The sequence below is a fragment of the Panthera pardus genome, unplaced genomic scaffold, assembly GCF_024362965.1.
Source record: "Panthera pardus isolate Hobbes unplaced genomic scaffold, ASM2436296v1 HiC_scaffold_4, whole genome shotgun sequence".
Taxonomy (NCBI): domain Eukaryota; kingdom Metazoa; phylum Chordata; class Mammalia; order Carnivora; family Felidae; genus Panthera; species Panthera pardus.
In genome coordinates this window covers 18,220,681-18,466,974 of record NW_026526969.1, presented here as the reverse complement: position 1 = coordinate 18,466,974, position 246,294 = coordinate 18,220,681, and the positions used below count along the sequence as shown (strand labels likewise).

General features: G+C 62.6%; 19 protein-coding genes, 4 long non-coding RNA genes and 4 other non-coding genes across 61 annotated transcripts; 15 read left to right on the top strand and 12 right to left on the bottom strand.

Annotated features, from left to right (window-relative positions):
* The first annotated feature begins 4,445 nt into the window (after nucleotides 1–4,445).
* CASKIN1 (CASK interacting protein 1) lies at nucleotides 4,446–21,871 on the top strand. The gene is given in 21 exon segments (XM_053894281.1): nucleotides 4,446–5,066; nucleotides 10,154–10,205; nucleotides 10,316–10,413; nucleotides 10,622–10,767; nucleotides 10,867–10,962; nucleotides 11,091–11,221; nucleotides 11,661–11,769; nucleotides 11,849–11,957; nucleotides 12,069–12,163; nucleotides 12,332–12,449; nucleotides 13,379–13,480; nucleotides 13,575–13,663; nucleotides 13,740–13,824; nucleotides 13,912–14,003; nucleotides 14,800–14,910; nucleotides 15,000–15,101; nucleotides 16,479–16,617; nucleotides 16,699–17,531; nucleotides 17,533–18,763; nucleotides 19,431–19,854; nucleotides 20,180–21,871. Coding segments are annotated over 21 exon segments (4,356 nt in total). The 5' UTR covers nucleotides 4,446–4,972; the 3' UTR covers nucleotides 20,280–21,871.
* Nucleotides 21,872–22,087: 216 nt separating this feature from the next.
* On the bottom strand, nucleotides 22,088–39,363 carry TRAF7 (TNF receptor associated factor 7). Of its 3 annotated transcripts, XM_053894279.1 has the most exons (22): nucleotides 39,249–39,343; nucleotides 33,959–34,166; nucleotides 32,007–32,125; nucleotides 31,712–31,769; nucleotides 29,782–29,873; nucleotides 27,993–28,109; nucleotides 27,550–27,642; nucleotides 27,379–27,412; nucleotides 26,539–26,722; nucleotides 26,316–26,450; nucleotides 25,459–25,676; nucleotides 25,311–25,384; nucleotides 25,047–25,095; nucleotides 24,840–24,967; nucleotides 24,563–24,645; nucleotides 23,853–23,892; nucleotides 23,623–23,739; nucleotides 23,414–23,536; nucleotides 23,071–23,190; nucleotides 22,849–22,980; nucleotides 22,643–22,762; nucleotides 22,088–22,471 (listed from the first exon to the last, which is right to left on the bottom strand). In XM_053894279.1, the coding sequence occupies exons 3-22, from the start codon at nucleotides 32,085–32,087 to the stop codon at nucleotides 22,457–22,459; spliced, it is 2,013 nt and encodes a 670-aa protein (XP_053750254.1). In that variant the 5' UTR covers nucleotides 32,088–32,125; nucleotides 33,959–34,166; nucleotides 39,249–39,343; the 3' UTR covers nucleotides 22,088–22,456. The 3 variants fall into 3 exon arrangements, with proteins under 3 accessions (XP_053750254.1, XP_053750253.1, XP_053750255.1); XM_053894278.1 differs by lacking the exon at nucleotides 33,959–34,166 and having other exon boundaries at nucleotides 39,249–39,363; XM_053894280.1 differs by lacking the exon at nucleotides 33,959–34,166 and having other exon boundaries at nucleotides 26,322–26,450; nucleotides 39,249–39,360.
* LOC109278152 (uncharacterized) lies at nucleotides 30,119–32,658 on the top strand. The gene is made up of 3 exons (XR_002085511.2): nucleotides 30,119–31,467; nucleotides 31,628–31,962; nucleotides 32,548–32,658. It is a non-coding gene; the product is annotated as an uncharacterized LOC109278152 (long non-coding RNA).
* Nucleotides 39,364–39,498: 135 nt separating the features above from the next.
* Nucleotides 39,499–50,704, top strand: LOC109278151 (uncharacterized). Of its 2 annotated transcripts, XR_008419237.1 has the most exons (4): nucleotides 39,664–39,904; nucleotides 40,133–40,247; nucleotides 45,370–45,501; nucleotides 50,489–50,704. It is a non-coding gene; the product is annotated as an uncharacterized LOC109278151 (long non-coding RNA). The 2 variants fall into 2 exon arrangements; XR_002085510.2 differs by lacking the exons at nucleotides 45,370–45,501; nucleotides 50,489–50,704 and having other exon boundaries at nucleotides 39,499–39,904; nucleotides 40,133–40,256.
* On the top strand, nucleotides 39,945–40,027 carry LOC128774786 (small nucleolar RNA SNORD60). The gene has a single exon (XR_008419253.1). It is a non-coding gene; the product is annotated as a small nucleolar RNA SNORD60 (small nucleolar RNA).
* Nucleotides 40,681–46,199, bottom strand: RAB26 (RAB26, member RAS oncogene family). Of its 4 annotated transcripts, none has more exons than XM_019468205.2 (9): nucleotides 45,824–46,196; nucleotides 44,654–44,764; nucleotides 42,795–42,836; nucleotides 42,640–42,706; nucleotides 42,383–42,435; nucleotides 41,982–42,047; nucleotides 41,817–41,873; nucleotides 41,639–41,728; nucleotides 40,681–41,540 (listed from the first exon to the last, which is right to left on the bottom strand). In XM_019468205.2, the coding sequence occupies exons 1-9, from the start codon at nucleotides 46,013–46,015 to the stop codon at nucleotides 41,505–41,507; spliced, it is 714 nt and encodes a 237-aa protein (XP_019323750.1). In that variant the 5' UTR covers nucleotides 46,016–46,196; the 3' UTR covers nucleotides 40,681–41,504. The 4 variants fall into 4 exon arrangements, with proteins under 4 accessions (XP_019323750.1, XP_019323751.1, XP_019323749.1 ...); XM_019468206.2 differs by having other exon boundaries at nucleotides 41,639–41,725; XM_019468204.2 differs by having other exon boundaries at nucleotides 41,639–41,715; nucleotides 45,824–46,193.
* Nucleotides 50,705–56,819: 6,115 nt separating the features above from the next.
* PKD1 (polycystin 1, transient receptor potential channel interacting) lies at nucleotides 56,820–101,082 on the top strand. Its single transcript, XM_053893711.1, is given in 47 exon segments — nucleotides 56,820–57,269; nucleotides 71,540–71,611; nucleotides 71,724–71,795; nucleotides 72,093–72,262; nucleotides 72,625–73,296; nucleotides 73,391–73,574; nucleotides 74,666–74,886; nucleotides 75,289–75,404; nucleotides 75,818–75,944; nucleotides 76,259–76,506; nucleotides 76,932–77,687; nucleotides 78,483–78,614; nucleotides 78,815–78,990; nucleotides 79,186–79,319; nucleotides 79,868–83,484; nucleotides 83,641–83,790; nucleotides 84,878–85,021; nucleotides 85,123–85,320; nucleotides 85,322–85,403; nucleotides 85,479–85,692; nucleotides 85,765–85,948; nucleotides 86,274–86,426; nucleotides 87,119–87,263; nucleotides 87,371–87,991; nucleotides 88,322–88,478; nucleotides 88,726–88,978; nucleotides 89,088–89,283; nucleotides 90,306–90,476; nucleotides 90,556–90,699; nucleotides 90,788–90,998; nucleotides 91,099–91,225; nucleotides 91,999–92,115; nucleotides 92,218–92,267; nucleotides 92,456–92,628; nucleotides 92,735–92,828; nucleotides 95,394–95,512; nucleotides 95,588–95,790; nucleotides 95,866–96,060; nucleotides 96,429–96,568; nucleotides 97,201–97,313; nucleotides 97,519–97,666; nucleotides 97,822–97,947; nucleotides 98,219–98,393; nucleotides 98,570–98,860; nucleotides 98,953–99,087; nucleotides 99,171–99,476; nucleotides 99,572–101,082. Coding segments are annotated over 47 exon segments (12,900 nt in total). The 5' UTR covers nucleotides 56,820–57,054; the 3' UTR covers nucleotides 100,025–101,082.
* Nucleotides 101,083–101,117: 35 nt separating this feature from the next.
* Nucleotides 101,118–137,073, bottom strand: TSC2 (TSC complex subunit 2). Of its 18 annotated transcripts, none has more exons than XM_053893713.1 (42): nucleotides 136,939–137,073; nucleotides 136,330–136,496; nucleotides 135,252–135,338; nucleotides 133,739–133,849; nucleotides 132,812–132,956; nucleotides 131,704–131,821; nucleotides 131,201–131,249; nucleotides 130,705–130,830; nucleotides 130,316–130,389; nucleotides 128,910–129,036; nucleotides 128,014–128,157; nucleotides 127,266–127,403; nucleotides 126,526–126,629; nucleotides 124,560–124,641; nucleotides 123,427–123,582; nucleotides 122,899–123,015; nucleotides 119,987–120,109; nucleotides 118,911–119,017; nucleotides 118,567–118,717; nucleotides 117,264–117,386; nucleotides 116,627–116,761; nucleotides 115,144–115,333; nucleotides 114,182–114,275; nucleotides 113,683–113,785; nucleotides 113,398–113,492; nucleotides 112,102–112,230; nucleotides 110,580–110,741; nucleotides 110,238–110,390; nucleotides 109,985–110,097; nucleotides 109,316–109,510; nucleotides 107,907–108,110; nucleotides 107,225–107,293; nucleotides 105,788–105,918; nucleotides 104,879–105,378; nucleotides 104,562–104,637; nucleotides 104,242–104,328; nucleotides 103,332–103,518; nucleotides 102,912–103,051; nucleotides 101,805–101,883; nucleotides 101,644–101,735; nucleotides 101,447–101,554; nucleotides 101,118–101,344 (listed from the first exon to the last, which is right to left on the bottom strand). In XM_053893713.1, exons 2-42 carry the CDS (start codon nucleotides 136,465–136,467, stop codon nucleotides 101,180–101,182), a joined length of 5,427 nt encoding a protein of 1,808 aa, XP_053749688.1. In that variant the 5' UTR covers nucleotides 136,468–136,496; nucleotides 136,939–137,073; the 3' UTR covers nucleotides 101,118–101,179. The 18 variants fall into 18 exon arrangements, with proteins under 18 accessions (XP_053749688.1, XP_053749687.1, XP_053749689.1 ...); XM_053893712.1 differs by having other exon boundaries at nucleotides 110,580–110,744; nucleotides 136,939–137,072; XM_053893714.1 differs by having other exon boundaries at nucleotides 101,456–101,554; nucleotides 110,580–110,744; nucleotides 136,939–137,072.
* A 38-nt stretch (nucleotides 137,074–137,111) lies between these two features.
* Nucleotides 137,112–142,599, top strand: NTHL1 (nth like DNA glycosylase 1). Its single transcript, XM_019468201.2, has 6 exons — nucleotides 137,112–137,310; nucleotides 138,276–138,502; nucleotides 139,223–139,393; nucleotides 140,203–140,362; nucleotides 142,193–142,298; nucleotides 142,373–142,599. The coding sequence occupies exons 1-6, from the start codon at nucleotides 137,127–137,129 to the stop codon at nucleotides 142,494–142,496; spliced, it is 972 nt and encodes a 323-aa protein (XP_019323746.2). The 5' UTR covers nucleotides 137,112–137,126; the 3' UTR covers nucleotides 142,497–142,599.
* Nucleotides 142,600–143,539: 940 nt separating this feature from the next.
* NHERF2 (NHERF family PDZ scaffold protein 2) lies at nucleotides 143,540–154,735 on the bottom strand. Of its 6 annotated transcripts, none has more exons than XM_019468174.2 (7): nucleotides 154,350–154,735; nucleotides 151,423–151,623; nucleotides 146,090–146,269; nucleotides 145,614–145,767; nucleotides 145,501–145,544; nucleotides 144,887–144,952; nucleotides 143,540–144,642 (listed from the first exon to the last, which is right to left on the bottom strand). In XM_019468174.2, the coding sequence occupies exons 1-7, from the start codon at nucleotides 154,560–154,562 to the stop codon at nucleotides 144,484–144,486; spliced, it is 1,017 nt and encodes a 338-aa protein (XP_019323719.1). In that variant the 5' UTR covers nucleotides 154,563–154,735; the 3' UTR covers nucleotides 143,540–144,483. The 6 variants fall into 6 exon arrangements, with proteins under 6 accessions (XP_019323719.1, XP_019323721.1, XP_019323723.1 ...); XM_019468176.2 differs by having other exon boundaries at nucleotides 144,890–144,952; nucleotides 154,350–154,731; XM_019468178.2 differs by lacking the exons at nucleotides 151,423–151,623; nucleotides 154,350–154,735 and adding exons at nucleotides 148,514–148,596; nucleotides 148,675–150,671.
* A 4,977-nt stretch (nucleotides 154,736–159,712) lies between these two features.
* Nucleotides 159,713–168,949, bottom strand: LOC109278143 (neuropeptide W-like). The gene is made up of 3 exons (XM_019468181.1): nucleotides 168,689–168,949; nucleotides 160,145–160,339; nucleotides 159,713–159,899 (listed from the first exon to the last, which is right to left on the bottom strand). Exons 1-3 carry the CDS (start codon nucleotides 168,698–168,700, stop codon nucleotides 159,783–159,785), a joined length of 324 nt encoding a protein of 107 aa, XP_019323726.1. The 5' UTR covers nucleotides 168,701–168,949; the 3' UTR covers nucleotides 159,713–159,782.
* On the bottom strand, nucleotides 167,190–168,682 carry LOC128774691 (uncharacterized). Its single transcript, XR_008419085.1, has 2 exons — nucleotides 167,945–168,682; nucleotides 167,190–167,231 (listed from the first exon to the last, which is right to left on the bottom strand). It is a non-coding gene; the product is annotated as an uncharacterized LOC128774691 (long non-coding RNA).
* ZNF598 (zinc finger protein 598, E3 ubiquitin ligase) lies at nucleotides 168,899–179,888 on the top strand. Of its 3 annotated transcripts, none has more exons than XM_019468173.2 (12): nucleotides 168,899–169,180; nucleotides 174,144–174,256; nucleotides 174,728–174,857; nucleotides 175,083–175,294; nucleotides 175,393–175,610; nucleotides 175,984–176,101; nucleotides 176,666–176,931; nucleotides 177,062–177,146; nucleotides 177,256–178,043; nucleotides 178,433–178,583; nucleotides 178,697–178,847; nucleotides 178,939–179,888. In XM_019468173.2, the coding sequence occupies exons 1-12, from the start codon at nucleotides 168,956–168,958 to the stop codon at nucleotides 179,287–179,289; spliced, it is 2,808 nt and encodes a 935-aa protein (XP_019323718.2). In that variant the 5' UTR covers nucleotides 168,899–168,955; the 3' UTR covers nucleotides 179,290–179,888. The 3 variants fall into 3 exon arrangements, with proteins under 3 accessions (XP_019323718.2, XP_019323716.2, XP_019323717.2); XM_019468171.2 differs by having other exon boundaries at nucleotides 168,949–169,180; nucleotides 175,984–176,092; XM_019468172.2 differs by having other exon boundaries at nucleotides 168,949–169,180; nucleotides 176,666–176,892.
* Nucleotides 179,889–181,799: 1,911 nt separating this feature from the next.
* SYNGR3 (synaptogyrin 3) lies at nucleotides 181,800–186,296 on the bottom strand. The gene is made up of 4 exons (XM_053893997.1): nucleotides 186,044–186,296; nucleotides 183,588–183,825; nucleotides 183,338–183,480; nucleotides 181,800–183,258 (listed from the first exon to the last, which is right to left on the bottom strand). Exons 1-4 carry the CDS (start codon nucleotides 186,140–186,142, stop codon nucleotides 183,049–183,051), a joined length of 690 nt encoding a protein of 229 aa, XP_053749972.1. The 5' UTR covers nucleotides 186,143–186,296; the 3' UTR covers nucleotides 181,800–183,048.
* A 2,565-nt stretch (nucleotides 186,297–188,861) lies between these two features.
* On the bottom strand, nucleotides 188,862–191,552 carry GFER (growth factor, augmenter of liver regeneration). The gene is made up of 3 exons (XM_019468169.2): nucleotides 191,140–191,552; nucleotides 190,557–190,753; nucleotides 188,862–189,655 (listed from the first exon to the last, which is right to left on the bottom strand). Exons 1-3 carry the CDS (start codon nucleotides 191,401–191,403, stop codon nucleotides 189,493–189,495), a joined length of 624 nt encoding a protein of 207 aa, XP_019323714.1. The 5' UTR covers nucleotides 191,404–191,552; the 3' UTR covers nucleotides 188,862–189,492.
* A 3,169-nt stretch (nucleotides 191,553–194,721) lies between these two features.
* On the top strand, nucleotides 194,722–197,138 carry NOXO1 (NADPH oxidase organizer 1). Its single transcript, XM_019468168.2, has 8 exons — nucleotides 194,722–194,985; nucleotides 195,065–195,145; nucleotides 195,325–195,400; nucleotides 195,501–195,678; nucleotides 195,838–196,019; nucleotides 196,114–196,218; nucleotides 196,513–196,630; nucleotides 196,713–197,138. The coding sequence occupies exons 1-8, from the start codon at nucleotides 194,920–194,922 to the stop codon at nucleotides 197,020–197,022; spliced, it is 1,116 nt and encodes a 371-aa protein (XP_019323713.2). The 5' UTR covers nucleotides 194,722–194,919; the 3' UTR covers nucleotides 197,023–197,138.
* Nucleotides 197,139–197,254: 116 nt separating this feature from the next.
* TBL3 (transducin beta like 3) lies at nucleotides 197,255–203,729 on the bottom strand. The gene is made up of 22 exons (XM_053893819.1): nucleotides 203,609–203,729; nucleotides 202,188–202,239; nucleotides 202,010–202,105; nucleotides 201,879–201,926; nucleotides 201,632–201,773; nucleotides 201,452–201,536; nucleotides 201,197–201,367; nucleotides 201,019–201,094; nucleotides 200,846–200,939; nucleotides 200,581–200,762; nucleotides 200,333–200,474; nucleotides 200,177–200,235; nucleotides 199,988–200,091; nucleotides 199,108–199,255; nucleotides 198,790–199,020; nucleotides 198,638–198,708; nucleotides 198,402–198,558; nucleotides 198,252–198,310; nucleotides 197,888–197,991; nucleotides 197,721–197,792; nucleotides 197,479–197,637; nucleotides 197,255–197,393 (listed from the first exon to the last, which is right to left on the bottom strand). The coding sequence occupies exons 1-22, from the start codon at nucleotides 203,647–203,649 to the stop codon at nucleotides 197,284–197,286; spliced, it is 2,403 nt and encodes an 800-aa protein (XP_053749794.1). The 5' UTR covers nucleotides 203,650–203,729; the 3' UTR covers nucleotides 197,255–197,283.
* Nucleotides 203,730–204,746: 1,017 nt separating this feature from the next.
* RNF151 (ring finger protein 151) lies at nucleotides 204,747–208,566 on the bottom strand. 2 transcript variants are annotated; one of them, XM_019468162.2, is made up of 6 exons: nucleotides 208,439–208,565; nucleotides 208,055–208,187; nucleotides 206,695–207,686; nucleotides 206,228–206,373; nucleotides 205,819–205,915; nucleotides 204,747–205,281 (listed from the first exon to the last, which is right to left on the bottom strand). In XM_019468162.2, exons 3-6 carry the CDS (start codon nucleotides 206,695–206,697, stop codon nucleotides 204,796–204,798), a joined length of 732 nt encoding a protein of 243 aa, XP_019323707.2. In that variant the 5' UTR covers nucleotides 206,698–207,686; nucleotides 208,055–208,187; nucleotides 208,439–208,565; the 3' UTR covers nucleotides 204,747–204,795. The 2 variants fall into 2 exon arrangements, with proteins under 2 accessions (XP_019323707.2, XP_019323708.1); XM_019468163.2 differs by having other exon boundaries at nucleotides 205,819–205,891; nucleotides 206,695–208,187; nucleotides 208,439–208,566.
* Nucleotides 208,266–208,392, bottom strand: LOC128774792 (small nucleolar RNA ACA64). The gene has a single exon (XR_008419259.1). It is a non-coding gene; the product is annotated as a small nucleolar RNA ACA64 (small nucleolar RNA).
* Nucleotides 208,567–208,574: 8 nt separating the features above from the next.
* On the top strand, nucleotides 208,575–210,691 carry RPS2 (ribosomal protein S2). Its single transcript, XM_053893820.1, has 8 exons — nucleotides 208,575–208,667; nucleotides 208,844–209,023; nucleotides 209,111–209,200; nucleotides 209,398–209,505; nucleotides 209,760–209,933; nucleotides 210,017–210,176; nucleotides 210,392–210,483; nucleotides 210,572–210,691. The coding sequence occupies exons 1-8, from the start codon at nucleotides 208,623–208,625 to the stop codon at nucleotides 210,650–210,652; spliced, it is 930 nt and encodes a 309-aa protein (XP_053749795.1). The 5' UTR covers nucleotides 208,575–208,622; the 3' UTR covers nucleotides 210,653–210,691.
* On the top strand, nucleotides 209,541–209,674 carry LOC128774784 (small nucleolar RNA SNORA64/SNORA10 family). Its single transcript, XR_008419251.1, has one exon. It is a non-coding gene; the product is annotated as a small nucleolar RNA SNORA64/SNORA10 family (small nucleolar RNA).
* On the top strand, nucleotides 210,203–210,333 carry LOC128774785 (small nucleolar RNA SNORA64/SNORA10 family). The gene has a single exon (XR_008419252.1). It is a non-coding gene; the product is annotated as a small nucleolar RNA SNORA64/SNORA10 family (small nucleolar RNA).
* Nucleotides 210,692–210,812: 121 nt separating the features above from the next.
* Nucleotides 210,813–213,599, bottom strand: NDUFB10 (NADH:ubiquinone oxidoreductase subunit B10). Its single transcript, XM_019468164.2, has 4 exons — nucleotides 213,328–213,599; nucleotides 211,539–211,677; nucleotides 211,188–211,327; nucleotides 210,813–210,964 (listed from the first exon to the last, which is right to left on the bottom strand). The coding sequence occupies exons 1-4, from the start codon at nucleotides 213,473–213,475 to the stop codon at nucleotides 210,861–210,863; spliced, it is 531 nt and encodes a 176-aa protein (XP_019323709.1). The 5' UTR covers nucleotides 213,476–213,599; the 3' UTR covers nucleotides 210,813–210,860.
* Nucleotides 213,600–215,732: 2,133 nt separating this feature from the next.
* Nucleotides 215,733–222,828, top strand: RPL3L (ribosomal protein L3 like). The gene is made up of 10 exons (XM_019468160.2): nucleotides 215,733–215,867; nucleotides 216,323–216,515; nucleotides 218,094–218,262; nucleotides 219,430–219,565; nucleotides 220,817–221,003; nucleotides 221,095–221,255; nucleotides 221,462–221,563; nucleotides 222,021–222,116; nucleotides 222,317–222,436; nucleotides 222,687–222,828. Exons 1-10 carry the CDS (start codon nucleotides 215,865–215,867, stop codon nucleotides 222,741–222,743), a joined length of 1,224 nt encoding a protein of 407 aa, XP_019323705.1. The 5' UTR covers nucleotides 215,733–215,864; the 3' UTR covers nucleotides 222,744–222,828.
* Nucleotides 222,829–223,201: 373 nt separating this feature from the next.
* On the top strand, nucleotides 223,202–242,012 carry MSRB1 (methionine sulfoxide reductase B1). 4 transcript variants are annotated; one of them, XM_053893926.1, is made up of 4 exons: nucleotides 223,202–223,333; nucleotides 225,172–225,320; nucleotides 225,634–225,748; nucleotides 241,990–242,012. In XM_053893926.1, exons 1-4 carry the CDS (start codon nucleotides 223,279–223,281, stop codon nucleotides 241,995–241,997), a joined length of 327 nt encoding a protein of 108 aa, XP_053749901.1. In that variant the 5' UTR covers nucleotides 223,202–223,278; the 3' UTR covers nucleotides 241,998–242,012. The 4 variants fall into 4 exon arrangements, with proteins under 4 accessions (XP_053749901.1, XP_053749899.1, XP_053749900.1 ...); XM_053893924.1 differs by lacking the exon at nucleotides 241,990–242,012 and adding an exon at nucleotides 227,308–228,148; XM_053893925.1 differs by lacking the exon at nucleotides 241,990–242,012 and adding an exon at nucleotides 226,480–227,268.
* LOC109278128 (uncharacterized) lies at nucleotides 228,622–231,394 on the top strand. The gene is made up of 2 exons (XR_002085508.2): nucleotides 228,622–230,835; nucleotides 230,929–231,394. It is a non-coding gene; the product is annotated as an uncharacterized LOC109278128 (long non-coding RNA).
* On the top strand, nucleotides 236,766–242,750 carry HS3ST6 (heparan sulfate-glucosamine 3-sulfotransferase 6). Its single transcript, XM_053893922.1, has 2 exons — nucleotides 236,766–237,193; nucleotides 241,990–242,750. The coding sequence occupies exons 1-2, from the start codon at nucleotides 236,781–236,783 to the stop codon at nucleotides 242,603–242,605; spliced, it is 1,029 nt and encodes a 342-aa protein (XP_053749897.1). The 5' UTR covers nucleotides 236,766–236,780; the 3' UTR covers nucleotides 242,606–242,750.
* The last annotated feature ends 3,544 nt before the right edge of the window (nucleotides 242,751–246,294 follow it).

The following is a 246,294-nucleotide window of genomic DNA, read 5'->3' as shown; positions in this document are numbered from 1 at the left end:
AAAACACAGCAACACACCTCCCCTCCTTCCTCTGGCTCCACATCCCCCCACCATGCCGCTGGGCCCTGGGTCCCAGGAACCTTCCCTCCAGTACCTTCCCCACCTTCCTCCTTCCCCTGGGCTTGCTTTCTCCCTCTGTCCGCTCCAGATGCCACGTGCTCCATCCTGCCAGGGTGGACAACAGCAGAAGAACTTGACATCGTTCTGAGGGAGAGAGAGAGAATCCCAAGCAGGCTCTGCACCATCAGCACAGTGCCTGACACAGGGCTCGATCCCACGAACCAGACCGTGAGATCACGACCTGAGCCAAAAACAAGAGCCAGCCGCCCCTGGGCGTGTTTTTGTTTTAATTGTTTTCACACACTATGAAATTAACCTTTTTTTTTTTTTTTTTTAAGTTTTATTTATTGGGGAGACTGGGTGGCTCAGTGGGTTAAGCGTCCAACTCTAGATTTTGGCTCAGGTTATGATTTCACAGTTTGTGACTTCAAGCCCAAATCAGGTTCTGTGCTGACAGTGCAGAGCCTGCTTGGGATTCTCTTTACCCCCCCTCCCCACCCTGTTCCTACCCTGCTCGCGCGCACGCTCTCTCTCTCTCTCAAAATAAATACATAAACTCAAAAACATTTTTTTAAGTTTTATTTGTTTATCTTTTAGCGATCTCTACACCCAACATGGAGCTTGAACTCACAAACCCTGAGATCAAGAGTCACATTCTCTTCCCACTGAGTCAGCCAGGTGCTCCTGAAATTGACCATTTTTAGAGGGAACAATTTAATGGCTCTTAATACTTTTACGGTGCTGTGCAATCACTACCTCTGTTTAGTTCCAGAACATTTTCATCACCCCAGAGGAAAACCCTGTACCTCCGTGCCCTCTCTCCCCCTTACCCCTCCCCACTCAACCCCCAGCCCCTGGCAACCGCCAGCCCACTTTCTGTCTCTATGGATTCGCCTGTTCCGGAAATTGCGTATAAATGGAATCCTACGATATATGGCTTCTTTCACTGAACATGATGATTCAAAGTTCATCCAGGTGGTGGGGGCGCATGTAGCACTTCACTCCTCTCTGTGGCCCAATAATATTCCATTGTGTGGCTGGACCGCGTTGATTTACCCACTCATCCGCTGGGGGACACTTGAGTTGTTTACACTTTTTGGCCATTACGAATTATACTGCTGTGAATGTGCTGGTACAAGTGTCTTTTTGAGTATGTGTTTCCATTTCCCTGTATACTAGGAGTGGAATTGGTGGGTCACATGGTAACTCTATGTTTAACTTTTTGAGAAACCGCCAGAAGGTATCTGGTCTTCACAATGGCTGTGCCAAGGAGAAACCACGCTGGTTTTGGAGATGGGGAAACAGAGGCTCAGAGAGGTAGAGTCATACGTCTAAGGGCACACAGCTGGAACATGATAAAACCCATCCTGCTGGGCTCAGCTCTCCCCTGACCTTGCCCCTTCTCGGCAGCCCGACACCTTGCGTGTCCCCTCCATCCTCCTCTGTAAGTACAGGAGCTCCGCCCAGGCAGCTCTGGGAGCGGCAGATGAATACGTAGGGTCAGAAGGCTGGCAGGGGAGCTCTGTGAGCCCCAACACCTGAAAGACATCCGGAACAGTCTGAACCCACGAAGGAGGATTCCACCGGGTATCTCTGGGGTCCCACCTGTGGCCCAGGGGCCAGGCCCTGAACTGTTTGCCCTTTCTGTGGGGGCTCTGGGTACAGCCTGGGGACTGCACATGTCCCACACCTAGGGGTAACTGCTGGGCCGGGCAGGGCGCCCCACACAGCCCGAGCAGCTCCAGCATCTCTGCTGGGCAGAAAGAGGGGACAGGAGGCATGGCTGTTGACCCTGTCTTATGTAGCAAGCACCAGCCGAGCACGTTACAGAGGTGGCGTCTACGAGAATGAGAGGAACGATGGCAGCTGACATATGCTGTGTGCTCCCAGCAGCCCGTGGGGACGGTCCCCTTGCCATCCCCACTTTATACGTAAGGGACCAGGCAGCAGGGCTCTGGGGGGCTGGGAGGGGCACCTCAGCCGGTGGGCAGGAGCAGGGCTTGCGCAGGCCCCAGTGGAGACTGCCATGCAGCTGGGAAGGGGGCCAGCCCGGGCTGCAGTGAGGCGGCCTCCAGCTCGACTCCAGGCTGAGCTTCAGCAGTTCTGCTGGCTCAGCAGCCCCTCCTCCCGGGATCCTCGGAGGCCCGACTTCCTGGAGGGCTGCCCAAGTCCCGCCTCTGCATCCTCGTACCCCCCAGTCGGAGCGGCCGGCCTGCCTGCGACCCCCTCCTCAGGCTTGGGGGGACCCCAGGCAGACGCACGTCCCTGTTTTCACGTGGACCTTCCCCTCAGCCCTGGGCTGCCGGCAGCAGCGCCGCTGGCCCATTTTACGGATGCGGCAGCTGAGTGTCAGGGCTCCTCCAAGGTTGCTGGGCTGGTCAGTGGTGCATCTAGGACTTCTTGACCCCTCCCAGGCCATTAGCCTCACATAGCAGAGCGAACTGAGCAGAATCTGTAACAGCTCTCGTCTTCAGTTCCCGAAAGTGGACCACACAGCAAGGTACCCGCTTACAGGTCTGGGGAGTGACTACGGGGTGCCTATTTGTGGGTTACAGATACAGCTGAGGGGGGTGGGGCGGGGCGGGCAGCTGCAGGCGGGACCAGTTCATTGCTCAGAGGAATTAGAGAGTTCTAATTTGGAACTTGGCCTTTTGGGCCATGATGAAAGCATATTTGTCAAGGTAGGAGGATAGAACCTATTTTATTTAATGAGTTATTAGCCTGGCTTACAACAGTTAAATATTGGGACATTTGGCGTGTGGGCCTCTGTTTGTACCCTTGCCCCGGGCCCTGCAAACGTCAGGCTCGGGCCAGAGTGGTTCACCGTGGTCAGCCGAAACACAGAAATAATGGTGAGGAGGACAGCTATCTTCTTCTTTGTATTTTTTGTAACGCTTCCCGTGTGCTAGGCACCCTGCTGGGGTCTGCAGATACGGAGATGAGTAAAGTATACTTGCTACCCAGAGAGCCCAGGCAGAGAGAGCCAAGAATATCACAATACCCACAGAAGCCATTTATTGAGCACTTACTAACTTCTACTGCAAAGTGCTTTATGGAGAGCATCACAATTAATCCTCAAAACACTTAAGGAAAGCTATCATCATTCTCAACCCGGTTTTACAAAGGGGAAACCACGACTCAGAAAGATAAAGACCGGGAAGACAAATGCAGTGAGAGGCAGACCTAGGGCACATGCAGAGACCAGTGCGGGTTCAAAGCTCAGACACATGACCTTCAGATTCTAGGACCTTGGGCGGGTCACTTGGCTTCTCTTGAGGCTCAGTTTCTTCACCTGTAAAACGCACACAGTAAATCTGTGAAGTGACCAGCATGGTGCCTGAGCTAGCAGAGGCCCAGGAATTGGTTACTATAAAGGGTGGGGGGAGGGTCTTTGTGTTTAGGGACACCCCCGCCCCCACCCCGGGAGGCATATGCTGAGAGACTTAGGGCTCACTCCCTAAAGTTCAAGGAAGACCCCATGGTGGGGAGGGATCAGCTGCCTGGATCGGGGGATCCTACTGCCAGCTGCTTCCCCGCCCCCAACCCAGCCACCCTCCACCTGGACCCGCTTGATGGTCTAGCTGTAGGAAGCGGGGTATCCGGTCATCGTATGTGCAGGCCCCTCCAAAAGCTCCTGACAGCCTTGCCCTGCAGGGGTGGGGGGTGGTGATCTGCCCCTCTCTGCAAATGAGAGAAGTGAGCCTGGGCCGGGACTCCCGACCCTAGCCCACCTGTCTGTAGAATACTGCAGCTGTGACAAGGTGAGCGCCGGAGGCCCAGGAGGTCAGAAGGGTGAGACCTCTGTGTGTGAGCACTGGCTGGGGAGCACGAGGCCGTGGGGAGTGGTCAGTGTCTGTTAAGCAAGACTGTCCAGCCCGGGAGTTGCCACAGTCTGTGGCCCGAGGCTGGAGAGTAAACACACTTGGTGGGGAATCAGATTGGTGCTGGGCGAGACCGTGACCCCACCGGTGCTGGGGATGGGGGTTGAGCCCCCGTTGGTGGCAGGTGTGGGAGGCTGCACCGCACTTGGTGCTGGAGCGCTGCCCTGGGGTTGGGGTTCAGACTGAGGCTGGGGGGCAGGGAGCTGTTGCCCTGCATTGTTTGTGGAAAGAGCAGGAGGCTGCAGGGGAAGAGACGGCAGTTGGGGGTGGGGGTGCGGGTTCCCTGACACCGAATTCATTATTGGGAGATTCCTCTTCACAATCCCTCGACACCTCCCACGGGAACCACGGGCCAGAAATGTCTGACAGCCTCTGGCAGGCCGGCTCCCGTGCCGCCCGTGCCGCCCGTGCCCGGGTCTCTCGGCGCCCGGGTCCCCGCCCGCCCACTGCCTCCGAGTCCCTCCCCCCGCCCCGTGGGTCCCGCAGCCTCTGGAAACCTCTCTCGGGCTCAGCCTCGCGCCGCCGCCGTGTCGGGGCTCAGTGTCCAGCACCGCCCCCCCACCCCCGGCGGCTGCCGTCCCCAGCCCCTGGCGGTCGCCTGGGGCCGCGGGCTGTCCGCAGAGGCCGGCGCGGCCGGCGCGGCCCGCACGTGGGGAGGGGGCGTCTCGGGAGCACGGGGCCCGATGTAGGGGCGGAGCCAAGGAGCCGGGCGCGCGGCCGGCGCGGGCGGACGGAGGTCAGCGGCCGCAGGAGGGGGACCCAGGCGTCCGGGAGGCGGCGCCAGGTGCCGCGCCCCCGCCCTGGGCCGCCCCCCGCCCGTGACGCGCTCCCCGCCCCTCGGCGCCGGGAGCCCGAGCCCGAGCCCGAGCCCGAGCCCGAGCCCGAGCCCGAGGACCGCGCCGGGCGCGGGCGGCGGAGGAGGCGGCGGGGGAGGCAGGAGGATGCGGCCGGGGCCGCGGGGCCGCCGCCGCCGCCTCTGAGCCGCGCCGAGCGCACGGAGCGCAGCCGCGTCGCTGCGGCCCGGCCGCGCCATGGGGAAGGAGCAAGAGCTGGTGCAGGCGGTGAAGGCGGAGGACGTGGGGACCGCGCAGAGGCTGCTGCAGAGGCCGCGGCCCGGGAAGGCCAGTGAGTGCGGGGGGCGCGGGCGGGCGGGGGCCACCTCGGGCGCCGGCCCCCCACCCCTCCCGGCGCGGGGGATGCTGTCGGGTCCCCGGGGGCGGGGCGGGGCCAGCGGCGCCCAGACCCTCGGTCCGCACCTCCGCCTCCGGCCCGTCCCCCAGCCCTCCCCCCCCCCCCCCAACCAGCCGGCCCCTGGCCGCAGGCGTCCCCCTCCCTTCCCGGGCTACGGGCTGACAGCTGGAGGGCTTTGCTGGGCCGTCAAAGGGCGAGGCAGATGCCACCCCCACCCCCCCGCCCCGCTTCCCCACCGTGGAGGGAGGGAGGGGGCCCTGGCGGTGAGGGGCCACCACAGGACTGACAGTCCCTGTCAGACCCCCTCCCCGCCCCATGTTTAATAACACGCTTTGCAGGGAATGGGGGGCAGGACCGTGTTGGGGGTGTGGCTGCCCAGGCATGGCCGGCTGGGGGCCATTTACTCATGCGGGAGCAGAGGCCCAAGGTCGCCCAGCCCAGGGCAAGCCTGTGCTCCAGGCAGGTGCAGACCCTGCCGCAGACCCGGGTCCTCTCTGGCTTCCCTGCTGGGAAAGGGGCTGGGCAGTGGGGGGAGGGGGCTCCCAGTGGCCATCCTGAGCTTGCGCTGTGAGGGCCCCCGGGAAAGGTTGGGAGCTTGGAGTCCTGATCCCAGCACTCATCCCAGCTCAGCCCAGAGCCTCCCCGGGGGCCACCGGAGATGGATGGATGGGTGTGTGGACAAGCTGGGTGTGCGGCTGCGCACGTATGGCCATGTCAGTGTGTCAGGGCACCTGTGCGGGCGCGGGCAGGACTCTGCAGGGTGGCACGTGCGGTCTGGGTGCCTCACTCTCCCCCCGCCCCCACCCCCCCACCCCCACCCCCAGGGACTGTAGGTAACCCAGGGCACATATATACAGGCTGGCTCTGTCTTGTGCTCTCCAGGCCCAGGGATGGTCTGCTAGTTGGGGTCAGCTTCACGGCCTCAGGGCTCAGAAGGGGAGGGCTTCTAGGCCGAGGCAGCCTTAGCAGAGCCTTGAAAGCAGGTGGACGGATTGAAAGGAGGGATTGAAAGGGAGGGAAGGCAAGGTAAAGGTTTCCACCTAGTGGTCACGCGACCTTGGGAACCGAGGACTCTGGCTCTCCAGTCCTCAGTCTCCTCATCTGTAGGATGGGGACGGTTTTGGTCCCTGCCTCACAGAAGAGCACGCACGAAGGACAGGTACTTCATACGTGCTCGGGAAGTGCTGTGACTGTCTCCTTAGGCAGCCCCAGACGGGCTTCAGGGGAAGCGGGGGCATCAGATTGGGCCGTCCAGGGAAGGTGTGGGGACTTGTACCTGGATCTTTGCATTTGTCCCTGCATGGTCTGCTTTCTGGGAGAGACACCTGCCCTGGGCCCCGTATCTGGGCTCTCTGACTCACAGGGGCGGGCGTAATAAATCAGACAGAGAAATCCCTCCATGAATTAGCTCGGTTGTCATGGCGACGCTGGCCTGCTTTGGAGTAAGATGTATTTTGATTCAGCAAAGTACAGGCTGGAGTTTGGGCCATGGGGTGGGGGGCATCCAGCGGTGCTCTCTCGGACCCCCGGACTCCAGAGGTCTTCCCTGGATAGTTGTTTCTGTGACCTCCACCCACTTCTGGTACCTTCCCTCCACCCCAAGCCCCGAGTGTTGCCCCAGGGTCTGCCTCCAAGCAAGCCTCCTCTCACACGCTCAGGCACCGGGACCCTCAGCGGCTGTCCTTGAGGGGAAGGAGACGGTGATCTGGAGGGAGAATGCCAGGGTGGGGCTGGCCTTGTGCCCTTTCTTCTGGCCCCACCTCCCCTTCCCCGAATTCACTGCACGCTACAGACCAACATGCCTGTTTCGTCTCACCTTGGCCCACTAATACTTCCCTTGCGGTATCCGGCCGGAGCTCCCTGCCTGGGGCGGGGGCAGGGGGGAGACCACCTGGCCCTGCCTGACCTGGGGAGGTGAGAGAGCGCCTTGCCCTGTGCTGGCGTCAGAGGCCAGGACTGCATCCCTAGAGGGGACAGATGTGGCTCCGTGGGGCTGGCGGACAAGTGGCTTCTGTGGTTGGAGGAGCATCTGGGCAGGGGTGGAGGGAGGCCACAAGGGCAGCTGTGCGAGAGGGGCTGAGACCCCACCCCCACCCCCTGCCTGGGCCTCTGCAGTTTGGAGTCTGGGGCCCACCTCAAGGGCAGGGACGGTCCCAGGAAAGTGGTGAGAGGACTGGCTGACGAGAGCTGGGAGAGCCCAAGACATGGGGCAGGCTGGGGACGAAGTTTATGTACATCGGCCACGTGGAGGCTGCGGGACTTGGGCCCTTGTGGACCAGAGAAAGGGGACCTCTGGGGCCCCACCTGCCCCCTTCTGCCCCTCAGGCCCCTCCAGCCGTGCCTGCTCCAGCGTCACACAGAGCGCCTGTCTCTGTGAACTGCGCCTCCCCAACCCCAGGCGGGCCTCGGTTGTGTGACTTCCCTGTGAGCCCGGGGCCCACCCCGGGAATCGGGGGTGCTCCAAGATCTCGGGCTCCCCTCCGCCAATTCCAGCCACTTTCCCCTCTGAGGAGACCTGCAGCGAGGAGGGGGTGACGGGACCTCAGCGGGATTCCCCCCTCGTGTAAGGAGTGGTCTTCCTGATGGGGACTGCCCTTCCCCGCTGGTGTCTGTGCTACTTCTGGGTCCTTGACCTCCAGCCCCTCTAAAATTTCAATGCCTGCAGGTGTGGCCAGGTGAGAGGGGTGGGGAGACCTGGCTACCTTGGAATTAACGAGGAGGGGGAGCAAACATCAGAGCTGGGCAGAGTGTTCTAGAAGAGAACATCCTGAGCATGGCCCCCAGGGGGCAGGTGCTACGGGACAGCAATGTTGGGGATCCAGGGTATCTGTTCCGGCACGAATTTACCTAGCATCTCATATGGGCCCCGCACTGTTCCTGCCACCAAGGATATGGCATTGAGCACAATAGATAAAAACCCCATCCTTCTGGATCGTGTTGTTTAGTGATGGAGACAGACAACAACCATTAGGCGGTATTGATAGGGGGCAGACAGAGAAACACAACAGATAGGGACAGGAAGGGGGTTGCCATTCTAGATGGGGAGCCCGGTGGGGCTTCTCCAAGCAGGTGACGTTTGGATAAAGTCCTGAATGACATAAGGGAGAGAGTCATGGGGATAAATGGGGGAAAAGCAGCACCCCCCACCCCACCATATACACAGTGTGTGCAAAGGCCCTGTGGCAGGGGCTGCCAGTGTGCTGTAGCGCCATCACTGAGGCTTGTGTGGCTGGAAGAGGGCTGATGAGAAAGTCAAAGCGAAGCAGGAGGGCCATGTCCTGTGAGCCATTGGCCAGCACTGGTCTTCACCCCCAGTGACACAGGAGCTGTTGGAGGGTTTCAGGAGAGGAGCGGTGGGATGTGACATGTTCTAACAGGGTCCCCCTGACCTCAGTGGTACAGAGGACAGACTGCGGGGCAGGGTACAAGTGGGGATGCCAGTGGAGAGGTGATGGCAGCGATCCTTTGAGAGATGCTGGCCTGGTCAGAGTGGTGACAGTGACCGTGGGGAGAATGATAGGACCCCGCGTGTATTCGGAGGTCGTCTTGAAGGTGGAGGCAAACAGGACTTGCTGATGGAGACACTGTCGGGCGCTCAGGGCTGACTCCAAGGCTTTGGCCTGGACCACTGAGGGGAGGGTGGCTTTGCTGCCACCTTAGATGGACGTCAGTGTCCCAAAGTGTGTGAGCAGGGCGGGAGTGGGGCAGCGGAGACGCCTCTTTCCCAGGAGCCTCTGCTCTGCTCTACTCTGTGCAGGAGAAACCCCTCGCTGGAGAGGTTGGGGGTGGGATTCCCACGGAGCTAAAACTAGTAATTGCCACTTACGGAGGCGACTCTCTGCCAGACCCTTCGTGCTTTAAGGGTGGACGCACACTGAAGCCTATGAGGCTCGCCCCATTAGCCCCCTTTGAGCTCAAGGCCAGGGCTATAGGGCTAGTAAGGGCCCAGTGAGACTCTGAATTTGAGCCCTACTGACTTTGTAGGCTCTGTGGGCCCTCGAGGCCTCACACCATGCATCCCGCGGCTGAGAGCCAAGGCTGGGGCAGTGGGGGCTGCTGTGGGTCACCAAGCAGCTCCTGGAGCAGCCCCTCTGTGACTCGACTCCCTTGGGTTCCTGCTCTTGGGGGCCCCTGCCTCCATCCCTGTCCTGGGCCTGGACAAAGGGGCTTCTGTCCTGCCAGCCCCTCCCTCACAGAGCGACTGACCCACAAATGGGTTATGTAACCATGGCCCAGACAGGCAGGGGCTTGGCCTGAGTCCGGCTGGAACCGAGCCCACAGGGAGGGTTTCGGTGGGCTCCCCTCCTCTGACAGTCAGCTGGTGGAGGCCAGGACCTGGGGGAGGGGGCGGTTCGGGAGGAGACTAGGGACCCAAAGGGAGGGCTTGGGCCCCTCGGGCTTCAGGCAGACTGATCCCAGTGCCCAAGTGGGCCCTTGTAGGTGTGGTGGCCATGCTTGTGTCGTCACTCAGGGGCACCAGGCCGCCAGCCTGCCTCCCCTTCCTGCCTTGCCAGGTGGGACTCAACCACACAGGCAGGCGCGGGGCTGGGAACGGGGGGAGGCTGCACCCTGAAAATGCAGATCTTCCCCCAGAGATACCCCCATTTCCGGGTGTTCCAGCCTTCCCAGGCCACCCCCGGCCCCATCTGGGTCCTTTGGAGAAACAGATTGTGCCGGCTCTCTCCCTCCCGCCATCGGCAGGTGCTTCGCCAGCGTCCCAAGGGAGGGGGTACATGTGCACATGTGTGTGCCTGTGTGGGTGCACAGCTCTGGCTTCCTCCCCCCGGTGGGGACAGGCTTGGAGCCTTTGGCTCTGTGAACTTACCAACACCTTAGTTCAGTCCAAAAGCTGGTACCTGGAGCTGAGTGCAGGGGACAGAGATGAAATGTTTTCTGGCTAAAGACTAAAGACAGCTTTGGCTCTGAGCCTGCCAGAGAGCTAGCCAGCACCCTCTGCCTGCTCTTAGGCTGCCTGGAGGGGCTGGGCAGAGCCCCCCTCACTGTCACTTTCCCATCCCTAGAGCTCCTGGGCTCCACCAAGAAGATCAACGTCAACTTCCAGGACCCAGATGGGTGAGTTCTCAGCCAGGGAGATGCCCGGCTGGCAAGGGGTTCCAGGGGGGCTCCTGCGGAAGGCCGGGGTGCCCGAGTCCTTGCCTTTTCATGCCTGTCGCCCGCTGCAGCTTCTCGGCCCTGCACCACGCGGCCCTGAACGGCAACACAGAATTGATCACCCTGCTGCTGGAGGCCCAGGCTGCTGTGGACATCAAGGACAACAAAGGCAAGGCCTGATGGGGACCTCGGAGCCCGATCAGGGGGTCAAGGTCAGGGGTGGTGTCTCTAGAGACCTGAACGGTCCCATGATTGAGGTGTCAGTCCGGAGCCTCCATCTGGGTGGAAGCGGGATTCCATGGGATCAGTATCCTGCGGGCCTGGGTTGGCTCCAGGGTCAAGGGCTAGCTCCCAACGGGCCCCCTGCCCACTCCTAGGCATGCGGCCACTGCACTATGCGGCCTGGCAGGGCCGGAAGGAGCCCATGAAGCTGGTGCTGAAGGCGGGCTCGGCGGTGAACATCCCGTCTGACGAGGGCCACATCCCTCTGCACCTGGCAGCCCAGCACGGTCACTATGATGTGGTAAGGGACGCCTCAGGGTGGGGGTGGGGAGGGCCCCGGCACGGGCGGTGCCAGCCCAGCGGCCGCCCTCGAGGCTGACTGCACCCTGCGGCCCCACAGTCCGAAATGCTGCTACAGCACCAGTCCAATCCGTGCATGGTGGACAACTCGGGGAAGACGCCCCTGGACCTGGCTTGTGAGTTCGGCCGCGTCGGGGTAAGTGTCCCCAGAGAGCCGGGTGGGACTCCATCTGCTCCGTCTTCCCTCCCGGGGTGGGGGAGGGGAGACACGCCTGCAGCCTCCCGCCCCATGTGCGGGCCCCCCTTCTCTGACCCCTCCTCAAGGTGGTCCAGCTGCTTCTGAACAGCAACATGTGCGCGGCCTTGCTGGAGCCCCGGCCGGGGGATACGACCGACCCCAACGGCACCAGCCCCCTGCACCTGGCAGCCAAGAACGGCCACATTGACATCATCAGGTATGGCCGAGTGCGGCTGGGGGGAGGGAGACCCGGCCGTGGGCTTCCTGCTCCTGGTTTAGTGACAGGAGCAGCCAGGGAGCCACGGGGATGCCATGAGGCCTCCGCGTGCAAAGGATGCCTCCGGCCGCCCACGTAAAGGATGCACTGGAGGGGTGTGGGGGGTGGCTTCTTCAGCCCCAAGCCCAGGTTGTGGCCCTGGCACTTGCTGAGCGACCTCGTGGAGACACTTGACTTCTCTGAGACTCCGCCGTACGGGTTAGCACGAGGCCAGCACTTGCACCAGTGCTTGGTCCCTGTCAGATCCCCCCGTCGCCCGCCCGGAGGCAGGGCAGGGCTGGCTCACCTCGGGGCCTGGGACCTGGGGCCCCATGGGGGGATGGGACGGAGCTCCTGCCACAAGGCGCTGCCTGCTCCCATCCGCCCACCCTCCTTCTAGACTCCTCCTCCAAGCCGGCATCGACATAAACCGCCAGACCAAGTCTGGCACGGCCCTGCATGAGGCCGCACTCTGCGGGAAGACGGAAGTGGTCCGGCTGCTGCTGGATGTGAGTCAGGGGGCCGGGGGAGCTGGGGCAGGTGGGGGCACGGGGGCTCCTGACGGGCCTCACCCTCTGGCACATACAGAATGGGATTAATGCCCACGTGAGGAACACCTACAGCCAGACGGCCCTGGACATTGTGCACCAGTTCACCACATCCCAAGCCAGCAAGGAGATCAAACAACTGCTTCGAGGTGGGACCGGGGCGGGGTTGGGGGGGGGGGGGCTGGGGATAATGGGGAGGGCAGGGCTGGGTCAGGCCAGCTCGAAGGACTGTGGGGGGGGTCTGTCTCCTGTGTCCCCAGAGGCCTCGGCGGCCCTGCAGGTCCGGGCGACCAAGGATTACTGCAACAATTACGACCTGACCAGCCTCAACGTGAAAGCTGGGGACATCATCACGGTAAGGACGGCCCGGGGCTGCGCGGGCAAGGGTGGGCAGGACCCCGGACGTGACGCCCATAACACCTTGTGCAGCAGTTGGGTGGTCTGGGGGCCACCCGCCCACTGGGCCTGTGGGGTGTCCCCCTGAGCACGTCCCCCCCCCCCCCCCCCCCGCCTCATCTGGCAGGTCCTAGAGCAGCATCCCGATGGCCGGTGGAAGGGCTGTATCCATGACAACCGGACAGGCAACGACCGGGTGGGCTACTTCCCGTCGTCCCTGGGCGAGGCCATCGTGAAGCGAGCAGGCAAGTCCCACCCAGGCCCGGGCTTGGGGGCCCGAAGGAAGCCGGTGCACGTGTGTTGGGTGGCAAGGCCACTCCTAGGTGTGGGATCCAGAGTGGGGTCCTGCCGGCTCTCATCAGCACCCCCACACCTTTTCCTTCATTTATTTAGTAGACATTGTGCACCAGCCACTAGGAATAGACGGTGACCCAGACGTCCAAGAATGATGGACGTCACTCTTGCTCTCGCGGAGCTCACCTCTGGGAAGGGAGGGGAGCAGGGGCCAGTGGCGTAAATACACGAACAGACGTGCCGACTGATGCCATAGGGAACGTGGACAGAGACCTGCTTCTTAGGGTGCTCAGAGAAGCCCCTGAGAAATGGGAGGGGCTGGCCCCAGGCACAGCATCCTGACAGCAGGGCTCACATATGCAAAGGCACTGAGGCAGAAGAGAGCATAAGGGTCCCAAAGGAGGCCAGCATAGCATGGCTGGTGCAGAGTGAGAGAGAGGGTTGGGGGGCGAATCCACAGGGCATGGATTGTTTTCAGACGGGACCACTGAGAGGGTTACCTCCTAGAGAGGATGAGGACATTGACAGGTGGGGTGAGGGTACGGTGTGTGTGTGGGGGCAGTTAGGAGGCGTGGCCAGCCTGCCCAGTGTCATCTAGGCTTTTGGGGACCTCTTCCCCCTCCCTGCTCCCCTGGCAGAGGAGGTACACCCTCTGCTCTCCCCACCCGGGACCACAGGGCCACTGGCAGGACTGCCTGGCCTGGGCCCTCTTGCCCCGTTCTCCTGCTCTCAAATGTATAGGGTGGGGAGGGGGTCTTCTGAGGTTCTCTCAGCTCCTTGGAGACAGCTAGGGCCAGACAGGCCAGGGACACCCCCTCTCCATGTCAGGCCCCCAGACCCGGCTGGTCTGAGATTCCAGGAAGCTGTTCCTGGTCCACAGGTTCTCGGGCAGGTACTGAACCAAGCCCATCCCAGGCAGGCAGCTCACCGGGGCCCTCTGCGCCCCCCGAGGAGATCTGGGTGCTGAGGAAGCCTTTTGCAGGTACGTGGGGGGGCCCCCCGGTGAGCAGGGCAGCGGAGCTTCCCAGGCAGCAGCCGGGCCGGCACCCACGGAGGGTGCTCCCTCGTGTTGGCAGGTGGGGACCGCAGCGGCAGCCTGGGCAGCGTGGCTGGTGGACGAAGCAGTGGGGGCCACACCCTGCATGCGGGGTCCGAAGGGGTCAAGGTAGGTGGTCTGGGGGCAGGGCCGGGGCCGCCTGGGTGCAGAGCGGCGCTGGCCAGCCGTCCCGTCTGGGTTGCAGCTCCTGGCGACGGTCCTGTCGCAGAAGTCGGTCTCTGAGTCCAGCCCTGGGGACGGCCCCGCCAAGCCTCCAGAGGGCTCCACAGGTAAGAGCAAGGACGCGGCACTGCCGGCCTGGCGAGGAGGCGGCCCCCCGAGCGGCCCCCGGCCCCACCACGCCCTCTTGTCTCCAGGTGCAGCCCGGTCCCAGCTCCCAGCGGCCCACGCAGGGCAGGTGTATGGGGAGCAGCCACCCAGGAAGCTGGAGCCAGCCTCGGAGGGCAAGGTACAGAGCCGGGGCTGGCTGCAGGGAGGGGCTCCCGGGCAGCCTGCGTGGTCTGGCCACGGCGTGGCGGGGGGCCCTTGACAGGCCAGGCCCGTACTTCTGTCCGTCTGTCAGTCTGTGTGTGTAGCTGTCATCTATCGCGTGGGTTACGTGTGTCAGCTAGCGCGTCCTGGCAGTGAGACGTGGGTGTGAGGTGAGCAGGGGACGCGCCTGCGTGTGGGTGGCGATGGTGAGCCGGGCACGTGTGCTTGTGTGTGTGCGTGTAGAAGGCCGCGGGTGTGAGGCGAGACCAGGTGTGTGTGCGTGCGTGGCGGGGGGGTGAGCAGGGCCCCGTGTGCTGAGAAGGTGCGAGCGGCTGGCTGTTTCCTCCCCCACACCTCTGGACGGAGCCCACCCGCCAGGGAGTGTGGGGGCTGTGCTGAGGCACCCCACCCGAGGCCCCGGTCCCGAGCCCCTTACACGGGGCTGCACCACAGGGTGTCCCTGGTGCAGGAACGGGGGGATGGTCAGGGAAGCCCATGACACGGACAGCAGCTGGACTCTTCTGGTGGAGACCACGGGAGGAGGCCAGGACGCTGACGGAGCTCGCGATGGCGGCGTCGGGGAGCACACAGTGAGGAGCGGCACCGGTGCCAGGCCGCCCCAGGCCCGGCCACAGGGGGACCGGCGGACGGCAGACCGAGCGGCCGAGGCCTTCGGCTGAGCAGAGAAGGAGACAGCGCAGCGGCCGGGGTGCACGCACGCCCGGTGGGCGGGCAGGCGAGCGAGCCTGCAGCGGGTGCCTTGTGTCTTCCAGAGCGCCGAGGCTGTCGGCCAGTGGCTCGCCACGTTCCAGCTGCAACTCTATGCCCCCAATTTCATCAGCGCTGGCTACGACCTGCCCACCATCAGCCGCATGACCCCGGAGGTGGGCTGCCCAAAGGCTGGCCGCCGGTCACGACCGACATGGCCCCCCCTGCCCCCAGGCTGCTGCTAACGGGCCTCTCCTCTACCTAGGACCTCACGGCCATCGGGGTCACCAAGCCAGGCCACCGGAAGAAGATCACCGCAGAGATCAGCGGCTTGAGCATTCCCGACTGGCTGCCTGAGCACAAACCCGTAAGGCTCCCTGCACCCCAGCGGCTGTGCCCAGGACGGTCAGACAGACAGACAGACTGCCTCCCTGGCTACAGCCCTCACCCGTCCTCCGGGGCTCCAGAGAGAGAAAAGAGGATGGCCTGTTTATCTGTCACGGGTGCTGGAGCCAGCCTTCTGGGGGCAGGGGTGACAGCCTCTGGGGTTCGTCAGGGCAAGGGGAGCCTGAAGCCGGGAGGGTGCCCCTCTCCAGTTCGCGGTCCCGCAAAGATCCCTCCACACCCGGGCAGCCACCCGGGCACCCGCCCGGCACCCCGCAGCACTGCCCACCGCATACCCACCCAGACGCTAGAGGCCCCCGTGCTGACGGATGCGTGTGCACCCAGACACGTGCGCGGGGAGGGTGTCCGCCTGCTTCGTGTGTACAGACAGCACGCGTGCACCAAATATAGCCAAGGCGCCCGCTGACGACTGCATGCACACACCCACACATCGCACCGCACGCGCTGGCTGTGTGGATGGCGGACGCCCACACAGACCACGGTTCGTGCCGTGGCTAACCGTCAACCCGTGGCGTGACAGGTTCTGGGCCTGCGCAAGGTGGGCCCCAGGCCCGTGGAATCTACGCTGCCTCTCTGAGCCTCGGGCTGGGCTTGAGGAGAGATCCCGTGGCCACCCGGAGCCCCCAGGGCTGTGGGTCGGCGACTGGCGGGTTCGTGCTCAGCGTGCTCCGTCGGCGGCTCGGGGGTGCTCCCAACGAGCAGGTCCCCGTCCCGCGGGCCTGCTCTGCTCTGTGCACCCAGGGGTGACCAAGTGTGCCGCGTGTTGGTGGGCGAGTGACATCCAGCTGGGAGTGTGCACAGGTGGACGTGGTTCAGGGAGCCACCACGTGCTTCTGGGTAAAGAGCATCACGGGTAGTTACACGCGTGCGTGATGTGTGCCCAGTGAGGGTGTGGAAGCGGCGTGAGGGCGTGCGCGTGACGTGGAGAGTGTCGGTGCCCGCGTATGGCTGGGATGCACCGTGTGCGTACACGTGTCCGGTCGGTGGTGCCGTGTGTCCGTGTCTATGACGTGCAAGGCGTGTCCCCGGGGTGCCGTCCCCACGGCTGCCTTGGCAGGTGAGGAAGCTCGTTCTTGCCCCCCCCCCCAAACGGTGTCCCGAGGATAGGGTCACCCCTGTGTGTGTGTGTGTGTGTGTGCTCGCACATGCGTGTGTGCCGCTGGCCTTGGGCTCCTACTGAGGTCGCGCTGTCTCTGAAGCTGACACCTCTGGCCTGTCTATCCGTCCTTCTGTCTGTCTGTGCCAGGCTGGCCCGGTGCCCCCACCCCCGAAAGCTCGGAGTAGCGAGCAGGGTGTGGACAGCTAGCTCGGGCTGCCCTCGGTGTCCCCTGCTCCACAGGCGAACCTGGCTGTGTGGCTGTCCATGATCGGCCTGGCCCAGTACTACAAAGTGCTGGTGGACAACGGCTACGAGAACATCGACTTCATTACCGACATCACCTGGGAAGACCTACAGGAGATCGGCATCACCAAGCTGGGTGAGGCCCCCTGGTCCCGGGCTCCTCCGCCTTCTGGTCCCTGCCGCCCTCCCTGGCCTGACCTGCCCGTGCCCTACCCAGGCCACCAGAAGAAGCTGATGCTGGCAGTGAGGAAACTGGCGGAGCTGCAGAAGGCAGAGTACGCCAAGTTCGAGGGGGGACCCCTGCGCCGGAAGGCCCCGCAGTCGCTCGAGGTGATGGCCATTGAGTCACCTCCCCCGCCCGAGCCTGCCCCGGCTGACTGCCAGTCTCCCAAGATGACCACCTTCCAGGACAGCGAGCTCAGTGGTGAGCTGCAGGCTGCCATGACTGGCCCGGCCGAGGGGGGCGCCGCCGCTGCCGCAGCCACCACCGCCACCACTGCCGAGAAGCCCTCCAACCACCTGCCCCCGACGCCGAGGGCCTCCGTGCGGCAGGAGCCCAGCTTGGGTGGACAGGCGCGGCACATGAGCAGCTCTCAGGAGCTGCTGGGGGACGGGCCCCCTGGGCCCGGCAGCCCCATGTCACGAAGCCAGGAGTACCTGCTGGACGAAGGGCCAGCCCCTGGCACCCCACCCAAGGAGACCCGGCCCAGCCGCCACGGCCACAGCGTCAAGCGGGCCAGCGTGCCTCCGGTGCCCGGCAAGCCGCGGCAGGTCCTTCCGCCAGGTGCCAGCCACTTCACACCTCCCCAAACGCCCACGAAAGCCCAGCCGGGCTCCCCTCAAGCCCTGGGGGCGCCTCACGGTCCAGCCCCAGCCACAGCCAAGGTGAAGCCCACCCCGCAGCTGCTGCCACCAACAGAACGACCCATGTCACCCCGTTCGCTGCCTCAGTCACCCACACACCGTGGCTTCGCCTACGTGCTGCCCCAGCCCGTGGAGAGCGACGCAGGGCCGGCCGCTCCCGGGCCCGTGCCCGTGCCCGCGGCCGCCCCCCCCGCCCGTGCCCACACTGTGCCTGCCTCCGGAGGCTGACGCGGAGCCAGGGCGGCCCAAGAAGCGTGCCCACAGCCTGAATCGCTATGCGGCATCCGACAGCGAGCCAGAGCGGGACGAGCTGCTGGTGCCAGCCGCCGCAGGGCCCTACGCCACCGTCCAGCGGCGCGTGGGCCGTAGCCACTCGGTGCGAGCGCCCGCCGGAACCGACAAGAACGTCAACCGCAGCCAGTCCTTCGCGGTGCGGCCCCGAAAGAAGGGGCCGCCCCCGCCCCCGCCCAAGCGCTCCAGCTCAGCCATGGCCAGCGCCAACCTGGCAGATGAGTCGGCGCCAGATGCTGAGACGGAAGGGGCTGGGACCGAGGATGGCCGGCTGGGGGTCCGGGCACAGCGCCGGCGGGCCAGCGACCTGGCTGGCAGCGTGGACACAGGCAGCGCCGGCAGCGTGAAGAGCATCGCAGCCATGCTAGAGCTGTCATCCATTGGGGGTGGGGGCCGAGCAGCCCGCAGGCCCCCCGAGGGCCACCCCACGCCCCGCCCCGCCAGCCCGGAGCCAGGCCGGGTGGCCACGGTGCTGGCCTCGGTGAAGCACAAGGAAGCCATTGGGCCTGACGGTGAGGTGGTGAACAGGCGCCGCACCCTCAGCGGGCCTGTCACGGGACTCCTGGCCACCGCCCGCAGGGCGCCTGGGGAGTCAGGGGGGCCTGCAGACCACGGCCACTTTGTGGAGGATGGGAGCACCCGGCAGCGGTCTCGAGGTCCAGCCAAGGGAGAGGCGAGTGGGGAGGGCCCGCCCCTGGCCAGAGTGGAGGCCAGTGCCACGCTCAAGAGGCGCATCCGAGCCAAGCAGAGCCAGCAGGAGAGCGTCAAGTTCATCCTGACGGAGTCTGACACGGTCAAGCGCCGGCCCAAGGCCAAGGAGCGGGAAGCAGGTCCTGAGCCGCCGCCGCCACTGTCTGTGTACCAGAATGGCACGGGCACCGTGCGCCGCAGGCCGACCTCTGAGCAGACTGGGCCCCCGGAGCTGCCCCCGCCGCCCCCACCTGCAGAACCCCCGCCCTCCGACCTGATGCACCTTCCCCCGCTGCCCCCGCCTGACACGGATTCCCGGAAGCCAGCCAAGCCGCCTGTCTCTCCCAAGCCCATGCTGGCTCAGCCCGTTCCCAAGATCCAGGGCTCACCCACACCTGCCTCCAAGAAGGTGCCGCTGCCAGGTCCTGGCAGCCCAGGTAGGTGAAGGGAGCCAGCTGGGGAAGCCCCCCCCCCTCCCCACTCCACGGTCTGAGGGGTTTTCCTCTTGAACTTGAGGAAGGCCAGGTGGCATGGGGTGGGAAGCACAAGGTGAAGACCCTTGTGCTCAGACCTCAGACCCTGTCATCCACCCACCCATTGGACCACACTGCCGACCCCAAATTGGGAGGAGGGTGGATGTTCGTCACCTTGCTCAGTGGATGAGGCACAGAAACCCAAGGATAACAGCACCTGTTGGAGGGAAGACAGGTGCACGATGCTGGGTCACGGAGGACTCTGGGAGGCTTGAGAGTGACCAAGCTTGAAAGTCACCCCAGCACTAGAGAGAGGGGGCAGGCTTCCAAGCAGAAGGATCAGACATGCAAAGGCCCCGTGGTATTCAAGCAACCCAAGGGCCAGTGTCTGCAGCAGGCCACACCTGAAGGGGGATGGAGGGGGTAGTGTGCGGACAGAGAAGGGTCTGGAAGCCGGTGACCCGAGCAGATACGCATAGGGAAACGCGCCCCCTAGCGGCTGCAGGGAGCCTGGGCTCCGAGGGGCAGCGGGGTCCGCAGCGCGGACGGCGGCGTCTCTGTTCTCGAGGGCGAGGCGGAGCGCTGCGGCAGGGCTCTCCCGCCCCCGGTGCGAATCTCCTCCTCCCCGCAGAGGTGAAGCGCGCCCACGGCACGCCGCCGCCCGTGTCTCCCAAGCCGCCGCCGCCGCCCACGGCGCCCAAGCCGGCCAAGGCCGCGGCGGGGCTGCAGTCGGGCAGTGCCACCCCGTCGCCCGCGCCCTCGCCGGCTCGCCAGCCACCCGCCGCCCTCGCTAAGCCGGCCAGCACGCCGCCCTCGCTGAGCGCCAGCCCCGCCAAGCCCCCGTCCCCCGGCGCGTCCGCGCTGCACGTGCCCGCCAAGCCGCCGCGCGCCGCCGCCGCCGCCACCACGGCCACCGCCGGGCCCCCCGCCGCGCCCGACGGCGCCTCGCCGGGAGACAGCGCCCGGCAGAAGCTGGAGGAGACGAGCGCGTGCCTGGCGGCCGCGCTGCAAGCCGTAGAGGAGAAGATCCGGCAGGAGGACGCGCAGGGCGCGCGGTAGGTGCGGGGCGGGGTCCGCGCGCGCTCCGAGGCTGCGGCGCGCCAGCTCGAGTCGAGGGAGGGGCGGGGCGGGGAGGGGCTGCGGGGCGGGGCCCGGGGCAGCAGGGGCGGGGTCGCGTCGTGCGGGGCCGGGCCCGGGGCGGCGGGGGCGGGGTCGAGTAGGGCTGAGGAGCGGAGGCAGAGGCGGGTCGTGTGGGGCTGCGGAGCCGGGGGTCGAATCTTGCGGATCGGTGGAGGCGGGGCGGGTCGTGAGGGACAGGGGCGGGGCCCGGGCAGGGTGTCGCGCGCCCGCGCCGCCAGCTCACGACGCGCCCGCCCCCAGCCCCTCGTCCGCGGAGGAGAAGAGCACCGGCAGCATACTGGACGACATCGGCAGCATGTTCGACGACCTGGCCGACCAGCTGGACGCCATGCTGGAGTGACGCGGCTGCTCACGTCGGGCCCGCCCGCGCCGCCCGGGGCTCCGGCCCGCACACTGACCTTTACCTCAGGGTGGGCACCTCTGGGCGCAGCGCGAGCGGGCAGGGCGGAGGGCCGACGGGGGCCAGGCGGGCAGGGGCGGGCCCGTGCTGCCCGTCCCCTGCACAAGCACAACTCCTGCCCCCTGGGCCCAGGCCGGACGGCCGGCCTGGAGGACTGCCTGGCCAGGGGACCCGAGGGCTCTAAGTAAATGCTGCTGCCCGGCGGGTGCCCGTCCCCGTCTGCTGCTCCCTGTGCAATAACTGCTGGGCCACACCCGCCCACCCGCGCCGGGCTCTGCCTGCTGCGGGCGAGGAGGGGGCAGCCCCCGGCCCCCTGCCCTGAGGCCAGGCCGGGTCTGCCCTGGGAGGCAGTGGGAGGCGGACGGCCGCTTTGGCCCCCTCCCCGATCTGTGGCAGAGCACAGGCCTATGCCCAGCACAGAACTGCCCATTGGGGACTTCTGCCAGCCGCTCCAGCGCAGCACAAGGGACTGGGGCTGGGATCATGCCCCCTGCCCCACTGTACCCCCCAGAATATAAGCTATCGAGAGTATTAATTTATTGGGAATGAGCTGAGGCAGATTTCCCCAGAGAAACAAAAAGGTATAACTTTAACAAATATATATTTAAAGAAAGAAAAAATATTATTGATTCTATAGAAAACCATTTACCAACTGTAAGGACACTGAAGTCTAGCTCAAGACAAAAGCTGTTAGAGGCCCTGGCTGTCTGTCTGTCCATCCTTCCCTCCCTCCGTCTAGGACACCTGGCCCAGTAGCACAAACAGGAAGCTGGGGTCCGGGAGGGTCCGTGCTCCGCTAGGGCCTCCCCTCGCTCTCCTAACTTCTCTGCGTCTGAAGAACTCGAAGGATGTGCCTTGCTCGCTGCTGGGCTGTGTCCTCCACACCGTGGAGCCGGTGGGGAGGGGCTCCCTGCTCTCCCAGGGTGCCGGTGTGAGGCGCGCCTGGGCTCCGGGGGAGCCGTGCGTGCAGCGTGGGCATGTCAGCTGGGTGACCTCGGTGGGTGCAGGGCGTGCATGCCAGGCTGCGTGTGGCGTGTGTCAGGGTGTGCCTGACCCTCCCTCCTCAGGGCTCCTCGCTGGCCCCGTACAGACAGCCTGCCCTCCCCCATCCGAGTTCCCATGGACGCTTCTGCTCATGGTCCAAGGCTGTGTCGTGTGGTCGTTCTTGCCCTCTCTCTCTTTTCCTCTCTCTCCCCTTTCCAAAAAGTACTGACTGGCCTCCTCTATTGTGTTTGCTGATCCACGTGTGTTGGGCACAACTTTGACGTTTCTTAAAAAAAAAAAAAAAAAAAAAAAAAAAAGAATTTAAAAACGCCGAAAACCAGCGGTTGCGAGGCGGGCGGGTGGAAGGGGTCAGCCAAGGTGGCATCTGAGCGTGTGGGCCCTTTCCAGCTGTCATGCCCTGATACTTCCCCAGGTGGGTGTGCCTGGCCTCTCTTCAACGGGCGGCCCAGGCTGGGGCTCCAGCAAGTGGGGAGGGGGGTTCCGGGCAGGGAGCTACTGTCAGCTGTCAATAAACAGCAGAAAACAGAGCTGCCTGGCTCACTTCTTGGGGATGTGTGTTGGGGAGAACGGGGGTCTAGCTTGCTCCTGGCAGGGAAGAGAAGTCACCAAGAGGGCCACATCCTGGAGCTGACAGGAGCCCTTCTGTGGCTCCTCCCCAGCCTCCCTCCCACTGGCCGCTGGTGCCCCAGCACAACAGCACTGCCGGGTGGCCTGTCACCCCAAGGACTATCCCCACTCACAGCCACAGTCTGTGCAGCTTTTATTTCAATCAAGAAGTAATCAAATCTATATACAGTCTAAAAACAGTAGAAAAGGTGAGTAAAAAGGCCCACAGTCCATCTGGGGCAGGGATGGAGGGTGGGCCGGGCGAGCATCGTACCTGGCACCCAGCGGGAGGGGCTGGGCACTGTCTTGGCGGCGACGATCACAGGACCAAGCAGAGGGAGGCTCGCCGGGCACAGGGTGGGGAGGGCACTGCCTGGCCAGGTGAACCTGTCGGTCTGTCCCCGCAGGGCAGGCAGTGAGCGCCCCTTGAGACCCCTCATGTGGCCAGCCCGGTTGGGACAGGCCTAGGGAGGTCCCAGAGGAAGCCAAGACTGGTCTGGATTCTGTTAGCAAGTCCAAACCTGCAGAGGAAGGGCTCTGTTTCAGCTGCCCCTCCGGCCACGCCGCCCCAACACCACCTGCCATCCACACCTGCCCTCCGGTGCCACCGACCCAAGGCTTCTAGCTCCTCGCCCCCCGCCCCCTGCTCCACACACGCAGCCCCTTTGGAAGGCCTGAGCCGAGGCACTGACCTTCACAGTGCTGTCCACAGCTCCCGAGAAGAGCCGGCCCCGGGACACGGCCAGTGCGGTCACACTGCCCTGGTGACGCAGCAGGGTCTGCGTGCAGATCATGTTGTCCATGCTCCAGACCTGGGGGCACACGGGACATGAGGGCCTGCCCACCTGGGCCCAACCGCCCACCGTGAACCTCCCACCATCACTAGGTCCGCACGCACCCTGAGAGACCGGTCATAGGACGCGCTGAAGACTTTGGTCTGGTCTGGCGTTGAGATGACCGCCAGGGCATACACAGTGCCAACGTGGCCTGTCAGGGTCCGCACCTGCTCCTTGGACTCAATGTCCCACACCTGAAGGAATGGCCCAGGCAGGTCAGAGCCACGGGCTCCGGAGAGGACAGCGCCCCGGAAGCAGGCCCTGCCCCTAGGTGCCCGCCTTACGTGGATGAGGTTCTCGTAGGTGCCACAGACAATGTGGTGATTCGTCACAGCGATAGAGTAGACGCTGCCGCCAGATGTCTGCAGGACGTGGATGCAGTCGAGGGTCCGGATGTCCCAGATCTACGGACAAGCTCGAGCCCGTCGGTCCCAGGCCCGGCACCTTCCCCTCAGGGCCTCTGGACGCTAAGCAGCCCGCTCGTCACCCAGGATGTGTGTGAGGGTCTCCCCAACCCGGCGGCATGGGGGCAGGGCAGACGGAGCCCCCGGGGCTGGCCTGGGCAGTGCCGGCCCGGGGGTCTAGCCTAGTGAGGGGTCTTCCCACGCGAAGCGCGTGCGGACGCACCTTGATTGTCTGGTAGGAGCCGCTGTACAGGTAGCTCTGGGCAGCCACCAGCGCCCGCACCCAGTGGTTGAGGCCCGTGAGCTCCTTTTTCAGCTTCAGTTCAGTGCCCACGATATCCCAGACCTGTGGGGACGGCCACGGATGCAGGCTGGGGCGCGGGGGTCCGGTAGCCCGCCGCCCCACATGTGCACACGCGAGGCCAGCCTGACCTTGATGGCCTTCAGGGAGCCGCTGAAGAGCATGTTGTGTGAGGAGACCAGCGTGCACACGGGGTTGTCGTGGGCCCGGATCGTGTTCACCTTCTGCAGGTTCTGGATGTCCCACACCTGGCGGGAAGGACGACAGGAAGCCTCGGGTCGTGGTGGCGCGGCGGGCCTGGGGCCCCCGGAAGCCGGTGCGGCCCAGGCCCCTCCCACCCACCTGCCGCGGCCCCACTCACGATGATGGTGCAGTCCGCTGAGCCGCTGTAGAGCTTGCACCTGGGGGAGCGGAGCCAAGGGGTCAGGGCAGGAGAAGCCACCGTCCTCGCTGGTGTGGCCTCGCCAGGCCAAGGGAGCACCAGCCACCGGGAAGCCACCAGGAACCGGCAGCTCGGCCGGGTTCCTCCTGCTGCCCCGAGCCCTCCGTCTTCCTGTTCCGGCGAGGGAACCTTGGGGGTAGAAGCCTGACCCCGCCGCCCGCCTGGCAAGCGTCCGACAGCAAGCTGTGAGGTAACTACCCCTGTTAGTGCTGCCGACGGCCAAGCTGCTGCTTTCCGGGAACGCACGTCTCTCCCTCTCCTGCCCACAACATGAAGTCCCATGACACGAGACAGGAGAGAAGGTCGAGAGGGGCTACCCTTCTCGGGCGAGGGGGGAGATGGGCAGGCTACTCTGTGGTCCTGTCCCCAAGCTGTGCCTGAGACTCTGGCTACAGGCCAGCCGAGCGACGGCTGAGTTCCTACCTCCCCGAGGCGCCCCAGCTCCGGGGCCACACACTGTGAACGTGGGGGCCTGCGTGCCACCACTCAGCCATCCAGCCCTGCTCAAGGATGAGGGTGCCCCGCAGGAGAGGTAGACACAGCCAGCTGAGGACACATGTGGCCCGTGGGGGGAGCAGGGCGTCTCCCGTCCCCGGCTCCACGTGGGTACCATGCATGCCCGCACTCACCCCTGGATACAGAGCGCCAGCACAATGCCATCGTGGCCTTCTAGCGTCTTCTGGCACTTGTAGGTGGTACACGTATCCCACACCTGCAGAGGCCACGGTCAGGCTGGGTCCCAGGAGGGTCAGCCCAACGCCAGGGGGCAGCATGGTGGGAATGTGGAGGGAAGGTGGGCGCAGGCAGGCCAGAGCTGGCATAGCTTGGCAGGCAGTGCCCATTGCCCCCCCCGCCCCCTGCCGCCACCAGGCTGTAGACCACCTCCCTGGGCAAGACCCCACTCACCTTGATGGTCTTGTCAGAGGAGCCACTGAAGAGCAGGTCCCCCATGGAGTAGACACACAGACACCAGACGGGGCCCTGGTGGCCCACAAAGGTTCCTTTGCACTTGAAGATCTGTTGTGGGTCATAGGCTGCGGAGACGGGAGGAGCTGGTGAGGGCCCGGGGGTGCCCAGGGGCAGCAGAGGGGGCAGCGGCAGGCCCGTACTCACATCCGAGGATGCCCGTGTTCAGCCGCGCGTTGATGTGGGACAGCTCATCCTGCCAAGACCAAGAATAGAGGGCATGCTGGCTGTGGGTCCGCGGTCCCCCTGCCCCCACGCGGCAGCAGCCGCCTCCCCCAGCACAGACACTGAACCCTGACAGCGGGGTGGCGGGGAGGGGGGCAAGCCTCCTGTTGGCGCCTAGGCCGAGGGCCGGTCCTGCGTCCCCACCCCACCACCCCCCCACCTCGCACGTGGCCCCCTCCCGCTCACGTTCAACATGGACGCATCCCTCCGGAACTCCATGAGGTCCTCGCTGAGCTTGCTCTGGTTTTCGTCCAGGACGTCTGAGTGGCAAGGAAGAGGGTGTCAGGGACCGGTAGGAGAGGCCACACCCCTGCCTTCTGGGCCGCGCCCTCACCGAACTTGAGCTCCAGGCTCTTCTCCAGCTGGTCAATCTTCTCCGAGAGCTTGCCCAGCATGGAGCGCAGGAAGGCGATCTCCTGGTCCTTCTGGGCCAGCGCCACATGCATCTCGTGGAAGCGGTCGTCCGTCTGCTGCAGGAACTCCTTCAGGCCCTCGAAGCGGCAGGTCTCCAGGTGTGTCTCATACGTGTCCTGGTTCCCGATGAATGTGCACCTGGAGACACAGGATGGCTGCCCTGCCCACCTGCCTGCCCAGTGAAGCACTGCCCCTGCCCGCCCCCCCCCACCCCTCCCCACACCTCCCACCTGCTGCCCACCCGTCCATCCTGCTCCCACTCAGCACCCATCAGGCCACTTTGGGAGGAAATCTAGTCCTTCTGCTCCCAAAGCTCCTTAAGGGCTCTTCCGCACCCTTCGACAGCCTCCCGGCTCCTGCCTCTTCCCCCCTCCCACCGCCCCCTGCTCTCTACCCCACTCATGATGGTCCAGCCGCCCGAAGCCCTCATGCTAGTCTGTGGCTCACACCCACACATGCATCAGTTCTCAGGGAACCCCCCTTCCCTGACCTCCCAGCTCGCCGACCACTCCGACCCCTCTGCGTTCCTGTGGGGCTCAGGCCTCTCCTTCACGGCACCTGTACCTCAGTTTGTAATTACATAGCCGACGGTGAGGCTCCCGCTAAGGTCCGTCTCCCCAGGACCCTGGCTGTCTCCCCAGCGCCCAGCACACAAGCAGATCTCAACAAGGGTTCGCTGAAGGAGGGACTGTGAATGCCAGCCCGGAGGCCCCGCCGCCCCCGCCCTGCCCGCCCACTGGCCGGGGGCAGCCCACATGCCCACCCCCGCCCACTCACCCGTACTTGGAGTGGGGACACTTGATGTGCTCACACTCCTTGAGGTGGGCCTCCAGGTTCATCTTGAGGAGGGGCGGGCAGCTGGGGTTGTTGGGGCACCGCACAGGCCTGTAGTCACAGCTGCCCTCGTGGTCCCTTTGGGAGGCAGGCGTCAGTCCCCAGAGGCACCGGCTCTCAGCACCCCTGGGAGGGGTGGGGGGCGGGGGCCGAGGACAGCACTTACTTCCGAGCGCTGAGCTTGATGGTGAAGGGGCACCCTCGGGGATCCACCTCAAAGACGGCAGGCTTCCCGGCCCCCGCTGCCCGGCAGCCGTGCCTGCAGTGGATGAACAGCTCCCCGATCTGCTCGGCCACCGCGATGTTGTTCACCACCACCGTCAGCTTGGCGTGGTCCACGGGGCACTTCTCTGGAGGGGAGGGCGTGCTGACCTCACCGTCCACCTGGCTGTCCCTGCCCCGGCAGCTCTGCTCTGAGTGCTGCGACCAGGCTGCGCTGGGGGCGGGCTGTTCCCTGGTAAGTCCCAGTGTGGCAGGCCCGGAACGGGCTCCTCAGGCTGGCCGCACCGAGCCTCTGTCTGGGCCCTGATGCACCCATCTACCTGTCCCACTGCCATGCCCGAATCTGGATGGGGGCACAGCTGGGCCACCAAGGGTGACCACTGGGTGAGCAGGAGGGACCAGAGGCCTCTGAGCTGACTCAGGAGTCTGGGAACAGGGCAGAGGGACCTGGGGCAGAGCCTGGAGACGAACTAGCCCCGGGCCCAGGTGCCCAGGCCTGAGAGGGTGAGGCGGGGGGCCCTGATGGCCAAGGCACTCTTGCTGGAAACAGCTGGTGCTGAGGCCAGGAGGCCCGAGATGTGGGTCTCACCGCTTCGCCCATCAAGGTCCGGAGCCCGGCCTGAGCACCCCGTGGCAGAGGCGCTGGGGGCAGGGCGAGGGAGAAGCCACCATGTGCCGAGGGCATGATCAGTGCTGGGCCTGGGCTGGGACCTCTCCGGAGGGACCCTTCCCAAGCGGGGTAATGAGGTCAGCTGGACCTGGGTCTGGGGAGGGGGGGCCCTACCTGACTTCAAGGCGCATCTTCGGCAGAAAGTGTGCTGTGGAGACAACGGGTGGGCTTGGGGCATGGACACAGAGTCGCCCCCACCCCGTGCCCACCGAAGAGGGCAGCCCCGGGGCGGCCACGCCGGGCCCCGTGGTGGCGCACGTGTCAGGAAGGGAGGGGTGGCCTCACCCCGCACGTAGTGATCACGGGGTCCTTGAACACGCTGCAGCACAGCTGGCAGCACAGCTTCACCGACGGCTGCTCAGCAAACACCAGGGGCTCCTAGAACCGGGCAGGGCAGGGTGAGGGGGGGCCGCCGGGGCGCAGACGGCGGTGGGGGGCGGGGGCGGGTAGCGGCCGAGAAGGGCCTGCCGCGGAGGCCCGGGGCCGGGCCTGAGCGTGAGGGGACCGAAGCAGGGAGGACCCCTCCAGCCGCGCCCTTGGCCGTGCGCACCTGCTTCTCTAGCGGTGATGGAGACTCGAAGACCCCACTCGGGCGCCGCCCTCACTTCCCAAAGCTGGACCCCGGGCAGCCCACGGGAAAAGGTGCCCGGGGAGTGGGGGGGGGGGGGGGGCGCGTAGGCCAGACCTTCCGCCCCTCGAGGGGCCGCCTGCTGGGCGGACACACCTACCGGCTCCTCCTCCTCCTCGGGCAGCGAGAACGTGGAGCGCAGGGACATGCTGGACTCCGAGTGCAGGGAGCGGACGGAGATGGCCGAGTCGGAGCGGCGTGGGGTGCTGATGGGGGGCTGCGGCGCACAGGGACAGGCGGGCCCGTCAGCCGGTGGGGAGGCCGGGGCCCCCTCAGCCCGCAGAGCCGCCGCCTGTGCCCAGGGAGCCGATGGGGCGCCCGGGCCCCCCGCCGGCCCAGCGGTCCCGGCCCTGTGGCTGGGCCACCCGCTCCCGTCTGCCAGCTTTCTTTGTGTAAATGGAGACGCTTCCTGCTATTCAATTCCAGAAGGACACGCTCGCCTGGCCTGCTTCCTGCTTCCCGTGAGGGAATGCGGGCTGCACACAGGGCACCTCCATCAGCCAGTCCCGGGCCGGCCTCCACGCCCGGACTGCCAGAGGAAGGGAAGGCCGGCAGAGGCTGGGGGCTCCACATCCCCTTGGGTTTGGCTGCCCGTCTGGCTTCCCTGGCTGGGGACACGGGGCCGGGCCACTGAGGCTCCCAGGGAAGGCAGGGACCTCCCCACTGAACCCTGGCCAGGATCCTCAGAGGGAGGAAGAGCCATGGGTGCCTGCCTCTGCCTGAGTCACGGAAGATGGGGATCTGGGGGAGCCCGGGTGGGGAAACCGTCCCCTCACCCCCCGCCTTGGCCTAGAAACCCCCAGCAAAGATCCTGTAAGAGCCACTGCTCCCCACCCAGCCCACGGGCTTCCTCCTGGTCCCGGCCACTCTGGGGAAAATCCCCTCCCGGGCAGCCATGGGTGAGTCAGAGGTCATGGAGGCCGAGGCAGGCGGAGCCAGGGAGTGGGGTGCAAGGTGCCTGCTTTGTGCTTAGAGAAGGCCTAGTGTAGCGCCTGGCACACAGCGCATTCAAGTAATTAAAAAAACACTGTTTCCCTCAGTATTAAATAGGAAACGAAGGCCTAGCAGCCCGGCATGAGAAGACTCGGGTCCTGGGGGCTGGGAGGACAGGAGAACCAGCTGGAGTCCGTGGGGCCACCACACTGGCGAGAATCCCGAGAATCCACGAGGGGAAGCAGAAAGCGAGGCTCTGCAGAGGTGAGCGGCAGGAGGGCCCGAGCCACCCCCTCGGCCAGGGCAGCTCCTTGCTTCTGACAGGCCCAGAGCCCAGCGACACGGTCCGGTGGCCAGGCAGGCAGGGGACAGCCGCTGTGACCCTGGCCACACAGCCTGGGTGGGCACTGGCAGCCAGCCTCGACTCCACCCCAGCCCCTTCCTCACTCCGCAGAGCCAGCGGCAGGAGGTCCTCTGGCTCTCCCTGTCAGCACAGCCCTCGCAGGCCCGTTATTATCCCCCGGCTCCGGCCGCCCTGCTTCCAGCCACCTGCTCAGGGGTCCCGCCTCCACCCACCAGCCCACCCTCCAATCCTCTACTCAACAGCAGACAACTTTAAAAGCGGAAATGTGATCCGTTACCCACACGCCTGAACCTTCTGTGGCTCCCATGGCCTTCAAGACGGAGCTGAGTGCGCTTCGCCCCAGCTCACAGGCTCTGCACCCTCAGGCCCCACGGCTCCTTCCTCCTCCACAAAGTCCTGCCACGGGCGCTTAGGCCTCACGACGTCGACATACCGGCCCTCTGTCTCACCAACCCACCGTAGCCCGCAGACCGGAGCCCAGGGCGTGCCTCGGGGTGGAGCCTCCCCTTCAGCTACCCCTGGGACCTGGCCCTGGGGAAGGACGGCATGGCCGGAGGCCATGGGGAGAGAAGGGGCCATGGCACAGACCTACCATGCTATCCTCCTCGTCCCGCGGCGAGTAGGCGAGGGTGCTAGAAGAAGACGGTGTCCTGCGGTGCTGTTTGTACGTGCTGGTCCCATCGGCTGCCGAGAAGAGAGGGCGGGGTTGCCACGAGCGTGATCTGCAGGGGCACGGCTGGCCCCCCGTGGCGGGAAGTGGGCTCCCTGGAGGGACGGGCCCGGTGGGGACAGGGGCTGGGCCGGACAGGGGGCTAATCCCCTCTGGGAAGTCTCCTTGCCCCCCACCCTCTCCCAAGTCCTCCTTCTTGATCTGAGGGCCACTTGGCTGGGGCTGGGCTCGTGGGCAGCTGGGAGCCACCCAGCTGCATCCTCAGCCCCCTCCAGGGCCGGGCAGGTGGGGAGGGAGGGCACAGCCTGGGGCCAGCCCGGCTCAGGTGGTCTCCAGGGCCTGTCCTCTGTGCCTGGAGCTCCGGAGCCCCCGACAGTCACAGTCACACTCCCAAGGCAGGCTGAGGGTGGGGTGGAGGGATCATCTCTCTGACTCTGCAAGGTGCCAGCGGTCTGACCCTGGGGCTGCCCTGTGCCCAGCTGAGGCAAGAGCCCAACATCTGAGTGATTAATCTGGAGGGTGCCTGGCACGAGGTGGGATGTCATCTTGCTTGGCCCTCAAGGTAACCCTACCAGTGGGCGGGTCCTCTGATGTCCTCAGTGCCCAGAGGAGGAGACAGGGACAGAGGCCTGAGGCCCCCGGGCCGGTGTGTGGTGGGGACTGACAGGCAGCCCGCTGTTTGGGTCTGCTTGTCTCCCAGCTGTTCCCCTGGCCAGAACCTGGAACCACCCTCGGGCCTTCTCAGCCCACTCCAGGGAAGGCGTTGGTCAGGAGTCCACGGGGAAGCCAGAAGCCCTGGAGTGGCCCCACCGGCCTCAGGCCCACCCAGACCCAGACATCACAACCAGCCCCAAAGGCATGGATTCATGAGTCGGGCTTTAAGCAGCTCCCCTGTCACTGGGCCTCAGTTTCCCCATCTGTGAGAGGGGCCGGGTGAGGTGACTGTTCATACCCAGTCCTGACCCATCCCTGCCACCGATGGGGTTGCTGGGTAGGGCGAGAGGGAGACAGACTCCCATCACTGTCTGATCCAGGAGCACGGGACTACCGTGACGGGGGCCCCTGCAGCTTCTAAGAGTAAATGAGGCGTTGAGGAACAGTGACCTGGGTGCTTGTATTAGGGGAGACGTTTATTTATTTTCAGGACGGAACATCTAAGAAGGAAAAGGGGCACTTTTGGAGCATCTGATTGAGCCACCCTGGGGCAGAGGGGCCAGTGTGAGCACGTGCGCACAGTGGTCCTGTGGCCTCACGGCTGAGTGCGTCGAGAGGGAACCCCGGAAAAGCAATTAAAAATCGGCTTCACCTACGAGGAGCAGAGTACCAAAAAGGCCAAAGAACAAAGTCCATCCCTGAACCCCCAGCCCTGACAAGAGAGGCAACACACCCTCACGACTCAGGGAAGGAGGTAGTGCCCGGGCTGTAGGCCCCTCACAACCTCCTCGAACACACGGCCCCGGGGTTGGAACCGGTCTGGAGAAAGGACACCGCGAGCACTTCTTACCACCTACACGTGTCCAGCGTGGCCCCCAGTCCCGACCTCCCGGAGGCTGCTAGGAGCCCAGGGCGGGGATGAACCAGAGGACACTAGGACGAGGGACAGGGAAGGTGGGGCCGCCCTCCCCAGAGGTAACGGGTGAGGCCCCGGGACGGAGGTGTTGGGATGCCCAGGGTTGGGGGGGGGCGGGGAGGAGAAGGATGCGGCAGCAGGGGCGGGGGGCGGCAGGCAGCCTAGGGCCGACACCGATGCCCCCTCCTGCCCCACCAGGACGTGCCCGCAGACCCCAGTGGGAGTAAGGGACGCCCAGATTCTGCCCAACCCGCCCTGGCCTGGGCTCACAGGCTGGCTCACCTTTTGTGATGGTGGTGACAGCCGAAAAGGCAGGCCCGAAGGTCGTTTCCATTCTGGTCTGGACAGAGAACAGATGAGACTTGGCATCGACCCCCAGCGAGGATGTGTACACACACGTGGACGGGCACCGACGCGCTTTCATAGCACCATGGTCACGTGCACGCGTGAGCTCACGCGGACACACGCGGCACAGGCCCTCCACGTAGGGAGGGGACTGCTCTGGAGGCTCTGCGGGGACCCCGGCACACGAGGTGAGCATGAGGGGGAGACCCTTCCCCGTGAGGTTCCCGCTTACCCCGGCGGTGACGTCGGCAGTGGGAAGGTTGGCGGGCCCCCCGGAGAAGCGGTTGTAGCGGGCGCTCTTGCCCGAGCTCATGCTCTAGAGAGGCATCTAGGGTCCACGGGCAGCGTCTCCTGAGGGGGGAGCACAACGGTGGTGGGGACGGTGGCCCGGACTCGTCAGATTGGCCGGCGCTGACCCATGCGGCCAGGCCTGCTCTGGCTGGTCCGCTCCAGGAACACTTTGGCCTCTCCACCACCAGTGCCAACAAGGGCGGGTCCATGCGGGCAAAGTCTCTTTCCCTCCTCCCATCCCAGGTGTGCACAGGCCCAAGGAAGGGAGGAGGCCCTGGGGGCAGGCAGGCAGCTGGCACTCAGCTTTACCTTCCTTCAAGGCTCAGGCTTTTGGAAACGCCACCAGCTCCGCCCCAGAGGCGGAAGCCCCCACTGTGCTCTGCCCGAACCTCTGGGTCTGAGGGCAAGTGTCCCTGAAGCCAAGACTGGGCTGTGGTGTGGCACCTGGGGCGGGATCAAGCCGTGTGCCTGCTTCCTACCAGGTAGGACAGTCCCGGTCCTCAGGATGGAAGGACGCTGGCCACACCCCAGACGACCTGTCGGTGATGTACCTGGGGCCCAGCCCCTCAGAGCCTCATCACGCAGATAAAGCCCCTTTGGGGCAGGGGGAGGAGATGAGAGTCCTGATCCCAGACCTTGTGCAGGTCCAACTGTCTACTCAGGACTCACAGGCTGAGGTGGTGGGGAGAAGGCACAGTGGGTATCATCCTGGGCCTGCAAGAATTACTCCCCCCACCCCACTCCACCCAAGACGAGGAGCCTGGCCATTAGAGAGGAAAGGGGACCAGCCTGCAGCCCCGATCGTGGATAGCCTGGGGAAGCCACCCCACTGCCAGGGCGACGCCCACCTTCCCCGGGGCCCTCCTGGGGTCAGCGTCCACGGCAGGGTCCCTATCTCCCGCCCGGAGTCAACTGTAGCCGCGAGGCCCCAGCTTTAGGCCAGGCTCCCCGCGAGGAGGAGCACACGTGAGCTCTCTCCCCAGGAGACCCCTGGGAGGCCACAGCGCGGGCTCATCACCTGCTGCTAGACCGGGCCAGCAGAACGAGTGTCGGGAACTCCCAGGGAGGCCGGCATGTCCCGCTCCCGTGGGGCGCAAGGGCACATGCAGGCTGGGGCCCACCCTGCGCTGTGAAGGCCCCCCACAACTGAGGGGGCTCCGGGTGGAGGGGCTGCTGAGCCATCTGGCCGTGTCTGCCTCACACACGCCACAGCCACTCGGTGGTCCTCCAACCCAACCTAGGGGTCTACGGGGAGGGGCTGGCTCCCGAGCCGCGTGTTCCCATGCTGCGCTGCTGAGCTGTCACAGCTCCCCCATCTTCTCTCCCACCTGCCCCTTTGAATACCACCTGCAATGCCACCGCCCCCCCGCCCCCAGTCTTCTAGACTCGGGCCTCGGTGCGGTGGCTGTCAGTCCCCACACTTGGCCCTGCCACAAGGCACTGCCACCGATGCTCTCAGCGCCCTGGGGGTCCAGGTAGACCAGGGGATGGGGGGACCCCAAGATGTTGGCCAAAGCCTCCCCCTCCTGCCCATCACTCCCCCTGCTGTGACTCAAGAGACTTGGCTGTTAAGTCCCAGACCAGGCTCTCCGGTGGCTTGTCCTCATGGGGGAGAGGCAGGGACTCCCGAGAGTGGGCAGTACCAGGCCCTTGGTGGAGGTGTGGCTGTAGTGGGTCCAGAAGCCCCACCTCCAGTGCCGCTGCTGGTCTCCACGCTAAGCAGGAAATCCTGGGGCCACCCTGCTTGCAGCAAGGACACCCCGGCTGGGGTGACGTAGGAGCTCCAGGACTCACCTTTTGGGAAACCCAAGGTCGGCTCCCGCCTGGGCACCACGGGGCGTGCCAGGAGGAGGCTGGGGGTGGGTCACGGGGAGGCAGCCGGCCCACACTGACCTGGATTTTACAATTCATCTGCTCCCTCTGCCGCAAGCTCCCGAGGCCCAGCAGCCAGCGGCTGGCTCCAGCGAGCGGCTCCCGTGGTCCAGGCAGCCGGGACCCCAGCAGGGACTCCCCCCAGGACGGCGGCCAGCACGCCAGCCCCCGTGGGGCCTGTGTGCCTGCTGCTCAGTCTGAGGGAGCAGGCGTCTGGCTCTCCCTCACTCTGAAGTGAAGTAAACAGAAAGGCACGCAGGGCAACATGCAAATCGGCTGGAAAGTCCCCTGACAGCCAATAGCGGCCAGGCCGGCAGACACACAACCCGGGGGCGGGGGGTGGGGGGGGGTGGGGGGGGGGATGTACAGACTGGCCAGAGAGCAGAGTGGAGCCAGGGAAGGAGGGAAGTAACTGCTTCCCCATTTACATGGTTTGGCCTGCACTCCCAGCCAGGGACCCGAGGCGGGGGGAGGGGGGGGGGGTTGCTGGGCTGCAGCCACCGCCTCCCCCAGCTGTGCACCCCCAGATCACAACGATCAGACCCTACCCTAACTAAGCATCCTGGAATTGAGCAAGATGCCCTGAGCCTTCAGCCCCGCTCCCCCAGGGGCTGCATTTTGCAATAAGTCTTCGCCGGTGTCTCCCAGCTCTGTGGGCCCAAACCCCAGAAACAACAGCACAGCTGCGTACGCCCCCCACCCCGCTGGGCCCAGCTGTCCGGGGGGGGGGGGGGTATGCCCCCGCCCCCCAGGGGTAGGCCTCCTCACCACCCCGCACCAGGCCTATATGCAGGCCGACAGGGAGTTGTCAGCTCGACAATTGGACACTCCCATACTGGGAAAAGCTATGGACTGAGCCTGCCAGGCACAGCTCCCCTTCCCTCCCCAGCCGAGTCCCCCCACCCTGCCTGCTCCAGGTGCCTCCGCAGAGCCCAGGCGAGGGACACAAGGACCGTATCTCTTAAAGAGAAAAAACCGCACACAGGTCCTGCTGGAGATGGGGCTTCAGGTGAGGCTGGTGGGAGAGTGGTACCCAAGGTGCCCGGGGTCAGTGCAAAACCAGCTCCCCTGCTTGAGCCTAGGGTCAAGGCCCAGGGATCTCTGTCCACCCAAGTCCATGTCCAAAGGGCCCCTGGGGCACACTCCTTGCCCGACAAGGGAACGAATATCCACCTATAATGCCCCAGCCCCTCTTCAGGAAAGCCCCCCACCAGCCCCATTCTCTGGGCAGCCTACACCAGAGAGCAGGCCAGCTCCCTTGGGAACCCCTCCCCACCCCACCCCCTGGAGGGAGGCCAATGGGGTCTGCTAGGCCCTCACCCTTGGGAATGTGGGACAAAGATCCCCCACTGTGGTCCCTGTGGCTGGCAGCCAGCAGAGTGGGTAGTGTAGGCTGTAAATGCTGGAGTGGGACGGGAGGGGGGGGGGGGGACGACAGTGGGATGGCCAGAAGCAGGTCCTTCGAGGAGTGGGGGTGGTGGGGTCCCCTCAGCAGCATGTGCTGAGCCAGCAATGGGGGTAGGCTGGCCCTGGAAGCACCATCAGGCCCACATTTAGTGGTGACTGCCCCAGGGTGAGCATGGGTGGCCAGGACACCTCAGCCCTGCCTGGCACAGAGCTGTGGGTGGCCACCAGACTGCAGCCAGAGCTCCAGATGCAGCCCCTGGTATCACTCATGGACCACCCAGCCCCTGGGTCAGCCCCCACTGGCCCCCTGGCCCAAGCCCACGCAGGACTGCCAAATCCTATGGAAACAGGCTGGGTTGCCATAGCAAAGCCATATACACCTCTCCCAGCAGTTCCCTGATGTCCCCTTAGCACGTCTTTTCCATCCCAGATAGGCAGGGTGTGACGTCAGGGTTCCCCCTAAGCACCTCAGCAGGCCCAGGTTTGAGGCCTGCCCGGCCTCCCTTCCCTCCGAGCACCCAGCCCTGGACTCTGCCCTCACCTTCCATCCTTCCCTCTGTGCCCACAGTTCCTAAAGGGTGGCCTCAAGGTTGCCAGACTGGACACCCGTTGTGGCCTCCTCTCCCCAAGGCTGTGTCCTCGCACTCCCCACCCAGCCTCTCCAGCACCCATGGGTCCCTCTGCTGGAGGGAGGTGTACACCTGACACAGCCTGGGGGGCTCCTAGAGAGCTTCCCAGAGGAAGGGGCTGCCCAGATCCAGAGCAGGGAGAGAGTATTCTGGAAAAAGGTGGTGTTTGGCCTCCTCTCTGAGCACCTAGCCGTAGGGGCCACTTTTACCTGCCCACACCCTTCCTCCAACTCCGCGTCTGGGCCAACCCAGGCTGCAGAGGCACAAGGGGGAAGCAAGTCCCAGGCTGTCTTAAATCAGTGAGTCTAAGGTCAGCCGGCTGGCTTAGTTGAAAGGGCGCGCGACTCTTGATCTTGTGGTCGAGAGTTCGAGCCCCACGTAGGGTGGAGAGATTACTTAAATAAATCAAACTTAAGAAAAAAAAAATCAGTGAGTCTAAACTTGTGGAGACAGGTCCTGGGCCTCTGCCCAAGAGCCCAGGGACACCTCGGGCCCGGGCTACACCTCCAGGCCGCCCTGGCTGTTTCCGCCTCCCTGACTTCCTCTTTCTTGGTTCCCTACAGAAGCTTGGGGAGTGTGCACAAAGTCCCAGCCGGGAGCCCGGCCTGGACATGCAGACATGCACCAGCCCGCTCCACTGTCCATTCCATGCCCTTTCAGCCCAGGCTGTGGTACTACAGTCTTTCTGGCACATTCCTTCGGTCCCGGTTTCCGTGAGGCTGCTCCTTCCCCGGGGGATAGCCGAGTACCAGGTCTCCATGTGACCTCAGCACTGGACTCCAGGACCGCTTTCTCCCTCCTCTGCCCCACCTGACCCCATGTCCCCCCAAGGAGCAACCGAATTTCTTCTGTGGAAGGGCCAGCACACCGGGGACGCCCTGGGGCATCTACTGAAAGCTGAGGGGTTCGGGCCCCTCTACGAGGGTACCTCCTGCATAAGCCAGCCAGATGGCCTGGTAAAGTCCTAGGAGCCGACCCAACAGCAAGGCCAGGCCAATGGGGACCCAAGTTCGGAGCAAGTTATGTCCTGCTGACCCCTCCCAAGGCTGGGCATATGCTGGCACACTTCACTTATGTGCTTATACTGACCCCTCCAAGTGTTCCTTATGGACAGCACGACGGTCAGGCCACAAATGCTGGACTCAGACCTGGGTTCAAATCCCACCTCTGCCACGTAACAGCTGCGTGACTTTGGGCAAGCTGCTTGCCCTCCAGGGCCTCAGATTTCTCACTCGTTAAACAGAGTGGATGTACTCCCATCTGAAAGGAGCTGCGAGAGGCGGGGCAACAGTGAGGGCTCCACCGACAGCAGCCCCTCTTCAAGAGTTAAGAGTAGAGGCCGGGAGGCCACCCCAGGACTTAGAGCCCACAAGGGGTCACGCCGCGGCCAATCAAAGCCCTGTTGTGCCAGCAAACCGAGGAGCCCATGGTGCACCAAAGCCAGCCACACACCAAGCCGTGCCGAGGAGCACCACACCGCAGAGCCCAGGCCGCCTGGAGCCATCCAAACAGGTCAGGCCCTTCAACCACATCTCTCCCATTTCCCAAACTCCTATTTTGCAGCTGGCCAGCCGGCCAAGGTTCGCACCCACTGCATGCCAGTCCCTGTGAGGGTGAGAGGGCACGTGGTGACGGCTGAATGTGAGTCTGACCTTGAGAAGCTAGGGGGCCTGGTAGGAGAGGTAGACAGAGGCTCGGGAATATTAGTAAGCCCCATTCGAGCTGCCAAAGACCCTTTTCTGTGGATTCCTGTCCCAGCAAAGTCAGTACCTCAGACTGTGATCTTTCCCATTCATCTCCAGAAATGTTGTGTGTGACACACAGCCACAGTGGGGGTTGCTCCACAGGGACCCCTCAGGAGGGAAGACATCCCCTCCTTCCCAGCTGGTTACCTCCCTCAGCCAGGTTGCCAGGATCCCTGCTTCCCCTGAGAGGGAGCTTCTGGCTTCCTGGGGCTAGTGCAGCTATAACATGCAGGAACCTTGACACACAGAGACCAGGGATTCCGGAGAAACGTGAATGCCCAGAGCAATGCAAGTAGGGATGTATGACAGAGAGGTAGTGCCTGCCTGCCGCACAGGCTTGCGGGGAAGGGGTGTGGGAAGGGAGAGGCCCAAAGAGAAGGAATGAGGAAGAGGGAGGTCACACGCTTGGCAAAGGCCAAGGGGTGGGCAGCCCTCAGGAGAGGGGGCCTGTGTGTGCACGGGAAGGGGTGTGAGGGATGGGGAGAAGGGTGAACAGTCTGGGCAGCTTGGAGCTCTAGGCAAGGGAGGCAGCAAAGCAGGGTGGAATCCCCAGCCCTACCCTCCACCCCTGTCCTGCCAAAGCAGGGTGGGATCCAGCACAATCGCAGCCTCGGCTCCAGCTGAATGCCCTGGACTTGTTCAAGGCAACGAGGCCGGAACAGCCAGACAGCCTCGTCTCCCACCCCCTCTACACACAACCAGGGGCTCTTTACCGGCCTTGGATCTGATGCTGGCTCTCCTGTGCTCGAATCCTCCAACAGCCTTCCTTGCAAGCACAATACAATCCCTCCACCATGCACTCTGGTGTGGCCCCGTGGACTAGGCCTCTCACCCGTCTGCCAGCACTCACTGGCGCACCAAGCCCTTTCTTGCTCTGGGCCTTTGCACACCTTGCTCCCTCTGCCTGGCATGCTCTTCCAGCAACTTCCCAAGACAAGCTGCTTGCTGTAGGCACCTCCCCCCTCCCCAAGCCACTCGAGAGCGCCCCGTACTCTTTCTCAGCGCCCTGTTTCTCTCATAGCACCTATCACAACTCTTTAGGATTCTGTGTGTACTGTCAATCCCTCCCCGCTCTAGATGGCCGGTTCTCAAGCCGGGGTGTGTGGGGTTGGGGGAGGATTTTGTCCCCCAGGAGACGTTTGGCGGTGTCTGCAGGCATTTTGGGTTGTCAAGACGTGGGGGTGGGAGAGGTTACTGGCATCTAGTGGGTGGGGACCAGGGATGCTACTCAACATCCTACAAAGCACAGCAGAGAAGGATCGGCGAGAAGTGTCAACAGCGGCCGGGCTGAGAAAAGCTGCAGAAGAGCCTACGAGAACTGGGACCCCGGCGGCGCTCAACGAACGCAAGAAAAAGGAATGAATAAAGAAGGGGAGAATGGGGCAATGGGGCAAGCGACGGACAGACGCCGAGACCCCGGCCCGTGTCGGCCCCGCCCCCCCAGGCCCGACGCCTCCGCGGACCCCGAAGCGCCTACCGCGCGGCCCCGAGGCGCGAGCCCCGGGCCGGGCGCGCCGCGCGGACACTCACCCGCCCGCGGCCGCCCGGGAGCGGCAGCGATACCCTCCCGCTTCATCGTGCCCCCGCGGCCGCTGGCCGGGAGACAGACCGGACGCGCGAGCCGGAAGCGCTGAGGCGCTACGCCCGCCGGGACTTGTAGTTCCCCGTCTCTCAATGCCTGGGTCCCCGCCTCACGCGCGGCTCTCCAGAAACTACGAATTCCGGCGGCTCCGACGTCGCGGGGCGGGATTGGCAGCTTCAGAATCACTCTATGTTGCAGATCGGAGTCTGATTGGTTCTGTGCATCTGTCGCTCACAGTTAAGTTCCAAGGCCTCTGCTAAAGGGAGAAGCTTCGCGAGTCTGGTCCAAGAGACCGGGGGCGGGTACTTCCGGCATGATTGCCCAATCGCAGAGGTGGGGCGCTTTCTATAAAAGCTTCAGCCTCGCGCGCGTGCTTTCTTTTGGGAATCCAGTGGCGGCCGTGGGCGTTTGTCTGTGCGGACGCTGTGAGTCCACGTTAGGGGAGGATCTGGGCCCCGAATGGGGCTGAGGGGTCCTCCAGGGCCATCTTCCGCCGGGGCTCCGCCTCTGTCTTCAGCGTTGTAAGCGTTCCTTGCTCCGCCCCCCCCCCCACCCGTCCCTTTCTGTTGGGAAGGTGCGACTCCAGACCGACTTCTCTCCGCAGGTAAGCCTGGGCCGGGCTTGGTTTCCCCTCTGCAGCTTGGAGCCTGTGATGAATTGCTTTCGTTTCTGACACCTCGTATGAAAACTGCATGTGCAGTCTGATTATTTTGCAAGACTGAGGCTTCAGGGTGCGCCCCCTTGACAGGAGGGGCCGGTGTGAAAACATCTCCAAAAAAATCGGGGTAGCGGGCTTCTGTCTACATTTCGGCTCTGTGTGTCTGACTTTTAGGGCGGTCGGTGACGTGGTTGGAGACCGTGGACGTAAATGAACGTCAGCCCGGGGCCTGGTGGTAAGGCGGGAGTCCACGTCCGTATCTGCGGCGCTTAACAATAAAGCAGAGGTGGTGAGTTGATGGGAGCGCAAGTGTCTTTATTTTCGCACGCGTTTGCTCCCCAGAGGACTCCGCGGGAGGACTGGCTCGTTCCGTGGCAGTCTTGGGAAAGGGTAGAGAAAGATGGATGTTCACACGGTGACCTTTCAACTATTGGGATGCCTTCTCGGTTTTTTGCCTGTAAGAGCAGAAATCCCGGGGCGGAGCGGGGGTCTTTGTCTTAAGCAGGTGAGGAACTCTTCCTCCTCACCGGCCACAGAGCACTGTTTTCTGTTTCGTTGGGTCTTGCAGAGGGAAGTGGACATCAACCACCCAACCACCTAGGTTCCCCGTGCTCCCTAGACAGCAGCCCTAGTTGAGGGTACTACCCTCTTAGCGTTGTCTTCAACCCGTACTTTGCCGAGGGCGCAAGAAGGGGATTTCTTGTAACAGAAGAGACCGGCAGTCCAGAAAACACAACTTTATTCACCAGGACTGAAAACAAAGACTCTTAACCTAAAGACCTATGAGCTGGAGCACACTGCCAGCCTCCTGGCTTGACCTCACTCTGCACAGGCCTCAGCTGGGCTGGCAGATCTAGTTTCCCTGACGGTTTCTGATTTCCCACATGCCATTCGTGTATTAGAAAGCCGCAAACTTGGCGTCCTCCAGGCAACACGAGAGGAAGACCCTGCTGATGTTTGAACCAGAGTCTCTGAGTGTGTGGGCTGGCAGCTTTGGTCCTTGGGGCACAGATGCATGATTGGATGTGCAGCGAAGCCCTCTGCCCCAGGCACGGACAGGAGTCCGGCCTTTCCCTGCCTGGGCAGCGGGTGCCGCTGAAGACATGGCTTTTGAGGGGTTAGGCACTGTACACGTGGCGCTGGCACTGGGGTCCAGCCTTGAAGCTGGGCGCGTCCAGGAGAGGGCAGCAGAGTGCCGTGGCAGCAAGACCAGGCTCCCCGCATGGGCTGTACATTGTGGGGTGTCTCCTGTACGGGAAGCCGTTGCTTCTCCATCAAGGCCTTGGGGGCAAGGCCCTGAGTCAGGGGCTGCAGACCCACTGGCTCCGCGAAGCCTGTTGGAACTGAGGCTCTAGGGAAAGACGAGGCTCTGTCTGGGAGTCCCAGAAACGGCCGCCCTGGAGTTGACTGCCAGCTGACCCTCTGTCCAGCCTTGCAGGGGCCTCCCAGAGGATGTGCAGGGGCAGTGCCCAGTCAGGTTCAGGGTCTGCAGCAGGAGGCCCCTCGGCCCTCCCTCTTGATGTAGTCGTGCAGCCGGAAGCGAGGCTCACTGGGGACCTTCATGGAGCGCTGCTTCAACTCCCTGTGGGGCAGAGGGGACCATGGGACGGCTTCCTCCACCAACAGAGAGATTCAGACTCTGGGGTCTGGAGGATCTTCCTGATGGCTACCAGCACTTACTTTGCTACGGCTGTGAAGGCCAAGTCTACGTTGAGGCCCGTCTTGGCGCTGGTCTCCATGAAGGGCAGCCCGTACTCCTGCAAACAGCTGCTGCCAGCCAGGTGGCAGCCTGGTGGAGATAGCCCAGGCCCTGCAACCCCAGGGACGCTCCCCGGACACCCACCCCACCCCGGCTCACCTTAGCCAACTTCTCCCCATCCTCCCTTTTCACCACACGCTCCTGGGCAGAGTCCACCTGGCATGGGGGGGGGGGGGGTTCTTGGTGAGAGCTGGCCCAGGGCTTACCCTACCACCCCTGCCCCCATACAGAGCCACGGTGGAGAGGATGGGCTGGGGTGCCCACCTTGTTCCCCAGCAGCATGAGCACCACGTCCTGTTGGGCGTAATCCTGGATCTCCGTCAGCCAGGCCTGTGGGGGAAAAGCTGAGACCAGGCTGGAGGCTGGCACTCTGCTCGCCCCTGGTCCCTCCAGGCCTCACTGCTTGGGGTGCCTTTTGGGCTCTGGCTAATAGGAAGGCCCAGAAATCGAGGTCCCTGGGTCCTGTTGAGGCACCCTCGACAAGCACCTTACCCAAGGTGTTGGACTGACAGAGCTGGAAGGTCCTCAGACTCCCTTCAGCTCACACTCCACCTGAGCCACCAGAGGGGCCGTCTCCCTGCAGTCGGTAGGGTCCTTAGACCCCTGGGACCCTAATGCCATCGCGGCCTGTTCCTGCCACCACCACCAGGAAGGAAGCCACTGACCTGGATATTGTCAAAGGAGGCCTTGTTGGTGACATCATAGAGCAGCAGCAGTGCTGGGGGCAGAGGACGAGTGAGGACACCTCCAGGGCCCGCCACAGCTTCCTGTCACCCACACCCACACGCATCACAGCCTCCACACTTCCTGCCGTGCTCCTGCCCAGGGCACCCTCCTCCGTGCAGAAGCCAGGGAAACCTGACACCCGCGAGGGCACAGCCTCTGACTCCCCGGGACTGGCATCCCCCACCCACAAGCTCACCATGAGCATCGCGGTAGTAGGCGTGGGTGACGCTCCGGAACCGCTCCTGGCCAGCTGTGTCCCAGATCTGGAGTGACAGGCACAGGGCTGCCGGTTCCTCCTGGGTGCTCACCACCCTCGACCCTCTGACCCCCGCTGCTCCCCACGCCACTCACCTGCAGCTTCACCTTCATGCCATCCACATCCAGAACTTTGTTCTGAAATAACAACCAGCCTGGTCCAGCAACCAACAGCTAGAACAGTGCTGCCCTCCGGTGGGGAGCTCGCAGCTTCCCCCCTCACCGCGCCTCCTGCACCTCTCCCTGGTGAGCCCCTCCTGGTAGCCCACTCCCACCCTGGAGGCCCAGCACCTGCTCCACCAGCTCCCTGCCCTTGAAGGTGACTTACACCACCCACCTGGTCAGTCTCTGAGTCCTGTTGCTCCCGCCTCCCCCCACTCCCTTCCCTCTGCCAGCTCCCCTCCAGCCCAGCCTGGCTGCCCACTTCCCCCCTGTGCCTAGCCATAGCCAGCTTCCTAGTTTAAGAGCCGCAGGCCCCTGAGGGCGGGTCCCAGCGCAGTAACCACAGAGCCTGAAACTGCCTGGTACACAGTGGGTGCTCGTTAAATGTTTGCTGGTCGGTAGAGATTCCTAGCCGGACCTTCCCGGTGCAGGGCTAGTGGCAGGGAAAGACCCAACCCCACGGTTCCCATCTGCTGTGGTGGGGGTGGGGGCCCCTGGCAGCTGGAACACCACCGCCCCCCTCTTCCCCAAGCTCCTGCTGTCAGGGTGCTTCTGGGTCTCCAAGGAACCAATGGCACAGCCATCTGCTGGGCTGAGGCGGGGGGGGGGGGGGGGGGGGGGGGGGGGGAGGAGGGGCTGGGAAGGACACCCTGCCTTCACTGGCACTCTGAACAGGGGTGTGAACCAAACAGCCTCACCTCCCTCGCCACCTGCCCCAGAGCCAAGAGGGAGGTGAGAAGGGGGGAGATGGGCCCAAAACAGGCCAAGGACCATCTGTCCAGGGTCAGAGCTGCCCCCTTTCGGCACCTGAACCCTTACTTCATCTCAGAAGACTTGAGGGGACCTGGACCCTCAAGCAGGGTAACCCATGGCTCCCCAGACTGGGAGGAGCCCCCTTTCCTGTTCCCAGAATGGGCCTCCCTCCCAGCCTCCCACCAACTGGGTCTAATTAAAGGGTGAGAAAAAATGCAAATTTGGGATTTGTCTAGAACACACCAGCACCTTGGCAAGGCGAGAATTTAGACTGGTGACTCGAGGTGGGGGCTGGAATGCTGCCACCCTCCAGGCCTAAGGCCGCAGCCCTCAACGTCGCCTGCTGACTCCACAGGCTGCTAAAGGTGCCAGGTGGGGGGAAATGAGAGGGAGTTGAAGTCCAGGGGCACTTCCCTTCCCCCCAGAAGACCCCAGGACACCCCTCCCGCTGGGGGCAACCTGGGAGGGGGCTCTCGAAGAGGGGGGAACAGCCAGGCGGCAGCACTTCCCGTGAGCCTCCTCACCCAAGGGCAGGGACCCGCCCCTGCTCCCAGAGGGGGTACGTGCTCCACACCACCTGTCTTTCTAGGTCCTTTGGCAGGCTTCCTGGCACCTCTGTACAGAAGGACAGTGATGTTCGCCTTCCAAGTGAACATGGGCCTTGAGTGTCCTCTCTCAGCCATCACCCGGGGGGTGGGAAGGCACCACGGCCCACCTACCCTGAGGCACAGAAGGTAGCTCCAGGCACAGGGGTGCTCTCCCCGCTTCAATCAGATGCAGCCCTCACCTGTCTTCAGGACCCTTAGGGGGTCAGGAGGTGTAGTTTGGTGGGTAAGGCAGCCCACCTCAACCACCTGGGCCCTGAGAGCCGGGTGGTCCACACAGGAGCTCGAGCTCCACCCTATGAGCCTGTTGGTGTCACGGGGGTAACGGAGAAACCAGCTGCCCAGGGGGGTTGCGAGAGCCCAGTGAGCTGGTGTCAGGGGCCCAGGGCATGGCTGGGCCAGCTCAGTGCTTAGGACGTGAGCTTCCACTCTCACCCGGAAGTCGATGCCCACAGTGGAGATGAAGGTCCCTGCCAGGAAAGCCCCGTCCTTGAAGCGCACGAGTAAGCAGGTCTTCCCCACGCCTGAGTCCCCCACCAGCATGACCTGGGGCGAACAGGAGGGTCAGAGGTGTTAGGGACAGAGGGGACCAAGGTGCTGGCCCACCCAGAGGGGTGTCTGGCCTTCCCTGCGCTGGCCCGGCCAGGAGTGGAGGAACCGGTCTCAGGCTCACAGGTTCGGCAGGACTTGGGGGAGACATAGCAGCTATGGTGGCTGCCAGCCTAGACCTCCAGGCTCCCACCTCCAGAAGGTTCTGTCCCCTCTTGAACAGTGGCCCAATTCAACCAGTGAGGAGTGGGGGCAGCTGCCTCCATCCAGGGTCCTACCCAACCCACCCCCAGACCCTGGACATCATGCTTGATCTGGAAGGAAAGCATGTGGGGCTTGGTGGGGAGACGAGTCTGGGGATTGGTAGCTGGAGACCTTCTGAAAGGCCTGCAGGGGTCTCTGTGCCAGGGGCTTCTTCCCATCCCAGTAAGACTCTGGAGGAATTTGCCACATGGGAGTCAGATCTTGGTGTGACGAGGGGCCTGGGTCAGGTCTGTGGAGCAGGAGGGGCAGTCAGGTCTCCCCCCTCCTCCCCTCCCCCAGCCTGCTGCCCAAGGCTCCAAACCCAAAGACAGTCCTGACAACCCCTCCACGATTCACAGGCTCCTGCCGAGGGCTGAAGAAGGCTCTAGTGCTCCCTACCCAACTGGCAAACCTCTTCTTAATCTCCCCCGTCCTCCAAAAACAGAAGCCCCACAGACCCTGGGGGTGCGGAAGGCAGCATATGGGAAATGGTGAGACTGGGCCCCGCGCGGGGGCGGGGGCGGGGGCGGTGTCATTCGGGACCCGGGACGGAGCACCTGCCAGGTCTGGGACCCTTTGTCCAGCCCTGCCAGCTGTGGCGTTAGGGGGCAGACCTTGCCAGCTGTTGGGTATCTGAAATCCGGGTCTGAAGGCTGTGTGTGTATGCCATGCACCGTGCCAGCTGCTGGATGCCGCTCCGGCGGGCTCCCCGCCGAGGGTCCGCGGGGCCCTGCATCCCCTCCCCGACCTCTCCCGGCTCGGCTCCGGCGGAGCGCCACCTGCTGCGCTCGCCTGGGGCGGGGGCCGGCTCACCTTGAAGGCGACGTCGTAGAAGTCGCCGCCGCCAAGCGAGGGCCGGCCGGGCTGCGGGGGTCCGTTGGGCCGCGCCTGGGGGCCGGGGCGTGCAGTCCCTGGGCGCGCCGGCCGGGACCCGTCGGCCGCAGGCAGCGCGGAGGCAGCGGGCCCGCTGGCCCCCTTCCTCTTGGGGGTCTTCTTCCTGGACATGGCGGGCGGGCGCTCAGGGAGCTCCCGCTGCAGCCGCCGCGCCCCGGGCCGCTCTGCTCCCCGCGCCCGCCGAGCGCGACACGGACCCGAACCCGTCCCGCGGCGGCGGCGGCGGCGACGGCGGCGGCATCGCGGGCGCCAGGCTTCCCGCAGCCCCGCCCCCGCGCCCCACAGCCCGCAGCCACTCAGGCCCGGCCTCCCCACGCCGCCGCCAATGGCCGCGCTGGGGCGGGGGCATGCAAATGAGCCGGCCGCCCTGGGGCGGGGTCACGAGGCGCGGGCACTGCCCTATAGGTGCTCCGGGTGGGCTCGCGTCCGTCCGGTGCGTGCAGCTCCCGCCCTGTCCCAGGCCCTGAGACCTCACTCCATGGCCACCTCCGTGAGGCGGTGGGTCTGGGTGAGGCGGGATCCTGTCGTTTTCCCGCTTGTACACCGCCCCCCCCCCCCCCCCCCCCCCGCCCTGCTCCTTGCCCAGTGACCCTCACTGGACGGCCTCTGGGCCTGGGACGAGGGGATTGCCCGAGAAGGGGGCGCTGAGGCAGTGGGACTGCATGGGATGGACACCGTGGGTTTCTGTCCCTTCTCAGCCGGAGATGCCACCTGGCCTGCTGCGCCCTCACTTCTCCCCTTAGGGCAGGCAAACAAACCGGGGGTGGGGGGCTCCCAGCGCTCTGGGCTCATCTGACAGCTGGTTACCAGAGGCAGGACACAGCTAGCACTTGAGAGCCGCAGGGCGCCCTCCCCCGCAGCTTCTGCCCGCTGGGCTGAAGCCTCGGGACCCTTGGGTAAAGGGAAATCCACCTTAGGGCAGTAGCAAGCCCTCTGAGGGGCCTTTTCCCTGGGGCTCTGCCCTCAGGGGTCTGGGAGGAGAAGGGGCTAGGAGGTTCCTCCCCCAGAATGTGGCTAGCCCCTTGCCCTTCTGGTGCCAGGTTCTGGCCCCAAGGGGGTCAAGTGCTGACTGTCCAAATCCTATGCTAGGCCCTGGCAGACTGGCCTCCAGAGCCCGACACCTCCTCTCCGCCTGAACTGTCTGTCTCCACCCAAGATTCTCTGGGTTTTGAGAATAAGGCTGAGACAGTCATGGAATCCCAGGAGCAGTGAGCCAACATGACCCTCACCTAGGGCTTGGGGGCAGCGGGTGTAGGCAGAAAGGCATTTCTTCGGGGATCAGCCTTTGCTCCATACCGCTCTGGGAGCTGGAGGGTTGGCCTGGCTGTCCCCTAAGATGTGACAGCTGACACATGGACCCTAGGTCCTTCAGAGGCCTGAGCCCTCTCAGGTGGCAGGTCCCAGAGCCCAAATAATTATAATGGACAGAAGATGCCTCTAGGGCTCAGAGATCGGGACAACACAACAGAGTGATTTCCCAAGAGGGGCTGGCAAGGCCCTTCACGGGAGAGGCTGTGGAAATCGCCCTTTCCCGAGTGTCACCGTGTGCCAGGCACAAGTTATCCTCAAACCTATCCTCTGAAGTGAGTAGTGCTATGATCCCCAATGTTCAGATGGGAAAACTGAGGCCCAGAGACGGAAAGGGAGCTGTCCAAAATCACCAGGCTAGAAAGTGACAGAGCCAAGGTTTGTACCTAACTCTTGGCTCCAGAGAACATACACTGCCCCTTGGCAGGGTTGGCCCAGGATTCTCTGGAGACCCATCCCTCAGGGCCCTGGCAGAGCCGGGGGACAAGCCTGAGGAAGCCTTCTGAGGGCCTACTCTCTTGTCTCACTCCTCCTCTTCCAGGCCAATGCAGATGTGTGGGCAGTGGGGTTTGGGGTGGGAGTGTGGAGCTCCCACTGCTGGGGCCCTGGGGATTCCAGGTGACCTACCCTCCATGAGGCCAACTTCAGGGTAGCTGCCCCAGGGTCTCAGCCAGTGCCCACTAAGCCCAGGATCCAGGGCGACCAGAAAGGAGTCTGGGGTGCCCTAGGGGTGGGGGCTGTAGGTAAGGCAGCCTGAGTCGAGGGTGAGGCTAATGCTAATGGGGTAATGGGGTAATGGGGTAATGCTAATGGGGCTAATGTTAATGGGGGAAGAGGGAAGGTAGCAGGCACTTCGGAGAGACTGGGGAGCCAGGAGGGGCGGGAAGCTGAAAGCAGCAGAAGGGAAAGACTTGACCTTGTAACCTTTAGAATTAGAGTATGTATATGTAAAAACCCAGGTCTCCGGTTTGTTTTGAAGAGAGAGTTCGAGGTCCCTGGACCACAGCATCCCTCCTGCCGCTCTTGCCTTCCAGCAGTCCTCCTAATCTTTGATCATTATGTCCCTTGGTTCCTCTGTTCGCCATCTGTCTCATTCTCTGGAATGAAGTTCTCTGGGTACAGGAAGCAGCTTGTCTTGGTCACTGCCACATTCCTGGCAAGCTGGCTCCAGGCCTCAATAAACTATTATTAAATTTGTGAAAGAAATATGAGTTAGAAACGGGCCCCACTTCAGGAGGACACGTCATTGCCAGCAAAGATTTAAGGCAGAAGGTACCTCCGTGTGCAGTGAGACAGGACTAGTGTTACCGAGTAGTGAGAGCAGGGCCTTGTGGAGGAGGGGCATTTGCTCCAGGCTCGGAAGGTTGAACAGGAGTCCAGCAGGAGAGGACACAGAGAAACTTGCCAGGTAGAGGAGTGAATACATATAAGCTCAGAGTGCCAGTGGGTGGGCTTTTGGAGAGGAGGCCACAGTGTCGTGTCCGGATGCTTGGAGAAAATCTCATCGGTAACATAGGAGGGGGCTAGATTCACAAGTGAATGTGAAAGTTCAGCCTAGGGGCTTGGAAATTGTTCAGCGAGAAGTAGGGAGCCATGCACAGTTGCTGAGCAAAGCAACAGAGGACTTTGCTACAGGAGTACAGGAGGTAAAGTGGAGGGGGTGCAGGGTGCCGCCTGTAGATGGGGAGATGAGTTGGAAAGGGGTCGCAGGAACCCAGGGTGGGGGGAATCAGCCCCTGGGGCAGAGGCAGCATAGCGCTGAGGTACGCTAAGGGGCAAGTTCTCTGCCACCCCTCCCGATCAGGAGGGAAGGCTTCGGTCTCCTGCCTTTGGGTCTGTGATTGCTCTGACCAGTACCTATGGCTGAAGTGGCCCTGTGTCCGTTTCTGGACCCAGACCTTCTAGACTAGCAGCTCCTACATCCCTTCTCCTGGAACACTCATTCTTGGGCCCAGCTGACATACCGTGAGAAAGTCCAAGCAGCCTTGTGAAGAATCCCGGGTGGAAAGGAACTCACTTGCCGCCCGTGGAGGATAGGAGTTGTCCTGGCAACGGGCGCTTAGTTCTGGTGGGTTCCATGCGGAGCAGGGATAAGCTGACCCCACTGAGCCCTGCCCAAACTGCATTTGGGGGATTTTTGTTCCACAGCAATAGAGAACTAGAACAGGCTGCCAGCCAGGGGAAGGAAGGGGGCCAGTTTGGTGGGAAAGGTCAGCAGGGTGGCCTTGACTGGACTTGGGGAAGCCCAGACTGTTGGGATCTTCAGGCCTGCAAAGAAGACCTCTGGGCCTCCAGGGCAGGTCCCTGAGGCGGGGTGTGGCGCCGAGGTGACTGCTGAGGGTGAGCTAGAGTGCGGAGTGAAGGAAGGGTGCCTGTGGGCCTAACCCTCCTCGCAGGGGGCTGGTTCTGCCGGCCGGAGAGGGTGGACACATATCTGTGTCTCAGCAAAGGGAGAGAGCAGTCCCAGATATGTTCCTGCCTCACTCCTGGATCCTCCCTCCAGCACCCCGTGGCGGCCTGGGTTCCTGATGCCTTCTTGTGCCTGGGCCTCCAGCTCCAGCATGCTGCCCTCTGACTTGCCCTTCTGGCTGTCCGGACCCTCTGTCATGGAGTGACGTGTGCCATGAGTACCCAGACACAACAACTCTCTGGGACCTACGGCCTGAGGCAATCCCTCTCTGGAGCCCCATTTTCCAAGCCGGCCAGCCTTACCGACACATTCTGCTGACCCACAGGGCCATGGTCCTGGAGCCAGGCAGTCTTCCTCGTCCTTCCAGGCACTGCTTGGAGCCCCCTCCTCCAGGCAGGCAGCCTTCCAGGCTCCTCCCACCCCCACTCCTTGCTCTACAGACACACTGTGGACACACATTTGCTCCCCACGGGTCCCTCAGGGGGCTGCACGGGCTCCTCACCAGCCTCTGAGCTTCCTGAGGATGGCACCTGTCCTGTCTCCACCAAGCACTCAATGAACAGGTCTGTGACTGAGCAGGACAGGGCTGGACTGGACCTCAGGGGTCTTGTATTCTGTGTGTGTGTGGGGGGGGGTGGCAGCACTCCCAAGTCTCATGCCCCCAGAGCCCCTCCCCAGAAGTGAGTCCTAGGGAACTGAGCTGCCTGTGATCTCAGGGAGGGGACCCTGGCTGGGGACGGTGTCAGAAGGCAGAGGCCCCGGATCCCTGGCTGGCTGTGGGCCCCGGGGCATGTGGTGTCTTGAACCTGCGCCCCTCTGCCTGGAATGAGGGGGCGAGAGGAGCTGATCTCTGAGGTCCCTTCCAGATCAAACACCTTATGTTCTATGAAATCCACGTGAGCGTTGCCATGGAGACGGCAGAGAGGAACTGTAGCAGCTCCCCCCAGAAGACAGAAGAGAGAGTCACCCCAGGAAGCGGCTGATGTCAGAGGTGTGCTCGCCCCCTCCCCCCCAGTGCCCAGGTGCACAGGGGCCACGCTGAGCCCCTGCTCCCTCCTGCTCCCGCGAGGCTGAGAGGAGACACCCCGCCTGCCTGCGACACTCGGCACTCACCTGGGTTGCACCGAGGCTCTCCCGGACAGGACAGGTGGTAAGGGGTGGGTGTCCGCCCGTTGGGGCAGGGACTATTGTGTGAGGGCTGGAGCAGTGGGTGGTTTCCCTGCAAGCCTGACTGCCCTCTGGCATCCCTTCCCCTCGTGGCTCAGGTACTCAGACCTGAGTGCTCTTGGCGGTCCGTCTCAGGATGCAAAATGTGCCTGAGCCCCGCGGGCTGCTGCTCGGTCCGACTCTGCACTCAGGCCCCGGGCAGGTGAGACCTCTGGAGGAGCACAGGACAGCCCCCCACTCCAGGCTCTCCGGGAAACCTTTGAGTGCTGTGCTGGGAAGGCAGAGGTATAAAGGAATAAAACGGATACCTGTGTAGCCATGACAACCGCAGCAGTCCGAGCACCGGCTGCGCCTGTTGTGGGCCAGTGATACACTCGCCTTGTCTCTCCTTTTTTCCTTAATTATGAAAGTGATCTGTGACTTTCGCCCATGAGAAATAAAACTGCTTGGGGCTCCCGGGTGGCTCAGTTGTTTGGCTGTCCCACTTCGGCTCAGGTCATGATCTCGCGGTCCGTGAGTTCGAGCCCCGCGTCGGGCTCTGTGCTGCCAGCTCAGAGCCTGGAGCCTGCTTGGCTCTGTGTCTCCCTCTCTCTCTGACCCTCCCCCATTCATGCTCTGTCTCTCTCTATCTCAAAAATAAATAAACATTAAAAAAAATTTTTTTTTAAAAATTAAGGGAAAAAAAAAAGAAATAAAAGTGCTTGTTCTCCCCAAACCGTTATTAGGTCTGGCAGTGGCGACCGTTATCAGTCTCCCACAAAAATGTAGGAGAGGTAACAAAGATCTATAGCAGGTAAATGTGGTACCACCACAAAACAGCTCAAATTTGTTACATTCTGCTTGAGAGGCCACGGTGAATGGAGATATGAAGCTGACGGGGCTTAGGGAGCTAAAGCAAGTCTGGGTTCTTCTGGGGAGGATCCTTGCCTCTTCAGGTTGCTTTCCTTGGCCTGTGGCCACCTTCTTCCAGCTCCCCTTTCCAGAGCCACCCGGCCTTCCTACTGCCATCAAATCTCCCCTTACAGGGACCGTTGTGATCACATTGAGGCCCCCTCTGGCTAATCCAGGACAACCCTTCATCTTAAGACCCTTAACTTAATCACATCTGCGAGGTCTCTTTTGCCAGGTGAGGCCCCGTTCACAGGCTCTGAGCACCAGGACCCATATCTCTCTGGGATCCACTGCTCAGCTCCCTCAGCACCGTCCACGTTTTGTAGTTTGCGGTTTTGTGTGAAACAAAGGTTCTGTGGCTGAGACAGACCTGAAAATCACCGGACAACGGATTCCTTTTTCTGTACTACCTTAATCCAGTTTGTTTAGGCATACAAATTATGCTATACCGAATACGTTGCATTACACATAAATATGCATTAAATTTATTGGGATGTGCCCATGTCCTCTAAGAGTACACATAAAATCACATCAGATCACATATCTGATCTGTCCACATTTGATGGGATTTTCCCGTAAACAGATCTGGATTAAGTGTCTTCTCCCCTCCCCTACCCCATGGCTCTGCTACGTTTTCGATTTCTTCCTTTATGATTGGTCTATTTGGACTTTTTATTTCTTCTTGAGTCAGTTTTAATAGTTTGTCTTGTTCTAGCATATAATGATCCTATCGAGATTTCAAAAGTTTATGAACAATTGCACATATATTTCTTTTATAATTTTTACTTCTATTTCTGTGCATAAACCTGCGTTCTTAACCTTAATGCTCTGTGTTTTGTTTTTATCTCTCTTGCAGTCACACTTGCCAGCAGACTCTTTTTAAAAATCTCAGTGGCTTTATACATTAAAAATAGCTCTCTTTGTTTTATTGATCCATTCTACTCTTTCTTCTAAGGTAATTTATACTCTTAGGGCACCTGGCTGGCTCAGCCGGTAGAGCACGCGACTCGGTCTCAGGGTTGTGAGTTCAAGCCCCACCTTGGGTGTCGAGATTATTTAAACAAATAAACCTTAAAAAAGAAAATGTACAATTTGGTAAGTTTTTACATATGTATACACCCATGAAACCATGACTGGAATTAATACAAAGAAGGAATCTATCCCTTCTACATTTACCTTTCTTTTTTAATTAAAAAAAATCATTTTAAGCTTTATTTATTTATTTTGTGAGAGAGAGAGAGAGAGAGAGAGAGAGAGAGAGAGCATGAGCAGGGGAGGGGCAGAGAAAGAGGGAGGCAGAGAATCCCAAGCAGGCTCTGTGCTGTCGATGAGGAGCCTAATGCGGGGCTCGAACCGGCAAACCGTGAGATCATGACCTGAGCCAAAACGAAGAGTCAGATGCTTAACCGACTGAGCCACCCAGGGGCCCCTACATTTATCTTTCAATTACCTGGCTTGTCAGGGTGTCCTGCCTTGTCCCAAGATCCTCTGCAGACGGCTCTTCAGGCCTCACCTCAGGTAGATGTCCTTGTGGTCGGGTGGGCTGAGGAGAGCCTTCACTGTACTAAACATATATTTAGTATGCCTCCTCATCATGAGAATCCTTGCTCTGTAGCAGGGAAATGTAACAAAATTTACATGTATTATGATCACCCATGTGCTGGGTCTTATTTGATTAATAATGCTTATTCTGATTCATACATTGATCCACTATTTCCTTTTGTAATTCTTTCCTGGGCTGATTAGGTTTTCTTGTGTACTCCCCCCCCACCCCCAATTTTCCCTTTTACGCTAACAGCTATCATTAACTTCATTAAAAACCTTAAGGGGCACCTGGCTGGCTCAGTTGGAAAAGCATGCAACGCCTTGATCTTGGGGTTGTGAGTTCAAGCCCCACATTTGGTGTAGCGATTACTTAAATAAATTTTTAAAAACTTAAAAAAAAAAACTACCTGAAAATCTAAGTTTTATCAATAAAGAATTGTCAGGGCACCTGGGTGGCTCAGTTGGTTAAGTATCAATGCTTGGTTTGGGCTTAGGTCATGATTTCATGGGTTCCTGGGTTCAAACCCCATGCTGGGCTTTGTGCTGACAGCTTGGAGCTTGCTTGGGATTCTCTCTCTCTCTCTCTCTCTCTCTCTCTCTCTCTGCCCCCCCACCTCAAAAATCAATAAATAAACATTAAAAAAAATACCCAATTCTCCAATGTCCCCCTCTCTGAATCAAACAAATCTTTGGCCCATTTTATTTTCTGTTTGTTGAAAGAGTCAAGAATTTCATTTCCAGATAATGAATTTTTTCCTTAAACACGTCTTTTCTGTTTCAAAATCCTTTTGAAACAATTGCATTTACTCCACCACCTTCTTCAAACAGTCACTTAGACTGGATTCACCTGCTTTTCTCATTTTTCACCTCTCTTTTCCTATCTCAAGTTTGTCATTTGACTGGAATTAAAAGTTTGGGTTGGACGGGCACCTGGGAGGCGTGAGGACTCCGTGGAAGGAGGCCGTGGAGGGAAGGGTGGAGAAACGAAGGATGTGGGTTTCCTCCCCTTTGTCTCACGGGAAGAAAAACCCTTTACCGCTACTCTGTACCCTTCTCTTTCCTCTGACATCTAAGCATCTAGGAGCAACGGGCCACTGCCACGTGTACTCCCTCACTTGCCGCCAACCGGCTGGCATCTGGCTTGCTATCTAACCCCTCCACTCCATGCGCCCTCAGTAAAGGTCATGGATGAATACAGTGCCTTCAGCTTTGTGCAGGTGACATGGCAGGATCGAGGGACGGGATGACCCTCAGGACTAGGGGCGCTGACATGCACCTGGATAAGTGTTCTGCCCGCAATAGATAGCTCATAAATACGCGTCCCCCGAGTGCGCGATGCCAATTGGCACATGACATAGGGGCCGAGGAAGCTTCTTAGAGGAGGCACCTCTGCTGATTCTGCGAGCATAAGTAATCGTGGAGGTGGGATGGAAAAGCACTGCAGGCAAAGGGAACAACGTGGGGAAGGGCTAAGAGGCGGGAGGCTGTAGATAGTGCTGGAAGCCCTAAGGGGGGGGGGGGTACATGTGGTTCTGTGCAGTGTGGGTGGGCCAAGGGGGCAGGCGTGGCTGCACCACCCCCAGCCCTTGCTCTGTTCCTGCAGCCCGAGCCCCTGCTGGCTTCCTCCCTGTAGCCTTTCCCTCAACTTCCATACACCGTACCTGTTTCCCACTACTTCTCTGGGGCATTCTTGTTCAGACGCCCTGCAAACCTTCTTTCCCCTCCTCTAGGGTGGGGCTCCCCACATCTGGGGATTTTCATCTCCCCCAGGTCTGCTCACCCTCCCCTCCCAGTCTCACCCCCCCCCCCCTTTAAGTTGCACTCTGGGCACCTTCTTCAGTGACCTAGAGCACCAGGTGTCCAGAACCTACTCCTCACCTTTCCCTCCACATTCCTCCTCCCTGAGGTCATGCCCACCCATCCCAGCCCCCAGCCGCCAGATAAGGTACCATCTGAGCCTCTTCCTTCCCTCCCCAGGACTCCTGTGTCACCCCATCAACCCCACCTTGGCTTAGACCCTCATATCAGTGTTTTCCAAACTGGGTTCCCAAGCACTCCCTCTGTGACTCTGTATAAAAGTGTTCATGAGGCCCAAGAGGCTCGCGGGCTCAACAGTCCCTCCCTATTCCCCCTCCTGTCTAACTTAAGTCCTTCTCCGTACCCTGTAGGGAATTGGTCCAAGAGGCTCCAAATTGGAGAGTTGAGCCCTGAGAACGGGCCACAGCTGCCAGAGCTGGACTATCGGCCGCCTTCCTCCACCCTGGACACCTGGAGATCCTCTGCCTGTTCCTGAGTCATGTGACCTCCAGGACATGGCAGACTACCTGTTCCCTGTTCATCCCTGGCCTCTGCCTCATGGGGTCCCCACCTGTTCACCCTGGGATCTTTCCTGAGAGCTGGCTCTGGGCTGGCTGTGATCTTCCCCCAGCCCTGAAACAGCCCTAAATGCTATTTCCATTTCACAGATGAGGAGAGTGAGGGGTTTGGATGCCACGTCATGCTGGGGGGGAGGGGAAGCAGAGCTGCAGTGGGCCCCATGGTGACCTTGCTTGGGCTCTTCCAGCGACAGGTAGCAGGACATAGACCCAGACTTGTGGGTCTGGTTGAGGTTTCCAGCTATTTTAAGCAGGGGGACAGAGGACAGGAAGTCCGGAAGCCTTGGGATGCAGTCTGGCACCGGGTCTCAGGATAGTGGGACAGGGACCTCGCCCATGTGAGGGTCTGGGGACTTCTCCCTGTGACCGCTCTGCTACCTACAGTCAGGCATCCACAATGGCCCGATGGTGGAACAATTTTATTACTTCTTCACTGAAAGTGGAGACAACGTAAAATCCATCCTTTTAAGAGCACAATTCAGTGATTTTTAGTGTATTTACAAGGCTGTGCAACCATCGCCACTACCTAATTCCAGAGAACGTCCTCCTCATCCCAGGAGGAAACCCCACACCCATTAGCAGTCACTCCCCATTCCAGGCTCCCCAGCCCCGAGAGCCACAAATCCACTTTTCTTTTAGATTTGGTAGGACGCGGGTGCCCCGGCTGCAGAGCGAGGCCTCCTGCCCTCCGCCCGGCGGGCGGCGGCTGGGACGCTGCGCCTCCCCCCGCCCAGCTGAGGCCCACCTGGGGCGTCACCTCCGAGACAGCGGGGACTAGCCGCCACACGTCGCCGGCCCTCCGGAGGAGCGCCAAGAGAGGACGCGGTGCGTATTTACTGAGCGCCTACCCCGGGCCAGGAGCTTGGAATACGGCCGAGACGGAAAGGGACAGAGGCGCTGGGAGCGGGCGAGCGCACGCAGCGGGCGCTCAAAGGTCGCGGGCCGCGGGGGTTACCACCGCTGGTGTTCGTACTGCGGCGACGCTCGCCACCGCGAAGGGCTGCGGGGCGCCCCGGCGGCGGGGAACCGAGGCTGGAGGGCGCGCGAGGGCAGCGGCGCCGAGGCCCCACCCGCGCCGCTCCCGAGGGAAGAGTGCGCGCGGCCGCGCGACGCCCCGCCTACCCCCCGGGCGCGCGGCCGCCCTGCAGAGCGAAGGGCGGGGCCTGAGGACGCCCCGCCCCCTCCCGCCCCGCGCCGCGCCAGGAGCTGGAGGAGGAGCGGCGGCGGGCCCGCACTGCAGCGCGAGCGCGCGACCGGCCGGCCGTGGACGTAGAGTGCGGCCGGGCCCGAGCGCCGAGCGGGCGTCGCGCAGGCAGACAGGCCGTGGCCGCCGTCGGATCCCGCCCCGCGCCCCGCCATGCAGTCCGCGGGCCCCGCCTGAGCCGCGGCCGCCGGCGCCGGGCGGGCTCGGGGGCTCGGGGCCGGGCCGGGGCCATGCGCGCGCTGCCCTGACGATGCCGCCCGCCGCGCCCGCCCGCCTGGCGCTCGCCCTGGGCCTGGGCCTGTGGCTCGGGGCGCTGGCGGGGGGCCCCGGGCGCGGCTGCGGGCCGTGCGCGCCGCCCTGCCTGTGCGGCCCGGCGCCCGGCGCCGCCTGCCGCGTCAACTGCTCCGGCCGCGGACTGCGGACGCTCGGACCCGCGCTGCGCATCCCCGCCGACGCCACCGCGCTGTGAGTAACCCGCCGCCCTGCGCCGCGGGCCGGGCGGTTGCCATGGCGCCGGGCGGGCGCCGGGACTCGGGGGCGCCCGGGGCGTGGGGCGGCCTCGGCGCGCCTGCACCCTCGGCTCCGGGGAGAGGCCGGGCCGGGCAGGCCGCCGGCCTGGCGGGCCTCGCAGGGCGTGGGCGCGTCCCCGGCCTCTGAAGGGGAAACGCAGTGCGGGCCAGGCCTCTCCCAGGGCGAGGCTCCAAACGCAGTGAGGTCGGCCCGACTAAATAAGGAAAACCCGGGACCGCGGCCGGCCCTCAGCCCCCCTGGCCTGGGCCAGGGCGCAGCAGAAACATCCCGGTTTCTCTGAAAGCAGAAGTATCCCACCTGGTGGGGCTCCGCAATCGCGAGTTAAGGGGGAACCCGCGGCAGCGCGCGGGGGCTGCTTGGGAGGCGTCTGAAGGGAACCCGCAAACTGTTAGACGCTAATTAGAGGCTAATAGAACGCAGCCTGGGGGGAACGCTCTGCACCTGGGACCTCTGCAGCGGGAAACCAGTTGGGAGAGAGCTCTGTCTGGGATGGCGGGCCAGGCTTCCTGGAAGAGGTGTCTGGACAGAGATTCGAAGGATGTGTAAGAATTGGCCTGATGCTGAAGGAGGAGTCTGGAGGCTGCGGGAGGCGGGGAGGAGGGAGCCGTGTGTGCAAGGCTTGGAGGCTGCATTTGGCCATGTGTGGGTGTAGGGTACACCCCACTGTGGCAACTGCAGGGGCATTTTGAGGGAGTGGGGCAGGACGAGAGGTGGGCTGCGCTCTTAATGGACCTTATGCCCCTCGTGTCTAGGGCTCCGATGTTATCCTGGGGACAGTGGGTAGGTGGAGTTGCCAGGACTGGTTTAAAATGCTGAAGAGCTATTGTCAGGTTTCCGCTTGGACTCAGATGGTGTGATTTGCCCAAGAACAAGTAGCGGCCAGCACATGGCAGGGCCCCGTTTGCCTGAGATGCTCCGGACCCGGAGTTGGAATGGGGAGGGTGCAGGGGACCAGGATTTGCAGACCGTTGTCCCCTGGCTAGGGGACAGGCTCGGGGCCTGCTGATCTGCATTCCTGTGGCCCTGTGTGGATTTCTTGGGCACTTTCAGGCACCTGAGCTGGGAGTCCCGTCTGTCTTTGGCCACATGCTGGAATCCTCTGGGGAGCATTTAGTGTCCTCAGACCATCCCACCCTGGGGATGGGTCCTGGAATTTGGTTCTGTAACATTCCCTGGGCGCCTCCAGTGTGTGGGCCCCTTTAATTAGGGGACCCGTGGCCAGTGTTGAGATGAGTTTGGATGTTGGCGGGTAGGTGGGTGAAGTAGGGATGGGTACTTCTCCTGGGTGGTCTGGATGTCCTTGGGGCTTTGTCGGGTGGAATTGGGGGTTCTCCAGGGTCAGGTGGGAGCTTGTCGCTCAGCCACCTGATCACTTAAGCCTAAGTTGCCATCCCAGCTGTCTCTGAGGTGGGAAATGGGCGTGTCGCCTGCACCAGCCCCTGTATAATCGCTTCCGATGCACCCCACCTGCTTCTGGATGCTGTGAGTGAAGTTACCCATCTCTGGTTGGCTGGGAGCTGCCGAGGTCAGGCCTGGCTCCTTCTTGTTCTTCTCTGGTTCCCCTGCTTCCCCAGCACCTGGTGCTGAGCTGGCCTCCAGGAGCTGTGCAGGAAATCAACTGTAGAGGTGGGTCACTGGGGGGCCTGCAGCGGGGCGCAGGCTCTGGAGCCTCTTGAGCACAGTGATGGAGCCCAGGACTGTTGCTTCGTATGTGTCCCCTTAGGCTCTGGTCTTGGGAACTGGCGGGCTGGCCCAGCCTGACAGGACAGGATTCCCAGGTTGCTGGACCCGCTGAGCTTGCGATGGGACCCTGAGAAGTAGGTAGATGGGGATCAGGGGATACCCCACACTGTCCTTTACACTCCGAAGCTGCCTCTGGGAGATTTCTGGAGGCTGGGGGCCAGGAACTGAGGGAGATCGGGCTCCTCACTGGTTCCCCAGACTACCATCTGGGCTCTGTCGGCTGCCCCAGCAGTCTGTCAACCCTGCAAACCCTGTGCTCAGGGAGAGGGAGATAGGGGAGTCTTCTCCTCTCCAAGGGAGAGGGACCAAGCTCAGAGAGGGCAGGGAGCCTGCTGGGTAAGGGTGTGCGTGGCCAGGGGCCCCAGCAGCCCTGCTTTCTGGGTGCCGCCAGCGGTTCAGGCCTGGTACCTGTGTCATCAGTCCCGTGGCCACCCCTCCATGAGACTCCTCGTATAGCTTGAGGTGCCCCAGGGCCAGACGGGTATAAGGACCAAGGCTGGCCCACAGGGGACTCGGGGCCTCAGCGCCTCATCATGCAGGATGGCCTGGGCTTCTGAAACCAAGCCTTTCCTGGGTGAGATGGTGCTGCTGGTTAGGTGGCCTGAGAGAGGTGACGTCACTAGCAAAGAGTTGCTGTTTTTAAAGCTTCATCGTGTACCATTGGAACATGCACAGAAGTAGGCAAAGTTTTGTGCTGAACCTCATGGACCCGTTGCCCTCTGCGCTGCCCTCCACACTCCCACCTCCATTTTTGAACCAAATTCCAGCTCTCTCGTTCTTTGATGTATAAGCATTTTGGAGTGGATGGCCACACCGTGGTCTCCCCTAAGACAGTGGGTGATTCCCTGATCTCAGTATGTGTCTAGTGTGTTTAGGTTTTGGATTGTCTCTGTTTTTTGAGTAGTTTGAATTAGGATCCAGATACGGTCCACACAGTGCAATTACTGTGCTCTGTCTTCTGACGAGGTATCACACACATCTCTTTCCTTCCTTATTTTCCCACATCTCTTTCCTTCCTTATGCTGCTTGTTGAAAGCGGCCCCGACTGGGGTCTGGGCTTGAACTGCACCTCTGCCATCACCATGGCGACATCTGGTTTGTCCCGCTGCCCTCCGTTTCCTGTAGTTTGACAGTCCAGAGCTGTGTTGTGTGGCAAGCCACATTTCAAGTACCCTGGAGGCGCTTGTGGCCAGTGGCTACTGCATGGGACAGGACAGCATGAAGGTAGAATGTTGGTCACAGGAGAGAGGTCTGGATGTGACGGTGCTCCTCCAGCTGTGGTCTGTCGATCAGTGTCACGTGTGGCTGGCTGTTGTCGGCCACCCCCTTCTCGGGATGTGTGCTGTTGGTTTCCGTCGGTGGTCTGTAGGACTAGGTTTGGAGCAGGAACTCGGTGGGGACTTGGTTCGTGGAGGGAAATATCAGGACCTTAGGGTCTTTTGTCACCTGGGGGTACTTAGGGCCTCGCCCCTAAATGACAGGAGGGAGCGAGGGAGACCGGGGAGGCTGGGCCCCCAGCATCTGCATGGCACACGGGCGTGAGGGGAGGTGGCACCTGTGGCCGTTGGGCCCGGTGTGTGCGTAATGTGTCCGGCTGTACGTGCCACGCGTGTTGCTGCCTTGAGGACTGGCCTGGCCACAGAGGGTCCCCTCCCTGAGTCCTCGTCATCAGACGGAGAGCCTGGCTGCTGTGTGCTGCGCCCCGTGCCTAGAGTCTGTGAGGCTCGGTTATTACGGTCAAGCCCGTGTTAAACCGAAGACACAGATGCGGGGAGTGGGCTGCTTTGGAGGCGCTGCCTGGACGGACCCCCGGGGTAGGTGACGCTGCAAGGTCTGAGGGAGTGCGTGCCAGACGGGGACAGCCTGGAGGGGTCTCTGAGGCTCGAGGTGACGGAGGTGTGGGAGAAGCAGGCGGAGAGGGTGGCACTGAAGGGTCCCTGATGGAAGTGGCAGGGAACACTGGCTGCTGCGTGGAGATGGGTCTCGGGAGGATTGGCACCTCCCGCGTGCCCAGCTGCTCTCCCCTCATGTTCCCCGAGCTGCACGGTGTGGCCGGCCTGCGCTTGGAAATCAGAGAGAAACGCACGTGTAGCGGTGGTTTCCCAGTGGGACACGGAAGGCTGAGTTGCCAGAGCTGTAGACAGGAGGGCACCTGCCAGCCTCAGGGTGTGGTTGGCCCCCAACTGGGCGGGAGGGCGAGTGGGGAGGCCTTGGCTGCGTGTGCACACTTGGGTACGAGAAGGGACCGACACCGGAACGCCCACAGCGCCAGCAGCCAACCCTCGGGAGCCCAGCGGCGCCCGGGAGCCGTGAGGGCGGCCGCCTCTGGGGATGGGCCCACCTGCAGGGGCGAGCATGTGCAGGCCGTTTCTGTGATGGGCGCCTGCGGCCAGAGCGTAAACGAAGGGCGTCTTACACACGGTCGATGCCGATGAGATACACGGCCCAAGTGAAAATGGGTGAAGGATCTGAACGGGCATTGTCTCCAGGAAAGACGCGGGTGACCAGTGAGCACGTGAAAAGATGCTCAGCATCCAGCTTTCAAGGAAACCCAGATCAAACCGCAGTGAGAGGTCTATCACCAAAGACGGGTCAGAGCACGTGTTGGTGAGGACGTGCAGAAGCTGGAACCCTCACGCACCACGGGCGGGCGTAAAACGGGGCGGCACATCGGAGAGCCATCTGCCAGCTCCTGCAAAGATTAAATGTGGAGTCACGGTAGGAGCCAGCATTTCTGCTCCCGGGTGTCTGTTCAGGAGAACTGAAACCCGTGTCTACCCATAAACTACCCACGGTAGCAGAGACGTGGAAACAGCCCCGGTGTCTAGTGGCAGACGAGCAGATCCACGGAATGTGGTCCGTCCACACGGTGGAGTACCACTCAGCCATCAAAAGGAACAAAGCGCTGGCACCTGCAACAGCCTGGATGCGCCTTGAAAACATGTTCGGTGAAGGAAGCCAGACTAGAGGCCCCGTGTTGAATGATTTCACCGGTAGGAAATGTCCAGAACAGGCAAATCCACGGAGCCAGAAAGCAGATTAGTGTTTTCTCCAGCTGGGGTGGGGGATGGGGTTTGGAGATGACGGCCAAGGAGCGTGGGGTTTCCGTGTGGGGTGATGAGAATGTTGTGGAATCACACAGTGGTGATGGTTGCACAACCCTGAGAAGATGCTAAAAACCACTGAATTGTATACTTCACGACGGTGAACCTCAGAGCATGTGAATTACATCCGAATTAAAAAACAAATCTCTGAAGAAAAGAGCTGGGGGGGTGCGCACCCCCACTCCCCACCACTGTCTCGTCCTCTCCCTCTGTGTTGCCATGTTCTGGGCTCCTTGCTAAGCCTTTTCTGTCCTTGATCTCTCAGTGCCTTGCCATAGTGCTGTGGGGTTGGAACCACACTTGATGCGTTTCACAGGCTGGGAAACTGAGGCTTCCCGAGGTGGAGTCACTTCCTCAGGTCACATGGCTGGTGAGTTGTGGCAGAGAAGTGATTTTGTCAGCACGTTCTGGAGCAGAGCCCTGGAGCTGCGCACGGGGGCCCGGTTCGACGAGGTGGCAGTGGGGACATCTTTGAGCGGGATTGAGAGGGACTGTGTGGGATCTGGGCTCAGCTGCCTGCTCGGCCCTGCCCTGTGCAGCCCTCGGCCCCAGCTCCCTCCTTGGGCTTCCCTCGGCCATCCACGCTGTGGTTCTTCCCGCTGACTTCCTGCCCGGTTCTAGGAGGGAAGCGTGGGGACCCAGGAGTCAGGACTCTGGCCCTAAGTCAGACCTGGGTCACGTCCCAGCTCCCCCATTTTCTTTTTTTTTTAAATTTTTTTTTAACATTTATTTATTATTGAGACAGAGAGCATGAACGGGGAGGATCAGAGAGAGAGGGAGACACAGAATCCGAAACAGGCTCCAGGCTCTGAGCTGTCAGCACTGAGCCCGATGTGGGGCTTGAACTCACAGACCGCGAGATCATGACCTGAGCTGAAGTCGGACGCTTAACCGACTAAGCCACCCAGGCGCCCCCCGGCTCCCCCATTTTCTGCGTGACCTTGGCTGAGTCACTCAGCCTTCCTGAGCTGTAGTCTCCACACCTGCAAGGCAGGCACCGTGAATAGATGCCCTCCCGGGGTTGTGGGCTCGTCCACAAGGCTCGGTGCTGAGGCCACAGTGATCGTAACTGTTGCCCAAGTGGCCCTCGGTTCTATTCCCCCATGTTCTTGGAGCCCGTTACTTTGTCCTCAAGCACCGGCTGCCGGGAAGTGGGTCCTTGGGACCCGCCCGCTGACAGACAAAAGCCCGAGGAGAGGACCCCCGGAGCACATGTGCTGGTGACTCAGATCTGAGCACATTGCTCAGACCCCACGGCCGATGGGGCAGGCACAAGGGAGCCCCAGCAGGCGGACCCTTGCACACCCTCAGCACCCACCTCAGGGACACCTGGTGTCCAGAAGCCTTCCTGCCGCCCCTGGTCTGACCTCGGGGGTGCCTTCCACGCAGGGTCGCGCAGCGGTGGGGATTCGTGAGGCCTGGTGCGCTCCTCTGGTGTGTGGATCTCAGTTTTATGCGTTTGTGTTTCTGATGCATTCGAGTACAGATTCGTGACACTTGGAAGCTTGGAGGTATAAACAGAACGTGTGAATTCTCGTGGTCACCTTGTTCTGTGACCTGGGATGATGTGGCGCCGTTGAGATCCAGGGCCACGAGAGCCGCTTGGCACCCTCCTGCTGCTTGCCTGTGGTCACGCACATGGCACAGCCTTGTGATCTCCCTTGGGCTAGCAGTGTAGGTGCTCGGTGTTGGTGAGACTCGGTTTCCCTTTCCTGCTTCCCTGCAGGCTCATCTTGTGATTCTCCCCCGAGACCAGAGTGTCGTCTCCTGTAGGGGCCTCCTCCTCCTCCTCCTCTCTCTCTCGCTCTGCCTTGGCCTTGAGCAGTGAGTCTCTGGCCACTGTCCTATCACAGCTGGCTGGGTGGCCCTGTGGGACGTGGGTCCTGCCCCCACGGGCTACCCCTGGGACGGGGTGGGGGGTATTTCTCCCACCACTTGTGTTTCCCCCACGGCTCTTGAGACCCTGGCTCTCGAGGGAGACCCTGGCTGGGCTTTGGTGTCAAGTAAGGAAGCCATTTTGGATGGAGATGCACATTTTCCTTTCCGGAACACTCTGCAGTGGCCAGCGCCAGCAGCGGGAACCCAGACGGGCCCAGCCCGCTGAGCACTCTGGAATGAAAACACCCCGTGTGTCCTGCCGCTGTCTGGGGTGGTGGCGGCCGTCTGGCCCCGGGCACACTGGGGCCTGGCCCTCCGAGTTGGGTGCCTGTGTGTCTCCAGCCGGCCAAGGCGGGGCTGTGTCCACGGGGTGGGCCGCGTGCAGCGGGGGCGCCGGCCGAGCGTGCCTGCAGTCTTGCTGCTGAACAAAACGCAGCTGGAAAATGCAGCTCACGTCCTTTTTTCCCGGAACACCTCGTTCTTTGTGGCTTGGCAGCCGTCTCCGCCAAGGGGCCCGGTGGTGCCCAGCCGCCCGTGCCAGGGAGGGGGCTGCATCTGTGGCCAAGGTGGGCAGGGCTCTTTCTCTCCCTGAGGTGCTGTGGGCCCCGGCCTGGACAAGTGTGGTGGCTCTGGCTTTAGCAGCCCCCCTGGGACCTGAAGGCATGGAGCTCGCTCCAGGGTGCTGGGGGCCACCCTGGAAAGGGCTTTGTCCTGAGGCAGGGCCAGAAGCCAGCTTTTCCTGCTGGTTTAAGCAGGGGACGAGGGCCAGTGTTCAGGGCAAGGCTAACAGCGCTGGCAGCCTCCAGGTTCTGGTGCCTTCACACTGCTCTGTAACCCTGCTGTCAGGCTGGTTTGCACGGCCGTCTGTGCCCAGCAGCCGAGTGGGTGATGTCTGTGTCCCTGGAAGGCCAGAGACCACATGCCAGCTCCCCAGCCAGAATGGGGAGGAGCCCGGCTGTTCTTGTCCAGTCTTCCGACTCTGGGAGGTGATGGTGGGCGTGATGGTGAGGAGGGTGGCCTCCCAGAGCCCCAGCACTACCACCTGCGGGAGGGGATGGTGTGTGCTCCTGGCTGGCTGTGACAGGTCTGGATGTGGTACCCAGGTACGGTGCCAGATCTGGAGGGAGGCTGCTTCCCCCACTACCCCCCCACTTTACTGGTCCTTTCCTCCCCTTGCCCAAATTCCCGGCTGCGGGTGGAGGGGCAAGCTGGACCCTCTCCTGGGCAGCCCTGCCTTGTTAATGCCCTGAAGGTGGCTACCTCTGGTGAGTTGAACCTGGAACACCTCTCCTCCAGAGGATGTCTTTCCCTCCTAGTGTGGGGGACACCCCATACCTTCATCTCCTTTCTGCAGGTCAGAGGCCCCCCCACCCCCGCCCCCATGCCCCAGCCCAGCCTGTGGTCCCAGGGCTTCCTAGGCCAGCAGCATCACCACCCCAGATACCCGTGTCCTGTCCTGGTGAGGGTCCACTTGTGGGAGGGCAGAGCCTGGGTGAGGGGGCCCCATAAGATGCTGAGAAACGTGGGCCACTTCCTGGATCTGGAAGGTTCCCTCGGCAGGCCTTTCCTCCTCACCTTGGTGGCTGAGACAGCCCCTTGCTGATGCCCTGGGGCCGGAGGGGCCCTCCCTGTCCCTTCTCCCCGGAGAGCCTGCCCCTGCCCCTGCCCCTCCCCCGCGGGCCCACTCGGCATGTTTGTCTTCAAATCCGCTCCTTCCTAAACTTGAATTCATTAATTTAAACATCATCATTTCCGGTCCTGGAAGCCAGCCTTGCTCGCCATAAATAGATGGAATGAAAACAGAATGAGGTTATTACACTCAAACTGGCTCGGGTGCTGGGCTCCCAGCCGCCTGCCCCCAGTGCTGCTAGTGAGGTGGGGGGGAGGGGGGCGGTAGGGGCCCAGGTCCAGCACTCTGGCCTCTCCCCTTGTGCCTGGGCCTGGCTCCTGAGGGCGGGAGGGGGGCATGCGGGGTTCTTCCTTGCTGGGCTGATGAGACCTGTGGGGCCTCCGGGGAGAGGACAGGCCAGCCCAGGCTGTGTTTCCAGGAGGCCTGTGAGGGATGGAGGGAGGAGCACGGAGCCCTGGGCGTTGGATGGGGAGTGGGGTACCTTCTCCCCCTCCAGCAAGGCCGTCCTGTCCTGCCAGAGGGAGGAGGCAGCTGCTGGCTCACAAGGAGTGGGTTACATAACCTCTGCAGAGGCCCCTCCAGAGCTCATTCCCCCCCCCCCCCCCAAGCCCTGTTTCCAGTGCGGCGGCCAGCTCAGGGGTGGGGGTGACAGGCTGGGGCCTGGCACTCACCCCCGCCGCTGACCACATGCGTCTGGAATGCGCAGATGTTTCCTTGGGGGCTCCGGCTGGCCCCCAGACCCCGCCCAGCATCTGGACTGGGGAGCGGGCACAGGGGCCACTCCTCTCTTTGGCAGAGGAGGAAACTGAGGCTGCTCAGGGCTGCGGGACAGGGTCCCAGCTTATCCCGGGCCTCTGGCTCCTCCACTCTAGAAGGGGACTGCTCTGGGAGACCCCCAGACTCAGGAACTCTCAGGACGTGCTGACTGTGGCCATCCTATCCTCAGGCTTCCACCTTCACACACCCTGACCCACTCCACTTTACCAGTGCAGCCCCTTCTGATCTCTCCCTGCCCTGCCCTGCCCTCCCCGGCCTGGGATGTGAGCAGGGGCGGGTCATAAGTGCTGAGTCTTGTGTGCAGACGGCACAGGGGAGCTGCCGTGGCTCATGGGATGGGGTCCTTCAGCAGCTGTTGCCGGCACTTCCACCTCCGTAGTCGAAGCAGGGATCCCTCCACTAGGCTTCTGCTTTGAGCAGGAAAGATCAGACCCAGACATACAGGGACATGCGGTTGGATGCCTGAACCCCAAGGCCCGAGAGAATGTTTGGTCTGGAAAGCGGAGGGAGTCAGGACCATCCCGGCACAGGGGGACAGACTGGGCTCCCCGGTGACTGCTGGGTCACTTTGGGGGAGGAGAAGGAAGGCCAGCCTCTCGGCCTGATCCCTGGTGCCTGGGGAGGTGAAATGTGTCTTGTGCTGTCACGGATGTGTGCCTGCCCCCTGCTGGTGTGTGTGTCCCCAGGTCACCCACCTCCTCCCTAAGCTGGCCTGACCCCTGCAGCCTGGGCCTTGGGGTCCCTGGAGGTTGTTTGTGTGGGCCTCGGAGGGGCCGGGGAGTGTCTAACTGGCCCAGAGGGTGGGCCCTCTTTGCCCCAGGACCTCTTAAGGGTGCTGTCCGGCCAGGCTACTGGCCCTCCTCCCAGGAGGGGCCGGACACTGCTGTGCTTGGCTGTGCTGGGCCCCTGCGGCAGAGGCTCCCTGGGCATGCTGTGTCTCCCCCTTGCATTGCAGGACCCCGGTGTAGGGGCAGGGTGTCAGACTGTGATGATGTCACCTGGGGGTTACAGAGGAAGTCCTAGCGGCTGGGGGGTTGGAGCAGGGCTGGTGCGAGGCCTCCTTGGTGTTCCCCCAGAGCAGTGATGGCAAGAACAGATGGAAATGTGGACAAGTGGCTGTTTGGGACCTTGGGTCTGTGGGTTCCTTTCAGTTTCCTCCTTCTGGCGTCCCCCCAGGGCTCCCCGTCAGGGTTCCTTCTGCTCTTCCCATCCCTGCCAGTGCATACTGTCATTGTGGCCTGCCCACGCAGATGTTCCCACATCTGGGCAGGCTGGGGGTTGGGGCTCAGGACCTTTGGTGTGGCATCTGGCTCCTGTCCTGGTTCTGCCCTTAGGGTATGGGACCTTGGCCAGCAGGGTCCTGGGGAGCCTGCTGGTGTTTTCTGTGCACTGTGGGCCAGGCTCGGCCCAGGTGAGTGCTGGGGTGGGGGAAGGGGCTCAGCTGGGGCCTGGGAGGCAAGGAGCACGTGGCCAGTGCCCGTGACTGTGTGACCATGACGGTGGGGCCTTCCGCGTGTGGGGGAAGGGAGCCTCAGTGGGGCGCGCTAGGCCAGGCGGAGCTGGATGGAGGACTTAACTGAGCTGAGGATGGCCTGGAGCCACAGGCCAATGAGGCCAGGGACAGTGGTGCCCTGACAGGCCAGGGTGGGTGCTGGCTGAGTGGCCTGGGCCCCGGGCTCGACCTGCCCCTCCCACCCACTGCCCTGGTTTCTCAGGCACCACAGGCGGCTCCCAGCAGCTGCCACTCATGATGGATTTTCCAGAAAACGGGATGTGGAAAAACATTTTAGGGATTTTCCTTCTTTCTTTCCTCTTGTGTTTGAGACCCAAGCTGGGAAGCTCTCCTGGGAACTCTCACCGCGTGCACCACCATCCCTGGGTTGCATCTGGCTGGATCGTCTCTCTCCTGGGACTGCTGGTTCTCATGCCGCCGCAGCCTGATTGTCCCTCAGAGGCCCAGGCCCCCTGCCAGCCTCAGTTCAGACATCCGGGGGTCCGTACGTAGGTTTCACGGAAGTTTCTCATGGCACAGCCATTGCCACCGCAGAACATTGTAGTTGACCAGTGGGTGTGAGGCCGGCTGCATCTCCCTGGCCTCCCAGCCTGCCCAGCCCATCCCGGGAACCACCTGGCAGGGTCAGGCCTCTCCAGTCTTGGAGGTCCTGGGACCTACACGAGCAGGTGTGTGTGTGTGTGTGTGTGTGTGTGTGTGTGTGTGTGTGCGCGCTCACACACACAGAGTTTTCTCCTCCCGCCCGTGGGAAACCGAGAGGCTCGCTGAGGCCAGCGCCTCCTCTGGGGCACCTTGCTGGGACGGGCAGGGCCCTGGCCTTGAGCCCCTTGTCAGTCACAGTACACCTCCTCAGGGTGGAGGAAGCCTTGCTGCCCCAACTTGCTCTTCGGTGGGGCTCCTGGCCCCCCATGCCACCCGCCCTTGTGTCTGCTCCCCTCTGAAGCCCCCATCCCAGGTCCCCTCGGACAGTCTGTCCTTTTCTGCACAGAAGTCTCCACACCCCGTTTCTCGTCTTTCAAGGGCAGAATGAGTATGGGAAATGGGGGGGTGGGGGGACTTGCCTGCTCCCAAGATTGAGACGTTACCAGGGCGGCTGGGTAGCGCGGTCGGGTTAAGCCCCCGCCTCTTGACTTTATTCAGCTCAGGTCATGACCTCATGGTTGGTGGGATCGAGCCCCGCATCGGGCTCTGTGCCGACAGCGCAGAGCCTGCTTGGGATTCTCTGTCCCCTTCTTTCTCTGTCTCTCTCTCTCTCGATGAATAAATAAACTTAAAAAAGACCGAGTTGTTACTGTGCACCCCTTTCCGGCCCTTCCTTTAGATCTCCGTTTGTCCAGTTGCAGAGAGAGGGACTGCATTTTGCGCCTGGATTTTTCTTGCCCCTGAGGGGGCTGCCCCCGCCCGGCGGCTCCAGGCTCTCTGACTGTAAAGCCTGGTTTGCCCCACAGGTGACAGGAGGGGCTCTGCGGCTCCCCTGGCTCCTGGGGGGGGGGGGCGGGGGCGGCAGTGCTGCCCTGTGAGAGGGCTCCAGCTGGTCCTGCCCTTTCCTAGGCCCTTGTTGGTTGCCATGAGACGCTGTGTGGCCAGCGGGTCTCCACGGTGCAGCAGCTGTCAGGGGCCGTGGTGGGGGTCATTTCCTCAGCCTGGTTCCAGACGTGGTTCCTGGCATTGCAAGCCAGGCAGGGGTACTGCTCCAGGCATCCCAGCCTGCAAGGTCCCGGGACTCTCCCCTTTCTCTGTGTTTTTGGGGGCCTGTTTGTATGGAGGCCTGGTCTCAGCTGCCACTCAGTGCCTCGGCTCCTGGGAGGACCTTGATTTCACACCAGCGTGTTCTGACTAAGGTCCTGCTGTATTTGGAGCAGGCCGGGCAGGGCAGGACCCGTTTCAGAGGGTGACTATTGCGAGCTGGGTGGGGGCCAGGCAGGTGTCCGGGGATGGGTTGTCTGGACCGGGCTGTGGCTGGGGTAGGCGGGAGTCTTGAGCGTTTTAAGAGCTGGGTTGGCAGGATGTAGGAATGGTTAGGCTGGGAGGAGGCATCAATGGATCCCTGGCCTCTGCACAACGGGGTTGTCATTGGGGGCAGGGGTAGGGCTGGTGAGAGGTGTTCTGGGGACTTCAGAGGGCGGGAGGTGACATCTGGAAGGGCAGAGGCTCTGCGGGTGGGAGGCCCAGGTGTCATCACTTTGGAGGCCGTGACCAGGGTCTACTCAGACATGTGTGAGCCTGAGGAAGGGGTGAGGGGAGCAGTGGAGCAGGTGACCAGAGGTGTTCACCAGGTCAGGATGGTCCGTGGGTCTCTGTCCCAAGAAGTGGATGGGCAGGGGCCACCGTGGCCTCCACCCCCAGGCCAGCCAGGAATCTTTGGCTACAGAGCGTGTTGCCTGAAAGGCTTTGACTCTCCTGGAGGAGTGGGGCCAGGGTCGCCAGCACCAGGGGTCACGGTTCTGAAAACGTTCACTACTTGGATAAAAGTGCTGTCGTGCTGTTTCCATTGGGGTGTCTCCAATTGTTACCCACAGGGAACGGTTTTTCCGTCCGTCTGTGACCTCTGTGTTTCTCTCACTAATTTCATGTTCTTTAAGTCTTTTTTCTCCTGTAGTCCTCACCGTCTATTAGCAGTGTGGGTGCAAAGGGCATTAGGGCCTTTGATCCCTTGTCTAAATTGCTAGCGCTCTTCTCAGCTCGTTTTCTGATTTTATTGATATTCTGTGTAGAGGTTGCATGTTTTTCTGTAGTTGGATCATCTGGTTCGGATGTTTTATTTCTGCCTATCCTTTCGTGCTGTGAAGAGTCTGTCGCGTCCTCCTGTATTCTTTCAGTCTGTTCGGTTTTAGAAGAGTGTCACCTTTAACTTTGGGTCTTGGTTTTTGTTTTTCCCCACTGCTGAGACGTTCCCCTGTCACATTTGATTTTGAACCTCCTGGGGTTTATTGGGGTCAGTCTCTCACTCCTGGTGGCTAGTGTTGTCTGTGTTAATCTTGTGTCCTTGAGTGGACTCTTGCAGGGTCAATATGTCTCCGGAGGGCCCAGCACACGCAGCTTGTGTAACATAGCGTAAACCTACGTTTCGTGGTGATTCTTGCCCGGTGATGCTTCCCATTGAACCTGTGTACTACCGTGTTCTTACTGGGGTCCTGTTAGCCTTGGGCTTGGCTGCGTTCCATTGGCATTGCTGTGCTGTGGGGTTGTCCACCAGGGTCTCCTCCTTTTATCGGTCTTTGAGCCCCACTGTGTCTCAGGGCATTTTGAGACCATCTCCTTCCTGGAGCCGGCAACAGCTAGGCCCCTGGCCCTGGAGACCCTTGGGCTGCCATGCTGGGCCAGGGGGGCAGGGGACTGGTGGGGGCAGGGTGTGGATGGCGCGCTCAGGGCTCCCAGCCTTCTCCTGCTCCTTTGTTTGGATCCCATACCCTGGCCCCAAGTGTAGTGAGTGGGGGGTGGGAGGCTGCAAGTTGTGGCTGTGAGGAAGCCTCTGGGGGTGGGCCTGGGCCTGCACCTGCTCGTGTCCTGTCCGGGGCTCTGGGCTCTGGCGCTGATTTGTGGCTGCTCTGCTCCTTAGAGATGTGTCCCACAACCTGCTCCGGGCACTGGACGCTGGGCTCCTGGCGAACCTCTCCGCACTGACCGAGCTGTGAGTGTCCCCTCTGGGGGGGGGGGGGGGGGGGGTCAGGTGCTGGCTACCTGTCACCGTTTCGGTTAATGGGGCTCCCGTCAGACACGGCTGAATCCCCCTTTTCTTCCAGGGATATAAGTAACAACAAGATTTCTACTTTAGAAGAAGGATTATTTGCTAATTTATTTAATTTAAGTGAAATGTAAGTTGTGGTTTTTGGTGGGTGTTGGTAGCCAACCCTGAGGCCCCCAGTAACCCTCCCTGCCGTCCTGCCCTGGCCTCCGGGCCCACTCCCATTTGAGACCAGGCCCCGAGGGCTGTTTGCTCGCCTGCTGGAGCCCTCCGAGGGCCCGGCGGGCTGCCACAGGGGTGGTGGGACGCTGTGTGTGTCGGGGCGCCCCCGGCCCCCACTCCCTGGGGCGAGGCCAGTGCAGACTTCCTCGAGGGCCCCTCATCTGCCCTGCCGACTCCTGAGCGCCCGGCCCTGTGCCTCCTGCAGAAACCTGAGCGGAAACCCACTGGAGTGTGACTGTGGTCTGGCGTGGCTGCCTCGCTGGGTGGAAGAGCAGCGGGTTCGCGTGGTTCGGCCCGAGGCGGCCACGTGTGCTGGGCCCGGCCCCCTAGCTGGCCGGCCCCTGCTTGGCGTCCCATTGTCAGATAGCGGCTGTGGTGAGTATGGCTGAATGTGACCAGCTCGGTCCTTCTCTGTCGGCTAGGACCCCGTAGGTGTTCCAGGGTCACCGGCCTGGGGGGTGGTGGCAGGTGGGACTCTGGGAACAGAGGCACCTGGGCAGCAATTATGGCTGCTGAGACAGACCAGGTCGGGGGTCAAGGGAGCAGTGCAGGTGGGAGGAGGGGAGGGTGGTGAGTGCCAGGCCGTTGGGGGGGGGGTGGGTTGCGACGTGATCTGGGGTCTAGGATGGGGCACAGACACCGTAGGGGTGGGGCCTGCCTGGGGACCAGCCTAGGGTGGGGGCAGGGGTGCAGCAAGGGCGGGGCCCGCCCAGGACCAGGCTGTCTGCTCTGTCCAGGTGAGGAGTACATCGCCTGCCTCCCGGACAACAGCTCCGGTGCCGTGGTGCCGGTGGCCTTCTCCACTGCCCACGAGGGCCCGCTGGCACCCGAGGCCTGCGGCGCCTTCTGCTTTGCGGCTGGCTGGGGCCTCGGGGCCCTCTCGGACCAGGGCTGGTGCCTGTGCGGGGCGGCCCAGCCCCCCAACGCCTCCTCGGCTTGCCTACCCTTGTGCTCCAGCCCCCCGCTGCCCCTCGCCCCTGCCTGCGGGGGCCCCACCCTCCTTGAGAACGTCTTCCCTGCCTCCCCAGGGGCCGCCCTGGTGGGGCCTCCAGGACCCCTGGCCTCTGGCCAGCCAGCAGCCTTCCATGTCACTGCCTCCCTGCCCGTCAGCTCCACACACTGGGACTTTGGTGACGGCTCCCCTAAGGTGGATGTTGCTGGTCCTGCCACCACTCACCGCTATTCCCTGCCCGGCCACTACCAGGTGACAGCCGTGCTGGCCCTGGGGGCTGGCTCAGCCCAGCTAGGGGCCAAGGTGCAAGTGGAGGCGGCCCCTGCTGCCCTGGAGCTCGAGTGTCCAGTCTCGGTACTCAGTGATGAGACCCTCAAGCTTGGCGTCCGAAATCGTGGTGGCTCCGGCCTGGAAGCCACCTACAGTATTGTGTCTTTGGGCGAGGAGCCAGGGCGAGGTGGGTGCCTTCTCGCCCCCAGGGGCTGGAATGGGTGGGGCAGTCCTGGCTGGGCCCACACTGATGCCCCCATCCCTGCCTGCTGACTCCCCAGTGGTGCATCCGCTCTGCCCCTCGGACACCGTGATCTTCCCCGGTAATGGGCACTGCTACCGCCTGGTGGCCGAGAAGGCCGCCTGGCTGCAGGCACAGGAGCAGTGCCGGGCCTGGGCCGGGGCCGCCTTGGCCATGGTGGACAGTCCCGCCGTCCAGCACTTCCTGGTCTCCCAGGTCACCAGGTACCTGCCCCCACCCCCAGACAGGCTGTGAGGTGGGATCCCCGGAATGCTGGGTCGGAGACAGAGCCTAAGTCTTGAGGAGGATCAGGAGAGGTGGGGGTGCTTGGAGGGGCCAAGGCCGGCCGGCCGGCCTGAGTGGGGCCTGGGAGCCCTGCTCATCCGACACCGTCTCATCAGCGTTTCAGACACAGATGTGGAGGTACGGGTAGGGTAGGGGATGCATCACAGGTCCCACGTGCTGCCCACCCCCTGCTGTCCCCCGCCGAGCCCCTCCTGGCAGGGGCAGGGACAGTTCTGGTGTGACCATGGAGGCCACCCACGCACAAGGAACCTCTTGGACGCCTTCGTCCCCCCAGGCCCGCGAGGAAATGTGCTTTCCTATAGCAGGCATCGCCCCTGCCTCTGCTCTCAGCACCTGCCAGGGCTGGGAAGGGAATGGAGGCTGGACGCCTGCTTCTCCCAGAGTCCCTGTTTGGGGAGGTGTCGATTGCAGTGTGGATCGCACCCTGGACGTCCTCAGTGTCCACCAGGGGAACTCGAGGCCCAGGATGGTCCGGGCCCTTGCCCAGGGTCACTCGGTTAACTGGCGGTAGCCGGGCCCCAGTGCCTGGCTCTGGCTATAGCACCTCACTCCTCTCCGTGTGCCATCGTTTGTCCCCGTTCCTGACCTTGTGTCTATCAGCCCAGTCCCCAGGAGGGCCCTCCTACCTTGTCAGAGCTGTGAGGAGTAGCGTTTGGGGAGCTGATGTTCAGGCGTCTTGCTCCCCAAATGCAACACCTGGAGCCTTCTCACGGAATACGCGTGGGTGTGTGCAGCCTTTGGCCACATTGAGGCCTCTCCCGGCAAGGAGCCCTCAGCTGGGCCCCTGGCCCCATGGGCAGGTGGGGGTGGACATTGCCGCCACCTTGCTTGCCAGGTCCTTTTTCTGAGCCTCATTTTTCCTCGTCTCGAAAGCGGGGGGAGGGACAAGGTCTCACCTGAGGGGCTGCTGTAGGGAACGAGGAAGAAGCTCCCAGAGACACAGGGCAGATGGAGGGGTGTCTTTGGAGAGCCCCCCCGAGTGCCCTCTCCCCCCACCGTCTGCCTGCAGGAGCCTGGACGTGTGGATTGGCTTCTCAGCTGTGGAGGGGGCTGAGGCGGGCCCTGCTGTGCGGGGTGAGGCCTTCAGCCTGGAGAGCTGCCAGAACTGGCTGCCTGGGGAGCCGCACCCTGCCACGGCTGAGCGCTGTGTGCGGCTTGGGCCCGCGGGGCAGTGCAACACGGACCTGTGCTCGGTGCCCCACAGCTACGTCTGTGAGCTCCGGCCTGGAGGTGCGCTTGGGGCTACCGGAGGGGCTAGGGGGCACCTTGTGTCCTGGACCAGGACAGCTGCCTCCCTAAACGATGAAAGGTCTCCTGGCCACCCTGGGAGCTCCTCCGCATGGCTGTCCCGCCCCCCGCCCCCCCCTCCCCCAGCCCCCAACCACGCAGTGTTTCCCGGCTGCCCCAGGACAGTCCCGTCTCTCACCCAGGCTCCTTCCTAGCTGCTCAGTGTCGGTTTGGTGTTTGCTGAGCACCTGTTGTCCCAACCTGAGCCTGTACCAGATGAAGCAGACAGAGGGGGAGGGGGCTACCGACAAGTGGCTCAGTCCTGGGTCTGGCCCTGGCTGGGGCCCGCGGACACTCTCTTCCTTGGCCCACGACCAGCACCTTACTGTACACACGCTGTCCCAGGTCCTGTGTGGGATGCGGAGAACTTCCTCGTGGGAGCGCCCCCTGGAGACCTGCAGGGACCCTTGAGTCCCCTGGCACAGCAGGAGGCCCTGTCAGCCCCCCAGGAGCCTGTCGAGGTAGGCTGACCCCAGGACCCTCCACGACCTGATCTGGAGACTTAGCCTTGGCCTGGCTTATGAGTGTCTCTGAAAAACAAGCTCTTTTTTCTGGACCTTTAACGTCCTACCTGCCGAGGAGAGACGCGTAGGAAGCCCACTGCCGTGCAAAGGGGAGAGGTACCCGCCCGGGTAGCTCAGAGAGCTCTGAGTGCTCCTCAGTGTTTTCTCTGGGTGTTTGTGGATTTTTAAAAAACAAGGTCAGGGTCCTGCTGCCCACAGATGGTTTTGACCTGATTTTTTGTCTCGAGTGACCGTTAGCTACAATGTGAAGCCCTGTCTGGGGGCTCCTTCCCCTCTGACCCAGTGGGTGCTGGGGGGGTGGGGTGGCGGGGGCTGGGGTCTGTGGAGCTGAGCAGTCCTCCTTTCCCCAGGTGATGGTGTTCCCCGGCCTGGGCCTGAGTAGAGAAGCCTTCCTCATCGCTGCCGAGTTCGGCACTCAGGAGCTCCACCGACCCGCCCAGCTGCGGCTGCAGGTGTTCCGGCCCGAGGGAGGAGCAGGTGGGGCTCCGTCCCGTTGGGGCAGTGGGGACCTGTCTGTGCCGTCACGTGTAGTGGCTCCTTGGCTATCGGACTGGTCTCCAGCCTTGAGATGCACAGAGTGGGGTCTGTAGAGAAACCGACTCCTGCTCGGTGTCGCCGGGACTCGCCTGAGTCAGTCAGCTGGCCTGGTGTCAGGAGCAATAGAGGAGGGATGGTGGGGGTGGGGGTGGGCGTGCTGCCTGGCAAGACCTCGTGTCTCCCTGGGGGTGGGGTGTCCCTGACTGGGGCTCATTAGCAAGCGGGGGTCCCTGACACCCCTCCTCTCCTTGCAGGGGCCCCAGGACATGGCGGGGAGCCCGAGAGCGTGTCCCTGGAGAGCCAGGCTCTGCCGGTGCCCGCGTGCACCCCAGAGGGACGCTGGTGCCCCCAAACTGGTATCCCCCTGTCACCGGACACCCTCTGCCGGCCCCGGGCCTGTGCCAACGCGTCCACGTCAGGGCCAGAGCCCCCTGGGACCTCCTGTGTGCTCTGGAAGGAGTTTCTGTTCTCCGTGCCGGCAGGCCCTCCCACCCAGTACTCAGTACGTGTGCTGGCCCTGCTGCCTGAGGCCTGGGTCTCTCCCTGAAGCACAGACAGTACACTCTTCCGCTTGGCGCACCAGGCCCTTGCCTTTCTCCGGCTTTGTCCTTGTCCTTGCTCACCCCCCAGCATGAGAAGCTGCCACCCGGGCCCTTCTGCTTGTCCTGCCCCTGCCTGGCCCGCATCCTGGTCCTCTGCCCTGCACACGGCCCATCCCTCTGAGCCTGTCTGTCAGCCCCCTCCATGAGGGCCCGGGGGAGTGAGTGAGTGAGTGCCCGAGAGCCGGGCCCCCTGTGGGTGTGAGTCTAGATTACCCCAGGTGGATCCCGCCTGCCTGCTGGAGACCCTGGTCCTGTGCTCCCTGTAGCCCCCCGCCCTGCAGCGTCCTGCTGTGAGGGCCCGACACAGCCTGCCTCCTTCCTGCAGGTCCCCTTCCAGGGCCAGGACGTCCCCCTGCTCCCTGGTGACCTCGTCACCTTGCAGCACGACGCTGGACCAGGTGCCCTCCTGCACTGCTCGCCGGCGCTCGGACCCCCTGGCCCTGAGGTGCCGTACTTGTCCGCCGTGGCCTCGGCCTGGCTGGCCCACCTGCCCGCCCAGCTGGAGGTGGCCCCGACTGGCCCCGCCTGCGCCCTGCGGCTGCTCGCCGCCACAGAGCGCCTCACCCCTCTGCTCGGCCTGAGGCCCAACCCGGGGCTGCGGCGGCCTGGGCACTATGAGGTCCGGGCCACGGTGGGCAACAGCGTGTCCACGCACAACCTGTCCTGCGACTTTGATGTGCTCTCCCCGGTGGCTGGCCTGCGTGTGGCCCATCCCACCCCCCACGATGGCCGCCTCTATGTGCCCACCAACGGCTCAGTCTTGGTGCTCCGGGTAGACTCAGGCACCAACGCCACGGCCACGGCCCACTGGCCCGGGGGCAATGTCAGCGCACCCTTTGAGGCCGCCTGCCCTGCCCCGGTGGCTGCCCTGGTGCCCAGCTGTGCTCTCGAGGCCAACACCACCCTGTTCTCGGTGCTGGCCCTGCCCGGCCTCCGTGAGGGGGAGCACACGGTGGAGGTGGTGGTGGAGAACAGCGCCGGCCGGGCCAACCTCAGCCTGCAGGTGAAGGCCGAGGAGCCCATCTGCGGCCTCCGGGCCACACCCAGCCCCGAAGCCCGGGTGCTGCAAGGCGTCCTGGTGGTGAGTGAGGCGGGGAAGGCGGCCCGGGGTTGGTTTCTGGGCAGGTTCTGTTCTCGGGCTCCTCAGACCGGTGGTAGTTCCCAAGTTAGTGAGGAACCACCTGTCAAACAGCAGCTCTGAGCATCTGCGGTCTCTCCCACGGCCCCTGAGCAGCTCTACCCTCATGGAGCCTGAGTGTCTTCAAGGCCCCTGCTGCGTTCCCATCATGCTGAATGGAGTGCTTTCGTGGGGGGGTGGTCCTCATGTCACCCTGCTGCTGTCAGTGCCATACCTGCTGCTCGGGGTGTCCCCCCCATGCCCTCCCACACACGCACAGGTCAGCCACCAGCTCCACGGCCTGCACACGGGCTGTCAGAAGGGCCGTCTCTGACCTCGGCTCCCTGCTCACACCTGTTCTGTCGGCTGACTCGGGTAAACACCCAGAACCGCGAGGCCTCTTGAGACTCCCGTGCCTTCCCAAGCAGCCTGTGCTGAGACTGCGGGCCCGGGCAGGAGCCCAGGGACAGGGTGCACGGAGACTCGGATGGTGGGCTCTTTCTCTCCCTGGTGCTAGATCACTTTCCAGACAGGAAGCTGGAGGAACTGAAACGTCAAAGGGCATGTCAGCCCATAGTCCTATGACACGTGGCCCCCTAGGCGCCCCACCCCCCTCCCCCTGCCCTCCACCTCCAGTGGTGTCTGAAGTCTTGGCCTGGGAAACCCCCTGGGGAGGCGTGTCCAGGTGGTGGAATTCTGCTTAGGGCAGAATTGGGTCTCCAAAGCCCCAGCGCCGCCCACACTGTGCCCTCCCTGCAGAGGTACAGCCCCATGGTGGAGGCCGGCTCAGACGTGGTCTTCCGCTGGACTATAGACGACAAGCAGTCCCTTACCTTCCACAATGTGGTCTTCAACGTCATCTACCAGAGCGCTGCTGTCTTCAAGCTCTCGGTGGGTGGGCGGGGCCGGGGGCGGGGCGGGGGCGGGGGCGGGGCCGGGACTGCGGTGCTCATCTTGGCCTTCTGTTCCGCTTTGCTTCCCGAGGAACCCCCGGCTGGCCGCGGGTGAGTGCAGGGTGGGGTTCTGCCTGCGCTGCTTTGGGCCTCCTCGCCACCCCCTGGCAGCCCACACACTGCTACCTGTCCCCACAGCTGACGGCCTCCAACCACGTGAGCAATGTCACCGTGAACTATAACGTCACTGTGGAGCGGATGAACAGGATGAGGGGCCTCTGGGTGTCTGCAGTGCCACCCGTGTTGCCCCCCAATGCCACGCTGGCACTGGCTGCCCACGTGCTGGTGGACTCGGCTGTGGAGGTGGCTTTTCTGTGAGTGCTCCCGGTCTGGCGGGCAGTGGAGCCGGCCGAGCCCTTGTGGGGCTGAGGCCCGGCTCTCCCCCAGCCCGCCCCTCCTCACCTGCCAGGAGGTGGCGGGTACCTGGGACCCTGGGAGAGGGGAGGGGCTGCAGCCCGGCCGGCGTGCTCCCACGCCAGCCTGCTCATTTCCCGCCTGTGGCCCGGCAGGTGGACCTTTGGGGACGGGGACCAGGTGATTGGCCAGTTCAAGCCTCCGTACAATGAGTCCTTCCCGGTGCCAGACCCTGCAGTCGCCCAGGTGCTGGTGGCGCACAATGTCACACACACCTACGCCGTCCCAGGTGGGTGCTGGGGCCCGCCACCCTGCTGTGGGGACAGCCCCCCTCTGCCCAGTCTGGGTTGGTGGCCTGGGGCCCTTCATAGAGTGAAAGAGTGGTGTCCGGGCCACTGAGCCCCACGATTCAAGTCTCTTGGGCAGAAACTGGACCTTCCTGGCCCCTACTCAGACCCACTTTTGGCTCGGAAGGGAGTTACCTTTCGTTTTTTAAAATTCCAGAAGTTTCACACGCAGAATGCACAGTGATCGTTGGTGACCCCACCACCCTTGCCCTGCACCGACCCTCTCTGCTCACCAGGGAGGGTCTGCTCCCATCTCATCTATGCCCCAGCCCCGCATCTTGCCCTCTGCTTGTGGCACCCTGCACTGGCCCCATTGCGAGGACCTCCCGGGACAGGGCCCAAGGGCATTCTCCCTTGACGTTTTGACCGAGGGCCTGTTCTATCTTCCCGAGGGGCCCTGGCGCGCAGCAGCACGGGGTTAGGTCATGACTTCGCCAAGCAGGTGGTGGAGGTGGCCCTGGCCCTGTTCTCACTCAGGCCTGTCCCCCAGGTGAGTACAACCTGACCCTGCTGGTGTCCAACGCCTTCGAGAACCTGACGCGGCGAGTGTCTGTGAGCGTGCGCGCCACCCTGCCTGCTGTGGCTGTGGCCGTGGGAAGCCGTGTCCTGGTGGCTGGCCAGTCTGTCACCTTTGCCCCACACCCACTGCCCTCCCCTGGGGGCATCCTGTACACGTGGGACTTCGGAGATGGCTCCCCAGCTGTGACGCAGCACCGGCCGGAGGTCAACCACACATACAGCTCAGGGGGCACGTACCGCGTCCGTCTGGAGGTCAACAACACGGTTAGCAGCGTGGCGGCATGGGTCGGCATCCGTGTCTTTGAGGAGCTCCGGGGCCTGAGCGTGAGCCTCAGCCCGTCCGTGGAGCAGGGCGCGCCTGTGACCGTCAGCGCCGCCCTGGAGTCGGGAGACAACGTCACGTGGACTTTTGACATGGGGGACGGCACGGTGCTCACGGGCCCCGAGGCCACGGTGGAGCACGTGTACCTGCGGGCACGGAACTGCACGGTGACTGTGGGAGCGTCCAGCCCCGCGGGCCGCCTGGCGCTGAGCCTGCCCCTGCAGGTGTTTGTCCTGGAGGTGCTGCGGATCGAGCCTGCGGCCTGCATCCCTGTGCAGCCCCTCGCCCGGCTCACGGCCCACGTCCCTGGGGACCCCACCCGCTACATCTTTGACTGGACGTTCGGGGATGGCTCCTCCAACGCCACCGTCTCGGGGGACCCGACGGTGACGCACAACTTCACACGGAGCGGCACGTTCCCCTTGACGCTGGTCCTCTCGAGCCACGTGAACAAGGCCCATTACTTCACCAGCGTCTGCGTGGAGCCCGAGCTGGGCAATGTGACCCTGTGGCCCGAGAGGCAGTCCGTGCGGCTCGGGGACGAGGCCCGTTGGGTGGCTCGTGCCTGGCCTCCGTTCCTCTACCGTTACACCTGGGACTTTGGCACTGAGGATCCCGCCCGCGTCGGGGGCCCCGAGGCCACGTTTGCCTACCCGGCCTCTGGCTCCTACCTGGTGACGGTCGCCGTATCCAACAACATCTCGGCTGCCAACGACTCCGCGCTCGTGGAGGTGCAGGAGCCCGTGGAGCTCACGGGTGTCCGGGTCAACGGTTCTCGCGTGCTGGAGCTGCAGCAGCCGTACCTGTTCTCCGCCGTGGGCCGCGGGCGCCCCGCCAGCTACCTGTGGGAGCTGGGGGACGGTGGGCTCCTCGAGGGCTCCGCGGTCACCCACGCCTACAACAGCACGGGCCGCTTCACCGTCCGCGTGACCGGGTGGAACGAGGTGAGCCGTGGCGAGGCTCGGCTGAACGTCACGGTGCGGGAGCGTGCGCGGGGGCTCAGCGTCAACGCCAGCCGCACGGTGGTGCCCCTCAACGGCAGCGTCAGCTTCGCCACCTCCCTGGAGGCCGGCAGCGACGTGCGCTACTCCTGGGTGCTCTGCGACCGCTGCACGCCCATCCCCGGGGGCCCCACCATCTCCTACACCTTCCGCTCGGTGGGCACCTTCAACATCATCGTCACGGCCGAGAACGAGGTGGGCGCCGCCCAGGACAGCATCTTTGTCTACGTGCTGCGGCACATCGAGGGGCTGCAGGTGGTGGGGGGCGGAGGCGGCTGCTGCTTTCCCACCAACCGCACGCTGCAGCTGCAGGCCGCGGTCCGGGACGGCACCAACATCTCCTACAGCTGGACCGCCCAGCGGGACGGCGGCCCGGCGCTGGCCGGCAGCGGCAGAGCCTTCTCGCTCACTGTGCTCGAGGCCGGCACTTACCGCATCCAGCTGCGGGCCGCCAACATGCTGGGCAGTGCCCTGGCCGATCGCACGGTGGAGTTCGTGGAACCTGTGGGGTGGCTGGCCGCAGCCGCCTCCCCGAACCCGGCCGCCGTCGATGCCAGCGTCACCCTCTGTGCCAAGCTGGCCGGGGGCAGCGGCGTCACTTATAGCTGGTCTCTGGAGGGAGGACCGAGCTGGGAGACCCCAGAGCCGTCCACCACGCACACCTTCCCCACCCCCGGCCTGTACCTGGTCACGGTCACGGCTAGGAACCAGCTGGGCTCGGCCAACGCCACCACTGAGGTGGCTGTGCAGGTGCCCGTAAGTGGCCTCAGCATCAGGGCCGGCGAGCTGGGTGGCGGCTTCGTGGCGGCGGGTTCTGCCGTGCACTTCTGGGGGCAGCTGGACTCAGGCACCGACGTGAGCTGGTGCTGGGCGGTGCCGGGTGGCAGCAGGCACGGCCAGCACGTTTCCGTGGTCTTCCGTGACGCCGGCGCCTTCTCCGTTCGGCTCAACGCCTCCAATGCCGTCAGCTGGGGCCTGGCCACGCGTGAGCTCACGGTGGAAGAGCCCGTCGCGGGCCTCGTGCTGTGGGCCAGCAGCAAGGTGGTGGCGCCCGGGCAGCTGGTCCACCTGCAGGTCCTGCTGGCCGCTGGCTCTGCCGTCAGCTTCTACCTGCAGGTCGGCGGGGCCGCCACGGAGGCACTGCCCGGGCCCCGCTTCTCCCGCAGTTTCCCCCGGGCCGGGGACTACACGCTGAGCGTGCAGGCGGAAAACCACGTGAGCCGGGCCCAGGCGCAGGTGCGCATCTTGGTGCTAGAGGCGGTGGGTGGGCTCCAGGTGCCCAACTGCTGTGAGCCGGGCATCCCCACGGGCACGGAGAGGAACTTCACGGCCCGCGTGCAGCGGGGGTCCCGCGTGGCCTACGCGTGGTACTTCTCCTTGCAAAAGGTCCAGGGGGACTCGCTGGTCATTCTGTCAGGCCGCGACGTCACCTACACCCCCGTGGCCGCGGGGCTGCTGGAAATCCACGTGCGCGCCTTCAACGAGCTGGGTGGCGTGAACCGCACGCTCGTGGTCGAGGTCCAGGACACCATCCAGCACGTGGTGCTGCGCAGCGGCCGCTGCTTTACCAACCGTTCGGCCCGGTTCGAGGCCGCCACGAGCCCTAGCCCCCGGCGTGTGGCCTATCGCTGGGACTTCGGGGATGGGGCCCCGGCGGAGGACACGGAGGAGCCCTGGGCCGAACACTCCTACCTGCAGCCTGGGGACTACCGGATGGAGGTGAATGCTTCCAACCTGGTGAGCTTCTTCGTGGCCCAGGCCACGGTCACCGTCCACGTGCTGGCCTGTAGGGAGCCCGAGGTGGACGTGGCCCTGCCCCCGCAGGTGCTGATGCGGCGCTCCCAGCGCAACTACCTGGAAGCCCACGTCAACCTCCGCGACTGCGTCACCTACCAGACGGAGTACCGGTGGGAGGTGTACCGTGCCGCTGGCTGCCATCGGCCGGTGCGCGTGGCCCCCGTGGCTCTGCCCAGCGTGGACATGAGCCGGCCCCAGCTGGTGGTGCCACGGCTGGCGCTGCCTGTGGGCCACTACTGCTTTGTGTTCCTGGTGTCATTTGGGGACACCCCGCTGGCACGGAGCATCCAAGCCAATGTGACAGTGGTCCCTGAGCGCCTGGTGCCCATCATTGAGGGAGGCTCGTACCGTGTGTGGTCAGACACTCAGGACCTGGTGCTGGATGGGAGCAAGTCCTACGATCCCAACCTGGAGGACGGCGACCAGACGCCACTCAGCTTCCACTGGGCCTGTGTGGCCTCAACGCAGGTCCGGTGCACCAGGGGGCGTGAGGTCCCCTCTGGCTCCCTTGGTCGTTCGTGCGGCTGAGCCTCGGAGGGGCAGGGGGTCTTCCAAACGTGCCCTGGGCTGGGCTCTGCTTTGAAGCCGTCCAGGGTCTCACGACCCCTTCCCTTGTGGCTACAGAGTGAGACTGGCGGGTGCGCTCTGACCTTTGGGCCCCGGGGCAGCAGCGTGGTCACCGTCCCCCGGGAGCGCCTGCAAGCTGGTGTGGAGTACACCTTCAACCTGACCGTGTGGAAGGCAGGCCGGAAGGAGGAGGCCACAAACCAGACGGTGGGTGCCACGGGCCTAGTCCTTAGCCCAGCAAGGCGGAGTTCCGGGCCCGGGGTGGCCGAGGTACAGCCAGGGAGGGCTGAGCGCACAGGGCCATTCACGCCAAACACTCTCGGTGAAGGTTTCCTGTGTTTGGGTGTTCTGGAAGCTGTCGGTTCTCACTGTGAGTTACTACGTTTGATTGATACAGATTCTCTTTAACAAAACGTTTTGCTTCAGTTTTGTTTCCTTCCAGAAGCGCTGCGGCCTTCCGGAGCTTAGAGGGGTCCTGGGTGCTCTGGGTATTTATTAGTGAGAAGTAAGGGGTTCCAGCAGCACCAAAGGCAGTGAGGAAACCGGCCCCCTTCCCAGAGCATGGGTGTCCTCGTTTTTGAACAGGAAGAGCCTGTTCTCAGCCCTGGGTGGACACGTGCTCAACATTGCTGCCCCCTGCACCCTCCAGGCAGGTCAGGACCGAGGTGCCAGCGGCCCCTGGGGCCGGCGCTGCTGCTGCGGCCTGCCGATGGCGGCAGGTGCGCGAGGTGCTGCTGGTGCCTGGGACGGGCTGTGTGGGGACGGGGGAGGTCGGAGCGGGGTCCAGCCTGGATTGGCTGAGGTGGGACCGACCTCAGATGGGGCTGTGTAGGGAGCACGGGCGCCTTCACCCCACACGTGCGTTCGTTCTGTTTCTCCTCCACGGGTCCGTCCGTCCATCCATCCATCCTGTTCACAGGTGAGTACCCGAGTGCTTCGTGCGTGCTAGGCCCAAGCTGGGCTTTGGGTGCTACGGAAAATAAGCGCGAGGTGGACTCTGCCCTCTTGGGTGTCCGCCACCATCCTCCGGACTGGGAGACGTCAAAAACTGAACGAATGTACTTGAGGAGGGCTGAGCCCACGGAGCCTTGGGAAGTTGGACTCCGGGTTAACTAGGTGCTGGCAGGGCCCAGAGAGGAGCCTTCCCAGCCAGGAGAACAGCATCAGGGCAGAGGCCGGAGGCCCAGCTCCCCTGGGGAGCCTGGCTGGGGCTGACTGCCCTGTGCAGCCTCAGGGTGTGGGCCCCAGGAGTGGAGGCCCTGGCTCAGGTCGTGGCTTCTTTTCTTGTCTCCAGGTGTTGATCCGCAGGGGTCGGGTGCCCCTTGTGTCCTTGGAGTGTGTGTCCTGCAAGGCGCAGGCCGTGTACGCAGTGAGCCGTAGCTCCTATGTGTACCTAGAGGGCCGCTGTGACAACTGTAGCGGGGGCTCCCAGCGAGGGGTGAGCGAATGTAGGACTGGGGGGCGGGGCCTCGGCGGGGCGGGGCGGGGCTGCTCCCGGTCGGTCTTCAGCACCTTGGTCTCTGTCCCTTGGCTCTGCAGCGCTGGGCGGCGCGTACTTTCAGCAACGAGACGCTGGTGCTGGACGAGACGACCACGTCAACAGGCAGCTCAGGCATGCGGCTGGTGGTACGGCGCGGCGTGCTGCGGGACGGCGAGGGTTACACGTTCACGCTCACGGTGCTGGGCCGCTCGGGCGAGGAAGAGGGCTGCGCCTCCATCCGCCTCTCCGCCAACCGGCCCCCCGCGCGGAGGCTCTTGCCGCCTCTTCCCGCTGGACGCCGTGCACGCCCTCACCACCAAGGTGCATTTCGAGTGCACAGGTGAGTACAGCTGCAGGTGACAGGGGGGCGCGGCGCAGGGAGTCCGGGGCGCCGCTGACACTGAGGGGCCCGCAGGCTGGCAGGATGCGGAAGACGCAGGCGCCCCACTCGTGTTCGCCCTGTTGCTGCGGCGCTGTCGCCAGGGCCACTGCGAAGAGTTCTGCGTCTACAGGGGCAGCCTCTCTGCCTACGGAGCCGTGTTGCCGCCTGGTTTTGCACCACACTTCCAGGTGGACTTGGCCGTGGTCGTGCAGGACCAGCTAGGCGCCGCTGTGGTTGCTCTCAATAGGTGAGCCTGGGCGGGATCTGGGCAGGCGGGAGCGGGGACTGCCACTTGTTCACCGTGAGCTTCTGCACGCAGGTCTCTGGCCATCACCCTGCCCGAACTCCCTAGTGACCTGCCAGGTGGCCCCCTGGACCTCACGACTTGGCTGCACAGCCTCACGGAGAGCATGCTTCCCAGACTACTGAGACAGGCTGACCCCCAGCACGTCATCGAGTACTCTCTGGCCCTCATCACTGTGCTCAACGAGGCCAGCGCAGGGGTGAGGAGTTCCCTCCTCTCATCTGCCCTCGGTGGGGAGGGTGGGCCCGGGCCAGTCTTCGCTGCCTCGCAAGCAGTTGGCCCCCTGACTCGTCTCCTTGAAATAACTCCTCTTCTCCACAGTCCCAGCCTGTGGACCCTTCCCCTGATGCCAGCCCTCCACACCCCCATGAGAAGTCCTGGGAAAGCCCCCTAAGCCCCCTTTTGTCCCTGAAGAAACAGGGTTTGAGCCGCTGCCCGAGTTTTCTAGTGGCTGAGACAACTTGTGTCGCTGCCAGTGAAGCTGCCCGTTGCCCTGAGGGCTCCCCTGTGCTCACTGCCCTCAGCACGAGCAGGCGCTGGCCTCGTCAGCAGAGTCGGACCCCAGGCGGCAGCTGCAAGCCCAGATACGCAAAAACGTCACAGAGATTCTGGTCTCCCTGCGGGTCAACACCGTGGATGACATCCGGCAGATTGCCGCGGCGCTGGCCCAGTGCACGGTAGGGTGGGCCTCGGGCCCCGTGGCAGCCCCTATCCTGGCCAAGTCTCCCGGGCCGTGTGCCTGTCCTTGGCCATTTAGCATGTGAGCTGCAGGTGCGACTGTGCAGGGTGGCCTAGGGGTGAGGAGCGGCTTGGCTCTAAGGAGAGCACACGTGAAGAGGCTGTTCCCGTGCCCTCCCACTCAGCCCATGGTCACACCTGATCCGGCTTCTGCAGCCCCAAGCACTTAGCCACCACTGTCGCCCAGGACTCGAGAACCGGGCTCGGCTGAGCTGAGCACAGTCTTGATGGGGGCGGGGGGCACGCTGTGCCTCTGCGTGGTGGGAAATTGCTGCACAGCTTTCAGCAGAGAAGGAAGCAGAGAACCTTCCCAGGCGGGAGAGGTGACCTGTGACACGTGGCTCTCATGGCCAGGCACACGGATTAGGGCGAGCGGCAGGACCGCGTTACCTTGGACCTTCCTCGCCCGCGGGTGGGGAGAAACCACAGAAGAGCTCTCGGCAGGGAGGCACATGGCCGGAACCCACGCTTGGGGTGGTTTTTCTAGCTGCGGCGTGAAGGGTGTTGGGGAAAGGCCTGGGCCACGTGGCCGGTGTGACGGAACTGAAGTGGGTTGAGGGGTCACGGGGGGTGCCGGCCCTGCTCAGCCAGGCCGGAGGAGGGCTGCCTACGGCGTCTGGCCTCCCTGCAGGTCTCCAGCAGGGAGCTCGTGTGCCGCTCGTGTCTGAAGAAGACGCTGCACAAGCTCGAGGGCATGATGCACATCCTGCAGGCCGAGACCGCCGAGGGCACCGGCACGCCCACGGCCATTGCTGACAGCATTCTCAACATCACAGGTGCGGCCGGGCCCAGGCAGGCGCGTGCTCCCCACCGCCCCCCCCCCCCGGCTGGCTCCCCCTCTGAGCCCTCCGCGCCACCTCTCCTCCCACCTCTCCTCCCACAGGTGACCTCATCCACTTGGCCAGCGCGGACGTGCAGGGCCCGCAGCCCTCAGAGCTGGGCGCAGAGCCGCCGTCGCTGATGGTGGCATCCAGGGCCTACCGCCTGTCGTCGGCCCTCATGTGTATCCTCATGCGCTCCCGCGTGCTCAACGAGGAGCCCCTGACGCTGGCCGGCGAGGAGATCGTGGCGCAGGGCAAGCGCTCAGACCCGCTGAGCCTGCTCTGCCAGGGCGATGCCTCGGTTCCCGGCTGCCACTTCTCCATCCCCGAGGCCTTCAGCGGGGCCCTGTCCAACCTCAGTGATGTGGTACAGCTCATCATCCTCGTCGACTCCAACCCTTTCCCCTTCGGCTACATCAGCAACTATACGGTCTCCACCAAGGTGGCGTCCATGGCCTTCCAGACGCAGGCCGGGGCCCAGATCCCCATTGGCCGGCTGGCCTCGGAGCGCGCCATCACCGTGAAAGTACCCAACAACTCAGACCGGGCTGCACGGGGCTGCCGCACCCCTGCCGGCTCTGCCGTCGTCCAGCCGCAGGCCTCGGTCGGCGTTGTGGTCGTCCCCGAGGACAGCAACCCTGACGCCGGGTTGCACCTACAGCTCACCTACTCGGTGCTTAGCGGTGGGTGTTGCGGGCCTCGGCCCAACCTATGTGGGGGACCCTTGGTGAGCAGGTGTCTTTCGTGCCCCGCCCCCCCCCCCCCCCCCCCCCCCCCCCCCCCCCGCCCTGACTCGTGGCCTTTAGGAAAGTCTGCCTCCTGCTTCATAGGCTGGCCGGGGCCTGGCCCCAGGGCAGCGGGGAACAAGGCAACAGTGAGTGCTGCCAGCAACAGAGAGCTCTCCAGCCCCCCAGCCCCAGGCTGCAGGGAGGGCGCCACAGGGCTCCGGGAGCGTCCCCCAGGGTGTGCGAGCTGCGCGGGGCAGCCGTCCAATGCTGTCCTTGTGCCCCTAGAACACTACCTGTCCCGGGAGCCCGAGCCCTACCTGGCTGTGTACCTGCACTCGGTGCCGCAGCCCAATGAGCACAACTGCTCAGCCAGCAGGAGGATCACCCCGGAGGCGCTGTCGGGCGGGGACCACAGGCCCTACACCTTCTTCATCGCCCCAGGGTGAGCCCACGCCCCGCCCTGGGAGCAGGCCACGGTGGACCCACAGTGGGGGCTAATCTCTGACGGCTGGCTGGACGCCAGCAGGGTCACTGGGTCTCCTGTGGGAGTAGGTCTGGCGGCAGGAGGACCGGAAGCGGCAGGCCTGGCCACCCGTGGTGGCCGTGGCTGCAGCTGAGGGGTCTGGGAGCAGGACCTGCCGTGACTCGGGCTGGGCAGGGTCTGGCTGTGACACTTGCTCAACTTCTAGGAGCAGAGACCCAGGCGGGACTTATTACCTGAACTTGACCAGCCACTTCCGTTGGTCGGCACTGGAAGTGACCGTGGGCCTGTACACATCCCTGTGCCAGTACTTCAGCGAGAAGGACATGATGTGGAGGACAGAGGGCCTTGTCCCTTTGGAAGAGACGTCACCCAGCCAGGCCGTCTGCCTCACCCGCCACCTCACTGCCTTCGGGGCCAGCCTCTTCGTGCCTCCCAGCCACGTGCGGTTCATCTTTCCAGTGAGTTGCACCATGTTTCTGGGGGCCTCGGAGTTCCCAGCCTTTCTCTCGTCCTGAGAAAGTGAGGCGAGGGCCGTGCCTCCTGTACCTGATGGCTCTGTCTCCCCAGGAACCGGCCTCAGGCGTGAACTACGTCGTCCTGCTGACCTGTTCCGTGTGCCTGGTGACCTATGTGGTCATGGCCGTGATCCTGCGTAAGCTGGACCAGCTGGACGTCAGCCGTGTCCGCGTGATCCCTTTCTGCGGGAAGGGGGGCCGCTTCAAGTACGAGATCCTGGTTAAGACTGGCTGGGGCCGGGGCTCAGGTGAGGCGGGGGGCTGTCTGGTCCAGGCCTCCCGGCTGCCCTTGCGTGTGCTCTCTGGCTATCTTCTCTGGTAGTGACTATCTCAGTAGATGACGGGACGAGGGCTCTGTTCACCCGGTGCCGCGTGGGGCGGGAGCTCATCAGGCCTCACGGTGCTCTCCGGGCACACGGGGCATCGGAGTGCGGGGCCTGCCTGTGTGCGCGAGTGGACGACAGTGGGGGTGGTGGTGAGCCGTTACTGGGAAGACGGACTGACCGAGCGAGGACCGTGTGACTTGAACGTTAGACGTGCTGGGGGCAAAAGCGTTCGATTTCTTTGTGGAAAACTTGCTGAGCAGCGTGGGCAGTGCTGGCCGTGTGGCTGTAGGGGGTGCCACGCACGAGCGTGTTCTCCATGCCTCGGCCACTTCCTGCGCTCCCCCCTCAGCGTGTCTTCGTTGGCCCTCCCGCTCTTGTCCCCCCGCCCCCCCCCCCCCCCGCCGCGTGTTCTGGTTGGCCCTCCTCGGTGACCCTGCCCCCCGGCGTGTCCTCATTGGTCCTCCTGCCCCTGCCCCCCCGCACTTGTCCTCGTTGGCCCTCCTGCTCCGTGACACTCCTCTGACCGCTCAGTGGGTTGCTCTGTGACATCTTTGTTCTTTCTCTCGTGGTCCCTGTCTGCCTACATTGGTGAGTTTGGTGTGGCCTCGGCCAGTGTCGACCTGCCTGGTGACCGTTGTTCTGAACGTCTCTCCCACGTTACCACTTTTCTCCTCCTCGCTGTGCTCTTACCCTCACTGGCCAGTCCCCGTTTTTGTAAAACGTCACGTGCATGTGGTATCACAGGGAGGTAGGGCCGACTGTGTCTCACGTAGTCGCTCGGTTAATCTGGCGCCCCGCCTGCTGCACCGTGTCGTTGGCGGCTGCGTGTCTGGCACGTTGAGGGGGGTGAGAGGGCACCTGTCAGAGCGGCCTGTCCGCTGAGCGAAGGAAGGTCCGCCCGGGGTCACGTACCCAGCCCCGCTGCCTCTCTGTCCATCCTCCAGGAACCACGGCACACGTGGGCATCATGCTGTATGGGGCTGAGGGCCGCAGCGGCCACCGGCACCTGGATGGGGACAGGGCCTTCCGCCGCAACAGCCTGGACGTGTTCCAGATCGCCACGCCGCACAGCCTGGGCAGCGTGCGGAAGATCCGCGTGTGGCACGACAACAAAGGTCTGTGGGGGCGCCCGCGGCTGCCCCTCCGGCACCCCACCAGCTCCCTTCAGCCTGACTCACCGCCCCACCCCTGCAGGGCTCAGCCCCGCCTGGTTCCTGCAGCACATCATCGTCCGGGACCTGCAGACCGCCTGCAGCACCTTCTTCCTGGTCAACGACTGGCTGTCGGTGGAGACTGAGGCCAATGGCGGCCTCGTGGAGAAGGAGGTGCTGGCAGCAAGTAAGGGCCTGGGCCCGTCCCTGCCCGGGCTGGCCGAGGGGTGGCCTGTGCCGCTGGCCTCCTGAAGCCAGCTGTGCCCTTTCTGCAGGCGACGCGGCTGTGCGGCGGTTCCGGCGCCTCCTGGTGGCCGAGCTGCAGCGTGGCTTTTTTGACAAGCATCTCTGGCTCTCCCTCTGGGACCGGCCACCCCGGAGCCGCTTCACCCGCGTCCAGCGGGCCACCTGTTGCGTCCTCCTCGTCTGCCTCTTCCTGGGTGCCAATGCTGTGTGGTACGGGGTCGTGGGAGACGCCGCCTACAGGTGGGTGCCCGTGGGGGGCCTGACGATCTCCTCCTGCCCGACCCCTCCTACCCCCCGCAGCCTCTCCCAGCCCGGGTCTCTCTCCTCTCCTGCCACACAGCGCGGGGCCCGTGTCCGGTCTGATCCCGCTGAGTGCCGACACAGTTGCCGTCGGCCTGGTGTCCAGTGTGGTGGTCTATCCCGTCTACCTGGTCATTCTGTTTCTCTTCCGGATGTCCCGGAGCAAGGTGGGCTGGGGCCCGGGGAGCTTCCACAGGACAGAGCGTGGGTCTCGCTGCCGCCAAGGGTGGCCGGAGGGAAGGGCAGAAGGTCGAGACGACTGACCCAGGGAGACAGAGAGATGCAGATTGTCCAGATCACGAATGAACCAACGGGGCCCCACTTCTGATGCCACGGAAATCACAGGGCAGATTGGGGGGGGGGGGGGGGGGTCCCGTGACTGCTGTGGACCAGCCTGTCAGGTGACTGAGGGGAGACGGGCAGGGTCCCGGAAAGACTCGGGAGGATGTCGCAAACCTGAGCAGAGCAGATCTCTAGCAAGAGGCCAAAGTGGCGATTTAAACCGTCTGACACGGAAGAGCCCAAATGGCCTCCCTGGTGGCTCTCATGCACCTGCCGAAGGGTCAGTGCCTCACAGGCTCGGAGAGACAAGGCGCAGGCGCTTCCCGCCCGATCTGATGGGGACTGCACGAGATGAGGGAAGGACAGAGCACTTCCCTCAGGAGGGACCCACCGCCATACCCTGGGGGCGTGTGCGCCAGGGGTCCCGTGGGGTAATCCGCCGCCACCACGGCTGGTTCGAGTCGACGACAAATAAAACTGGAGTCCTCAGCTCTGCCAGCTGCATTCCAGTGCCCTGAGCGGCCTGTGGCTACCGTGATGGACAGTGCAGATACAGAACGTGTGCCCGATTCTAGAACATTCTCTAGCACAGCCCCAGTCTAGGCTCTGCCTGCTCCGGAGGTGGCACACCTCTGCTGAATGCCTGCCTCTCCCCTAGGTGGCTGGGGGCCCGAGCCCCACCCCCGCGGGGCAGCCGGTCCTGGACATCGACAGCTACCTGGATTCGTCTGTGCTGGACAGCTCCTTCCTGGCCTTCCCGGGGCTCCGCGCTGAGGTGAGTGTGCCCCCCCCCCCCCACAGGGCCCTGCCGGGCTGGGTGGGTCCCGCTGCCTCTGGGCAGCTCAGAACCTGAGGTGTTCTCTGTGCTTCTCAACAGGCCTTTGCCGGACAAATGAAAAGTGACTTATTTTTAGATGATTGCAAAAGGTAGGAGTCCCTGGAGAGAGCGTGAGCCTTGGTGTGGGTCCGCCACACCTCGTGCGTGGTGCATTATGAGTGTCTGCGCTGCGTGGGTTTTGTCCCCTGGCCCCGTGTATTGTCGTCACACACGCTCTAGGGCCGTGTTGTACGTGTGTCCCCCTGGGCCCCCCTTGTTTCACCTGTGTCACCTACAGCCTGGTGTGCTGGCCGTCCAGTGAAGGCACGCTGAATTGGCCGGACCTGCTGAGTGACCCATCTATCGTGGGCAGCACCCTGCAGCGGCTGGCACGGGGCCGCCTGGGCCCGGAGGAGGACGGGCTCTCCCTGGTCAGCCCCTCCTCACCTGCCAAGTCCTTCTCAGCTTCGGGTGAGCAGGGGTGGGGAGGGTGGTATCCCCACGCGATCCCCGGGAAGGTCCTGAAGAACCTGGGGGTGGGAGAAACCATGCCCCCGCTGACGTGTTTTCCCTCTAGACGAGGACCTCATCCGGCGGATCGTGGCTGAAGGGGCCGGCAGCCTGGCCCCTGCCCGGGACGCACAAGTAGAAACGGATCTGCTCGCTGGCCTGTAAGTCCCTGGCTCCCGGGGGTTGGGGGGCGGCGGGGAGCCCAGGCCAAGAAGCCCCGCTCCCCACCTGGGACTGGCCCTGTGCGGGGCTGGGCCCCTTACCTATTGAAAGGACCTCACAGGGTGGCAAGCGTTCCCCACAGGTGGCGGAGGCGTGGGGTGATGGGGTGCTCAGGACCAGGTTTTCCAAACATCCCGGTTGTTTTCTTTTGAGATTGTTTCAATTTTATGTTTTTAAGAATCTCTCAACGTCTGAGATGGACGATTCGTATAAAACCATCTCTTATTTCCTTTTTTTTCTCCAATAATCACATTTCTGCTCTTTTTAACTCTTGTCGTTTTCAAGCACCAAAGATGACACATATGAACCGTCCTGAGCATAGGGAACGGGGCGGGGGGGGGGGGCCTCTCGAGTCGTTTTGCAAACACAGATAACCGTGGCACGATCGCATGTTACGAAGAAATTGGAAATTGATTCAGAAGGTCTCTACTATGGGGAGATCCTGGGACAGCAGCCCCAGATAGCTCCGGCCCAGAGCCCTTCCTCAAGTCCAGGTTCAGGCCTTGGGCTGACTGCGCGAACGGGCCCCGCGGACGTTCACTGGCCTGCGCGGAGCTGCCCGCCCCGCAGGGCCCAGGCCCCCCTCCAGAGACGCTGCGCCCCGCCCCCCCCGGTCCCGGTCTCAGAACCGGCCCGGTGCACCGCTCGGCCACCACAAGTTTTCATTGACTTCCGACTCCTCTCTTGGCGTCCTTCCTCACGCACACCTGCCGCTGCCCTTCCGGTCCCGAGTCTGACCCTCCTGTTTGCTCTTGCGCCTCCGTCCAAACGTCCCCCTCGGCGGAGTCCTGCTCCCCGAGGCAGGCCCTGCCGCTGCTCTCCTAGGGCACCGGCCCTCTGTCGCCGTGTGACCGGTCACCCCAAAACTCTGTGCTTCAAGGGAGCCAGACGGCAGGCAGGTTGGTGGTTGTCCCCATCTGACCCTCACCCTGGCTGGCTTGAGCGCCCTCACGGCATGACGGCCGACACCTCAGAGCGAGTGGCCCCAAGCAAAGCAGGAACCACAGAGTCCTTTACGACCCAGCCCTGTCAGTCACCACTGTGTCCTTGCCCGCGGAAGTGGCGGGAGGGGGGAAGTGTCCCTTGGAGGCGGCTCGCCTTACCACGCTCCAGCAGCTGCGTGGGCTGGCCCTGCCGCCTCCGTCGACCGCTTCCCTCCTTTTCTGCCTTCATCTCTGCTGTCTTCTGCCCCCCTTCTGCCTAGAGGCATCCTCCCCAAGACAAGAGCCCCAGTCTCCTTCCTGCCGTTCTTGGCGCGGCTGCTCCCCGGCTGGGGCCTTCCTGCCTGCAAAAGCAGGAGGGCGTAGTGATGGGGACCTCCTCTCTGTCCTCCCTGCCTCCGGGCGTCTTGCCTGCACGCTCCCGCCCCCAGCAGTGTGCGTGGCCTTGGCTCCTTTCACTCGGGGCCGGAACGGTGCCCGGCCTCGGCCGGGGACCCGGGGTGCTGGCCCGTGACAGGCAGGTTTTGGTCTCCTGCGGCTTGGTGTTTGGTGAAGCCGCGTGTATTTTAGGCCATATCCGCTATGCCACCTGCCCTGACGCCACATCCACATGTAAAACATGAACGTGGGCGTCCGGAGAAAGCCCTAGAAAGAACAGGAATGCCACTGCTCCTGCCTAATGAGGATACGGAGCACCTGTTCTCTAGTCCATCTCAAGAAAAGGTTTGCTTGCTGTCCTGACTTCCCACCCGCATAAACGATACTTCTTACTCTCGAAGGCTCACAAACCCAGGCGCGTTCGGCGCAGCTCATGGCAGGCACCTGCTGGGAGCGGGGGAGGGGGGCCTGTTCTGTGTAGTCAGGGCACAGCTGTGCAGGCCCCCCTGCCAGGCACGCGCTTGGCCCTCAGGAAGTGCCTGTCACACCCTTGTTTCACATCCCCCCGCCCCCGGAGCCCCCGTTCCTTGGTGGGGCAGCTGTGCAGCCGGCCAGGTCAGTGTGGCGCCGTGGGCCGCACACACTTCTCTCGGCCCCGGGAACCCTAGATACTGTCGGAGTTTTGAGACAAAGGGGTTTCCTTGTTCAAGAGTTGCATCTTGGGTCACAGAGCTGCGTCAGCGCGCGGTCCCTTTGTGAAACGTGGGTCTGCGTGGGGAGGTTGGGGGCGAAGACGCGAGGTGTGCGGAGTGTGTCCCGGAAGGTCGCGACGCGAACCCGGAGCCTTGGGGCCGCTTCAGCCGTGCTGCGAGCCACCGCTGCTGGGGTCACGATGGGAGAGGACTCTGTCCGTGGGTGGAGGAGCAGCGAGCGAGGGGGAGACGGCAGCGGAGGCTGACATGGGTTTTCGGCCTGAGGGGCAGGGCAGGCATCGGGGGCCCTTCCCAGAGTCACCGGTGGTGGTCTGAGCCCCAGCGCTGTATCTACCCGGGTTTGGGGCAGTGTCTTCTCTCGGCTGACACGGGGGGCGGGGTGCAGGGGTAGGGGGGCTCGGGGACGTCGTGCTGTGGGCCCACAGCTGAGCGCGGGCTACGCCTCCCCCCTCCCCCCCTTTCTGTGCCTCAGGTCCAGCGCTCCTGCGGAGAGGACGGAGACGCTGATGCTGCAGAGGCTGGGGGACAGGGGGCTGCCCAGCCCGGGTCTGACCTGGGAGCGGCTCCAGTCAGCAAAGCCCGCCAGGACAGGTGTGCTCTCGTGTCCCCAGGACGCCCCTCCGGGCCCCTCCCCGTGGGCTGCCCGTCACCTGTCTTCCTCCCCAGGACTGGTGGACGGTCTGCGGAGGCGGCTGCTGCCAGCCTGGTGTGCTCCCCTGGCCCACGGACTCAGCCTGCTCTTGGTGGCTGTGGCTGTGGGGGTCTCCGGCTGGGTGGGTGCCGGCTTCTCCCCTGGTGTGGGTGTGATGTGGCTCCTCTCGAGCAGCTCCAGCTTCTTGGCCTCCTTCTTCGGCTGGGAGCCGCTCAAGGTGAGTGGGACGTTGGGGGGCCGGGCTGCCAGTCCCTGGCGCCTGTGGGCCCCTCTGACGCCTCCCTTGGCCCAGGTCCTGCTGGAGGCCCTGTACTTCTCCCTGGTGGCCAAGCGGCTACACCCCGACGAGGATGACACCCTGGTGGAGAGCCCGGCTGTGACCCCTGTGAGCGAGCGTGTGCCCCGTGTGCGGCCCCCACACGGCTTTGCGCTCTTCCTGGCGAAGGAAGAGGCCCGAAAGGTCAAGAAGCTGCACGGGATGCTGAGGGTGAGCCGCTCTCCTGTCTCGCGTCTGGCTGAAACCGCACCTTCTTGCGGGTGCTCCCTCGGAGACCCCGCGCGTGCGCCCTGTGGCCCTCTCGCCCCCGCCCCCGCCCCCCTCACCCCCAGCTCCCGGTGCCTGTGCCCTGCTGTGCCTCTTCCCGTGCCCGGCTCGATGAGCAGCCTCGCAGGCCCTAGGGGCCATCTTCTCTGCCTTTGGAGGGACCACCTGTCCACCCCTCTGGCAGGATGCTGGCGGGTGTCTGTGCCGCCCCGCTGGCACCAGGCACCTTGGCCACGGGCGGTTTGCTGGCTAGTGCCGTGACGGTGGGCCACACTGGGATTGGCTGACCCCAGGGCCGTCCCTGCCCCCAGAGCTTCCTGGTATACATGCTCTTCCTGCTGGTGACGCTGCTGGCCAACCATGGGGACGCTTCCTGCCACAGCCATGCCTACCGCCTGCAGAGTGCCATCAAACAGGAGCTCGGCAGCCAGGCCTTCCTGGCCATCACCCGGTACAGGCACCCCCGTGCACATGCGCGTGTCCACCTGCCAGGCCGGGGAGGCATTGATGCCCGCCAGATCCCATCTCGATCTTGTCCTTGGTGCAACCCAGTCCCCAGGGGACGTGGGGCAGCGTCTTGGATTGTCGTGGGGTGTCAGGACCGGAGTAGGTGGTGTTGGCAACACGGGACCGGAGGCACTGTTCAAAACGTCCCGGGGCGCCTGGGGGTGCCCGGTCAGTTGAGCGTCAGAGTCTTGGTTTCGGTGCAGGTCACGATCCCATGGTGTCGGGGGTGAAAGCCCCGCATCAGACTGCGTCCTGACATTGGGGACCCTACTTGGGATTCTGTCTCCCTCGTTCTCTACCCCTACCCCGCTCATGCTGTCTGTGTCTCTCTCAAAACAAATAAGTAAATAATCTTAGAGTACCCAGAATCGCCCCATAACACTTCCTGCTCCAAATGTCAGTCTGCTGAGCTTGAGGCTTCTGGGTCTTGACCTCGTCCCGTCCCGTGGCACTGGCAGCGTGCTGTTGGCTGGGCTGGGGCGGCAGGAGCAGTGCTCTGTGGGCCTCTGACCACCCCCGCCCCCAGGGGTGCAGGGCGCTGCCGGGTAGAACACGGGACTCTGTCTGTGTGAGCAGGTCTGAGGAGTTTTGGCCGTGGATGTCCCACGTCCTGCTCCCCTACATCCATGGGAACCAGTCCAGCCCAGAGTTGGGGCCCCCGCGACTGCGGCAGGTGCGGCTGCAGGAAGGTGAGCCGTGGAGGGAGGCCTGGCACTGCGTCCTTGCTCTCTCCCAAAGAGACACCCCTGGCTGCGTTCTGGTTCTAGCTGTCTAGCTGTGCGTCCCTTACTTTCTCCATCTGTGACACTGTGACTTCTGCCTTCTGGGTTGCAGGGAGGGCCTGGTGGGGTCACGTAGAGCCCAGCTGGCAAAGAACTCCCCCTCTGCTTTCAGCACTCTGCCCAGACCCGGCTCGCCCGGGCGTGCCCATGTGCGCGGCAGCCGCAGGCTCCTTCAGCACAGGCGACTATGGCATCGGCTGGGGCAGTGCTGCCCACAACGGCTCCGAGACGTGGGCCTACTCTGCGCCAGACCTGCTGGGGTGAGCACAGAGGGAGGGCCCCGGGATCCGGGAGGATCCGGGACGCAGGGAGGGGGGGGTTGTTGTCCACGGGCGCCCCCTAGCCCCAGCCAGCCTTGCCTCCCAGGTTCTTCCAGGGCTGGGACCTTGCTCTAACGCCGTCCCCTCGCCGGCAGGGTCTGGTCCTGGGGCTACTGCGCCGTGTACGACAGCGGGGGCTACGTTCAGGAGCTGGGGCTGAGCCTGGAAGAGAGCCGCGCGCAGCTGGGCTTCCTGCAGCTGCACAACTGGATCGACAACAGGTGCTCGCGCTCCACCTGTCCCCGCCTTTCCACACTGCGGCGCTTCCGGCGGGCACACGGGGGTCCCCAGGCGGCCCTCCTCCGGAGCCCTGCCCCTCCGCGGTCCACTCCCCCACCCCGCCGCTTTTCCGTGTCCCCATCTTTCCCCACGCACCTCACTGACCGCTCGGCCTCCACCTCCTCCCCGGGCCCCGCGTCACCCGCCGCCCAAGCCCCTTTCTCTGGGAAGACACCCAGTCATTTTACCCCGCCCGGCCCTCTCGCCGTGTAGGAGCCGCGCGGTGTTCGTGGAGCTCACGCGCTACAGCCCGGCCGTGGGGCTACATGCCGCCGTCACGCTGCGCCTCGAGTTCCCGGTGGCCGGGCACGCCGTGACCGCAGTCAGCGTGCGCCCGTTCGCGCTGCGACGCCTGAGTTCCGGCCTCTCGCTGCCACTGCTCACCTCGGTGGGTGCCGGCCGCGCCCGCGCCCGCCCCCGCCGCCCCGCCGCCCCGCCCCTCCACCCTCACTTCGCCCCGCCCCTTCCCCTCACTTCGCCCCGCCCCCTCCCCCTCACTTCGCCCCGCCCCCTCCCCCTCACTTCGCCCCGCCCCCTCCCCCTCACTTCGCCCCGCCCCCGCAGGTGAGCCTGCTGCTGTTCGCGCTGTACTTTTCGGTGGCCGAGGCGCGTGTGTGGCGCCGGGAAGGGCGGACGCGCGCCGCACAGTCCGGAGCCTGGGCGCGGTGGCTGCTGGTGGCCCTGACCGCGGCCGCGGCGCTCGTGCGCCTGGCCCAGCTGGGTGTCGCCGACCGCCAGTGGACCCGCTTCGTGCGCCGCCGCCCGCGCCGCTTCACCAGCTTCGAGCAGGTGGCGCAGCTGAGCTCCGCGGCTCGCGGCCTGGCCGCCTCGCTTCTCTTTCTCCTGCTGGTCAAGGTGAGGGCTGGGCTGGCGGGGGTCCGCTGGGGCCCGGGCCGGGTCGGGTCGAACTGGCGGCGGTTCGGTCAACTGACACCGCTCGCCCCCAGGCCGCCCAGCAGCTGCGCTTCGTGCGCCAGTGGTCGGTTTTCGGCAAGACGCTGTACAGGGCCCTGCCGGAGCTCGTGGGTGCGGCCTTGGGCCTGGTGGTGCTCGCCGTGGCGTATGCCCAGCTGGCCGTTCTGGTAGGTGGCGGCGAGGCCGTCAGGGGAGGGGGGGGGGGCTCAGCCCGGGACGCGCCCCTCACGCGTGCCCCCTCCCCTGGCAGCTGGTCGCTTCCTGCGTGGACTCGTTTCGGAGCGCCCTGAGGGCCATCTTGGTGCCGTGCCCCGGGTCTGGGGGTCCTGCCCCGTGCCCTGCGGAGTCCTGGCGCCTCTCCCCGCTGCTGTGCACTGGGCTCTGGGCGCTGCGGCTGTGGGGGGCCCTGAGGCTGGGGGCGGTCCTCCTGCGGTGGCGGTACCACACGCTGCGTGGGGAGCTCTACCGGCCGGCCTGGGAGCCGCAGGACTACGAAATGGTGGAGCTGTTCTTGCGCAGGCTGCGCCTCTGGATGGGCTTCAGTAAGGTTAAGGAGGTGGGTACGGCCCAGTGGGGGGGAGAGGGACGCACCCTGGGCCCAGGGGAGCCCGGGGTGCAGCCGGACTGACGGAGCCCCTGTGCCGCCCCCAGTTCCGTCACAAAGTCCGGTTTGAAGGGATGGAACCGCTGCCCTCGCGCTCCTCCAGGGGCTCCAAGTCGTCGCCGGACGCACCCCCCCCCAGTGGGGACTCAGACGCCTCCCGGCCCTCCACGGCCTCCAGCCAGCTGGACACACCCAGCGGGGGCCTGAGCCGGCTGGGGCCGCGTGGGGAGCCCGAGCCCTCTCGCCTCCAAGCCGTGTTCGAGGCCCTTCTGACCCAGTTCGACCGACTCAACCAGGCCACGGAGGATGTCTACCGGCTGGAGCAGAGGCTTCAGAGCCTGCAAGGCCGCAGGAGCACGGGTGCCCCCAGCCCCTCCTCAGACCTGCGGCCAGCCCTGCCTGGCCGTCTTGCCCGGGCCAGTCGTGGCGTGGGTCTGGCCCCGGGCCCCTGCAGGGTTTCCCTGCGGGCTAAGAACAAGGTCCACCCCGGCAGCACTTAGTCCCCGGGGGTCCTGGGCTCACACCCCGTCCCTGGGATGGGCCTCTGGCTTCAGTCTGCTCTGCAGAGGGAGCCAGAGCAGACACCGCTCAGTATTAATTTCTGCCACCCTTACGGTCTTGGGCCAGGCAGAAGAGCTGCACGAAGGCCCCCAGGGAGCAGTCGTCTCTCTCTCTCTCTCTGTGGGTCTCAGCACTTTAAAGACGCCATGTGGGCAGCCAGGACCCAGGGTCCCCTCCCCGGCTCCCCGTGGGAGGACACAGCAGTATTGGGCTGAGTGCCCAGCCTCTGAGATGCTAATTTATTACCGGAGTCCTCAGGTACAGCGGGCTGTGCCCGGCCCCACCTCCTGGGCAGACATCTCCCCTTTGCTAAGGATCCAGGCTTCGGGGAGGGGAACCTGCACCTCCCGTCGTCTCCCCCTAAGTTATTACCTCTTCCTTGCCCCTGCTGAGTGCACGCACCTTCAGCCGCAGTGTCTCTGTCAGTAATTTATACGGGGTTAAAAATGTATTTTTGTACGTCGCTCTCTTTTTCATTAGGGCCGAGGGACCTGGTGGCTGCAGTGGCTCCATGCCCCCCGTCTCCTGTGGGGAGGGGTGCTGGGGCTGCAGAGCTGGCCTCCCTCCCCAGACACCTAACCAGAGTTGGATCCAAGTTGGGCCTGGGGCCGGGATGGGAGGCTTGTTGGAAGGGCCCAGCCATCGCCTCGGTGGCACTTCCTGTCGCCACCCCCTTCCCCACCCCCGTGGCCTTGCTCTCTGCCTGGGCTGTGACAGCAAGAGGGCAGAGCCCAGACCTGCGGGTGTCAGGTCTGGGGGAGGAGTAGGACGCGGGCGGCACCAGAACTCCAGGGTGGAAGGAGCCCTGCCCCGGGGCTGGCTCCCGGGGCCGGGGCAGGTGAGGGTCTGTGTACCGGAGAACACGTGGGTGGTGGCAGGGTGGCCCCCCCGGCCGCAGCCCGACAGGCCCTGTACCACCTCCATGGGTGTGGCCATAGCTACAGCCTTGATCCCATCCCCACCCGACAAAGTCAAATAAACCAGCTGGCTGACTGCATCCGCGTCTGGCTCTGAGTGACACGGTGGGGGGAGGCCGGGGCTGCACCACTGCTTTATTTCATTTGCGCAAATAACGGCGGGGCACGGGACCCGGCTCACACGAACTCGGTGAAGTCATCCACAGAGGAGATGAGGCGCTTCCGCTGGCCCGTCTCGTACGTGGGCATGGGCTCGGCCGGGGCCGGGGCCTTGGCGTGGCCCGGAGGGTGCGTCTGCGTCAGTGGCAGGCTGGGGTTGGAGTAGTGGGCTTCCTCGCGGATCTGGAGGGGACGGGGAGCCTTCAGGAAGAAGGGGGGGCACTTGCCCTCCTTGAGATGGATGCCAGTGCACGCCCCCCTCCCCGCAAGGCATCTGAGGCCCACCTGCCCTACCCGGTGGCGCAGCCGCTTGATGTGACGGAGCCTGGCGATCCACTTGGACGGGTAGATATCCGTGGGGTTAGAGCGGCTGTGGTGCACCTGGGAGGCCATCTGGGGTGGGAGACGGGGAGCGCTGAGGCCCCTGTGGCCGGCACCCCTGGGCCCGTCCCACCCTGCCCCGGGCCGACCCCTCTGCTCACGTTGGCGTGCAGAGCCATCTGACGGGCCACGAAGGGCAGGTTGCGATCAGACACGATCTTGGCCACGCTGGTGTCCACGAGGCCCTCCATGTCTGAGGAGACACAGAGCTCGCGAGGGGCTCAGGGCCGCGAGGGCCTCCCCGCCCGGCCCCAGGGCTCACCCTTCCTGCACTGTAGGGACACCAGGTTGCACTCGTAGTCCAGGGGGGTGATGATCACGTGGACGAAGTTGAACTGGCCCTGCGCAGACAAGGGCAGAGGTCACCCCGGGCCTTGCCCCTTTCTCGCTCGGCTCCGAGAGGCGCGTGCTGACTCCACAAACCTGCCCTTTCGGTCACTAGCCCCGTAGACACACTTCCGACCGAGCCCGGGGGCAGGGCTGTCCCTCATCTCCTCCCCCGGGCCGCCCTCCCTCCTAAAGCCCGACTGCACATCCAGACCCCACCAACTGAATCCCCCCGAGTTCAGGTCCAGTCACGACCCTAAACAGGCGCATGACCCCCACCTCGCCTGCCTGTGCTACCCGTGACTCCTGCTGCCACCTGGCTGCCAGCTGCCTCCCTGTCGTCCCGAGAGCAGCCCCAATGCCTACACAGGCGGACCGCTTCCCTGTGCGTCTCTGGGTGTGCACCACACACACCCACCCCAGCTCCGTGCCACCCCTCGGGCACCCTGGCCCGCGACTGGACTCTCACCAGCACCCGCGTGTTCGCGTTCAGCGACCCCCTCTGAGGCTTGCTGTTGGGTTTAGAATCTGAACACTTGTGAGCTTCGGACCTTCCCCCCGACCCTGCCTTCCACATGCCTCACACCCCAAGTCTCCTGGGTGGAGCCCGCCTCCCCCCCCCACCCCCACAGCCTCCTCACCGGGGCCTTGGGCCCTAGCATCGTCATCTAGGGAAGGCGAGGAGGCCACGGGGCACACCCCAGTGCTGTGTGAGGACACGAGGGAGGTGTCAGAGAGGGGGACTCCGAGACGCAGGGACACAAATCCCTGCTCTGTGCCCGGCCCCCCACTAGGCTCATTGGCTCCCATGAGGGCCGCTGTCCCCGTTGTTGTCATTACAGGGGACACTGGCTTGGTGGGGGGGGGGGGACGTGCCTACTCCAACTGGCGGCGGGAGGCACTGGAGGTCCTTTTATTGCCGTACTGACCCCGACAGTGCCTGCTGTCTGCACTCGTCACAGACCAGCGAGAGCACTTGCCCAGAGATGTAGACTCGAGCCAGGGGTGCCCACCTGCGCCCGCCTCCAGGGCCCCCACTCACTTTAATGGTGCCCAGTTTGAAGTCCTCGCCGGAGTCATTATAGACAATGGACACAAAGTCGTTGCCCAGATGGCGCTTCTTGTCACAGCGGTGCTTGTCCACGTCCTTGGTGGGCATCAGGGTGGCGATATGGAAGACAGCTGCAAGGCGCATGGGGCCAAGTTGAGCGGGGCCTGGCATGGCCCCAGGCAGAGCACCAGCTCAGGGCGCCTCTTGGTTCCTCCCGAGGCTCTCGGGCCTGTGGGACCCGCCCCCTCCGGTGCCTGGCCAGCAGCCTTGCCTCCTCACCCCGAGGGCATAGCTCCCGGACGCAGAGGCGCCAGCCCCACTGCTACCCCCCATCCCCATCGGGGGAAGTCAGGCCCTCGGCCACCCTCGGCCACCCTCAGCCTCGAGTGCGGGCCGGCGGAAGGCGCATACCCTGCATGATGTCATCGTGCCAGCAGTAAGTGAACTGGCCGTCCTCCCCGCACACGTCCAGACCGCCCAGGTACACCTTATCCGGCTGGCAGTCCTTAAGCTCGATGAGCTTGCCCAGGCCCGTCAGGAACTCTGTGTACCGGTACGAGCCGTGCTCGTTGGACAGGATGGCGAGCTCGCTGCTGCTCTGTGGGGAGAGAGGAGCTCGACGGCACCCGCCCCTGCCCGGCTCCTCGGGGCCCCGGCGCGCACCCGGGGGCGCCATCTGGACCCCGTCTCTCGCCCAGAGCACGGGTCCACCAGCCAATTTGCTCAGGCGGACCGAAAACACAACCAGAGGCTGGCATTCCGTGGCATCCCAGCCCCGCCCCGCAGGCCTGCTCATCTCATGGGGACGAGGGGCGCCCCGCTTCCACCGGCTCTTCGTGCGGCAGCCAGAACGATGCTCCGGAGGCTGGGGCCGAGTTACCTCCAACCCTCGGCTCAGAACCATTCATGGCCCTCCCACCTCCCTGGGAACAACACGCAGCCCTGAGGCCGTCCGCGCCTCCCCTCTACTTCCCCATCCTGCCTCCGGCCCCCTGTGCGCGCCGTGGGCACTGCGCCAGCCACCCCGTGCCCGGGTCGCTGATGTGAGCAGTGCCCCGCCCACACCTGTGGCATCCATGCACCCACCACCATCTCTGCAGCCCCCAACATCCCTCTGGGCACCGTGTGCTCACACGCTCCGCTGTCACTCCCGCCGCATCCCGGGCACTCGAACAGCGGCCTGCACAGGGCCCCACGAGCACTTGATGCTCTGGCAGCTGACGCAGTGACTGAGCTCGGTGGTGGACGAGGGGCCGGGCCCTGAACCCAGCCCCAGCCAGGGAGGCCCATCCGGCTGGGCTCGGGCCCCCAGCACCCTTACCTGGCCTTCTCCCACATACAGGACAGCGATCTTGTGTGTGTCGTAGGACGGGATCTGGTCGAGGAGCTGCACCGACCGCTCGAAGGACTGTAGCCACAGAGCCCCGCCTGAGCCTTGGGCGGAGGTCGTGCCACCACCAGCCCGTCAGGTGCCTGTGCCGGGAGGGCTCTCCTCGCCCAGGGGCAGGTTGGGGAAGGGGTCACTATAGGCTGCCACAGGGAGCTGAGGCTTTGTCTCTGCAAGCCTGGGCTGTGGGCACCCAACGGTGTCCCCCACCCAGGCCCCGGGGGGACCCCGCACCGGAGAGAAAGCACACATACCTCGTTAGGCAGAAGGATCGGCTTGTTGGACTCGTCGCCAAAGAAAGGAGAGTGGTAGAGCTGCAGGAACACGAAGCTGCAGGGGCAGAGACGGGAGGGCCGGGCCGGGCCTGGTCACTGCTGGCACCGCCGCCCCAGGCACAAAGAAGCGCACCTCCGCCCCGTCGCCGAAGGAACTGCCCTCTTGTCTGGCTCCCGCCGGCCACGGGGCACAGACCACACGACCTGTAGCCCAGTCTGTTTGGCCGGGGGCCACTCAGGCACCGGGTCCCCATGGGGACCGTCCGGCAGCTCCAGCCCAAAAGGGCAAGGCTCACCTGGGGTTGATGCCCGGCACCTTCTCAGTATTGGAGGCCCCAGCTCTGCTCTTGAAGGCGTCCCGCTCTACCCTCTTGCCTCTGCGTGACGGAGCTGAATCCGAAATGGTGTAGCCTCTGGGACGCAGGCCACCGGGGGAACGGGGACAGCCAGAAGGCGAGGGACCCTCGGGCCTCGCAGGGCCCCGGCCCTGACTCTCTTCACCTGGGGTCGACCAGGTGGCACCTGCCCCGTCCAGAGTCCCGGACTGTGAGCGGGCCTTGGCCTCGGGGCTCAGCCGGCCAACGTCGGCCTTGTCCCCAGGGTCCCCGAGTGTATCCTGCAGGGTCTGCAGCTCTGGCGAGGAGCTAGACTTGCTGAGGGGCTGGGCGGGCTGGAAGGAGAGCCCCGCAGAGGGCCGGGCTCCCTCGGCAGACACGGCCCGCCCGATGGGGAGCCCTCCGGCAGCCACCTCCTCTGCGGCGAAAGACTTCTCCTCTTGGCTGGAGCTGGAAGACGACTGGAAAGGAAGGAGTCCAGGGAGCCTTCGTTGGAAGACACCAGTGAACCCTCCCAGGGGCCTACTCGGGGGCGATGAAGCCCCACCTGCCCCCCAGCCAGGGCCACAGGAGCCACTCGGCAGCAAGCGGATGGCCACGGCCCCGCCCCCTCCCCTAGGATGACTCCTGCCCGTGCTGAGCAGCAGGGCCACAGGATGCCGACAATGAGCCACTAGCCCTGCGGGGACCACCGGGAAGCCCCGGGCCATCCACGCAGAAGGGACTTGGAAGGACAGCTAGCCAGTTCTTAGATAACAAAAGAGGAAGAAAAACCTCGTGTGAGTTCACAGCAAGCCAGCTGGAGCCACAAAGCCTGGAGCGGAGGCCCCGCCCCTCTTCCCACAGCGCCCTCCCCCGCCTAGTACTCACTCTACTGTAGGCTTCAGGGCGCCGACAGCGCCTCTCTGGGCCCAGGGTGGCCTCAAAGTCCTCCAGCTCGGTGGGCTCGCCTGGCAAATCAGTCTCGCTGGGACTTCCCTCCTCCAGAACCACCGCGGAGTCTGGGAGGACACAGATGAGGCTACTAGGTGCTGGCCCGGCCCCCAGGAGCTCACGTGGCCCGAGGTACCAGCCTCTCCCCGGCAAGAGAGCACAGCGGCCCCCCAACAGAGCCTCACCTAAGGCCTTCCTTGCCTGTGGCTCTAAGCTGCCCACACCCCATCAAGTCAGCTGGAGAAGGGCGCCCTCGGGGGCCTGGATGTGACCCCTGACACGGGGAGTCTCCAACACAGGCTCCCGGACGTAGGGACGTGGGGGGCATCCGGCTCCTGGAATCCCCAGCCCAGGATCCACAGCGCCCGCCGCTGCTGCTCCAGCAAGGGAAACGGCCGGGGGCGGGACCCAAGCCCAAGAGCCCATGAGGGAGGAGCCCCTGCCTAAGACGGGGTCCCAGCTCAGAAGGAGTGGCACGCCCACACCGGCCCCCAGGAACCGGGACAAGAGGCCAGAGTCCCTCTGTGATGGGACCTGAGGAGAAGCCTGATGGAGAAACACCCGTGCGCGCACACAGACTCAGAAGCCCGTTCTGGAAAGCTGAGGCGCACTATCGGAGCCTAAGCCAACCCCGAGCTGAGGAATGCTCAGGAGGGTACGATGCCCTGAAGCAGCATTTCCTGTGCCGATGTGAGGGCAGGGGCGGGGGAGGGGGAAGCGACCGGGGGTTAGCGCAGCCCGCGGCCGCCACACACGCAGCCCCACACGCGCACGGCCTGTCAGCCGCCTGCCGGAGCCCGTCTGCACGCTGCCCTTTCCTAACTGGCTCCTGTCCACATGTGGGCACCCAGGTGTGCCCAAGGGCCATGCAGGTCAGAGCCCGCCCCTGCCAGGGCCTGGGAACAACGGGCCAAAGGCTGGTCTGTAGGGCCTCTGGCCAGCCCACGACGAGAGGCAGACACAGCCCAATTTGTGGGTTCGCAAAGCCAATCGGACCACCGGAAGCCCAGGAAAAGTCAGCTGGGCTGAGCCCCGGGGCCAGGCTCGCCCCAAAGAACTGCCCCCTGCCAGCATCTGTGGCTTAGCTGCCCAAGGTCACCTCCTGAGGCCTGAAGGTGTGGCTGTAAGGGCCTGCCCGACGTGGGGACAGAGCTCAGCCACGAAGGGCATGCAGCAGAGGGGGTCCGCCAGCAAAGCACAGGCATTCTGCACAGACGTCCTCATGCGAGTCGGGGCCCTTCTCCCAGAGGGCACGGAGCGGCTCTGGCAGGACCACGGAGGGATGAGCGGATGAGGGGCGATGAGAACAGCATCTACGAGGCAGAGCGGCGCTCTGGAGCAAACACCGCTTCCCTTAAAGAGACACACGAGTACCTGCCCAGGAAATGCTCCTGTGCAGCTCTCCTTGGCAACTGGTCTGGTACAGGGAGGAGAAAGAGGCCACTGCAAGGGAAACCGCGAGCGGCCAGTCAGCAGAAGGGGAGACTATGCACAGTCGAGCAGAGGAAAGGCACCACTAGTCCCGCACAGAGCCCGGGCCTGGAGAGAGAGAGCGGAGGGGCCAGCGGCGCCCGGCTCCCCAAGCTGCCGGAGCCGGCGTCTGGAAGGGGAGCGCGGCCCTCCTCCTCGCCAACACAGGTCCCGGGCCGCTAAGCGCCATCTGCGGCCACAGGGAAGGCCAGACGGTGGCCCGGAAGCTCCGCAGCAGCAGGCTGGGCACGGGCACGAGCGCAGGCAGGTGCAGACTGTGTGCTCGGCGCATCCACACCCACACCCGAGCAGAAGCGCGGTTACCGCCTACAGCCCCGGCCACGGGCGCTCCGAGGAGAGCGCAGGGCAAAGGCTTTGCGGGGGCTCTGCCGTGCCCGCCCCCACACAGCTACCGCGCGCGCCTCGGGAAGAGGGTCCCTTTAGTGGGAATGGGCCCTGCTCCCACGTCAGGCTGTGGCGGCGGCGAGGAGAGCTCCGGGACCCCCACTGTGGGCGCGACCTGCGGCGCAGGGGAGCGACACTGCCTCCAGACAGCACGGCCAGGTCGGGCGGGACGGGTACCCACCTGTGTTAGAACGTGGGGGCGGAGGGGGCTTGGCGGAGCCGGCCGCCGGCACCGAAAGTGACTTGTACAGGGCCGTGTCACGACGCTCCTTGAAGCGCTCGGCGGCCATGAGGGCGTTGGACAGCTCCTGCAGGGGCATGTTGTTGATGTCCGAGGAGAAGGGGCTGAGGGGGTTCTCCAGACTCATCAGCCAGCTGGTGTTCCCTGCGGAGGGGCAGGCAGCACCCCTCAGGCCGCGGGCCCGCCACCGCCACCGGCCATCCCCACCCCCAAGGGCACGTGCCCGGGGGTGAGCAGAGCTCCCTGTGCTCAACCAGGGAGCGATGGGGAAGGGGGAGAAAGCTCTAACAGAGGCAGGCCCCTGGCTGGCCCCGACGCTCCGCCCCCACACCGCCAGACCCCCAGCTCAGGAGTAGCTCCCGTCCAGTGGTCGCCCGCCTCACGGACGCACAGGAGGGCCTCAGCTCATACGACTCTCCACCCCAGGTCAGCTCTCACACCCACGTCAGGCCCGGCAGAGGCACCGCAAAGAACAGACATCACCGAAAAGCTTGGATGGGGCAGAGCCGGGGGCTTTCTGGGCTCCCTCTCCCCACAAGGCCCACGGGCCAACGCTTTGACGCAGCCCTCCACACCGAGCGTCCTCACATTGAGAGCGTCTCCCTCAACCCTGACCCACCTCCTCCAGCCCTTCCTGGCCCTTCTCATCCAGTCTCTGGCCTCCCCCATGCCGGCTCCCCAAGAGGACCCAGGGCCCACAGCCTTACCGCCCAGGAGGCTCCCCAGGACCGGGCGCCTTATCCTCCCCAGTCACCACTCGCCAGGCTGCGCCCTAAGCAGACCCCAGGCCCCGGGCCTTGGCTTCCTTTAACCTCAAATACCCATTACAGGCTGAATCGTGTGCCACAAAATTCCTGTGTGGAAGTCCTCACCTCCAGCACCTCGGAAAGCACCGCGGTAAGGGAAAACCGAATCTCCCGGGTGGTCCCTAATCCAGAGTCCTTACCAGGGGACACACACCCGCACAGAGGGACGACCACGCAAGAACACGAGGGAAGACACACACGTGTGCACCCCGGGAAGAGAGGCCTCAAGAGGACCCAGCCCGGTTGGCAGCCTCACCTGGGACTTACAGCCCCCGGGAGCAGGAGGAAATACCTTTCTGTTGCTGAAGCTGCCCGCTCCGGGGCACTCTGTCAGGGAAGCCCGAGCGGACTAGCACAGGCCCTCCCCGCTCAGCCCTGTGGATCCCCCTCACCGCTCATCGTGTGGGCGTCACGGAGCAGAAGCTCCCTCGGCCCAGCCTGCCTGCCCCTCCTGTGTACCTAAGACCCTCGTGGCTAATGGTCCCGCGGCCACTGTGTGTGCTGACCGAGGCCCAGGCGTGCCAAGGGCAGACCCGTCAGTACCCGTGGGCCTCCGGACCAAGATCTCCGCCCAGCCCTGGGTCAGCAGGGGTACGTAGGCCGCCAGGCTCGTCTTCTCCTGCGCCGGGAGCTGGGCGGCAGCCGAGGCCCTCTCGGACGTGCTGGCCGGTGCGGTCTGTGCGCCTGGGCAGTGGGTGGCTGGAGCGTCCAAGGCACCAACACGAAGGCCGTGGCCCCCTGAGGAAGGGGAGGACAGGAGGGCTGGTGACCCCCACCTGCCCGACGCAGAGCCGCCGGCTCAGAACTGGCTGTTCCACCCAGGGCCCTGATGGCCACGGAGCCCCGGGCCAGCAACCAGAGGCAGCTCAGCCCTCTCTGGGTGTCGGCCTCAGTGGGCCCAGGGCAGTAGGAAGGGGCCCCAGCACCTGCCCCACCTGCCCCCACCGTCGGACCGTGGCTCGTTCTGGCTGCAGCAAAAGAAAGCTACAGGGGTGAGCTGAGCTGAGGACAAGGACTGCCGAGGGTTCACAGGAAACACAAGCCGTGACAAACGGACCCTCGGCAACAAGGGCCTGCGGGCCAGAGTTGTGCAAAAGGCACACCGCCTGCCACACCCCGTGACGAGGGCTCGCGGAAACAACATCCCGGCAGTGTTCGCGAGTGCGTGCACCCACAGAGGCCCCGAGGAGGCAGGGAGGGGCACGGGCTCACCAGACATGGAGCGGACGCGGTCCCGGGCCCCACGGCACACCTGCTGCCCAGCCTGGGACTCCAACTTGGCAGGCGCCTCCTTTGTCTGCCTCACGTGCGCACTGGGGTCAGAGCTGAGGACGGAAGGGTCCGTGCCGAGCGTGACCGCGATGCCTCGCAGGCTCCAGGCTGGCGTGCAACCGAGCCACCCCAGCCTGGGCTCGGGACCGCCAGGGTCACGGCCCGATAGGTAGGGGCTGGAAGGTGCGGTCACCTCAGCTCTGGGCTGCCCTGCAGCTCTCCTGAGTCCAAGCCCAGCAGTGACCGGGTCCCGGTCCCCACGCTCGTCGTCACAGTGACGAGCTTGTTTCCAACCAGCCAGGTCTTGGTCCTGCCACCAGCCAAGAGGAACTCCCCCACGGGGGACCTGAAAGCAGAGGGGCATCGGCCAACACCTTGCCCAGTGGGCTCTGGACAGGCATCGTGGTTCCAAAGGCGCCTCCGACTGAGGGCCGCCGGCAGGAAGGAGCCCTGCACGACTCACCCGCCACCGCCACTTTGACCCATTACAGTCACAGAAGAGAGCGCGGTGCTGTGCCTCCCCCCCAGCCTGTACCTCTTGGGGACCGCCGTGAAGTTGGAGAACACGTATCTGGCCATCATGTCCAGACAAGTCTCCGTGAGCTCCAGGTGGAGATTTTTCAAGTTGTCGTCAGCCTGGGCCATTGAGTTCTCGTCCGCAGACCCCAAGCTGGCACTCGTGAGGGACGTCTGGATCCTGCTAAAGGGAGGGGCCCAGCGAGGTCAGGTGCCGACCGGCCCCTCCTCTCCCCCCAGGGGCCAGAGCTGGAGGCATGCATCTGCTGGGGGGCCGCGCCCACAAACGCCCCACCAGGGCGCACGGCCAGTGGAGCCACGGCTCGGCAGACCGCGCCGACACATCCTCCCAGAGAGAGGAGGGCAAGGCCTCACGGGAGACACGAGAGACCGACATCCCCTCACCGAAGCGCAGGAGTTAGGGGACGGCTTTGTGGCAGAGCCCTTTAGTCATGCAGAGACACGAAGACCACACACACACACACACACACACACACACACACACACACACAAAGATTGCATTCTGCCCACGGGGCCACCTCCCGATGACGGGGAGGGTCTGGGCTTCGTGTGCAGCTCTTCACCCTGAACTCAGGCCGCCCCAGCTCCGCACGCACCCCGTGACCAGAAGGGGCTTATGCGGGCTTAATTCTGATGCCAATTTTTCAAAGCCCCTTTGCCACGTTCTGCTTGTGATAGAGACTATGCTAGAAAAGAGCGGAGAGCCTCGCTGCCTCACCCCCAGCCCCCCAAACCACACTCAGCAGAGGCCAGCCTGAGGCTGCAGCCCAAGCCAGGCTCCTAGGAAGTGGGTCTCCTGGGCCCGAAGGGGCTTCCTGGGGAGGAGACCACCCCCATCCCGCAGCTCAGCGCAGCCTAGCACGGCCGGCCGGCCGGCCGGCACCCACCGGCAGGAGCAGCGACCCCCAGGGGCCCACACCCACACTCAGACACAGCAGGGAGAAGTAAGCGAGGCCACGCCCCTCAAGGGTTCTGACCTCACCAGCCCGGCCCCCACCCCCGCTGCCCCACTCAAAGCCCCCGCGCCCTTTCAGCCGCCCCAGAAAGCGGACCTTTACTAAGAGAAAGCTCAAGAACAAAGTCCACCTGAGAGGATACGAAAGCCAATCCCAGGAGCATGCTCCCTCCTGTCCCCCGTGGGCGCTGCTTTCATACGCAGAGGCCCCTCGCCTCCGGGGACAGGCCTGTGGGCAGCTGCCACCGGGTGCCTGGCTTCCTCAGAGCTACCGCCCTCCCTGCTTTGGGCTCCCAGGCCAGCCTCCGAGGAGGCCTGCAGCCAGCCCATGCTGGGACGAGGCTCGGGGACAGAATGCAACCTTCCCACCCCTCACCACCAGGCTCCCCGGGACCGAGGGCTGGGCTGGGCAGGACGGGCCTCTGTCTCCTGCTCCTCCAGCTCCGGCCAGGCGACGAGGTCATGCAAGCGCCCCATGCACCGCCACCCGGGCGCTCCCGCCTGCAGTGCCGCCGCATGGGCCAAGCTGCAGGGTCTGAGCCCCCCGCCCGAAGAAGCCCACTACCTGCGGACCACATGTTCAGACACACTGATGCTGCGGCACCGGAAGGCGTCGGCTGCAGAGCTCTCCTGGAATTCTCTCACGGGTGGGGAGTTATTCAAGCCTTGTTTGGGGGGTCTGGCTATCCTCAAACTACCAGGTGAGGAAGGAAGGCCCAAGCCCCAGAGAGCCCAGCTCCCGGGAGGGGAGAGCAAGCCATTGGAGGGATGAGAAGGAAAGGTCACAGGCCACGGGGTCAGGATGGACAGCCCGCGGGTGAGATGAACAAAAAACCATGCCAGAGGCCAGTTAGCAGGGGGAAGAAACAGAAAACAAAAACGCATGAAAATACATCTCGTAAACATAACTGAGAAAAAGTCACGGTACCAAAACAAAGAACATTAGTGCAAATTAAACGTGTATGGAGTGCTCCGCACGGCAGATTCCAGGCTGCGCTGACCAGGCGTCCCCCCCACCTCAGCCCTGCGGCCGGCACCACCCAGCTCGGGGAGCAGGGAGCGCTGAGGCCCCAAAGGTCACCACTCAAAGAGGCCGGTTCTTAGTTCGAGGTCCCGGGCCCCCAGCGACCCGGGCTTAAGAAGCCAGCTTTTAACTTTAAGTCACAATGACCTGGTCATTCTGGAAAATGCCGTACTCCCCCCCTCCCACCCCCCCAGGGGAGAACTGAAAAGCTGGGGCAGAAGGCGGGGGCAGAAAGAGGAGTCGCCGTTCCGGTGAAGTGCAGACGAGACAAAGCCTAGCACGGCTCTCGGCTTTGGCAAAAGCGGTTGTGACGGTACAGGGGAGCGTGTCCCCTGACTGGCAGCAGGCTGGACAGCAAGCTCAGGAGGAAGGGGGACCGCGGCCCGAGGCCGGGCTGACTACAGGGCCCTGGAGCTCCTCCTCACCCGGGCCCAGGTACTCGGCTTCCCGGGAGCCACAGCTGCCCTGTCGCAGCCCTCGGCTCACCGGGTGGAGCCAGGCCACCCAGACGCCCTACGGCTGGCACCCTGATCCCGTCGGCAAGTCCGCCCTCGGTGCTCCGTGGCCGGGACTGGCTGCAGGCCACAGCGCCGGCCGCTGCAGCTAGATGCGGGCGTTAGCAGCATCGCAGGCCCTGCCCTACCTGACGCCGGGACCCCTGGGGCCCAGCATGGCCCACACGGGGCATCCCCTCGGCCACGTTCCCTTTCCGCTAGACAGCCCAGCGGCAACAGGTCAGCCCAGACCCCACCGTGCCGGTCACACAGGCCACGCTCGCCGACCCACCCCGGCCCGTGCCCTCCACAGACACTGGGCGTGCCCTCCACAGGCCCGCACCTCTTGGGCCTCTCGTTCAGACTGGTGCTCCGCGCTCTGAAGCTGTCCTTCTCCGGGGTGTCATCAAAAGACAGGAGGACATTGGAGCGCAGGCCCTGGCAGTGGAACAGAGCTGAGCTGCAGGCCCGGGGGACTGACCCCCATGTCTCCTCCCTCCGCAGGCCTGGGACACGGTGAGCACAGCACCCGACGATGCCCACCTGCCTCTCCCCTGACCGTCACCCCACTGCAGCCAGGAGCAAAGCAGATCCCACCCTGCAAGGAGTTTGAGCTCCTCCGGCCTACCTTAGTGATATAAGGAACAAAATCCTTCCGAAAAGGCAGACGGCATCTAATGAACCACATGGCTATGACGTGATGGGCCAGGCACACGATGTACTGATTAAACCTGAGGAGGAAGACAAGTGGTTTGGCCCGGTCGAGGCCCCCGAGGCTGATGTGCCAAGCCGAGCACAGAAGGGGGGCCCAGAGGCCACAGGCCCGTCCTAGGACAGAGACCAGCACGCAGGGGCACCTGGGTGGCTCAGTCGGTTAAGCGTCCGACTCTTGATTTCAGTTCAGGTCGTCATCTCGCAGTTCGCGAGTTCGAGCCCCGCATCGGTCTACACTGGCAGCGTGGAGCCTGCTTGGGATTCTCTCTCTTCCTCTCTCTCTGCCCCTCCCCTGCTCACTGGCACGTACTGTCTCTTAAAATACTTTTTTTTAAAAAAGGACCAGCACGCTGTCCGCTCCAAGGGGCCACGGGCTGGCCCAGGTCACAGGGAGGGATGTGACCGGCACTTACTTGGAGGGGTTGGTGTACGGCAGGGAGATGGCGAACACACTCGCGTACTGCTCAGCGGCAAAGTTCCTGTAGAGGTGAGGCAGCCTGGCCAGAGCTGCGGGACAGGGACACGGCCGGTGAGGGGGCCTGGGCCAAGGCAGGCCCACACCCGGTGTCCCCAGGGTCCTGTGCTACTTCCAAAAGCCGGCGCGGCCACCCTGACTGAAGAGGGCTGCAAAGGAGTGAAGCTCGCAGCCTCCTTGAGCGTGACCTTCCCACGACCCTCAGCTTTCTATTCCAAGGGCCAGAAACCCATGGTCCCCGGGCCAAAGCCAGCCAGTGGCCTGCGTCTGCATGACCTGTGAACTAAAAACGGCTTTTATGTTTTTAAAAGCTACGAACCAAAAGAATGCACAGCAAAAGCCAACATGTGGCCCTTTACAAAAGTGCTGGTGGCCTGCTCTGCTCCCGTCCCCCACCCTGCTGAGGGCCAGACAAGTGCTAGAGTACTGGGAACGAAGGGGTGAGTGAGGCAGCCCGAGCTCCTGGAAGTCGCAGTCTGAGAGGCGAATCGGCAAAGGCCCTCAGCAGAGCTCACACGCAGGGTGTCTGCCCTGAGGGGAATAAAGAAGATGCCGAGAGCCAGGCCAAGTGCAGGGACCCATGTCGGGCAACACAGAGGCTTCAATGCCATTTAAACTAAGACAGAGGATGAGAATGGAGCCAGCCACTTGAAGGCCAGGAAGGAAAGCAGTTAAGGCTCAGGGGTAGGAAGTGCAAAGGCCCTGAGGCGACAGAGCATGGCACAACCCAGGTGCTCCATGGAGACCGCGCACTAACCTACGTCCCAAGAGAGATAGCAAAATGAGCTCAGAGAAGTCAACACAGGTTATTCTGGGTACACTGCAGCCCCAAACCCAAGGGTCCACCACCACCCCCGCCCCCACACACACACAACAACAAGCATGCAAGCGGATGCTTACTTGACAGGAATTCGAGGAGTGGAATGGCCATGCTGGCTGTGGCCGAAATGTGTGTGAGCTTCACGACCAAGACAGGCAGCGCCTTGATGATGATGTCGGGCATTTCGACGCTGCACACGGCCAGGGCCACCACGCACTGGCTGGCACAGCGGTAGATCAGGCCTTGCTCCAGGCAGTATACCATCTCCCGCTGCGGGGCAGCACGGGTGCCTCAGACCCAGCCCGCCACAGGCCGGCCCTCCGCACCCCTGCCCACACACAGGTTTGTCTCCCCTCGCCCCACTCCAGATGTTCCACAGAGGGGGAGACCAAGTCTTAGGAAGGTGAAGCGCCTCATCCCAGGTCCTTAAGCACATAAGCAGCACAGGGCCAGGAGGTGGACCCACCCGAGGCGAAGGGACAGCAGGACAGCTCTGGTCAGGCCTTTCCTGGCACCTCCGACCGGCCAACGCCGGCAGGCGACGCTCCCCGCCCCGACTCCTCAGCCAACCCTGGAGCTGGGACACACTGGGCCCGTTAGCCCCCGGTCACGGAACCTTATTATGGGAGAGGTTCCGCCCGAGGCAGCAAGACGGGCAGAGGCCCACACAGCTCCGGGCAGCCAGTACCCAGCAGGAGGCAGCTCCCACTCAAGCCACAGCCTCACAGGGCCCCGTGGAGGATTTCGATTTCCTGAAGCCAGCCCCATCCGCCAGGAACACCCTGGGCCTCAAGGGTTCTCGGGAAAACTTCACCCCAACATGGCCTGCTGCCCAACGGGGCACAGCCAGGATGAACCAGGCCAAGCCACATAGGAGACAGTGCAGTCAGGGAGGGAGGGAGGGAGGGAGGACAGGGAGCGTGAGCTCCCGACCTTGCCACGACCAGGAACGCAGGCTCAGAGCGGCCCAAGGCTAGTCAAGGCCCCACTCCTTGCCAGCTGTCACCGTGAGCGGACCACCCGACCTAAGACTTCAGTTCCCTCGTCAACGAAGGCAGAGTGACCACAAAGCATCGGGACTTTAACCGAGATAGCCAATGTGATGGCAGCACAGGCCTTGTGCCCAACAGTGGGGAACAAAGGGGAGGAGTGCTGCCGTGTGCTCCTGCACCTGACGACAGACGTGGAGGCAGACAGAAGTCAGGCGCCCCGGACCCTGTTGCCTGGCCTCTCAAAACAGGTCCAGCTCTGCCAAGTGGCTCAGCGCTTGTCCTGAAGCCAGGGTGGGACAAGCAGGCGGGGCTCCACAGAGAGAAAAAATGCCGCTGCACGTGGGGTCGACAGTCGACACCGCATTAAGCCCACACCACCCGGAAGGGAACGCAGGAGCGCCATGCCAGCAGGGGTCCGGCGGCCAGGGGGGAAGCAAGGCCAGCTCCCGGCCAAGCAGCCACCCGGATCATGAGAAAAACGTCCGGCCCGTGCGGCTAGAGCAAACATCCTGGGACCCAGGCTTTCCAATGCCAGCACCATGAGCTCACCTGTCCCTCCCCCACCTGGTACCTGTCTGGTTTTGTCCAAATAGTTATGGTAAGAGATTAACGCCGTCAGCACAGGAACCACAGCCAGGTGCAGGTCGGTCCTGGAGAAACCTTCCGGGGTGCCTCGGAGCCGCTCCAGAGTTCTGGGACCTGAAAGCTAAAGACCCAGGCCCCCCATGTGAGGCCCGGGTGGATAGCCAGGCAGACTGCTAGGGGGCCGAGGGTGCGGGAGAGCCCGTGAGAATGCAGGTCCGGTTTGAGGAGGGCTCGTGAGCCCAGGGGGTGGGGCTCTCCCACTTCCTTTTCTGGCCAAGGGTCTGCCTTTTCCCAGAAGTGTGCAGCAGGGGGCGCCCACGCTGGTGCGCTAAGGACAGTCGGAGAGGGGATGAGCGTTGTCACAGGAGCCCCGGTGAGGGGTGAGGAAGACGGCGGAAGAACTCAAAATACCACATCTGGCTCACGAGCCCTTCAGTGAGGCCTCTGATTTTCCGGCCCCTGAGCTGGGGAAGGACAGGGCCCCACGCGCGATGTGCGCTGCACACAGGGGTCTGTCTCTGGGGGAGACCGCCCTCTCTGGCTTCCACGGTTGACCTCCCGGGGCCTCACGGTCCTTGGGAGGAAGGCACCGGCTGCGGCCCCGGTGTGGGTGGTGACGTTACCATGGAGCAGAGGGCGGAAGACAGCTGGTCGACGCTGCACGGGGACGTGAAGATGAGGACCTTGAAGCGCAGGGACTCGGGCAGCTTGCCGAGAACAAGCTTCAGCACCTTCCAGTCCGTCTCCTGCAGGAAAAAGGGCCGTTGAGCAGGGACCGTCTGGGCCCTGCAGACAGAAGACGCGTCTCAGGGCCCGAAGCGCAGTCTGAGCTGGGCAGCTGCGTGACCTCTGGACGCCCTCTGTGCCCGCAGCCCGAGAAGCACGTGCCCCTCCGAGAAAGTTCACTCCGGCATGACGGCGGCCGCCCTCCCGAGGCCAGGCTGAGCGGGAGGCCCGGTGCACGGCCCCTACCGCCTCTCCCCTCCGAGCTGGCCCCGGGACTCCCCACACCTGACCGCCTCCCCGTGTGCCCACAGTGACCCACAGGCTGCCCGTCCAGGGCACGGCGCCCACGGCATGCTGACTGACGCCCACCCGGAGCACAGTGAACATGCAGCAAGGAAAAAGCTCATGTACTAGCTCAAAGAGAAGGCGGCAAGCGTTCCTGAACAATCTACAAGCCCACACACACACACTCTAGGACCTAAATCCACCTGGGCACACGGCAATGGGAAAACCGTAGCCCCCTCCGCAACTTCCACAGGCCGCCACCCGTAAGCTCAGTGGCCACCAAACCAGAGAGCCACTCCCCAGATCCCACCTGTGACTCGGAGGCCTCGAGACTCTCACAGGAAGTGTCCGACGGCAGCCATTAGTGCCAACGCCCAGCGCCCCCAGGGAAGCCGCTTCCCTGCCCGTGGCCTTCAAGGGCTCACTGAAGCCCCCACGGCTTCCCAGCCCCACTGTGCCACATTGCTAGCCGCCCCGGACCCTGTATGGGAATAGGCCTCTGCCCCTCCCCTTCCGTGTCACGGCCCCAGCTTTGCCTCCTGCCGCCAGAACTGCACCTACCCTGCCTGCAGGCTCGGCTTACTCCTGCCACTGGAACCTCTCACCTGCCCCTCCAAGTGCCCCCAACCGGGGCTCAGTGCACCCGAGTCTCCTTCTGAGGCACACCAGTCCCGCGATCCCGGCTATCTGCCTACCCGCCCCCACATCATACCACAACCATCGCCCAGAGGCAGGAAGGTCTCCTCGGTTCCGTGCCCAGCCCCGGGTGATGGCTGTGCACGGCGGATGCTCCCGGCTGTGACCCTGGGGTGAACCTACCAAGGTCGCCGCTACAGAGACAGGCACCATGCCTCGTGGGCAGCACCAACCACCGCTCGGTGTGCCCTGGCTCAGCTGAGGAACCAGCCACCCCACCTGCTTCAAGCACTGCAGCAGGACCCGGAAGAGCAGGGAGTAGGGCAGGGAGCCAAGCCGCACAGCGGGACCGGCAGGTGCTGGGCCGGATGGCCCGGTGGGAGGCGACAGGGGGCCGCTGGCCTTCTTCTCAGAGCCTCTCTCTGGCTCCCTGTGGAGACAAGTGGCAGGAGCCCTGAGGCCGAAGCCCCCACTCCACGGGGTCAGGACAGGTGCTGGCCCCCGGCCCCGCCCCACACTGTCGTCAGGACGGCTCTGGACACTCGCACAGACCCAGGGCCACCCCAGGGCAGACGGCGGTGGACGCCACGGCCCGGAACTGGAGAAGCAGGGCTGACACGCACGTGGAGTCGCAGACGCAGTAGGGGCTGAACCTCACAGCCCCGTCCTTGCTGGGCAGGCCGAGGCGGTGCAGGGAGTCCGCCCTCAGCAGCAGCAGGAAGTCAAAGGCCTGCAGAGAGAAAGCAGGGTCCAACAAGGCAGGGACAACGCCGGGCCGTCCACTCGCACCCAGGCACCTCTCAGAAAGGGCCGTTCCCGCTAACAGCCAACGCGCCCCGACTCCACTGTGCACAAAGAGGCACCGGGGCCGAGACGCAGGCCTCCCTGCCTTCTCCGTCAGAGCCCACGGAGGTGCGCCCTCCCCACGGCAGGGACAACACCAGGGCCTCATGCCAGGCACAGCGGGGCCCGCCCCAGCGACGGAGGGAAAGGGCATCTCACACGCCGGCCGGGCAGCACCACGCAGCCCAGGGTGCCAAAAAAACCAGAACCCTGCTCAGGTGCTGTCACTTCCTCCAATGAACAACAGGTCACTTAACTGGGCTGCCCAAATGACAAGAGGCTGCCTGACACGTGGATGCTCTAGAAGGGACCAGCGTTTCTGTCCCAGAGGCCTCTGCTCAGCGGTGCCCTCAGAACAGTCAGTCTGCCAGCTTGTTCAGCAGCAGCGACCCCCCCAGACCTGGCCCCGCCCCGCCCCCCTCCAGCCCCGCCCCTCCACCTAGCCCAGCCCGTAGCCCCGCCCCTGCACCCTACAGCCCCGCCCAGTCCCATCCGCACCCCGCCCCCAGAGACTCCACAGCCCCCGCAGAGACGAGGCTGTGGCTGCGTGCCACCCTGAAAGACAGTGCAGTCCCCTCTCTCTGCCCACACCTGAGGCCATGGGAGGGCTCAGACTTGCACACGCAGAGGCACACGCACTGCAGGCAAAGGGAGGGGCAGCAGCTACCGGGGAGGCTGCAGCCACAGCTGGTGCTAAGGATGGAACGGTCCGCCAAAGTCCCCTCCTGGGACCACCTGCCACCTCCCCGGAGTGAGGTCCCTGATGTCACCAGCAGGCCCCCAGGAAGGGACCGTGGGCAGCCCTGAGGCGCAGCTTGTTCCACTACGGCCACCGACAGCCGGCTGGCCCTCCTACCTGCAGCCGGATGCTACTGGCGATGGGCAGGGCATAGCCGTGCTTGTAGTGGAGCTGCAGGTGGCTGACGAGGGTCTCGTACACACGCACCGCGTGGCTGGCAGGCAAGGCGTACAGCTTGGTCTGCGGAGAGAGCACGCCGCTCGCTCGGAAGGCAGCAGGCTGCAATGCAGCCGTGCGGCCAGCACCCTCATGCCCAGGAACCAGGACAGGCCCTCCCCCAGTAACTGGGAGGGGTCTGCCATTCCCCGGAAGGCACAGACCCTTCAAGCCACTAATTCCAGTCCAAGGACTTCATCCCATGGACACTCCACATGTGCGTACTCTCAGTTATGGGGAAAAAAATCAGGAACAACGACACGTTCACGCCCTCAATGGGAACTCTCCTAATAAATCAGGAAAAACTGTCCAATGGCCCACCACTCGGCAACGTGGGTGACGAGACCCCCGTGGGCTGGAAGCACGTTCTCTCTGCCACCAGGAAAGTGGACAGACCAGGCGTGAGGCGCCGGGGTGCTCGAGGAGGGTAAAGGGGCCCACTCACCGGCCACCGGGCTGTCATCCCACTGTAGCCCCCTTCCTGCCCCACCTCCCTGATAGGTGAGCCTGGGAGAGGCCAGGTGAGACTTTGGTGTGGGGGGCTTCGGGGTGGCATGGGCCGCCCAGGGGCAGCAGGGACCCCGCTGTGGTCCGTGGTACTCTTGAAGAGAACAGTGAGGGCTTAAAACACATGTCACTGCTATTCTTTTTAAAGACAACTCATTAACAAAACAAGGTGGGGGGAGGGAGGGAGCCGGACACAACGCTGACAACACAGGGGCAGGTCCAGAGAGGACAGAAGAGGACGGGACGGCTGCCTGCCTGTTCTGCAGGAAAGAGAAACAATCTAACTCTCTGCTGTGTGTATACTGTTTAAGTGATGCATAAATGACTTATTAAGTTGTTTTTTACCGTTTATTCTTAAGAGAGAGAAAAACACAGAGCATAAGCGGGGAAGGGGCCGAGTAAGAGACGGACACAGAATCCAAAGCAGGCTCCAGGCTCTGAGCTGTCAGCACAGAGCCTGACACGGGGCCCGAAGTCACAAGCCATGAGATCATGACCTGAGCCGAAGTCGGCCGCTTAACCGATGGAGCCACCCAAGTGCCCCATGGATGACTTTTTAATTACATTAAAAAAAAAAAAAAAAAAAAAACGGCCTGGCCCCAGACTTTGCCACAACTAGGAAACAGCTTGGCTCTGTGGCCCCACCCTCAGGTCTCCAGGGCTGGGGTCCCAGTTGAGGGTAACAGATGGCCTCTCTCACGTCTCTGCGGCAGGGACCTGGGGGCGCTCAGGCCACAGGCCCCTCAGCCCAGCATGCTCCCTCACACGTCACGGCGGTCAAGAGAGCCGGGCCCCCATGAAGGGGCACCGGGGATGGGCTGCCCGGCTTTCCTCCCCCAGTTCACGCTCGCACACCAGAGCGTCGTCACGGGGAAGCGCTATGGGAAACTGCCACGCCCTCGAACATCTCATGAACTGCAAGTTTCCGAGGCAACTGACTCGAACACTCTGCTTCACGGAATACTGACACCGGCAAGTAACCTCAACACACACTGTGGTGCTTTGAGACGGACGGCAGAGCCCAGGCGGAGGTTGTCTGGGGCGTGAAGGGGGGAGGCCACGGCCCCAGCGACCCTCAGGGACACGGGGGGGACAGCCACGCCACAGGAGGGCGAGGACGTGCTGCTACGACTGAGGGAAAGAGTACGTGCCGACCCTCTAACTGGCAACCAACTCCTGTTCACGGCGTGCAAAGTGCTCTCGCGATTCAACGAAAAGACAAAGACCCAGCTAAACAGCGAGCAGAAGATGTGCACACGCTTGTGCCCAAAGTGACACCAGTGACCGATCGGCACGTGAAAGGCCGCTCGTCACAGGCATCAGGGGAAAGCAGGTCAAGCCACAACAAGGTAGCACTTCCCAGGCACCCGCACGGCTACACTCAAGAAAAGCAGAAGAGGAGTGCCGGGGAGGATGTGGAGGAAGTGGAACCTCACACCCGCTCCCGGGAAGGTCTAACGGAGCGAGCCCAGAGGAAGGCAGGCTGGCGGCTCCTCAAATGAAGCACAGAGTTACCGTCTGACCCAGGATTCCTCTGCTAGGTGGGAGCCCCAGAGAGACGAAAACCTATGTCCACACAGCAACTCGTACAAGAGTATTCACAGCAGGGTGATTCACGAGACTCAAAAGGTGGAAAGAACCCATGTCTATCGAGCGACAAAGACGACGCAGGCAAGGCACACCGGCACGTGACTACGAGCCGTGGATGTGAGAGGAGGAGGCACGGACGCCCGCCGCCACGGGGAGGAGCCACAGGAGCTCGTGGTGTGGGATTCCATTTCTGCGAAATGTCCAGAACAGGCAGACCCACAGGACAGAAAGCGAACCAGAGGCTGCCAGGGGCAGGGGTGCTGAGGGGAGGTGGGGGGTGGCTAACGGGTGCGGAGTTCCTTCTGGGGAACGAGGATGTTCTAAAACCGTAGTGATGCCCACACAACTCTGAAGATACTGAAAAAGCCACCAAACCTCACACTTTAAGTGGATGAGTTACGTGGTTTATGACTTACATCTCAACAAAGCTGTTCAAAGAACCCCAGCGCCCACGGGGCCAGCGTCGATGGCGGGCCTGCGGTGAGAGCTGAGGGGACAGTCCCGGCACTGACTCAGGGGCATCTCCATACAGACTGCTCTGGCCGACCCTGTCCACCCCTCCCCGCAGCTCTCGGGAGCCCCGCACCCCACGACCAGAGGGGTCTGGGTCACTGCCAATTTGCCCTCTGCGGCCCCCAGGGGGTGCCCGGGGTCCCAGGAGACGCATCCCGACAGGCAGCTGGCCGCCGTAACCTCCCAGAAGAGCAGAGGCCCACCTGAAGGATCACCAGGAGCCCCAAGACGGCAGTCTTCACATCCTCTAAGGAGGCTGAATATGCCACCACATCTCTTTCCTCCAGCTCAGGGGGTGCGGAAAGGGAGCGGGCCATCACCTTTAGAGAGAACACGTGTGCTCACCTTCGCGGTTCAGGCCTCCCTCTGGCAGCAACCATCAGACCTGATACTTTCTCCTGTTTCTCAAAAGCTGCATTTCACACACCTGAGGGACCGACCGTTCAGAAACTGCAACGTATTTCAGCATTAAAAGAAAAACGCGCTGGCTGTGCAACAGTACTGGGCCGAAGCCTGCTTCCAGGCCGCACCCCCCAGGAGACCCAGCTGCAGGCCCGGCCGGGTCTCCAGCGCTGCCCATCCCTGCCGTGGGAGGAGCCCTGCCTGCAAGGCGCACCGATCGCCCTGCGGAGAATAGGGGCAGAGAGCCCAGAGTCCAGTGCCGCCTGCAGGGCTCTGCCACAAAGAGGGGTCCCTCTGGCGGCCCAGGTACCCGCCAGAGGGGCTCTCACCTTCTCCACAATGTCCAGCAGGCTGTTGAAGTGGTGGGTGTGACAGCCTTCGGCCAGGTCCACCAGCAACTGGGTGGCCAGTTTCCGGACTTGGGGGTCTTTGTCCTCCGGGATGTGGGAGAGCTGAGAGATGACCACCGAGCTGATCAGCTCCTCCTGTGGCGGCACAAGTGGGCACACGTGAGCCACGTGCGGCAGAGGCGTGGCAGCATCTGAGGGATGCTCTGCGTGGCCGGGCCCAGGCCCAGGTGAGATGCAGCAGTGAGCGTCCTGGCTACTCCTGACATTCACCGTCACGGTTCAGAACACTCCTAGGCGGAGGGCCCCCTGCGTGCGAGCACTGGGGTAGGAAGGCCTCGTTCCTGACATCAGAGTCCGCGATAACCGGCCACAAGAGCTTTCACGGCCACAGGTACAAAGCACCACAGCAACAGAGAGCAGGACAAGACCGACCCTGACATGAGGGAGCAGAGAACCCAGAGGGCCTTCCTGGAAGAGGCAGCAATGAACTGGGTTCCAAGGGACAAAGATGCAGACAAAGGGAAAGCTAAGAGGGTAGCAGAGGGCGGACAGGTGCTGGGAACACGGGCAATGGCAGGAAGGCTGGCTAAGGGAGAGGGGCAAAGCCTGAAGCGCACCTCCTGGAGGAAAGGGGACACAGGCAGGGGAACAAGGGCAGGGGCACACGGATGTCTCTGAAGGACAGATGGACTCTGGCCACAGACCAAGTACATGATGGGCCGGAGGGAAAAAACTGGCAGTGGAGACACAGGCAGGGCCTGGAACCACCGAGGTCAAGCTGGGATTAGAGAGGGTGACACCGAAGCAAAAAGAAAACGTCCTCACGCAAGACTGTGTCCAGAATCTTTGTGTTTTAGGTGACTACTGGGGCGAGATCCCTGCGGGCGGGAATGGAGTCAGGGCCCCTCACTGGTCTCTAGGCTCAGCACAGGCCAGGCAGGGGGCTCCGGACAACAGAAGGACGCAAGAAGTAACAAAGGAGCAAATGTGGACTTAAGAAAGCCTGCTACACAGTCCAGGGCACACCCAGGAGACTCGCAGTGCCCGCACAGCTCACAAACGCACCTCGAACCCACTGATCCCGGTGTCCCACCCCCCACCAGGACTCGTACCTCATAGAACTGCCTGTTGATGAGCAGCACAAAGGACAGGACGTCGAGCACCTTGATGCGCACAGCACTGCGGGATTCATTCCTGGGGGCAGGACACGGCTGCTAGAGGCGGTGGTGGGCAGGGGCGAGGGAGCACGGCTGCTAGAGGTGGGTGGGGTGAGGGAGCACGGCTGCTAGAGGTGGGTGGGGTGAGGGAGCACGGCTGCTAGAGGTGGGTGGGGTGAGGGAGCACGGCTGCTAGAGGTGGGTGGGGAGAGGGAGCACGGCTGCTAGAGGTGGGTGGGGCGAGGGAGCACGGCTGCTAGAGGTGGGTGGGGCGAGGGAGCACGGCTGCTAGAGGCGGCGATGGGGGGGAGCACGGCTGCTAGAGGTGGGTGGGGCGAGGGAGCACAGCTGCTAGAGGTGGATGGGGCGAGGGAGCACGGCTGCTAGAGGTGGGTGGGGAGAGGGAGCACGGCTGCTAGAGGTGGGTGGGGTGAGGGAGCACGGCTGCTAGAGGTGGGTGGGGTGAGGGAGCACGGCTGCTAGAGGTGGGTGGGGAGAGGGAGCACGGCTGCTAGAGGTGGGTGGGGTGAGGGAGCACGGCTGCTAGAGGTGGGTGGGGAGAGGGAGCACGGCTGCTAGAGGTGGGTGGGGCGAGGGAGCACGGCTGCTAGAGGTGGGTGGGGCGAGGGAGCACGGCTGCTAGAGGCGGCGATGGGGGGGAGCACGGCTGCTAGAGGTGGGTGGGGCGAGGGAGCACAGCTGCTAGAGGTGGATGGGGCGAGGGAGCACGGCTGCTAGAGGTGGGTGCGGCGAGGGAGCACGGCTGCTAGAGGTGGGTGGGGTGAGGGAGCACGGCTGCTAGAGGTGGGTGGGGTGAGGGAGCACAGCTGCTAGAGGTGGGTGGGGAGAGGGAGCACGGCTGCTAGAGGTGGGTGGGGCGAGGGAGCACGGCTGCTAGAGGTGGGTGGGGCGAGGGAGCACGGCTGCTAGAGGTGGGTGCGGCGAGGGAGCACGGCTGCTAGAGGTGGGTGGGGCGAGGGAGCACGGCTGCTAGAGGCGGCGATGGGGGGGAGCACGGCTGCTAGAGGTGGGTGGGGCGAGGGAGCACGGCTGCTAGAGGTGGATGGGGCGAGGGAGCACGGCTGCTAGAGGTGGGTGGGGAGAGGGAGCACGGCTGCTAGAGGTGGGTGGGGCGAGGGAGCACGGCTGCTAGAGGTGGGTGGGGCGAGGAAGCACGGCTGCTAGAGGCGGCGATGGGGGGGAGCACGGCTGCTAGAGGTGGGTGGGGTGAGGGAGCACGGCTGCTAGAGGCGGCGATGGGGGGGAGCACGGCTGCTAGAGGTGAGTGGGGCGGGGGAGCACGACTGCTAGAGGTGGGTTGGGGGGAACACGGCTGCTAGAGGTGGGGTGGGGGGGGGGCACGGCTGCCAGCCTCAGCCTCCACCAGGCCCTAGCTCACCTGCAGCCTGAGTCTGAGGGCTGCCCCTGGGCCCCAGCCCCCAGAACCACGCACCTCTGCAGCAGGGTAGACCCCAGCCCTTGGAGAGAGGGTCTTTTTACACAACCACTCGACAGGAAGAAATTAAGTGCAGGGGCCTCAGGGGACTCTGTCCTACTGGAAAACAAACCTTTTCCTGCACAGGGAGAACTAGTCCTTTCAAGATTGAGAAAGGAGGGCGCCTGGGTTGTTCAGTCAGTTAAACGTCAGACTCTTGACTTCAGCTCAGGTCACAACCTCACGGTTTGTGAGCTGGAGCCCTGTATCGGGCTTTGCACTGACAGCATGGAGCCAGCGTGGGGTTCTGTCTCTCTCTCTCTCTCTCTCTATCTCTGCTCCTCCACTTCCACTCGCGCGCATGCGTGCTCTCTCTCATAAACGTTAAGAGATGAAAAAAAGAAAAAAGGGAAAAGGGAAAGCCCTGACTCCCTATGTGCCAGACTGGGCCCAGAGCACAGACACAGGCCTCCAAAGGCTCCCTACCGGAAGAATCTCTCCATCAGTAACTGCAGGTTGTGAATCCAGCCGTCCTTTGCCGGATGGATGGACTGAGCCCTGTAGGTTATTAAGTTTAGGAGGGAGGACTCCTGTCAAAATAAGAAACACCTGGCATTAAGGAGCCGCTCTGCCCTCGGGGAGGGTTTCCTACACGCAGGCGGGCACACACACACACACGCGCACACACACACACAAATACACATATGGCCCGTGCTGCTGGCCTGGGGGGGCATATCTCCTCAGTGACGCCAGCCACTTGGAGGCCCAAGGTGGGAAGTCTACACGACAAAGGCTCTAATGGCAGCAGTGAAAATTCATTTAAAAACCCACATCAAAGCCTTGGCATCAGGCTGTATGTTTCTGGTGCCAACACAAAGCCTGTGGCCCAGGGGCAGACGCACCAAGCAGCAGGTGTCCCTGGAGCTGGCCAGCACCTTCCTCCAGACAGGTGGGAGGAAGCTGATGGTTAGGCTAGCACCGACTCTAACAGACCCACGCTCGCTCGGCTTGCTGATGCCCCAGCAAACTTCCCTGCTGGAGCACAGACCCCAGAAAAGCAGGAGCCTGCTAGCCTTTTATCTCAAACTCAAGGAAACTGGTTTCAGACCCGCAGGGCCATGGCCCCCAGAGCTGAGGGGTCCCACTTCTCCCCCAGAAGCCTGACCTAAACCAGCCTCCTGCCCAAGCACCAAGGCCCCGCCCAGTTGAGGGAGAAGAGGTCTCACCGGCCTCTGGTCTGCACATCTCTCAACGAGCTCGAAGTATCTCTCGTGCGAGCCGTGGAACTCATTCTGGTCACACAGCTCCTCCACTGTGGTCAGCAGGTCATGGACGATGGCTCTGAGCTCCGGGCTGTCCAGGCTCTGAAACACCAAAGTGCAGTCACACAGAAGTGACTTCCGCTCCACGGGTCTGGCCCAGCAGCCAAGCCCTGAGGGACGAGAGTCTGGTCGCTGCCGAGCTCCAGTCCTCCGCCCGCCGGCCTGGCCGCCGGCACACCACCCACCCTAGTCCCCCAGGAGACCCAGCCCTAAGGCCGCACCAGACACAGCCTCGTCTCTTCTGCGGCTCCCGTGCCGCCAGCATTGCCCCTTCCTGATGTGGCCAACGCTTCCTCCAAAGCTACGCTAAAGCCACGGGCGGCATGCTGAATGCTCTGGGGAGCCACTTACGGGCCGTGAAGGGGATCGACACCAGCCTGCCCCCTTGCTCGCCCGCATGTTCCTGCTCCAAACCATGGAGCAGCTTTGGCAAAGCCAGCCATCCTCAGTGGGCGGCCAGATGACACCACTGAGAAGCATCAGCGTGGCCTCAGCAGACTTGGGGGGAGGGGAGCAAAACGCACAGGGGGCCGTCCCCCGGTGAGGTGAGCCTGCCGCACCCGAGGATCCACAGCCAGCTGGGAAGGGCCCTGTGGCCGGCCAGCGCCCGGTCGCGGTCCGCCCTGGGCCGCCGGCCATCCCGCCGCCTCACCTGGAGCTGCCGCAGCAGACGTTCGATGATGTTCAGCAGGATATCCCACGTCACAGCCTGGAGCTCCCTCCGGTACTTCTTGATGAGTCTGGTGATAGACAGGACGATTTCATAGGACACCACCTCGTTCGGACAGGTCATGGCCTGGAACGAGAGACCTGGCAGTCAGCCTCTGCCTGCTCATGCATAGGGAGCCCCCCTTCACACGGCCCTCCAAACCTAGCTTAAGAGGCTTTAGGGGGACTCGGTCCCCACACTTCTGTCACGGCCACAGAAAGAGGATCTTAGGAGCCTGCAAGCATTTTCTACACCGGCTCCAAAGGGCTGGACTCAGCCAGACCATTAACTACAAATTCTGGGCCACTGGCTCACCAGCCTAGCAGAATGTGAAAGCCACCCTGGGACAGGCACTGTGCAGGGACCGCACCTTCCACGCCGCGGGAGGCAGAGGCACGGCGGGAAGAGCGCTCGGGAGATGGAGCGTGAGCCTGGACACGACGCGGCGGCTAAGAGGATGGTGTGACGGTCCCAGCTCACCAGGGGCCGTGACGGCTGTGTGACAACGTGCATGGCAAGCGCTCTGAACACTGTCAGCACCGTGGCAGCGAGCTACTTCGCTGGCCTTGTGCTACAGCAAGAGTGAGGTTAGCGCCTGACGAGATAAAACCACCAACCAGGGGGAACCTTACTCGGTTCTGATGCTAATTTACAGAAGATAAAGCTCGTAAGATACGACATTTGCTTGAAGATAAAACCTTCCAATGATCCTAAATCTCGTCCCCAAGCTGCAAACGGCACCTCAGCCCCTGCAGTAGGACCCACCTCGAATGGGCCTGTGCCCGGCCTGTGACTGTGGAGTCCCCGACCCTACTCCCTGCGCACAGAGACCACCATACCTCGTAAAACGACGGCAGCACGGATGTCGGGGAGTTCTTGAGCGAGTAGAGTCGGTGCGCCCCCCAGAGAGCCATGCCCACAAAGAACACGGCCCCTCTCAGCAGCGGGGCATCTTCCATGTAGGCTCTGAAAGCGTTCCGCAGAGAGAGCAGAGGTCAGCGGAGCCCAGGCGGCCTCCCCGAGGCCCCTGCTCTCACGGGCCAGAAGCAAAGCTGGCAAAGAGGTGGCGGGGAGGGAACACAGGCCAGTAGCAACAACCAGATTCAACGTCCTAAGCGATGCATTGGCCCCACACTTGCCAGACACCAGGGCACGAAGGTGAGAGAAAAGTCCCCAGCCTCCGGCTGCCGAAGTGTAAGAGGCACACGTGCGAACCAGAGAACCACAGAAGGAAATGCCAAGTTTCTAGCTCAAATGACAGCTAAGAGAGGAAGCCACGGGATAGAACAAAACCGGCTCAGGGGTGCCTGGGTGGCTCAGCCGGTTAAGCATCCGACATCAGCTCAGGTCATGATCTCGCAGTCCATGAGTCTGAGCCCCGCATCGGGCTCTGTGCTGACAGCTCAGTGCTGGAGCCTGCTTCAGATTCTGTGTCTATCTACTACTCCTCCACTCACTCTGTCTCTGTCTCTCAAAAATGAATAAATGTTGAAAAAAATTAAAAAAAAAAGAAAGAACAAAACTGGCTCAGGCGGTCAGGAAACCAAGGACCATGCTACATCAAAACACATGCAGAAGCTCGGCCAAGGTCACGCCAGCAAGAGGCGGCAGCATGTGCAGAGGCCTCGGGCGGCTGGGAGAAGATCAAGGACAGGCGAGAGGCCCACGGGCTGAGGCAAGGCGGGCCACCCAGGCCCTACCCTTGACGGGGGGTTTCGTTCTTATCCCGAGAGCAGTGGGAGCCACCCTGGCTCCGAGCAAATGGTGCCACAGTCCCATGGTGCTGGGAAAAGGGCATGGAGTTGCTGTGCGGAGGAAGGGACTCCAAGAGGTCACGAGAGGGTACAGGAGGCCAGTGGGGAGAGTGGGGGGCAGAGGGGTGGAGGCCCTAGATGGGGAGAGACCTGTGACAGCCTGACTGTGGGAGGTGAGGGCAAGGGCCTTGTACCAGGATCAGCAGTGAGGCAGCCTCCCCGGAGGAGGCCCGAAGTGGGGGTGGTAGATACGGGTTCAGTTCTGGATGCTCTGACTTTCCGGCAGAAGAGAGGACAGGGACCAGGCACGGGAGACATAAGCTGTGGCTTTAGTGCAAGCTTCTGGAGCAGGCACCAGAGGGACAGGGAAGCTCCCTGTGAGCCTCTGCTAGGCAGGACCCAGCACAGCCAGCCTGCCCAAGGCGGCTCTGTGGCCGCGGACCAAGCCGCCTCGCCCTCACCGGTCCCCCCAGGGCCCTGCCCACACTCGCCTGTCCTCCATGATGCGGCACATGTTGTAGATGGCACTGTGACCCAGGTGGGTGCCCAGAAGATTACGCATCAGCTGGGAAACACAGCACACCATCGTTAGAGACCGGCAGATAGGAGCCCCGGGCCCCGTGGGCCAGCCTCACGCAGCCACTGTTCTGGAGCCCTCCAGGTCCGGCTGGCCCTCCACCATCGCCTCCCAGAGGCAGCAGCTTCCAAAATGCCCCCAAAACCCTGACCTCAGCTCAACCGCCTGGGAAAATGCTACTGGATTCCCCTCCCCAGGGCACGGTCTGGCCACCTGAGACTCAGATGGCCATTCACCGAAGAGACGGGCCTTGTCCTATCCATCCAGGAAAGAACTGTCCAGAACAACAGCTAAGACCCCCACCTTCCAGCAAGGCTCACAGAGCTCCTTGACGTTGACGGTACGACAGAGAGTGACAATGAACAGGGGCAGGCTCTCAGCCGGCAGACAGTTGTAGCAGACGACGGCGTCCAGCACCTGCAGAGAGACCTGACGGGGTGGAGAGAGGGGTCACGTCGGCCCTGCCCCACCGCTCACCTGCAGGGGGGACACCCTCAGCCTCCTTCCCGCCTTCGTCTAGTCAGTAACTATCACACCTCCCCACTGCCAAAGCGGCCTTCTTAGAACAAGAGTGACGAGTGTCACCCGTCACTGTGGGTCATCCCACCCTCAACCATGACCCCCACGGCGGAGATCATCCAACCAATCGTGCTTCCTACTATAGCCAGCCCAGGGCCACACGACCAGCGAGGGGCAGTGCAGGCCTTGATCCCAGAGCTTATGCTGTCAAGCACTATGCCAGCTGGCCTGCCCGGAAGGAGAGGGAGAGGAACCGTCCCTGGGAGGACCAGCTACTGACCTCTATGTCCACGGAGGACACAGTCTGGACACACAGCAGGCAGATCATGCTGTTGGAAGAAATGCCAAGTCAGTGGAGGGACATTTCCCAGAAGCTGCGTGGCTCTGTCTCGCTTTCTGGTGACTCTGCAAGTCCCCCTTGTAGGAAGGACTCATCCCCCTTAGGGCTCCGCTCACCCACTGACAGGTGCCCGCTCTGTGCCAGCCACTGCTCAGGGCTGGGCACACAGACCAACAAGACCCCACCCGTGCCCTCGCGAATTTCATAGAGTGTTTTGAAAGAAATGATACCAAAACTTATAGTCAAGAAACATCGGGCAACGTTACTCGTCTGTAAAAGAGAAAATGCTATCGTTTTATTAACTGAGGTAGAAGGTGGCTGTGGCTCCTCCAACCTCTCCCCTCGTTTGCTGACTTCAACAGCTTTGTTCCCAACACAGAGTAAAATAAAAGCCCGAGGCGGCAGGACTGCGGTCGGAGGAACGTTATCGGAGCTGCTCTTACTGGACCATTGATGCGATGTATTCATCCAGGTAACAGCTGTTGAATTTGACCAAGTTCACAAGCACCAGAAGGAACTCTGAGGACAGGCCGATGTCCATCCACTGCAGCACAAACCCAGCTGGGGGGAAGGGGAGGACAATATACTGCCCACTCCCCTCCTCCCCGGGAAGACACCCCAGTCCCTCTCACCGCAGCCAACCGCAGCCCTGGCCCCCGTGCGACAAGACGCTGTGCACGGAGCCGACAGAGGCTCGCTGGAGCCCAACAGGTCAGCATGTCACGGACCCGGGAATTTACCAGCCCCCACGATGCACTGAGGGCATCTAGGCTAAGAGGCAGTAGCAGAGTTTGTGCATTTGATGCTCAGAGCCCAGGATGCGGGGCTTGTGAGCATCACCAAGCACGCATCCAGGAGGCCAATTCCTGGCCCCCTACCCCTCCCCGAGTGCCTCCCAACAGAGACAAAAAGCCACTCTTGACTACTGGCCAAATAACCTCAGAAAACCTGAGGACAGGCTTCAAGTCAGCACCTGTCCTGGGGACCAACTGACAGCTGAGGCCCATCTCTGGCCCCGAGTCAGACTGACTTGTCCTTCCTCTTCTCTCCACAGCAGTGATAAGAAACCTCAAGTCCCAGAGAAACGTCACCACATCAGGACAAGAGAGGAAGGCCAGCCAAGGAGAGGGCTAGGAGGTCAGGCCCGGAGCAGAGGACCAGGAAGAAGACATGGCGAGATGGCGCCAGCGCCCCAGAAACCCCAGAAATTAGGGCACTCTAATAAAACAGACTGATGCTGGGTCAGCAGCACACTCTCCCTACAAAACACTCAGACCACCTGCCGCCCCGCTAAAAGGCCTCACTCTCCAGGGATTCTGAGCCAGCGGGGCTGGAGTGAAGCCCAGGACTGTGCATCTCTAACAGGCTCCCCGGGAGACGGGCAGCTGATCTAGGTTGCACACAGGTGAGCGGAACCTCGCAGTACCGCGCCCTCTGCAGGCCATCCCTGTAAACTGCAGCACTCGCTCTCGGCCTCAGCAGCCTTGCGGCAACCCGGATCAAATTTGATCCCCAATGCCAGAGAAACCTCACACCCGACACGGCACCCACCCAGTTCTTCTTCCAAATATGTGATGTGTCTCCCATTGTCTGTGAGGGCCTTGAAAACTTCCAGTCTTTCGTGGAGATCTTCATTAGAGGGGTAATCCTTGATGACCTTAAAGAAGAGGGCCCTGAGAACGCCCAAGCGGTCCCCCTGAAGGTAAAACCACAAGGTCAGCAGTCCTGCCAGGACCCCCCAGCTGGGATTCCCGAGCAGCTATGGGCCGTGCAGGAAGTACACTGGGCTCCAGGACTCCTGACCCTGGGACCCTTTCTCCTTCCCACAGAAAGGACTGTAGGGGGCACACTGGGCACATCGGAGCAGCTCCAGATAGGTGTGCGTATAGAGCACCTACTGTGTGCGAGCTCCGGGCACGGTGGTGGCACACAGCAGGGGACAATACAGTTCTGGCCCTCATGGGGCTCGTGGCTGGGAAGAGACACGTCTGTGCCCCCACGATGACAAATACAGTGTAACCGCACTGGGAGGCGACAGGCCTCTGCAAGCAGCTGGAGGACCAGAGGAAAACTCCAAGAGGGAAGGGTGCCTTCCAGACAGGAATGGTGAGGCCGCCCGCAGTTCTAGGGAAGGCTGACGGCAGCCGGGCAGGGGGATGGGGGCAGCCAGAGCACATAACTACCGTTCCCTCGTGGCAGGCACGCCCCTGACAACTTACACGAAACGCCTCACTTACACCCCAAAACGCTCCTGAGAAGGAAGGAACGAGCACCCCCATTTGCAGGAGAGCCAGGGGGGATGCGCACTCAGGCGGTCCTGCTGCGGAGCCCCTGGGAAGCAGACCCCCCCCTCCCGCCCGCACCCTCATCAAAGGTGAGAGTCCACGCACGGCACAGCAGGGGCCGTCAGCGGGCCGCCCCACGACACCCCCCCCCCCCACCCGTCCCAGCTCCGCCGGCGCACACACCCGCCGTTACCTGCCCCTGCACGATGGCCTTCAGCAGAGCCAGCACCGCATGCCGGGCCTCCGGTGGCCGCTCTGGCTGCAGCATGTCCTCGACGGCCTTCCAGAGCGCTTCCACTGCATGCTGCCACCAGCAGGGAGGGGACAGCAATTAGGGTGTGCTGGCCCCTCAACTCAAGGGACAGTACCACGAGCAAAGCACAGAGCGGAACAGTCCTTTGGACGTAGAACCCACTCCTCTCAAGCCCATGCCTCGTATACTGGGCACAGCCCCCATGACCCTGAACCTGACACAGGTGTAGCTCCAAGCTACTTAACCCCACAGGTCCCGGCCACAGCCTGTGGGGAGGGAGGAGAGCAGCAAGCTAGGGGAGTCGTCCCGGTTGCCCCAGAGATCAGCCAGGAACCCCCTTTCGAGCTTGCCGAAGGAGTCTCAGAACCAGGCGGTCCCAAGTCTGCAGCCTGAGGCAGAAACCCCGCTTCCCTGGCTTCCCTGTGTACACACACCAGCTGAGGGCCGCCCTGAACCACACCATGGCCAAGACCTCCGTGTGGGCTTCTGGAATCTGCCTCCTCTCACTAAGCCCCACTCAGCGCACGGAGAGGGATCCTATTCCCCACAGCTACCCAGGGTCAGTCTCTCACACGTCACCTTCTCTTCTCCACGTTAACCCTTCGACCAGGGTTTCCTGACCACTCACCCTTTCCTGGGCTCACTTCTCTTAGGAGGGGACTAAAACGTCTCTTAGATGTTGTCTCATCGACATCCTGACTACTTCAGCATACTCTGGAACTTTCTCCTCCTTTGTCCCATGCTCAACACTCCTAGTGATGCAACCTAAGCCACAACAACAGGCAGACACCGAGCCTGTGGACTCTGCCAGCCTCTCGGGCTTATCTGTCTACTCAGGCGATTGCAGCCGGGCCACTGCCTGCCCACACCCACAATTTCCCAACACAGATGCCTACTGTCACATTTATTCCGGCTGACGAGTAGCCCGCAAGTTTTAGACGACCTGCCGTGGACATCTTGGTCGCTCTCCCCTCCCCCTTAGCAAATGCCAATCTGCTAAGTCCAAGTCTCCCCCCAAGTCGCTCATGCAAACTCGGGACAAGGCTGCAGCAGAGCTCTTGACGTGCTCTCCTGACAGCTGCCCACTCTGTCCTCGGGATGCCCGGAGAGAGCCCGCAAACATCTGCCCGAAACAAGCAGACACCTCTCCCCAGAACACACCAGGACTGCTAAGCCTTGACTCACGCTCTTTGCTGACGTTCCTTCACTTCCCTGCCCCAAGCACGTGTTTTCAGTCGCCGTAAACCCTTTCTTGGAGCTGCTGGAAACGTCTCAGTCCCTCCACGTGTGACTGACCCCTAAGAGTTAGACTCCACGCGTTTCCAGAAGACTCCCCATCACTAAGATGCAGGTTAAGCTTAGCAGTTAGCGGCCAACCCCGTTCCCAGAAAGAGCCGAACAAGCCCTCCCAACAGCTCCCCGCCATTCAGCAGCCAACTGAGGCCGACCTTACCTCTTCAAACTTCTTCGTTTTTGCAACTTCACAGATCTGCCCTATCACCCGGATGCGATTGTTGAGGCCACATTCAACGCTCAGCTCCTGGAGAGACACGAAAGAAGGCAAGGGGGCCGGTGCTCAGGCAACAGGTCTCCACAACCGCCAATCACAGACCACGCCGAGAGCTGTACCGCATCTCCCACACTGGAGATTTGCTGCGGGTCCTTCTGGAATCAGGAATCGCCGGAGTTTACTGCTCCGTCTCAGTGGGGTGACCACAGACCACTCCTGCGTTTCTTTGCGTTGAGATGAAATTTACATAACAAAATCAGCCGTTTGAGGAATTTAAAACTGTACGATTCAGTTTTTAGTACATTCACGCTGCCCGCAACCACCTCCACTAATTCCAGAACATTCTCATCACCTCAAACCTGGGAGCAGTCATGGCGCGTCCCCCGGGGCCCCGACAAACTTTCTGTCTCTGTGGATTTACCTGTTCTGCCCACTTCACAGACATGGAATCACACGCTACGTGGGGGCCTCTGTGCCGGGCTTCTCTCACTCGGCACGTTTTCAGTGTTCACTCACGTTATGGCAAGGGTCAATGCCTCATTCCCTTTACGTTTTGCTTACAGGTTCACCAGCCGATGAACGTTTTGGCTGTTTCTGAATGGGAAACTTCACAAGGGCAAAAATCCGACATTTATAAAACACGGGGCCAGGCGTGTGGTGGAAGGATTCACACCACACACACGGGAAAACAAAGACCCACTCACAAATTACCAGTTAACACCTGGCTACCCTCCTGATCCCAAGGGGAAGCCGGCCATGGCATTTAGGCCATGTCCGTAGGATAGGTTTTCCTGCACTAACGCCTGAATACTACCTCTAGTGTGCTGGACCAAGTCCCCGGGACCCTGACTCCCTCAATCTCCGAAGGAAAGACATATATGCCTCTGCACTACTGGGGACAGCAGCCCTGAGCAGCCGGTCGCCAGCAGCCCATCTCCGGCAGAAGCTGGTGAGGGACCAAACCCAGCCTTCCCCGCATCTCCCGACAGGCTGGCAGGACGGACGCAGGCAGCTCACTCACTCTCAGGATTTCCGCCGTGATGATAAATTCCGTCTGCTTGCCCTCTGCAGACCTGGGGTTTGGCCGCGGGGTTCCCAGTCCAAACAGAATCCTGAACTTCTCCTTCAAGCCTGAATCCTTGCTTGTCGGCTTGGCCATGGTGGGCAGGGACGCACCAGAGGCCGCCTCTGCGCCGAGGAAACGAGCAGAGATCTCAGGAGCAGCTCCCCTGCACCTGCCCCGCTGCAGACCTCCGGGACCCCAGGACCCCCAGGCCTGGCCAACAGCAGGCCGGCTGCCGCGCCGCCCGACTGGGGGCACAGGGTGGAGTCCCCGACGTTCGCCCCCTCTCTCTTCCCCACGCGGGGGCGGCCTGTCGGGGGGTGGCGCCGGAAGCAGGGAGCCCCTCGCACCCGCTCTGTTTTAACACCAAGGAGCGCTCGCGGCTCCAGGCTCCGGCTGCGGTGGGCTCTGCCGAAGCCCGGCACCCGGGACACCGCGGGGTCCGCCCCCGCCGCCTCAGCGCCGAGCAGGGCCCCCCGGCGCGGCCGCCTCCCCCTGCCCCATCGGGGTCGGGCCACACCGCGGGCCAGGACGGCGCCTGCGGTCGGGACGCCGCGAGCCACTCACCCCGCGCCGCGCCCGCCGCGCGCCACGCCGCCCCGGCGCGGAGAAGGGAGCGCACCCCCGGCAACCGCCCCCCGCCCCAAAACGGGCCGCCGCCGGAAGCTCGACCCGCACTTCCGGCGGCGGGCGGGGGCCGAGGGCGGCCGCCGAGCTTGCTGGGAGTCGTAGTTCCGGGCCGCTCTCTGGCGGAAATGCGAGGGCGAGCGTCACGTAACGTGGTCGCGGGGGCCGCCGGGAAGTGTAGTCCGCAGGACTCAAGCATGAACGCGACGGGCGTGAGGATGGTGACCCGGAGCCGCAGCCGGGGCCCGGGGGCCGGGTCGCGGGGGGGTGGGGAGAAGGCCGCGCCGCTCTGGAAGGGAGAGGCGGCTGCAGGTAGTGCCGCGCCCGGATCGGAGCCTGGGGAGAGAAACGGGGGAAGGGGCCTGCAAGGGGCTGGGGACTGGGGGCTGGGATTCGGGGTCGCTCCCACGTGCGGCCCTGGCTCCCACCCTGCGCCCTGTTCCTAGGACACAGGGACAGGGGTCCCCAGGGACGGGGTCCGGGCGCTCCCACCTCCCCCATCATCGTCCTGAACTGGAAGCCTGCCCCGAGATATTCCACTTGTGCCAAGCTAGCTGTGGGCCGACCAGCCTTATCCTCATAGCTGCTTCCCTCTCAGAGAGACCAGGTGCCGCGGGCACGTGCAGCAGGAAGTCCTCTTTCCCGGCTGGCTAGCGGGTGCCTCCCGGGGGGCGTGGTCTTCGCTAGGTTTATCCTCGTAGGCATTAAGGACCTAGGAACTGTGGGGTGAGCAAGACCCACAGGTCCCTGCAACGTGCCCTGCGGGGCGGCCAGAGGGGGGTTCTCATAGGCACCCAGTGAACTTAGGGGTAGTCCAGACAGGGAGCTCCACTGTGATACAGGCATGGCGGAAGCACCGGGGCAAGAAGTCTGTGACAATGGCCGCTAGGCAGGAGCTGTGATGTTGGGGTGGAGTTTGGAGTTCGCCGCGAGTACAAGGAAAAAGCAATGAGGAGACTTAAGCAGAAGTGATGCAGTCTGTTTTTGGGCCAGAAATTTCTCTCTGGCGCAGTGTGGAAACTAGATTGGGGGGGGGGGGGGGCACCATGGCAGAGGCTGTTGGTAGAGTCCTCCTGTGCTAACGCAGACTTGGTCAGGAAGGCAGTGGCGTAAGGAGGGCTGAGTCGTCCAAGTGTGGCCTGCAGAGGCCAGAGCACCCCCGCTGCGGTAGATGGTTGTGGAGTGAATAATGCTGGGTGAGTAGCAGGTAGGGCACCACCCACACCCCACCCTCACCTGTGGCCCCTGCTGAAGGCTCGGAATGGCACTATTTGCAGAAGGAAGGAAGAGCCCCAGCCCTTCGAGGCATCGGCGGAAGACACAAAAACTGAATGTGGCCTACGATCGCGAGGAAGAAGACACCAAACCCCCCAGGGCACCAAGCTGGGAGCCCCGGGACTGGCGGCAGCAGCTGCTGAACATCCGCGCCATGAGGAGCGGGAAGGACGCACCTGTGGACTGGCTGGGGGTTGAGCACTGCTACGACTCCGACGCACCCCCAAAGGTAGGCCGGGGCCCCAGCCGCCTGGGGACGCCCTTCTGGACAAGACGCCTGCTTCCTCTCAGGCCTCGGGCAGGGCACAGCCTGACACGTGGCAGCTCGCTGCTGACGCCCTCACCTGCAGGACCTGGAGCGCCCGCCGGCATCACCTGCTTCATGGTGGCCGCTCAGCAGGCCAGGACTACCTGTGCCCCGGGCTTCCTGCTCCGTCTCCTACCAGCAGAGGCCCAGGCGCAGCAGGCCAGCTCAGTAGTGTTTGCTGAGAGTTCCTTCCACTTCATGGCCTGGAGCCTGATCCTTAGACGAGCTCGCTTCTAATCCCAGCCCTGCTGCCAGGAACCTGGGTGCACGTAGTTGTTCGGGCTTCATCTGCTCACGTGTGACACAGATGGTGTTACGATGCAGTCACAGGCACACGTGCAGCCATTGGCTGTCGAGCACCCATGTGCCAAGTGGGATTCTAAGCGCTGCGATCGTTCTCTTAAACCTTCCAATGATCCTGTGAGGTAGATACCGTGGTTGTCCCCATGTCACATGTGAGAAAACAGAACAACGCCAGGCCGGACCCCGCATGCACTCGGTTGGCCAGGGTGGGTGGAAGGTGGACGCCCTACGGGTTGCCCAGGGTCACAGGTGGAGGTGGTACAGGGTTTGGCTGGGGCCCGGCCCACAGTGAGCGCCCGGGACCTGCCACTCCCCTGGTCCCTGTCACTGTGCAAGCAGGTGCGGAGGTACCAGGTGCTGCTGTCGCTGATGCTCTCCAGCCAAACCAAAGACCAGGTGACGGCGGGTGCCATGCAGCGGCTGCGGGCTCGGGGCCTGACAGTGGACAGCATCCTGCAGACGGATGACAGCACGCTGGGCACGCTCATCTACCCCGTCGGCTTCTGGAGGGTGAGCCCACCGGCCTGGGAAAGATGTCAGGAAGCTGAGGGGAGACCGTGGGGGTGCAGGAGGCCAGGTGGGGCATCTCAGGCCACGGGGACCTGGATGTGAGTTCCCGCTGGAGCCCCTGCCCCACTGACCAGCAGATGGACCCAGGGCTGTGGGGCCTCCCTCCTTGGCCTTTCCTGTTTGCAGCCCACCCCTTCCTTCCTCCACCTCCCCACCCAGCTGACTGGCGCTTCCTCTCCTCCCTGAGGCTACCCACCTCTCCCTTTGTTTACTCCAAGCCTCCCTGGAGTGCGTCACCCTCCTCTCTGGAGCCCCTGCAGGCCATGGAGCACTGGGTGGCGAGTGGGCGGATCTGTTGAAGGCAGCCAGGCGGGTGGGGCCGCTTCCCCTTGGCACTGGCGTGGGCCGCAGTTTTGTCAGATGGTTTTTAAATAGCCCTCTCCACGCAGGCACAGAATGGGAACCACCCAGCTGGCCTGGCGGCTGGAGGGGGAGCCCCAGGCTCCAGCCTTCCTTCCTGAAGGCCCAGGTGCTGCTGAGCCATGGCCGGCCCGCTTAGCCTACTTGGTTTCTGGGAGAATGACGGGGCAGGGGACCTGGGCTAGACCCCACACACATGTCATTGGCCCAGGCGGGTGGGAAGCAGACAGGCTCATTCCCTCGCCTCATTCTCACCTCCTGGCAGGATGATGCAGACAGGTGCCTCTGAGGGTGTCTTGGGCAGGTGGCAGGCAGCTCTGGGCACCTGTGGCTCTGCCTCGGGACTCCACTGTCCACTTCCGGGGCTGACCGCCCCTTCCGCCTTTCAGAGCAAGGTAAAGTACATCAAGCAGACCAGTGCCATCCTGCAGCAGCGCTATGGCGGGGACATCCCAGATTCTGTGGCAGAGCTCGTGGCACTGCCAGGCGTTGGACCCAAGATGGCACACTTGGCCATGGCGGTGGCCTGGGGCACCGTGTCAGGCATCGGTGAGTGGCATACACCCACAAGGAGGGTGGGGCAGGGTTAGCTGCCGTCGGGGCTCCCCACGTCCTATGATCTGCAACCCCAGCTCACGTCTCCTCACCCCCAGCTTAGCCCAAGGGGTCAGAAAGATGTTTCCAGCACTGAGCTGGGCCTGCCTCGCCTGTAGATGGGTACTCGTGGGAGGAGATCCTATGTGCTGAGCACCTACTGTGTGCTGGGCTCTGAGAGGCCCTGGGGACGGACTCAAGGTCTGTGCGTGGCATTGTCGGAGCTGGCCCAGTCTGGGGCAGCTGAGCAGACTTCCTGAGGCGGTGATAACTCAGTCAAGAGCTGAGGAGTGAGGCGGGGCTGGCCAGGCAGAAGGAACAGCATCCACAAAGCCGTCAGATGGGAGAAAGACCGGTAGGAGGCTCGAGAACGGGCATAGGCAGGGGAGGCACGGTAAAGGCAGGGGGAGCCTGGGGAAGGAGAAAGGGCTGGGGATACAGGGAGGAGGAGCTGGGGGGGGAGCCCCTCCTGGAATCCATTTCCTGACATCGGTGGCCCTCCGAATGAAGACAGACCCCAGTTAGGGTGTTGCTAATGTTTCAGATCTTTGCCCAGAGTGTTGGGGCTTCTGAGGCCGGGCAGCGGTAGCCTGGCCAGCCCAGAAACCAGGGCTTGACCTTGATTGCTCTGTGTGTCCCCACCCCAGGCTCCTCTGGAGCTCCTGCAGGAGCTGGGGAGGAGGTGGGAACTTCCCCAGTGCTTCCCCGGCTACTAAAGCCTGGTCCCTGGGGTGGGGACCCTTCTGAGCACTGCGCCCAGATGGAAGGGCCGCACAGGGCTGAGGGCCCTGACTGTGAAGTTAAGGCTGGAGCCCCGGCAGCCCCAGAGACTGGCACTGGGCCAGGCAGGGGGCTAGGTCGGAGCCTCCCCGCTCCCCACTACCCCCACAGGCTTCTGCAGCCGCCAGCCTCTCAACAGATACTTGAGCTTATCTTGACAGTGGCTGTCCTCAGCTGCCTGAGTCCCAGGAGGGGTCCCGCAAGGCTCCTGGGGGAAGGGCCCACAGCCCAGGCGACCCGACTTTGGGAGCAGCAGACACACCAGGAAGAAGTGTCAGATGTCACCTTTTCTGGTTGTCTGTGGGCATGGCCACCTGTAAGGAGAAACTGGGAAGGGTAGGCCTCTGGGTGACAGGCGATGTGGTCACCTGTATGTTACAGAGGAGGAAACTGAGGGTTGGTAACCCACCAGTGCGACCCCTATGCCTGTGTGCTCTCCCTGTGCTCCCAGGGTGCCCTCCGTCAGGGTCTGGGGAGGGCCTGAACCTTTTTCCAGACTATCGGTAGCCAGGGGGAAGGAAACAGATGTGGGACTCACTTTCTCTTTTGCGAAGTAGAGACAAGGCGGGGACTGCCGCTGGCAGGAAGGAGGAAGCCCCCGTGAGCAGGTGCCCAGGCCAAGCCCTGTGGTGGACCAAGCCAAGCCCTGGGGTGGAGCAGGGGCTGTGGCCCAAGTAGATGACAGCTGCAGGTGGCCTGGCCACACTCCCTCTGTCCCGACCGTGCAGTGGCAGGTGCAAGCTCTGTGGCTCGGGACCTCGAGCCAACCCTCTGGACCCAGCTGTGACCACCCGGCCTGGCGCCCACAGCCGGTGCCTAGACCAGGAGGCACTGCTGCACCCCAGATGGAGGGCCCAAGCCCTGTGGCTCAAACCCGCCCTCTGTGCAGTTCTGGGCCCTGCATGGAAGCCCAGGGCCGAGGTGGGCCTGGGGCTCTGGGCAGGGACTGGGGCCGTCGGGGCCGGCAGGCGTGCCCTGTGCTAAGCAGGTCCTGTCTGCAAGCAGCGGTGGACACGCATGTGCACAGAATTGCCAACAGACTCGGGTGGACCAAGACGGCGACCAATTCCCCGGAGAAGACTCGTGCTGCCCTGGAGGAGTGGCTGCCCCGGTGCGGCAGGGTAGGGGCGGGCAGGGCTCCCCTCAGTCAGCCGCCCTTGCTGATGCCCCCCTCCACCTTCACAGGGAGCTGTGGGGCGAGATCAACGGACTGTTGGTGGGCTTCGGCCAGCAGACTTGTCTGCCCGTCCACCCACGCTGCCAGGGCTGCCTCAACCGGACGCTGTGCCCGGCCGCGCGGGGCCTCTGAGGACCATGGTGCTTCGGCCCCGGATGCCGTTCTGGGTAGTGCGCTGCGTGCCTTTGCTGGGGAGCCCCAGCCTGTTTGTAATAAAGCTTGGGAGTTGTTTGCAGTTGGGGTCTGAGTTTGGTTTTGGTTTTGGTTTTTTTTTTTAAGTTTATTTATCTTGAGAGAGAGCACAAGCAGGGGAGAGGCAGAGAGAAGGAGAGACAGAATCCCAAGCAGGCTCTTTGCTGGCACAGAGCCTGATGCAGGGATTGAACTCACAAACTGCAAGATCATGACCCGAGCCGAGGTCAAGAGTCGGACGCTTAACCGACTGTGCCACCCAGGTGCCCCCGGGGGTCTGGCTGTTTCACCCCAGGGGTTTGGGGACAGACTGGGAAGCACGTGCAGGAGCTGTGTTGCCTCTGCTCTGGTGTCTGAACTGGGCTGCCTGGGAGGCTGGAATGAGGATGTGACAATCTGGGCTCTGTACTGGGTTGGGGGAGCGGGTGGCGGTGACGGATGTGCAGGAGTCAGAGGAGATGGGTCGTGGGAGCCAGCTGCAGCCAGCTGCTGGGAAACCCGCGGGAGACATGGGCCTCCTCCCTCCTGGGACACACACCCCCCTCCTGAACTTGTGCGCTCTGACAGCCCTCTGCCAGGAGGCCCTGCCCTGTGTTTACAGAGCCACCCAGCCTCCAAAGTAACACCAATAGGCCCAGGCTGGGAGCCACAGGGCATGAGACCCGACCTGTGTGTACCTGCAGGGGTGGCACCAGGGCAGAGGGAGCGCAGGGAGTGTCAAGGACCTGGGAGGCACTGAGGGCAACTTGCTGGGGGAGGGGCAAGGGGGAGGCTGACAAGAGCCCCAGAGTGTACCAGTGAAGTGGGGGAGGGACAAGGAGCTGAGAGGGGTCAGGCTTGGCTGCCTGGCGGGTACAGTGGAAAGAGGCTTAGGAATGGGACCCCGCTTCCAGCAGCTGAGACGAGTTTCCCCAGGGCCGCTGCCCAGACCACAGCCCCCCACCCGCAAGCAAGGGCTCAGGAAGGACAGAGGCGGCCAAGGGTCTGAGGAAGGCCTGTTTATTCCGAGGGCGCGCATGCGCTATGGCTTACAGGGCAAACAGCAATATCGGTCGGGTTCAGAGCAGGGAGGAAAGGGAGAGCGGGTGGCGTCTCCTGGGGGCAGGCAGTCTCTCCCCCAGCCTCAGGGCTGTGGCGCAGGGACAAGAGGCCTGTCCAGAGGCCACCCTCTTCAGGGACACGGGGCCTCTATCCTCAGGCCCCTGGGAGCCCAGGCCCTGTGCCCTAGACCAGTTCAGCGGGGACATGGGAGGTCTGGCTTAGTGACCCCCCCCCCCCCCACAGCAGGGACAGGGGCAGAGGGGCAGCTCCTACAGCCACATCTGGCCTCCCAGCCTCACCTTGGAGCCCCCACACTCACAGCCCGGTCCCCCTCCATCTCTCTGTCCCTGAACGTGCCCGGGACTCCCAGTTCAGAGGACTGCTGTTGAGGAGTGGGGAGGACGTGGTTTGCAGAGAAAGGTTTGTTTTATTGCAATTACTTAGAGAGCGCGTCCTAAGGGGGTGGGGGTGGGGGCGGGGGCGGGACTCTGGTATTAAGTGGAAACATGTGTGGAACTGGAGCTCTGTGTTTTTTTTTTTTTTTTCTTTCTTTTTTGGAAGAAAAGCAAAAACAAAAATTCCTTTAAGTCAGCAGGCCCGGGCAGAGCAGCAAGGGCCGGGCCACGGTCGCCACTGCCTCTCCCTCTCCCTCTCTCACATCTGGCAGGCGGGGGCGGGGGGGCCCTCTCCCCTCTCCAGCACCCAGCAGGTAGGGGGGCAGGACGGGGCGCACTGGGGCGCACATTGGTTCCTGGATAGCAGTGGGCCCAGCACGGCTTCAAGGGGGTGAGGAGGCACCCCCTCCAGTCCACTGAGGCCTGGGGAACTCGGGGCTGGGCCCGTGCGGGGAGGAGGCCGGGTCGCCGGCAAACAGGCAGGGGGGGGCTCAGAAGTTGCTGAAGATCTCGCGCTTCCGGTTCCAGTCCATCTGCGGTGCCCGCTTGTTGACCCGGGTGGCTCTCGCCTTCTCCTTGGCCTCGGCCGCCGTGGGGCTCAGGTGGAGGCCACTCTCCTGAAAGGGGTCACGTTTCCAGGTGCTGCTGTCCTGGGGGCAAGCAGAGTGGGCAGGTGGCCAGAGTGAGCCCTGGACCCGAGCCCTCAGTCAGGTTACCCTACCCAGGAAGCTCACACCAGAGGCCTGCCGACGGGGCCGGGGCGGCAGGCCCAGGAGGGCTTCCTGGAGGTGGTGACCCCACTGCCTAGGCCGACAGCTCCACAAACACCCACCCCCAAGGCCTCTGACCCCCCCCAGCGTGTGATCGCGGCAGTGGAGACGGGCAGGCACTTGCTACCTCAGTGTCCTTGTCTAAGCCAGGCAGATCACTTCGGGACGAACACGCCGAGCCACCATTGAGCTGGGAAACCAAGGGCGAGGCGTGGCTTCAGGGACCCTGCCCAGGAGCCCGTGCACACACACACACACGCGCGCAAGCGTGCCTACGCGCACGTCAGAGCCGCACTCATGCTTCCGCTTGGCGGTAGGCACGGAGCCTCTACTGTGCTGCAGGCCCAGCCCGGGCAGGACGCTGGACAGCCAGCGGTGAGCGGGCAGGTGGCCTGGCCCTGGCCGGCTCACGACGGGAATCACCCCCAGGAGCATCACCTGGGGTGAAACCAGGGGCTGCTTCCCAAGAAGACACTGAGTGTGACTCCAGGTCGCCAGCCAGCAGTGGGCAGAGGGAACGGCACAGCCAGGCGCCCCACGGAGCCGGGGTGTGGCTGGCCCAGGACAGGCCCCACGGCGGACGTCAAAGCTACGAGGGGTTGGGCAAGAGTGAGCCCCACGATCGTACCGACACAAGCAGACCTCGAGCTGGTGGGGGGGGCTCTGTCCAGCCTGTGGGTCCCCAGAGGCCCCCACTGGGGTCTCCTGTGCCCACCCTGTCCAGTCCCGGCCTCTCACCTGGGCAGGGCTGGTCCCGTTGGTGACGGGTGACGGCAGTGGACCTGTGGGGACAGTGTGTCAGAGGCTGCCCAGCCCCCCACGCTCCACCACGTCCCCAGGCAGCGGCCCACCTTCCACATGCTCCTCGGTGGGCGTGACCCGTAGCCGCCTGAAGTGCTCGTCCGTCTCAGGGTCCACCACCAGCAGCCGGGCCTCGTCCTCTCGCGCCTTGATGCTGGAGACCACCTCCGCGTGGCGCAGCCCCTCCACGTTCTGCCCGTTCACCTGCCGCCAGCAGCATGGGGTCAGCGCTGCCTGAGGTCAGGCCCCCAAAGGCCCCCTGAGCCACCTGGCCAGGTGTGGCATCAAATATTCATCAACATTGTCACCAGCCGTGGCAGCAAGAGGAATCCCAGCTCAGGTTCCCAGCATGTTCCCTCCTCCAGCAAGGACCTCCCTGCCCAGACACACACGCGGGGGACACGGGCCAGAGACGCACTCGGGGTGGGGGACACGGGCCCAGACACACACTCAGAGGACAGGGGCATAGACACACACACGTGTGTGTGTGTGTGTGTGTGTGTGTGTGTGTGTGTGTGGCAGGTACCTCGATGAGTCGGTCCTGGGCGCGGAGGCCGGAGTGAGCGGCAGGCGAGCCCGGGTCCACAGAGCGGATATACTGTCCCGGCCGGGACTTGTCACTGTGCAGGTTGAACCCGTAGCCTTGGGGGCCCTTTCGCAGGTGGCAGAGCCGAGGGCGTAGCTCCCTGGGGGGTCCACTGACATCCTGCAGGCACAAAAGACCAGGTTCCGCACTGCTCTCCCACCCCTCTTGAAGCCACCGACCCAGCCCCCAAGGCCTCTGGGCCCCAGCATGCAGCTGCAGGGGAGGTGGGCCAGAGGGATCCCCAACCCCACACCCAGCGGCCCCAGGTCTCAGGGACAAATAGTGCACCCATGCCTGCCCCCACCCCCTGCCCCCTTAGGCTGCCTATGACCGAGCTCCAGCCGCAGGTCCTAAGCAAAGCCTCAATTTCCAAATCCAAAAACAACTTCAGGACCAGGGGCTTTGCAGGGGTGCTGCCAAAGTCAGCTGAAGGGCAGCGGAGAGCACAGGTGAGGGTGGTAGAAGCCAGGTGAGATAGCTGCCACTCGTGACAGTGTCCTGGGGCCACTGTCCCTGGGGGCCCTGCCCGTGCAGCCCCTCCCCACCCCCTCCCCGAGTGCCGGGCTGACGTTGTCTGTTCTCCCAGTGGCCTCCATAGGCCAGTGCGATGTGTTTGCTTTCACATTCCAGAGCAAGCTGCGGCCACCCCCACCCCCACGGGGCCCAGAGACAGGGCACACGGGCTGCAGCCAAAGCCAAGTGAGAAGGCCAAGGGTGGGACCTGCCCTCCTACCCTCCCAGCCAGAACACAGAAGGCCACTAGTGCCCCCAGAGTCCCCCTACCCTGCCTCTGACAACCCAGGGCCTTGCCTCGCTTTACCTCTGGCATCCTGCAGCAGGGCTCCGGGTCAGGGGCCGTGCAGGCAGGGGCCGGGCCCCAGGACCCCCACCCAGTCACAGCCTGGGGCAGTGACCGCAGTGCTGAGCGGCTAGCGGCTGACGGTGCTCAATTAAACATGGCCGGTGGCCGGAGTGCGCGGGCGGGCAGGCAGCTCAGGTTTCCCGGGACGCCCAGGACGCCCGGGACTCGAGTGTGCCTGCAGGTGAGCGTGTGCAGGGTGGGGGCGCTCCCGGGGTCCCCTCCGTTACCCTCCACCTACCCCTGCCCTCAGGGAAGGTCTCCAAGCTTTGGGCACCTGCCTCTTGCAGCCCAGGCCACCCCCTGACCACTCCAGACCCCAGGCCTGTGAGCTTGTTCCAAGTCTCAAACCTGACCGTGAGTGCCCTAACCTGCTAGTCGGCCCGGCTGGAGGACCGAGTACAGCTTTTATCAAGGGCAGGTGCCCTGCCCCGGCTCCGGGCCCCCCGCTTGTCCCAAACACCCTCTTTCTGCCCAGCCTGCACCCCTCCTCTGGGACCCCGGTCCCCAAAGCCTGCCCAGACATGCCCTCCGGATCCCCACTGCAGGCCACTACCTGGCCCCATGACCCCAGGAACTCAAACGGGGCTATAGTTCCTTGGTCCCAGGGCTTGGGCTGGGCAACATGGGCAGAACGTATGGGCGTGAGGCCCCCAAGTTCTCCAGGGCCCTGTCGCACAGACTCATCCGCTCTCCCAGACACACCTGGAAGTGCCTGTCCCTTGCAGGCTGTCAGAGCAGAGAGGCCCCGAGGCTGGCTGGTCCGGAGCAGGGCCAGGGCCGGGGTTACACACATTTCGCAAGTGCACGTGCAGAGGCACGCGGTCAGAGACGGGACATCTAAACACACACGGCTCACAAACACGCTACCCGGCGACACGTGCGTGCGAGGACAGCCCAGCCCCCTTGGCGCTACAGACTCTTCTCACGCCCTCCACAGCGACCTCCCTGGCAGGTCTCTCAAGGCCCCCGAACAGGAAGCAGGACTGCGGGAGCATCTGGGGCCACGACGCCAGGCTGAAGTCACATCCGGGTTTGGGACCATCCTGGCCATCTCCCTGCCTCAACCCGGCTCGGCCACAGCTCACCACACCAGCCAAGAGGCTTCTCCTGAAGTCTTGCCTAAATTCCCCTCTTGGATCCAGGGACCAACAAACCCGGCACCGGACCCTCCAGTTGAGAGGCTGGGACGTGGGGGACCAGGCAGCGGAGAGGCCCAAGGAGAGGCCCCGAGAAGAGAAGAGAAGCAGCGGGTCAGGAGGGGGCGCAGGCAGGCCCTAGCGCATTGCTCAAATTCTTCACTGCCTGTCCTGGCTCCAAGCACTTCCTGCCGCCTCCCAGCCAGGCCCTCGGGCTCCCACGGGCTCCCACGGGCCCCTGGCCGGGCAGCCCAGAGCTGGACAAGCCCTGGTCTCACAGCCCAGCCCGCGACCAGACAAAGAAGCTGGCATGGGGGTATACCCCCGGAGCTGAGCTGTGCCCCCTCCCCCCACATGGTGACTCACCAGCCCTGGCAGAGAAGGGCCCCCATTGTTGCTCTGGGTCCAGCCGGCTTGCACCAGGGGGCCCCAAGTGCCCTCTCCTGACCCTGGGGGACATGGGCTAAGCTGGTTGCCGGGGTCCTCCTGGTCCACGCTGCCCCCACCCAGCCCCCACCCAGCCTGACCTGCACAAGCCCCCAGGATGGGCTCTGTGGAGGGGCTCCTGGAGCTGGGGCTGCTGCTGTGGCATCCCGAGAGCGGGCCATGGGAGGCAGGACAGAGTGGCAGGCAACGAGCGTCCAGCTGGAGTGGCCTGAGCTCTCTGGCCAGCCCAGGCCACCACCCCATTTATCCACCTCCCACTGTGGGCCCCCGGCTCCCCAGGGAGGGGTGGGGACAGGGGCACTGAGTCACTTTGGGGAGCAGGGTGGTGGCTGGGTTCCCCCTCCCATGCTCGGGCCCCAGCTAGGCACCCCCTACTGGCTAGCTTTCAGTCTCAAGAAAGGAAGGAAGGAAGCTGCTGGAAGGCCCTGCCCTGCTCCCAGGACCCGAGGCTGGGGAGACAGGGAGGCAAGGGAGGGGACCCCGGCGCCAGAACGGAAGACAGAACAGAGCCCTCTGGTAGTTACTAGGTCCCATGCAGGGCCACCCCCTGAAGGACTCTCCCCCTTACTCACAGCCCCCAAGGGCCTCCAGAACGGGGGTGGGGGCCCGGGGTCTGTCACCACCTCCACGGCCCTGGTGCTGCGAGCCGTCCCGTCTGTTTGGGGGCTGTCCCCTATCGTCACGGTCGGGATCAGCTGCGCTGCAGCTGCAGGGCCACCCGAGCCTGGTCTGGCCGGGGCTGAGTCACCACCACCGACTAGGACCCCGCAGCACCCCAACGGGAGGGGCCGGCCGCATTAGTGGACTCCGCAGCCGTCATGGAGGAAAGGGAGCCATGACTCCCAGCTTGGCCCTAAGCAGACTGCATGAGTCCCACCCGGTCCCCCTGCCCCATTGCACAGGAGCTCTGTCGGAGCGTGGCCCGGTGCGTAAGCATCACCCTCCCAGGCACCCTGACGGCTAGTTAGTCCTGTGCAGGTCGGCCGGGGCCCGGCTCTTCCTTCTGACACTCTGAGCTCAACTGATCGGACACCGGGTCTCTGGCCGGGAGGCTGTGGGGGTACACCCTGTCCCCTGGGCCTCCCCTGACCTTCTGGACTCCCTGTCCCCAGGCCAGCCCCCACCACAGAGCCCCTGCCACTCAGGCCCCACTTTGTTCCTCTAAAAATACACCCAGAGGAAGCCCCCTCCTAGGGCTTCCTGTAGCTCCCAGAGCCTGAAATAGCAGAGGGGGAAGGTCCCACCCAAGGACAAGGTGCCTCGACACCCCACCCTCCAGATAAGGCCCGAGGGCGGATCTTTCCACAGGAAGGCGAATTCAGCATTTGTGTCTAACTCAATGGATAAACGCCTAGGGGGAAGGGCACTTCCTCCTGGAGGTAAGATGCCCGAAGGAGGCCCTACTCCAACTGTAGGCCTGCAAGGCCAGGGGCCCGGGCCAGCCAGTGCCCCCTCCCAGGACCTCCTTGAAAGCACATACCTGACCCTGATGCCCCCTATTCGGGCCATGACCACCCCTGAGGGTTCACGCGCAGACCTGTGCGCATGCTGGCTTCCCACCTGAAAAGCCATCTGCCCCCTAGGACAGACACCGTAGCGTCCGGTCACCAGCACCACCAGCTCACACGGGAGGCACGCGCACCCGGAAACCCTGCACACACAGAAACTTCAGATCTCACGCCACCTAGGGCAGCTGGTTCTCAAAGTGGGATCTGGGGAAACCCCTGGGATTGGATCCCTTGAAGACATTTCCCTTGGGGTACCTGGATGGCTCAGTCAGCTGAGTATCCGACTTTTGATTTTGGCTCGGATCATGAGCCCAGGGTCGTGGGATCGAGCCCCGCGTTGGGCTCCGTGCTCAGATTCTCACTCTCTCTCCCTCTGCTCTTCTCCCCACCTCCTCTCAAATTCAAACAGACAAACATAAAAAGGGGTGCCTGGGCGGCTCAGTCCATTAAGCGTCGGACTCTTGGTCTTGGCTCGGGTCATGGTCTCACTGTGCTGACAGCACAGAGCCTGCTCGGGATTCTCTCTCTCCTTCTCTTTCTGTGCTCCTGCCCTGCACACACATGTGTTCTCTCTCTCTCTAATTAAAAGAGAGACAGAGAGAGAGAGAGAGAGAGAGAGAGAGAGAGAGAGTTTTCTTTAAAAAAAAGGCAAAGGGGGCATGAGGGACAACAACCTTGGGGCTTCAAGAGGGCAGAGTAAGCGCGATGAGGCTCTTCCTCTCGGCCTCCCCCAGGGGGCCACCCCCAAGTTCTGCCACCGGAAGGAGGGCCACACGCACGTTAATTCCACCTCTTCCACCCTGGAGTGGAGGCAGGAAAGGAGAAGCACCCCAACCGCTGTAGACCCCAAGCTGAAGACTCAGCTTAGAGTATCCTCAGCTGTCCCCAACCATGCGCCGCCCATGGGGAAGGACCAGCCCCTCCCTCCTAGGGCCTTCCCAGCACAAGCAGGCTCCTCAGACACACACCTGAGGCCAGCACAGAGCTAGGGACGCCCCCTCCTGGGGGGCCTCTCCTCCCAGGCCCCCGGGCCCCTCGGCCAGGCTCGACAGAGTGACCTTTCCTAGGCCAGGTAGCTCTGATGGGCATCCTGGGGAAGAGGGTTGGCGATGGGGGGCCAGGGACCAGGGCCAGGCTGCCCTGACCCCACCTGGCTTAGAACACAGGCTGACGGCAGAAAGAGTGGCCCCACGTAGCCAAGAGGGTGGTCGCCAAGGCCCCGGAGAGGGAGAAGAAGGGATGGAGACAGAGACTTCTGGAGGTGAGCGGAGGGGGAGACCGCCTGCCGTTAAGAGGCGGAGACGGCGGAACCTGCCATACCTTCTGGCCAGCCTCGGAGCCGAGGCTGCCGGCACGTGCCCAGTCCGGCTTTGGCTCCCAGGGGTCGTGGATGGGCGGAAGCCCTCGGTGGGCCATCTCCTCAGTGCAGGTCAGCTGCCGCCTGCGGAGCTCCTCGTCCGTCTCCTTGTCCACCACCAGCAGCCGCGTCTGCGTTTCCACAGCCTTGATTCTCTGCACCACCTGGGGCGGGCAGGTTGGCGGGGAGCAGGTCAGCGGTCAGCGCTCTGGGCAGCACATGGACGGTGGCACCACCCAGGGCTGGCCCAGGATCACGGGCAGGCGGCTGGCCTGCCAGCGGTGGGCGGCTGGACCGAGAGGCCCGCCGGCTCCGCCCTCCACCCCCGGGGGCTCAGGCAGCTCCCTCCCTCTTTACCCAGGACGCCCGACACAGGCTGCAGGGACTACAGGATCACTGCAGGGACTCGCCTCGGCCCAGGGTCCTGTCCGAGAAGGGCCGGGAAGCTGGATGAGGCAGCTGGTCTGGAAGGTGGTGCGTGGCTGAGCTTCAGGGTTTCAGTGTGTGTGCGTGTGTGCACGTTGCATGCGTGCATGTGTGTGTGCAGGCATGCATCCATCTGCCTCAGGGTTTGCCTCTCAGTCTGGGTTTGAGGGAACAAGGGGTCTCCCTAGGTGCCAGTCTGGGGGGGGGGGGTCTCTGCCCACTGCTGCTCTTTTCAGTAGTGGACCAAGGACGTCTAAACTGCGGCCTTGGGGTGCCTGGGTGGCTCGGTCGGTGAAGCGTCCGACTCTCGGTTTCGGCTGGAGTCATGATCTCACGGTTTGTGTGAGTTTGAGCCCCTCAACGGGCTCATGCCAACAGCGCAGATCCTGCTTGGGATTCTCTCTCCCTCTCTGCCCCTCCCCCACTCGCGCTGGCCGGCTCCCTCTGTCTCAAAATAAATAAACTTAAAAATAATAAGTAAGTAAACCCCTGCCTCTGAGCCTTCATTTGCCTCGGAACCATGGCCACGGACCTTTTCCTGCTGGACCTGCAGAGAGGGGAAGGCCTGGATTCCTGTGGCAAGGCCCTCGCTCGGGTACCCACACACAACCTGGTAAACAGGGTTCAGACCCGGCAGGCGGAGGCCACCTGTGGGACAACTGTGACGCTATGGCCACCTGTGCGTCTATGTGGGTGCCCGCAAAGCGTCTACATCATGTGGGTGGCCATGGGGCATGCGTGCCAGGGTGTGCCCTGCAGGGAGACAGAGCAGTGACCACTGGGCATTGGGGTGGGAAGGACAAAACCCCCACCCCCACCCCAAGTCTTGGGGGAGGGCAGAGAGGGTCCCGTCAGCTGCTCAGAAGTCATCAGCAGATAGGAGGGTGTGAACCAGGCCCATCTTCCCCCCGGCCCCCCTCTGATCCTGCTCTCTCAGTGAGAGCGACAGGAGGACCCCAGCACCCTGCCACTTCCTGCCTGTGGGACCCAGACAAGACACACAATGTCCTCAAGCATCAGTGTCCTCATCTGTAGAATGGGAACTGTAACTGCCTCTCTTCCCCCCTGGGACAGCATGGTCCTGCGTGTAAACTTAGAGATGGACCCCCAGAGGCCTGAGAGAAGCAGGTGCCCTTGGGGCAAGGGCGGCAGTGACTGTAAAACTGAGGCCAGATATCAGCTCTGCCAGCCCCTCCCTTGTTCCATCAACTCAAGACCTCTGGCCCACACCCCCACCCTCCTTCAGCAAACTGCTTTATCCAGTCGACACTCTGGGTTAAAGACAGAACGGAGGCAGACAGATGGACAGACAAGGGCCCCAGGGGTAGACACAGCAGTTCGGCTGCCGGTCCAGCCAAGAAGCCATTTACTAATCTCTAGGCCCCAGGGCTAGCCACGCAGACAGGTCACAGACTCACAGGTGCTGGGGAGGACACAGAGAACCCTGAGCAGAAGGGGTGGAGGGAGGCTGGACTCAAGCCAGGTGACTCCCTGGCAAGGGGGGGGGATAGATCGTCGCCAGGAAGCAGAACTTGCAGAGAAGAGACCCTGCCTTCCCTCTGGCCCTCATCTCTAGCTGCAGGAGGCAGAGGGCCGGGGCAGTGGCCCCCGCAGGGCTGGGCAGCCTCCAACGAGACACCATCAGCCAGGACACACACGATAACTACACATATCCAGGCAGGTGGACACACAGGCTTGGACACACACACACACACACACACACACACACCCAGGCCTATATATTCACACATACACTGTCCAGCACACAGAGCCCAGCTCACACACACACATCCCAGCATGCAGATCTGTCCACACATATACACCTAGGGGTACAGACCCGTATATTCACACACACAGTCCACACGTGCGCACGTGCACACACACACACACACACTCACTGATACAAGCACATACAGGTGTGCCCTTATTGTGACACCCTTCTGTACACCCAGGCAGATGTGCACACACATGGGTGACCCCCAGAGGGACCTGTACACACACATACCCAGCTGTGTACACACGCACGTGCTGACACTCACAGAAAAACACTCAGGGCCCCCAGTTGCACGGAGACGCCCCCCAAGGAGACGCCCCCCAAGGTGACGGACGCCTCCATTCATTGCACACTGAGGCCCTAACAAGACTTAAGTGTCAGGGCCGAGGGCGAGGAGCCGCAGTGCAGGCCCCTCCCTGCCAGGATGCCCCCTCCGCGGTGCAGGACCGAGCTGCCTGAGGGGCAGAGGCGAGGAAGGAGGCCGGCGGCCTCCGTGGCCACTTCCCCCACCTCCTAGCCGGAGCCCACGCAGGGCCTTGTGCGACCCCCTCGGGCCCCCGGGCAGGGCGCCGAGGCCTGGGAGCAGGCAATGCCGAGAGCGGCGGTCGTTGACGCCCCCCCCTGCCCCCCGCCAGCTCGGGGAGGGGGCCCAGCGGGGCAGCGGGCCGGGGGCGGGGCGCGGGCACCCACCTGGTGATGCGTCTCGCCCTCCACGTTGACGCCGTTGACCTCGACCAGCCTGTCTCCGGCGCGCAGCGCGGCCGCCTCGGCCGGGGAGCCCGGCTCCACGCGCCGGATGAACTGCCCGCGGCGGCCCTTCTCGCCGTGCAGGTGGAAGCCGTAGCCGTGCTCGCCGCGGACCAGGCGGCACAGGCGCGGCCGCAGCGGCTCCGGTGAGGCCATGACGCCGGCTGCCCACCGGCCGGCCGCGGGCCGGCCACGGCGCTGACGCCTGCCGCGGGCAGGCAGGGGCGCGGGGGGCGGCGCGGAGGCGGCAGCGACGGCGCTGGGGACCCGGCGGCGCCCTCGGCTGCTCTCGCTCGGCTCTCGTCGACTCGGACTCGGGCTCCGGCTCCGGCTGCGGCGCCGCCCCCGCGCCCGCCCCTTCCCCGCCTCCTCCGTGCGGCCGCCCCCGCCCCGGCCACGGCCCTGCCTCGGCACCCCGCCAATCCCGGCGGAGGCTGCGGGGCCTAGGGACCCCCCCCCCCCCCCCGGTCTTGCCCGACTCTGGGCAGCCTCCCTGGCGCCAGCGCCTTTGCCTCCTGCTCCAGGGGCATTTATTGAGCACCTACTGTATGCGTGGCACCAAGGCGGGCTGCGGAGGTGGGGGGAGGAGTGGAGAAAGGGTCTTCAGGGTGAGGAACCGCACACAGCGGCCAGAGGGTAAGAACAAGAGCCACAGCTCTGCCCACCATCCTCAGGAAGTTTCCCCCGCTACACACACACACACACACACACACACACACACACACACACCCCGGTGTCCCTGTGTCAGGATCCCTCCTGCACCCAGAGCTGCCCTGGCCCAACAGAGTCCCAGGATGGTCCAGGAGACAGAAAGAGGAGTTTGAAAGTGACAAGGCAGCAGCCCTTCCCTATATTCTGGAGGCTAGTGACTGGGCAGCGCCCTGGCCCTCCCAAAGAGACTGTGTGGACCTGTGCTGGGCACGTCCATTAAACATTACCCCCCACACTCCTCTCTTAGCCTGGGCCTCTCACTTGTGCCCCTGGTCATCCCAGGCAGAGATTAAATGTACTGAGGCCTTTGGCCTCTGACCTCTGGCTGGTGACCAGTGCTCACAGAAGCTGTTCCCAGGAGCTGGCCCCTGTGATCTCTGCCCCAGCCCTCCCCTCCCTCTGTCCTTCTCCCCTAGCATCTAGCCATCCCCAGCAGGAGTACCCCTTCCCCCAACAAGACAAGAATGACAACAGAAAACCATTTATGCTTTGTTGTGGCTCTGAGTACACTTTATCTGGAACAACCCCAGGGTGCAGATCAGAGAACCAAGTTCTAAAGAGGAATGAGACCCAGGCGAGGTTCCCTGGCTCCCTAGGGCAGGGCTGTGAGATGCCAAGTCCACACTTTACCACCGAGCGCTTCCCCAGCCTCGGATACAGGAAGACAGCTGAGCTGCAGGCTCCCCCTCAGCCTGCCCCTGCCCCTTCCCAGCCTGCCCAGCCCCCTGCACATACCTGGTTCCCCGGGCTGAGGCTTAGCCAGCCCAGGCAGTTCCCCATGGGGGCAGAGGCAGACTCAGCTTGGGCCTAGTGCTTGCCGCTCCTTCTCCCCTCTCCAGTGCCCTCAGCCTGGGCTCCCAGCCTCCGCCCAAGCACAGAGCCCTCCTCTGGGCAGCCTCCTGGGCTGCAGCCCCTTGGGTGTCCACACCCCAGCTGCTGCCCCTAAAAGCCACTTAGGCCAAAGCTGCATGGCTGCTTCCCCACCCCCACCTCTAAGTTCCTGGCTGATGCCGCCATAGGCGTCTGTCTGCTTTTCTGTCCAGAGGCTGCCTGTCTGGCCTGTGACTGGCCTCTCCGGACCCAACTGGTGCTGCTGCTCCCAGTGGCTGTGAGGATGGGTGTGGCAGTGCTGTCTACTATATACTATTCCTGATGGGGCTTAGGGGTCACCCCATAGCAACCAGCACCAGCCAGGACCTGCCAGGCTGTAGCTTGGGGCCACACCAGCATCTAGGGAGGTGGCTGGGTGGGAGCCCCCCAGGCTGGGGGCAGAGAAGGTAGGAACCCCTGGTCCTCCGGGTTGGGAAGCTTGGACATCTCCTCCCCCCCACCCCACCCCACCCACACACATAGGACAGACACTGCCAGGATCAGCCACTGGCCCTCACTGCCTCCCGCAGCCCAGGACTCAGCCAGTGAGTGACGATGGATGGGAACAGACCACCACTGGAGGGAGGCGGAATCAGGGGTGGGTGGTCATAGTCAGGGGCCAGGAACACTGCTTCACAGCACAACAAAAGGCAACAAAGTAGAGTTAATAACGGAGGTAGGTAACACCCCAGAATAAAGGAGAGCTGCAGGTTAAGTTCCAAAGGGGGAGCAGGAATGGGGAAGAGGAGCAGGGGAAGAATGGGGGCCCGACAACAGAGGCAGGGAAGACAACCCAGCTGCTGTCCTGGGCAAACTCTCCCATGCCCTTCCTCCAGCCTCTGACTGAGAGAGAAAAGCGAGACAGAGAAACAAACCAAGGGAACAGCATGGACAGAGGCTCAGAAGAGCAGACAGAAAGGTGTTCAGGGGCTGTAAGCTGTTTGGGGTCTCCCGCGAAATGGGCCAGAGAAACTGATCATCCAGGCTGGCAGCAGGGGGAGGTCAGGTGGGAGGTGATCCCCAAGCCCCGAAGCCCTCATCCCACTCCTGCCACCTTGCCACACAGGCCTTGCGACAGGCGGCGACGGAGACCTTTCCCGGGGATTCCCTCCGCAGAGGGTCCACCTGGGGTGTGGGTTGGCCTGGGGCTCCACTGGTGGGGAGGGGGCTTTCCTCCGAGCTCTGGCTACCTCCCAGGGGCAACGCCCCCAGCGATGGGCGGAGCCTGGGCCTGGGCGGGGACTCTGGGCTGTGGCAGTGGGCTGAGGCCTGGTCCCGAGCCAGAGGAAGGGTCGGGGGCCCGTCTGTGGGGTGGAGCCATTAGTCTGACGCCCCGGTAATGGCCCAGAGCTTCCCGGGCCGGCGCTGCCTCCCTAATGGGCATTAATGGCCCCACGGGATGACAGGACCTCGCTTATGGCCTTCGGACTACGCCAGGCTTCTCTTCAGAGCTCGAAACTGGAGCAGGCGGGGGACCAGCGCGACGGAAACTGTGATGAGAACGAGAGACCCGGAGACGAGAAGGGGAAAGAAGGGGAAAGAAGGGGAGAACCGCGACGACCACCGAGGGAGGCAGCGCAGGAGCCCGCCCACCCGCTCTGGGCCCGCCCACGCCCCTGCTCCCAGGGAGACTGCAGCCCGAGAGAGCAGCCGCGCAGCGCCACCTGCTGCCTGTCGCTGGGATTGCTTCATCCGAGGGGCTGGCCCAGGCCCCGCCCCTCTGGCTCCGACTCAGTTCGGCCTCCCGGGCTGGGTGGAGATTAGAGCGGGAGCGACGCACTGGGGCTCCTTGTACTGCAGGGGCACGGGGGTGCACGTAGGTGGTGGGCAGGGAAGCTGGGCCTCTGCCAAGTCCCTAATCGGCACCGCTCTTTCACCTTGGACCTGGCACCAACCTCTCTGGACTGGGGTACCTCCAGGCCTCGTGAAATCTAGCGTCTCACCAAGGGTTCCGGCACTTGTGACCAAACATTTGCAGGCCACTTGGCACCAGGCGCTGCTGAGCACTGGGGAAACATCGCTTAGATCCAAGGGCAAGCCCAGGACGGGCACAGCCCTTGAGGAGGGCATTTAAACATGGCCTGAGGCCCCAGAGTCCTTCTTCAGGGTGGACCGTGGGGCTGTTCTGGAATCTGCCCAGAGTTCCTGCTCTCTGTGTGAGGGAGGGGAGGGAGCAATGAGACTGCGGGACAGGGCAGCCCTAGACTTTGTGCACGTGGCACATGGATTTCGTGCCATCAGTGGTGGAGAGCCCTTGAGGTGTTGTGCACAGGACACGCGTGTTGTGAAAGACCAAGTTTGGCAGGAGTGGACTTGGAGTGCAGAGAGTGTGTTGACCTGAGGAGTCAGGTGGCCGCCCCTCCCGTCAGTGCAGATCCTGGAATCAGAGTCAGTAAACTTAGGGGTTGGTCGGGGCGCCCGGGTGGCTCAGTGGGTTAAGCGTCCGACTTCGGCTCAGGTCATGATCTCGTGTCTCGTGACTTCCAGCCCCGCGTTGGCCTCTGTGTTGGCAGCACACAGCCTGGAGCCTGCTTCGGATTCTGTGTCTCCCTCTCTCTCTGCCCCTCCCCTGCTCACTGCCTGTCTCTCTCCCTCAAAAATAAAAAAAAAACATTAAAAAATAAATAATAAATAAATCAATCCAGGGGTTTGTAAGAATTGGGAGGGTGGAGTAAAAAAGAGCGCCCACGTTAGGGGACCACGTGGGGAGAAGGATGCATCCAGGAGATGAGGAGTTGCCAGTAAGGAGACAGGGGCTTCCAGAGGCCAAGGGGAATGTGGGGGCCAGTTCTAGGTGGGCCTGTCGAACTTAGCTGGCCCAACAGGCATGGGACCACCCCTCCTCCAGTCCTTGCTGGGTGCCCCAAGGGAAGACCTTGCCAAATGGCCAAGGGAGGGCTCCGGGAGGCAGACGGTATCAGGGCACAGCAGACGGGCACTTCGAGGTCTGGTCCAGAACAGTTGTGGGAGTCAGAGCCCATACTGAGGAGGGTTAATGAGGGAGCAGAAGGGTGGAGGGGCCCGGGCACCTGTGAGCAGGATCTATAAGGGGGCCCAGGTGGAGGGAGGTCCTTATTCAAGATGGCAGAGCACATTTACACGGGGCTTGGAGCCAACAACTGGAAATGTGGAGAGGATCAGAGGGGGAAGAGTCTCTGGGGAGGCAAGGGGCCTTTCCTCCCTAGGAGGAGAGCGTGGCCTGAAGAAGGGGTACAAAGGAGATCATGGCTGAAATGAAGCCGGGAGATGGGGGAAAGGCTGGGTGGGCTGCCAGGGCTCCCGAACCTGGCCAGGGGCCACAGTGAGGGGGGGCACTTGCAGGGCTCTTGGGAGGCTGAGGTGGGGGCTCTCCCTCTCAGCTGGTAGGGTATGAGTGCCTACTCTCCTTCTGGTGGATGGCAGCAGGACCCAGGGGCTGACTCGTGCCTACCTCCCATGAGGCCTCTCCCCTCCTGTGGGACCCTGGGACCTGGTCTGATGACCCCACCCCCAAATAGGAGGGGCAGTACTGGCAGAGAAGGGAAAAGGGGACCTAGGCCCCAGCAATGTCTCTGCCTCTGTCCCCCCTTCTGTTCCCCAAGCACTTACAGTTGGAGATGGTTAGGAGCAGGCATCCCTTGGCCAGAGAGAAGGCTCCTGATATTTGCCAGGGCGTGGGTGCAGCTGTTTGTGCCCTAGAGCTAGATGCTAAGTACACATCACAGAGGAAAGGGGTCACACATGGGGACACATGAACCAGGCAAATTTATTGACCAGTCGCTGTGAGCCCTAGAGAACTAATCTATTCTGCCTGGGTCAGGAGAAAGGGCATTGCCAGCAGGGGCTGCGCTCAGGATAGCCCTGGAGAGGTGGGGTCCGGCGAACGCGGTTCTCTGGGCAGACCGTGGCTGAACAGGAGACTCTCCAAAGTCTCTAGAAAGAAGAGCAGGGCCTCGAGGACAGGGCTGTGCGCCCTCCAGTACCCCCCCCCCCCCCCAAACGTCCCCAAGGCTGGAAAGGGTACGACACTCCAGGGAAGCCTTTCTCCCTAAGGAGTGGGAGACAGGAGAGTCGTGGGGTGCCTCGTGGGCATGTGAGTGGGCCCACCGGGCTCAGATCTCCCCAGACGTCCTCGCCCCCTTCTCCCCACACGTCCTCGCCCCCTTCTCCCCACGTACCTGGCCTGCTCCGCGGAGGAGCCCTGGCTCCAGTTCCGGCGCGCGCTCGGGGCGGCGCCAGCTCCAAGGCGCACTGACCCGGAGCCCTGCGCGCGAGTGCCTTCCAGTCTCCAACAGTTCCCGAACCCCAGAAGGCAGCAGAAGAGCACCTCGGGGGACGGGCGCCGGACGGAGGGTGTCTCTGGCAGATGGCTCCTGCGGGGACGCGCCCAGGCCCTGGGTGTCCGAGGCAACGGGTCCGGCAGCGAGGCGCAGCGCGCGGCGATGCATGTAGGGCGAGCGGCGCAGCCCCATGAGCAAGCCCGCGGCGCGGCCCACCGTGTGGTAGCGGGGACTCGCCACGTGCTTGTACCAGGCGCCAGCGGGCAGCGACAGCAGCAGCAGCAACAATGCGAGCACCGGCCGGCCCGCAGGGCCCCGCATCCCCGTGCCCCGCGCCAGGATGCTCACGTGCACGGCCGCCCGGCGGGGAAGGCCAGGAACTAACGCAACCGGGTCTCGGCGCCCTGCGGGACTGCGGCGGCGTCGGGGAGCCGGAGCGCGGTGGATCCGACTATAACCCCTCGCGGGCCCCGCCCCTGCTCGTCCCGGCGGTACCCCCTGGGCTCCCAAAGGAGGGAGAAAAGAGGCCCGGGCTGCCGTGGTAAGGACGTGGGTGGGTTATCAGAGCACCCTCTCTGAGTGGCCGTGGGCCTTCAGCCAGAGCTCATCTTGACGATCCGCTGGGAGCGCCCTTGTCGTCCCCTCCCCCAGGGGGCTGCTCTGCTTCCTCCTCCCCCCAAGGAGAATGGGTGCCCCCTTAACCACAGCTCTTGCAGGCTGTACACTGAAGAGGAAAGACGGAGGCTGGAAGAGCCCTCTGCATCATTCAAGAACCCTCTGTGGATCTACTTCCCGGAGGGCTCTCTTGTCCTCACCTACATAGCTCTTCAGTCTGTCCCCTACCCCTTCCTCTCCTTTCCCACCCTCGCCTCTGCCCACCAACCCATTTCCCAGCTGCAGCTGGATGCTTGCAACCACGAGTTTGGCCACATGGAGCCCTCCCTGAGGTGGTTAGTGGTTCCCTAGGGCTTCCAGAATCAAGAGGAAGCCCCTCTCATCCGGCAGCCCTGGCTTGGGCAGGATGAGGCCCTGTGGCCCTCTAGCCTGCTTTCTGGTCCTGATTCCCCCCACCCAAGACCATTTCCTCTGGCCAGTCTCCATCATCTTTCTGCTGTACCCAGCAACCAGTGATTCTGCCCACCTCTGCACTTCTGTGCCTGCAACATCCTTCCCTTCCTCGCCATCACTCAGCATCCCGTCTACATGGCCCTCGTGTGAATAGTCCCCGAGTATTCCTTCCTGGCGACAGGGGTTTAACAACCCCTTCCAGAGGGCAGAGCCCGACCCGTTCTTGCCAGAAACCCAGCCCAGGAAGGATGCAGCCCTCAAAAGAATCCGACTTCACCGCACCCCCAGCAACCACAACATTCACCTAACACCTTCTAGATTCCAGACACCAAGGATCCTGAAACGTCTTATTTTTTATTTCCTAACAATGCCATGAAGGTAGGATGATTATTTTTTTTAAGTTTGTTTATGTGAGCTATGCACCTAAAGCCCAAGGCGGGACTTGAACTCAAGACCCTGAGATCACCTGAGCTGGGATCAGGAGACAGACGCTTAACCGAGCCACCTAGGCGCCCCAAGGTTTTACTTTTTTAAGTACTCTTTACACCCAATGTGGGGCTCGAACTCACAACACTGAGATCAAGAGTCACGTGCTCCGGTGACTTGAGCCAGCCAGGCGCGCTGAGGAGGGTCAATTATTGAGCCCATTTGCCAGTGAGGAAGGTTAAGGCACCAGGAAAATGGACTTGTTTGGATCACACCTGCTGGGTAACAGTGGGGCGAGTGGGCTCCAACCTAGATCCCCAGGTTGGGGGTCTGAGCTGAAGTTCTTGACGGAAACTGTCCCTCACCCTCTGCCTGTGTCTTTAGCAAAAGGGAAGGGGTGATTCTGGGAGTTGAAGGGAACAGAGCCTGGGCCAGTCCTTCCTCCCAGGTCTCCATGTCAAGGGACCATCGTGGGGTTGTGGGGGCAGAGGATGGCACCTGCCAAAGGGAGGAGGGGCCCGACACGGTTCTGGCAAGCTCTGGGGGGGGCAGTCAGAAGCAGCAGCAGCCCTCCCCACAGGGCCCTGCAGAACAGGGGGGGGGATGTGTGCCGTGCTTGGTGGTGGGCGGTGTGGGAGAAGGGTGTGTGTCCCAGTCTCTCCTGTCTGCTTCTTCATTTGCAAACTGGGAATGATAATGGCCCCTCATGAGCTCGCTGTGAGCATGAACTCAGGCGTGGGTGTTGGGGCCATGCCTAGCACACAGTAGCTGCTAAAAAAATGGTTGTGCAGGGGAGCCTGGGTGGCTCGGTCAGCTAAGTATCTGACTTCGGCTCAGGTCACGGTCTCGGGGTTCATGAGTTTGGGCCCCACATCGGGCTTTGTGCTGACAGCTCGGAACCTGGGTCCTGCTTCCGATTCTGTGTCTCCCCTTCTCTGCCCCTCCCCTGCTCACGTTCTGTCTCTATCAAAAATAAATAAAAACATTTAAAAATTTAAGGGGCGCCTGGGTGGCTCAGTCAGTTGAGTGACTACAGTTCAGGCCATGATCTCACGGTTCATGAGTTCAAGCCCCGCGTCGGGCTCTGTGTGACAGCTCGGAGCCTGGAGCCTGCTTCGGATTCTGTGTCTCCCTCTCTCTGTACCCCTCCCCGACTTGTGCTCTGTCTCTTTCTCTCTCTCAAAAATAAACATTAAAAATTTTTTTAATTTAAAAAATAAAAATAAAAAAATGGTTGCGGCTGCTACCGTCCCAGAGGCTGACCTGCCTCCTAAACTGTTGGTAAAACACTCTGATGGAGGGGTGACGGGGCAGGCGCTGCTGGGGTGGCGGGCGCAGAGGGAGCCGTGGGCGCACCTGGAGGACCACGGGACCAGGGAGCCTCGTGGAAAGCAGCCTCCCCCGGGGCACCATAAGGGGCCTGGAGAGCCGCCTGGAGTGTGCGGTGGGCGGGCACCGCGGCACGACGCGGGCTGCCAGGGTCCTCTGCCGCTGCACATCCTCCCTTTTAAGGGTACTTGGGGGGCTCCTGGAGCCCCCAGGGATCGAAGGGAGGCGTCAGCATAGGATCACCTGTGGCTAGGCGGCAATGGAGTCTCCGTGGCGGTTAGAACACTGAAGTCCAGCTACAAGTACCAGCGCAGACAAATCCCCAAAGCACGACGGCTAAAGAGAGGAAAGTACTCTGCACGATGATGTTCGGTATCTGAAGTTAAAACCCGAGCCGCTTGTCCTGCTTTTTTATAGCTGTGAAGCCGAGAAGGGAAATGTCATGGTGGGAACAAGGGACGAAGGCCAGGCAGAGAGGAAGCGGGGCTCCTATCAGGTGCAGGTGTGCAGAAGGCCTGGGGGGAGGGAGCCCAGGGCCAGGTGGGGGGAGCGAAGCACACAGTAGTCCTGGGGACTCCCAATTTAGGGTACGGGGGTGGGGGCTCTGTGCCCTGCCCACCCCTGAACCCAGGGACCCAGTGACAAAGGCCTCTGCCCCTCTCCCACTAAGGGTCTGGAGCCAAAGCTCCACCGTGGGAGGAGGGGAGGAGGTGACAGGTCCATGGCCATGAGAACTGACTCTCCTCTGTGGGGCTTGCCTCTCCCTTCATCCACCCAACAGCCTCCTGGGAACCAAGGGAACGTGGCTTTGGCCTGTTTCCGCACCACCTTTCCCGCACGGGCACCAAGCCCTCCTGGGCCAGGACATCTTCCTGACACTCAGCCTCAACACTGGGCACAGAGCGTGGCCCCGACAGGGACTTCCAGCCTAAGGATGCGGTGATGGAGCAAATTTCTGTTTCGTCTTATTTTTCATGTTGTATTTATTTATTTTCAGAGAGAGAGACAGAGAGTGTTAACTGGGGAGGGACAGCGAGAGGGAGACACAGAATCCAAAGCAGCCTCCAGGCTCCGAGCTGTCCGCACCGAGCTCGACGCGGGGCTGAAAACCTTGAAGCATGAGATCATGACCTGAGCTGAACTCAGACGCTTAACCAACTGAGCCACCCAGGTGCCCCTGTCTTATTATTTTTAATTACTAATTTCTAGTAAGGTAATTTACATTATAAATTAATGCTACCAGGAGAGAAACATTAAAGGCGTCCTCACCGCCCCGCCTGCCGTTCACATCCCAGTCCTGCTCTGCAGATGGCAAGTGCTCACAAGTCCCCCAGCTGCTTCTTCTAGTTTTACCCCCTATTTAAAAATCGTAAACTTAACTGCTACTCTAAAAATCAGTGGTTGTTTTTTTTTTTTTGTCTCGAGAGAAAGAGAACACGAGCAGGGGAGAGAGCATCCCCAGCAGGCTCCTAGCTCAGCACGGAGCCCAACGTGGGGCTCAAGCCCACGACTCAGGGATCCCGAGCAGAGCAGAAATGGGAGGCAGACGCTTGATCAAGGGAGCCATCCAGGCCCCCCAGTGGTCTTTTCGAGGAGGCATAACATACTTTCAGTGTGCACATCTAACAACTGCATTTGTTAGGGATGCATACATCTGTGTGCCCACAGCCCAGATCAAGAGAGCAAAGACTTCAGCTCCCCAGGAAGCTCCCTTCGCCCCCTCCCAACCAGAAGCCCCCAGCAAAACTGATGGCCACATCGGGGCTCCTCACCCTTGGCACTGCCCGCATCTGTGGGGGCTGCCCTGGGCACTGTCGGACGTGTAACAGCATCCCTGGCCTTTACTCATCTGTACAGGCAGAGTAACAGCCTCTCCCCAAGCCGTCTGCACCCCACATATCCTGGAACCCGTGCACTCTTACTGGATAAGGGGACAGAGGACTGAACTTGCAGACGAAATTAGAAATTAGGCAGGCTCATCAGTTGACCTGAATATAAGCAGATGGTCCTGAATCATCCACGTGGGCCTAGCGTCGTCACATGGGTCCTTTAGTGTGGAAGTCCTTTAGTGAGGGGTCAGGGAAGGGGTGGGGACGACGCCAAGAGGCTGGCATGACGCAATTTGCAGACACGGGGGGGGGGGGGGGGCGCCTCAAAGGCTGGAAAAACGAGGAAACGGATTCTCATCAGAAGGCGAGGACCCCACCTGCACCTTGGAGACTCATTTAGAACTTCTGAATTCCTTAACTGTGAGACAAGGAATGTGTTGTTTTAAGCTGCTAAATTTGTGGTGATTTTTAGCGTCCGACTTCAGCCAGGTCACGATCTCGCGGTCCGTGAGTTCGAGCCCCGCATCAGGCTCTGGGCTGATGGCTCGGAGCCTGGAGCCTGTTTCCGATTCTGTGTCTCCCTCTCTCTCTGCCCCTCCCCCGTTCATGCTCTGTCTCTCTCTGTCTGTCCCAAAAATAAATAAAAAAAACGTTGAAAAAAAAAAATTTAATAAATTTGTGGTGATTTTTAACAGTGGCAACAGGAAACTAATGGACCAGGAGATGCCAGTAACGTTCCCACTCTGCTGTGACCACCACAAATGCCTCTTTGGGGGCAGAACTGCCCCCAGTTGGGAACCACAGACCCTTAGATTATAAACTGCTGCTTTCCAAAGTATCTGTCGTAGGCAGCACCAAAAGCCTTCCTACAAATTCAGATGAAGCTTCGGCCCTCTTACACCCCGATAAGCCCACTTTTCATCCCTCCATCCTTCTACTAGGATTTTATCACAACTTTTGGCTAACTCACCAGTCAGCGTGCACATCATTATGGCCGTGTAAATCGTTTCGCTGCTAAGCCAAGTAATGTGCCATGGTTAGGTTTCCTTTCTTGCCGAATGCTTGTTACTTTTTTTTCTCTGCTTGTTTCTCTATATGCTTATTTTGCTGTTTTCCCCCAAAGGCTCTGAGAGATAGGTCGAGCTCTTTGTAGTAACTTTTCCGGATTCTCAAGCACGTGAGGGCACCCAAAGAGTACCGTGTTTTCTGGAGGCCTCCCTGGGGGAGGTGGCAGCCTCCTGCTCCAGACTGCATACCCCTCTCCTCTCACACCTACTCAGGAGTCTCCGCACAGGCACCATCCCACACTTTGCTGTCACTCTCATCTGGCTTGAAACCCGTGTTCTGGATGCCAGGTCATTTTCCAACGGATAGTCCCTAACTATTTGGAGATGTGAACCCTCTGGTAGCTTCATGTGTGCTAAATACGTTGTCCCTTTTATGGCAGTGGCTTTATGCCTAGTGGAAAGATTTTTCTGGGCATAGAAGGTGTGCATGGATATCCTAGTCCCTCAAAAATTTGACAGAATTTCCAGCTTCCTGTGTTCCAGGAGTAAAGTCTGATTCTCCATCCTTCCAGGGTCTTCTCCCTCCTCACCTCCCCCTCCTTCAAGCTCTGGGGTGGGGGTGGGGGGGATCTTCACTTTGTCTGCAGTCCTCCTGTTTGCCTCTGCTGTGCCTGATGATGTCACTCGCGGGCGGCCTTTCTTCCTTGCCTGGGCCCTTTCAGTATGGAGACTTGTGTCCCTGAGCCGTGGCCTGTGTTACCTTAGTCTTTCATAATTTGCCCCTCTCCGTTTTCTGTGTTATCTCCGAAGTTCCTATTAATTACATATCGTACCTTCTAGAGTAAGATTTCCATCCTCTTGGGGCACCTGGGTGGCTCAGTCGGTTGAGTGTCCGACTTCGGCTCGGGTCATGATCTCACAGTCTGTGAGTTCGAGCCCCGCGTCGGGCTCTGTGCTGACAGCTCAGAGCCCGGAGCCTGTTTCAGATTCTGTGTCTCCCTCTCTCTCTGACCCTCCCCCGTTCATGCTCTGTTTCGCTCTGTCTCTCTCTGTCTCAAAAATAAATAAACGTTAAAAAAAAAAAAAAAAAGAAAAAAGAAGTCACAGCTACTGTTATCAAAAAAAAAAAAGATTTCCATCCTCTTTATTTTCCATCTGTTTTTTTGTCCTGTTTGCCAGGAGATTTCTTTAACTGTATCTTCCCATTTTGCTCTTGAATTTTTACTTATGTTTTTAATTTCTAGTAGCTCTTTCTTGTTCTGATTTGTTTGGTGCTTGTTATCGTTCAAGGCATCTTATTCTCATTTCGTGGAAGCGGTATCTTTTCTGGAAATATCAAATAGAGCTCTTTTTTTTTTTTTTTAAATGTTTACTTATTTATTTTGAAAGAGAGAGAGATCAGGGAAAGGACACAAGGAGAGGGAGACAGAGAATCCCAAGTAGGCTTTGTCAGTGCAGAGCCTGATGCCAGGGCTCAAACACACAAACCATGAGATCATGACCTAAGCCACCCACGCGTATGTATGTATGTATGTATGTGTAGCTGTTTCCTCCCTTCCTGTTCTCTTTGCACTTGTGGATTGAAAGTGTTTTATTCCTTTACTGTCATTTAGTGGGCTTTCATGAGAGTCGGATGGCAATTGCATGTGGCCAGTCCACCAGATTTCTTTGGTGTGATGATCCCTGTTTTACAACTGAGGAAGCCAAGGGTTTGGTGAGCCAATCAAGTTTGCCAGCAAGTAAGTGGCTGAAGGGGGGTTTCCAGCCCATTTCTGTCTGATTCTAAAGTCCAGGCTTGGGGTGCCTGGCTGGTTCAGTCAGTGGAGCACATGACTCTTGATCTCGGGGTCGTGAGATCCAGCCCCAAGCTATGTATGGCACCTACTTAAAAAATAAATAAATAAAAAGAGGCTCATCTGGGTGGCTCTCAATCTCAGGGCTGTGAGTTCAAGCCCCACGTTGGACATGAAGCCTACACAAAAAAAGGCGGGGGGGGGGGGGGCGCCTGGGTGCCTCAGTTGGTTAAGCGACTGACGGACTTCAGCTCAGGTCATGATCTCACAGTTCGTGAGTTTGAGCCCCATGTCCGGCTCTGTGCTGGCAGCTCAGAGACTGGAGCCTGCTTCGGATTCCGTGTCTCCCTCTCTCTCTGCCCCTCCCCCGCTGGCACTCTGTCTCTCTCTCTCTGCCTCTGTCAAAAATAAACATTTAAAAAAATTTAAAAAAAAAGAAGAGAATAATTAAAAATAAAGTCCAGACTCTTTCCCTACAACACACTGCCTTTTTTATACAAGGTTTCAGATTTGACTCGCCTCCTTCGATGACGTAAGGGAGGTCTGGAGTGTGCCTGGCCTCCAAGGGCAGGGAGGAAGCCCCGGTATTCACCACCATCAATTCAACAAACCTGAGCTGATGCTTCTCCGCGACAAGGCCCCCCCCCCCCGCTCCCCCAAGCTCAGCAGGGTGTGCCCAGTGAAGAGCACGTGTTCCCTGCCTGATTTTTCCATAAGGATAGGGGGAGACAGTCCCTGGCTCGGAGATGGATGTCTTTTCCAATAAGGATTTGCAGGAAACTCTTACTTAGGGAGGTGGTAGCGGTGCCTGGCGAGCAGGCCCGTGTGTGTTCCAAACACAAGCGGTGAGGGCTGGAGAGAAATGCTGGGCTCCCGAGACGAGAGCCTAGCTTATAAACTACGGGCCGTCGCATTAACTCTGCATTTCGCAGCGACACGGGAGAGCGCTTGCACGCGAGTACGGCCCATCCACAGCAGGGGCACACTTACACTGGGCGTCATCCGGGGTCGCTCGGACACTCGCACCCGTCCGGCGGCGCTGCGTGTCCCCGCGCGAAGAGCTCTGGCCACGGAGCCCTTGCGCAGCCCGGCTGTGGCCGTCGCGCCTCGCTGGGGCGGAAGTCGCGGCGCGCGCTTCCGCCGGGCGGGCCCGTTGCTGGGCGGGGCGCTGACGTCGTCCCGGAAGGGGCGGGCCCGCCGGGAGCCAGGCCGCGCCGCGCCGCGCCGCGCCGGCCGGAGGGGCCCGCAGCCCGGACCATGGCGGCGGCGGTGGCGGGCGCCGAGGGGCGGCGCGCGGCCCTGGAGGCGGCGGCGGCGGTGACGCCCGAGCGGGGCGGCGGGAGCTGCGTGCTGTGCTGCGGAGACCTGGAGGCCACGGCGCTGGGCCGCTGCGACCACCCGGTGTGCTACCGCTGCTCCACCAAGATGCGGGTGTTGTGCGAGCAGCGCTACTGCGCCGTGTGCCGCGAGGAGCTGCGCCAGGTGCGCCGAGCCGGCCGGGCCGCGCGTTCGGGGCGCCGGGGCGGGCGCGGGGCGCGGCCGGAAAGGGACTTTGCCTTCCTGGTGTCCGGCCGCGGGCCTGGCGGCGCCGGCTTCCGAAAGACAAGCCTGACGGGGCCACCCGGGGCTGGCTCCCGGCCGTGGGGCCGGCAGGCAGGGGGTGGCCTCAGCTGGGTCGAAGAGGGAGCGGTCCCTGGGGGGGACGGTTCGTCCTGCGCCCCAGGGATTCCTGCCGGGCCACAGGAAGAGGCATGATCAGAGCAAGAACTACCTAACCTGCTTGCTCTGGAGAGTTTATTCCTCAGGGGTCTCCACTGGAGGCGGAGGACATGGGGTGGAGGGGACTGGGCAAGGGAGCACCTCCAGAGGCAGTCTGTCCTGGAAGCAGAGGGTCAAAGTGGGTATTTCCAGCCCAGACGTGTGTTTGGGTCCCTCAGGTTAACCCCAGCAAAGTCCTCCCTCCATAGACCGGCGCCTTCATGTATGGAGGGGCGGTGGCCCTTGGTCTGCCCACCGCAGGGGAAGGCAGGACCATCGAGGTTTCCTTAGGACTCTTGGTGGATCGGGATAAAAGTGTTCTGAAGTTTTTCTCCTCCTTGCCAATTCAGGGTGGGGGGAGGGGCTCAGCTCCACAGTGGAGGTGGGGATGTTTATGACTCTTTCCAGACTTGGAAGCCATGGAGGGTGTCAGAGGACACCATGGAGATTCCCCCCACCCTCCCAATAATGCCAGATGCTGGCTGGGAGCACCTAGCTGGAGCTCCCTGGATTTGCTTTGAGATCTGTTTGCTTCCAGCATTGTGAAATTCCGTGGTTTGTTCATGGAAAGCTTGGGCTGGTGACATCTGCCAGGGAATCTGACTTTCTTCTTCCTAGAAGTGACGCGGAAGTGGCATTGTTGAGGAGTAGTTCCTTTGGTTGTTTTGTTTAAGTAGAAATTATGTCTGATGCTATAATTCCCGAGCTCTCCATGGGCACTTACTCTGTGCTCCATTAGGAGACGCTTGGAGATGCCGCCAGTCTATCATGGGGTGAACAGAGATAGCCCTGGGAGAGATCTAGGGTGGAGGGGTGGTCAGGAAAGCTTTGGGCCTGTGGCTTAGTGAGCGCCTCCCAGCATTGCCACTCTTGAATGCTTGCATGGCATGACGTAACTCTTGGATGGCCAGGTTTCCCAGTGCACCTGTAGTTTCCTTCCAGGAAGGACGGGGGTGCAGGTCTCGCTCAGGAAGCGAGCAGGCACCTATGTGTGGCTACTCTAGCCGGCATCTGGCCTCTCTCACTCCTTGTGGGTCCCACACCCTTCCAGTGCTCTGTGGCAAGGGGGTGTTGACATCAGCTGTCAGCAGGCTCCTGCTGGGGCGTGCTTTGGCACTGGGTGCCTTTGGCTGATTCTGGCCTTCCTCTCGGGCCTGCCCTGAATTACTGGGCAGCAGGAGAGTGTCCCGGGAAGTATGTGAGATGACGATCCTCTCTGTTCATCTTGCTTCCCTCCCACTCTTGAACTTGCAGCCCCACCCTGGTCCTTTGTGTTCCCTTGCTGAGTCCTGCACTGTCCTCTGAATGTGCCATGCCCGCCAGGGAATCCCACAGCAACCCCCAGCCCCTGAACCCTGCCTCTGCTCTGTCCTTCCTTACAGGACTAAGTCTTTGTAAAAACTTGGGAGGAAAGTGAGCCAAGGGACTGTGTAGAACAGGCCTACCCCTGGACCGGGCACTTCCCTGTGTCTGCCCCTGGGGCAGGCTTTGCAAAGAGCAGACGCAGAGCAGCCCTGCAGCTGCTGGTCAGGCGAGGAGCCAGACTGATCTAGATTGCCCAGCGGGTGCTCAGGGTAGAGGCGAGGCCAGGCTCCCAGGTTCTCTCTCAGGTCTGTCTCTGTCCACCCCAGATGGTTTCCAGGGTGCACCGGCAAGGCCAATGTCAGGCTTCCCATCCACCCTTCTTCCCCAGTCACATCTCTCCTACAGGCCGTTTTCTTCTGAGAGATGATTCAGGTCTTGGGCTCCACCTGGCCCTGATGCCCCTTGCACATCCAAGAGGTTTGATGGGGCTGCTGTACAAAGTGGGATGTGTCTGAGCTAGTCTCCCTTCCATTTCACAGGCAGGAGGTGGGAGGGGACCTGCTGATGACAGGTCAGGAGGCCAGACCTGCTGACCGGTCTTGTTTTTCTGTTGTCGGGGCCCATCCCCACTGGCCTGGTCCACCTGGGCTCCTCAGGGGCCTGTGCTTCTAGATGGGGCCCACCTTCAGCATCAGGCTCACTCTCGCCAGTGGTCGATGCTAGCGCCACCCATCCCTTCTTCCACTCATGCTCAAGGAGCGCCCACTGCATACTGGGAGTGGGGAGCAGCAAAGCCCCAGGCAGGAACACATACCCACCTCGTGGGGGTCCAAGCAGGGCTCTCCTCCCATCTCCTGCTCCCTCTCTTCAGGGATTGGCCTGGTATCCTGGGGCCCACCCAGGGGTGCCCTTTCCCCCTCTAACACCTGCTGCCTGGCCTACCCAAGGGCTTCCCGGGATGGTCCATCCTCACGTGTCCAGGCTGGGGCTGTGCCTCTGTCCTCAGACCCATGATCCTCTCCCATCAGGGTGATCACTAGGGTAGGTGGGTCTCGGGCCATGCTGGTGGGATGCCTGGCGGTTCCTCCGCGTCCCGGGTTGGGCCACAGTGCCCTGATCTTGTTTGGCGACTCGGTCCTGCCACTCGCTCACCCTATGCTGTGGGCAGGGACACTGGCCACGCCAAGCCGCACTGCCATCTTCCTGCCTGCCCCTCACTCTCCTGACATCTGGTGCAGGCCTCCGGGGGCCCCGTCTCACAGCCTGTCTAGGAGGGGCCACCAGCATTTCCCCACTCGCACCCCCTGGCTCCAAACCTGCTCCCCCTCATTCTCAGACAGACCCAGCCTTGAGCCTGTGTGCCGCAGCCACTTTCCTTTCCCCAACCTCTTCCTGGGGTTGCCACCCCTTCCCGAGGCAGCCCAGTGTCCCCTTCTCCTGGCGTGGCTCACGTGTGCTCAGCACAGCCTGGCAGTCCATCTTGAGGACTGTACCCTACCTCTCTCCACAGCGAGGGTGCCCGCAGCAAGACACTCCCAAGGTGGATCAGGGCAGACCTCTGAGAGGAAGGCGCTGGAGCTGGGGGAGGCAGTGGTGACGGTGCGACCCGGCTCTGGTGTCCTCTGCGGAAGGAAGTTGTTCCTCTGTTTAGTCTGCTGGACTTGGATGCCTTTTGGCTGGGGGTTCCCTCACGGGCTGCTGCTGAGCCACCTTGTGGGCAGATGCCGGGCTCCTAAGTCTGCTGCCCGTGTTGCCTCAGCAGAGCTAGGACCCTGAGTTGCACGACAGGCCTTGTGATCTGTGGCCGGACTGCAGCACCCTGACCAGCTCAGGGTCCTGCGTGTGCAGGCGCTGGTCCCCTGGCAAGAGGCAGTAGCGACTAGGGTCTGGGCTCGGAAAGCAGGGCTGGGTGGGGGCTTGCCCCAGAGGGGCAGGTCTCCTGAGAAGAGGCCAGTGTGAGACCCGGGGTCCTGGGGAGAAAACCAGGGGGAGGGCGAGCCTCAGGAGCACAGCTGTAATGAGCACCCACTTATTGCGTGGCAGGGGCAGTGGCCGGGGTCCTGGGAGAAAACCAGGGGGAGGGGGAGACTCAGGAGCACAGCTGTAATGAGCACCCACTCATTGCGTGGCAGGGGCAGTGGTGGGTGGTCACGTTCACCCTGCCCAGCCTTGCCAGACGTGACATCAAGGGGAAGAAAAGCCTGTTGGGGCAAGCTCGTCCTCCTCCACCCCCCACAATGGGTGTGGCTGGACCCTGATGCTTCCCTTGGGCTCCTATGGGGGTGTGGGGGTCGGCTTCTTCTACCCACAGTGTATCACCAGAAGTGTGGACTGAGGTCCCCAGCTTCTGCCCCAGGACCCCCAGGGAACCAGTTTTAACCGGCCTGCTGCTGGGGGACATTGTGACCACCCATTCTCCCCACCCAGTACTGCGCTTTTCCAAGTTCATGGCCATTCTGATCCCAGGTATCCTCCCTGGCTGAGCTTAGCTGAGTCTAAACATGACAGGGATGACCTTGACATGGCCCAAGGTGAGGACTCTGAGCTGAGGCGAATGACCAGCTCCAGGCGAGGGGGGACAGTGGTGGAGTGGAAAGGGGCATGGAGAGACCAGCAGTGTGTCTGGATCCAAGGGAGGGGAGTGGGGGCCAGCGAGGAGGGAGCCTGGAGGGAACAGTGCCTTTGTTGTCTAGGAGGGGAGGCCTGGGCCTGCGGGAGGGTCCTGGGGCTGGGCTCTGTGGAGGGGCTGAGCACGCTGTACTCAGAGTACCGGAGACCCCTGGGAAAGAGGCTGCAGGAGTGTCTGCACCCTGCCCCTGCTGAGTGCCCGCAGCTCGGCACTGACCCCCCTGACAACCGGATGGCAGGCAGGAACCTGGCCAAGAAGCAGTCAGGGGCCATGACCGACTCCTCTGTGGCATCATGGGTGGACAGAGCATGACTAGGCCTTGACTCGTGGTTGCCTGTCTCGTCCTGGTGACATTATTTCCATAGCTGCTTCTTAGACTGCATCTGGCCTGTGCTCAACACCCATGTGATTAAGCCCTGGCTTGCTTCGTCCCTGTCACTGCCCCCTGGGGTCACCGCCCCTGGGATGACCTCGGTCTGTTGCATAGCTGGTTTGGCTGTGGATGAGGGAGAGCCTGCCGCCCCCTGGTGGCCAGGCCGGGTATTGCGTCTCCATCCGGGCAACCCCAGGTGGGCACGCCGCAGGTGTGGAGAGGGGGCCCTGGGTGGCCCAGGATAGCAGAGACTGCTGCCCGCAGGGCCTGACGTGGGCCTCCCACGAGGGGCTGAGTGCCTCCCTTTCTTCTTAGCCGGACAGTGTCCTCCAGTGGGTGTCCACAGCCCTTCTCAGCAGGCCCCTCACTCTTGGTTCCAGGTGGTCTTTGGGAAGAAGCTTCCCGCCTTTGCCACAATCCCCCTCCACCAGTTGCAGCACGAGAAGAAGTATGACATCTATTTCGCGGACGGGAAAGTTTTTGCCTTGTACAGGTGAGCGGGGTCCCAGGGGCCTGCAGCCAGCCTGGGTCTGGGGAGGGGCTTGTGTCAGGGCCCCCCTGCTTTCCTGGCGTCAGCCCAGCAGGGGTGGATGGGCGGGGCGAGTCTAGGGAAAGCGCTGGGTTGTAGCGCGGTGCCGGCTTTCTGGGGCGTGTGAGGCGCACGCAAGCCCTCGTGAATTGGGATCTTAGCCCGTGGCAGGAAACCCCATGAAGGGCGCGGCTGTTGCGGGGCGGGTGAGGGGCTGGCTCCCAGTGTGGTAGTCACCGTGCCCGCCCTACGCAGAGGTCGGCCATCCCGCCGCCGGGCTCAACCCCGGGGCCCCTGCGCTGGTGGGCCTGCCGGGTGCCCGTCGTCCTGGCTCCTCCCAGAGCGCACGCAGAGGCTGTGAGTAGGCGCCAGGGCTCCCTCCGGCCGGTGCCACTGAGTGCCCGCACGGCCCGGGGGGGCCCGATGTGTCTCTAGGCAGCTGCTTCAGCACGAGTGCCCACAGTGCCCCGAGCTGCCGCCGTTCGGCCTCTTCGGAGACCTGGAGCAGCACATGCGGAGGCAGCACGAGCTCTTCTGCTGCAAGCTGTGCCTCAGGCACCTCAAGGTGCGCCCCGCCCCGCTCTCCTGGCTCGCGGGCCCCGGCCCCCCCCCCCCCCCCCCCCCCCCGCTGCCGTGCGCGTCCCCCCAGCTGTCCTGCGTCGCGCAGCCCGGGCGGGGAGGGGCTGCTGGCGTCTGGGGGCCCAGAGCCGGCACCAGCGCCACCGGGTCCCCTGTGTTGCGGGGCTGTGGGAAGGGCCCCCCCCGGCGCCCAGCACCCTCTTCCCTGCAGATCTTCACGTACGAGCGCAAATGGTACTCGCGCAAGGACCTGGCGCGGCACCGCATGCAGGGGGACCCCGATGACACGTCCCACCGCGGGCACCCGCTCTGCAAGTTCTGTGACGAGCGCTACCTGGACAACGACGAGCTGCTGAAACACCTGCGGCGAGACCACTACTTCTGCCACTTCTGTGACTCGGACGGGGCCCAGGACTACTACAGGTGGGCGCGGGCCCCGGGCACCCGAGCGGGCTGGGCAGGGCCGCTGGCCGGGGTGGCGGGGCCCACGGGCTCCGGCTGACACCCCGGCCCCCCGCCAGCGACTACGCCTACCTGCGCGAACACTTCCGGGAGAAGCACTTCCTGTGTGAGGAGGGTCGCTGCAGCACCGAGCAGTTCACCCATGCCTTCCGCACCGAGATTGACCTCAAGGCCCACAGGACGGCCTGCCACAGCCGCAGCCGTGCCGAGGCCCGCCAGAATCGCCAGATCGACCTGCAGTTCAGCTACACGCCGCGGCACTCTCGCCGGAACGAGGGTGAGCACAGCCTTCCCTCTGAGGAGCGGGGCTCCCTCCGGCTCCCGCCGGGCGCTCCCCGGGGGCCTGCAGGCCTCAGACCCAGGTGCCGACCTGACCCCTCGTGTGCCAGTGGACGGGAGACACGCACCTCCTCGCCTCTCAACGAGCCCTGAGCGTCTGAGCACATTGTGACCACAGGGAGCGCTTTGCAGCAGTCGGCTCCTGGTGTCTCCTATCTGCCCCCCGGGGGCGGGGGTGGGGCAGTGGGGTGGAGTGAGGAGCGCCTGGGGCTGACATCGACCCTGGAGGTGTCTGAGCCCATCCTCCGGGCTCCTGGAGCACCTGCCTCGGTCCGGCCCGGGCCCCTGACAGGCTTGTGTGCCGGCCGCAGGGGTCGTCGGGGGCGAGGACTACGAGGAGGTGGACAGGTACAACCGCCAAGGCCGTGCGGGCCGGGCCAGTGGTCGTGGAGCCCAGCAGAGCCGCCGAGGAAGCTGGAGGTACAAGAGGTGGGAGGATTTGCGTGCCGCTGACCTTCTCCTGGCGCCGGCCCCGCGGCGGTGGCAGCGGCCGACACCTGGGCTGGGACCAGGCAGAGGGGTTGGGCGACTTTGGCCTTCCGGTGTCTGGCGTCCTGTACCTGGCAGTGGGCCTGCTTAGTGTCCTGAGCAAGCAGACGTGCCCTGCTCTTTTCTCTAGCTGTAGCCAGAGACCCCAGTAACACAGGTCGGGGTGAGTGACGGGGGCCTGTGTCACTTGGGGGCTCCGTGCAGTTGAGCTGTGAAACGCTGCTGATGGAAACACACGCTCAGGCCGGGTGCCACCCCCAGTGTCGGGCAGGACGGAGGCATCTGTGGAGCCCGGAGCACTGGGCTCCCTGGCTGCCCGGGGAGCCCCAGCCTGAGGCTGGCACCTGAGTCGTGCCGTATCCGCAGCGCCCTCTCCTGGCCAGTGAGGGTGGGCCTGTGCCCGCTGGCCGGATGCATCGGGGGTGGGGGCCCCTCCCCAGCACCTCGCTCTGCGCACCGCTGTAGTCCTGGGCCTTGCCCAGCCTGAAGGCCTCCCCCTCCCAGGGAAGAAGAGGACCGGGAAGTGGCAGCTGCCATCCGGGCCTCAGTGGCCGCACAGCAGCAGCAGCAGCAGCAACAGCAGCAGCAGCAGCAGCAGCAGCAGCAGGAGACACGCAGGAGTGAGGACCGGGAGGAGGGTGGCAGGCCCAAGAAGGAGGAGGCAGGGGTGCGGGGTCTCGAGGAGCTCCGAGGTGCCCGGCGCCCGCCCCGGACTCAGGGTGAAGGTCCAGGTGAGTTGACTCTGCCCTGGCATGGGAGCCACCTGGGAGGTGAGAGGCAGGCTCCAGGCCCGCACAGTGCCTGGGACTGGTAGGGGCCCCCGGGAGCTCACCCAGGGGGTCTGTTCCCACACCCTGGACGTTGCTCAGCGCTGACCTCGAGTCCTTTTATGTCTCACAGGCCCCAAGGAAGCCTCAGCCAATGGTCCTATAAGCCAGGAGTCCCTCCCGGCAGCCGGCCCGGCCACAGGGGCCATGCTTCCAAGGTACGCTTGCGCAGAACCGGGGTAAGAGAGGGGGGGCTCCTGCGGAAGGTGGGTGCGGGGCAGGGGAGGCCCCGCAGGCCGCTGACGCCACTCCCCTTCCTGGGCTCAGCACCCTCCCGCCCCCCACCTCGAAGCTCAAGGACGAAGACTTCCCCAGCCTCTGCGCCTCCACCTCCTCCTCCGCCTCCTCCTCGTCCACCGCCGCGGCTGCTCTGGGCCCCGCGGGGCTGGCTCTGGCCTACCATGTCCCTGCCAGAGGCAGGAGCACCTTCCAGGAGGACGACTTCCCCGCCCTGGTGTCCTCCGCCTCGAAGCCCAGCTCCGCCCCCACCAGCCTCATTTCTGCCTGGAACAGCAGTGGCGGCAAGAAAGTCGCGCATCCCACCACAGGGGCCCAGGCTGCTGGCGGCAGCAGCCAGCCCCCCAGGAAGGCTGGGAAGGGGGGCAAGGGCAGCAAGAAGGGCGGGCCACCCCCCTCAGAGGAGGAGGAGGAGGATGGCCGCGCCGGCCTCACCGCCCAGGAGCTCCGGAGCGTGCCCACCACGGTGGCCGTCTCCTCCCTGCTGGCACTGGCCTCCACCCAGACCCTCACCAAGGTTGGCAAGAAAAAGAAGGTGGGCTCAGAGAAGCCAGGTGCCGCCTCGCCGCCCCCACCGCCCCCTGACAGAGATGGACCCCCTGGGGCCGAGCGGACCCCCGGCGCACCCACTGGCAGAGCCGAGGGGCCAGTTGCCGTCATTGTCAACGGACACACGGAGGGGCCGGCCCCGGCTCGGAGCACGCCCAAGGAGCCCCCTGGGCTCCCACGGCCCCTGGGGCCCCTTCCCTGCCCCACAGCCCAAGAAGACTTCCCAGCACTGGGAGTCCCCTGCCCACCCAGGATGCCCCCTCCCCCAGGTACGTGCGCCTGGCTCAGGCCCGCCACTGGGCATCTGGGTCAGATTGGAGCCCCTGGGCCCGGGGGGAGGGGGGAGCACACCCTGAGGGGCTGTGTTGGGGAGCAGCCACCGGCCAGCCAGCAGGGACGGGAAGCCTGCGAGGTAGGGGCCAGCGCCCCAGAAGCTTGGCGGCACCCCCCTGAGGAGTCTGCTTACCCTCCCTGTAAACTGGGGCAGGCCTAGTGGCCTTGGCCTTTCCAGAGGAGGGAGTAAGTCACCTTCGGGCAAGAGGCCAGTGTTGCCCGAGGGAGCGCAGCTGGTGGGCTGGCCGGCGGGGGGTGCCACAGCGGCCCCTGGAGCCCAGCCAGCCAGGGTCATGTTCTGGGTCTGGCGGGGCCACCCCTGCAGGCTTCAACGCCGTGGTGCTCCTGAAGGGCGCTCCACCCCCACCCCCACCCGGCCTGGTGCCCCCTGTCAGCAAGCCGCCGCCTGGCTTCTCCGGCCTCCTGCCCAGCCCACACCCGGCCTGCGTCCCCAGCACTGCCACCGCCACAAAAGCGTAAGTGTTGGTGGGCCATGCAGCCTTGTGCCCCCGGGAGCCGGGGAGGGCCCTCACCTTGGGCCACCCCAGAGGCTGAAGCCTCCACCTCCTCCCCATCTCTCGGCCCCCAGACCGAGGCTGACACCTGCACCACAGGCCTACCTGGTGCCCGAGAACTTCCGGGAGAGGAACCTGCAGCTCATCCAGTCCATCAGGGACTTCCTGCAGAGTGACGAGGCCCGCTTCAGCAAGTTCAAGAGCCAATCGGGGGAGTTCAGACAGGTGAGTCAGGCAGGGGTGTGGGGGGCCGGTGCAGCCACTGCTGGGGCTCAGGCCCGCACGGGACATGACTGGGTCTGGCTCTGGATGGCAGGGCGTGATCTCCGCGGCCCAGTACTACAAGAGCTGCCGTGACCTGCTCGGGGAGAACTTCCAGAAGATCTTCAACGAGCTGCTGGTGCTCCTGCCCGACACGGCCAAACAGCAGGAGCTGCTGTCTGCGCACACGCACTTCCGAGGCCGAGAGAGGCCTCCGGGCACCAAGGCCAAGAAGAAGAAGAGCGCGTGGCAGGCCAGCGCCCAGCCGGCGGGCCTGGACTGCTGCGTGTGCCCCACCTGCCAGCAGGTGCTCGCGCATGGGGACGTCAGCAGCCACCAGGCACTGCACGCCGCCCAGGACAACGACTTTCCCTCCCTGCAAGCCATCGCCAGGATCCTCACGTAGCTCCCGCCAGCATGGGCAGGAGCCGCCACACCCGTGAGCCTCCTTCCTCCTTCCTGGCTGCCGTGCAGCCGGGTGAGGCCCTGGTGAGGCCGCCTGCTCGGCCCCTCAGCTGGCCAGCCCGCCAGGGGTCACCAGGAAGGCCCACCCTGCCCCGTCAGCACACCGTCACAGAGGAGTCCATCCCGTTTCCTCCTGGGAGCCGGGCGAAGGCCTTGGTGGCGGGCTGCTTTTGGTTTGTTTTCATGCTTTTGGAGGTTGTGAGGGGAGGGAAGGGCTGGGAGGCCGTAGCCTGTCCGTGCTGTCCGAGCTGGTGGCAACAGTGGCCCTCTCCAGGCGCCCCCCCAGCCAGAGGGCTGCGGCGCTGCGGCCCCCAAGCCAGAAGCTGTGGGTCCACCCGTGCTGGAGTCAGATGTTGAGCGTGTTGTGTAAACAGTTGGCTGTTTCGTGATTCAAGAACGTTCAGGATTAAAAGCAGACGCAAAATTGTGCTACTTGAAGTTGTATCTTTTTATGAGACAAGCTGAATCTGGGATCTCTAATTGCCTCTGACCTTTTATAAGACCGTGTATCTTCAAATAAATTTATTTTGCAATAACGCACATAGCCTGTGTTCTGAGCTTCTCTGTCCTCCCAGACCACCCCGCAGCTGGGGGGCTCAGAGCTGTCAGCCAGGGAGCAACTGGGTGGGGGTGGGGACGACCCGTGCGCGGAGCTGGGGCGGCTGGGCTGTGCTCCCAGGAAGCAGCAACCAGCCAGTGCCCTGTCCTGGACGTCTGGCACCGCCCAGGCCTCCCAGGAATACACCAGGACGTGTCTGACCTATAGTCAAGTAGCCAGTAAAACCATCCTTCCAGAACACGGGAGTCCTACAGAGCCAAGGTTTGCACCTGCAGCCTGGTCAGGAGCTACTGAGGGAAACCGCAGAAGCACATCAGAAGAGAGCGTGTCTGAAATTCTGCGAAAAAATAATTTGTGAATTATTCAGATCTAGTATCTCAGAGGGGACCAGAGAAATCTCCCCTTTCTGCCCTAAACCACGTAAACAGTAGTTCTAAACACAAGCACGTCCAAATAAAGAAAAGGAAGTGTCCTTACGTGAGAACTGAGCTCTCTCTTTTTTTTTTTTTTTAACATTTATTCATTTTTGAGAGACAGAGTGTGAGGAGGGGAGGGGCAGAGAGAGAGGGAGACACAGAATCCAAAGCCGGCTCCAGGCTCTGAGCTGTCAGCACAGACCCCAACGCGGGGCTCAAACCCACGAACTTGGAGATCACGACCTGAGCTGAAGTTGGACGCTTAACCAAATGAGCCACCCAAGTGCCCCCAGAGATGTCTTTACTAGGCAACGCTTAAGTGACGCCTGCCGTGTGACAAGCCCTGCTCTGGGCTCTGCGTATGCCTTAGCATGACCCCCAGCCCGCTCCTGGGACCAGAATTATTCTCCCCTCTTACAGAAGGGGAGGCTGAGGCACAGACGAGCTGAGAGACTTACCTGAGACAGCCCTGCTCAGATGTGGCCAAGCTGGCATTCCAGCCCCAGAGACAGTTCTCAAGGCCATTTCTCTCAACCAGAAGGTTATCAAACAATTAGAAATCTAAGAAATGAGGGGCACCTGGGTGGCTGAGTCGGTGAAGCGTCAGACTTTCGGCTCAGGTCATGATCTCACGGTTCATGGGTTCGAGCTCTGCGTGGGGCTCTGTGCTGACAGCTCGGAGCCTGGAGCCTGCTTCGGATTCTGTGCCTCCCTCTCTCTGCCCCTCCCCCCTCATGCTCTGTCTCTCTCTCTCTGTCAAAAATAAACATTAAAAAACAATTAAAAAAAAAAAAAAAAGCAAACAAGACCAAGCTGGGAAAATCTCCAGAGATGGAGTTAGCTGGCCACGGAATGTGGCTCTGGAAGCTGCACGGAGCACCTGGTGGGGTCCCAGGAACGGAAGGCAGACATGTAAAGAAGGGCACAGGCAGAGAAATAATGACTGCTTTTCTTAGCATTGAAGAAAGATAGAAAGCTTAATAAGCACTGGGGTGCGCCTGAATGGCTCTGTTGGTAGATCACGTGACTCCATCTCAGGTCGTGAGTTCCAACCCCACATTGGAGTTGTGTGGAGATTAATAAATGGTTGTTTAAAAACACACACACACATAACACAAGTACTAAACAGGATAATTCTTTAAAAAGCCACATCTCAACATAATACAACTTATAATACCTTTTACCAAAAAGGAAACACAGATAACCCACAAAGGATAACCATCCTTGTCTGTCTCTCTCAGATATAAACGTTAAACAAACAAACAAACAACCAGTTTAGATTAAAAAGAGAGAGAGAGGGGTCTCCTGCTTTGAGCCACCCAGAGGGATGTGTGGTGGGGGCCTCAGGGACCCCCAGAATGTGGGCATCAGCCTGACCTCCCCTTGCTGCCCCTTCCTGGATTCTGGGCGCTGATGGGGCAGATCCCAACCTCTGGCACCCGCAGGGGCAGGGGTAGAAATGACTCGGAGACTGTGCCGAGGAAACTCACTTACAGTCTTTATTGTAAAGAAGTTGCAGTTGAAACATGGGGACACTGAAAATACACCATCAGGGATTGTTCTTTGGGAAGAGGGAGAGAAAGATCCATAGATACAAAAATTGTAAACATGTTCACTTAAATACCCACACATAATTGGTCTATGCTACAACGTACAGGGCTGTCACTCAACTGCAACTCCAGAGGGAGGCGTCTGTCTGTAAGAATGAAATGTGGCAGCTGCATTTGGCATTGACATCATGTAAAAAGCCGGCTTTGAGCAATGCATGAGTCGTCAGCTACGCAGAGGGCCCCCGACCTTGGGCTGTGCCTTACCACGGGGGTGCAGGGCAGTTTGCTGAGGGGATGGTCCGGGAAGCCAAGGTAAAGGGGTTTGCACAGATCGGCCGTGTCCGGGGCACTGTGGGCATGGGGAGCCTCTGGGCCTCCCTCCTCGTGAGGGGCTTGTGTCTCCAGGCACCCAGGCGTCCCAAGCCTCCCTTAGGCAAGGTCTTACTGAAGGGGGTGGGAGAGGGCAGGTGGCCAGGCCTAGGGCCGTGTTGTGCCTTCCTAGCCCAGAATGCCCACATGTGGGCAGGCTCCCGGGCCAAGGCAGGTGGGGATGGGAGCAGGGGCCACAGACAGTGAGGCTGCTTGCGGGGAACTAGGAGGTGAAGCCCGAGGTCTTGACCACAATCACAACATCAACAGGACCAGGCTACTCTAGCGAGCCTGTGAGGGCAAGTGGGAGGAGGCTCCAGACAGAGCGCACGCACAGCCCCATGGGGCGAGCCACCACAACAGGAGCAGGGACCGTCACTACCCTCAGGGACATGGGATGGGAACAGCGCCCATGTCTGGGGGGCAGCCCCTGCACCTAGCTGTGGACAGCTAGACCCCTGACCCCAGAGTGGACAGGTGAGCCGGGGGCTAGCTGACTCAGGAGAGGAATGGCCCCCTCCCAGGCTGATTCACCAGAGGTTGGAGGACACACGTCCAAGACCGCACTGTCCCCTCCTCAGGACCTTGGGCCTGGGGCCAGCGCCTAAGGGGACAGGGGGAACCTGGGGAGGGGCAGCCTAGGCACCCTGGGGGCTACCCTCTCTTGGCCCCAGATGGCCCACGGTGGCCACCCCCTCTGTCCCTGGCGCTGGGCCAGGAGGACCTGAGGGAGGTCCCAGGACGCCCTGGACCCTGCCTGCTTTGGTGGCAGCCTCCGAGCCCTGGTGGGGGGGGCCTGCCGGCCACTAGTAGGCAGGCACCTGGTACCCTTTGGGGCTGGTGTCCAGGGTCTCGGTGAAGGGAGGGCTCTGGTAGGTCTCGGTGCCCTCCACGCCGCTGCCCACCGGGTAGCCAGGATAGGCCTGACCCGCCCCGGCGCCCAGCTGTTCGGTGGCAAAGAGCGACATGTCCGTGCCCAGGCGGAACCGCTGCAGGGCCTTCACAGTGAGCGCCACCTGAGGGGGAGCCCGGGGTCAGCCAGCACCGACCCCGCCCCGCCCCGGCCCCGGCCCGGCCCCCGCCGGCCGCACTCACCCAGCTGAGGATGGAGAAGAAGCTGAAGGCGATGGCGGCCCGCGCCGCGTCTCCCGCCTGCAGCGTGCCGGGCCCGGGCGCCGTGCGCTGCCACTGGTTGGTGAGGAAGCAGAAGCCCACGAACCACAGGAAGGACCAGAGCCCTGCGGGCAGGCGCGCGAGTCAGGGGAGGCCGGCGCGGGAGGCCCCGCCCACCGCCGGCAAGCCCCGCCCCGGACGAAGCCCCGCCCCGCGGCCCGGCCCCGCCCACCTGAGAAGCCCAGATCCAGCAGCACCGCGCGGCGGCGGTCGCGGACGCTGCTGATCTGCTGGAAGCGCACGTCGAGCAGCAGGAAGGCGGCGCAGGCAAGGAAGGCCCCCAGGCCGAGAGCGACGCCGAAGCGGCAGGCGCCCGCGTTCCCGTTGAAGACGCAGCGCAGCTCGGGGCCGCTGTCGGTGTTCACGTAGCCCTCGTTGACTATGGGCCCGAAGACGGCGATGGAGAACACCTGCGGGCGGCGGGAGGGAGGGGGCAGGGGCACTCAGGGCCCTGCGGTGGCGCCCCCTTCCCAGCCGAGGCGGATGTCCCCGTCACCCACCGCGACTGCTCACGCCCTCGGGCCTGTCCCTACCTCTCCCTGCAGCACAGGGCCCATCTGTGGATGGGATCTTCGGGCACCCTTCCCTTAATACCTCCCTCACGTATTTAAAAATTTTGGACATTGGAGCGCCTGGGTGGCTCAGTCGGTTAAACCTCCGACTTCAGCTCAGGTCACGATCCCACATTTCATGGGTTCAAGCCCCGCCTCGGGCTGTGTGCTGACAGCTAAGCGCCTGGAGCCTGCTTCAGATTCTGTGTCTCCCTCTCTCTTTTCCCCTCCCCACTCGCACTCTGTCTCTCTCTCTCTCTCTCTCAAAATAAATAAAAACATTTTTAGAAATTATGGACATGTACCATTTAGTGAGCATCTACTATGCTCAGGCACTATGCTTAAAACCGTGACTTTACATGGATTCCTCATAGAATCCTCCCTGCAAACCACAAGGGGGCCATTGTTCTTATCCCCTTTATAGATAGGAAAATTGGGGCTCCAATTAGTGAAGTCACTTGGCTGATAAAAGATGGGGCTGACATTCAAACTGGGTCATCAGCACCGCAGGGCCCCTACACTCCAGACTGTAGGAACAGGAGCCTTCACCTGGATCAGTGATTCCCAGGCTCCAGCGGGTGGCGCTGTGGGAAGCAGGTGTGAAGAGAGGGGCCAGACCACACAGGGAAGCCGCGGAGGGAGAGTTGCACGGCTGACATCCAGGCCCTGCCTAGAACCCACCCTCAGCATCCGGGAGCTGTGTGGCCCTGCTTCTTAACATGCCAAATACAGTAACAGGTGCAGCTCATGGAGTATTGGGGCCAGAGAAATAATGCCCACCTGCCGTGCTGCACTTGGTGGGCACCCAAGGGATGACAGCCCCATGTGACTGATTATTGGCACCATAAGTGTTCCGGCTCAAAAGGCGATACTATTAACCTTCGGGTTTCAGTCAAACCACAGCATCCCGTGCCCACAAAGGCTGGAAGGCAGGTGGCAGCGGACCATAGTCATTTTACTTTATTTATTTATTTTATTTATTTATTTTTTTTTTTTTTTTAAGGTAGGCTCCACAGCCAATGTGGGGCTTGAACTCACGACCCTGAGTCACATGCTCTACCGACTGAGCCAGCCAGGCACCCGTGGACCACAGTCATTTTAAACCTGATGCTGCTGTTTTAGCTCTGGGCAGCGCTGTGTTTCTAAAAACAGACCTTCAGTTTCAACTTCATTTCTCTCCTTTCCTTCGCCAGCTCCTTGAGATGAAGTCCGGAGGGAAACCGAGGTGTGGGGTATGGATATGTGCCCCCAGGGTGGTCCACAAGTCGCACCAGAGCTGGCACTAGGATACAGGGGTCCTATCCTGGTCTGCCCCAAGTCAGCCCACCCTGGGCATCGCTCTCCTTGAAGACAAGCGGGCAGGTGCAGCTGGCACCAAGTGCCAGCGGCTACACAAAACCCATATAGTCACCCCACCTCTCCATCTTTCCTGCCTGGAGGCGTTCGAGGGGGAAGCAGGACGCCCCCTCTAGGGATGCCCCACTGGGCGAGGCTGTGCCCAAATCTGCCCCTCCCACACCACCCCCAGGAAGTCCTTCTAGTGCAGAGCCCCTTCTTGCTGCCCCACCCAGAGGGATCCCAGAGCACCCCCACACTCACAATTGCAACTGGGGGGCCTGGGAAAGGGCCAGTTCCCTTCGAAGGAGGCTGGAGGATGTGTGTGGGGGAGAAGCGGGCGGAAGCTCTGCCTGATACACTTGGCTCCCACAGCCCCCTCCTCGTACTGAGATGGAGCGCTCGAGCCCAATCCCGTCCCCGCCCCTGTGCCCGCTTCCAGGTCGTGAGAACAAGAAAAACGGAGCGAGGGCTAAGGTAGGGGACAGAGTTAGACCTAAGGAGGAATTGGAGGATGGGGGCGGCGGGCGGTGACCTCTCAAGGTCCCCGGCGGTTGCCGCCGGCCCCTCCCCCTCCCGCAGGTGGGCGCGCCCAGCCCGGTGACGTCACCCCAACCTGCGGCCGGCGGGGGAGGGGCCCGCGGGGACAAGGATGGGGGCGAGGGGCTAGGGGCAGCGGGAAAGGACGAGGGATGCGAGGCGAGGCGAGGCGGGATCGGGGACCGGGGCGGGGGCCACTCACCCAGGACGCGACCCGCAGTAGGGTCTGGGGCCGCCGGGCGAAGCTCACGGGGTCCAGGGCGGCCCCCGCGCGGCCCGCGCCGAACGAGGCTCCCTCCATGGCTGGCCCAGGAGGGACGTGCGCCCCCGGCGCCCTCTGTCTGTCTGTCCGTCCAGCCGGCCCCGCCCGAGGCCGCCCGGGTGTGCTGCCGATGCTGCTGGCGCTGCCGCTGCTGCCGCCGCCTCCCGGGAGCGCGCGCCGGCCGCGGCGGGGGCGCGCGGGGCGGGGCCGAGCCAGTGCCCCCCGCCAACTGGTCCGCGCGCCGGGCTGGAGCCCGCCCCTGCCTCCGCCCCGCCCACCGACCCACCCCCTACAGTCACCTGCTAGACCCCGCGCTGAGATGCAGACCACCCGCCCAGCCCGCGTCTGGAGCAGGGGCTAGGGGTCCGAACCGCCCCTCACGGGTGAAGTCGGGAGTCAGCAGGGGAGGGAGACGCTGGGCTCAGCCTTTCCCGCAGCCAGGGGAAGGGACAGACGAACCTGACCCCGCCCCTCTGAGCTGAGCTCTTTGGCGAGTGAAGGGTAACCCGCTAGGGCTCCAGCGTCTTCCCCAGCCAGCCCTCAGGGAAGGAGAACCCGACTCCCCGTCCCTGGTTCCCCGCAGACCAGAGAGAAATTACTGGGCCCTTCCTATGAACCCACACAGTTGCATCCTAGCTTCTCCTTCGGAAGGTCCTAACCTCCCTGACAGGGAGAGAGAACGGCCTCTGCCGCTCTTAATAAGAGGCACTTATCAAGGAGGACAGAGCCCACAGGCCAGCATGGGTGGGGCTTGGGGGACATTTCTGCTCCTTTTCGGTGGCTGGAGGCTGTCATTCCAAGGGTCCCCAGTGAGCCCATCACACTCCTGGGTCCCCCCAACCACTTGAGGCTGACATGTTTAGTTTGGGGCCACAGGGTGGGAAGAAACATGAGATGGGGAGTTTGGACAGGCTGGGGTCCCCACCGGGTCCCTTGTGCAGATCCCCGAGCCCAAGTTAGACAGGGTCCCCTCCTCCCGTTTTTCTTTGCCAGCCTGGCAGGGTCCAGGACAACTGCTGTGTTTGTGGCTTGGGCATCGATAGGAAACGTTGGCATTTCTGGATCATTTACAGTGCCAGGTGTGGCACCACAATGGTGGGAGTCAGGGACTATCAGAGCCCCCCCCCACCCCCATTTTTCAGATCACACACAGGCAGCTGGTTGAGTTCCCTCATCACATCAGAAAGTGACTGGTGCTCAGAGGGTCCTTGCTGTGCTGTCCGTGTGCACAGTGATGCCTAGTCCCATCCCAGTGTGGAAGCCATCCCAAGGCAGGCATGGCCAGAAGTGTCGCCGGTGAGACTCGTGGTCCATTCCACTGTGCATCTGGTCGGTCACCCTCATCTGTCAGCAACAGCTCCTGGTCTGTCCTGAGGACCATCTGTTTGCCCCTTTTGTGTGACCATTTGCGTCAGCATCCCAACAGGCTGCTTTCTTGGGCCTGAAAAGCAAACCTCTACTCCTGACCCCCTTCCTGTCCGGATGCCCCCTGGTATTGCTCCCTTTAGTCCCAGGGACAATTCAGATGTCCCCACCCCATGTTTCCAGGTGTCGCCCTCTCCTCACGTTCCTATTTCGTGAGCCCTTTCTCATCACCCTTTTGGGGTTCTCTCCTCTTGTCCAACCTGTGACCTCCCGTGACCTTTGAACCTTGGGGGTCCCAGGGCATGGTCCTGGGGCTTTTCTCCTCCCTCTCCGCTCACTCCCTTGGTCTGTGTGCTGTGACAGCTCAAGCCAGAACCTCCCCTTGAACTATAGTCCCACTTGCCTTCGCCTGGATTTGGGGGCGGGGGGAGCCTCCAGGAAGCCAGAGTTATGGGAAAAGGGAACATCCAGGCGGTGTGTTCCTGAGCCAACCACAGCATCCCTAGAGAGGCCAGCCGTTTCCCCAACTAGCAGGTGACTTGGGAGGCTAGAAATAAGCCACGTGCAGGGAAAAGTCCACCCAGAGGAGGAAAGCGGCGCGACTTCTCTGCCGGCTGCTCCCTGCCTCCGATTCCTTTGCGCCACTGTCCTCTCTGGGGAGGCCCTGCCGAAGCCGGCACCCCTGTGGTGCTGGTTGGGGGAAGACGCTGAGGAAGCCATGCCAAAGGCTCTGCTTCTGCCATGCCTCTGCCAAGATGCCATGAGCACAGAGATGACCAGGGCATTAGGACCCCAGGGATGGGGCTGCTTGTTACTGGTCCATTCTGGCTGGGGGCCACGCCTGGGAGCGGATCCGGGAAGACGCCAAGCCTGCTCCACCCACAGCCTTCTCCAGGGCACTGATACCCAGAGCAACTTCATCCTCCCAGCTGCTGGGGCCCAAACCCCACGGTCCACTCTGGCTCCTTTCTCTTGGCTCTACTGCTACCCTGGGGCAAGCCTGCCTCTCTGCGGTCACATGCCTGCCCTCCCTGCTCTCACCCACACCTGCCTCAGCCCAGATCCGCAGCCAGAGGAACCTTTGGGAACTCATCTTGCCATTCCCTGGCTCCAAATCCTCTGAGACCTCCCCATCACGGGAGGTAGGTGGGTGTTGACACAAAGTCCTTGCCGGGACCTTGAAGACTCGGTGCCGTCTGACCTCCCACTCACCTCTGACCTGCCCTCGGCTCCAGTGCTGTTCCTGGGGCTTCCTGGGCTGCTCTTGCCCTGGGACCTTGCCCTCCTCTGAGCAGAACTTGGACAGAAGGAAGCAGCTGTCCAGGGCGGTGCGGACAGGCCCCGTCCCTCGCCGCAAGTCCCAGCACAGAACACACCGAAGCCAGGCCCTTGGTCACCTCTCCATCATTTTATTTTGGTCTCAAGCTGAGGCTGGCCCCACACGCCTGCGTCAGGCCTGGTACAGGTAAGTGCTGGACAGGAGGCGGGCAGCAGCACTAGTGGAGCCTCAGAGAAGCCTGCCTGTGCTCTCCCCGTAGGGACCGAGCGGGGGCGGGGGGGCCTCCGCCCCCAGGCCTCTTTTCCCGAATTACTGACAGCACTCAGCCTACGGAGCTGCGGTCACTGCAGCAGTCTCTAGCTACGTGGTGGGGAGACCATGGCCCAGCCTCGAGGAGCAGGACAGGGAGCCCAGGCAGGCCCTTCACTTTCTCGTGCAGGCAAGTGGGCCCCAGGGCATGGAGGCTGCATTCTGAATGGAAGGCACAGCCTGGACTGCTCCTGCCTCCTTCACGGGCAGCCCCTGGGGCCTCAGCCGAGGAGGAGCCAGCAGGGTGTCTGCGGCAGGCACCTCCACTTGTACTCCAGACCTAAGAGGGAAAGGGCCCCAAGAGCAGTGTCTGGGGACCACCCAACTGAGACACGACAGGCTGTGGCTCCCATGCACTTTAATGAGTGCCCCGCCCCTCTCTGGCCAGGCTGCCCGCAGGCCCAGGCTGCTGTCCCACGGCTCTGCCGGCCACCGTCTAGTCGCAGGACCCATCCTTCCAGCCGTCACGCCAGCGCTCGTCCACTTGCGAGCAGTCAAAGTCCGGCTTGCCTAGCTTGCGGTTCACTTCATTGTGCAGGCGGCACAGCCACTGGGTGAAGCACGCCCGGGTGCGCGTGTCTGGCTGGTTCCTGCATATCCTGTGTGGCGGAATCACGTAGAGGATGGGGACGGGCGGTGGCCCCACTGCCCCTGCCCCTCCAGCTCCTTGCCTGCTCCATCCAGGGAGGAAAGCTGGGGTGCTGCTGTCAGCTACACCCAGAGTGCCCTTGTGCTGAGACACAGGAGCTCCCAGAACAGGGCTGATCCTGCAGTGTCCAACAGTGACGGGCTCCTCGGCCAGCTCGGGCCCCCTTCCTGAGGAGCTTGGCAAACCCTGACAACAGCTCAGAGCAAGACATTAAGGCACAAACCAGGCAACTTTACAACCTCATAACAATCAAGAAGTCTCCCCGAGCATCCCTGGCCCCAGGCAGTGTGTGGAAGGGGTGGGGCCAGCACAAAGGCGTAACCGAAAACCAAACATGTTTCTAGCACCTGGAGCCCCGGTGCATCAGCTTAGCAAGGGACCTGTTCCAACTGCCCAGGCTTCACAGGGCTGCCCTGGCCCCCACATTCAGCCCAGAAACACCTCCTGGGTGCCAAACAACAGCTCTTGGGCCCCCCATTGAGGAAAAAGGAACTCTAAGGAAGCAAAACCAGTGGATTCTCAAGGTCTCGAGATCAGCAGTCCCGCTCCAGAAGTCAGGCAAAGTGGACTCCTTAACCTGCCCGGGCCTCCAGTGCTAAGCAAGAGACTTTGTAAGAGAAGCCTGGCCAGGCGCCTCTGGCTGTAGAAAGCAGCAGCCCCGGGCAGCTTGGCCTTTGAGGAGAAAGGAGATGGCTCAGTGGATCCAAAGCCCACTGCTGGTGCTCCCTGCTCCGGGAAACCCTCTGTCACCTCTGCACCTACTTGTCCAGGCTCCCCTTTATGACATCAGCTAGGGGCCCCAAGCCCAGGCCGATGCTCTGCTGCCTACAGATGAGGCGGACACAACTTACCTCTTCCTTATGTCTTCGGCACACTCCTCACACGGGTAAAACTTGGAAAATAAATGTATGAACTGAGCCATGTCTTGCTGCTGTTCTGGGGTCGGCAGATCGGGGTAGTAGGCAGCCAGGGTGTGGAGGACAGCCCAGCTGTGGCGGCCCAGTTCCTCGCGATCGGGGGGGCAATCTTCCCTAAACTTGCTGTCCCGCTGCGGGAGGAGATCGACCAAGGGTCAGTTCACCTCCCTGGACCAGGAGGCGACAAGACTCCCCTTTTCCCCGCCCCAAGATAGAGGCTCACTGTCTTGAGACAGAAGTCCTAGGCCACCGATCTGGCACACGTGTGGCTGAAAGCCTAAAGGCCGGCCCTCCCTCGGGGCAAGGTTTAGGGGCAGCCTACCCTGCGGGGCACATGTCTGTCAGGCATAGGGCCCGTGGGGCCCCTCGGCTTGGGCCTTGGGAGATCAGCGCGGGGGCCCGAGAACAAGCAAGGTGTGGGGGCCGAGGGCGCGGGTGCTTGTGCGGGCCGGGACTAGGGGTCAGCCGGGCTCGCGGGCCTCTGCGGGTAGGTGGCGGCCCCGGGGTGCATCTGCACCTTCTGCTGCGTCCGCATCCACGTCTTGAAGTCCACGCAGGCCCGGCAGGGCCGCCTCCGGGACGTGTCCTCCTCGGCGACCTGAGAATCGGAGGTCGGCGCCGGGGCTGGCGTCGGGGCCGAGGCAGCGGCATCTCTCCGCCCCGCGCCCCGGCCGCGCGCGTCCGTCACTAGGTCGTCCATCACCTCGGAGCGCGCGCCGCCGGGCAGAAACGAGAAGAGGTTCCCGCCGTAGAAGCGCCCCCGCTCGCCGGGCGCCGCCATATTGCCCGCGCAATGCCTGCCGGGCCAGCTCGGCCTCCAGATGGGCCTCCAAGACGGCCGCCAGGCCAGCGCGCGCGCCGCCGCCAGGGCGCGGCCACAGGACCCGGGCGCGCGCGCCGCGGGCGCAGGCTCGGGTTCGGCCGTGGGCTGGCAGGACGGGCTCGAGCTGGGGCTGAGGTTGGGGCTGGGGCTGGAGCTGGGGGCGGGGGCGGGGGCGGGGCCCGGGGTCGGGGCGGGGTCCGGCAGGGAGGTAGGGCTGTGGGCCGAAGACCGCGCCCGAGAGGCTGCAGAGCCCGAGGCTTGGGTCCGGGTCGGCGTGGGCAAAGGGCCAGCAGCCCGGATCCTGGCCGCGTCGCTGGGCCTCGATCCGCGTCCCGAGCCCGGCTTGCGTCGTCCGTGGCGGCGCTCCCGCTTCCTCCAGTAGAAGAGCAGCGTGTTGTGGAAAACGCGTCGCGGCCGCGCGCTGGACTCAGGCTGCTGCGATCGAGGCGAAGTCCGTGTTCCGGCCCGTGACGCCCCCATCGCTCTTCTGACCGCCCCGCGTGCCCGCGGCCAGGCTCTGTGCCCTCAGCCGGGGAGCGCCCAGCGGAGGGAGGCGCGGCGCCATGGCAACGAGGCACGGTGCCCTGAGCGCACAGAGAAGGCGCGCGCTAGGGCCTGGGTCCCGCGGATCCCTCCGGGCGACAACGGGCGCCTGGCAACGCGGGGCGGGGCTGTGCCTGAAAAGAAGGCGGCGCGCGGCTCTGGGCTCCTCCTGGCCAGGAATAGCCCGGATCCTACAGCCTGCCCGAAGGGGTTATTTCCACCTGGGGAGTCGTCTCAGCTTCTATACCTACTTTCATCCATTATGCAAATATTTGTGTAGTGCCTAATCTGTTCCAACCACAGATCTAGGCGCTGGTCAGGGTGGGCACAAGATCCGTCCCTGACCTCCTCAGCTCCTTGTCCAGTGGTCAAGACGGAAAAAGTAAAAACAAAACAAAAAAGGAGTCACACTAACAAATGTTCACTTACAAATTATGGGGACCATGAACAGGGCGTGGTAAGTCAGGGAGGCCTCATTGAGGAGGTGACCCTTAGGCAGGGGCCTGAAGGATGAGGAATTGGCTAAGGAGGGCAGTCAAGGCCAAGGCTGGAGATGAGAGGGTCTTGGACTCTCGCAAGGGCAGAAAAGTGGGACAGGACCTGGGGAAGGTGGTGGGAAGAGAGACCCAAAGGTAGGCAGGAGCACGGGAGGGCCTCATCAACTGCCCTCGGAGCTGGGAATTTATTTTAAGGACCTTAGGAAGGTGCTGGACAATTTGGGGCAGGGCTACCCCGACCTGATCCCATTTCTGCGTTGGTTTGTTTGTTTCTAATTTGAAAAATAGAGCAAGGGAGAGGCAGTGGGGGGTGGGGGAGAATCTGAAGCAGGCTCCTCGCTCAGTGCGGAGCCCGAAGCGCGACTTGACCTCACAATCCTGGTATCATGACCTGAGCCACAATCTAGAGTCGGACGCTCAATGGACTGATCCACTCAGGTGCCCCCTGATGAGGGAGCATGAGGCAGGCTGAGGGGCCAGGCACAAGCTAGCACACCCCCACCCTCAGGTGGGATATGTGATATTCCTTGGACACTCTGGACAAAAAGAAAAAAAAAATGGTTAAACTGGTAAGTCTCCACCAGTTTACCAGAAGAAGGCAATCCTGCAATAGCCTAAAGTCCAGGAACTCACTACTGTCTTAACGTTAATGCTTTGCTAGAGGAAAAAACAACCTTAGTTTCACAATAGCTAGGCCTCCAATAATCTGTGAGTCTTTAGCATATGACAATCTCATTCTAGTAACTCCCTCTCCCCAACTCCGTAAAATGGTCACCCCGCACCTATAGTGCAGCTCTTCCTACCTATGGGTCCTGTCCCCGTGCTTTAATAAAATTGCCTTTTTGCACCCAAGACGTCTAAGAATTCTTTCTTGGCCGTCAGCTCTGGACCTCCCCCTCCGCCCATTACCCTAAAACCTCATCACCCCCCATTTGTATTTTGCAAAGATTCCTCTGGAGAGTGGATTTCATGGGAGCCAGTGAGGAGCACGGGCATGGGAGGAGGGGGCAGTCGTCCAAGGGAGAGGTGAGGGTGGGGGCTAAGGAGAGGGGATAGAAAGGAAACAGGGTTGCTGGTGCTGCGGAGCAGGGGTTTTCAGTTGGGGCAGGGAGAGGTCTCAGCAGTCTTCCGGGTCCCTGGCTGTGAATAAACCGACTCTTCCCCAGCTTTTCTCCTCTGTCTTCCAGGGGAGAAGAGTCTGCCCCACCCTGGACCCTGCCAGGCCAGCTGGGCCCTCAGCACGGCCCCCACTGAGCTTGGGGGAGTGTGACGGCTGGGCTGAAGGCACCCTGCAGTTCAGGCCTGTGTCCACAGGTGTTCATTGCCTGGGCCAAATCCAGGGAAGGTTTGAGGGCTTCAGAGAGAGCCGCTGGTTGGACAGATACACAAAGGCCCTTTGTCAAGGCCAGGGTGGTTTCTGGGAGGGCTGCCCTAGAGGCTAACCCCTCCCTGGACAGATTGGGGTTGGAGTCCCAACATAGAGCTGGCGGCCCCAACAGCAGGAAAGGCCACCATATACTAGGGCTGGATGGATCTCTGGAAATCATCCCTGTAAGGAAGCAGCTCAGAGATGTGGGGCACGTGAGCACGCCTCGTCTGGGGATTCTGGGGCCTAACTTCTCCTCGCTTCAGTCAGTCACCTCTGATTTCAGAGGTTGTGTTTGCAGTAAATTGTGATAAATCAGAAATCCAGAGGCAGCTCTCAAAACCGTCCTAGTCACCACCTCCCCCAAGTGCCAGTGACTGCAGGGATGGACCCTCTTTGTCCTGCCCCAAGTCACTCCCACCCCTCCCCAACGCATCCAGAAAAACTGATATTAACTATCCATTGAATACAAATTTCCTCCTCTGTGATTTGGGAACATTAAGAGGTCCTCCCTCCAATATGAATATTAAGCCAAACAACGTTCACAAAGCTCTCAGCACTGGGTCCCTGCTTCCAGACTTCCCAGGTGAGTTCAAAGACAGGTCATGGAGCACGCCCCGGAGGAGGCCCTCCCTAGTCCCAGTTCCAGAAGCACAGGGCGTGGAAGAGCGGGAGAGGTAGGCCAGACCTGGCGGCACTTTGATGGCTTTCTTTTCCTCCTCCTTTCGGTGGCAGACTCAGGCCAGAGGGCCTCCAGCTACAGTCCCCACCCTCCACCGCCTCCTTGCCTCACCCCTACCAACCCCCCCCAACCAAACCCTGCGATGCTGTCCCTCCACCCAGATCTTCTACTTTGGGCACTGTGAGGAAGCTGGGAAGGACGGAGGGCAGGGCAGTGCTACAAAGACCCGGCAGGTCTGGGACGTCCCTGGGGAATTCCAATCAGTTTTCCGGGTGCTGGGGAGTCCCCCTCGCCCCTGTGAGCAAGGTCGCAGCGGGACACTCGCAGTGGGTCGCCGCCCTCGGCTAGCTCCAGAAGCCCAAGTCCGTGACTCGGGAGGCACAGCGATGGCAGGCCCCCGGCACCCGGTGTCGGTATGCACACTGGCCCTAGTGCAGACAGAGCGGCATCAGGTATGACCGGGTGGGTACCTGCCAGCCCCAAGGAAGGAGGGAATTCCTGGCCCAGCCCCTCCAATATTTCTCCCAACAGACATTTGCCTTCTCTGTGAGCTGGTCGGACGACAGCGACACCTTTGTGCGCAGGAGCTGGGATGAGTTCAAGACACTCCACGTGAGTGAGCCTGGGGGACCCCGAATCCCCGGCAGCGAGACCCACCAATGACCCATGCCTGGGCGTTTGCCCTTGCCCCCACAAGGGCGTCCAGCCCCTACGACCATCCCAAGGGAACCCCATCCCCCCCCAAGGGAACCGGTGGACTCTCAGAGACCGATTCGCCGGTTCTCCCTCAGAAGACCCTCAAGGAAACCTTCCCGGTAGAGGCGGGCCTGCTGCGGAGATCAGACCGCGTTCTCCCCAAGCTTCGCGGTGAGGCCGGCAGGGATCCCGGGAGGGGCGGGGCGCCAGCGACCCCGCGGAGAGAACCCTGGGGCAGGGGTCCCACAGCCTGTTCCTGTCTTGCCCGCAGACGCTTCGCTGTTGGTGCGCGGGGGGCGCACCGGCCGCGGCCTGGCGCGCCTGCGGCTGCTGGAGACCTACTCGCAGGCGCTGCTGGGGGCGGCGGAGCGCGTGTCCCGGAGCCCGGTGCTCACCGGTTTCTTTGCGCCGCAACCCCTGGACCTGGAGCCCACACTGCCACCTGGCAGGTGCCTGACTCGCCCCCAACTCCCTGCCCGTGGAAGAACTTGGAGGCTGGGGGTGGTGCTGGTGGTGGTGGGGAAGGCCTGTGGTGGGACCTACGAGGAGCTAAGGCTGGGCGGACTGGTGAGGGGTGACCTCTGGCCTGCACCCACTGCCCTTCCCAGTCTGGTGATCCTGCCTGCCCCTGAAGAGCCCCCGCCCCGCCCACCGGACAGCCTCACCATCCGTGGCCTGGAGGCTCAGAGCCTGCGCTGCCTGCAGCCTTTCAGCACCCAGGACACGCAGGGCCGGCCTTTCCAAGCACGGGCCCAGGAGGCCCTAGACGTGCTGCTGCGACACCCCTCAGGTAGGGCTGGACAGGACTGTGCAGACTCGACCACCTGCCTCCGGGACCTCAGCGGGCTTGGGGACCTGAACCCCCGCCCGCCTCTTGCCCACAGGCTGGTGGCTGGTGGCAAATGAAGACCAGCAGACAGCATGGTTTCCTGCTCCCTACCTGGAGGAAGCAGCCTTGGGCCAAGAGCGACAACCCCTAGGGAGTGGTGGTATGCCAGTGCCCTCCTCCCCACCCTAAGCCACCTGCCATCTCTGGGCAGGCTGCAGCAAAGCTGAGCCACAGGAAACACCTAACAGATGGAGGAGATCGAGGACATGGGGTGACTAGGTGGGGGCAGTGACCCCCATAGCACGTACTTGGTCCCCACAGTGAGCTGGAGCCCCAGTGGGTTTGCATGCTATCCATTACCAGGGGGATGCCTTAAGGTGATTCTGTGGGAGACCGCGAAGTGGGGACCCCGGCCTCTGTGGCCCTGCAAGTGACCCCGAGCGCCCATTCCCAGGGCCCCAATTCTGCACTGCCCTCGCCTATGAGAGCAGCCACGAGGATGAACTGTCCGTGCCCGCAGGGGCGCGCGTGCGCGTCCTGGAAACATCCGACCGCGGCTGGTGGCTGTGCAGGTGAGTGGGGGCGGGGCTGGAGCTGGGCCCAGCTTGGGGCGGGGCAGGGTCCAGGGCTGGCCAAACTCCGCCCTCCTCACAGGTTCGGCAGGCACTCTGGTCTTCTCCCGGCCGTGCGGCTGCGACCAGAGGGCCTGGGTGCTCTCCTGAGTAGACCGGGGCTCCACCGAGAGGCCAACGGCGAGATTAGAGTGGGAGAGGCCCAAGGCTCCCCTGAGACCTCCCAGGCCGCGACCCTTCCCCCTACCGTGCCCGTCCGCCCCACGCTGAGCGCCATTCAGAGCCGCTGCTGCACCATCACCCGCAGGGCACTGCTGCGCAAGGACCCCCTTGAGGGTGTGTGGAATTGCGCAGAGGGCAAGCCAAACGATCCAGATCCCGGGGAGGACTGATGCCAGCCACCACCATCAGGGCTGGAGGAGGAGCATGTGAGGGTGGGAGCCTTGGCGGGAAGGGCCAGGAAGCTATACTTCTCCATCGCCTGAGTAAAGCTCTTCTGACTGATCCACACCTCGTGTCTGCCTGTACTTAGGGGCAGGGCCTTTTGGGTCTTGGCCAGGCCGGGGCACAGGGGTGGGACCTGGGACCTGGGCTGAGACAAAGCCCCGACAGACACAGGGAATGAGGGTAGAAAAGTAATCTTTCAGCATGTTTCAGAGAGCAGAGGGGGCCACAGGCAGGGGGGGCAACTTCATGTTGTGCCACAGAAAGTCCAGGAAGGTGGCTGCCTGCAGTGTCCGGCTGAGTCGCTGAAAATGCCGCTCTGGAGGAGGACAGAGGGACGTCAGGGGGTCTGGCTGGGCCGCGCCCTGTCCCCCCCGGCCCCCTCCCCCCCCCCCCCCACCTACCGGTGTAGGGTAGCAGGGCCTCGAGTGAGGCCTGCAGGCCCTGGTAGGCCAGGAGCTCTTCCGGGGCCTCGTGCCGCAGGAGCACACCCAGCACAGCCTGGGCTTCGTGGCAGTGCCTGGAGTTCGTGTTCCACGTGACACAGAAGCGCAGCAAGGCCTCTGTGGGTGACAAGGACAGTCAGACCTGCCCGCTGGCTGCCTTGCCCATACTGGCCACTGCCCAGCCTGCCCTCCCACCCGACCTTTCTGGTCTCGTCGCAGCTGCAGCACTGTGGCTCCCAGCTTCTCGCAGGCCTCGGGGTCCCTCCGGATGGCTGTGGGGGGCAGGGGAAGAGGGGAGACTGAGTCCCAGGGAAGGGGCACAAGATGGACCCAAGACCCCGTCTGTGTGGCCCAAGGCGGCACTGACCCTGGATAACAGTCAGCACGGTGTGGGGCCGGTCCAGGGAGATGGCCAAGCCCAGTGCCCGCAGGTACCGTCTCTCATGGAGCAGGTTGTCCAGTTCTTGCTGCCTGGTGGGGGGGGTAAACAGGGTCACTGGGGGACCTGGCTGGGACCGAAAGCGGAGCCATCCGAGGGCTGACTCAGGAGTCAGCACCCTGGCCCGAAGCACCTGCTGGTGGTGAGCTGCGTTGCTGCTGCAGCCTCAGTTTCCCCATACCATAAAGCAGAGCTGAAACCTGTATACCCCACTCCAAGGGTGCGATACACGGGACGTGGTTGACACGGGGGTGGCACTCATGGGGGAGCTGGGCGAGGGCCCCACGCTTACTTGACTACCTCCTCCTCCCGCTTGGCCTGCTCTTCTGCTTGTTCCTCTTCGGTCACATCCTAGGGTCAGAGCGAGATCGGACCGGCACTAGCATGCAACCCTGCACCTCCCACCACCGCCCCCCCCGACCCCTGCCCCAAGCCTACATACCTTCCAGAGGATGACACAGGAGTCGCTAGCACCGGTAAGGGCACGGTCGTCCAGCCGGCTGCAGTGCAGCCCCCAGACTTTGTCCTCGTGGGCGTCCAGAGTCTTCACACACTCGTTGCTCTTGATGGTCCAGAGCTTCACGAGACCATCAGAACCGCTGGGGTCGGGATTGGGAGGGGGCTCAGTCCTGGGGCCCATCGGCAGCAAACCCCCACCCGTATCCCCAGCCCCCGCACCTGGACAGCAGCTGTGTACCGCGGCTTACGAAGACCACCTTCAGCACAGAAGCATCGTGCCCCTCGAACGTCTGCGGGATGGGGCGGGTGAGGGGGGAGGATGCGAGCCGGCACCGGGGAGGGGGGCCGGGCCTGCGGTGGGGACAGCTTACCTTGAGGCAGCTGAAGTCCTGCAGCGCCCAGAGCTTGACGGTACCGTCAGCGGACGCGGTGGCCAGCACCTGGTCCATGGGCGAGAACTGGACGCACCAGAGGCCGCGCCGGTGGCCTGAAAAGACGCCCAGCAGCCGGCACTGCGGCAGAGCCCAGAGCTTGGCCGTGCGGTCCTGTGAGCCCGTGGCCAGCAGCTTGTCGTTGGGGGCAATGGCCACACTGTTGATATCCTGGGGACGGGAGCAGGTGGCGACTCAGACTCCCATCCCGGCAAGGGCCCTGTCATACCCGTGCCCCGATGTGCCACGTGCTGTCACCTTGTCATGGCAGCGCTGTGTGGCCTGAGCCTGGAGAAGGACAGGACCGCCGTCCGAGGATGCACCCTTGGACAGCAGGGCTTCAGGGATAGGCCACAGCTTCACGGTGCAGTCCTGGCTGCCCGTCACCAGGAAGGTCTCCTTCAGCCTGAGACCAGATTTGAGGTAGGGGGAGACACCTGCTGAGTCACGGCCAGCCCTGTCTACCAGGGGATCACAGCCTGAGTCTGTAGGATCATGGTCCCAACCAGGGGAACCGTTCCAGAATGCAGACAGCTTCTGGACAACCCCCACATGCCTCTGGAACCACTTAATTCACACTCTCCACCACCTGCCCTGGGTCCACCGGAATTGGTGACTTTGTCACAACAACACCCCACCCGTCCCCGGCAGAAAATGTCTTCTTTGCCCGAGCCTGGCTCAGTGTCATTCTTTCTGACCTGAAACCTCCCTCCCCTTCCTAGTTTGTAAAGTTTACTTTGAGAGAGAGACAGAGAGACAGAAAGAGAGAAAGTAAAACAGCATGAGCAGGGGGAAGGGCAAAAAGAGAGGAAGAGAATCCCAAAACGCTCCACACCACGGGGTTCAATCCCATGAACTATGAGATCAAGACCTGAGCCGAAATCAAGGATGGAGGTTTAGCCGACTGAGCCACCCAGGCGCCCCAAGCCTCCCCACTTTTATTCACCCAGCCCCAAGACCACTTCTGAGGCGCCTCTACTTCCAACAGCAACCGGGGGTGCCCCTGGTGTGTTGTGATATATCCCCAGTCCTAAGCCTCAAAGATCAAGGCCAAAGCCTTCCCCCCACACATCCCCCTGAGCTGGACCCCCATCAGCAGGGTTCTGCAAGAGCACGGACTCCAGCCCTGACCCACTACCTAGAGCAGCAGATCGTGCCCACGCTGTGCGTGTGCCCGGAGCCCTGAGCCACACAGGCCACCTTGCCGGCCTTGTTCATCCTCCAGATGCAGATGCTCTGATCCTGGGAACAAAAGGGGTGAGGACAGAGGCTGGGCTGGACTTTCCCACCTGGGACCCAAGCCTCCACACCTCTCCGGATGCCTTACCTTGGCACAGCTGGCAAAGAGCCGCCCCTTCCGGAAGACATCCAGGGCCAGGACAATATCTGGGAGAAAGCAGAGAGAAAACGGCCATCGATTACGGTAAAGGAGGGCAGCCCAGCCCAGGACGAAGCGCTGGGGGCATCAGCTCGGCTCGCTCACCGGTGTGGCCGTGGAGAATCTGGCAGGCCATTGTCTGGAGCTCAAATACTTTCAGGCTGGGGCTGTTGGAAGCCACGACGATGTGGGAGTCTTCGGGCCCGAGAAACCGGACGTCCAACACCTCCTCGCTGTAGCCGGCAAACTGGGGGTGGTGGGGGGGGGGGGGGACAGGAGGGACACAAGCCAGAGCACGCATGAGTGGAGGGCCGGCCCCCGCGGGCCTCGGAATCAGCAGGGGCGGAGCTCACCTGTTTCCGCAGCTGCAGGGAGCGAGCCTCGTAGAGCAGCAGGTTGTGGTCGGCGGTGACGCTGACCAGCAGGCCGGCGGAAGGGGCCAGAGCGCAGCGGGTCAGCTCCTGCTTGGGGCCCGGCAACTGCCGCTGTGTGTACACACACTGCCCGGAGGCCGCCTCCCACACGCGCAGCAGGCCTGCGTGGGGGCAGGGGTGCTGGGATTCGAGTCCACGGACCTCCCCCAGCCCCCGGTGCCCACCCTGGCCTGGCCCCGCACACCTTGGTCTCCGGCTGTCAGGAAGTGCAGGCCCTTGGACTTCACGCCCAGCTCAGGTGCCGGCTCCTCCGGCAACAGCACGGCGGCCTCCACACTCTGAGGATAAGCAGGTCAGACAGGCAGACCCACCCTCTCCCTGCCCCCTCTACCGGCCCCGGCCCCCCGGAGCCCCCACCTCAAACACTGGCACAGTCTTCGTGGCTTGGTGGGTCCGGAGGTCCCAGACAACGCAGATTTTGTCCCGGCCTGAGCTGGGGGGGGGAGGGGGAGAGGGGGGGTGACAGCCACCTCAGTTCTCGAGTGTCAGCTGTAGCCCTCCGCTTCCCGTGCGGCCCAAGGGGCTGTCCGCTGACCTCAGCATGGAGTGGCCGTCCGCGCTGAAGGTCAGTGAAGTGACGGCACTGTAGTGCGCGGTCATCGTGGCCAGGCACGACTGGTCCTGTAGAGACCACATGCGGACGGTGGCGTCCACAGCCGAGGAGAAGAGCAGCAGGCGTGCGGGGTCCGGGTGGAAGGCCACCAAGCTGCAGGCACGTGGGGGGGTGGGGCAGGTGAGCTGTGCCGCCCTGGGCCTAACGCCCCGCCCGCCCTGCCGGACCCCGACTCACTGTACGACCCCCGATGACCCCCGAAAGTGGTGCGTCCCGTAGTGCCGCACGACGTCCCAGACGCGCACTGCCCCGTCGCAGCCGCCTAGGGGAACGTGTTTGAAGTGAAGGGGCTGCTGTGCCCGAAGACCGCTGACCGTGCGCCCTCCAGCCGGCCCGGCCACCCAGTCAGGGCCCTACCTGTGGCTAGCAGCGTGGAGGTGGGGTCAAAGGCCATGGCGGCCACAGGGGCCGTGTGTATCGCCTTCCACAGGCGGGTGATGCTGCCCTCTCGCCAGGCCCACTGAGCCAGAAGCAGTGCCCGGCTGGCTGTCACCAGCACCTGGAGGAGGATGCGGTTCAGCTGGGCGTGTGGAGGCATGGCCACAGGTCCTCAAAGTTGGACCGAGAGGTCCCAGAGTCCGCCTCCCGTCCCTGCGCCACGTACCTCGTCGTCTGGGCTGAGATCGAAGGCGGTGATGTCCTCCTGGTCCTCCTAGAGGTGAGAGTTGGCACACGGTACCGTGAGAACAGGCTGCCCCCACACCTGCCCCCTGCCCTGGCTCTCCCCATCCTCACCTGTTCCAGGCTCCGCAGCACAGCCCCCGAGGCCACGTCCAGGATGTTGACTCTGGTACCACAAACGCAGAAGAGATGCTGCCCAGTCTGGTCCAGCTGGTGACAGAAGGGTCTTAGCCAAGATAGCTCTCTGCAGCCCCTGCCTGCCTCCCCACTCTGCCCCTCCCCGGGCTGGTACCTGCACCTTCCCGCCCTTGTAGAAAGGCTCAATCTTGCGCTCGACGGCATAGCTAGAGGGATGACAGGGGGGGAAGACGGTGAGTCACCCACCCCTTGGTCCCGGGTGCCAGCTCTGTGCTGGGTGCTCTCCCAACAGGACCCTGCCCTGGAGGAGATCCCAGGCAGAGGCACGGGAGGTCAGAGGTGGCTCTTCTGTCATCTTCTCTCAGCAGCACTGTGGGACGGGTGTTGGTTACCCCCATGTCACAGAGAACGGGACACCCGGAGCTGGGCAGTGATTCACGCCAGGTCCTCAGGCAGGAGGACGGCAGCCCAGGCTTTCCAGAGATTCCCCAGAGCCCAGAAGGCTGTGCCTTGGGGGCCCCCTGCTGGCCGTGGGAGGCCAGCTCAGGGTACCAGCCTGGAGCAACAGCCATCTCCCCCAGTCCCAGGCCCAGGCCGTCCCTTCCCCAAGCCTGGCCCCTTCCCCCCACCCACCAAGTAGCCTTCATCTGTCGCCTCCTCCCTCCCCCCGCTGCTGCTTCCATGCTGGTCGAGGCCACTGCACTCTCATCTGGACAGCTGCTCCAACCTTTTCACCAGGCCCCTATCTCCCACCTCAAGGGCTGCTGCCAAAAAGGCCTTTCAGAACACACCTGCTTAGGTCACCACCTTACAGATTTCCGAGACCCTGGCTGGAGGAGCCTCTGCTGACCTTTTCTGTGTCACACAGGATGTTCCCTGCGTGTGGCTTGGGTCTCTCTTCCTGGACTTCAGTGGTGCCTGGCTAACTCCACTGGGGGGAAGCCTGACAACCAAGATGAAATGGGAGTCCCCCAGCCCCCGAACCCAGGTGGCTATCCCACAGAGATGTTCTTGGCACCCGGCGTTGCTCGTCACTACTAATGACAGAAACGATGTGCCTGACATGTTTCTTCTATCACACCGAGCCCCCACGGAGGGAATGAGTCTGTCCGGTTCACCAGGATGGTCAGGGGATCTTGGGGAATGAATAAGCACAGGATGCGGGGCCTCCAGGGCCACAGCGGACCCGCCCATCTCCAGTCGTGTTGAAGAGGGACAGCTGGTGAAAGCCTCCAGGCCGCCTGCCCCAGAGTGGTTCTTCTCCCGGTACCTGAGGGTCGAGGCGTCCCGCTGCCGTCCAGGACCAGCCGCGACTTGTGCTCAGCCCGACCCTTCCTCCTCTAGACTTTTTCATCCACAACTCCTAAGCCAGCTCCTGATGTAATAACCGAGGCTGGCCCCCCGACTTTGTAATAACGCAGCCGCCACGACCCCTGCGGGGCAGTCCGCACACCGCCCTCAGGCTCTCCCCAGGCCCGAATGGGCGCCCCGTGCAGGGCGGGCGCATTTGCTATTCCTGCTGCGAACCTCGCTCCCTCCCTGGGCGGCACCCGCAGCCGCAGCGCCCCGGCTCACTTGGCCTTGAAGCGACCCACTCCCGCCACGGGCTCCACCATGTCGTCGCCGCCGCCGCCGCCGCGTGAAGGAACCTGGCTCGCCACTTCTCACTGCCGGCGCGCTGCAGATGGCGTCACGGCCCACGACTATGGCGTCATCAGCACTGTGCGCTCGGCGCCATCTTTACTGTGGGCAGCTTCCGCCTAAGGAAGCGGAAGTAGCGTTTCTGGCCTGGAGGGGCGGGGGTAGAGCGGCGTGGAGGCGGCTGCGGGCGTTGGGCAAAGATGGCAGTTACGGGGTTTGCACGCTGTTTGCCTGTTAGTGGAAATTTTAAAAGAGAGTCGTAGAAGATGTTTACTAAACTGATCCCAAGACTCCTGCCCCCTCGGCATTCTGGGATTTGGGGGCAAGTGCGGTCGGGTGCGGTCAACTAGGTCCGGTCTCGGGGCTCATGGTCTGGTGTGAGATGTAACGCCCGTAAACGACTAGACCTCGTAACTTCGGAGTCTCTCAAATACTTATTGAACACATTCTATGTGCAAAGCTCTGGCGCAGACATTTGGGAGACACCAGAGGAGAAAAAACAAAACCCTGCCTTCAAGTAGCTCAGGTGCTACAGGGGAGAAGGGTGGGCGAAGGAAGAGCGAGAAATTAGTGCGCTGGATGGAGCGGAGTGTAGGGGGTACACTTTCACATGGGGTGGTGGGAGAGGATTCATCGAGAAGGTGACACCTGAGCCAGACCTGAAGCTGGTAAGCATGGACCCCTGTGGCTATGTGGGGGAACAGTGCTTGTGGCTCCAGGGAATTAGCAGGGAGGAGAATGGAAGGGCAGGAGGTCGGAGACAAATGGGGGTTCCTCGTGAGTCATTGTGAGGCGTTGACTTCTATGAGTTCAGCGTTTTGAGCTCTTTGTGTGATTGGCTGTGAAGCTAGTAAGCAGATCCCTTCCCTGGGAGAGGATCAGGGGAAACCTCTATGAGAAGACATCCGAGGGAAAAGAAACCAGGCAAATGGAGGGCAAGGAGAAGAGCCTTCTGGGAAGAAGAGGTCCAGGGAGAAAGGTCGTCGTATCCCTGCGGGGTGAAGGCAGTAGTGCCTGGAAAGGGGGCAGGGTGACAAATGGGATAAAGCTGTGAGGCCAGCAAGCACAGAGGTGGCAGGGGGGGGGCCAGGCCTGGGCTCCGCGTTTATTTACGTCTCTAATTACAAGGTACCTAGGCCCGGGGCTCCCCACACCTCGGCCCCAGTGCTGCCTTCTGGGGTGGCCTCAGTCTCCTCTTGCGGGGTGCCCACGATCAGCGCGTCGTCCTCGCGCAGGAAGTCCCGGAGCTGGGCCAGCTGCCTGCGGATGAAGTTGGTGGCGTGGTGCACCTTGCGCACGCGCCGCAGGAGGCCCAGCACCAGGCTCCGGCTGCGCTCCTGCCGCTGGCTCCAGGCCTCACGCAGCTCCTGGTAGCAGTTGTGGTGGGCACGCTCCACCGGGCCCAGGGTGGCCCCACAGCCCAGTGGGCAGTGCTGCTGGGCCCCATGCTGGCAGTGCTGCCGGTGCTCAGCCAGGGCCCCACGCAGCACCCGTGCCGGGCAGCCCTCGTTGGGACAAGCCATCAGCTCAAAAGGGCAGGAGTCCTGGTGCCCCCTGCGATGGGCCAGGGGGCACGTCACTAAGCAGCCAGCTTCTGCGTTCTTGCACTGGGGGTAGGGAGAGCACCATGTGAGCCAGGCCAGCTTGGACACTGCCAGCTCACGAGCGGCCTACCTTCCACAGATTCCCCCATCTGTCATATTGAACTGGGAGACTGCCAATCCCTAATGGCATCAATGATGAGGAGAGGGAAATCGTTGGGCAAATGCTTGGAGGTGGGAAGAATCTAGATCTCTGAGGCACAGGGCCTGAGGCTTGAGGAACCGAGACCTCTATAAAAATAGGGGGCTGGAGAGTAGTGGCCAGCACAGCAGACACTTCATTCTCTAAAAATTTTGTAGAATCCCCATTTTACAACTGAGGCCCCAGGGGCTCAAAAAACAGGTAACTTGCCTAAAGTCACACAGCAAGTAAACGGCAGAGATGTGACTCAAACTCAGGACTGATGACCCCCAGGCTTCAGTCTATGCTGCTGGAGCAGAAACCCTCCGCTCTTTCTGATAGGATTCTCCTTACCCCTCTCCTGGCTCTCCCCCTCCCCTGGCAGGAGCAGAAGGGTGGTGGGAGTGGGTGCTTCAAGCTACCTTGACTTCCAAGCGGCCAATGGTCCTCCGGAGTTTATTTACATGGACCATCTTTTTCCGTTTCACTTCTTTCCTGCAGCACGGACAGGTCTTTCGTCTAGGAGGCATGAGTTGAGGGGGGTGGGGGGGGGGAAGTGTTGGGAGTGGGAAGGACCAGTTGGCAGCAACATGCCTTCCCAGGAGGTCCCTTCTCAAGCTGGAAGAGGCATGAGGGCTTCATAGGGAACTCGGCTCTGAGGCTGGAGCCGCAGATCCCACAGGCTGCAGGGGCCCACATATTTTTATGTCCCAGGAGATTTGGCAGTGGCCTCTTCCGGCCATTGTAAGTCACTGCTTGGCAGGTCTTCCTCTCTATTCCAGGCCACAGCCTTGCTCCTGCCCTCCCAGCCTCTCGGGGACCCACTAGCACCTGGCTAGCCACCGGAGGATGCATTTCTTGCAGAAGATGTGGCTGCATGGCAGCCTCACTGGCCTCTTGAGAACCCCGTGGCATACGGAGCACAGGAAGCTGCAGTCGGGAGGGCTGGCGAAGAGGTTGAGATCATATCCGCCACTCTGCAAAGGCCAAAATCAGGGCCTGGCTGGGACCAGGATCGGACCGCGTACCCAAAGGGAAACTCCAAGTGGAGGGTCGGGTCAGCATCCATTTTGAGGGGGCAGCTGTGAGGGTCAAGACAACTACCAGTCCCTGGCTGGAACTGGCCTCGGCCTGGAGTTAGACCTGACCAGAGCCCTCGGAAATGTTGGTTTTCTAGTCTCGTTTGGGAACCTGTTACCCAGTGTTCCCACTCAGAATAAGGAACGGGGTCCAGCTCTGGACAGCTCTTGAGTTAGGAACAAACTTAAGGGCCAGAGGCAAGAGGGTCCCATCCTCACCATGATCTGTGTCTGGACGGCAGCTCCACTGACCCCCAGGGATCAGGAGCCTCCATTTCACAGCAGGAGTGGGCCGACATCACAGTGGCATTGTCCAGCTCAGGCCAATCACAGCCTTGGTCCAGGGCCCACTGGTAGGTATTCTGTACCATCTAGCCCTTGCTTATAATTGAGAGGTAGGCAGTGTGGACCTGGGCAGGTGTCTGGAGCCTCTGCCTGATCCCCAGGCAGCACCAGGCCGGGAACCAAACTTCTGGGTGCTGTTTTCCCAAAGCTGAGGCTTCGGCAGGAAAGTAGGAATCATTCCCCTACCTTTCCTCAAATAGTGCTGCTCAGGCCAGATGTCCAAGAGCCCAGGACTTTTCCCACGGACCCACCAGCAAGGTCTCTTAGGATCTAAGACATCTAGCTCCAGAATACAGATGAGGGATGTCAGGACCAAATTCCCATACAACCTGTGGTACCACAGTAACGGGCCTAGTATGCGGAAGGGTGTTCCAGAACAGGGAGGCTCTATTTGGGCAGGCCTAGGAGGAAAGACATGTGGAGACCAATCTCAACCTGGGAAACCAGGATGTTCCCACACCCGAGGCACATTACCAGAGAACTGTAGGTTCACTACCAGAGTGTTGAGCTCATCAAATCCTAAAGACCCTATCCCCCTCCTGAGAACAACAGGGGGCCACTGCAAGCCTTTGAGCTGGCGATCTTACACTCTGATGCTATCAACCTCAAAAATAAAAATCAGTTATTTTACTAGCAAAGGGAAATTCTTTAGAAATCGCAAAGAATTGCAATTCAAGACAGGCAAGCTATGCTAAAACCACAACCAAAGCCAACAAACAAAGGAAAACTTTATTTTGTGGAAAGAAAAAACCGGGAGAGATTTTTTTGAACCAACGTCCACCGGACAAAAGCAAGAGTTCAGGGTGATGGCGGTTTCTCACTGTCTGAGTCGCAGGAGTGATCCACACAGCTTTCCCTGATAGGGTCTGTAATTGATATTGAGCGGTAGGGCTCCCCCTTCCTCACCACCCCCCCCCCCCCCCCACCGTATTTTAGCCTTGTTTCTCTGTATTCTCACTTTCTGGTGGTTTGCTGGCCCAGCCCAACTCACCACCAAGCTCGAAAATACTTTATCTGCTCCTGGACAAGGTATGGGGGTGTGGAGGAGCACACCTGGGTCTCCAATGTAGTTCTGCCACTTACAGAATGACTAACGAGTCACCTGCCAACCTCCGAGAGCCACGGTGTACCCCTCTACGGCATCCAACACAGAGTTGGACTGGTCGCGAAGAGGAGGTGCCCTAGAGTCTCTCCCCTCCACAAACACCTTGCTCCCTGCGTCCCAGAGATGCACCTCCCAGGCTGATGGCTGGGGGGGGGCCAAGGGCAGTCACACGCGGTCGACTCAGACCACCAGCTTCGTTGAGCGCTGAGAGCAGAGCTTGCCTCCCTGCCGTCCTGGGGCTCGGGGTCGGGGCGCCGGCGACCTGCAGACAGAGCATGGGGTCGGGAGTCAGAGGCCAGAGCACGCGCGGCGAGGCCGGGGCGGGAGCCGGGCTGGCCGCGCTTGTCGGGGCCTGGGTTTCACCTCCCCACACCGACGAGTGGGATGTGAGCTGAGGCCCCCGGTGGCTCTGGGCGCCGAATCTCACCCGCGGCCACGACCAAAGCCGCGGGTGATTTTCAACCAACGCCGTCCCCCCCAGCTACCACCCCGGGACGCGAGGACTAGACCTACCTGCAGCGAACGGGAGGAGCAAGACGACTGCAACTCAGAGAGTTCGCGCCGCGGTGCCGCAGGCGCGCAAGCGCACACAAAGCGGACGGGGGAACACTGAGAGCGCGTCACCACCTGTCTGATTGGTCCGAGGCAAAGTCGCGCCTAGGGCAGCCACGATCTCGCGGCACTTGGCTTGCTATAAATGCTCCCTCCCGCGCGGCCTAGTCCTTCTTCTCCGGGAATACACGTGAGCCTCTCTGCTGCGGGTGGCGGTACCCGGGCCGGGGTGGTGGGAGTGCGCGGACGGCCGGCGGGGCCCCGGGTTGGCGCGTTGGCGCTCCCGGGAGGGAGTCGTGCTCTGGGCGCCTCGTGCGACCGCGAATGCTAGGGCTTCGCTGACTGTCTTCTTGTCATTCTTTTCAGCAAATGGCGGATGACGCCGGTGCTGCGGGAGGGCCCGGAGGGCCCGGGGGCCCTGGAATGGGAGGCCGCGGCGGCTTCCGCGGAGGCTTCGGCAGCGGCATCCGGGGTCGGGGCCGCGGCCGGGGTCGAGGCCGGGGCCGCGGCCGCGGAGCTCGCGGAGGCAAGGCCGAGGACAAGGAGGTAGGTTCGGGCCGCGCGCGTGAGACGGGCCCATGGGCGGCGGCGCCGGACGCACGGTCCTAGTCTACCTGAGCTTGTTCTTTCCAGTGGATGCCCGTTACCAAGCTGGGCCGCCTGGTCAAGGATATGAAGATCAAGTCCCTGGAGGAGATCTATCTCTTCTCTCTGCCCATCAAGGTAGCGCGTGCGTCCTTCCGGGAACGGGCCGGTGGGTGGGTGCGGCCTCTGGGCTTCTCGTTTAATGTGGGCTCCGGGGATGATCTCTGTCCGTGGCGGGACAACTTGGGGACCGGTTCCAGGGGTCCAGGTGACGGTTCTCAAAGGTGGCTTCTGTGTCGTGATAACCACTTTTGTGCCCACGTTCTGTTTTTCAGGAGTCCGAGATTATTGACTTTTTCTTGGGTGCGTCGCTCAAGGATGAGGTCTTGAAGATTATGCCTGTGCAGAAGCAGACCCGCGCTGGCCAGCGGACCAGGTTCAAGGTAGCCGAGCCGTTTGTGCCAAAGCACTTTGTGAGGCTCTCTCGGCTCTGCACAGCCACACTTGCTGCCTCACGTGTGGCTTTCGTAATGGGGAGAGAGAGGAAAGATCTCCTCTGGACCTCAGAGCGGCCTGGCGGTGGCCACTCTTTCCTTGAGGAGGGCAACAGGGCCTGGTGGGTGTTCTGGTGGGAGTTGCTGGTGCTGTGTGGGCCTGTGCGGGCAATGGACCACGGGTCATACCAGGTTTTTTATAGGCATTTGTTGCCATCGGAGACTACAACGGACACGTTGGTCTGGGTGTTAAGTGTTCTAAGGAGGTAGCCACCGCCATCCGTGGGGCCATCATCCTGGCCAAGCTTTCCATCGTCCCCGTGCGGCGAGGCTACTGGGGGAACAAGATTGGGAAGCCTCACACTGTACCATGCAAGGTAGGCCAGGGGTGGCCAACGATGGGGCTTGCAGGGGTGCAGACTCCTGATCACCCATCTGCTGACTCCTCCCACCTTCACAGGTGACAGGCCGCTGTGGTTCTGTGCTGGTGCGCCTCATTCCTGCCCCCAGAGGCACTGGCATTGTCTCAGCCCCTGTACCTAAGAAGCTACTGATGATGGCTGGTATCGACGACTGCTACACCTCAGCCAGGGGCTGCACTGCCACCCTGGGCAACTTCGGTAGGTGGTCCCAAGGGGGGCTGTGGCTTCTCTCAGCTCCGCTTAATCATACTCGGTGTGTGGTTGGCGTGTTTTCAGAGAGAGAGAGAGGAAGGCTCTCCTAATGCACGGCAGACCGGCCCCAAGTGGCCTCTCTGTTCCTAGGAGTGCAACAGTGTCTGTACCTGTGGTTGTCACAAGAATCCACCAGCTCACTCCTGTTTTCCCCTTTGCAGCCAAGGCCACTTTTGATGCCATTTCCAAGACCTACAGCTATCTCACCCCTGATCTTTGGAAGGAGACTGTGTTCACCAAGTCTCCCTATCAGGTACTGCCTGCCCACCCCCCCTTGTGAGCCTGGACAAGGGTGGACGGTGGGGCGGCATCTGTACGACTTAAGTCTCTGTTTTTCCCAGGAATTCACTGACCATCTCGTAAAGACCCACACCAGAGTCTCTGTGCAGAGGACCCAGGCTCCAGCTGTGGCTACCACATAGTTTTGTATGAGAAAAATAAAGTGAATTGAAGCTTGTTAATAGTGTTTTTTACTTCAAGTTTCGTAGCAGGTAGATTTGAAGGGTGATGAAGCCAACGAAACGAATTAAGATTCACCAATAGGTCAAATGAGGATTGAAAAAGACTAAAAGCCAATTTGACATTACTCTTTATTTTAGCAATAGTTACGTATGGGGGCTGAAAGCTGCCTCACGCAGCGGCGGCCTCTTTAGCAGCTTTTCTCTCTGCCAGCATCCGCTGCTTCTGCTTCGCCAGGCACTTTCTGGCCGAATAATGGGCACCCAGGTCATGATCTGAGGAAGAGATTGGGGGAGGGAAGTCACGGGCCAAATCTACCAAAGGCATAGACTGGAGTCTTCCCTAGAAGCAGAGAAAGAAAAGGCAGCACAGATACCTGGCAGCAAACAGACCCCTCTCCCAACCAGTCAGCATGCTTGGGCAGTAATGTTTGTAAAAAAACCCCGACTGGAGAAAATGGAGGGTTGAAGGATGAGGCCAGTGTGGGGGCTCACGTACAGCGGTCCTGGTAGGCCTTGGCCACCTGGGCAAACTGCTCAATCTCCTTGGCGCAGTTCTCCCTGTAGCTCTCGCCTTCCCTCTGCTGACACGCCTTCAGCCTTTCCTGGATAATATTGACGATTTCTTGATCAACTTTACTGAAAGAAGAACCAAGAAAGTGGTCCACAAAGAATCCTTACCTGTACCCAGAGGTCATAGGTTGGGGCTCTCCACCCACAAGATGTGGGCCAAGCCCAGGAGGCATTCTTGTCAACCGACCACCATCCCAGGGTCTCCCCAGGGAAAGGGCCCAGCCGGAGATGCTCACTGTGCAAGGCTCAGTATTCCCTGACTTAAGAAGGGACATACTAGTCTCTCCTCCATTGCATTTCTGCTTCAAACATGCACAAGACATCCTTTTCCTGGCACTCGGTGATATCTGGCACACGGCGGAACTCCCGGTGGTAGTAGTAATACCTGTTCTTCGCATGCTGCCGCTCAATAAACTCTGTAAAGAGAAAAAACCTATTTGTTTGGACAGGCCAGAGTCTGGGCTCTTAGCTTTGTTATTTCCCACAAACCAAAGAAGCAGATTTCCCAAACGTTCCCAGCTTTCACAAAGACTGCCATTTAGACTCTATAACAAGTGTGGCTGGTAGCCCTGGGCTACAAATAGTGACCTCCACCATTTATGGAGGGTTCCTGGGAGCCAGGCACATTGTCTCACTCGGTCCCCAAAACAATCCTATGGGGTGGGTCCTTTTCAGTACAGACAGTACCAAGGCCCAGAGAGATACAGGATTCAGAACCCACGCTCTGCAGGCCCACACCCTTCTCCAGATCCCCCTGTGGGCCAACCTCGCTGCACAAGGTCTCCACCCTGTAGACAGACGGCCCGTGCCAGTTTTGCCACCACTGACCTTCTGGCCTCAACTTCCCCACCGCTAAACTAACGAGTTGGAACTGGTGCGATCTCACCCCTCCAGACGTATAAAACACTTTCTAGGGGCGCCTGGGTGGCTCAGTCGGTTAAGTGTCCGACTTCAGCTCAGGTCACGATCTCACGATCCAGGAGTTCGAGCCCCGCGTCGGGCTCTGGGCTGATGGCTCAGAGCATGGAGCCTGCTTCCGATTCTGTGTCTCCCTCTCTCTCTGCCCCTCCCCCGTTCATGCTCTCTCTCTGTCTCAAAAATAAATAAAAACGTTAAAAAAAAAAAATTAAAACACTTTATAAAAAACCATTACAAAAAAGAGGAGTGGATCCATTGCCGTGCCTTTTCCAGATGTGGGGATCTGATTTGTTGACTTTATCCCAACAAGCCACCAGGGCATGGCGCTCACTCCAAATGTTTTGTTGTTGAACGAATGAATTGGTTAATTACTTTTTTAACGGAGGCTCCATGCCTAGCGTGGAGTCCAACACATGGCTTGAACTCATAACCCTGAGATCAAGACCTGAACTGAGATCAAGAGTGGGATGCTTAACCGACTGAGCCACCCTGGCACCCCTGAATTGGTTAATGGATGAATTGCTTAGCATTAGTGACTGAGGGCAGTGTGTGCTCGTGCTACGGAGCGAGCTGAACAAACTGGGCAACAAAGAGCTGTTTTAAACATCTACCTGGTTTGGACCACGGTTGGGGGTATCTGGACAGCTCTTAAGCTTGGGCACACACAGAGTACAAGTCACAGCATATCTAGGTCGAGGGGACCTCGGCCATCCCCTGACTATCCGGGTCATTTTGTAGGCGTGCACAGGGTTAGCAGAGAACCCTCCAACAGCCGTTTGCTGACTGCGTACTGTGCACAACTCAGGATGCAAAGCGTGCAGGGAGAATGGGGTTTAACAAGCCTCAGGCCAGGGTGCGATCCGCACACCCCCCCTATATTTGGGCAAGCCTGGAGACCAGGGGTGCGTGGAGAGTTCCCCCAGGCGGCGAGGGCCGGAAAGCAATGAGGGGTCTCGGTGCAGAAGACAGGGGTGTTCCTAAGGTGCAGTGGAAACGGAGTGGGGGTCCAAGGAGGCGACGAGACCCCAGGTGTCCGGGTGGGGACGACGGGGACCGGTCACAGGGGCGAAGCCCTAGGTGTGGCGGAGTATTCCAGATTCGGCGGCGGGGGGCCCTGGGGAGCGGTGAGGCCCGGATGGGGTTCGTACCTCTCACTAGGGTCACAGGCCGGTCCACGAGGAGGTCGAAGGCCTTCGTCACATAGGTTATGGGGTTGGGCAGCGAGGTCTGCGGCGAGGGCGCCGGTGTGCGGCGCGGGGGCTCGGGGTACACGTCCTTATCCCAGCTATCCGGCATGGCGGCGGCGTGCGGTGGGGCTCTTCTCTCGGACGAGCGAGCCTGGCCTCTGACCGGTTACCACGGCCTAGTTCGCCCGCAGCAGAGGACACCCTAGGGCGGCTGCGCCGGCGCAAGGCGGCCGGCACTCGCGAGGCACCATGGGACTTATAGTTCTCCCGCGGCAGAGGCCGCTGTAGGACAGCTGCGCCTGCGCGGGACTGCCTGCGCTCGCGAGGCACCATGGGACTCGTAGTTCTGCAGGCCCGCCCAATGGTGGGCTCGGGAAACCCCTCCCAGCGCGGGGGCTGCGGCTTGTGTGCTGTGCGCTAGACGCTGGTCTCGGCGCTTGGAATACGCCAGTGGAGAAAACAGAGGCCCCTGCTTACGTTCTAAGACGAGACAAACACTGGAAGAAGCAGACTATTCATTCAGTTTCTTTGGTGTGCAGGTACGTGGCAAGTGCAGTAGGCAGCAAGACGAACAGAGCTGGGCCCTTCTGGAGAACTCAGACCGGTAGAACAACCAAAAAACACAACAAAGTCAACAAATAACAAACTACCAAATGCCCCACTCTTTCAGGAAGCCTTCCTGAATTGTCCCTTCCCTGCAGCCTTCTCTGGGCTCCACTGTGTCTTCCAGAGCCCCTCATGGATTGGCCAATGCCAGTAAACTTAGGGGGCCTTTCTGGGGCAGAACAAGAGGCAGGGCTTGCCCTTAGGGCCCTCACCCACAGGGAGAAGTGGCTCCTATGCTGGACGCAGAGTGCTCTGGTCTGGGACTGATGTTTCTGTCCCGGCCCCGAGCACTGTTGTGCCCCCTGGGGTACCTCCACTGACCAGGGCCCTGTTGATCACCTTCCGTGATCTCCATATCTGGCATGGCCCTCGGCCAGCACCACGGAGGGTGCTGGTCACTTCATGCCTGGAGGCCAGGGTCAGGGACATGGAGCCATCGACTCTACGGATGCACAGGATCTGGGGTCACAGAAATGTCAAATCGTGAAATCACGAACCCTTAGAAACACACACTGTCAGACCAAAAGAATCTTAACTTTGGCCTGTACCGTGGGGCTGAACAAGGGGATCCCACAGAGTCAGGCCCCATGCCACTGCTGTGGCTCACCAGAAGAATATGAGAAAGCAGAGAACTCGATTAAAGCAAAGCACGGGAGTGGCATCTTTCCACTGCTGTTTGGTAGCAGAGGGGCTTGGGGATCATGTAGCAGAAGCAGGAAAAGGCATATGAGAGGGAGGAACCCAAGTAGCTTGTGGCTCTGTGCCCGGCCCCCTGGTTCTTGGCCCGTGTGCCAGGAACCGATCCTACCACAGCCGCCTGTCTTGCTGTGCTCAAGGGCCTCAGCATGGGTGGCCTTCCCTTTGCCCTGAGTGTGCGGGTGTCCCTTTTTTTTTTATGTTTTATTATTTATTCTTGAGAGAGAGAGAGAGAGAGCGCGCGTGAGTGGGGGAGGAGCAGAGAAGGAGACACAGAATCCCAAGCAGGCTCCAGGCCCTGAGCTGTCAGCACAGAGCCCAACACGGGGTTTGAACTCACAAGCTGTGAGATCGTGACCTGAGCCGAAGTCGGATGCTTAACCGACTGAGCCACCCAGGCGCCCCTGCGGGTGTCCCTTCTGTGCTTCCTCCGCTCAGGTAGTCTCTCTCCCCCTGGGCCACTCCTGGGGCTGAGGGTTGCCCCTTCCCAGTGATTGAATTCCTGTGGGGCTCAGCCCAAAGTGTTACAAGTTCTTTTGTCATTAACAACAGCAATGACAGAGAATTGTGACATTTTACTAGCACAAAATCTTAGCACCAGCAAGGCAAGATCCCCAGGTCCTCAGAGACATTTCAGGCCTGTAAAACTGACTCTCTCTATAGGTTCAAAACTTGATAAGCGTAGAACCTTTGTTCTTGGATGACAGCTATTCCCACCCCCGGCCCCCGGCACCCCAGGCAGTTTGGCCAGGCCCTGCTCGCAGCCCTCAGGACGAGACAAGAACTGCCAGCCAAGTGGACCAGGCCCTCCTGACTGCAGCTGCCTGAGAGAAGCCCTCTCCCCAACCTGGGCTCCTTGACTCTTTACCGGGCCGACTTGTTCCTGGCCTGGGAGGGCAACACAAGGCAGAAAACGAAGTGGTGTGACCCAGTCCCGGGGCCCTTGAGGAAAGCAGTGACAGGCCTGGCTCCAGGTATCCCCACCCCAGCCTGCCCATCGGATGCCCCTTCTCGCTCCGCCCCAGGCCAGGCCTGCTCCTGGCACCAGAGCCCATGACCGCCACAGAACATGACCAAGCTCTTCTGCCAGGGGCTAAATCTGGGACCTGGCTGCCGGGCGTTCTGGCCCTGCCATTCGACCTCCAGCGCCTGTCGGGGAGGCCCCTTCCTTTCCTGACCTGCCGGGACGGGCTGCCATGGTCAGTGGGCTAGGGGGCTGGAGCCAGCCAGCTTCCTGGGAGGGGCAGGTGGGCTTCTGGAGTCTTTTCCCAGCAGGGATGGTCCTTGGGCCTGTAGGGGCGGAGGTGACTGAAGGGGACAACAGGGGGCCAGAGCTCAGGCTGTCAGGCCTGGAATGGGCAAGAAGATAGACAGATGGCTGTGTCTCCCTGTCCCTCTAGCCCTCGGCCACAGTGTGGGCCTGTCCCTCCTGGGCCCAGCAGGCTGAGCCCACTAAAGTGGGAAGCCTGCAGGTGAGGAGAACTTGGTGCTGGCTCTGTCCCTAAGATACTGTCCCTGAGCCGACCTGCCCTCCTTCCCTATAGATAGATGGAGGCACTGAAGACCACCAGGGCCCCATCTGGGGTCTCTGGCTCACTTCTCTGGGCCCAGAGACACCCCAGCTCTGACTGTCCCTTCCTCCTCCCACCCCCAGTCCCACCGGAAGTTCTCTGCCCCTCGGCACGGACACCTGGGCTTCCTGCCCCACAAGAGGAGCAGCCGGCACCGGGGCAAGGTGAAGACTTGGCCTCGGGACGACCCCAGCCGGCCGGTGCACCTCACGGCTTTCCTGGGCTATAAGGCTGGCATGACTCACACTCTTCGAGAAGTGCACCGGCCGGGGCTCAGTGAGTGGCTGTGGGGGGACACGGGGGTGCGGGAGGGTGTGGAGCATCCCCAACTGCCAGAGGGTCTGGAAAGACTTCCGGAGGCCAGGAGCCTGAACTGGTCGCCAGGACGGGAGACGGTCCCAGAAAGGGCGAGGCCATGCCGCAGGAACCACAGTCAGGACACTGACTGTCACCAAGCCCTGACCGCTGGCCACCCCTCGAGGTGTATTCTGTCATCGCCCCTGGTTTACAGATGAGGAAATTAAGCAGTTATGAAACTTGCCCATCACCAGTCCATAAGTGGGAGAGCTACAGTTCAAAGGCAGGTGCCCCGATACACCTTTTGTTTTGAGATCACTGTAGAATCCCATGCACCCGTGACCCAATTTCCCGACGGAAACATCTTATAAACTACGGTAATATGTCACAACCGGTTATCGACCTGGATACAACCTACCCATCGTGTTCAGGTTTCCTGTGCGTGTTTAGTTCCATGCGGCTCTGCCATGTGTAAATGTGTGTACCATGGAACATTCCGAGTCCTTCCTGCTGCCCCTTTATAGCATCAGCCACCACCCCTCCAACTTTCTGGCAGCTACTCATGTGTTCTGTTCATCACCTCACATATGTGTGTGTATATATATACATCCATATTTTTTTTTTGAGAGCGAGGGAGTGTGAGAGGGGAGGAGCAGAGAGAGAGAGGGAGAGAGACTCCCAAGCAGGCTCCACACTGACGGTGTGCTTTATCCCACGAACCGTGAGATCATGACCCGAGCTGAAATCAAGAGTCGGACGCTTCATCAACTGAGGCACGCAGGCTCCCCATCTCCTGAGATATTTCTTTTACACTTGCTTTTACTTTGTTTTAGTGTCATTAATAACATCTATAAAATCACGGGTTTTGGACAAAATACAGGTATTTTTCTAGAGCTCATCAACGTATATTCATAACTGTTAAAATTTCAACGGCTTGGGGCGCCTGGGTGGCTCGGTCGGTTGAGCGTCCGACTTCGGCTCAGGTCATGATCTCACGGTCTGTGAGTTCGAGCCCCGCGTCGGGCTCTGTGCTGACAGCTCAGAGCCTGGAGCCTGTTTCAGATTCTGTGTCTCCCTCTCTCTCTGCCCCTCCCCTGTTCATGCTCTGTCTCTGTCTGTCTCAAAAATAAATAAACGTTAAAAAAAAAATTAAAAAATAAAATTTCAACGGCTCAAGTGCTCTCCACTAAAGGAGTCCCAGCCCTGCCCTTCAGGGGATGCTGCCCTGGCTGTCGGCTCTCCTCGCCCATTTCCAGAGGGTCTGATGGGGAAATTGAGGCAGGGAGCAAGTCAGGTGTTGTCTGAGATCTCAGAGTCAGAGCTACCAGAGACCACTTCAAGGGCCCTGCCCAGCACCTGCTCCTTGCCCCAGACGGAGCAGAGAGAAGGGGCAGGGAGGGTGCAGGCTGGGGGCCGGAGGTCAGTGGGAGCCCTAAGGCCATGGTGCTCCACCCTCCCTTGGGCAGGAGGGGCTGTGGTTGGCTCTTCCACTCCATCCCTTTTCCCCGTGGGTCCCAGAGGCCCTCCTCCATGCCCCTGTCTCCGGGTCCCCTCCAGAAATTTCGAAGCGGGAGGAAGTGGAGGCAGTGACGATTGTGGAGACGCCGCCTCTGGTGGTGGTCGGCGTTGTGGGCTACGTGGCCACTCCTCGAGGCCTGCGGAGCTTCAAGACCATCTTTGCAGAACACCTCAGTGATGAGTGCCGTCGCCGCTTCTACAAGGACTGGTGAGCGTTGCCCTCGGGGGGACCACGTGTGGACTGGCACGAGGGGGGTGGGAAGTGGCAACATTGTATGGGAGGCAGGAAAGTGTTTGTGGGGGAGGTTGCCTTCAATTCAATAAAAGACAAGTACTAGGGGGCCGGAGTGGAAATTGGGATAGAGGAAGAGAGGAAGCGCATGTTCTAATCCCCAGGGTTAATTAAGGGACTAATTTGATGAAATGTTAGAGTCGGCTCAGAGCTTCCTAGCAGCCAGGGTGAAAAGGGAAATAGCTAGCTGACGAGCTCTTCTCATCAGAAAGGAAGGCATTTGGGGGCACTCAGTCCTGAAAGGGAAGGCCCACGTGCCCAAGGAACTTCACCGACACCCCCATCCTTACGGAGTTAGAGGCATAGCCCGGTCCTGGCCCTCTCTGGGAGGTAATAAGCTTGGGCTTCTGAGCCAGCACGGGCTGTACGACCACAGGCGAGCTGGCTCACCTCTTAGAGCCTCTTAGATTGATCCCCCCCCCCATCACAGACACCACCAGATGGAGACACCATCCGATGGAGTAATCCCTGTGTCATGAGGCTGCCGTGAGGATTAAATGAGCAGTGTGTCAAGTGCTCGGCACACAGAAAGTGCTCACCGAGTGCCAGCTGGCCTTGTTTCTGTTTTTTCTACTGTTATCAATTTGGCCCTCATCCAGGGACTTTGACTTTTGTGAGCTTTCGTTTCTTCCTCTGTAGAATGGGGACAGTACATCCACCCTCCAGAGTTTGGGGGAGGGTTGGGAACGACGCGGCGTGGCGCCTGGCCAGTACTGGCCGTTGGCCCTAGAAGCGGGGTCTGCGGCCGCAGCGGTGTAGGCAGGTGGCCGTGGCGCCGGCCAGCACGCGCCTCCCTCGAGCTCGGGCACACCTGACGCTCACACGCAGGCCTCAGGAGGCGGGAGCGCGTCCGCTCTGTACAGGAGGAGCCGGAGGCCCGGAGAAGGAGGGGCAGTCTGTGCTTGACGACTGGGGACCCCGGGGGAGGGCCCCGCGGTGGTCTCCCCGGGAAGGGAAGGAGGGAGGAGAGGACATTCACTGCCCTGAGGGGCCTGTTTGGTGGGCTGTGGGCACGTGGGGGCTGGGAAGGCCTGGGCAGCTGCCCCGGCTGGCCCCTCTACGTGTCTCCTGCGTGTGGCTCAGGCACAAGAGCAAGAAGAAAGCCTTCACCAAGGCCTGCAAGAGATGGCGTGACGCCGAGGGCAAAAAGCAGCTGCAGAAAGACTTTGCCGCCATGAAGAAGTATTGCAAAGTCATTCGTGTCATTGTCCACACTCAGGTCAGCCCTCCCACCTCGTCCACACCCGGTGTGCCAGTCCACTCCCTGGGCCCACGCTCCCCCGCCCCAGCTTCCAGGAGCCCTGGCAAATGTCAGCCTAAAAATACCACGAGCCGGGGCACAGCCCCAAAGGGCTGGGGGACCGGCTGTGCTGGCCTCCCCGCAGCCCCGGGGATGGGTGTCCGTGTGCTCTGAGGGCTCTGGGCCGCCCGCCACGCCTAGTGGTCAACCAAGGCCCCGACACGCCCCACAAGGCCTGGACCTCCTGCCAATGTCCAGTGTAGAGGGCCAGCCACCTCCCGTTGGGTCCTGGCACAAGGCGTGTGTGAGTCAACATTCGTACGTGGGGTCTGGCTTGAGTGGGCTGACAGGTTGCTAACACCTTCTGGCTTATTCTGGAACAGTCCTTGGCGTCTTGTCCTCAGGGAAGGCTTGCGTAGGCCTGGAGCAGCACCCCTCTGCTCCCCTGCCTCGGTTACTGCCACACTTGCTGTTCCTGGTTACACGTGTCATTGGTCATGTCCGTCTCCCTTTACAGACTAGCTCCACGGGGGCAGGGCCGTGGCTGCCTGTTCAGTGCTGTGCCCCCAGCACCCCAGCCACCGAGAGCCCTGTATGCAGTAGGTGCTCCATAAGTACTTGTTGAGCACTGGGCTGTGACTTGCGTCCCTGCTTCCACCTGTGTGTCCCCGCAGCCCGTGCCTCACACAGCAGCAGCCAGAGGTGTCTAAAAACATGAACCAGATTGTGTCACATCCTGCACTTAGAATAAAGCCCAAGCCTCTCCCTTCAAGACTGGCCCGGGCAGGGCCCAGCTCACCTCTGACTTCATCGTGCACCACGTTCCTCCTTGCTCACCACGGTCTAGACATACTGCTCTCCTTTCTAGCCCACCAGCTCCCCAGGATCTTCCCTGCCACAGGGCCTTTGCACAGGTGGTTCCCTCTGCTCCCCAAACTTTCAGATCTTCGCTCAGTAGCTCCTTCTTGTTATTGAGGGGTGTCCCCTCAGAGGACACGTACTGCCTTACGTGCAGTAACTGTCCCTGCTGCCCCCAATATTCCATCAGAATATTCAGTCCTCCCCAGTGCCCAGCACAGAATATAGCATATCGAAAGACTGGAGCACTGGAACATCTGCTGAATGCATGTACGCATGAAAGCCTGCTGGGGGTCACCAGCCAGTCATGCCAGGTCTGCGGTTGGGGGGTGCAGCCCTCTGGGAACCGACCGGCCGGGCCATGTCCTGCAGATGAAGCTGCTGCCTTTCCGGCAGAAGAAGGCCCACATCATGGAGATCCAGCTGAATGGCGGCACGGTGGCTGAGAAGGTGGCCTGGGCCCAGGCCCGGCTAGAGAAGCAGGTGCCGGTGCACAGTGTGTTCAGCCAGAGCGAGGTCATCGATGTCATTGCCGTCACCAAGGGCCGGGGGGTCAAAGGTAGGGCTGGGTGGGGACGGTGGCTCCAGGAAGGCTGCCTGGAGGGGGTGGGGGCCAGACTGGCCTCTAAGCCCGCCCCCACCCCCTGCAGGGGTCACGAGCCGCTGGCATACCAAGAAGCTGCCACGGAAGACCCACAAGGGACTGCGCAAGGTGGCCTGCATTGGCGCCTGGCACCCTGCCCGTGTGGGCTGCTCCATCGCTCGGGCCGGGCAGAAGGGCTATCACCACCGCACGGAGCTCAACAAGAAGGTGTGTCCGCAGTCCCGGTGGTAGAGGGACACGCGTGACCGGACCCCAGCGGGTGGGGTGCCTGACCCGGACGCTGCCTGGCCCCCCAAAGGCTCTGAAATGCCCCTGCCGGTGCCTGGGTCTGAGCACCCGTGCTGATGGGCACAGACCTGCCACGGGCTCCAGAGGCCACGTGCTGCCTGCCACATGCCCTGCTGTCCTTGCAGATCTACCGTATTGGCCGCGGGCTGCACACGGAGGACGGGAAGGTGGTCAGGAACAATGCGTCCACCAGCTACGATGTGACGGACAAGTCCATCACGCCACTGGTGAGGGGGTCTGGTGTGCACGTGTGAAGCAGGTGTGTGGGGTACCTCCCTGCCCCCAGAGCTCGGGCCCCAGCGAGCAGCCCCCCGGTGGAACAAACCCCTGCCGTCCCTGCGTCCTCTGAGCCCCCTCGGCACCCAGCTCACACTCCGACCGCCGTCATGGGTGTGGAGCACGGCAGCTCCAGCCGTGGCCTGGGACTCGGGCCACCTGGGTTCAAGTCCCGGCTGCACTATGTAGCAGCTGCAAGGCCTGAACGAGTGATCCTGCTTCCCTGAGCCTCAGTGTCTCCCTCGCTAAGAGTGTTCAGTGAGATAAGGACTTAGAATGTGGCTCAGGTGCTGCCCTGGGGCCAGGGGCTGGCTCCAGCTCATGTGTGGGGAGCTCTCCCGGGGCTTGCAGCTGCCCCTGACACTGCAGCCCCTTTCGGAGCCTGGATCCTGACCCACCTCTCCGCAGGGCGGCTTCCCCCACTACGGGGAAGTCAACAATGACTTTGTCATGCTGAAGGGTTGCATCGCGGGCACCAAGAAGCGGGTCATCACGCTGAGGAAGGTCAGTGCCTCTATGGTGGGAGGGTCGAGGGACTGGCCTGCCCTGACCTTCACCTTGCTCCCAAGAGGGTGGGAATAGGGAGAGCAAAAAGGGAGGGGTTCTGGCAGAAGCCGAGTGAGTGAGACCTTCCTGTGTGGCCTGGGGGTGGTGGGGGTGGCAGGAGGCAGTGGGTGAGGACCTTGCATCTTGCTCCTCTCCAGTCCCTCCTGGTGCACCACAGCCGCCAGGCCCTGGAGAACATCGAACTCAAGTTCATCGACACCACCTCCAAGTTTGGCCACGGCCGCTTCCAGACGGCCCAAGAGAAGAGGGTGTTCATGGTGAGCCCACCTACCCCTTGTTCTCTGGGGCTCAGACCCCACACCCCTCTTGCGCCACAGCTGGGTAGTTGAAGCAGATGAGGGTGGCTGGGGCGTCCCCTGCCCTCATCCAGAGGAGGGGCTTATAGGAGTCCAGTCCCGGGCACTGACTCGTGCGTGGAAAGAAAGCGGAGCAGACGCTGGCCAAGGGCAGTATTCCCGGCTAGACCTCCGTGGCGAGCGCTGCTGTCTCCTCCAACCCCCCAACCAGGGTCCCCAGAAGAAACATCTTGAGAAGGAAAAGTCCGAGACCTCGAGAGACCTGTAGGCGGCTTGGGATGGAGGGAGCCTGAAGGAAGCGCGGCGCGACCCCTGCCTGCCCCCTCTGTCTAATAAAGTGCGAAGGCGACTCTTCCCACGGTGTCTCAGAGTTGCGAGCGCGGAAAGGCGGGGGACCGCGGGTGGCCCGGGGGCTCCGCGGGCGGGCAGGACCCTTGCGGCGTGGCGCCGCTCCAAGCCGGCGCAGCTCAGCGGCGCCCCCTGGCGCTCGGGAGGGGCTGCCGAGCGCGGGCGTCGGGGACTCAGCTCCCTAGCCGTCCCTAGGAGCAGTCGGGGGCGGGGCCTGTGAGGAAACTGCGGAGGGCAGGTCCTCGCCCCAGGGAGAGATTGGTCCGCGGGAGGGGAGGGGCGGGGCCTCCTGGACGGTCGTGATTGGTCCTGTGGGGGGCGGGGCCTCGTCCCGGATCCGGGCAGTGATTGGGTCTTGGGAGGAGGGGCGGGCCCCGGGCGCCGGCTGGGGGGCAGTCGGCCAGTGGCCTCGGATCTGTCCGAGGAAGCGGTTGCCCCGCAGTACAGCCGGCGCCATGTCGTTCTGCAGCTTCTTTGGGGGCGAGGTTTTCCAGAACCACTTTGAGCCAGGTCTGTTCTGTGACCTCCTGGGAGGGCAGCGGGGAGGGGGCGCGTAGTAGAGTGGGCGTCGCTGCTCTCGGGCGGTGGTGGAACCCTTGAGCCCCGGGAAGGGCGGACCCCACCGGGGGCGAATGTGATCGCGCGGGGAGAAGCGCCTGTGAGTAAAGGGGACCGCGGAGTAGGGGGGGTCTGGGGAGCCTGAAAAGTAGGGGTTCCTGAGGGGGAGAGGGGACATTAGAGCGAGGGCGTCGCTGACCTCGAGGAGTGCGTGAGCAAGGCCGTTTCTGGGAGGAATCCTTGGGGTCAGGGTACAGGGAGGGGGTGACGCCGGTGGGGGGGGATCCGGATTGGGAACTGGACTTCAGAGGGACACGATCGAGTATCTTGTCCTAGGGCATCCCCCTGATGATACCCCTGCCTTTTCCCCTCCCGGGTTCCTGGGATCCGCAAGGTAAGCTGGCAAGCACAGAGCGTTCCCTTCGGACCCAACGTGTCTTCCCGGGTGCCTCCGCCCATCTGCCCAGGGCCCTGGGGTTCGGTAACCAGGAGAGCCGCTGGGCAACCAAGTGCCAGTGAAGTTTGACCAGACAGCTGGAGTGGGGGTGGGGGTGTTTGGGACGTGGACAACCATCCCTCCAGGTCCCAGGCTTTGAGAGGCCCTGGGGTGTCCCATTCTGGGCCGTGCTGTCTGGTAATGGCCTAATTTGGTAAAAACGTGCCCCACAGGCAAGACTAGGGCAGTGCACTGCCTCGGTGGGAACCTTTGGGTGTCAGCCCTCTAGGAGGCTGGGCGGTGACACTGGACATCTGTGGATGTCAGCTGTGGCACAGGACTCTCTAGGCAAAGCCCTCCACCGAGGCCCTCTGGCAGTAGGCCCCCAGTTGTCCTCAGGGGGCTCTGCCAGGCAGGAAGCTCCACTTCCACAGCAGCTGGGCATCCCCCTCTTGCTTCCTTCTCCAGTGGCTGGCAAAGGCTGTGTAATTCATGGACTCTGGGAAAGGCTGTCCTCAGGCTGGGCACTGGGTGCGGGGTTCCCCTGTGGGGGGCCCCAAGCAGTTACCTGTTCCGCAGGTCGGTTTTGCAGCCTTTTTTTTCCCCCTCAAAGTGATCTTTTGGGGCTGGGTTAAAACCTGTTCTCTTCCCTGGGCTTCTGTCTTCCTGGGCCCTGCCCCCCCCCCCCCCCCCCCCCCCCGTCTGGCCTGGAGACCTGTTTGGTGGGACCATTGTCTTCCCTCACAGAGAGCAGGCCAGTGGCTGGGTGTCCAGCTCAAGGCCTCCCTGGCATCAGGAATGGCCACTTGGGAAGGGAGGTGGGCTGGGGCCTGCTGGGGTGGGAGTGCTGTCTCCTCATCATACTGTCTGGGCTCCTTCCTGATTGCACACCCTCGAGCTGTGTTTTGCATCACTCAGGCACTGCAGCTCTAAAACGGGAAGGTCCTCTTACAAAACAAAACTGAAAAAGGGGCTCCTGGCTGGCTCAGTTGGTGGAGCATTGGCCCTTTAGGCTCGTGAGTTCAAGCCCCACATTGGGCATGGAGCCTACTTGAAAAAAAAAAAAAAGGCAACCACAAAACTAAGCTAAACTGGAGGGTCTACATCACAGGACTGTGTATAAAGCTCAATGAGATAAGTGTGAGAAGTGGCTCTTCGTGGCACATGCTAAGGACCACTGAACGTGAGCTCAGTGGTGTGTTCCAGGCCTGGGAGTGGCAGGTGTCAGCGTGGATAGAATGTGCAGCCCACCCTGCAGACGGAGGGTGCTGTGTTCTCGCCCCGAGGATTTGGGCACTCACCCCAGAGAGGCTGGAGCCAATGTGTCTGCCTTTGTCTTCCCTTCTGCCCCCAGGTGTCTATGTGTGTGCCAAGTGTGGCTACGAGCTCTTCTCCAGCCGCTCAAAGTATGCACACTCGTCCCCGTGGCCGGCCTTCACTGAGACCATTCATGCTGATAGTGTGGCCAAGCGTCCGGAGCACAATTCGCCTAAAGCCTTAAAGGTGGGTGGCCGCCCCAGGGGGTGGGGAGGGGTGTTGGCCAGGGAGAGCCCGAGGTGGCTGCTCCTTCTCTGCTTCCCCTACCGCTCTCGGGGCTTAGAGTCTGTCTGTGCCGGTCTTCTGGCCTCTGCCAACCTACCTGGGGAGCCTGGGGTCCTGATGGAGACAGGGAAACAGGACTGCTTTCCTGTGCGGGCTCCGGGATGGAGGGCGACCTCTCCTGCCCACAGTTAGTTTGGGAAATGGGTGGGGGGAGGACACCATCTCTGCCGGTGGCAGGGGGGCCATTGCTGCAGTTGTTTTGTGGTCTTTCCAGGTGTCCTGTGGCAGGTGTGGCAATGGGCTGGGACATGAGTTCCTGAACGATGGCCCCAAGCCGGGACAGTCCCGCTTCTGAATATTTAGCAGCTCGCTGAAGTTCATCCCGAGAGGTGAGCAGCTGGACACAGGCCTGTTGTACATTTCAGAGGCCCGGGGGTGGGGGACACACGGTTCTTGTCCACTCGCAGTGACGAAGCATCGGGACACCAAAGCACACTGCCCAGGAGCTGCCCAGGGCCACCCCAAAAAGGTGGCTGCAGGGCAAGGACAAGGGCAGATGTCCTGATGGGTCACGTGTGCCCCAAAAAGGGGCATCTAAGGGTGGATGTGGTGAAGGGTTTTCTGTGGGGGCCTGGACCTTCCCAGAGATTAGAGGGGGAGGCAAGGCCAGGCGGACGCTGAGGGCTGGGCTGTGTGGCCACGGCCTTGCTCCTCAGCCTCTCTGAGCTGGCCTCCTGCTCTGCGTAGTGGGTGTGATCGCAGAGCCTCCTTCACGGGCTGTTTGAGGACAGCCGCATTGATGTGATGCACCTGGGGCCTGGCACACGGTAAGCGCTCCCGTGTGTCCTCCTGTTGGCAGGTCTTCCTTTTTTTTTTTTTTAGTGTTTAATTATTTTTGAGAGAGAGAGACACGCACACACAGCGTGTGAGCAGGGGAGGGGCAGAGAGAGAGGGAGACACAGAATCCAAAGCAGCTCCAGGCTCTGAGCTGACGGCACAGAGCCCGACGCAGGGCTCGAACTCACGGACCGCGAGATCACGACCTGAGCCGAGGTCAGAGGCTCAACTGACTGAGCCGCCCCAGCAGTGTTCTTATAACAGATTTCTCCACCCTCTGAAGGTGGAGTGTCCCTACAAAACCTTCCATGAGCCAGAAGCGTGTGCAGAGAGGAGTGCCTCCCAGTTCCCGGAAGTTCGCCTTGTGCCACTTCCTTGTTAGTAAAGCCCTTGTGCATCGGTAGCTGTTTTCAGTAACTGACAGAAATCCAGAGGAGTTTCACTTATGATACCTTATCGCTTACGATTAAACCCGTTGCCTCATTCACGTAGATAACGCCTGTGTAACGCACGTGAAGCGTAAAAGCAAAGGGGCTCACGTCTTGGGAACGAGGGCCCCGGTGCTGGGGTTTGTTCGGCAGCCGTCTCTCCTCTGGGTTTTTATCTGGGCGCAGCGTCGCCTCTGGGGCCTGGCCCTCTTGCTCGCACAGGTTCTCACAAGTCAGCACGTCTGTCTGCACCGCCGGCCCCTCTGGACTCCTGCCCACACTTGGTAGCTCCAATCCCAGCTCCCCACTTGGCGCCAGCAGGGCCGTGGCCAGTCCCTAATCTCAGTTTGGTCCTCTGTAAAATGGGCTTGCTAACATCACATGCTGGCTGCTGTCCTGAGGGAGTGAGGCTAGGCGAGAGGGTCCGTAGGGCCGGCGATGGTAAGGTGTGACGTGATTTTGTCCTTTTGTAGTTACTGACCTTTGTCCCGTGGAGGAAGGAGAGACTGGGCTCTCCTGGAAGTGTCGGGGAACAAAATGGGGCACACAGGCTCCCCCAAGCCGGGCGCCCGGTGCTCCCAGCTGCCCTGCTCTGCAGGCTGGAGCGGGGCGCCTAGCTCGGGGAATGGTGTTTGGAGCATAATTTAGCAGTGATTTGTGTTTCTCTCCGTCCGTCCTTCTAGGCAAAGGAACTGCCTCTCAGGAGCCGTAGGCGGGCAGCACATACTTACTCTAGCCGGACACTGTGCTGTGGCCCCTCTCCGGCCGTCCAACCTCGGAATTGGAACCCCAGACATCCAGACGGGGCGGGGAGGGGGGCTGGCTGAAGCGTCAGGATCTCGGCTCTGCACAGCTTCTCCTGAAGGCACTGCTCTGGCAGGATGGCCCACGCCCTGCTGCCCGGGGTGGGCCCGGAGGGCTCCGCTCACGTGGGAGTCTCAGGGAGGTGGGCTGGAAGCCTAGCGGGTCTCTGCATGACGGTACAACCCCACCTTCTCTTCTCCGCAGCCCCCTGCCCCCTCCCCGTCTGTCTGGACTCACCCCCGGGGGACCCGATTCTGAGCCTGGCTCTGGCCCTCGCCGAAGCTCATTCCCATCTCCCCCAGGCTGGGCCGTGAGGCAGGGTGCGGAGGGAGGCAGCCCTCGCCGGCTGCTCCGGCCCTGGTCACTACATGATTCACTCTGGTCAAAGCCTTCCAGGCAGCCAGAGTGGTGATGATCTGTGACGGCTGGCGGGGCAGGCCGGGGGCCAGACTTCTGGTCTCCCAGTTACGAGAGGAGAGATCCTGAACCCGGTTTCACCACCTTGCCTCACTCGGGCTTAGGAAAGTGGCTGTTGCTCCATTTCCTGGATTGTGCAAGGCCGGGGCCCACAGCCCGCACCTTCCCGGGAAGCAGCGATTGTGCCTTCCTGTACCCGCTCTGAAGCCCTTGCTGTCCGGGAAGGTGGGTGATGCCGAAGCCCCCTCCCGTCTTAACTCCTGTCTCGAGTAATCAGGAGATCAGTAAACAAACGGAACACGGGCTCGCTGTCTGCGTTCACACGAGGGATGCGGGGACACGGCGCTTCACTTGTTCCACAAATATTTATGGAGTGGTGCTGCCTGCTGCTGGGGAGGCGGCGGTAAGACAGACAGACAGATGGGCCTCCCTCCGGGCCTTCCCCTGTGTTTGGGGAGACAGGAAGTTCACATCAGATGATGATCAGGGCTGTGAATATGTACCCCAGAGGAAGGACGCTCGATTGTGTGTGTGGTGGGGGGGGGGGCGATAACCCTCCGGTTATTCCCCAGTTCCAAATGCATAATTGGAGCAGACGTACTCAGCAGCTGGGAGCATCCCCACGTTGCGAGGATTGGAGCCTGCAGGTGTGAGGACAAAAGGGCAAAGGTGGTGGATGAGGGGTGAGGTTAGAATGGCTGGCGGGGTGGGCGGCGGGAAGGACGGCCAGTGATACTGCTGGTCTGTCTGGTCTGCTCATTCCTTGGGAATGGGACTCCACCCCTTCCCTGATCCCCAGCCACAGGCTAGGGGTCCCTGCTCTGGCGGTGGCGGGGCGGGGGGGGGGGGGGTCACTGGCCTGTGCAGGTGCTGCGGGCTCACTGTGTGACCTTGGGCAGAGCACTTAACCTTCCTCTGTGGAGCCCAGCCTGTCTCCTGGGTGGGGCTGTGGCGGGGGGTGTCGCAGCTGTGCGGGTTCTGAGTGTGTGTCACCCTGTGGGGTTAGATCTCTCAGACACCAGCTTGGTCACTGGGTCGTCTGTGCAGAGGGAGTTGTGCAATGGGAGGGGTCAGCACTGACAAAAAGCACCAGGGAGGACCATGCTGAAGAACCCCATTCGGGAGAGTGGCAGCCTCCTTCTCTAGAAAACATCTCCGTCTCTGCCCTGCTGGGGGGCCAGTACTGACTGCACCTGCTAGAAAACTGCCTCCTGGGACTGCACAGGGTGTGCCCTTCACCCCACGACTTCAGTCCCATCTCTGCCGGACTTCTCCCTGCATGGACCCCTCTGTGTCCCTGGTTGGGGCTGTCCCAGTCACCTGGGATCATCATCGGCCCTGGGGCACTGCCTAGCACAGCCTGTGACCCATACACTCGGAGGCTAGCGGCCAGTCTTGGCCAAGGGCAAGCCCACGGTAGGTGAGCAGTGACTGAATGCTCAGTGTGTTTCTACAGGCAACATCACCCTGGTGGGGCAGGGCAGGAACAGGAGGCTTGGAGACGCGGGAGACTTGCCTCAGGCCTCAGGTTCTCTCTGCCCACACTGTCTCTTTCCTCTTTTCTATGCCCCAAACGAGGAACAGTGGCCCTGGGAACATGATGACCATCTTTTGAGCACAGTCTGAAAGCAGCAAGCATGTTGAAGGGGCCTAGCAGTGGGGAGGCAGCTAGCTGAGTGGTCAGAGGGAATCTCCAGGCCCAGGGCTAGGGCGGACCTCGGGCTTTGCTTACCTCTCCTGGCACCCCTGGCTCAGCAGGTCCCTGAGTAAACTTGGCCTAGGACCAGGCTGGCCTCCTTCTGCAAATTGGGCGGATGTGTCCAGGACATGCCCCTGGGGCTGCCTCTCGGGGGCCAGATCTCCAGCAGGACAGGCTGGAGGGCCTGCTGGAGCCTGGGTGAGGCTGGTAGGGACGCTGTGAGGGACGGTACCTGACTGCCTGCACTCCACGGGCCCCATACAGGTTCACTGGGGGTGGGAAGGGCTGGAAGCAGGGTCCTTGGAGGGGTGGAGGAAGAAGGGTGGTCCCCTTTCATCAGGAGCCTGGAAAAGGATGGCTATGGGCAGGGCCTGTCTGCCAGGGGCTGGGGTGGGAGTGAGTTGTCTCTTGTGGAAACATAGATCCCCCCACCTCCTTCTTGCTGGGTTACACCATAACCTTTGGCCTGCAGCCCTACTTCCTCCTGAGAAACAAAAGACTTTTTGAGAACCCAGCTCCCTCCCTCCCCCTCCAACGCCCCCTCCCTTGCCAAGTGGACCCTTGCAGACAAGTGTTCTGTTCAGGGGCAGACCGCTCCCCATGCTCTGTCAACACCACTCAACAGCCGCCGGCAGGCCCGTGCACGCGGGGGCACCCAGGGCAAGGGAGGAAGTGGTATGTGTCTGGGATCCCGCTGATCCCCTGTAGGGGCCCGCGGCCCTGCTCAGGAGACGCTGGCAGGGTGCGTGAGTGACCCAACCGTGCTTGGGACTAGTGCTCACTCACGGCTTTCGTTTTCTCTGGGTGACAAGTGCCAGGGAGAGCCGTGACCTTGGTGGGGGTGCGGCCGATTCGTAGGTCCCAGGAACCCTGTGACTCCGTGCACGAATGTGGGCTGGTCAGGCAAGTGGGAGGGGGCGCCCAGAGAGGACGGTGGAGGTCACCGCCAAGCCAGCGTCCGGGTCCCCACCCTCATACGAGGTCCTGGTAGGGGACGTAACGCGATGAACCCCTTCGGAGGCCACCAGTTAGCGAGCGGCGCAGGGACTGTGTGCAGCACCCACGGGCAGGGGGCGAGCTCGGTCCGCGCTGCGCGTGCGCCAGGGCCGGTCTGAGAGGCCCTGCAGTTCCCCGAGGCGCCGCCAGGGGCGCAGCAGCGGCACCTCCGACGGCGAGGGCTGATCCAGCCCCCTCCAGGGACCCCGTGACCCAGCGGTGCTCAGTGGTGAGGGCCGGCGTCCTCCAGCCCGCTCGGCCACGCCGGCCCAGCCTGCCAGCACCCGGAACACAGGTAACTGAGGCCTCCTGGCGTCCGACGGTGCGAGGGCCGGCGGTGTAGGGGCCCCATTTGGTAGGCTTCGCGAAAGTGACCTGTTGCTCCCAGCCCCTTCTCCAGGGCAGCCCCGCGGGACCCCCCTGCTCCCGATGCCCCTGCCTCTTAAGCCTGCGGCCCTTCAGCGTCCTCAAGTTGCTCCTGCTGCCATCCTGGCCCACCTGGGGCACGAGGTTCTGAGGGCACCACCTTCTCGCGTCTGTGCCCACTTCTCTCCGCAATGGTGACAGCTCCTAGCTAGCCTCCCCCAACGCGTGTGATCTCCCCCCCAAAAAAAAAAAAAAAAAAAAAAAAGACCAGAAACTTCCCTCTGTGGTTCCTGCAGGCTCTGCTGGCTCTGGTCCCACAGATCCCGTGTCCCCAGCCACCTTTCCACTCCGTGAATGAGAGTAGTGTTATTTACCGCAGCTCCCGGGCTCCTGTTAACCGCACCCCTGGCACGCAGACCCTCGCACCTAGGCCTCTAGGCCAGCCAGACTCCACTCTGAAACATGCCCCCGTGTTCCCGCCTTCTATACTTTGCTGTTCCTTCTTTCTCACCCCCTCCCCATGTGCTGGAATCCTTCTAGAAGCCTCTCCCAGTGGCTCTGCCCAGTGGCTCTCTCCTGCCCCCACGCTGCGGGGGCCCCGGGCTGGTCTCCTATATGTGTGCACAGACCGGGTCCCTGCGGTCCCCGCTTACAGGCCTCAGCTCACCCCAGGTCAGAGAGCTCCTTCAAGTCAGTGTCCACGGTGCGCTCATCGTGTTCCCTCCCCCACGCTGAGCCCCATGGGAGAGTGCACGGAGAAGCGGCCGAGGAGTGTATGTCAAATTGCACTGCCTTCTGCTCACTCTGTAGGGGTGAGCGAGCCAAGCCGCACATCTGTGTGAGCGTGTCTGCGGTCTGGGAGATGCAGGGACCCCGGGACCACCTGTCACCTTACCCCAGCCCTAGGGTTCTGCTTACAGCAGCTCAGGGGCAGGAAGCACAGAGAAGATGGGGGGGTGGGGTCGGGGGTGGGTGGGAGGAAGGACTAAGGGTTACCTGCAGATAGGCTCCCTCCACCCCTACCCCTCACTGCCCCCCAAGGCCTGTATGCGGGCATAATTTGTTTCTCGTAAAATCACAGAGATTATCCATGCTTCAGAACCTGGGGGAACAGGAGCCCACAAGAGCCAGGGCCCTCGGTGCCCTGCACCCCCACTATGCAGCCTGCCTGCTGCCCTGGGCTGTCCCCTCCACCTCTGACTCCGGTGGCTTTTTGTTTCCTTAGTCTAGACACTGGGTTTTTGCTGGGCCCCCATCTCTGAGCCGGGAACTCCTGGTGTGTGTCTGGAAGTAGGGGGGGGGAGGGCAGAGAGGCTGGAGTCAGGGGGAGACAGCAATGGCTGGTAAAGGTGACATGGGCAGAGTCACTGTTCTCTGAAGAGGAGGTGGAGGTCAATCTTCAAGGTCCTCTAGCGGGAGCAGGAAAGCCTGCGGCTTAGGGAGGGGGCAGATGGGAAAGGGGAGGAGTTTGAGGCACCGGTCCCAAGATGCTCTGCCCTGGCATCTGGGTTCTGACTCTCCCTTGAAGGCCAAGTGCAACAAGCCCGGCTGTCTGTCCGGCCAACTGTGGTGATGGGGTGCTTCCCCTGGAAATGAGGGGTTGGGGGGGGCGGCTGTCTGTGGGTGTCCTGTCCACTGGCCAGGCTGGACTTGCTTCCGGGTGGCGCGTGGGGAGATGCAGGCTGGGGACCGGTGGGCGAGCCTCTGAACCCCCAATCGTGCACACACATACACCCCACAAGCCCGCAGGGTCCTGTGCGTCTGCGGAGCTTGGGGTTCCTTAGCCTGTGTCAGATTCCTGGCTTCCAAGAAGGTGCTCACAGCCACCTTCTGGCCCATGGGGGGCCCCGCCAGGGCACAGTGCCCTGCTGTGGGGCCATTAGATGATGCCCAGCCCTCCCCAAGCGGCTGGGGGGCTTCTAGGTCCAGAGGCCTAGCTCGGGGCTGTGAAGCTGGAGGTCGTGGGGATGGTGTGGGGGCAGAAACAGCCTTGTTTCCTTTTTTTTTTTTTTTTTTTGTTTAATGTTTATTTATTTTGAGAGGGAGCGAGAGCGAGAGCCCAAGCAGGGGAGGGTCAGAGCGAAATAGAGACCGAGAATCTCACGCAGGTTAAGGGAACAGAGACAGAGAATCTCCCGGTCAAGGGAGCCTTTTCATGTGTCCCTCCGGACCCTGGGAATCTTGTCTGCCCTGGCAAACCCTTCTGTGCCACGTTGCCCCAGGCGGAGCTGGTCACCAGGAACACGGCCCTGGGTTCTGGCCAGCCAGGCCCCCGAAAGTCTTTCCTCTCCAGTCTCGTCCAAGAAGGATGAATAGTGAGTACGCTGTCCCATGCCCACTGCCACCTCACCACAAAGAGCTTAGGAGCTCGACACCCAGAGGGATGGGGCCAGTGTCCGCGTTGTTTGATAAAGTAGGAAAGTGAGGTTCAGAGAGACTTGACGCCTTACCTGCCAAGGTCACCTGCTAGGAGGGGGCAGGGGCTCCTGCCCCACCTCGTTGCCTACCAGGGTGAACTGGGAACAGTGGAGCCCGGGGGTGGGTGGGCTCGGTGGGTAGACATCTCTGAGGGGTCCCTCTCCAGGAGAAAACCGCATCCTCTCTGTGCGCAGGCAAATCTGGCATCTGAAGCGGAACAACCCCACACAAATCAAGGACAGCTGGGCCTGCCCTCGGCCGCAGCCCCCTCCTCTCGGCCCCCCTCGCAGGCTCCAGGACCCCCGCAGACTGCGGGAGTCGGGCGAGGGGGTAAGGGTGTGGTTCTAGCGAAGGGAGTTCTGGAAGCCCCGCATGTGTGAAATCTCCCCCAGCTGTCCCCCGTGGAGGGAGGGACCGCACGGTGTTAGGGATCACTTTCCAGAGTGGGGCAGCTGCTGACGCACCCTGCTTGTGGGGGCCCACGCTGGGGGTGCCCGCCCTGGGGAGGGGACAGTCTGCGAAAGAGGAAGAGAGGAGCCCGGGGGCGGGGCGCACACATAGACTCCGTCACTCACACACTCTCTCACTCACAGCCAGGCCACTCAGTCACTCGACAGACATTCATGAGTGCTCACCGTGGTCAAGACTGACCCCGTCCCTTCCCTTGCCGCGCTCACGGGGAGGTGGAGACAGATGGGGACCAAAATCACCCACCGAGGGAGTAATTACAGTCAGTGGAGGGGACTCAGATATAGCTGGGCAGCTGGGTCATGGGTCTGTGAGGCCAGGCTGGGCCTTCCTCTTGCCATGACCTCGCTCCCCAGGCCTCTTCCCTGGACTCGCCCCTGTGTCCCCCTCTGCTCTGACCTTCCCTGTCGTCTCCTCCAGGGACGGTGTATACTAGCAGGCCACAGCTCGGGCCACTCTTCCCCAGTGCTGCCTCCTCCCAGCCAGCGAGCACACCAGACCCGACTACCTCAATGTCTGATGGTTGGCCTAAGGAGGATGGACAGACGGACCTCTGCCTGGCCATCCTGCCTGGGCAGGGGGTCCAGTCTGGGCAAGGGGGGATTGAGCCACGTTGGACCCTGAAGGCCAAGGGGCCCTCTCGGGAGATCCAGCTGGCAGAGAAGCTGGCTGATGCATTTCTTCTTCGCAGTGGAGGTGAGACCGGACAGGGCGGGAGGTGAGTGAGCCTCTCAGGGTGCAGGGACAGCTACAGGACTGGTGCTCCCATGGCCTGGTTTCTTTCGACTCACTTCCTGCCATGTGGCTCAGAGCGGGGGATCCACTGTGTCTAGACCACACAGAGAGGTGCCAGTGGAGAGCTGGGGCTGGACCCTGATGGCAAGGTAGGGCGGAGGCAGATCGGAGGGGCCACTCCGACATCCTGGGCAGGAGGGAAGGCAGCAACCCCCATGTGTGAGGAGGCTTGCCTGACCATCACTTCCTCCAGAAAGCCTTCCCTGACCTCTTCCTCCATTCACATCCTTCCACTAGCCGGCCATTGTCAAGTGCCTATTTGGTGCCAGTCTCTGTTAGGTGCTAGGGACCCCCCGGTGAGCAAATGTCCCAAGGCTGCCTTCCTGGGTGTCCCCAGATTTGCCCCCACCTGTCACTTGATGGATGGTGGCTGGAGGGAGGGGCTCAGCTAGGAAATTATCCTTGTCCCCGGACTCCATTCCCCAGCCCCCAGCATGTCCTGCTGTCGTTGATAAGTTGCTTCTGGAAAATCCTCAAGCAGGTGTGTGTGTCAGGGGTTGGGGGGCTGAGGAAAAGCCATTCTCAGTAGGAGGAACAGCATGAGCCAAGGCTGGGAGGAGGAAGCCACTCTCCCTGTGCCAGGGCCGGGAGACGGAGGGGCCGCCAGGGTCGAATGCTGGAATCGAGCCCTGAGAGGGGCCTGCTGAGACTGAGTGGGTGCTCCAGGTGGAGCAGGGCCCCACCCAGGACAGGTCTAAGGAGAACCAGTCTGTCTGGAACAGATCCCCTTTTAAGCTAGACCAGAAGAAGAACTTCCTGTGACCCTGTGTGTATCAACATGCACCCCAGACAGTACTGTGCCAACGACCCGCCTACAGGGCTCCTGGCTGAGTCTTGTCCTGACAAGCAGGTGCAGGCCTGTGTCTGGGATCCGGGCTGGGGCCCTGATCAGCGGCCTTCATGCCACTGGCTCTGCAGAGCCCCCTTAGTTCAGGGCTGCCTCTAGGTGGGAGACCTGGAAATGCCTGTGGGTCACAGAGGCCCCTGGCCTTTGGAGAGGCCCCAGGTTTCTGGGACTTGCCCAGATGCCATTGGTCCCAGGAACAAGCAGAACCCAGGGCAGTGGCCTCTGAGCAGCTAGTGAGAGGTCGGCCTCTCCTAGGAGCCCATGCCCATGGGGCACCAAGCTTCAGTGAGGAAGCCCTGGGCAGAGACATAGAGACGACACCGTTCCTTTTCCGTCTCTCCCTGGGACTGTTGCTCCCGGAGCCCTTTCCTTCTCTGCTTTCCTTGTGCTGTGTGGGGGGTTCAGTGAACCCGGGGCTGCATAAACTCCCCACAGAGTGTCCAGCGCCCAGCAGGTCCCGTAACTGTGAGTGGCCCCTGGCCCCTGAATGTCACTGCACCTCAGCAGGAGCTCCTAAGATAGAACCCGGGCTCCTCCTTCCCGTCTCCCGTCCCACCTCTCCAGAATCTTCTCATCTACAAGAGCCACGTTGCCAGCATTAGAGATGGGTCCCTGACATCCCAGGGCAACGCCAGGTGGACTGGGCTGCAGAGACAGACGGTGTGACATGGTAGAAAGGGTCAGGAGACAGATCTGAATGGGGCCTTGGGACAGACGCCTGTCCTCCCTGAGCCTGCTTCCCAGGACCCTAAAATGGTAATCGTATTGGACAACCGTCTCCGGCCGCCAGGGTTGGGACCCTGATGAATGGCAAGCCAACTGTCAGGAAAGCGCGCCCCATTCTCCCCTCAGACTTCCCTCAACATTCCCGGGAACGCCTCGGCGCAGTAGGGCCGGGGTCCACACTCACCCGCGCACCTGCTGCTACTACGCCCTTGTCCGGAGGGACTGGGATCCGCCTTCTAAGAGCCGGTCCTTCATCTCAGTCCTGTCACTGCCCTGAGACCCGACCCGTCGCCGCAGCATCCAGGAGCGCAATGGTGATGACCCCGAAGCCTCGCAGGCTGGAGCCCAGGTCTCCAAGAGGGCGCGACAGGTAACCTCTGCGGCTCCAAATCACGCTTCAGCCTCGGCGGGCGCCTGCGAGTCCCGGGCCCGGGAGTGGTCCAGGGGGCGGGGCCTCCGGGCTGGGCGGGGCCTCCGGGTCCCGCCCCGCGGCGGCTTCGAGCCTGCCGAGTGGCGGGGCGCAGAGCAGAAGCCCGGCGCGGGCTGGCCGAGCGCGGCACGGGCCGGGATGCGCTCGCTCCTGTAGCCCGCGTTCCACCGTCTGGGCGCAGCACCACCCCATGGCAGGTAGCGGCGGCCTGGGCGGCGGGGCCGGGGGCGGCCAGGGCGCGGGGGCCGGGCAGGGGGCCGCGCTGCGGGGGCCGCGTGCGCCGCTGCTTCTCGCCGCGCTGGTGCTCGGCGCCTACTGTCTCTGCGCCCTCCCCGGCCGCTGCCCGCCGGCCGCCCGCGCCCCGGTGCCGGCGCCGGCTCCCGCTGAGCCGCTCCGTGCCGTCGGCCCCCGGGGGGCGCCGGGCCTGCCTGTGGCCAGCGGCCCGGGACGCCGGCGCTTCCCTCAGGCGCTCATCGTGGGCGTGAAGAAGGGCGGCACGCGCGCCCTGCTGGAGTTCCTGCGGCTGCACCCCGACGTCCGCGCGCTCGGCTCTGAGCCCCACTTCTTCGACAGGTGCTACGAGCGCGGCCTCGCCTGGTACCGGTGAGCGCCCTGGCGGGTGCCTTCCAACAACAGGGGGACGCGCCCCTGGGGGTCTCACTGGGGGCGCGGGGGGGGGGCAGGTGTCCGGAATCCGGGCTGAGACCAGCCTGGTTGTGTGTGTGTGTGTGTCGGGGCGAAGCTTGACCCCGCGGACGCGGGCCCCCCAGCATTGGGTTTTACGGAAAGGAGGAGCGGTCACTGGCTGGGGGCTCCCAGAAACTTTGAAACTCCAGGGGAAACCCTGGTTCAGGGCTGCTGAGGGGTCCCTGCAAGAGTGGCGGGGAGGAGTTTCAATCCTACACCAGTAGTTTGAAGCTAGTGGGGTTTGAGGGGCATAAGAAATGCTTTATGCTTGTCCGCGCTTCCCCACTGGATCACCCTGGGAGAGCATGTCTGACCTCCGGCCAATCACCCCAAGAGTTTTCCCTGTAGCCTCCTAGAGAGCATCTGTTTCCTCCCCCAGAACCCCAGTCCCGAGAAGAGGAGTCCTTCTCTGTGGTCCTGGGGGTCCGGAGAGAGTCATGGCTTTACTTAGGAGGAAGGGGTGGGGATTGGGGCCCCAGCCTCGCTCAAGGGGCTCTGTAGCTGTCCCGCTGCCTGTCTGGCTGGCCTTGGGGTGCTGTGGTAGAATGTGGGGGAGCACCCCCACTCTGGCCCCCGCTGAGGCAGCGAGCATGAGGCCCTGCCCTCTGCCTCCTTCGACCGTGCACAAGCCTGCCTGTCCCTTCCTGCGGGGAAGCGAGGGCTTACAGATGGAGAGTGAGTCACCCCACTCCCCGCAGCTTTCACCTCATCCCCAAACTATGGGGCAGAGAGGACCCAGCGCAAGGTCACCTGGTGAATTAATGGGGAGTGGGGGGTGGCAGGACCCGGGCTTTTGACTTTCAGATGTACCAGTTTCCTCTTCCCAGATACCAACCCCCCACCACCCCTTCCCCTTTGTTATCTTTGCATTTTGCATTGAAACCACTCACGGGTTTGGAGGGGCCCCATTGAGAACGGGGGTCCCGGTTCCTGAGCTCTGAAGGATTACTGCTGTCGAGGGTCTTAGGGAAGCCAGATGGTGAGGGAAAAGTGAGTCTATCCTTGGACCCAGTTGGCTGAATCCCCCAGCATGCCTGGTGCTCAGGGAGAGACGCTACCCCACTCTGACGGTGCTGCAGCATCCAAAAGCATCCCTAATCCCGGGATGCTGTTGATGCTGTTGCCCTGCAGAGGGAGAGGAAGAGGAGGAGGAGAGAAGGAGGGGAGGGGACAGGAAGGAGGGTGGAGGACACACTGTTAGCTATAGCAGACTTCAGAGCCCATCACTGACCCCATGAGCTGTAACTACAAGGAGCTGTGGGGAGGCACCGGGCTGGACTAAGGAGGGGCTGCTGCAGAGGCTGGTCTCAAAGAGCCTGGGGTCCGGGGGGGCTGTGCAGGCCCTCCCTGGGTGCATGCTCCCGCTCTGGAGAGGACGAGGCATCTGAGAGGCAGGGGGCAGATTCTCAGCTCTGGGTAGGGAGCTCCTGGGACACTGGGGTGCCCGGCGTGGGGCCCGGGGGATTCCAGAGCATGTATGGTGGAGAAGAGACTTTGTCCTTCCTCCTTTTTAGAGCCACCTCCCCTGGGGGGAGGGGCGGATACAGAGGAGGCAGAGGGTCAGGTTCCAGTGGCCTCCAAGAACCCAGAGTTGTCAGGGCTGGCGAGCACTGACCCCTCTGGCCAATGCAGGCTGGCTGAGTTTCTGAGGTACGTGTGTCCAAGTGCCCTCAAAAGGGCTGTGGCTGTGTAGTGACATGTGTGGACGTGGGCTCGGTATTCCCCCCGGTGGCCCTGTGCCTCTGGACCTGTCTGTCCTTTCAACCGGCTGTGAGGATGCACTGAGCCTCTGAAAATGCCCACCCGCCTCAGTTTCCCCCAGTGCAAAGACGTCGGCCAGCCCCTGGGCGTGGTCTGGCCGTGTTATCTGCTCTTGGGACCCTGATTTTGACCTCCAGCGAGCGCAGAGCCCTGTTCTGGGTGGGGAGTCGGGGCAGTGTGTAGAGGAGGAGCAGCTAGTGCCCCCAGTTGAATTTTTGGGACCCCCCCCTCCCCCCTTGCTCATGGGGCTGTGACCAATCTCATTCCGGGCAGTGACTTTGGTCCTTCCCATGGACTGGGCAGGTAGGACCTGCTCAAAGTTGATTTTGGCCCAACCGTCCCCTCTCCTTGGGCTCTAGGAAGTTCATCTCTCAGGCTCCTGAGGGTCCTCTATCTTGGGGACTGCGACCTTCAAGGGCGCCCAAACTCAGCATTTGTTCCTTTATTCACTCACTCTGTTTGGCAGGTGCTGAAGTCACACAAACCCTTCCAAGTCTCAGTTCAGGGAGGAGTGCCCTATCTAGGGGCAAGTGGGGGCTATACTTTGACCACAGTTTTGGAAAAGCGAGAGGAGAGGGGGAGGGGTGCAGGGGTGGGGGACACCCCCCCCTCGGTCCTGGGGCCCAAGCAGGAGCAGTGAAGGAGGGGTGTGAGTATGTGGGGGGAGGGACCCCGGCTTCTGTGGGACTTATCTGTCCCTGCTCACCCGGAGACAGAGACCCCTGTGGCAGGGCACTCAATGCCCCCATGCCCCCAGCACTGCAGGGTTCCACCTGGAACTGGAACTGGTTTCTGCTGGGTCCCAGGCAGGCTGGATGGGGCCCAGGAGAGGTGTGGGACACGGAGCGAGGCCCAGACAGAGGAGGGAGAGTCGCCCAGGGCTGGATTGAAGCCGCAGGGAAATGCAGACCAGATGAGCTGTGGGGGTGGTGCGTGTGTGTGTGTGTGTGTGTGTGTATGTGTGTGTGGGGGGGGTGTCCATAGAACAGCTTGTCAGATGTTTGCTGTGTGGGGGTCAGTATCTTGCTCCTCGTATCCTCCTCGGTCTCTGCCACCCCACAAAAGCCCCCATCCCTACCCTACTCCGAGCTCTGGCTAGGCCTGGGGAGAGTAATTGATCCCAAAGATCTTGGAGCTCAAAGCCAGTTTGCGGCAGGAGTGGGCCAGTAAAGTCTGCACCGCCCACCCCCCCCATCTCCACCCCTCCCCGTGGCGGTCTGGAGGCGCGGCTCTGCTTCTGCTCCTCTAACTTCCTTGGGGAGAAAGGTGCTGATGTCAAAGCTGGGTGGGGGGAGTTCCCTGAGCCATCGGGGTGGGTTCCTTCCCTGAGAAGGACAATGAAAGGAGGGGTGGTGACTTCTGATGCTGTGTGGCACTGCGTCTCTTTGTGGGTGTCAGCAGTGAGGCCCAGTGCAGGGACACCCACCCCTCATTATGAGTTCCCTCTCATGGGAAGGGACCCCTGTTGCCGTGGGCCTCAGCCCTTGGCGTTGTCACCACCCGAGGTCTCCTTGAACTTGTCCCTTTGAACGGGGAGGACCGGGGTCTGCTCCTCCCTGGGTTCCCAGCTGCAGGAGGCAGGCCGCGAGGTGCAGGGGCTCTGGCAGCGGCAGGTGCAGGGCAGGTCTGCGGACTAACGTCCACCCTGGTACTTCCTGCTTCCTCTCGGAGCCTCGGTGTGCCTGCCTATGAAATGGGGCAGTGAGCAGCTCACAGAGATGGGAGAAGCAGACTTGTCCCCATGACCTCCCAGACCAGCTCTGCCCAGGGCCTTGTTCTGAGCGAGTGGGGAGGCTCCCATAGCTAGCAGCCCATTCAGCCCACCGGACGCCCCTGGGCCCCCGAGGTGGAGTCAGGGAGCCGGTGGCATGTCCCGGACTCACACGTGCGCACCCCCCATCCCACCACCAGCACCCTCCAAGCTAAGCGCCCCGGCTCGTGGGTCTGTGCACCTGTGTGCCCACCTGTCCTGGGTGTTTTGGGGTTTTGAGCAGGAAGAAGAGACTCCCAGGGGCTTGAGACCCTGGAACCTGCAACCTGAACCCCACCTTCCTGGCTGGGGCCAGTCGTGGGGGGGCTGTCAGAGGGGCAGGAGGACGGGAGGCAGGGCTAGCTGGGCGGAGGCCTCCCCTCCCTCTGCCTCCCACAGATCCCGGGAGCCTCTGCCTCTGTTGACCTAGTTCCCAGCCCTCCTCGGAGCTGTTTGCTCAGCTGGCCAGGCCGCGCCCTGCCCACCGCACACTGTGCTACCTGGCTGGCAGGCGTGGCTGTGGGGCACTGGTTCAGGACGGGCTTCCCCAGGCTTGGCATGGTCAGGGCCCGACTCCCCAGAACCTTGGGATGGGGTCCGTGCTCCCCTCCCCTGGTCAGCTGCAGCCTTGCACATTGGGGTCCAAGCCAGGTCTGGGAGGCCCAGGCGGCTGGGGTCTTGGGACGGGTCCTCAACCACCGCTAGTGGCTTTTGGTATTCTGGTCCATTCTGATGTGTGTGGCCCAGGTCAGCAGGGCTGTCATCAGAGGTGGGAGAAGGCTGTGCAGGGGAGGGAACGAGAGGGGATACTTGTCAACAATTAATGGCCTAATTTAAGGGATGCCATCAGCCCCTTGCTGTGTGTGTGACGGGAGGTAATTACGGGGCAGGGGCCTGTGGGGGGGGCGGGGGGGCTGGTTCAGCCGTGTGGGCAGCAGGTCCAGGCCGCTGGCCTCACGAGAACGGGGTCTGGCGTGGGCATGGTCCGGCTCTGGGAGGGAGGTGGGTAGCCTGGCAGGACAGGCCCCTCGGTGCACCGCCTCACAGCCTATATCTGGCCACCCAAGCACCTAGGGTGGGTGGGTCTGGTGGGGAAGGCTTGCCTGCCCTGGAGGCTTCCTGGAGGAAGGGGAGGTCAGCCCTGGCTCCCTGGGGGGTCAGTCCCCACCCTCACCTCCCTCTGCTCCCACCCGCCCCACAGGAGCCTGATGCCACGCACCCTGGACGGGCAGATCACCCTGGAGAAGACCCCTAGCTACTTCGTGACTCGGGAGGCCCCCGGCCGCATCCACGGCATGTCCCCGGACACGAAGCTGATCGTGGTGGTGCGGAACCCTGTGACACGGGCCATCTCCGACTACGCCCAGACGCTCTCCAAGACCCCGGGCCTGCCCAGTTTCCGTGCCCTGGCCTTCCGCCACGGCCTGGGCCCCGTGGACACGGCCTGGAGCGCCGTACGCATCGGCCTGTACGCCCAGCACCTGACCAACTGGCTGCGGCTCTTTCCCCTGTCCCGCTTCCTATTCGTCAGCGGGGAGCGCCTGGTCAGCGACCCGGCCGGGGAGGTGGGCCGCGTGCAGGACTTCCTGGGCCTCAAACGCGTGGTCACGGACAAGCACTTCTACTTCAACGCCACCAAGGGCTTTCCCTGCCTCAAGAAGGCCCAGGGGGGCAGCCGCCCCCGCTGCCTGGGCAAATCCAAGGGCCGGCCCCACCCCCGCGTGCCCGAGGCTGTGGTCCGGCGCCTGCGGGACTTCTACCGGCCCTTCAACCGCAGGTTTTACCAGATGACCGGCCAGGACTTTGGCTGGGACTGAGGAGGACGGGCCAGCCCGTGCCCGGCCCGGGGACCCTCGCTCACCTTAATTTATGCCGGCCGCCGGGCCGTGGAGCCTGCAGACAGATGATGGGTAGGGAAAAGTATTTAAGGAATAAAGCCTGGGTCTGTGTTCTTCCACATAATCTGGAAGGTGGCCAGACGGGGGCTGGAGGTGCCACCGCCCAGGGAAACGCTAACCATACCACCTGTCTCTACAGGGCACTGTTCGTATGCCCAGAGTGGTCCAAAACCCAATCCGTAGACATCCCTTGGGGTGGGCAGTAAGCTTGGCCACATGTCACACAGGAGCAACTGAGGCTCAGAGAGGTTTAGGGCCTGCCCAGTGACGCACAGCTCAGACTCTGGAGGCCCTCCTGTCCGCCCTGGGATGCTGAGCTATGCTGGAATGTTGTCCCCGTACGGCAGATGAGGAAACTGAGGCTCCAGGTTGCCCACGTGAGGGCTGGGGGGGGATGAAAGTTGGATCTGGCCAACTCAGGGCTGCACCCATGACTGCGGCTGATTTCGTGTCTTAGTGCCCATTGGATGCTCCCTCCTGGGAATCTGGTGAGGTTGCCTTACACGGAGTGTGACGAGAGGAGCAGCAGCGGGGTATTGGTTTTAAGCATCCCCAAGCCCCTGGGGACAGTGTGGCACCACCCACCACAGGCCACACCCATGCTGCCACTCCCACCCTCCAGACCCTGCCCGCTTGGGGGGACTTGCCCTCTCAGTGGGTTCCACCCACTCCCCCAGGCCCTGGATGCCCCAGTTCTGCTGTGTTCCAGGAAGGGCTCCCGCCCTTGGGGGATGGGCAGAGGTGAATGCCCATCTGGGGCCCAGCTGCCTGCTCAGATCCTGACTTAGGCCAGGCTCGGGTGGGCTAGGCTGCCCTATCCACCCCTCTGCCCCTGGGAAGGTGGGGGCCCCTTCCTAATGACTGTCACCTGCTCCTGGCCACAGTGTTGCTTGCCAGGTGCCCACAAACCGCCCTGACAATGACCTCCGGGGACCCTTGGAACCAAGCCTGGCATGCCCCGGCTGTGCTGGGTCCTCACAGGACCTGGCTGCGTCCTCTGCGCCCCAGGCCTTGGGGCCTTGAAGATATCAAATCTTCAGCCCTGCTGTGGCCTTTCCAGCTCTGGGCTAGTTGGAGTAGCTGCCCGTCCTGGGCCCCGGGGTGGAAACGAGGGAGGATTTCCAGGGGAGTGACCGCTTACCTTCCAGGCACCTTTTCTGGCTAACCGTGAGCCAGCGGGCCCAGCAGTCCCGGTGGCTACTGTCTTTGTCACATGACCTTACCAGTGGTAGACACCTGGGGTCACCTGATTGTCTGTGAGGCTCGACAGGAAGTGGGGAGGGAGTTGGGGGCATCTCTCCTCAGCGGCCCGGAGCCTGCCCCTCCGTCCTGCTGGTTCTGGGCCCAGAGGACACTCCTGTCTGGATTGTCCTGAGGGGCCAGCACTGTCAGGAAGCTCTGCCATCGGGGCCAGGCCAGAGGCAGGACCGGGGGCTGGTCCTGAGACACCCTGGTGGAGATGCGGTGGCAGATGTGGGCAGATGCGGCTGAGACACAACTGCAGGCCCCTCCCCCGCCTGGATCTCTGGGAGATCTCTGGGAGGAGGGGAGGGCTGACCCTCTGGGAGGAGGGGAGGGCTGGATCTCTGGGAGGAGGGGAGGGCTGGCCCTCTGGGAGGAGGGGAGGGCTGGCCCCAGAGGGCTGGCCCTCTGGGAGGAGGGGAGGGCTGGATCTCTGGGAGGAGGGGAGGGTTGGCCCAACGTGCAATGACGGTGAGGAGGCAGGGCCTCCGGGCCCCGCCGGATGGCAAGGACTGGGCTTGGCGTCTCTGTCCCCATTCCCGGTGCTGGGGCCCCACTTAGCTACCGTGTGGCAGCCAGCCCCGGGTGTCAGGGCGGGAGGGAAGGCAGTTCCCAGCCTGGGCCATGCCCACTGCTTCCCTCTTCCTGGACACACCCTTGTCCAAACTTTTAGCAGCTCTGGCCCTCTGCGGCTTGCCCCCATCCCCAGCCGGCATGCCACCCTCACCCCTACGCTTTTGCCCCCACAGCTCCTTCCACCTGTCTCGATCTGCGTAGCCTTTGTACACGCTGTTCCCTCTGCCTGAAATGCCTTTCAGGCACAGAAGGTGCGGGCTGAGAGGGGACAGCCTAGGAGTGTGGAGGCTGTTCCCTCACACCAGTCTCCTTTCCTCCCTATAGTTAGAGCCCCTTTCCCGAGCCCACTGACATGACCCACTTTTCCCTTCCGGAAGCTTCTTGGAAGCAGAGCTGTGGGAGCCACCAGTTTGTCTGGCTCTGGTGCCCAGAAGGCAGGCTGGAAACAGTGTGGAGAAAGGGTGAGCTGGCTGGTCCCAGTCCTCCCCCATCCCCCTCCCAGTGGAAACTGGGCCCGACCGACCGCCAGCGCCCAGAGCCAGGTGCCCAGCTGGGCCTCAGAACACACTGAGGGCAGATGCGGTGGGTCTTCCTGGCTGTGTGTGGGGGTGGGTCTCCGTGGGAGAGTCATCGGCCTTTAATTAAAGTCCCTAAATTGTTTCCCCAGCTGCTCAGTGGGTTTTCCATGTTGGAATGTTCCAGATGGAGCACAAAGTGCTGATTCAGTTACCTTCTTCCTGTTTTGCTCAGTGGGGGAGAAAAGGCCGGGGACCCCTTCTCCGTTCCTCGCAAGCCAGCCAGACTGGGATGAGATGGGTGGGGGTGGGGGTGCTCACAGCCTTGGGTGTCCAGGAAGGGGCCTGGAGACACCTGGGGAGGGGGCGGCTTCTACCGCACCTGCCTCAGACCTTCAGGCCATGGTTGGTACAGGCTGGGGGTCCACGGGGTTCTTGCTCCCCGACCCCCAGGACAGGCAGGTGCATCTGGGTGAGGATGGGGTTCTTTACCCTGAGCCTTACACATGTGGGTCCTGGAGATTCTGAGCAGACCCTGCCCTGAGTGGCCTCTGTGCCAGGCTGGAGACAGGAGGGTCGGGACTCGGATCTGCCCTCCCTGTCGGGAGCCAGTCGCCATCCATGGGACCTGGCCGCCTCCCTCCCCTGGAGCCCCCGGAGCCCCTGGAGGAGGCTCCGCAGCCTGGTGACCCCCGGACCCCATCTGCAGCCACCTGCGGACCCTTGTCCTCCTGTGAGGGGGTACCTCTCTCCAGGGCTGGGGGGTCTGGTGGGCTGACCTTGCTGGCTCCCCTCCCAGGCTCCAAAGAGTGGCTGCAGGACCAGGTGTGGAAGGGGAGGCTAGGCCCTGGGGAAAAGTCTGGAAAGAGAGGTACTGCTCTGGGCAGCACCTGTGAGCCCCCTTCACCCCAGGAGGAGCGGTGCTTTGGGGAAGGGCCTGGTCCACCTGGGGCTCATGGCTGGTCTCCGTGTCCCAGGGTAGACACCTCTGGCACCTGTCCCCTCGGCCAGATCCAGAGGCCCTTCCTGAAGTTTAGACGGCCCTGCTCCCGGGAAGCTCCCCGTTCCTCTTAAGAAGCCGCTGGGCTGCGGTGTCCAAACAGCTCCTCCTGCATCTGCACCGGGAGGGGCCAGGAAGACCGGGCAGGCCCTCGGTGCTCTCCTCTGGTGGCCGTGGCAGCAGCCTCTGGGACCCCGGACCCCCTCTGGGCCTTCGGATACTGTGCGGCAAGGGGCTGGCAATTTGCTGACATCATTAACCCAGTGGTTCATTTC

Bases quoted from the DNA above. Each gene is read 5' to 3' on its own strand.
- TRAF7 (XM_053894278.1), bottom strand. From the start codon at position 32,087: ATGAGCTCGGGCAAGAGCGCCCGCTACAACCGCTTCTCCGGGGGGCCC. The intron at 26,723-27,378 runs GTAGGGCCCCCC...CCTCCCCTCCAG, and splicing joins AAGATGCGCCTTGAAGTCAG to AGAAGTGCCCCGTGGACCAC. The intron at 25,677-26,315 runs GTGAGTGGGCGG...CTGTGTCTCCAG, and splicing joins TGTCCCCACTCCAAGTACGG to GTGCACATTCATCGGGAACC.
- RAB26 (XM_019468204.2), bottom strand. From the start codon at position 46,015: ATGTCCAGGAAGAAGACCCCCAAGAGGAAGGGGGCCAGCGGGCCCGCT. The intron at 44,765-45,823 runs GTGAGCCGGCCC...TGTTCGCCCCAG, and splicing joins TCTACGACGTCGCCTTCAAG to GTCATGCTGGTGGGGGACTC. The intron at 42,436-42,639 runs GTGAGCTTGTGG...CTCTGCCCCCAG, and splicing joins CTACTACCGCGATGCTCATG to CACTGCTGCTGCTCTATGAT.
- TSC2 (XM_053893712.1), bottom strand. From the start codon at position 136,467: ATGGCCAAGCCGACAAGCAAGGATTCAGGCTTGAAGGAGAAGTTCAGG. The intron at 129,037-130,315 runs GCGAGTGTGGGC...GAACGCTTTCAG, and splicing joins TGCCGCATCATGGAGGACAG to AGCCTACATGGAAGATGCCC. The intron at 118,718-118,910 runs GTGCGTGTCAGC...TTGTCTCCACAG, and splicing joins TACTGCGTCTGCGACTCCAC to GGAGCCAGAGAGAGGCTCTG.
- NTHL1 (XM_019468201.2), top strand. From the start codon at position 137,127: ATGCGAGGGCGAGCGTCACGTAACGTGGTCGCGGGGGCCGCCGGGAAG. The intron at 137,311-138,275 runs GTAGTGCCGCGC...CACTATTTGCAG, and splicing joins GAAGGGAGAGGCGGCTGCAG to AAGGAAGGAAGAGCCCCAGC. The intron at 138,503-139,222 runs GTAGGCCGGGGC...CTGTGCAAGCAG, and splicing joins ACTCCGACGCACCCCCAAAG to GTGCGGAGGTACCAGGTGCT.
- NHERF2 (XM_019468174.2), bottom strand. From the start codon at position 154,562: ATGGCCTCACCGGAGCCGCTGCGGCCGCGCCTGTGCCGCCTGGTCCGC. The intron at 151,624-154,349 runs GTGGGTGCCCGC...TGCCCGCCCCAG, and splicing joins AGGGCGAGACGCATCACCAG to GTGGTGCAGAGAATCAAGGC. The intron at 146,270-151,422 runs GTATGGCAGGTT...TTGTGCCTGCAG, and splicing joins GCTCCGAGGCTGGCCAGAAG to GATGTCAGTGGACCCCCCAG.
- LOC109278143 (XM_019468181.1), bottom strand. The intron at 159,900-160,144 runs GTACGTGGGGAG...TCTTCTTTCTAG, and splicing joins TCCTCCGCGGAGCAGGCCAG to AGACTTTGGAGAGTCTCCTG.
- ZNF598 (XM_019468173.2), top strand. From the start codon at position 168,956: ATGGCGGCGGCGGTGGCGGGCGCCGAGGGGCGGCGCGCGGCCCTGGAG. The intron at 178,044-178,432 runs GTACGTGCGCCT...CCACCCCTGCAG, and splicing joins CAGGATGCCCCCTCCCCCAG to GCTTCAACGCCGTGGTGCTC. The intron at 178,848-178,938 runs GTGAGTCAGGCA...TCTGGATGGCAG, and splicing joins AATCGGGGGAGTTCAGACAG to GGCGTGATCTCCGCGGCCCA.
- SYNGR3 (XM_053893997.1), bottom strand. From the start codon at position 186,142: ATGGAGGGAGCCTCGTTCGGCGCGGGCCGCGCGGGGGCCGCCCTGGAC. The intron at 183,826-186,043 runs GTGAGTGGCCCC...CGCCGCCCGCAG, and splicing joins TACTGCGGGTCGCGTCCTGG to GTGTTCTCCATCGCCGTCTT. The intron at 183,259-183,337 runs GTGAGTGCGGCC...GCTCCCCCTCAG, and splicing joins TCTTCTCCATCCTCAGCTGG to GTGGCGCTCACTGTGAAGGC.
- GFER (XM_019468169.2), bottom strand. From the start codon at position 191,403: ATGGCGGCGCCCGGCGAGCGGGGGCGCTTCTACGGCGGGAACCTCTTC. The intron at 190,754-191,139 runs GTGCAGATGCAC...CTCCTCCCGCAG, and splicing joins GGATGCGGACGCAGCAGAAG to CGGGACAGCAAGTTTAGGGA. The intron at 189,656-190,556 runs GTAAGTTGTGTC...TCCGCCACACAG, and splicing joins GCCGAAGACATAAGGAAGAG to GATATGCAGGAACCAGCCAG.
- NOXO1 (XM_019468168.2), top strand. From the start codon at position 194,920: ATGGCAGGCCCCCGGCACCCGGTGTCGGTATGCACACTGGCCCTAGTG. The intron at 195,146-195,324 runs GTGAGTGAGCCT...GTTCTCCCTCAG, and splicing joins ATGAGTTCAAGACACTCCAC to AAGACCCTCAAGGAAACCTT. The intron at 196,631-196,712 runs GTGAGTGGGGGC...CCCTCCTCACAG, and splicing joins CGCGGCTGGTGGCTGTGCAG to GTTCGGCAGGCACTCTGGTC.
- TBL3 (XM_053893819.1), bottom strand. From the start codon at position 203,649: ATGGTGGAGCCCGTGGCGGGAGTGGGTCGCTTCAAGGCCAA. The intron at 200,475-200,580 runs GTGAGCTCCGCC...CACCACCCCCAG, and splicing joins CCCTGCAGCTGCGGAAACAG to TTTGCCGGCTACAGCGAGGA. The intron at 198,559-198,637 runs GTGCGGGGGCTG...TCCCGACCCCAG, and splicing joins GGTACACAGCTGCTGTCCAG to CGGTTCTGATGGTCTCGTGA.
- RNF151 (XM_019468162.2), bottom strand. The intron at 205,916-206,227 runs GTGCTAGTGGGT...CATGCCTCCTAG, and splicing joins ATCCTCCGGTGGCTAGCCAG to ACGAAAGACCTGTCCGTGCT. The intron at 205,282-205,818 runs GTAGCTTGAAGC...CCCTACCCCCAG, and splicing joins TTGGCCGCTTGGAAGTCAAG to TGCAAGAACGCAGAAGCTGG.
- RPS2 (XM_053893820.1), top strand. From the start codon at position 208,623: ATGCTCCCTCCCGCGCGGCCTAGTCCTTCTTCTCCGGGAATACAC. The intron at 209,024-209,110 runs GTAGGTTCGGGC...TGTTCTTTCCAG, and splicing joins GCAAGGCCGAGGACAAGGAG to TGGATGCCCGTTACCAAGCT. The intron at 209,506-209,759 runs GTAGCCGAGCCG...GGTTTTTTATAG, and splicing joins GCCAGCGGACCAGGTTCAAG to GCATTTGTTGCCATCGGAGA.
- NDUFB10 (XM_019468164.2), bottom strand. From the start codon at position 213,475: ATGCCGGATAGCTGGGATAAGGACGTGTACCCCGAGCCCCCGCGCCGC. The intron at 211,678-213,327 runs GTACGAACCCCA...TTCTCTTTACAG, and splicing joins GCCTGTGACCCTAGTGAGAG to AGTTTATTGAGCGGCAGCAT. The intron at 210,965-211,187 runs GTACGTGAGCCC...TCTCTTCCTCAG, and splicing joins CAAGGCCTACCAGGACCGCT to ATCATGACCTGGGTGCCCAT.
- RPL3L (XM_019468160.2), top strand. The intron at 219,566-220,816 runs GTCAGCCCTCCC...CATGTCCTGCAG, and splicing joins GTGTCATTGTCCACACTCAG to ATGAAGCTGCTGCCTTTCCG. The intron at 221,004-221,094 runs GTAGGGCTGGGT...CACCCCCTGCAG, and splicing joins CAAGGGCCGGGGGGTCAAAG to GGGTCACGAGCCGCTGGCAT.
- HS3ST6 (XM_053893922.1), top strand. From the start codon at position 236,781: ATGGCAGGTAGCGGCGGCCTGGGCGGCGGGGCCGGGGGCGGCCAGGGC. The intron at 237,194-241,989 runs GTGAGCGCCCTG...CCCGCCCCACAG, and splicing joins CGCGGCCTCGCCTGGTACCG to GAGCCTGATGCCACGCACCC.